Source organism: Rhipicephalus microplus, chromosome X, assembly GCF_043290135.1.
Source record: "Rhipicephalus microplus isolate Deutch F79 chromosome X, USDA_Rmic, whole genome shotgun sequence".
Classification (NCBI taxonomy): Eukaryota; Metazoa; Arthropoda; class Arachnida; order Ixodida; family Ixodidae; genus Rhipicephalus; species Rhipicephalus microplus.
Window position 1 is genome coordinate 483,887,630 of NC_134710.1, and position 288,358 is coordinate 484,175,987.

At 46.5% G+C, this 288,358-nt stretch overlaps 1 protein-coding gene and 2 long non-coding RNA genes across 8 annotated transcripts; 1 reads left to right on the forward strand and 2 right to left on the reverse strand.

Moving 5' to 3' along the window:
- The first annotated feature begins 39,570 nt into the window (after positions 1 to 39,570).
- Positions 39,571 to 195,802, forward strand: LOC119160786 (uncharacterized). 6 transcript variants are annotated; one of them, XM_075880886.1, is made up of 8 exons: positions 39,572 to 39,854; positions 46,784 to 46,987; positions 75,738 to 75,903; positions 98,467 to 98,681; positions 113,882 to 113,992; positions 115,653 to 115,755; positions 117,875 to 118,060; positions 191,683 to 195,802. In XM_075880886.1, exons 2-6 carry the CDS (start codon positions 46,814 to 46,816, stop codon positions 115,695 to 115,697), a joined length of 711 nt encoding a protein of 236 aa, XP_075737001.1. In that variant the 5' UTR covers positions 39,572 to 39,854; positions 46,784 to 46,813; the 3' UTR covers positions 115,698 to 115,755; positions 117,875 to 118,060; positions 191,683 to 195,802. The 6 variants fall into 6 exon arrangements, with proteins under 6 accessions (XP_037268919.1, XP_075737001.1, XP_075736999.1 ...); XM_075880884.1 differs by lacking the exon at positions 191,683 to 195,802 and adding an exon at positions 149,668 to 150,339; XM_075880885.1 differs by lacking the exon at positions 191,683 to 195,802 and adding an exon at positions 149,671 to 150,339.
- LOC119161669 (uncharacterized) lies at positions 152,011 to 162,628 on the reverse strand. Its single transcript, XR_005108495.2, has 2 exons — positions 162,015 to 162,628; positions 152,011 to 153,867 (listed from the first exon to the last, which is right to left on the reverse strand). It is a non-coding gene; the product is annotated as an uncharacterized LOC119161669 (long non-coding RNA).
- LOC142776709 (uncharacterized) lies at positions 165,789 to 197,759 on the reverse strand. Its single transcript, XR_012887736.1, has 3 exons — positions 196,914 to 197,759; positions 196,129 to 196,159; positions 165,789 to 167,309 (listed from the first exon to the last, which is right to left on the reverse strand). It is a non-coding gene; the product is annotated as an uncharacterized LOC142776709 (long non-coding RNA).
- Between the last annotated feature and the right edge of the window lie 90,599 nt (positions 197,760 to 288,358).

The following is a 288,358-nucleotide window of genomic DNA, read 5'->3' on the forward strand; positions in this document are numbered from 1 at the left end:
AGGGGGTCACAAAAATCTTTGACAGAATTACAGTTTAAAGGAATTTGTTTTTGCCAGTGACCAAGCGTCGCGCACGGCAGGAGCGGTATGCTAATTCTTGCTCCCTTCCTCCTTGGAATCCACTCGGAAAGCTTTCAACCTATGGCAACATGGCAGGAAAAGATATAAAAGCTGATAGCATGTGTTATCCCTGCACTTACAAAACTTCAAATTTGTCGAGACGTAGACTTTTTTGGCGCAAAACAATACATCGAAAGGGCATTCACAAGCGCCCGTCTCGTCTCTCTCGTTCTTGTGAATATTTTGTTTTGCGCTCCGTAATTTTCCAATCGCCACATTTATGCATGCAAAAATAGAAGTGGCGTCTGAGGACAATCAGTTCAATGCAGTAGAGAGCGTGGGGACCCTCGATGCTCGCGAATAGTGCTGCTCTGTCGCCTTGGAAGCCGCATAATTTATGAAGGTGGAATACAATGTTCATTCTCCTTCGGTTCGCTACATGATTGTAGATGAAACTCAATGTAAATCACGATGTTGCGTAATGAAATTCCCGGGAGTGGCACATGAGCCAGAACATGCTGCACAACCCACTTCCATGCCCTCTTAAAGAATGTTTATTCATTTATTTCGAACAATTCTGAATTACACTAGATACACAATAATGAAGTTACGGATAATCATTCAGTTTTCCCTCTCGTTATTATCGCAATCCGATATGCGTTCTGCTCTGAGAAAAGATTATACGAGTTTTGTAGCATGCATAAGCATAAATCGCACATTATACTTTGTCATAGTATGCGAACGGTGAACTCTATAAATGCATTACCTATTAGCATTAAAGTTGAAGTCAGTGCGATGCATAAAATTACTATTACATCACCAAAAATTACGTTTTTTTTTAGGAGAAACTCCTAACGTCTTGTTGTAAATTCTAACTTCAAATTGTGAAATCACGTCGGCGCGATACGGCATTAGCTCCGTGACACTGCATACGAATTCACAAATAGCTGTGCACCTTGGAAGTAGGCAGTATACATTAGCTTCTTAGTCATGATAGCATTTTAATGTTGATATCTCATCTCTGGTGCATTTTATGTCGCCATTTCATTTTGTGCCTTTAAGTTAAGGTCGAAGATATGAGCAAGTGGTTTTTATCAAAGACCTTCACTGGAACGAGTTTCAAGGGTGTGAGGAATAGACATATTTAATATTTGGAAAAGTAATTCTGTGGCTTTACAAGACAGCGTGCACATACACGAATAAAAGACACGCCATAAAATAAGACTATAAATATTTGTTACCATAGGTCAGCAAAATAAAAAGACGCACTCATTAAATAAGTTGTTTTTTTTTCGCTAAGGACGCACAAGGACCCAGACTAACCAAAATTTTGCTGAATCGAACTAGGAACTTGCTCGAACTCAGACTCACCGTGGTAAAACTCAGCCGGGCTCACTCGAACTCTGACTCGCGCTTCAATCTGAGTCTTTCAATTCCTCTGATAGACCCATCAATGAGTTTGCCGACTTCGGAACACATTTCTCGTTCACGTCACGCACTGATGAAGACCTTTTGTGTGCGTTCACAAAGGTGAAATATGAGAGAATGAAGGAGGGTGGTTGCTATGCCCACATGACGATATAAATGATGATATTTACCGATCTACGCAAGAAGGAATTAACGAAAAACACGAATACAGGGTAGGAACCAGAAAAGACAAGTGCTAGACTTAAAACTAAATGTTATTAAAGAAAGCCTCTACAAAAATTGACCAGAGGCACATGCTTAAAAAGGCTATCCAAAGCAGAGTTGCACAAATAACGGTACATTTTTTTCCAACAAATGTTTCGAGGTGGTGGTATGAAGCAGCTGATATCCATGGAACACCAAAATATCACCGCCAAGTTTATTTGTGAGGAAAGCTAGGGGATCACTTCCACTTACAATATCACTGCCAGTAAGAATAGTTTGTTGTCTCGAAGCATGTGGGTGTTTACAAATGCATGACTGTGACGTTGTTTTCGCTCACCAATATTCGAGTGTTTTTTTTTCTTCTCCTAAAATATTTTGAGTGCTGTTGTATTTGTTGTATGTATTGTTTCGATTGAAAACTATGTAGTCAAATTATTATGTGTCCCTCCCCAACGTAATGCCTTACAGCCATGTAGGTGAAATGTAAATAAATAAAATAAAATCACTCACACATGACACTTCGCTCTGTTTTTATTTCGAAGGCTTCATGGTTTCGCACTCAATCTTTTTTTTTATTTTGCAATGACATTCAGTGATTCGAAAGGAATTCCTTTGTCATGCGGCCGTGTCTACAGAGATCAGACGGGTAAAGGCCTATAGTGGCACCTATAGGTAGTGTGAACATCCTTCGGGCACAAAACTGACCTCTTCGCCAGTCTCTGCGGCAAAGGAAGAAATGGATTAAACGTAAATATTTTGAAGCCTTAAAAAAATAAGAAAAGGCCAAAGTGCAAGTATAAGTGATTCTTCAGTTGTCCTTACAGCTAGATAAGGGGTTCGGGTTGCTAGATAGCGGGTGCATGTAGCGTTGATCATGTAAGTTTGCTGTTCGTAAAATTTTGACACGCTTCTTGCGTTTCAAGTGTTAGGTGTGCAGCTGCGGAACGCCTCAGCCTATTTTTCGTGAATGCGTTTCTAGTACATGGGTGTGTGGGGTTTTCGCAATAAACATTTCGCTCGACGTCCTTTCAGGTTGAGCTCCTTAGCTTGTCCTTCCAAAATATTAAAAACCAACTCGCCGAGCAAGCTACATATGTGTTGTCCTTTTTGAAGCACGGTTGTGACAAATCTGCACCTATAGTTAGTTGAATTAAGTCCAAGATAAAAACTGGGGAAGCAAAGGCTAGAGCGGCGTGGAGCATCGCACAGTGTGCAGGACAAAGCGCGTTGAAAATACAAGCCCACGCTTCGCTGTTTTCTGTGTGTCTTCTGTGTGCTACTTCACAGTTTACACAAACTTAATTTATGGTGATCACCATTTCGTCCAATATTGTTGATCTTGCTCCACCTGCCGATACAATGGGGATCGTTTCTGTTTGATAGAGCATTTCGTATAATAATTGTCATTTTACCTTTCTTTTTTTTTCCATTAAAGGCCATGCATGTGGTCCAGTCTCTTAACTTATTTTTTATGTAAATATGCCCTAAACAGCTAGCCCCTTCCTCAGTTATACACATCGCGATTCTACGCTGCCCATCCCCAGTTCTGGCCCCCACCCTTCACATTTGAACTGCCTTTTTTCTTCGACTTGCTTGCAGTCATAATTATGAATATTCCAGTACCAACTTTCCACACCTTTCATCATTGTTCAAAGCCCGCCTCACATATTACATATTCTCGTCAGCTAGAATATGTCGTCAGTCCTCGCCAAACACGACCATCGGCCCTGTCACTGACCGGGATTCGCTGAAATACAGTGAACTCAATAGTATCTTAAAAATCACGTTTAAATCTAATCCAAGATTATGAGGAGCACTCGACAAGTTTTTTGTATTTTTGTAGCTTTTGTATTTGTTCTTCTTGCGTCCTCGTTGTTTCGCTCTGTCGATTTCAACATGCATAGAATGCATCTGCGAAGAGATTTGAAAATAGTCAGCATAACAGTAGATAAAGCAACACCAGCAACACGAGGGCAAGCACAGGCTTCCAAATGAAGTTTTATACAACATTCGATAGATATCCCCCACCCAAAATAATAACATGCACAAGCTAAGAAAAAAAATCAAGAGAAAGGGCACTGTAACAAACTGTAAAAAAAAACTAAGGCAGAACAGCACATGACGATGAATATAGGTAAGCCAGTTCAGATAGTAACATCGAAGGTTTAATGTCACCAGCTTCCTTTAGCTGTTCATTCAGTCTCAATGATAATCCTGGTGCTATCATAAAGGTGAGCTGCAAGAGCTTGCGTTTTCTTGAACTGAGGCTGGCAACCACATTCTTAACAATCAGAAGCCAAAGAACCATCTCTATAGTTTTTACTTTTTGACAATGTTCCTTATATTTAGGCACCCGTCTCTTTGACCCACATGTGTGCACAGAACCAAGGTATGCTGTAATCGATGCCTACTGCACAGTCAACAAAGTTTTGCAGTGTATAGCTTGGCTATGGTTCAAAGGTCTTTCAACAACACTAGTTCAAACATATAACTGAGATTGCTTATTCAGTGCGTTGGTCAAACAGGAAAGTTTCTAAACCAATGGTTACAGGAAAATTTGCAAAAAGTAAAATACATGGTTAAAAATGTTTCTTTGGCTTCTCATAATTAGAAAACAATCCCCAGCACCTGTCTGAGAAAACACGAGTTATTACCACTCATCCTCATGATGGCACCCAGAACCTTCAATACTTTTGACTGCAAAGAACTGGCTTACCTGGATTAACTGGCATGTTTATGTTCGCCGCTTTTAGTTTCTTTTTATTTATTTATTTATTTATTTATTTATTTAATAATACTGTCGACCCTAGCTTGAGGGTCATAACAGGGAGGGAGAACAAACAGAAAACCAAAACTGGCACTCAAACAGCAATGCACACAAGAAACCAAAATTGGCAGTAGTTCAATTCAACCATGACCAAAATAAGCACCAATTTCTCTGTCAAAAGATTGCACATCGGTAATATTAACAACATGATTGCGTAAACGATTCCATTGTTCTATAGCATCCGGAAAAAATGACCACCGAAAGATGTCAATGCGAGCGTTGAAAGGTTTTATGCGGGCATCATGATTCAATCTAGTGCTACATTTTCCGGGAAGGCATATGTACTCGTCTTTAGGTATTTTTAATATCCCTTGCATTATACGAAATAACGTTTTAAGCTTTTGTTTTTGTCTTCGAATTTCTAGTGGTTTTAAATTGCATGAATTGAGCATGTCAGTTACTGAATTCCGCCTTCTATAAATAGAGCACACAAACCGTACTGCACGCCTCTGAATACGTTCTAAATTGGTAACTAAGTGTTTTTGGTGAGGGCTCCAAACCACGGAGGCGTACTCCAGTCTAAGTCTAATATATGTTTGGTATGCAAGCAGCTTAACGTGTTTCGGTGTTTTATGCAACTTCGCTCGAAGATAACAAAATTTTTTAAATGACACAGAACAAACTGATTCAATATGACAGTGCCAAGATAAGTTGTTTTTTGTGGTGATTGTATGTTTTACTACGTTTTTTTTTTTTGTTGTTTTCAGTATAAGCATGTTGTTTTAATTTCGGGTGTAGGGCAACACATTTGGGAGTTGTGATAAATTTTAACTGCATGTCGGCGCTATTCCTCGTCTCACTTGTGTTGCTGTGTTTAGCGCTGAGCACTGAGCAGTTTAAAGTATGGAATACCAACTAGTCTGGAGTCACATGTTGCTCCTTGCACAGAAACCGTGAGGTGATAGCCGCACGCTCAAAGAGGAATGTTTTTTCATCTCTCGCGCAGCCATGGAAGCAAATAGCGAGGCTTGATTTAGCATGCAGGTGTCACATAGGCACTTTCTATTGAAAGTGAATTTCTAAACTGTGATTGACCCGCCTCCGCATTTAACGCAATGAAGAAACTTGGACTGGATGGCCATCGGAATTACGTGTAGTGCCTGTACTTTGAAATCGGGGATGGTCGGCAGCTTTTCTGAATGATGTAGTGGTTAAAGTACCACGCATTTAACTACTCAGCTAATACGAGTTTGATGCTACTACGCCTGTAAATCGAAGTATTTCACGAACGATCGCAAGAACCAGAGCACATTGCCGAACGGCCGCGCAAACCGCAAAACTGGCAACATGTACGGACTAACACAACATCTCCACCGCACGCACAACAGAAATAAACATTACGGATGTCAAAGAGCACTGAAACAGGTTGACGAGTTCTAGACATCGTGGCCTTCACGCAAACTCAGGTGAACCTCAAAATTCAGCAGTTCCAAACGCCAACATAACCTAACGAAAATGCACACGACAGCGACGAGCAATGCTGCCGAAACAGGGCATTCGCGCGACGTGTCGCATGGTAGTTTTAGCGCGATGGCTCAGTTCTCCAGATTTGGAAACCATCGCCCACCGCCAGGAAGTGCTGTTCTCAAAGAACCGGAACATGATGTACGTACATGACTGACGTACTGCCGGTACAGTGTCTAGAAATATAAGGTTCGTTTGATTCCTCCGTGGCCTCATGCAAGCAACAGTCGAGTTCGCTCGCCGAAGCCGTCGCGTGAATCGTATGATTGCATAACTCTGGCGTGATTGAGATTTGCCTGCGCTAGCGACTGTTCGCGCGAAGGCAATCTACGTTGTGTCGCTGTCGCGTGCATTTTTTCGTTTATGACATTTGGCCTTGACAAAGCACCTTGACACGACAAACACAATCACAGTGTGCGCCAACGACGTGTACACCAAGCCGACCACAAACACGCAAAAAATACGCCTGATGTGCCTTCACCAAAAGAAAAGCTTCCATAGGTTGCCCGAGCCGGCGTTGTAAGCTTTGACGAAAAGTAACTTAGAAGTGTGGCAACTTGTGCTAGTTGGTATAACCACAGAACCCCTATATTAGGGTGGCTGGAATGGGGAGGTGTGAAAAGCGGCTGCCGAAACCGGTCCCCAAAGCGCGCCGATGCCGCTTGAGGCGCTCCATGCACCGGCGCGGGTAACATTGCGGAGGAGACAAACGAGACAGCACGCGCCGCTCTTCACAAAAAATGCTCCCACGCTGTGTGGTGATGACCTGTTTTCGGTAAAATCATTTTGATCGAGCAAGTTTAGGGCAGTACATGGCACCTAAGCTCTTTAAAGTCTCATCTCTGACAACCATTCTTGAAAAGGCCTTGATATTGTTACGGAAGAGAGACGCCGTATGGACGAGGCTGTGGATGAAATATATTTTAAACCACCAGCAGCAGCGGCGTGACTGGTAGACCAGACACCGAGTGGAGACCACTCTTCGTCTTCCTCGTCAGGCACACACGCGCGTCGCCCCCTAGAATTTCAATTTGCATGCATGTAGCAACATGTTTAGTTTAACGTCCTAAAACTACCATATGATTATGAGAGACGCCGTAGTGGAGGGATCCGGAAATTTTGACCACCTGGGGTTCTTTATCGATTATACTGCAAGATCAGAAGTTTCAATCAATGTGCCCGTGTCTCGTATTTATAATTGACATGTCATAAAGCATTCGTTAAACATAGTTGTAGTACCATAATTTATCTTGCTAAGATAAACATCAACCCAAGTGTTTGTCTCACTAGGCACGAAGAATTAAATGTGGATTTTACCTGTTCCTAGAAGCGTTTAGGATGAACATTGTCCTACAGGCTACCTAACCTATTAACCACCTTAAACCATAAAGACATTGACACTTTGTCCTTTCTTCTGCCATTGAGAACTTCCTATGAATCTATTTAAAGGGCACGGCACCCGGCCTGCGGACAGCATGGCTTAACCGCTACTGCTGCTTTTGCAGGTTGCGCCGTGTTTTTTTGGTCTGACTGCAATGACGACGAACTGCGACGATGGAAATGCATACTTCCTGCCACCCCACGGAATCCTGGAACCTGGAAATGCCGATAATCTACCGACCCGAGTGACGTTACCTGCAGCAACGGAATATAAGGAGCAACGAGACATGAGCCGCCTCAGAGGGCACGGCACCCGGCCTGCGGACAGCATGGCTAAACCGCTGCTGCTACTTTTGCAGGTTGGTTACCGCAATGAAATAGCTTCTTGTCGTAGTAATGATTTATGCTTGTTGATCCTGCCGTGCCCTCGAAGATGTTACTGCATTATAGTTGACTGTTGGTCTGCTGTGATGATGCTTGTTATGTCGGGAGACGTCGAGGAAAACCCCGTGCCTGCTATGACACCAGAGCTTTTGCAAACGATCTTGAAAAACCAGGCCAAGTCTGAACGTGATTTCAATGCTATTAGAGACCAAATATCTGAAGTAAACGTTAAAACAGATAAGCTAACCAGTTCGCTTGCTTTAATCCATGAAATGAACCTGTGAATTGATACCTTGGAAGCTACTGTCCGGCAGCAGGCGGAAAGGCTGGTAGACTAGGAAAACAGAAGCCGGAGACACAATCTTTTGGTATTCGGTCTCGCTGAAAAAAGTATAGAATCAGAATCTGATTTAATGGTTTCGGTCGTGGACAAGATATTTAAGGAAAAACTTGATGTAGAAGTTAAGACGATCGAGAGAATACATCGCATGGAAAAGGTACAGCCCGGGAAGGTTAGGCCAGTCATCATGAGATTCTATGACTACCGGGAAAAGGAGGGTGTGATGAAAAATTGTCCGAGGCTGAAGGGAAGTTCCATAAGTATTAGTAATGACTATGCGAGTGAAACAGTGAAAGTGCGGAGGAAGTTATGGCAAAGTGCGGCTGCTGAGCGTAATAGCGGTTTGAAGGTTTCCCTGAATCACGATAAGCTCAAAATAAACAATAAGCTCTTCACTTGGGATCAGAACGAGAATGAGCGTTGTGCGATTTCGAACAGCAAAGGCAAGAGGGATGGCAGAGCTGCCCCTGCTACCCGCTCGAATGCCGCATCTGCGTCAAACACCTCCCCTTCCACTTCTGCACCAAAATCGTAGCTATGCCTGCTTGTACTAAATGCTCGTAGCATTGTAAATAAGGTCACGGAACTCGAATTCTTGTTGCTGTCACATAGCCCACAAATTGCTCTCATAACCGAAACATGATTGAGCCCTTCAATTCTCGAGGATTGTATTATTCCCCCCGGATATCTTGTACACAGGTGGGGTAGGGATTCACGGGGTGGTGGAGTGGCCATTCTTGTGAAGTCGCCTATTACGACAGAAAGAATTGATTGCTCCCTTTCCGAAACGGTTTGGTGCAAAATATTCGTTGAAAAAGTGGTTTTTATTGTCGGAGCAATTTACAGGCCCCCTGGTACCATGCCTGATTTTCTAGACCAACTGAACAGTTTCTTGTGCAAATTTCAGAATGGCAACACGAGGTTGATACTGACTGGCGATTTTAATTTACCGCATATAAATTGGGAAAGTGTCACACCTGGACATATAGATACTCTGAGTGGTGATAAAATGTTGGAAATAATGTTCTCTCATAACTTAACACAGATTGTAAAAGAAAATACACGAGTAACTGCTAATTCAGAAACATTGCTTGATTTAGTGTTCCTATCACGCAGAGTGACACATAGCACTTTATCGGTCGAAGAGAGAATATCGGACCACAAGCTGATAACTGTTATTAACCAACTAGACGCAAAGCCGCAGAAACGGCCATTTATCCCGGTTCAGATTAAAAATTTTGCACGGGCCGATGACACGTCTATACTTGATTATCTAGAATTGTCCCTTCAAAAGTTTGAACTTGCTTCTGTCTCAGAATCTGTAGAAGAGTTATGGCAATGTTTCAAAATCATTGTAAAGCATTGTACGAATAAATTTGTTCCAACTCGTAAAAAGAAAACGAAACAGCGCAGTCCGTGAATAACCCGGGAAATCGTCTATATCAAACGAAAAATAAAACGCATGCGGAAAAACAAAACCAACTCGGTAGCAATCGTACAATTGCGTGGACAGTTAAAGACAGCATTAAAAGAATCCAAACAAAAGTTTTATACCGAAACCCTTGCTGACTTCATTAAGTCTTCCCCTAAAAAATTTTGGCTTCACTTGAGAAATAAAAAAGAAGAAATTGAACAGATAAATATTGGACCCGAGACAGTGAGGCAAAAACTGCAGATATCAAATTCTTTCAACCAGTTCTTTCAGTCGGTCTTCACTAGAGATGAAACCGATCAGGTGGATGCTGACCAGGCCTGCCTGCGCGCCTGCGCAATGGAGCCCTTTGCTATCATGCAGGAAGGGGTGTTCAGTCACTTGCTAGGGCTTGACACTAAAAAGGTAAACGGCTTGACACTAAAAAGGTAAACGGACCAGACGAAATTCCCAAGTTAATTCTTACGACGGTATGCCGAATGGTCGTCCTTTTATTTAACAATCATTTTCAGAAAATCTCTTGAAACGTCCTCATTACCGCAAGACTGGGGCACTGCAATTGTAAAGCCTATATACAAAGCTGGTAATCGGCTTCATGTGAACAATTATCGCCCCGTTTCACTGACCTCTGTGTGTTGCAAAATCATAGAACATTTCATAGCAAGGCACATTATTATTTTTCTTGAGTCAGAAGAGTTTTTTTTATCCCCATCAACACGGATTCAGGAACACGTTGTCAACTGTTATTCAACTGGTAGAAACAGTTCATAATTTTTATTTATCTCTCAAAGGTCAACAACAAATAGACATCATTTGTGTAGATTTTGCCAAAGCATTTGATAAAGTTCCTCATAGCAAATTAATTTTTAAGCTTCAGCAACTAGGACTTAGCTCAGATATACTAAATTGGATAGCCGCATATTTGGAGAACCGTCAACAAAAAGTATGTGTAGATGATTGCACATCTAGTTCATTGAAGGTACTGTCTGGTGTCCCACAGGGGTCTGTGCTGGGTCCTTTGTTGTTTTTAATTTTTATAAATGATATTTCCGCAGTTGTCGAAAGCCCGGTTAAAATCAAACTTTTTGCAGATGATTGTTTAATTTATGCTCCTGTAACTAACGCAAACGACCAAATCAAAATTAATCGCTGTCTGCAAGCCTTGCATAATAGGTGCGCCCAGTGGGGGATGGAAATTAACTTTTCAAAGACTACGTTCACCCATATAACCAAGAAAAAATCCGTACTCGCATATGATTATAAAATCGGAAATAGCCTTCTGACCAGAACACACAGCTTTAAATACCTGGGGGTGACTATTACCAGCGATTTGGGGTGGCACACTCATGTTGAGGAGGTGTGTTCAAAGGCCTACAGGAAGTTGTTTTACTTGAGGAAAAAACTCGAACATGCCCCTAGAGATGTCAAATTACTTTCATATAAGACATTTGTTCGCCCTATTTTGGAGTATGCATCTTCTGTAAGGAGTCCTCATCAGCAGTCACTGAGAGATAAAATAGAAAAAATTCAAAGGCTAGCAGTGCGCTTTATTTGCTCGCGGTACCGGAGGACAGAATCCGTCAAAAATTTGTTAAAATCATGTGCGCTAGAACCCCTGCAGGTGCGCCGCGAAAAGCAAAGATTAAAACTCCTGTTTCAAATTATAAGAGGCGAAATTAAAAATAAATAAAGACACATACATACAACCTGCACCCAAACGAGGAGCTCGGTTGAACCATAGTCACCCAATAAGGCCTTTTTAGGCACGTCTGGATGGCTTTAAAAATTCTTTTTTTCCGTATAGTATAGAAGTGTGGAATAGACTTCCAGAGTACGCTGTTACTAGCGCAAATGTCAAAGCGTTTGAGTGTTCGCTAGAATTGTACTACCGGCAACATGAAATGTAATGTCTGTTTTGTCATTGTGTATTGTTTTTGTTTTGTGTTTATATTCCTCCCTGTAATGACCCTCAAGTGAGGATTACAGTATTATTAAATAAATAAAATAAAAAAATATTGCAAGAAACGTTGCTACGATTGGCTGTCATGCGCATTTTTAAATAATTCCTATTACTGTATTGTATCTTTTACTGTGATGTCTCTGTTTATCAGTTTAGAGTTTTGATCCTGATGATTTCTGACACTTCATTATAATATTATGTGTAATTATTTCTTGCGATCAATTTCCAACTATAGTGCTGTAGATATATGTAATTTTAAATAATCAAAATCGTCACATTAGATGCTTCGCCGAGCTAATTCACTTTCCCGAATAGTAAATCTCCCGGAATTTTGATCACTCTACTTATTGATTTTTGCTTTTAATGTTTATGCCAAGTTATGATGCATATGTATTCCCTCGCTCTGTATTTGTGGAGCTTTATTTAATAACTTTTGTATTAGTACTTGGTGCCATTTTATACTTGTAAAGTTTATTTTATATTCCACATGTATGAATGTGTCGTGTATTGCTGCTTTGCCAACTTGTGACTGGATCGGTACTTTGTCCATCCCTCGCGCTTTTAGTCCCGTGCCCCTCGACCTATTGAAAGAACAGAAATGAAGTCTCTGACCAAAACAACTATAGCTAATTTAGGGGAATTAAACTAGCAAATTTTGCACAAGATGCCGGACGTAGAACACAGTGGCCTAATGTGCACCGGAGAGTTGCATGCAATGGCTTATAACAACGTGGCGCATGTTAAATCCATTTCTCATTGTTACAGAAAGCCGAACTAATATTTCAACGTCAACCCTCTCCACAAAGATATGATCACTGACATAAAAAAAAAAGTTACAGTAATTCTGGCAGCTTACATCTGCTAGCAGACCATAATCGCAGGTATTTGCAGTGTAAAATATTTGCAGTGTAAATAATTTTTCACCCTTTAACCTTTACAGGGCCCGCAAGAATTGCAACTGTTTATGAAAACGTGAGCCTTGCTTTTCCAGGTACTGCAAACTTAGTGCTCCGCGACCTGTACTATCAGCAGAAGGAAATTTTATTTTGGAAACATAACTAATAAATAGCGCTACCGTGTTGCAAGAACTACTTGCTGACAACTACAACTCGCACAATTTAAGCAACAGCTCCATTTCTACATGTATAATGAGTGCGTCAAATACTAATTGCCGAAGTAACGTGCTACACCAGCAACAGTGTTACTTATAACGCGTAACCACCAACTTTGCGAAACAAGGCCGGCGTTTTTGCACCCATCACGATTATTACGAAGTACCAGATTTCTCACATCATAGCTTGCCACATAATATACAGGGCGACCATCCACCGCTCAGCGGTGCACGATTCACGGGCGACAGACGCCGCTAGTGCATCTGATGGAAGTCTTTCGTAGTCTTTCTCATTTTATTCCATCTCATACAGCATTTTTTCTACAAACAGAGCGACTCTTCCACTAAGTGATCCACATTGCCACCCTTGGGACTATTCAAGAGGCTAAACTGAAGCATTAAGTTTTGCGGACAAGCGTAATGCAGCAACGCTGGATCTAATTTTTTTTTTTTTTTTGTCATTGACGCCTTCAGGCATTACAGAGTAACCCAGCGCAATCACCGATTGACGAAGTACTTGTAAAGCTGCTACCGCCTCTAAAAAAAAAAAGCAGCACACCCGAGGAAAACGCTGCGAAGTGTGCCGCTCACTACCCGGATGGATGTATGGATGGATGGATGGATGGGTGGATGGATGGATATGGCTGTACCTTTTAGATCGGGCGGTGGCTATCGCCATCAAGCCGTAATACTTAATGAAACAAAAACTATATTTTTTTCCTTAAAAAGTGAGTTTGAGGATTGGTACTTTGCAGTAAGGAGTTTAATTTTCACTCGTGCCTTGACTTTAGCCACCAATCAAATAACCTCCTTCTAGTTAAGTTCACCAGCTTAAAGTCTATTTTGCCCTCCCGGTCCCTAAATCCCAGTGCTTTGAAAAACTCTGCGCCATCATCCTGAACTATAGGGTGAAGCCCTTTACAGAACATTATCAAGTGTTCGGCAGTTTCTTCTTCCTCTCCACGCGAACTGCATACTGTGTCTACCCCTTCGTATTTGGCCCGATATGTCTTGGTTCGCAGTACTCCCGTCCTGGCCTTAAACAGTAGAGAACTACCCCGAGTATTATCATAGATCCTTTCCTTGGCAATTTCCTGCTTAAAAGTTCGATAGATCTCTAGTGCGGACTTCTTAATCATGCCCATTCTCCACATGTCAGTCTCCGTTTCCTTCACGTTCTTCTTAACCGATAGTTCTTTTTGGTTTGGCCACTTGCTGTTTTCTAAGTATTTACCATTCAACTTCCTGGTTCGCTTCTTCCATTTTGTATCGACATTCTTCATGTACAAATAGCTGAATACCTTGCTAGCCCAATGCTCCTCCCCCATTTCTCTCAATCGCTTCTCAAACTTTATCTTGCTGCTAGCTTCCCTGCCCTCAAATGATGTCCATCCCATATCACCTTGTACTCCCTGATTTGGTGTATTCCCGTGAGCTCCTAAAGCAAGCCTACCTATTCCACGTTGCTTAATTTCTAATCTTGCTTGAACTTCTGATCTCATGCACAAGACCGCATTGCCGAACGTCAGCCCAGGAACCATGACCCCTTTCCATATTCCTCTCACAACATCATACCTATTGTAATTCCACAGTGCCCCATTTTTCATCACTGCTGCATTCCTGTTACCTTTAGTCGTCACGTATTATTTTGGGTTCCCTCACGTACTCGGTCCCATTGCTTATCCATACGCCCAGATATTTGTATTTATCTGTTATCTCTAGCGTGACCTTCTGTATTCTAAGCTTACTACCTTCGTCGTCATTGAAAATCATGACTGCCGATTTTTCCTTACTGAATCTAAAATCTAACCTATCTCCCTCATTACCGCATATGTCCATCAATCTCTGCAAATCTTCCTTGTTGTTGGCCTTTAGCACTATATCATCTGCGTACATCAATGCTGGTAGTGCCTGGTATAAGTTTTCCTTGTTTGACTAAAGAGAGGTTAAAGCCCAGTCCACTTCCCTCTAATTTGGCCTCTAATCCTTGTAGGTACATCATGAATAATAAGGGTGACAGGGGGCACCCCTGCCTAAGCCCCAATTTTACCTCTGAAGGCTTGGATACCTGTTTTTCCCACTTTATAACTACCTTGTTACCTTTATAGATACCCTTTAAAAGATTAGTGACTATATGTTCCACGCCTAGTGTGTCCAGTATTCCCCACAATTCCTCTTAAACCACGCTATCGTACGCTCCCTTGATATCCAAAAATGCTAACCACAGGGGCCTGTGTTCCTTTCCTGCTATTTCGATGCACTGCGTCAGTGAGAACAGATTGTCTTCCAACCTCCTGTGTTTCCGAAACCCATTCTGCAGTTCCCCCAGCACCCCCTCATCCTCTATCCATGCCTGCAGTCTTTTCTTTATAATCTGCATCGCCAGCCTGTAGACCACTGATGTCACTGTTATAGGACGGTAGTTGTTTATGTCAGCTTTGTCCCCCTTTCCTTTATAGATCATGCTCATCCAGCTAAGTTTCCATCCATCGGGGACTTCACCATCGATTATTATTTTGCTCACTGCCTCTCTCAAAGCCTGCTTGGACTTCGGACCTAATGTCTTTATCAGCCTAATTGGAATGCCATCTGGGCCTGTTGATGTACTACTACGAACCCTTTTCTCAGCCCTTTCCCACTCTCGTTGTGAAAATGGAGTCATTGCACCACGATTCGTCCTTGTCTATTGTGGTGCATAAAGTACTTTGTTGAAATTTTCTGTCACCCTTGTTCTTATATATTCAATAGCTTCGTCCCCTTCTAGCCTAGCACCTTGGGCTGTAGTTATAAAACTCTGCTCTAGGCTCGTCTCATTTCTTAGGGAGTTTAGATGGTTCCAAAATTTCGCAGCTGCCTTTCTATCTTTTTTATGAACTTCTGCCAGTCACTGAGCTCCCTTTCTTCTAATCTTTTTATTGATCAGAAGGGATGCATCCCTTCTACAGCTTAGAAAGGTTTCCCATTTTCTTTCAACATCATCTGTCGGTTCACCCCGCTGCTTAGCATGTCTGTGTTCCCAAGACTTCCTGACGTTTTGCTATGGCTCTCTTAACTTCGTCATCCCACCAACTTTTGGGTTTGTGTCTTTTCCGGGGTGACTTGTCACGCGTCTTAGCAAGCTCTAGCTCAAAGAGTCTAATTAGATTCGTGTATGTCCACACTGTCTTATTATCCTCCGTGATTACTTTCTCAATTTGTTTAGTGGCTATTTCAATTTGCCTTTCTGGATAAAAATTTTTCTGTAGTTGCTCATCTTGTCTCTTTCCCACTTTCACTGCTCTTCCAAAACTTAGCTTGATACGTTTGTGATCACTACCCAGACTTCTCGAGCCACCTTCATCTATGTGCATTCCCCTGAGCTTATCATAGATCCTATGTGACATCAGTGCATAATCTATCGTCGACTGCAGCCTTCCTACCTCCCATGTTATTTGCCCTTCACAATTCTCGGTACTGTTGCAAATGATCAAATCCAGCCTTTCACACATATCCATGATCATTTTGCCTGTCGGGTCGGTATACCCATCTATATCTTCTATGTGCGCATTCATGTCTCCTAGTATAATTATCTCGCACTCTCTTCTTAACTCCTGAATGTCCTTTGATATACACTCTGCCATTGCCTGGTTTTCCTCTGTGGCCTTTGCTCCCGTCCACAAGTACACGAAACCAAGGACTGTCATTTACCCTGCCACTTTCCCTTTCAGCCATAAATGTTCCTTGCACTCCTGCTTGACCCTTTGCCAGTCTGTACTTTCATGAATGAATGCCCCAATACCACCCCCCTTTCTGCTGCCTTCTGTTCTATTACAATATTCCCACGCGTAGCCCGGATTGTTCGGAGGTTGTTCCATGTCCCTGAGATGTGTTTCTACAAAACCGTATACCATCAGCCTCTCTTCCCTTAGCTGTTCTTCTATCTCTTCCCACTTCAGCCTGTTCCTACCACCCTGCATGTTAATATACCCTATGTCTGAATTGGCTCGGCGCTCGTGGCTACGTCTATTTATGCCCCGGACTCTACCTATCTTAGATATCGGTGCCACTTTGGAATCGTATCTGTCCGTACCACCTGTCGAAGAGTCTCCCTGGTTGTTTTCCTCGTTACTAGCTATCCTGCACCCCGAAGGGCTCGCTTGCCCCCCCAAAAAAGCTACTGCGCGTCCTGCAAGTCGCCAACCCACCTCATGACCTAGCCGCCCATCGAAGTGAATTCTGTCTCGTTGAAAACCACCCCACCTATGCACCTCTCTGTTTATTTCCACCACCTCAAAGCCTTTCTCTCGACTCATCCGCCATATCTCTTGGTTTGCCTTGACAACCGCTCTTTGCAGGTTGCTATCACGCACCGGTACCTCTGGTATCGTGCATATCACTACCTGTACCTTAGGAGAAGTGGCGCGCATGTCATCGACGCCTTTCGCCAGTGTGGCTGCTAGTCCTGCTTCATCTTCATTTAAGACATCGTTTAAACCGCCTGAAATTATCACGAGGTTTCGTCTATCAGCTGTTGTTTTGAGTTTAGCGCTCGCTTGCCTCATGGCTGCTTCAAGCTTGGGTCCTGGGAACGCCCCTACTGCAACCCTCTTGTCACCTCTTACCCTCTTTTAGATGGCTTCTGTGCATCGATTTAAATTCGAGTCCCGGGCGATTATCACACGCTGTGACTTTTCAGCTGGAGCGTCCTGCACCTGGGGCCTACTTGCACCTGTGACGCCGGCTGCTTTGTTCCCTCCCAGCCCCACCACTACCTCGCTGAAGCTGGGCCTTGCCACAGTTGAACCGGCTAAACCTGTTTTTTTTCCAAACTTGCTCGCTCTTCCATCTCCACCGTTCTGGTTGCCGGTTCCCTACTGTTCTCTCCGTAGGCCGCTTCTTTGTTCAACTTCGCTAGTGCTTCCTCGGCGGACTTCAGCCTTTCTCCCATTGCCCTCGTTTCCTCTTGCTCTGTCGCCAACGCAGTCTCGGGCTCGGCGATTCTCATCAGCAGTGCACTCTGGGCAACCATCATTTTCTCCATTTTTTCCTCGACCTCACATTGCCTACACTTCGCGTCAGCCTCTTCTCCATCCGCTTCTACGCTTGGGTCCACTTTCAAACCCACTCCACCTCCTGAACACTTTACAGTCTTTTTAACCACGTCTTTCTGACACCGATTGTCCTTGTACTCGATAATTACTAAACTCGAGGCCTGCACTACGAAAAAAAAAAGAAAGTCTAAGCTCTACTACAAAAATTTGCGTGTTCAATGTACGCACACCTCCCCCACGGGGTGGTAAAAGGAAAAAAACAACAACAAAAATTCAAACACACACACCCACACTAACTAATAAATACCTGGTGACTGGCCCCCAAAAAAGCCGTACCATAAAATAAGTGCTACGAAGATTTCAACCGCTGCCTTATAATTATAAAGACAAGCTCAAAACATGCAAAGACACTTATCTGCGCAGTCGATCCGGAGCGCTCAAAAAACACGTCCATCCACCGTGACAGCCCTAGCGGCATCAGCGCGCCGAAGGGCCTTCTCCGACAAGCAAAACGCGCCGCGCTCACCACGCCTCCCCATTCTAGCCACACTACCTATATACTACCACGTATAACAGAACAGAACGACGACACAGAGACAAGAAGGACCTTCGTGTCGTCCTTGTCTCTGTGTCCTCGTTGTACTATCGTTTTGACGACCAGCCACAATGTTCCACAGGTCCGCCCTGTGGAACCACCACTCCTTCCTCCGTGTGTGGAAGAGATCCAAGCCAAGTTGGGTGAAAATAGTGTCTTCACTCCGTGAGTGTCTTCGTTATTTTGACCAACGCCTCCTAGATTTCTCGTGCCTGCCGGATTATCAGCGGTCACTTGGGAAGCGGCGGTCGTCGGAACTACGGCGGTGGCGCCACTCAAGTAGGAGTGTCTTGAAATAAGTTTTCACGTTATTTAGAGCTCATATGCAACAAAAACAACGTTAAAAAGTTCTAAAAAGGCGCAAACGTAATTATAGTTAACTCTACGTAAGTGACTCTGTCGTTCAGCAAGCAACTTTTCTAATACAAGGCATCCTCTGAAATTAGTAGCAAACGCCTAAACTACCAATATCAAAGGCCAAGTACAACGACCCTAATAGATGAATGGGTGGATAGATGTGGCTGTACCCTTTGGATCGGGCGGCGGCTAACGTCACCTAACCATAACACTTAGTGAACTTACCATTAGATTTATCTTTTTTTTCTTTTGAATAGTGAGGTTGAGGATTCGTGCTTTGCAGTTTACTCTTTTTTACTCTTGCCTTCACTTTAGCCACCAATCAGATAACCTCCTTCTAGTTAAGTCTACCCGCTATAAGTCTACCCCTACGTAGGCACCGCCGCCATAGATGACTGGCGTTTCGCGCTCATCCGGCAGGCACAAGAAATCTAGGCGGCGTTGTTATGACCAACGCCTCCTCTAAAAAGATGCCTGAGGAATGGCTTGCGCTCCCAGGGAACGATAGTTATAGCGCGAGAACAAAACGACGACACATAGACAAGAAGGACACGAAAGACACGAGCGCTAACTTCCAACCTGGAAGTTAGCACTCGTGTCTTTCGTGTCCTTCTTGTCTCTGTGTCGTCGTTTTGTTCTCGCGCTATAACTATCGTCATGCCATACCACCTAGCCCAAGCTGCCACACTCCCAGTGAAGTTGGTCTGCCTTCAGTTTTAAACAAGCTCCGCGCGGTGGCGCTCACAACCGACACTATTCCAAAGTGGCATCAATATCTAAGATAGGTAGAGTCCGGGGCATAAATAGACGTAGCCACGAGCGCCGAGCCAATTCAGACATAGGGTATATTAACATGCAGGTTTGTAGGAACAGGCTGAAGTGGGAAGAGATAGAAGAACAGCTAAGGGAAGAGAGGCCGATGGTATACGGTTTTGTAGAAACACATCTCAGGGACATGGAACAACCTCCGAACAATCCGGACTACGCGTGGGAATATTGTAATAGAACAGAAGGCAGCAGAAAGGGGGGTGGTATTGGGGCATTCATTCATAAGAGCACCGACTGGCAAAGGGTCAAGCACGAGTGCAAGGAACATTTATGGCTAAAAGGGAAAGTAGCAGGTCAAATGACACTCCTTGGTTTCGTGTACTTGTGGACGGGAGCAAAGGCCAGAGAGGAAAACCAGGCAATGGTAGAGTGTATATCAAAGGGCATTCAGGAGTTAGGAAGAGAGTGCGAGATAATTATACTAGGAGACATGAATGCGCATATAGAAGATATATATGTGTATACTGACCCGACAGGCAAAATGATCATGGATATGTGTGAAAGGCGTGATTTGATCATTTGCAACAGTACCGAGAAGTGTGAAGGGCAAATAACATGGGAGATAGGAAGGCTGCAGTCGACGATAAATTACGCACTGATGTCACACAGGATGTATGATAAGCTCAGGGGAATGTACATAGATGAAGGTGGCTCCAGAAGTCTGGGTTGTGATCACAAACGTATCAAGCTAAGTTTTGGAAGAGCAGTGAAATTGAAAAGGAGACAAGATGAGCAACTACAGGAAAGTTTTTATTCAAAAAGGCAAATTGAAATAGCCACTAAACAAAGTGAGAAAGTAATCAATGAGGATAATAAAACAGTGTGGACATACACGAATATAATTAGATTGTTTGAGCTAGAGCTTGCTAAGGCACGTGACAAGTCACCCCGGAAAAGAAGACACAAACCCAAAAGTTGGTGGGATGAGGAAGTTAAGAGAGCCATAGCAAAACGTCAGGAAGCCTCTAGGGAACACAGACATGCTAAGCAGCGGGGTGAACCGACAGATGATGTTGAAAGAAAATGGGCAACCTTTCTAAGCTGTAGAAGGGATGCATCCCTTCTGATCAATGAAAAGATTAGAAGGAAGGGAGCTCAGTGGCTGGCAGAAGTACATAAAAAAGATAGAAAGGCAGCTGCGAAATTTTGGAACCATCTAAACTCCCTAAGAAATGAGACGAGCCTAGAGCAGAGTTTTATAACTAAAGCCCAAGGTGCTAGGCTAGAAGGGGACGAAGCTATTGATTATATAAGAACAATGGTGACAGAAAATTTTCAACAAAAAAGTACTTTATGCTCCACAATAGACAAGGACGAATCAAGTGGTGCATTGGCTCCATTTTCACAACGAGAGTGGGAAAGGGCTGAGAAAAGGGTTCCTGGTAGTACATCAACAGGCCCAGATGGCATTCAAATTAGGCTGATAAAGACATTAGGTCCGAAGTCTAAGCAGGCTTTGAGAGAGGCAGTGAGCAAAATAATAATCGATGGTGAAGTTCCCGATGCATGGAAACTTAGCAGGATGAGCATGATCTATAAAGGAAAGGGGGACAAAGCTGACATAAACAACTACCGTCCTACAACTACACATTAAAGTTGCCTACACTTTCGTTTCATCTCTCTAGCGTCTAGCGATCTACGCTTCAGTTTTTTTTCTGCTTTACCTTCACACACGTCAATGTTTATTACGTGTTACCTTTGGATGCTTTATTATGTATCTATATTTCTTTTATGTTCAACTCAGTGTTAATAGACTGTCGCCTTTCTGCATTTTGAAATCGTTATCTCCCCCCTACACTAATGCACCTCGCGGGCGCTGTAGGTACTTTAAATAAATAAATAAATATAACAGTGACATCAGTGGTCTACAGGCTGGCGATGCAGATTATAAAGGAAAGAATGCAGGCATGGATAGAGGATGAGGGGGTGCTGGGGGAACTGCAGAATGGGTTTCGGAAACACAGGAGGTTGGAAGACAATCTATTATCACTGACGCAGTGCATCGAAATAGCAGAAAAGGAACACAGGCCCCTGTGGCTAGCATTTTTGGATATCAAGGGAGCGTACGATAGCGTGGTTCAAGAGGAATTGTGGGGAATACTGGACACACTAGGCGTGGAACATGTAGTCACTAATCTTTTAAACGGTATCTATAAAGGTAACAAGGTAGTTATAAAGTGGGAAAAACAGGTATCCAAGCCTGCAGAGGTAAAACGGGGACTTAGGCAGGGGTGCCCCCTGTCACCCTTATTATTCATGATGTACCTACAAGGATTAGAGGCCAAATTAGAGGGAAGTGGACTGGGCTTTAACCTCTCTTTAGTCAAACAAGGAAAACTTATACCAGGCACTACCAGCATTAATGTACGCAGATGATATAGTGCTAATGGCCAACAACAAGGAATATTTGCAGATATTGATGGACATATGCTGTAATGAGGCAGATAGGTTAGATTTTAGATTCAGTAAGGAAAAATCAGCAGTCATGATTTTCAATGACAACGAAGGTAGTGAACTTGGAATACAGGAGGTCACGCTAGAGATAACAGATAAATACAAATATCTGGGCGTATGAATAAGCAATGGGACCGATACCTGAGGGAACACGAAATATACGTGACGACTTAAGGTAACAGGAATGCAGCAGTGATGAAAAATAGGGCACTGTGGAATTACAATAGGTATGATGTTGTGAGAGGAATATGGAAAGGGGTCATGGTTCCTGGGCTGACGTTCGGCAATGCGGTCTTGTGCATGAGATCAGAAGTTCAAGCAAGATTAGAAATTAAGCAACGTGGAATAGGTAGGCTAGCTTTAGGAGCTCACGGGAATACACCAAATCAGGGAGTACAAGGTGATATGGGATGGACATCATTTGAGGGCAGGGAAGCTAGCAGCAAGATAAAATTTGAGAAGCGATTGAGAGAAATGGGGGAAAAGCGTTGGGCTAGGAAGGTTTTCAGCTACTTTTACATGAAGAATGTCAATACAAAATGGAGGAAGCGAACCAGGAAGTTGACTGGTAAATACTGTGGTGTACACGTATCCCGAAGGAGTACGGCCACCAGCGTGGGTCCGGTCTTAGCGAGCCGCAGGGCACGCGTTAACCGTCGCCGTGGCGGGAAACACGATACTGCTCAAGTCGCAACACTTTATTGTGGCAACACCAAACGCAGTACAGCCCGTTGCAAAAAGGCGCGGCGGGAAAGCAAATAGGCTTACCCACGCCACGGGCACAAAGTACTACACAGGGTGCCACGAGCACGTCTCCGCGGTAAAGGTGATCCACGGAGACACCGGGACAAAGGGGGCCCGGTTGCTCGAGCGAGGGCAAAGGCGCTCGCGTTGGCTTCGAAGGGAGACGGGTCGGCGTAGCTAGGCCACGCACTAGGACACCGTACTGCCCTTCGGCCGTGAGTACGCAGCGGGGCAACAAAAGGTGAGCGTTCGCATCGGGCGCGAGGCGCCGTCAGCGAAGTCCGACGAGCCCCGAGCGACGGGACTCGACGGACGGAAAAGAATGCGTGGCTCACCGTTTGAAGTCCCGGACTGTCCTCCCCGCTCCCGGCGCAGCCCGCGAAAACCTCTCGCGAGTCCCCGCGCGCGGCGCCACAGTCAACATCCGCTACCGGGTGAGGGAGTTAAACGTCACTCCGCCCTTCCCAGCGCGGCAGACAGCAAAGGAGGGTAGGCATGTCGGGACATGAGAAAAGAGGCGGCAAAGCCCGGGCAAAGGCAGCGGGCCAGCCTCAATTCCCACATCCCCCTCTCCTAAATTTGCCCTTTACCGGTCTGCAAAAGGCAGCCGGACGTCACCCATGCAGTTAAAATGACACTGCTATGAGCGACAGCTAACCTCAGTTCAGCCCTGCTACTGCTGCTAAAAGAAATATGATTACAAAGGAGAAACAAAAACATAAATAACAAAGTAAACACATGACACTATACAAATAACTGCGGAAGGGAGCACAGCAACGTGGCACTAGTGTTCGTGGTGCTGAAGGGGGATAGCGTCCAGTGCGCGGAGGGGCGGTAAAGGCGTGACAGTGTCCGCTGGGTGCGATGCCCGAGTGCGAGGTCAGAGGTACGGGAGGGGGCTCACTGATGGCTCGTTGCTGCTCCCGATCAGCAGCGAGTCCGCCGAAAGCCGCTTCGGTTGTTCGGGGCCGCCCCGCATTTCTGGCTCGATGACGGAGCTGGACGTTGCGGGAAGCCGGGCCTCTCTAGTGGTCAGGGAGGCCGAACCCGAATTGGCTGCGAGGCGCCCTGGCGTTGGCCAGCAGCATATAGCTGCTTTCAGCTGGCCTCGCGCAGGAGCCATGGTGGGAACGGCAGCACGGCTTCTTCGACGACGGCCGAGAGCAGAGCACAGCCAGACGGTCTGATGTCGATGGGTCAATGCCCCCCCCAGCACCTCCAGTGTCCGCATCGTTGGGGGGGAAGCCGACGCACTCTTCGCGGGCTCGCACTGAAGCGTCACGCACTTACACACGCACAGAAGCACGCACACACACCGCCGACGGCTGCCCGAGCGTAGGCGCAAAGCGTCCTTCGTCTCTCTCCCCCGGCAAGCACCGACACTCAAGGTCACACACAGCTCCCTTCGCGGTAGACGAAAAAAAAAGTAAACACAGAGCAAAACGACACTCAACATTTGACAAAAAACATAAAATACAAATATCACTTAATATTAGACAAAAGAAACAAAATACACATGAACACTTCAAAAAAAAAAAGAAACACTGGCAGCAGACAGAGCGGGGTCAACTTCTTTACGAGAAAAGGCCGTAAAGAAGCTAACCTATACTGAGGCTAGACAGTAAACTGAGGGCCTTCGGTTGCGGAGAAGTCCGCCGTCCGGCGCGAAATCACAAAGGTGACCGCTTCCTCAGCTTATACCGGTGCGGGGTCCGAATGCGGTCCGCCGCTCCGGGTGTGCCCGTTGCTTGCGCGAAGTGCCGCAGGGCACTGGCGCAAGCTCGTCAGACCACGACAAAGGGCTTCAGGTCTGCACGGCCGAGTTTTCCCAAAGGGGATCTTTCAGCTAGTACGCGCCACGGACGCTCACTGACAATCGGTTCATAAGACCGGGCGGCTTTCCAACCCTTGGCTCAACCGTTTGTCAGACGTGGCAGGCACGGAATAGCGATAAAAGCCACGCTTCGTGCCGGGCCAGGTCACAACATTGCTCAGTTTGCAAAAACTTTCGAGCCACTCAGGTGACCGGCCATGGGTTCGTCGTGAGAGGATCGCAACAGTGCGGCTCTCAGACTTTTGGGCATAACCACCTTAAACGGGTCTATGGACTCGTCGTCAGTGGCTATATATTTCAGCAGGAGCTCGTCATGGTCCAGCAAAATGAATCCGCGGGGGACCCAGCGACACACGCCGGTTCCCGTCCCCCTGCGCCCGCCGCACTACCAGCAGCGTCTCGGCGCTCCGCGCCTCGTCAAGACGGTTTAACGGCGCCCGCCGCAAAGCAAGCAGCGTATACGGCGCTCCGTCCCTCCGAGACTCGAAACGGATCCCCCTGCTGAGCCCTCAGTAGCTCTTCGCTGCCGAAAGCAATTCCCATTCTCCCAAATGGGGGAGTCTGGTATCGCGCCCACTCAGGACCGCAGCAACCGCCGCGTGAGTCGGCGTTACGGGTTCGCTCTCGGCCTCGTGGCCTTCGGAAAGCTCCCCCGCTCGGCCGCTTCGCGGTGCGCCGCTTACCTGGATAGCAGCCAAGGTTTGTCCGCATGGGGACTCACCCTCCTCGCCGAATGGCGGCGAAGCTGCTGTTTCGCCCCCGACGCTTGCATGTGCTAAGGCACCGCGAGCGGCCGTCGCACCGAAATCCAGGTTCTCGGCAGACAACAAGGGGCACGAGATAGCGCGTCAGCTACCACGTAGCGGTGTATTCACCACAAAAAGGGGTGACGACACAGGCGAGCGCCGAAGCGCGCCCGTCGATAGAGGCGGTGGCCTCTTGCTGCAACGCGGCATGCCACGAAGCAGACATAACGTTCGGGTAGGGCAAGAGGCCCATTCCGAAGCGACGCGCCATCTCCAAAGGGAGCGGCTTGGCGCCTCGTGTCGTCACCGCAATAGGGGGTGCCGACACGGACGGGCGTCGGAGGCGCTTGTGCGTAACGTTCGGGTAGGGCAAGAGGCCCATTCCGAAGCGACGCGCCATCTCCAAAGGGAGCGGCTAGGCGCCTCGTGTCGTCACCGCAATAGGGGGTGCCGACACGGACGGGTGCAGAAGGGTTCCCGTCAACAGAGGCAATGGCCTCCGTGTGCAACGCGGCATCCGCTAAAAGGGACAGCGGACAAAAGTCCCGCGAAGCAGCCATGTTGCGACGAGCCCGAATCGCGCAGGCGAACTGACTCGCTAAGAGCAGTCAAAAGCTAGAGCTTTTGATACCGCGTTGGGCGCCAGTGTGGTGTACACGTATCCCGAAGGAGTACGGCCACCAGCGTGGGTCCGGTCTTAGCGAGCCGCAGGGCACGCGTTAACCGTCGCCGTGGCGGGAAACACGATACTGCTCAAGTCGCAACACTTTATTGTGGCAACACCAAACGCAGTACAGCCCGTTGCAAAAAGGCGCGGCGGGAAAGCAAATAGGCTTACCCACGCCACGGGCACAAAGTACTACACAGGGTGCCACGAGCACGTCTCCGCGGTAAAGGTGATCCACGGAGACACCGGGACAAAGGGGGCCCGGTTGCTCGAGCGAGGGCAAAGGCGCTCGCGTTGGCTTCGAAGGGAGACGGGTCGGCGTAGCTAGGCCACGCACTAGGACACCGTACTGCCCTTCGGCCGTGAGTACGCAGCGGGGCAACAAAAGGTGAGCGTTCGCATCGGGCGCGAGGCGCCGTCAGCGAAGTCCGACGAGCCCCGAGCGACGGGACTCGACGGACGGAAAAGAATGCGTGGCTCACCGTTTGAAGTCCCGGACTGTCCTCCCCGCTCCCGGCGCAGCCCGCGAAAACCTCTCGCGAGTCCCCGCGCGCGGCGCCACAGTCAACATCCGCTACCGGGTGAGGGAGTTAAACGTCACTCCGCCCTTCCCAGCGCGGCAGACAGCAAAGGAGGGTAGGCATGTCGGGACATGAGAAAAGAGGCGGCAAAGCCCGGGCAAAGGCAGCGGGCCAGCCTCAATTCCCACAATACTTAGAAAACAGCAGGTGGCCAAACCAAAAAGAACTATCGGTTAAGAAGAAAGTGAAGGAAACGGAGACTGACATGTGGAGAATGGGAATGATTGAGAAGTCCGCACTAGAGATCTATCGAACTTTTAAGCAGGAAATTGCCAAGGAAAGGATCTACGATAATACTCGGGGTAGTTCTCTACTGTTTGAGGCCAGGACGGGAGTACTGCGAACCAAGACATATCGGGCCAAATACGAAGTGGTAGACACAGTATGCAGTGCGTATGGAGAGGAAGAAGAAACTGCCGAACACTTGATAATGTTCTGTAAAGGGCTTCACCCTATAGTTCAGGATGATGGCGCAGAGTTTTTCAAAGCACTGGGATTTAGGGACCGGGAGGGTAAAACAGACTTTAAGCTGGTAGACTTAACTAAAAGGAGGTTATTTGATTGGTGGCTAAAGTCAAGGCATGAGTGAAAGGTAAACTCTTAACTGCAAAGAACGAATCCTCAAACTCACTTTTTAAGGGAAAAAAATATAGTTTTTGTATCGTTAAGTATTACGGCTTGATGGCGCTAGCCACCGCCCGATCTAAAGGGTACAGCCATATCTATCTGTTCATCCATCCATCTATCTATCATCACCGCGGCGGGCCGTACCAGTACAGTGTACTAGAAGAGGGCAGTGGGCTTACTCCACAGCTACTCTGACGCTTTTGGCGTCACATAAGAGAGATGGCGCCACAGGCATCTTCAATGAAAGCTTCACCTGCAGACGCTGCTCGCCGATGGCCACTCGTAAAAGTTGGAACGTGCATTTATTCGATATTTGTAATAAACTTGCATGCTTTGACTGCCCTCTGATTATATTAAGAGCTTCTGGTGCTCTCGCTTCACAGTGTTTTCCTTTTCTTTTGCGAAACAGCTTCCCGAAAATTAGTCCGATGGCAGCCGGTGCAGTCTGCGCATTCTCCTTTCTAGTGCGACGCAGCTAACGCTTTTTGTGTATGTGTGTGGGTTTCGAAGGTGTGTGCTTGAGTTAGTAGAGTATTCGTGATAAGCAATATATTTGTTCAGGCCACATCGTGTTTCCTCGAATATAACACCTCGTCGAAAAGGATGATGTATCCCACATATTATATGTTTTGATACAGTGATTAAACGTACGGTTCATGCTGTGTAGGCCGAACCTAAAAAGAATTCGCAACAAGATTATGCCCGCCCTTTCACGACATAATTAGAAAACAGTGCACGCTCGCTTCCTAGAAAAGCTTTAACATGCAGGTGTGCTGGCTGGGTTTGCGCCTTCATTATAAAGTGAATTCGTAGTGCTTAAATAATTTTTGTTTTGCTTCAGTTGTAGACCATGGCACAACAGTTTTCTGGGGGTTAATAATAATCATAATTATGCAGATACACGTATGTTAGACATATGTAGAGCGACATAGTGAAAAACTAAATAAATATAGACACGAAGCTTCTGCTCCAGACATCCTCTTATTTGCAAGAACTGAAGTACACCATCTAGCCACTGATTTACACACCTTATTCACTTCATGTGTGACGGCTCATTTTCAGCTGCTTGTCCCTCTGCCGCTTCGCTGCCTAATTGTCAGTGTTCAGTCCTTTCAAATTGAATGAAGACGCGTGACAAAGTAAAAAGTAATTACCTTCACTTTGCCCCGCCGTGGTGGTCTAGTGGCCAAGGTACTCGGCTGCATTTTTGATGGAGGCGGAAATGTCGTAGGCCCGTGTGCTCAGATTTGGGTGCACGTTAAAGAACCCCAGGTGGTCGAAATTTCCGGAGCCCTCCACTACGGCGTCTCTCATAATCATATTTTGGTTTTGGCACGTTAAATCCTACATATCAATCAATCTTCAATTAATTACTTACGCTTTGAGGGTAGCTGCGTGCACACTGCAACCAACTTCAATCGAGAGTCTGCGCTGAACAATTGCCAGTATGTGCATAATGCTGTCAGAGTGCAGCTTACTCTGGTAAAATCATTCTGTGAAGATATCCTCGAGCTTTTTCATGAAGCTGTACAGCTGACTTGAGGGATGAAGGAGGCCTCCGCGGTCACAAAAGTTGGTCAGCCGAACAAGTTGAAAACAGCCTCGGCGTGGATAATGGGTGAGGTATGCGCACTTTTTTTTCCATCGATAGTATGCCCAGACGCGGTTGCAAGTGGAGTTCGCAAACTGTGTTGGTGTCTTCCAGAAGCTTGTCCGCTCTGTGCAGGTTCTTCTCGCATTATTTCGGCTTGTTTTCATCCTTCAGGATGCCTAACAATGACAGGTCCTGCTTACTCTTCACGAACACGTTGCCTGTTAGACACCCAAGCGCCTAACAGTGGTTTTGCCGTTGTCGTGGCATGCACTCTTAAAAAAAAAAAGTTAGTAAAAAGGTAGCAACTGCAAGCGAATAGGTAGTAACTGCAGCAGTTACTACCTTTCTTTCACTGTTACTACCCTTTTGCTACCTGTTTACTACCTACGTTAGTAAACAGTTACTAGCTGCTACCATTACTAACATTTTGCGACCTCTTTACTACCTACGTTAGTAAGCAGTTAGTAACTGAAATGAAAGAGGTAGTAACTGCAGTCGTTGCTACCTTTCTTGCCCTGTTACTACCTCTTTGCTACCCGGCTTTTGACTACCTAATCCAAAATAGTGTATGAATGCGATTCTGATTATTTATGAGAGGAATCGTCGCAACGTATTATCATTCAACGGAAAAATGACGCAGAAGGTATACATAGATCAAGAAAATACATTTCGTTCAAAATTACTCAACCGGGATATGTAAACTTCATTCTGATACTGTATAAACGGAAAAGCACAAGTTAACGAACCATAATCAAGTGCTACACGCGCCGGAATAGACAATTACTACAAACTTAGTAAATTACAGCAAACATTAACAAGACCGGCAAATCAAAATAACGAGATGGTCACAATTAGCCTCGAGGACAGTCACAGTTATTCCACTGCGGCGTGTCTCCAAATATCGTCATTGTTTTGGCGCGTCAAACCCCCAAAACGATCATTACCTTTTAAACGCTGATATATTAGTCGTGTGAAGCATTCAAATGCACTGAGAATGAGTTCGGTACCTTGTTCCGGCTACTGTACATAATGCCTTTTTGTGGCCATTTTATAATAGATAAATATAACATGTAACGTTTTATAAGTAAGGCTTATTAAAGGTCTTGTGCTATGTCACCAAACACACGTAACCAAGTAGTGCGATATAGTGCTATAGGTTTATATTTCTTATAATTCCTCCTGAAACGCAAGTGCTCCTCTTTGCCAGACATGCCCCTGCGAAGTAGCTGCTATATATACTCCACGCTTACTTCTTGCTGCATGTATACGTGAAAAATAGTGAACCTGTTTGGTCTTTATTCACGGCACACCACGCTTCTCACCCGACTTTGTCTAGTAATAAGGCATTGATTAGCCAACATTAGCAGTGGAGAAATATGCCCAAAGTAATGAACTAGGTAGCATCGGTTACTACTTTCTTTGAAACCTATAAAAGTTACTACCCATGGGTGGTAACGGCTAGGGTAGTAACCGTTACTAAATGCTGGTAGTAACAGCAGAGGTAGTAACTGTTACCACCCTCACCGTTACTAACTGTGCTTACTACCAGGGTTGTAACGTATGTGACAAACCATTACTACCCCAAAGTTAGCAAGTACTACCACCTTTTTTCTAAGAGTGTGGTTACAGTATGCACTGTAAAGCATGCTGTCATCTTGCGTGGTGCGTAACGCTCAAAGCTGACGGCAAAAAGTCGGCGCAACAATGTCCACAGCCACACAACGTGGCTCAAACTCTGTTGCTCTGCAGGACTTGACTGGCTCACAACTGACTCAGCTCCAAAGTCCCTCCCAAAATTCTTCCATTGATGGCGATGCCAGCGCCGCCACTCGTGCGACCAGAGAACCACAAACGTGCGACATTTCTGGAGCCACCCCTCTGCATACCCTCCGCCGGAGAGTGAGCCCACTGCCCCCTTCTAGTACACTGTAGTACCAGTTTATTGTACCAGCTAAGCGTTTTTCATCTGTGGCCCATAGGGGCGCGTCCGTCGAGAGTTGATCGAGGCTTGCAACTGTGCACCACTAATTCGGAGGCTATGTAAAGTGTTGCGTTGTTACCGTCCGCCACAAGTGGCGCTATCGACCGAGAACGAGTTCGGGCTGTCACCGAGAAGTTCGGGCTGTCAAGGTGGATGGACGTGTTTTTTGAGCGCTCCGGATCGACTGCGCAGATAAGTGTTTTTGCATGTTTTGAGCTTGTCTTTATAATTATAAGGCAGCGGTTGAAATCTTCGAAGCACTTATTTTATGGTACGGCTTTTTCGCGGGCCAGTCACCAGGTATTTATTAGTTAGTGTGGGTGTGTGTGTTTGAATTTTTTTGTTGCTGTTTTTTTTTCTTTTGCCACCCCGTGGGGGAGGTGCGCGTACATTGAACACGCAAACTTTTGTAGTAGAGCTTAGACTTCCTTTTTTTTTCTCTCGTAGTGCAGGGCTCGCGTTTAGTAATTATCGAGTATAGGGACAATTGGTGTCAGAAAAGCATGGTTAAAAAGACCGTAAAGTGTTCAGGATGTGGAGTGGGTTTGAAAGTGGACCCAAGCGTAGAAGCGGATGGAGAAGAGGCTGACGCGAAGTGTAGGCAATGTGAGGTCGAGGAAAAAATGGAGAAAATGATGGTTGCCCAGAGTGAACTGCTGATGAGAATCGCCGAGCTCGAGTCTGCGTTGGCGACAGAGCAAGAGAAAACGAGGGCAATGGGAGAAAGACTGAAGTCCGCCGAGAAAGCGCTAGCGAAGCTGAACAAAGAAGCGACCTACCGAGAGAACAGTAGGGAACCGGCAACCAGAACGGTGGAGAAGGAAAAGCAAGCAAGCTTGGAAAAAACAGGTTTAGCCGGTTCAACTGTCGCAAGGCCCAGCTTCAGCGAGGTAGTGGTGGGGCAGGGAGGGAACAAAGCAGCCGGCGTCACAGGTGCAAGTAGCCCCCAGGTGCAGAACGCTCCACCGCAAAAGTCACAGCATGTGATAATCGCCGGAGACTCAAATTTAAATCGATGCACAGAAGCCATCAAAAAGAGGGTAAGAGGTGACAAGAGGGTTGCAGTAGGGGCGTTCCCAGGACGCAAGCTGGAAGCAGTCATGAAGCAAGCGAGCGCAAAGCTCAAAACGACAGCTGATAGACGAAACCTCGTGATAATTTCAGGTGGTTTAAACGATGTCCTAAATGAAGATGCAGCAGGACTAGCAGCCACACTGGCGAAAGGCGTCGATGACATGCGCGCCACTTCTCCTAAGGTGCAGGTAGTGATATGCACGATACCGGAGGTATCGGTGCGTGATAACAGCCTGCAAAGAGCGGTGGTCAACGCAAACCAAGAGATATGGCAGATGAGTCGAGAGAAAGGCTTTGAGGTGGTGGAAATAAACAGAGAGGTGCATAGGTGGGGGGGTTTTCAACGAGACAGAATTCACTTCGATGGGCGGCTAGGTCATGAGGTGGGTTGGCGACTTGCAGGACGCGCAGTAGCTTTTTTGGGGGGCAAGCAAGCCCTTCGGGGTGCAGGATAGCTAGTAACGGGGAAAACAACCAGGGAGACTCTTCGACAGGTAGTTTGGACAGATACGATTCCAAAGTGGCACCGATATCTAAGATAGGTAGAGTCCGGGGCATAAATAGACGTAGCCACGAGCGCCGAGCCAATTCAGACATAGGGTATATTAACATGCAGGGTGGTAGGAACAGGCTGAAGTGGGAAGAGATAGAAGAACAGCTAAGGGAAGAGAGGCCGATGGTATACGGTTTTGTAGAAACACATCTCAGAAACATGGAACAACCTCCAAACAATCCGGACTACGCGTGGGAATATTGTAATAGAACAGAAGGCAGCAGAAAGGGAGGTGGTATTGGGGCATTCATTCATAAAAGTACAGACTGGCAAAGGGTCAAGCAGGAGTGCAAGGAACATTTATGGCTAAAAGCGAAAGTGGCAGGTCAAATTACACTCCTTGGTTACGTGTACTTGTGGACGGGAGCAAAGGCCAGAGAGGAAAACCAGGCAATGGTAGAGTGTATATCAAAGGACATTCAGGAGTTAGGAAGAGAGTGCGAGATAATTATACTAGGAGACATGAATGCGCACATAGAAGATATAGATGGGTATACCGACCCGACAGGCAAAAAGATCATGGATATGTGTGAAAGGCTTAATTTGATCAATTGCAACAGTACCGAGAAGTGTGAAGGGCAAATAACATGGGAGGTAGGAAGACTTCAGTCGACGATAGATTATGCACTGATGTCACATAGGATGTATGATAAGCTCAGGGGAATTGACATAGATGAAGGTGGCTCCAGAAGTCTGGGTAGCGATCACAAACGTATCAAGCTAAGTTTTGGAAGAGCAGTGAAAGTGGGAAGGAGACAAGATGAGCAACTACAGGAAAATTTTTATCCAGAAAGGCAAATTGAAATAGCCACTAAACAAATTGAGAAAGTAATCACGGAGGATAATAAGACAGTGTGGACATACACGAATCTAATTAGACTCTTTGAGCTAGAGCTTGCTAAGACGCGTGGCAAGTCACCCCGGAAAAGAAGACACAAACCCAAAAGTTGGTGGGATGAGGAAGTTAAGAGAGCCATAGCAAAACGTCAGGAAGCCTCTAGGGAACACAGACATGCTAAGCAGCGGGGTGAACCGACAGATGATGTTGAAAGAAAATGGGCAACCTTTCTAAGCTGTAGAAGGGATGCATCCCTTCTGATCAATGAAAAGATTAGAAGGAAGGGAGCTCAGTGGCTGGCAGAAGTACATAAAAAAGATAGAAAGGCAGCTGCGAAATTTTGGAACCATCTAAACTCCCTAAGAAATGAGACGAGCCTAGAGCAGAGTTTTATAACTACAGCCCAAGGTGCTAGGCTAGAAGGGGACGAAGCTATTGAATATATAAGAACAAGGGTGACAGAAAAATTTCAACAAAGAAGTACTTTATGCACCACAATAGACAAGGACGAATCAAGTGGTGCAATGGCTCCATTTTCACAACAAGAGTGGGAAAGGGCTGAGAAAAGGGTTCCTAGTAGTACATCAACAGGCCCAGATGGCATTCCAATTAGGCTGATAAAGACATTAGGTCCGAAGTCTAAGCAGGCTTTGAGAGAGGCAGTGAGCACAATAATAATCGATGGTGAAGTTCCCGATGAATGGAAACTTAGCAGGATGAGCATGATCTATAAAGGAAAGGGGGACAAAGCTGACATAAACAACTACCGTCCTATAACAGTGACATCAGTGGTCTACAGGCTGGCGATGCAGATTATAAAGGAAAGACTGCAGGCGTGGATAGAGGATGAGGGGGTGCTGGGGGAACTGCAGAATGGGTTTCGGAAACACAGGAGGTTGGAAGACAATCTGTTCTCACTGACGCAGTGCATCGAAATAGCAGAAAAGGAACACAGGCCCCTGTGGCTAGCATTTTTGGATATCAAGGGAGCGTACGATAGCGTGGTTCAAGAGGAATTGTGGGGAATACTGGACACACTAGGCGTGGAACATGTAGTCACTAATGTTTTAAAGGGTATCTATAAAGGTAACAAGGTAGTTATAAAGTGGGAAAAACAGGTATCCAAGCCTGCAGACGTAAAACGGGGGCTTAGGCAGGGGTGCCCCCTGTCACCCTTATTATTCATGATGTACCTACAAGGATTAGAGGCAAAATTAGAGGGAAGTGGACTGGGCTTCAACCTCTCTTTAGTCAAACAAGGAAAACTTATTGATCAGGCACTACCAGCATTAATGTACGCAGATGATATAGTGCTAATGGCCAACAACAAGGAAGATTTGCAGAGATTGATGGACATCTGCGGTAATGAGGGAGATAGGTTAGATTTTAGATTCAGTAGGGAAAAATCAGCAGTCATGATTTTCAATGACAACGAAGGTAGTGAGCTTAGAATACAGGAGGTCACGCTAGAGATAACAGATAAAGGCGTATGAATAAGCAATGGGACCGAGTACCTGAGGGAACACGAAATATACGTGACGACTAAAGGTAACAGGAATGCAGCAGTCATGAAAAATAGGGCACTGTGGAATTACAATAGGTATGATGTTGTGAGAGGAATATGGAAAGGGGTCATGGTTCCTGGGCTGACGTTCGGCAATGCGGTCTTGTGCATGAGATCAGAAGTTCAAGCAAGATTAGAAATTAAGCAACGTGGAATAGGTAGGCTTGCTTTAGGAGCTCACGGGAATACACCAAATCAGGGAGTACAAGGTGATATGGGATGGACATCATTTGAGGGCAGGGAAGCTAGCAGCAAGATAAAGTTTGAGAAGCGATTGAGAGAAATGGGGGAAGAGCGTTGGGCTAGGAAGGTTTTCAGCTACTTGTACATGAAGAATGTCGATACAAAATGGAGGAAGCGAACCAGGAAGTTGACTGGTAAATACTTAGAAAACAGCAGGTGGCCAAACCAAAAAGAACTATCGGTTAAGAAAAAAGTGAAGGAAACGGAGACTGACATGTGGAGAATGGGCATGATTAAGAAGTCCGCACTAGAGATCTACCGAACTTTTAAGCAGGAAATTGCCAAGGAAAGGATCTATGATAATACTCGGGGTAGTTCCCTACTGTTTGATGCCAGGACGGGAGTACTGCGAACCAAGACATATCGGGCCAAATACGAAGGGGTCAACACAGTATGCAGTGCGTGTGGAGAGGAAGAAGAAACTGCCGAACACTTGATAATGTTCTGTAAAGGGCTTCACCCTATAGTTCAGGATGATGGCGCAGAGTTTTTCAAAGCACTGGGATTTAGGGACAGCGAGGGCAAAATAGACTTTAAGCGGGTAGACTTAACTAGAAGGAGGTTATCTGACCTGTGGCTAAAGTCAAGGCACGAGTGAAAATTAAACCTTTCACTGCGAAGTACGAATCCTCAACTTCATTATTTAAAGGAAAAAAAAAGATAAATGTAGTGGTTAGTTCACTAAGTATTACTGCTACGTGGCGTTAGCCGCCACCCGATCTAAAGGGTACAGCCACATCCATCCATCCATGCATCCATCGGGGGAGGGTTCGCAAAGGAGATTGCGAAGGGGATCATTGAGCTGAGGGCGACCTCGGAGGATGTGCAGATTGCTGTCTGCATGGTGCCGGAGGTGCAGAAACAGGGAGTCCACGTAGAAAGGGCGGTGGTTACGGCAAACAGGGAGCTTTGGACTCTGGGTAAAACGATGAAGTTCGAGGTGGTCAACCTGAACCGAAACCTGGTCCATGCAGGCCGCAACAGGGCGTTTGTGTCTGACGGCATACACTTCAGTAACCGTCTAGCTGAGCATGTAGGGCACCGATTGGCAGCCCGCGCGGTGGCTTTTTTGGGGGGAGGCCAAATGTTCAAGAAGAAGGCGGACTGAGTGGAGGGGGTGGTGAAAGGCAGGAAGGAGGGGGCACTGATGCACGGCGGCGGAAACACAAAGGAAAGAAAAGGAAAATAAACCGGGGGATTAAAATTAGTTATATAAACATGCACGGCGGCCGCAAGCAGGAAAAATGGATTGAGATACAAAACCAACTCGAGAAAGAAGAAATTGACGTGTACGCCCTGACCGAAACCCACCTGAGAGATATGGAGGAGCCACCAGTGATGGATGATTACGTATGGGTGGGGTGCAACAGGGCAGCGGGAGAAAGGAAAGGTGGAGGCGTGGGCATGTTGATTAGGCGAAGAGGGAATTGGCAGAGGGAAAATCAGGGCTGTAAGGAGCACTTATGGGTTAGTGGAATGGTGGGGAGAAAAAAGACACGGTTGGGAGTGGCCTATCTGTGGACAGGGAATGACGCCAGAGAACAAAATAAAGAGTGGGTGGACTGCCTCAGGAAGGACATAAAAAAATTTAAAGACTCTGGCGAGGTGATATTAGTAGGAGATTTAAATGCCCACATTGAGGATCTAGATGGATATACAGACTATAACGGTGCAATGGTTATCGATATGTGTGAAGAACAGCAACTGGTAATAGTTAACCGGGAACATAAATGCGACGGGCAGATAACGTGGCAAAGCGGCAGTAGACAGTCTTGCATAGACTACGGCCTGGTCTCAGAGCACACGTACGAGTGGTTGAACCAAATGACGATAGATGAAGAAGGGGAAAACAGTCTGGGCAGCGACCACAGGCGTATAATCCTGAAATTTGACAGTGGTGGGGCTAGGAAGAAAACACAGGAGGTTGGGCTCCCGAAAGTAAGCGAAAAGCAGATAGCAGACATCGTCAATAGCATCGAAAGAGAATTAGAAGCACAGCCAACAAAGGTGTGGGAATATGACGAGGTTGTTAGTTGTATACAAAAGGAAATAAACAAAGTAAGAAAAAAAACCGCTGGAGGGGTAAACGGAAACCACGAAGCTGGTGGGACAAGGAAATTAAACTGGCTATTGAAGAGCGACGACGGGCCTCTAGACTGCACAGAAAAGCAAAGCAAATGGGATATCAGGATGATGAGGTGCAGTTACGGTGGAGCCGGTACCGAGAAAAGAAATTTGAGGTGCAGAAACTAGTACAAGCGAAGATTAAAGCTGCGAGTGAGAAATGGGTATCAGACATACGTAAGAAGGATAAGAGCGCCCCCCAAAAATTCTGGAACCATTTAAAAGCATTGGGAACGACGACTAAAGAGATGCAGACTCAGATACAGGACGGGGACGGTAACGTTCTCCTGGGGGACAGCGCATTAGAATACCTACATGGAGTCATAGGAAATACTTTCGGCCAAGCACGCGAGAGGTAGGCTAACTGGACACAGGTGGCAAATAAAAGAGTGGCAGATGAAAAATTTAATATCGAATTTTCGGACTGGAAAAAGGCAGAACACAGTGTTCCCAAAAATACGGCAACAGGACCGGATGGAATCCCGATAGAGATTATCAACCATTTGAGACCAGCGGGACAGGCGCACTTGTATGGAGCCATCGAGCGCGCTATAAAATCCAAGAGGATTCCTGCGCACTGGCGCGAAAGTAGAATGAGTTTGATCTACAAAGGCAAGGGAGAAAGGGACAAGGCGAGCTCTTACAGGCCGATTACAGTCACGTCAGTGCTCTATAGATTAGCTATACAAGCCATCAAAGCCGAGTTGTTGAAGTGGGTTGAAAGTAACGGTATTTTAGGGGAACTGCAAAACGGATTTAGGCCGGGTCGACGCTTGGAAGACAATATTTTCGTCATAACCCAGACCATCGAAATTTCGGCAGTACAGGGCAGACCAACATGGCTACTGTTTCTGGACATAAAGGGTGCCTATGACAACGTGGACAGGGGATTGCTGTGGCATATACTGGAAGAGGAGGGGATTGGGTCGGAATTTGTAGGGCTGCTAAGGGCAATATATGAGGATAACAAGGCACACATTACATGGGAAGGGCGTACATACACAGAGCCCGTGTACATTCAAAGAGGTTTAAAACAGGGGTGCCCTCTTTCGCCATTGCTGTTCACACTGTACATTAGAGGAATGGAAAGACGACTAGAGGAGAGTGGATTGGGCTTTGATTTGTCACGCAAACCAAGAGATATGGAGTGTTAGTGGAGCAACGGATTCCGGGATTGATGTACGCAGACGATATAGTGCGTACATCAATCAAGATGCTGGCGGATAATGCGGAAGAACTTCAAAAACTGGCTGACATTTGTGGTGATGAGGCAACGTACCTAGGCCTACATTTTAACCCAGAGAAATCTGGAGTCATGGTGTTCAACGAGGAAGCTCATGTAGCACCAATAAGGATACAACAGGAAGCCATACCATTAGTAAATAAGTACAAATACTTGGGGACCTGGCTTAATGAAGGAAAAGGCTACCTGAATGCTCATGAAGAACACCTCAGACTGAAAGGGAGACGAAATGCAGCAGTAATGAAACATAGAGCACTTTGGGGACACAATAAGTACGAGGTAGTACGAGGCATCTGGAAAGGGGTAATGGTGCCGGCGCTCACGTTCTCTAATGCCGTATTATGCTTAAAGTCAGATATCCTGTCGGGGCTGGAGGTTAACCAAAAGGCAGTCGGCAGGTTAGCTCTGGGAGCTCACAGTAAGACTACAAACGAGGCTGTACAAGGCGATATGGGTTGGGCTTCATTTAAGGCGAGAGAAGCACAAAGTAAAATACGGTTTGAGGAGCGACTTAGACATTTAGATGAGAAGAACTGGGCAGCCAGAGTGCACAGATACCTGTACCTGAAAAGTGTGGACACCCAATGGCGGAAGAGGACGCGAAAGCTGGCGACTAAATATAACTTGACCGCGGCAAATAAGCAAAGGGGGCCAGTTAAAAAGCAAGTGAGGGAAACAGAGACGCTCATGTGGAAAGAGAGGATGAAAAAGAAGGGATCGCTGGGAATCTACAGGGCAGGCAAACAAGAGATCCGGAAAGAGAACTTTTATGACAACAATAAAGGTAGTGCGTTGCTCTTTGAGGCGCGGGCTGGCTGCTTGAGAACTCTAACTTACAGGAGCAAATATTCGTCACAGAATGAGACATGTGTTGGATGTGGCATAAATAAAGAAACAATCGACCACATAGTCATGGAATGCCAAAAGATTCAGCCGGATAGAAATGGGGGGAAGGTCACACTTCCTGAGGCGCTGGGCTTCGCGGTTGATGGAAGCATTAACTGGTAAGCAGTAGGTATTACTAAGCAGCGGCTGGAATATTGGTGGAGGAAAAGCAGAGAAGTCGATAAAATAACATCCCAGCCAAGAGTAGCGGCTGGGCAAAATTAAAAAGACATCCGAGTTGAGGGACAGAATTTAAACTCGAACTATTAAGGTAGGCTAGATGGCGCATGCCATCACCCCGATTCAAAGGGGAGGCCTTTAATCATCATCATTTTGAAATGAAGGAGAGAAAGGGTGTGGCAGCTGTATTTTATCTTATGCGGCAGGCATCTTTCTAGAGGAGGCGTTGTTTTGACCGGGTGAATAATAGCATGCCGTCTATTCTCACCAGGTCGCAGCAACGGCGGTCTCATTCCCATGGTGTCCTTCTTGTCTCTTTGTCGTCGTTCTGCTCTCGCGCTATAACTATTGTCGCTGAACCATCGCAGTGACAGAGTCCCCTCTAGATAATTTTAGAAAACTCTATGAAACGAACCAGCTGGGCTGGCTCGGCTCAAATGAACATTTCGCATGTGGCTATAACATCTTCGCCCACAGAAATATATCCTTCAAAGAAAAGAGCGAATCGCTCTCGCCTTGAAAGTAAGTCCATCTTGCATCAATATTGAGTGGCAAAGGTCGTGCCGTGGCAATTTGCTGCTGTGCTCTCACTTAACGACACCACAAAGGTAACGTTATGTGAACATCACTGCAGGAAGGCCGCATGTGTAATGGGTCACGTGGTGGCTGTTAATGATACGGGATCGACTGGTGTTTTCACAAGCCTGATAAGCATGGCTGCACTGCGGTGGTGTGAAAGTGATGAGAGCTCGTGTGACTGCAAAGTGAGGCTTGTACGGAATGGTCACCGATTTCATGGCAAAAAAAAAAAAAAATCATTAGTTGCTTAGTGGAACAGCGCAAAAGACGAAGCACAAAGGAAGATTTGACAACACGAGCGCTTCATTAGTTTTACATGCTTTTGGGCGTGTGCGCCGACACAGGTTCTGTCAACAATGCGTCTTCGGCTGAATACGCATTGTTGTGCAGTTAAGCGTGAGCTGAATGGGCTACATTGTCGTTTTTCATTTGCAGTCACGGCGCCAATTCTGTTCCACTCGGGACGACCTTGCAGCCCCAAATGGAGTTTGCCGACGGCCGCTGTTGTCGGCTTACCTTTGGTGGCTCACAGTTGGGTCCTGACTGGCAACCAATTTCGCTGGTTATTAGAAGGCCGGAGACGTTCAGCCAACGGTCGGCAAATGATAGGGAAATTGTCGGCACCTAATGCCGGGGCGACCAGACGTGGTCCGTTTTAGGGCCATGTTTTGCTAGCTACCACGTTGGCCAGTTACTATCATTGCATGATATTTGTAAGTGGCCGCAATTGGTTGCTGTACACCGCGCGTTAGTTTTTCGGTCAGCGAAAATTTCTTGTTTGAGGGTTCGGCATTGCCTTCAGTGTATTATTTGCACAAGGTTATTCAATCCATCTGTGCACCACTGGCCATCTACAAAGTCGACCTCGGGCCAGTGTTCGCAGCCAGAGGTCGGCCCATGTGAGGCTATTAACGAAATTCACCCGCGGCCAAACCTTGTTGAGCAAGCTTGGATCATAGGTGAGCCATGCATGTTGGGCCAGGATAGAGCTGAGATAGTTTTTTCAGTGGGGGGCACAGTGCACCTTGAATGAACGCATGTAAGCAGGGTGGTCTCGGGTAACGAGCGTCTTTCTAATCATGTGCAGTATGTGGGGGGCACAGTGCACCTTGAATGAACGCATATAAGCAGGGTGGTCTCGGGTAACGAGCATCAATATTTTTTCTAATCATGTGCAGTACGTAGGCCGACGTAATTGGCTACAGCTCGGATAGCTTGCATTACAGACCTGTGGCCATGTGAAGGTTAGTTTGTTCGCAGGAATGTGGCGTATTTATCCTTACAGGAAATGGAATGACATGGCTACACTTGCGTGGTAGATGCGTACTGGGCACCTCTTATGAGACCACTCAAAAGCATTGTTTATAACCCATGTTCTCGCTACAAACGTTCGAAGGACAGTTGTTTGATCCTGCGGCTCTGTCCTTCTTCCGGGTATACGCTTGGCTCATGTTAGGAATTATGTTTAAAAATTCATGATTGGTCAGCAGCAAGGGTTACCCTGTTTCTTCATTGTTTTCTTCTGGAATAGAAAATATTCATAATGTTCAGTGCTCTGGCAACACTGGGCATGTCTAGTATTTCTTGCTGGGCACAGTTGGAAAATCATCCACTAGCATCTCTTTAAGGAGAGGCTGAGCCGCTGTCATTAAAGAGCCACTCGCTAGGTTTGGCAATTTTGAGCTGACAACAGCAATGTTTACATGGGGCGTTCATGATCGCGTCTGCAAAAACTTGCAACGCCGTGTGCCACGGAAATGGGTCCAATTTCAAGATGAACGCTGCTTGCCCTTCCTATTGCGGGTGCGCGCCCAGAGAATGAGGGTAGACAAAGTAGGAACTGCCCTACGTGGACGGTAGTGCTGCGACGAGTGTGCATAGACGAGTGTACTCTGACATCGCCAACAGTAGCACGTGACAGGGCAAAAATTATTTCAGACATGTGTAGTTTGCATAATTTGTTACTTGAATATATAAATAAAACAGAGATAAATAATCAGACACACAAAGCAAATGTGCAGGCCTTTTTAGTTTTAGTTCTTTTTTTTTTTTCTCGTAAATTGTAACAAAATGCGGGGCTAATGTGCCTGCGTTTCGCATGCGTTCCTGTCCCCATGGTTAGCGCATCGAGCAAACGCCAGCCCTGGAAACGAAGTTAATGCTCCTGCACGTTCAAGCACTCATTTAGCTCATCTGTTCTATCGCGTCTTAGCCAATGTTTCCAAACGAGCGTGCATTGAGGCATCGTTCCCACAGAAACAGGCAGTAGACCACAATATAACGTTGGTCAAGAAAACATCGCTCGAGACCTCGGGAGTTGGGCTTGCTCGGGGACAGGGTGCATACGTGGCCACCTGTTTAGGTGCCGGAGAGGATAGGCAAGAGAATTGGCTTGCACAGGCTACGCGGAGCGAGCGGCAAGGGTTTCAGTCTCACCTCTTCTCATCATGGCTTCGCGTCGCTTTAAAATATGGCTTTTCTCAACTCGTAATGAGTCGATTAAAAAAAATTCTGGTGGTATGATGCTCTTCTTCGAACACAACTACCAGCGTCTAATTAGAATTTGTTATGGGGCCTGCTGGAGGGGCCCTTTGAAGAAGTGAAAAAGTATAGTTTTTTATTTTATCTAGCTCCAAATGGTCAGTGAGCGTCGCTGTGTTGCCAGAAATTGTCGAGAACGCAAAATTGGAGGTATACGTGCTTGAAAACCCATCCGGCCAGTAGCTGCACGAGGTGCATCACTTCTCAAAGCCCATTCCCTAGTGCCATGTGTTTCCGATCTGAGATAGGCGTTCAGAAAAAGTGTCTATTGCAGAGGATATGCGACTCTCAAACCTTTAGGATTACCTTGCGCAGTAATACATCTCCATTGTATTGGACACTGCGGTAATAGCAACACGCGTCATATATAAAAACCACGTTTCTTATGCGCGACCTGTACAACGTTGTGCTACATTCATCAGCAAATTTTTAGACACAGGTATCTCCACACCCTTTGCAATAGCGCGTGTTGTAGTTTTTTTAAATAAACAAGGCATAGATTGGTGCAAGAGCAGGGCGCGACGAACCAAACTAAAGAATAATTGCGTGTTTCGACGGTATATGGAGAGAGCATCCCGAGTATGTTCTTTTAATACACATGGTTGTTTATAACGTCTTCAGGTCGTAATCTATCGCATGGATTTAGTGTTGCCGTTCTGTTTTTCTTTAACACTGTTCACATGTGCTGATCGACTTGTTTTAAAAAACATTGTGCTCTTTGCTTTCGCATGCCATGAAGGCGTGCATTATCACACACTGTGCACAATTGTGAACAGCATACATGTTCCTGCGATCAGCGGAAAGATGAGTACGATGATCTACTTTATCTACTGGACAAATAGCTCCACCTATAGTACGGCTTCGTAACTGGGTGTTCAAAGTTCACAGCGCACTCTAACCGAACGTAGCTGAAGAAAAAAAAAAGCGGAAGGCAGATGCGCTGTGCAGACTACCTGCTTCCGTGCACTTTGCATTGCGAAGTTTGCAAAGCAGTGGTTGCGTGAATTTTGGTGATCGGGTCTCGTGTGGAGGTACTTATTTACCACGCACGCACGTACCAGCATCTGTGGCACGTTTAATTAAGTATAAGCATTTCGAATTGGGCTGGTTGTTACGTAGTACTTTTGAATGAGGAAACACTGCTGAGACTGATATGAGATGACACAAACGTGATGATTGAAATCAATTAAGTCCTTGCTTTCATTGACCTTCCTCTCTTCCGCATGTGTGATATTGGCTGTCCCCTCTTAAATGCATATATCGTAACATATAGTTCTGTAAGTCTAGCTATGTTGCAGCCAAGCACTTAAATTTTATGGAGGTCGAGGTTATTAAATAACACGGCGGTCATTTCTGAACATAAACACAGTGCCAATCTTGTAGACAAAAGAAGTGAGCGTTGGTATGATCTTTTCGTCGTTTATGTAAAACAAATGTATTAATAAAATTGGTCCTATATTTTTTCCGCCATTGTCAGCGCTTCCTCGTTGCCTCGAAAGTGCATGACGCATTGGGAAGTCATTGTGGATTGAAGATAAACAGCAGCGAGCACCGTAGAGGCTGCAGCATTAGAGTGGTTTTGTTTTCATACCCAACAAAACATGGCGGATTCAGCTTACAGCATAACCGCCAGGTCTTGAAATGTCCAGGAGACTCCGGAATTTTTATGGTTTTGCACCATTCTACGACCGGAATAGAAATCCCAAAAAACGCACCTGTGTATGGCGAAATCTTTCTTCTAGTCTGGCCACACAGTGCTGGAGCTGCACGAAAATTAGATCTAATGTTATTGTGTTACGCTGATTGACATTGTGAACAGTGAAGTGTCTAAAAAGCGTAGCCAGTCAAGTACCAAAATCAAATTGGAGCTCCTAGTAGAGTGATTGCTACGAATGCAGCGTCACTGTTGCTTTTATCTGTGCACAAGGAGAGGGCCCACAAAAAGGCCTGGGGTAACGGTAGCATGGCGCAAAAGTCTGAAAAGGTCTGATTCTTCCTGCAGTTTCTCCCACTTTTGCTCGCATTTGTTTCAGTAAACACTAGGCTAACTCCATGGGCTCATCAAGAATTTTTTAAATTTTTTGTTTGCTTCTGCACTGAGGTGCGTGCGTGGTGTAGTGTGTTTCTCAAGTTTTTTAAGGCAGTATACTGCAGAGTATGGCTGAATTGTGGCATTGTGGAAAAGTGCGCATCATGCACTCTGCATTGTTTGCAATTAGGACATCGGTATTTTGCACAGTGTTAGAACAGACTTGGCTATTCACGTGTCGTCGGAAGTATCATGCCAGCAACCGTCAGTGCCAAGAGAAGCAGCATACCTTAATAATTTTTTGGTAGACAAGACGACAGCGCCTAGTGCCTGTACTGCAAACCTGGCAGGTATGACTTACAGGGTCGTTGACAGGTGGCGCTGTACATTTGGCCTAATGTTGTAAGCCGTATGACAGTTGGCCTAATGCCGTATGGGGTCGTTTACAGATGGCGCTGTACGCTGTACACCCTTCCTATTGGCTAAGGGGCCTTGCAGCCTTCACAGTACTGAAATGAACTTCTGAGATGGAGCATAGAAATGGCTGCCCAGTGTTGTCATGCTACTTTTGCGATGTACTCAATTTTTTTCAACATGTCCAGCTTGTACCCTTAATGTATGCCTGTTACAAAGAGGTCTGCAGCAAATCATTTCAGTATCTGGTGTATATTTGAAATTTAATGGAGCCTAGTTAAGCATGAATGAAGTACATGGTGCCTTATAGTAATTATTATCGTCGCACTTCTGCTTCACTACTTCATGACTGAATAGGTTGGGTTGTTTTGAGGCTGGGAAAGGGCGTTGACAATTTGTCTAGTTCTGGCTTGGATTTTAAGTGCCAGCTACCCTTAAGTGCCAGCTACACTTTGATAAAGGAGGCTTTAACAAGCCTTCTTTATCAAAGTGTCAGTTATCATTGTCCATGAACATGTCCTATATTTTGATTGTTTAAGCATTTTTGATAGAGCAGTTTCCTTAGCTGCCCAGCAAGGTTATCACCACATGGATGAAATACAGTACTTTTATTGGTTTCGGTAAATGGTGAAATATCGATAGCATTGACCCTTCTTATTTGTAGCCTTTTGCACGTGCGTTTTCAAGTAGCTTCTGTTGTCCGTTCTGTTGACTGAAGTGTATGTGGGACAGACTTCAATATCTGTGGCTTTTTACGAATTTGTGACGTCTAAACACAGTGTTGGTTCTTTAGCAGAGCAGCTTATTGCTACCAGCGGTAGTGCTTGAAGCAAAAATGAAGTAATCACATATTGGCATGCTGTTTCAAATGCTGTAGTATTATAGCAGTGTACATGCGATTTTATGTATATTCACTGTAGTCTTCTGAAGAAGTGGCAGTCAGCTCCTTGAAGGCTAGAAAGGGCTTGCCCACGAAATGTGCTTTTGTTTTCATGGTTCACTATTTCGTTATGACAACTGATGTCGTGGCGTACAGACATTCACAGCTGAGTTTTTTGGTGGTAAAAAGAGCCCTGCAATGCTTTTTCATGTTAAAATTGAATGCCTTCTTGAAAGCAGTTCATCGTCTCGCACTTTAAGCACTTTCTCTGTACTTTCATGCCAGCGAAAGTTATGCAGGATGGGGGGCAATAATGACAAGGGCTCAAGTACCACAGATTGGGCAGGTTGGTGCATTTTGATGTTGTACTGCTATAGCGCAGCGCAGTTTGAGCATCAAAGACAGAAACGATTTCTTTCCTTCATGCTCAAACTGAGTTCTGCTATAGCAGCACAACGTTATGACAAGGGGACAAGATGCTACTGCAGCACTATGGGAGTGTGTGTCATGACCTTGAACGCTTTTTCTTCATTCGGGCAGTTTACTTTCAGTGGAATCGTGAGCCCGAATGGAATCATGTTACAGCATCCCATGGAAGCGGCGGTTGACAATGCTCAAATCAGCCAATGGCCGGAGACTTTGGGCTTATAATCTGGTCATTTTGGGTTTTTGACATCAATTTTCAAGAGAAGAGGGAACGGTGCCTGGCCTGACTTTAAAAAAGAATTGTAAATTCTTGGCATCAGTGCGGCGCTGTACTGTTTGGCTCACATGTTCTCAGGAGCTTTAACAACCAATTGGCATTATTTTCTGATCATGCTGATAAAGTGTTGCAAGGTCCTTTTAAAGGAAATTTAATAGGATTGTTATTTTACAATTACTTTTTTAAGAATCGCTAACGAAGATCAGTTTAGAGGGAGCCTATTGTAAGCTGACTTAAGCGAAAGCATTCATGAAAGTGTGTTTTTCATTGCTTCTTTTGACCATGAAACAAACATCTGACCACAGGTGTGAACTTTAGTCCTTGACGGCCAGCAGATGCCCAGGCGTTTCACGGGCAAGCTTTTCCTGTTTCTGTTCCGACACTTGGAGCTGGGCACATTTGGCGAGCGGCTTCGCTGGCTCGACAGAGAATCTGGAATCTTTCAGCTGCTTTGGAAGCATGGAAATGGTTCATCTATCACACCCATGGAGGACTTTGCCGTGTTCCGGGTAACTCATGCCTTCATTGTTATACTTGGCGATGTAGCTGACGCACAGGCCTCTGAAGGCACCACACAATGAGTGGTAGTGTGCCTTTAGGTTGGGGTTATTTGTCACTTTAGCATACTGTCATTGTGCGTTATAGATGAATCAAAGCACCTTGCAAGTCAATGCATTAGCATCAGTTTGCCAGGTGTCGTCACTCCCTACAGTAGAAGTAGCAGTGCTTTATGCCTTTTGCATGCTGAGTTTTTGAAAACTTAGGTTAAAGGGACTATCTACCGCTCGGAAAAAACTTCTCTGGTTTAACAGTGCGTTGTGGTGGGCTAGTTGGTAGATATTAGGCTGAAATACGTCTCCATGATAATAAGGGTTGCAGCGCGAGCACGAATGTGCTAGAAGAAACAGACGAAAGTCGAGGTACGGAAGGCAAAGAGGACAACACTGGGCACAATGTAAAACAGACGTATTTCATGCTTCTGAAATACGTCTGTTTTACCTTCTACTCAGGCTCAGGATTACAATCGCGCTCTTTCTGTCTCGTCTTTTTTTCTCTTTGTCAACCTTGTGCCACGTATTTCAGCCTAATTCAGTTCTCTGGTTGCATCGCAAATTAAAAGATCGTTCATCACATCGGTGGCAGTGAGCATGCTTTTGTCCCACAAACAAGGAAGTATAATTTTAACTGGATGTTGAAAGCAAACAAAAAATGACCGCTAGTATTGCCTAAAGCAATGTGGTGAATCTACTAGAAGCATGAGAAATCCATGCAGGTAGATTATTCTCCTTAAAAACAAACACGTGTAACTTAAGATTGTATTTTATGCACATGAGGCAGCTTTAGGTTGTGGTAGAAACTCATTTAGGGTAGTTTTTTTTTTTTTCACGTGTTCAATGAGGCACACGGTGGTGCTGCCGGCGATGTGTTTGCTTGCCTGTATGCCTGACTGCAAATGGTGGAGAAACGTGAGAGCGGGCTATGTGCTCGCCTTAAGGGGCCTGTAAGCTGCCTCTGATATTTTTTAAAGCATTTTAAGTAAGCGCATGCATCATGTGCAGAATGCAGTCGCGATCAACGATTCTACACGTGGCAGCGCTACGAGCCGCCTATTCGCCGTGAATTCCAAGAAACAATCCCTTCTTCTTTCCGGGTCTTTCAGGCCTCTGCATGAAGTGCCGTGCCAAGTCTCCGACGCGCCGAGCCAAATATGCTGCGATTGGTCGAGCAAGAGCCTACGACTTCTGATCAGTTTGCAAGCAGCTGCTGTGGTTCGTTGTGTTGCCTGCGTGCGTGCAACACGTGCCGGGCACGGCGTGTCCTCGTATGGGTCCATTGAGTTGGTGATCCTTTCAAGGCGTGCGCGCACCGCAGGGTCCATACCGGCACGATTACGACAGCCACTGTTCGCTAATAAGCACGCAGCTACAACGCAACTGAGGGTAGTTGACGGCCAGAGTGACAGCAACCTGAAGTAGAGTGTGTCAAGCAGCGCTTCAGCGATGCTGTATGCCATGCGAGATTGGGAGGGGCATGGGAGGGGCGCTCGGCGAGAGCAAAGTGGTGTGGGAGAGAATACCAGCCGAGGGAAAAGCAGGAGAGAGCGAAAGATGGGGTTGGCAGCGTTTCGATAATCAAGCGCATCTAACTTCGCTATTACTTGTAGTGACCTCGCTACTCACCGTAGTGGATTATCACCGCGGGTTCAGGCTTAGCGAGCCACAGGGCCACGTCTTCGTCACCTACTCACGTGTAGCGCACCGCTCCGCGTGCGCTCAGACATGAGAACTGTTGAACTGTAGAACTTCAAATATACCAAAGTCTTCCGCTTATATAGCGCCTCGTTGCCAACCTTGGGCGCATTGTCTGCGGCTTTAGCTAATACGATGCTCCATGGTCTAGGTGCTCCACTCTTGAAGGAGGGGAAAGACACCACACAATGCGTGTGGAGAGGGCGCAGTCTACACGATGCCCAAATATGGTCACAAACGCACTGCACCGACGTTTCGCACACGTCCCCAAGTTTTGCGCACGTACGATGATCTTAGATGACCTTGGTTTCCAAGACTCTTCTGGCAGTTGGGTGAGGTTCGAAAAACCGGCTGCCAGTACACGTGTCAAACTTTCCTGACTGTATTTGGGTAGGACAATGTAGTGGTGTGCCAGCATATCGTCAAAATATGCTACCCCATTCAGCCGATCCTATGGGAAAAGGGGGAAGGAAGACTGGTCGACTAATTCCTCGTCATCGAGGCAGGCTCCCGCAAGTGCAACAGCAGATAGTGCCTTTTTCTTTCCTTCAACCCCACATTCCATTCCTCGTCGTTTGCTAGAAGCTGTGGCTTAGCTGCGAATATCCGGGGCTCCGCTTCTCCTCGCAAGGTGCAGCCACAGCCAGTTTGGATTTAGCTTTCAGCCTGAACTGCAAATACCATGCTGGTTCCGAGATTTCCAGATCCTCGGTGACCTCAAAAAGGGCCCAGCTGCCTCCTTGTCTGCCTTGAAAACCTTGCTCCCTTTCTTGGGTCGAGCTCACAATGGCCTCTCTTGGCTCGTGCGTTTTCTTTGCGCGAACCAGTCCCGAACCCCTCGTTCAAGTTTTGCCTAGAGGAAATCAACCCGTCTTTATGGCACACCCTTGCTTGGAATGCGTCGAAATATTTTTGTCCCGTTCACAAAGGCCGAAAAACTTCAATAATGATGACGGTTGTAATAGCGTGGTGCACCACTTCAAGCACTAGGCACTGCTGTTGGCTTAGTGTATGGTACCGAAGCTAACACTCCCGCTGGGGATACCTAGGCACTCGGGCAGGCTACAGTGCGGTGATTCCCAAAGGAGACGCGGACGAAGGAAAACTATGTGCTTACTGGGCGCTGGTCAATGGAGGAGAGACCATTTTCGGTGCGCACGTGACTCGGCGTTGCTGATTCTCGCAGCCCCCGAAAACACGGGTCGCGCCCGCGCGTCTACGCGCCATTACTGGAGCATGGGAAAGGAAAGGCATGGCCGTACGGCGGAATGCCCGCGAAATGGTCGCGGGCACGTCTTAGATATCCACATACTGCACTGTTTCGAAAAATTCTCATGCCTCCGTGTTCGTTGTGCACTCGTGCACAATTTACCCACCACAATTGAATTTCGAACTTTGGGTGGTTCACGGGTCCTTTGAATGACCACTAAGGTATTAGTTGTGTTAATAAACAAAACTTGATGGAGCCGGCAAAAAACGCACATGGTTTCAGGTTTCCACTTTCACTGGCTGTACAATTGCCATCGCCTCGACCGACCAGTGTTGTGGACACTCATCCCATTGATGGAAGGAGACTGCAGATAGAAAAATTCTGTTTTAAAAATTTCTAGACACTTTCCAGAGAAACCACTTCAAGTTTAGGCATTTCAGATGATACGCTTTTTATTGTGGCACAAAACAAAGAAAAGCAGTGAAGGGCAGTAGAATGTCCCTTTAACACTCGTATGCAGTGGCCTTGTAGTCATTGTCACCTATGTGTTCGGTGATGTATACTCTTTTGTGTGTGTCACTGTGTCACTGTGTCACTGCAGCCTTCCACACGTCAACGGGAAGGCTGGAAAAAAAAAGAGGGCCAGGGGGGGGGGTTGACACGCAACTCAAGAAAGACTTGCTGTGCAAACAGCAAATCCCATTTCTCATATTCAAAAAGTCACAGTTTCGCCGCAAGGGTAAGGCAAGGCAATACAGTCCCCGACTGATAAATCGGACACCGATAATTCGGACATGCTTGGTAATCCGGACTGCCGTGCAGGACCGCCAGTGTCCCTGTAGAAGTAATGTGTAAAGACAATGGATATTTCGGACAGCCGCCAGCTCCACATTCGATAATCCGGACCCTGTCCGAGAGAGTCGCGCACACTGAATCGGCCACCATTATCTTCAGACAATACAAAGATGGCCTCAGAGATCCAAAACTACATACTCAAAACCAAAACTATTGATTTATGAGGCTATATGTCGATTGCGACTTCATGCCTCAGAGATTTTCAATTGAAAATGTTGATCTCAGAGGCACTGTACAACTGTGGGCTCGCATCGTCATCGCGACCAGCCGGTTCCGGTTCGTCCACGTTGCGCGAGTCATTTCAGAGATTTTCAATTGAAAATGTTGATCTCAGAGGCACTGTACAACTGTGGCCTCGCATCGTCATCGCGACCAGCCGGTTCCGGTTCGTCCACGTTGCGCGAGTCATTTCGTCGTTCGTGTAAGCCTTGCCATACAGCGTTCTGCCATGTTCTGCTCATTCATTTTTTTAGTTTGAGACTTCGCAGCCCTCTGCTTGCTCCACTGTCTCAAGATATCTGCATGAAATGGTACCAACGGTGCCCTCACAGCTGGTGGCGAGGGCTGGGCCAACAACGTCGAAGCACGGCAAATACACGCTAACCGTGGCGAAGAAGGCAGCCATCATTGAACAAGTGCAATGTGGTCGCCTGTAAGTCGAAGTCGCCCGAGAATTCCACATCTCAAAGCAAACCATATCAGATTACATGAAAAATAAGGACAAAATTTTGGTCGCACTGGAGAAATCACGCGGAAATGAACAAAAGAGGGTGTGGGAAGGTTTTCATCTGCAGTTGGAAGTAAGCGTTGAGCATCTGGTTGAACGCTACCGTCACTCAACGTCTTCCCGTTTCTGGCTACCTATTAAAGCAAAAGGCTGAGACCTTGGCTCTTCGACTTGGCATCGATGGATTCAAGTTCAGTGATGGCTGGCTCCAGAGCTTTAAGAAGTAGTACGACCTCGCTTTCAAAAAAATGTGCGGGGAAAGTGGTGCTGTGGATAACAAACTAGTAGCGAACTGGAGCTGCTTCGGCGCTATTCAGCGGACGATACCTCCAATCTCAACGAAACCAGGCTTTTTTATAAGCTACTGCCAGAGAAGATGCTTGCCTGTTCTGGAACACGTGCCACGGAGGGAAACTGAGCCAGGAGCGGAACACTGTTGTTGTCGGCAGCAATGCTTCCGGCTCGGAAAAGCTCCCGCATAGAGAAATCGAAAAACCCTCGATGTTTCAAGGGGAAAAAAAAAAAAAAAAATTGCCTGTATGGTACGAAGCCAACGCAAAGGCATGGGTCACACATAAGCTGTTTGAAGAGTATATCCGCAAATTAGACCCTAAGTTTGAGCTGCAGAAGTGCAAAGTCCTCTTGTCTGTAGACAACTGCACTGTCCATGCGCCGATCAGCTCTTTGAAAGCAATCAAACTTGAGTACCTGCCGCCGAATACAACCAGCATTCTGCAGCCTATGAATCAAGGCATTATCAAGAATTTTGAAAGTGCTCTATCGTTCGCGCCTGCGGCAGCGCTTGTTGCTCTGCTTAGAAAGTTAGATTAAATACAAAGTAGACTTGATGTTCGCCGTGAGCATGATTGCTGATGCCTGAAAAGCCTTGTCGGCAGACACGATCAGCAGCTGCTTCCGGCATGCTGGTTTAACGTTCCGTGATGAATCCGACACTGCAATTGAAAAGCCGGACCTGCGGCCCAGCACAGTGAGCTCAAATGCGGACATTATTGACGACTTGCGAGGCTGCAGTATGCCGATTCCTGAAACTGTCAAGTTTGAAGACTTCGCAAACGTTGACAGTGCGGTGTCGTCGTGTTTCGAGTTGAGTGACGACGAAATAATTGAGCAGGTTGTGCAGTCCCCAAACAGCGATTCTGGCTCTGGCTCCGATGACACGCCGCCACGTGCTCCGGAGCCGTCGCATGCGGACCCGTTTCGAGCCTTCGCTGTTTTTTGTCCTCGTACAGCGATCACGCCAATCTGGCGGAGATAGGGGCCGACTTAGTTGTGCGAAAGCGGAAGTCCGTGCAGCAATGCATTAACAAGTTTTTTCACCCCCAGGGACACTGAAGTGTGAATGAAATGATTTTTTTCTGACGCATTCGCTATTTCGGACATTTGTTAATTCGGACCTATTTACTTTCCCCGTGAAATCCGAATTATCGGTCGTCGGCTGTAGTATGTCACACAGAGAACAACTAGCAGCTTGGTGCTTGAAGTGTTCCGCTGAAGCACAATGACGGAAACTTGACAAGAACATGCAGGCATAGACGAGACAAGTGTAAATTAACGACTGTCGCGCTTGTTGCGGCTTGTGTTTGAGCAACGCGCTGCAAGTGCCAGCAATGCAGAACCTGACACTCTTCAATTTTTTTTCCTTTTTTTTAAAACTGTGGTGCATTAAGTGGACCCTTTGTGTTTCCTGCCATGTGGTGACGTCTGACCCAATGTTCCCGGTGTTGTTTGTCCCCCCACGTTACGAGTGGGTACAGAAAGGGGCCACTTTTTTGTGTGCTGTCTGAAGAGAAATTTTTGGATTGAAAGAAAATGTAGGAACGTTGTGTGATGGAAAACATGCTCAAGCTCCTTCATGATCTGCAGATAACCAGCGGTAAATGGTGGAGGTAAAAATTTTGTCCTTAATGTGCCAGTTCAAGCAAGGTGCGTGGTATACAGTCGATCCCGGATATATCGAACTCGAAGGGCATCGCCGCTTGTGAAATGGTTCAATATGTCTAGGATGACTGCCAGTTGGGCTTGTTGGTATAATTTCATGGTGAAACAAGGGGCAATAAGTACGAACACTCGGAAAGCACACAGGACGCTTTTCCTGTGTCCTTTCTGAGCGTTTGTAATTAGTGGGGCTTGTTTCATCATGTTCAATATGTCCATACTTCGAAATAGAAAATCTGCGTATAAAAGACCTAAATTAAAGCATTTCAGGCTTCAAAACAGTTTTTGGAAATAATAACAAGCACTAACATGATGATTGGCTCATAGTCTGATAAAGAACAAGGTGTAACAAGCTTTATTTCTCATGAAAATAGTCCGTAAACTTGTCTGGCTTCCTACGTGCACTGCAAATATACAATAAGCAAATTCAGTACTTCGGCCGCAACAGTGTTGATCGATGTGCAACGCCAATGCGAACTCGGTAGCGCAGTAAAAGGTTGGATAGCAGTGGCAACCACACAAATAGTAAATTTCCCCGGCTCCAGCAACATCAGCCATAATCTGAGCATCAATGCAGGCAGAAACAGCTATGTCATCTGCACAAATGAAGTTGCTCGCTGTCCAAGATGTGCCCAATAACACGAGGCACCTTGTGCCGTTGTCAGCAGTCATTATGCGCCCTAAGTCGTCGACATGTGGCACTAAAGCTCGAAACAGTTCTCGACTGCGCTTTGCTCGATGTCACTCCAATTATCGGCCATAAATTTTATCACTACGGAGCGGGTCAATGTTCAGTTCGACTCCTGAATTAGGATTTACCAGGAACAAGGTGAGAAGTCCACAAGCTGCAAAAGACAACACTGCTTACGAACAACCATGACCTACTGTACTCCTGACCTGCCTAGCAAGCAGAATGCCAGCACGCCCATGTTGATACAGCTTCGGCGACAGTAGTTACTCTAACCCTAAGCACCTCCGCGGTCGTCTGCTCGCACTCAGTTGAGATGTTTGCGTGGGCATTCACTCAGTAAAGTGAAGCAAACATTGAAATAAAAAAGGGCATTTATTGAGTAAAGTCAGCAATAACACTGTCATCTTGTAGTGATGCATGCGCACGAGAAAAGGATCGAGGCAGTTTTTTCTAAAATGAGGCCACTCCTAATTGAGTGGACATGAACAAAAACGTCGTTACATCAATTTAAAATTATATGTATGCCTTGTATAACTAACTTGATAAAGTGGTATATTTAATTTGTCTCTGTATTGTTTTAACAATTTGTTCACAGACAGGTAGGGTAATTGTTCATTTTTATAACCAACGAAACAGTAATAAATTTGTTTATCGGTGGTCCAAGTATTCAGCAGTGTTGGAACAGTTGAATTTTTGTAAACAGACTGTGAAAAATTGGTCAAAGTATGTGTAATCATTCTTACCATTAGAGGCATTGCAGTAAATCACAAATACAGGTAAACTTTGAAGTACTGCGAAGAAACAATCTGAAGCTGAGCACTCGAACAGCGCGCACCGTTGTGCCCTCGGCACCCCTAAAGCTCAGGTGCGATAATTGAGCGCCCTGTTAGCTCGAAGTCTGGATCAAGAGAAACACCGCTAGCTGGGCAGGTCAGGGGTTCAGTAGCTCGTGCTAGCTATAGTTTGCTAAAATTGACTAAAATTAACTAAAGGGAACTCTGGTGCTGCGATCGTTCAGCGACCATGGTTACGATGGGCAGTACACAAATTTGCCTAGTCTTCATGCTTGCAGCCTTCAAAAGGACCTGTGGCTTTGTTTTTTGCTGTCTTTTTCTTTTGTTTCAAATAAAATAACGGACCAGTGTGAACTGTGACCTAACTTGAATTTGTGAGTTGAAGGTTTATGTCGTGAACTGCAGCTGCTGAACATTTGCTGATTGTCGTGTGGCGGCGAAGCAGCTCCAAGCCATGCAAAGCCAAACGGAGCTGAAAGAACAAATATTGGACAAGTTTGTGTGCTACCCATTATTCTCATGCTAGCTGAAGTGCTGTGTGTTGCAGCTCCTATAGGCACTAGCGCCAAAGTTCCCTCTAGTGTATTTATAGGAAACTCTATGGGGATAATAATGGAGGAATCCCCCACTATCGGCATATTGCCGGTGGCAATGTCACTTGTGGCTTTGCAGCAGGCAGCCGCTGTTTTGGTGCGAAAAGCAAGGAAAAGCGTAGCCTTCGAGATGTGCCTTCTAAAGCCGAAGACACCAAAACACGCCACGAAATAGCGCATCTTGAAGGTCATGTTTTTGGGGCCTGCATGTCAGCAGTCATTAATTCACTTCACATTCTCGTTTGGTGCCCTCAGCAGTCCTTTTTTTTTTAAAGAACACTATGCTCCTAGGTTAGACCTGCAGATCTGGCATCAAGCATACCGATGCACTCAGAAGTGCCGCGCAACAGCGTGGTGGAATAACGCCGCTTTTTCATCACCCACGCATGGAGAGGAATTGGAACCTGTGAGAATACGGCCAAAAAATAATCATTTGTAATTAGAAAAATTAACTTTCTGAGCTTCAATGCGCCACAGCGTTCGATATACCGTATTTACTCGATTCAACCGCACCCTCGATTGTAACGTGCACCCGATTTCCACCGCGAAAAAAAAAAACAACAACGTAAGACATCGATTGCAACGCGCACCCATTTTTCTCGCTGGCCCGCACGATCACACCACTCGAAAAAATGACTCCTTTCGGGAGCGTCTTCCATTTAAATATGAGGTACGGGCGAAGCTTGTGCCTATCTGACGTGTAACAGAGTATTGCCGTCAATGTAGTTTACCGTGGACCAGTGTCAGCACGCAAACTTGCTTCGCCCCCTTCTTCTCGACGGTTGTGGTGCCAGGCATGTCGAAGTAAAGAGGCGTCTGATCGGCATTCCCGATTTGCCCAAGCAGGTAGCCGTTGTTGCGCCGCAAGTTTAGGACGAACCTCTGAAAACTGTGAAGCTTTTCATCGTACTCCTCCGAAAAACTTTTCGCATATGCATGTTTCCCTTCGGAGGGAAAAGCCTTTCCTCTTCATAAAGTTAGCCAGCACCTGCTCGCTTTAAACTGGCTCCGCATTAAACCTTTTTCTAAGACTAATTGCATAGCCCGCACTTGGAGCAGTTCTGTTGTCACGGGCCGCTGTGCCGCTCGCTGCTCAAGCACATACTCGCCGAGCAGCTCTTTAATTTGCGGAAACCGACCCTGCTGTGGTCCACTGAAGCCTTTGCGTGAAGCTTTGCTGTCGACAATCTTCTGCTTTTGTTTCCGCCGGTCCCGCACGCACGTTTCGGGAACTCCGAACGACCGCGATGCGGCCCGATTTCCGTCTGTTTCTGCACACGCGATGACTTTTCCTTTAAAAGCGGCATCGTGGTGCACGCGAGTTTTTGGAGTCGGCCCTTCCACGCCGTCGATGCTAATGCACTACTAGATGACGAACTCCTCAGCACACGTACGAAGTGCCGCGCATGGGAAACACATACGCAGAAATGGTCGACGCGCCATGCCGACGCACGTAGGAGGCGGCCATTTTGGATTTGCCGATGGCAATAGATTGACCGTAATTTTTTTGTTCGTACTCGATTCTAACGCGCATGCGATATATGAACTCGCTTAACCAAGGAAAAGGTGCGCGTTGGATTCGAGTAATTACGGTAAGTGTGCACCAGTCTCATACTTACCTAGGGAATTCAAAAGGATTTTTAACTGTTTGATGTAGTCAATAATTCGATATATGCCAGTTTGGCATATCTGGGATCGACTATGGTTGTCTAAGGCAGCATGCTGTGGAGCAAGTGGGTCGCTGGTTTGAGTCATAGGTCGAGTGCCTAAAAAATTTTGCTTCTGATTTATTTGTATTTATATATATATATGGTATATATATATATATATATATATATATATATATATATATATATATATATATATATATATATATGACGTACTGAGGAATGAAGCGCACTGGCTCCGTAGTAAAAACTGAAGTGAGAAAGCACGACGTACAGCGAAACACTTTTAATAATCACATACGTTTTGGCTGGTGGGCCAGCCTTCGTCAGTGTGACATTATATACTGACGAAGGCTGGCCCACCAGCCGAAACGTATGTGATTATTAAAAGTGTTTCGTCGTACATCGTGCTTTCTCGCTTCCGTTATATATATATATAAGGGAAAAAAGTTTATACTTAAGGGCTCGTTTGTCCGTGTTTTGACACAATCTTAATGAGATCTAACAGATACAGTCGAGCCCACTTATAACGAACCTGAGCGTGACGCGGCATCCGTTTGCTGTATCCCGAAATTCATGGTAAATGAAACACAGCTTTAAAAAAAAAGTTGCGCGTGAAAGCACGAACTTTTTGTGCCCCAAAAAGTCAGTGATGCACGTGTTTCGAATTGGAGAAGCGATAAGGGCGGTCTCAAGTTCATTTAAAACGGCAGGGTGCTTGCTCGCCGAGGCCCGTGGCATAAGCTGCGTGAAGCGATGACTTTAAAGTTTCGTTGTTCTCGCAATCAGATTCCTCCAAATCGCTGTCGCCACGTACTTCATTCACAATGCCCTAATCCGTGCACGGTTCCGCAGTGTCGGCATCATCATCGGCCGTAATTAAACCATCGGAACAGATGTCCCACTCGCTCTCCCAGGTCGGAGTCGACGACGCGCTGCCACAAATCGCCGCTGCAGTGGTCTTGTTCGAAAGCTTCAGACTCGGCATCAGGCCCGACGTCGACGAAGAGGGCCTCGTGAAAACAGTTTCGCGCGCATGTAGCCGTCACCGCCGCCCACAAGCTGCATACCGGGACGCCCGAAGCGGCAAGTTGGCTGCCAGGTGGTCAACAGCTACGAGCAAGCGCTCTGCAACGCGGCACCTAACGCGCGGATTACGCTCAAGCCAAGCCGTCACACTTTCGACGTTTTGTTGAGCGGCAGGAAAAAGCGTGCTAGTCCTCCCGTCGGCCATCATGACCACACACGCACACCAAGAGCGAGCAAGACGCGCACACGCGACACACATGCCAGAAAGTGTGGGGCAGCTCTGGGCCCATTTTCAGTCAGAAAACGAAACTGATTCGAGCCAGCGTGGCAGGCGTCGCGGAGTGGTGGAGACGGGCGAAGGGGTTGGGATCAAGAGAGGAGAGCAGACTTGCGAAGAAGGGCAAGGAGTTGCGATAAAGAGAGGGGAGGATGCGGCGGGAAGGCGACTTTGAAAACCAAAACACATGGGAAGGATACAGGTTGGGTAGATCTTGCTAGGAAGCGCAGCCACTATTACAAAGAACACACAACACAAGCGCTTAACTTCAACTAAACGTTTATTGCAAACGTGAGAGTTTATAAAGGAGGTGAAAAGAGAAAAAAAAGAATAAAAAATGGTAGACAACAAAAAGCACACGTGCCAGTCCCGTACATTACTATCCGTTATTGTCTATCACACCATCCAAAAAACATAGTTCTTTCCGCGTGAGCGAGATAGAGGGTGCACTAACACAATCAAAATCATCGCGTGTCATTTCAGCCACTTGTACTATCAAACGGGCTAACAAATATCTGTCCCAATACAGCAAGCACATGTTATCAAAATAAGGAACACAACCACACTCCTTAAAGTGGATCGCCAAGTGACCATCGGTACCCTTCTGCACTTTATTGTGGTGCTCTTTTAGCCTTTCATTAATGCATCTTTCAGTTGTTCCCACATAAACAAGACCACATGACAAGGGCACTCTGTAAACAACCGACTGCGCACACTCAACATGTTTATTGTGATGCTTAATTTGGCAACCTTTCTTTTCTTTTGAAATGGATCAAGTTTGGTGACGCATTCTGGACAGTTTTTCAGGAGCAGACATAACCACTCGAACGCCCACCTTATTACCAATCTTTTTTTTAGATTGTGTGCCACACTATGGATATAGGGGACAACAGCCGTTTTACGCTACTGCAGGGAAGTGTTAATACGCTGCCTATTTTGTTTCTTTAGGTCTCTATGTAGCGATTCAGCGACGCTTATAACCATTCGTTGCGGGTAGCCTGCTGCCTTCAGTCGCAAAACCTGTTGCTCAAAGCTCTTCTTCATGAGGTGGAAACAGGACTTCTTCAACGAATTAAAAAGGCACATTCGTGCAACAGACCTCTTTACTACTTTGGTATGGGCAGAAGAGAAAGGCAACAAAGGCTTTTTTGCTCCTGGGCTCATAAAGCCAACAAACGGGGTCATCTTGAAATTGCGATGACAGATCTAGGAACCTGAGCGTATCACCATAGGGTACTTCATGTGTCAAAACAGCAACACTTTGAAACTCTTTGGCATCACACTTCAAAAAGACCAAATAATCATCCATAAACCTGAAGATCTTTAAAACCTTAGTTCCCGACAACCTCTCATCAATTAATCGATCTAAGTGGGCCATAAAAATATCACTAAGGACGGGTGCAATAGTTGAACCAATACAAATACCCTGTTTTTGGATATAGGTGTTCCCATTCCAATTAACAAATGTGGACGTTAAGTACAAAGCCAGTAAATCCAGAAAACCTCTCACTGGCATACCACAAGTGTTCTGAAAGGTCACTGCACCATACTCAAGTATGCACTGCTCAACAAATTCTAGAAGCATTTCATGAGGTAAAGAATAGTATAAATCTTTCACATCTATGGACAGCGCCTTAACGACAGTTTTGGCATTCGATACCGAAAAATTCACAATCTGCTCAGAATTCTTGGTGTGAAGTGGGTCATTAATTTGAAGGAGATTCAGATTTTCCTGTAGAAAAAACGCCACATTTTTTTGCCAAGAACCTTGTTCCGAAATAATTACCCGGAACGGCATTCCATCTTTGTGCGTCTTACAACTAAAAAACATGTCTAAACCCAGTTTATCTGTTTTCATGATTTGTTTAGCCAAATCATGCAGTAGAAGGCTGTTGCACAAGTTTTTTGCATCTGTTCGAAGAGATTTGAGTGACACCTTTGGCTTAATATCAAATACCGACTGTGGGGTCTCGGCGAGGCGAACGAGCGCATCGCCACGCCACGCTTTTGGAGTGAACGGACACAGCAGACGCTGTCAGTACAAAGCACACAACGTACATACATTTATTAACTAATTTAGACGACGATATCGTCCGCCGAATGGTACATCAATTTTGATTAACACGCTACCATACAAACAACATAATGCAATGACACACTAAACACACAATAAAATGATTAACACACACTAACACACCTAACACACTAACACATACCCAAGGCGGCGTCGCCAACGCCTGACTTTCTACAAGGGACCCCGGCGCGAAGCCCGCGGTGCCGAGCACTGGGGACGCACGCTACAGACAACCGTTCGCGGCAGCCGCCACGCGCAGAAGAGGCTCGCTCAGCTCTCGCCCACCACCAAGGCCTGCCTTCCGCCAGGGGCCACCGCTGGCGCTACCACTCTACCAACAGTGGTACTCAAAGCGAACACAACGCCATCTATCGCCCAACGGTGGTCACCACCGAAATAAAGCCTTGGGGCGAGACACGTTCACCACGCGGCGCAGATAACTTTACAGGGGGGGTGTCAGCACCCCCACACGACTCAATCGCCACTTGCGCTTTTTGAAAAAAAGAACTATTCGGGAAAACACTGAACCCACCTTCTTTGTCAGAAGGAATGACACAAAGTCCCGATTCTTTGAGGTATGTGACCACCTTCCTTATGGGCAACACTTGACGCTTGGGCCTGAACTTTTCAAGCACATCGACGCCCTCGGAAATACACAGATCCTTTTCACAATCTGGAGCACAACCAGAAAGTTGTCTCACAAGAGACAGGAGCTTAGGTGCTTCAAGTCTTGCTTCAACAGCATACTTGGGACCTCGTCTTAACATCTCTTTCACATATTAAGGAAGAACGACGTCATCTGTGGTGTGAATAATGTTGTCCTCAGCAGGTTTCTTCGGTTGGCGCTTGGACCTGAGTTGCGACAGTATTGTTGACCAAAGGCGTTCCGTTTCGCAGATCACAAGGCCCTCCAATTCACGCCATTTTTTCTTCTTCTGGTTTGTTGAGCCGCCTTCCATGTAGATATGATTGTGCAGAATATCTCGGTAGAGGCCTGTCTGCCTGTGACACTCCGAACGCAGGATCCTGGCGATCCGGTTCCCATGGCTTACAGACGGTTGAAAACCGCCACAAAAAGCCAGAACTTCTGGGTGTGTTAGCTTCATCCTTAAGCAAAACGAGAAGGACCTGGCACGACATGTGACGAGGGCAATGAGGGTTACCAGAAGGGTTGCGGCTTTTTGTGGCGGTTTTGCCATGGGAACCGGATTGCCAGGATCCTGTGTTCGGGGGGGGGGGGGGGGGGGTGCAGTGTGAATAACGATGAGTCTTGTTTGTGAAAATATTGGCCCTCATTGTGGGCCTGTGGCAGCAGCCGGTTGTCGACGGAACTTCATGGTTCGACATTTTAGTCAAGTTAAATATGCATTTGACGCGACCATCTGCGACTGGGCACGTCTCAGCATCTGCACTGCGTGCAGAAAAAAAATTGCATGATCTCCGGGCTGAAAGATGCGACTACGCATGAACTATAAGCATCTTTTACCGTTGTCAAAGCTGCATATACATTTCACCCCGGTGCGTATGCAAGCGCAATAAAGGTATAACTCATTATCGGAGGCCTTATATGTCTATATGTAAAGAGTGGAGATTCTCGTTTCACATGTACTTTGTACCTTTACAGCTAGATATTCTTGAATTTACGAGCACACTACAAGTTTGTGTGTCAGGAGCATCTTAGTATGCAAATACTGTCACAGGTAAATGGGTATGAGCCATCAACTGTAGGATGAAATCGCTTGGAAGTGGAGAAAGAAGAGAACATTGCTTCCTGGTCTGGGTGCGGGCAAGACCTGGACTTCTGGCTGTCTCTGTTATTTCGCTGGTGGCACTGGTGGAGGTGCGGGGTAAATGCGCCTCGGCTCCAGATTTTCAGCCTACACACCGAACTACTTAGAGACAGCTACAGCTCCCACGGCAAGAAGCAGGTGCCGCCTGCGAGGACTATCTCTCGAATATGGTCCTCTCTCTCAAGATGAGATGGCAACCTCGACTACCAACTAGGCGAGTCAAACCAACTACGCCTATTCTTTTCACCCGCATGTCATGCGCCGCAAACACCACGCTCATTTCATGGAGACAGTTATGACGGTGTTGATGACTGGCTTGACCACTTCGATTGAGTTGCCAGCATCAACGAATGGGATGAAGCTCGCAAGCTGCGGAGAGTTTACTTTGCGTTAGAAGACTCTGTCAAAACGTGGTATGAGGATATCGAGGGTTCTTTTGCGACGTGGCAAGAGTTCAGCCGACAGTTTCTCGATGTGTACCACAGTGCCGAAAGGAAGGAGAGAGTGGGGCAGGCCATCTCGTCTCTGAACCAATGACCTAACGAGAGACTTTCGATCTTTGTCGAGGATATGCTTCGACTCTTCAAGCGTGCCGACCCTGCAGTGTCTGAAAAAAAGAAGGTGCGGCATTTAATGCGTGAGGTAAAAGAGCAGCTCTTCGCCGGACTCGCGCGCCATTCTGGGCATCTTCCTACATCCATTAATATGATGTTATATAATTAAATGTTTCTTTCTCTAGTTCAATAAGGAATTATAGTCTGGGGGACGACTTCAGCTGAAAACATTCACAAGCTGGTGGTATTGCAAAAAAGAGCAATACGCCTTGTCTGCAGGGTGCCATATCTTTGGCATTCTGCTGCTTTGTTTACAAAGCTTAGAACAATAAGAATTGAATATTTGTACACATATAGGCTATGTCACATGTATAGAATGGAAAAAATTAAGAATGATAATGCTTTAACAAAATTGGCATTCTTACAGCAACATATTTATTTTTATAAGTTTCGTCATTCCGAGCCTTGGATTGTTAACAAAAACAGAACTACATACGATGACCAAATGCTACAATCCTGTTTACCTACTGTGCTAAATCAATTACACAAAGAAAATGGTCTCAGTGTATCAACTCTGTCGCTAAAAAAGCTACGCGACGTATTTATGTGATTGCTTGTGCTGCTAAGGGCTTATTTGTTTGTCCTTTTCTCTGTCTTTAGCACTTCGCTTATTTTTTCCTCTTTTTTTCAAATGGTTCTCTAATGACCTTGTTTATTTATTCCGACCATGGATGTTTACTGTTTTTGTATTTTTTAAGTTAGTTCATTTATGATGTATACCATGTTTTTGTGTGACCGCTGTGAAGCTAGTTCATTTATGATGTATACCATGTTTTTGTGTGACCGCTGTGAAGCTGCCCCGTGTATGAGGTGGCCAGGTTCCCCTCAAGCTGCTCAATGCAGCTTTTTTGCCTGGTCATCCTCGCAACTTTGTTGTTGTGAATAAACAATTCAATTCAATTTGCCAACGACTGTCGCCGAGTTCATAAATGAGGCAACCGTAATGGAGCGTACTCTCCAGCATCGGTCATCACAGTTTGAACACCACGACATCACCACTGCTGCATGCTCTATCGGAGCTGACAGCGAGAGGCATGCCCTCGCAGAGTTCATGAGAAGCGTCGTGTGGGCCGAGCTGCGCCAACTCCAAGCAGCGGGACCCCAATCGCCCGTAAATTCTCTCGCAGACTTCATGCGAAATGAGATCAGACAGGTGTCACCCCACTCGCACCAACAAGGCCTGAGGCCCCTATGCTGACTTTAGCAGCGGCCTTGCGATCTCCTGCACCAGATGATCCTGATCCCACTATGCAGACAATGGATCAGGCTAGCCATCGATATCAGGGCGCCTCTTCGACTCTGCCACCCACCTCAAGGTTTCCGACTGCACCCACTTATCATCTGTCTGGATCGCGACAGAACGCCACAAAGGCCAGCGTGTGGCATACGCCGCATAACCGTCCTTTCTGCTACCACTGTGGTGAAGCGGCTCACGTCTACCGCAATTGCCAGTACCGCCAACTTGGTTTTCTGTGGCTTCCACCGTGATGCTCGGAGCCCGCGCTACGGTGAGTGTCCCCGCGACATTGAAGCGTACCTTACGGGCCAGCAAGCTCCTCGCCTTGGTCAACGCCACCAATCACCATCACCTCGCCACTCTACGTGACCTAGCTTTCCCTCGTCATCTTATGCTCCTTTCAGAGACCGGTCACCGAGGCCCCACACGGGAAACTAGAAACCGCGGCTCCTGGGGGTGAAGCCGCGTCCCAACTAACTGTCAAAGAGCCTCCCTCGACGCAAAAACCCGACGAAGACCGTTCTGATTTTTCAGTCATTTCCTAAAGTCATAAGACTGTTTCCGCCGACATCGCTGTACACGTCAATAATCACGTTGCTACTGCCCTCGTCGACACCGGCGTCGATTATTCGGTTATGAGCAGTGCCCTGGCATCCAAAGTGAGGAAAGTAACTACCCCTTGGCAAGGATCCTTGTTGCGCACGGCAGGAGGCCACCTCGTCACGCCGACTGGAATGTGCACAACCCGTGTTTGAGTCCTTGCTTCGACGATCACAGGGTCTTTTCTCGTATTACCAGTGTGCTCCCGTCCACTCATTCTGGGATTAGACTTTCTTCGCGAATACGGCGCAATTATTGACCTATGAGACTTGCAGTTGTTGTTCGAGGACCCGTTTCATCCTGAACCTGAGAACACCCACTTATCGAAGGCTACCCTATGTGTATCCTCCGAATCTGTTACTCTGCCTCCCCGCAGCAGCCTCTTTATCAGCATTGAATGTGACCAAGACGTCCCCGATGCTCCAATTGCTGAAGGAAATTTGTCCCTACTTTTCTGCACAAGAAATCTGCGTTGCCCGAGGTATTGTTCAGCCCAGGAAGAAGCAGGCTTGCCTATTAGTCACGAATTTCAGCGAGGAGTATCGCCATCTTATTAAACACACTGCGATCGCATACCTTGAGGATATTGCCGACGTCTTTTGTCCCTCAACATTATCTGCCCTTTCGTCGGGCGACCATTTCGCCATGACATTCGCAAGCACTCTCAACGTAAACCAGGGTCTACCATCTGCACAACGGGAACGTCTTTTGAAGATACTAGACTCATTTTGGGACGGCTTCGCTACGACTTCGGAAGTTAACCAAACACCGCTTGCCAAGCATAGTATCATTACCGAGCCTGCTGAGACCCATTTGACAACACGCCTACAGAGTCTCACAAGAAGAACAAGACACTATACGCCAACAGGTCCAGCAAATGCTCAAGGACGATGTCATCCGGCCGTCGACCAGTCCCTGGGCGTCCCCTGTTGTGTTAGTAAAAAAAAAAGATAGTACCCTGCGATTTTGCGTCGACTACCGAAGTTGAATAAAATCACGAAGAAAGACGTGTACCCTTTACCACGAATAGATGACTCCCTGGACCGCATTCGAAACACTCCTTACTTTTCTTCCGTGGATCTACGCGGTGGCTATTGACAAATTTCTCTTGATGAGCGTTACCGCGAAAACACCGCCTTCACTACTCTTAACGGACTCCACGAGTTCAAGGTCCTTCCCTTTGACTTATGCTTGGTGCCAGCTGCTTTTCAAAGAATGATGGACATGGTTCTTTCTGGGTTAAAATGGCAATCACGTCTTGTCTACTTCGATGATGTGGTCATCTTCTCAAACACGTTTGAGCAGCACGTCCAGCGCTTACAGACTGTTCTTCAGGCGATTCGAACAGCTGGATATTCTCTCGAACCTGAGAAATGCCACTTTGCTTTTGAGGAACTGAAGTTTCTTGGTCGCGTTTTCAGCCAAGCTGGTATACGTCCAGACCCTGGGAAAACGAAAGCTGTTGCCGTATTTCCTATCCCAACGCACAAGTGCGATCTCGGCCAATTTCTGGGAATGTGCGCATATTACAGGCGCTTTGTCAAAGGCTTCTGTAAAATTGCTAAACCTCTAAATGAACTTACAAAAGACGGCGTACCATTTGTTAGGGGTCAGGATCAGCATCACGCTTTTGACACGCTACGAAACCATCTCCAAGCCCCACCTGTACTCGATCACTTTGACGACAACGCTGCCACAGAGCTACACAGGAATGCTAGCAACGTCAGACTTGGAGCTGTATTGGTTCAATGCAAAATGGCGGAGAGCACATGATTGCCTATGCAAGTATGAGCATCCGCAGAGAAAAACTACTCTGCAACAGAAAAAGAATGCTTAGCTGTTCACGAGTGTTGAAGATTGGGCGAGTTGGTTCGTCGTACTTGAACTGGTATAGCGCATTACGGGGAAGAAGAAACGGCCGAGCAGACCGACACACGAGGACAGAGCGCTAACTTCCTACTGAGCTTTATTGTCAAACTGCATCAAATATGTAGACCGGCGCAAACATACAAAACCACCCTAACGCAACGACAAGATAACACACAACATCGCACCGTCACATATCACAGATTCTTAGGCGGTTTATCCTGATTAAGGAAGGCCACTTCATGTTCAGATAAAACCAAAGAAGGGGCGCTAATACACGTGCTGCCAGCTCTTGCTATACAATGCGCTTCTATAATTTCTCGAGTTAATTGTGACGGGTGCTTTTTTACCCCTTCACATCGATCAAACATGGGGGTACATCCACAGTCGCGGCAGTGAATTCCAATGTGGCCCTGGATTGCTTTGTGAACATTATAATGGTGCTCTTTTAGCCTTTCATTAAGGCATCGCCCCGTGTGGCCGAAATACCACATACCACATGAGAATGGAATCGCGTAAACAACCCCCGCTACACACGGCACAAACCGAGTTTTGTGATTAGTTGCGCAACCAGTGGTACGTGATTTAAGAGGGTTGACTGCTTTTCAAAGCCGCTGTAACTTATCTGGCGCTGAAAACACCACTTTGACACTGCATTTCTCCCCTATCTTTTTTAGCCGGTGGGAAATGTCATGCACGTAGGGTAAAACTACGGGTCTTTTTCTGTCGTTAGATTCCGCCTGAGCCTCGGAGTTGCAACCTTTCTTTATCTGTTTTAATAGCTTTTCAGCTATAGATGCCAGTAGGATAGCTGGGTACCCAGCACTCAAAAGCCTTTCAGCTTGAGCTGCAAAACTGCGCTGCATGACATAATGACACGATTTCCTAAGAGGGTTGATGAGACTGAATGCAGGAACAGCGCAACCTAGAAGTAGTTACTTCGTAACTGCGGAAGCGAAAAAACAAGGACAGAAAATGTCTCAGGTCTACGGGTCTTTTTTGGTCGTTAGACCGAAAAAGACCCGTAGTTTTACCCTACGTGCATGACATTTCCCACCGGCTAAAAAAGATAGGGGAGAAATGCAGCGTCAAAGTGGTGTTTTCAGCGCCGGATAAGTTACAGCGGCTTTGCAAAGCGGTCAACCCTCTTAAATCACGTACCACTGGTTGCGCAACTAAGCACAAAACTCGGTTTGTGCCGTGTGTAGCGGGGGTTGTTTACGCGATTCCATTCTCATGTGGTATGTGGTATTTCGGCCAAACGGGGCGATGCCTTAATGAAAGGTTAAAAGAGCACCATTATAATGTTCACAAAGCAATCCAGGGCCACATTGGAATTCACTGCCGCGACTGTGGATGTACCCCCATGTTTGATCGATGTGAAGTGGTAAAAAAGCACCCGTCACAATTAACTCGAGAAATTATAGAAGCGCATTGTATAGCAAGAGCTGGCAGCACGTGTATTAGCGCCCCTTCTTTGGTTTTATCTGAACATGAAGTGGCCTTCCTTAAGCAGGATAACCGCCTACCTAAGAATCTGTGATATGTGACGGTGCGATGTTGTGTGTTATCTTGTCGTTGCGTTAGGGTGGTTTTGTATGCTTGCGCCGGTCTACATATTTGATGCAGTTTGACAATAAAGCTCAGTTGGAAGTTAGCGCTCTGTCCTCGTGTGTCGGTCTGCTCCGCCGTTTCTTCTTCCCCTAATGCGCTATAACTGTTCAAATGCTTAGCTGTTTTTTGGGCTATAACAAAGTTTCAGCCTTATTTGTACTGTCGCCCTTTCAGGGTAGTTAGCGACCACCATTCTTTATGCTGGCTCGCCAACCTCGAAGGTCCTTCCATCCGTCTAGCACGGTGTAGCCTTCGGCTGCAAGAATTTGACGTTACAATCATTCACAAGTCGGGACACAAACGCACCGATGCTGACTGTCTCTCACGTGCGCCAATGGGAAGTACGAACGCGGATGTTGAAGAGGGCGATACATTCCTTTCCTTTGTATCGGCAACCGACTTTGCTCAACAACAACACAACGACATGTAGCTAAGTCCGCTGATTGACTACCTCGAAGGCCGAAAAAGCAGTCTTCCTCGAAACTTCACACGCTCGCTGGCCTCGTTCTGCATCAGGGATGGAGTCCTCTATAAAAAGAATATTGACCATACTTAGGCTACTTACCTACTGGTTGTGCCGACCTCGCTTCGTGACAATATTTTACATGCTTGTCATGATGAACCATCATCCGGACACCTTGGCTACGCGCGCACCTTGGAAAGAATTCACCGCTCCTACTACTGCCCACGCTTCGCGAAGACAGTCAAGCAGTACGTCCACGCATGCTGCAACTGCCAGCGTCGTAAGACTCCACCTGTCCGACCAGCAGGACTACTACAGCCTATCGCCACACTGAAAACACCATTCCATCAAATTGGGATTGACTTGCTCGGATCGTTTCCCATGTCTTCGTCTTTAAATCGGTGGATTGTGGTTGCCACCAATTACTTAACATGTTACAGCGAAACAAAACAAAAGCCCTGTCCAAAGCTACCACAGCCAAAATCGTCCAGTTTTTCGCCACTGTGTCGTCCTTCGTCACGGAGCGCCAGCTGTGATAGTTACTGATCTTGGGACAGCTTTCACCACGGAGATGCTTCAAGAAGTGCTGAGACTAAGTGGTACAGAACATGGAAAACTACGGGTCATCACCCCCAAACAAACGGACTCACTGAACGGTTGAACAAGACCATTGCAGTTATGCTGTCAATGTATGTGGCCGTTGATCACTAGAACTGGGACGATATACCCCCTTACATAACTTTTGCTTACAATACAGTAGTCCAAGAGAGTACAGGTTTCACCCCATTTCGCTTAGTTCATGGTCGAGAGGTCACTACGATGCTCGATGCAATGCTCCTTCCCAACAACCTGGGCATATTCAACGTGGACGCTGCCTTGTTCGATCAACGCACTGAGGAGGCCCGTCAACTCTCCCGACGCCGTATTCAGACTCGCCAAACTGCCGATGCACGCTGCTACAACCTTACACACCGAGAGGTTACCTTCCAACCAGGCGATGAAGTTTGGGTGTGGACCCCCATCCGACAGCGTAATCACTCTGAAAAGTTTGTGCGGCACTAGTTCGGCCCGTACAAAGTTCTACGCCGACTCAGGGACGTTACATATGAAGTTCTCTCTGAGGGCACCTCAAGACGTCCCCGTCTGTTTCCACAAAGTGATGTGGTGCATGTGTCAAGGCTCAAGCCATATTTCTCGCATCATCAATCGAATGTGGACTGACTTATCATGCAATGTCTACTTATTTTTTTGTCACTTTTGTTTCTTTCTGATGTGTCTTGTGTCCTAACTCCTTTCTTTATTGAGTACTTCTGTGACACCAGCCCATTTTTTTTTTTTTGCCTTAAGACGCAGTTGTTAGATTCGGTAGTAGCGTCTTTTCTTTCTCATTTTTTTCAACTTCTCACCAGCATCGAGACAATGCTTTTCGAGGAGAGAAAATAATGTCTCAGGTAAATGGGTATGAGCCATCAATTGTAGCGTGAAATCGCTTCGAAGTGGAGAAAGAAGAGAACATTGCTTCCTGGTCTGGGTGTGGGCAAGACGTCGACTCCTAGCTGTGTCTGTTATTTCGCTCATGGCAATACCTTGGAGTCAGGTGCAACAGTGTAACTGCACAAAAGATTACGTGCATAGTTAAGTTATCGAGTTTAAAGTGTCATAAATTTTCAGTGGGCTATGAGGAATTTCGCTGACAACTTTGCTTTAATTTTCACGAGGATTTGTTAACCTCAGCCTCAGGCACTACAAAAATTGTTTTCTTGTTTGTTTTTTCATTTATCTTTGATCACAATGTTTCAACGTGAGTAAGAATCTTGTCTGTGACTTCTCGTACGACAGCTCAAAAAAGTCGACGAAGCCATTCTCACGTAGTGCCATTCTGTCCACCGCAAAACTACTGCTCACCACCCGCAGACGAATGGTCTCACTGAACGCTTCAACCACACCCTCGGCGACATGCTTTTGATGTATGTCGCCGCCAACCACACGAATTAGGATACTATACTGCCCTTCATCACCTACACCTACAACACCGCCCTTCAGAACATGAGTGGTTTTTCACCTTTCTTCTTGCTGTGCGGAAGGCACCTGTCACACACCATCGACACAATACTCCCGTACATGGCGGATCCATAGTGTGCACCTATTTTTGAGACAGCCAGGCTTGCTGAAGAGTGTCACGAGCTTACTAAGAATTTTACGACGCATGAGCAAGAGCAGCAAAAGAGTATTCGTGATGGCTCCACCACTGCTGAGCCCACGTTCCTTCCTGGTTCTCTCGTGTGGCTCTCAATCCCGACCTCTGTAGCTGGCATTTCTTCCAAACTACTCCCAAAATACGAAGGCCCCTACCGTGTCATCGAGCCCACATCTCTGGTCAACTATCTGATCGAACCAATTAAACAATCTTCGAACATGTGCCGTCGCGGGCGCGACATAGTCAACGTGGAGCGCCTGAAGGCTTACTATGACCCGCTCATAGTGACAAGCTGTTAAGTCGCCAGGCAACTCCCTCTTTGACCCCGGGGTAATTGTAGAGACGCCTCCAAACACTAAAATGGGTCGAATTCTCAAGTGCTTTCTAGTGGGTCTACCCAAAAAGGACGCTGCTCGCGCTGAGAGTCCGTGCTTGGCCGTTACTGTCGCCATTGTGTATGCTCGCTGTGTGCCGGCTAATAAACACCCTAACAGTACATGCATTATTTTGATATCTTTTGCTTCTACATATCGCACGGCATATCCTACTTTCGAACCACAGTATTACTCACGTCAGTAAATTTGTGCATGTTTGTCTTGGCCATAGTTACGGCTCGGCTTGAAGGTCTTCTGGTTAGGCTAGAACTTCCATCGGCAGAGGCTTTCCGGGCTATGTTATGCCTCCTAATAATAATAATAATAATATTATTATTATTGCCATTATTGTTGGTGATGCAATGGCAAATGTCCTCAGCTATGCACTTATTGCTGGTAGCTCGCGTTTTAAAGGTAGCATGGAGTAACTTCTGCTAAATTTCTCATTTCAGTTTCTTGAGATCGTTATTAAATCTCATTACTTTTTACCATAACGTCCATGGAAGAGTACCTAAACAAAGGTAACACACCGGCATCTGTGATTCATCTATAGAATTGAGGAAGCTGTAGCGACCTAACAGATTTGTTCTTGCCACGACATATTCAAATGCCAGCGATTGAAATGCTACCCCCAGCTTTCATTCCAAGCATCTGGTGACTTTCGCTGCACTCCAAGTGCGTCTGGTGACTTTCGTTGCACTCCAAGTGTCAGAGCCCAGAGAAATAGAACAACATGCATGTCCTTGTCGTGAAAAAAAAATGTTTTTTTCAGTACACATCCCAAGAATGCTCCGTTTTTGGGATGCGGCCGTTGGTTGTCGTCGAGGCAAGGTGCACGGAATATGCAAGTAGTAGGAGTAGCAATAGTAGAGTGAGTGAGTGAGTGAGTGAGTGAGTGAGTGAGTGAGTGAGTGTGTGTGTGTGTGTGTGTGTGTGTGTGTGTGTGTGTGTGTGTGTTTGTGTTTGTGTTTCTGAAAAAATATTAGAGGTGTGCAAATTAGGTGGGAATGCAAATCTACAGTAAATGCAGCAATCCAGGTCGAATCAAATCTAATCGCATCCACATCGTAAATAGTAAAGTGAGTAAATACAGCAATACAGTTTGATCTAATCCAATCCAAATTCTAAGTGGCCTGGGCTGTAGCCATATTCTTGTGAACTATAATATACTTCTGGGGCGAAACCGGCTGGGCTTCCGTGGCCTCCTTTTAACAGGTGACGTGAGATGGCGCCACTTGTAAATTTTCTAGCACCTTTGGCTGCATTGTAGGACTATCGCGGGCTCCTTCAGACTTTCAGCTGCTGGTAATTTTAGCTTGTGTGTGTTTGCTTCCTGGTTCTTTTGAATATCAAGTAGCGAACTTGTTCACTTCCTGGCTTGGATGATTTTTTTTGGCCACAGATACGTATTTTTTTTTTTTCACATTTACTTCACGTGCAGAGCTTTCTGAGCACATGCGATATATTCACTTATTTTACATGTTTTTGCCACTCGATGGTTTACTTTCAGTGCACAGTGTTTTCCAAGCAGATGTGATGGTCATCAAATTTCAGGAAAATCAAATTGGTGGACGCTTGGAAAAGGTGTATGAGGTTTCTAAATGTAACTCAGATCCAACCACTGGCACTAACATTGGCGGCAGCCATGAAACTTCGTTGTATTAAAATTACAAATATGCGTTCGCTGTTATATTGTGGTTAAAAATATATTGTCTAATATTACTTAAAGGTATGTTATATGCAACACTTCTCATATCGAGAATTTCATTACATTGATGTTTAACAGTGTTTTCTGAGCAGTTTCTTTAAAATGATTTATGTTGAAAAGCACAGTTCTGCATTTCTAGTTAGGTTACTTGAAGAGCTGGAAAAATTGTGATCTTTGCCTTGTTAGTGTCACACAGAATAAACTTGCTTAATGACTACAAGGCACTATTTTATAAGCAAGGAAGTGAGGCCAGGTTATGTCAGAATGATGACCATTTATAAGAAATTGCATGCCTGGCATATCCTACTTTCGAACCACAGTATTACTCACGTCGGTAAATTTGTGCATGTTTGTCTTGGCCATAGTTACGGCTCGGCTTGAAGGTCTTCTGGTTAGGCTAGAACTTCCATCGGCAGAGGCTTTCCGGGCACTCACACTTTCTTGGGTTAGTTCATTTTCAAGAACTGTCAAAAGAATGCATTGCTAATTTCCGTTCAAACAAAGCAGTGGGGACACAAAGTCAGGCACACATTGAAATTGGCTGTTTTAATGCATGAAATGCATGCTTGTTAGCAGCACATGCAATCAGCCATTTAAGAGGGCTGCACTTGTTTGAAGAAATCATGTCACAGGGTAGCACGATTCTAATCTCGAACTGAAAATGTTTTTTTTTAAGCTGAGGAACATGCTGTGGCGAGTATAAATTCCACCTGAAATCTTGAGAAGCTACATGATCTTATATAAGAAAATGACATAAGTTTAGTGTTTCCCTGTTTGACTGAAAGTTGGCATGCGTAGCTATGCCCTTCCTTTTTTCTATAGGGGCGCATATGGTGACCCCTTGAGGTTCTGATAAGAGTGAATAAGAAAGGAGCAGTGTCCCGGGACAGTGCAGGAAAGAGCGAGCACTGTGCTGGGGAGGTGGGTGGCATTTGGCTCCAACGCTTGTGTGATTCACCACTGATTTTGCAGAAATGGAGAATGTTTATCTGATAGTGTTTTAAATATTTCTTGCCGTGTGCAAAATACTAATCGCACGTAAACTTCGCTGCACACACCGTGCAACAAGAGCTTTTTACTGGAGCAGAGGTGCTATTCTGGGGGTAAAGCTGCCACTGTGGTGCTTGGCAGCTGAGATGAAAGGTGCAGGTTAATCTCAGCCTCGGCAGTCACATTTCAGTGGAGGCGAAACAGTAGAATCTAGATGATACGAATTTGAAGGGAGTTCTCAAAATGTTCGTATCATCTCAAATTCGTATAGCCAAAAACCAGTTAAAGCTGATTATGAAGATGAATAAGAACTTTATTGGGGTCAACTACTACTTGCCCAAAGAAAGTTCTTTTGAACTTTTCTGCCTTTACCGCCTCTCAATAAAGGGCCGCAGTTTTTTCGCTCATGCTGCTGGCACTTAAAGCGCATTCACTCTTGGCATCAAAGGAAGGGAAAGTGGCATAGATTATTGAAAATTCGCTCGGCGACCGGAAAAGCCTGCCGTGTAGTCGACACAAAATAAAATCAGTCATACTCCCGGGAAAATTCAAGCGAAAACGCCAGAGCAGCTGTGAAACCACGTTCGTGCCCGCTGAAAGTTGTTCACATTCATTCTGCTTACCACCGCCGCCTGCGAATTCATTTCATTTTGCCCATTTCCTGAGCATTAAAATTTGTAACGACTTCTAGTTATGCTTGCAGAGCACTGAAAAGAAACAGTTTACACCTGTACAAACATTGTTTCGGGAGATACGCCAGCAGAAACAGCACGAACGAAAGCAGCGGCAGATTCTGCTGGCAGTACCAAAGCAGGCCACGTTAGGGCATGCCGACTCACCTCTGCTGCACCTTCTTCTACTTCAGGTGTTGGCAACAATCGTAATTCAAACCAGGCTCTCGATGAACGCCTTTTTGTCAAGGCCGTGAACTATGTCGTACTGCGCGGGTAGTTCACGATTGTGCCGTGGCGAACCATCACCGACGCCTTTGCCGTCATGTTGAATTTGCAGCCTGTTGTTTACGTCACATCATTTGAGAGAGAGCTAGTGTAGTTAGTGTAGCCGAAGCCATGCAGCAAATAGGTGATATGCTATCCCGTTGCGAAAAAATTGGTCTGGGGCCGATTTTTTCGCATTAGCCTTGCGGTGTGATTTTCCGGCCACTTGGGCGCTGAAACGAGGGAAATTCCCATGAGTGTTGCCATGTTCACTCCCTTCGAGGTACGGAGTGAACGGACCTTCGTCTCACAGACAAGCCGCGTTGCTCCATCTGCATGCAGCGGTGAACCGTGGGTTCGTATCATCTGCAGTGACAGGGGAAATCGTTCGCATAACACTGAATCGCGGCTTATTTTAAATTATGTAGCCCATCCAGAGCAACCTTATAATCTGTATTGCAAAATTCGTATCAACCGTTACCACATCATCGAGGTTCTACTCTGTACTCTACCATAGCAGTATGCATTAACCCCTTATGTTCTATAGTTCGGCACTGCTGGATAAGTTTCTTCTCGATTGATTCATGCTGTTTTTTATTTCTCTAATGCATTATGCTCCATCTGTAAAAGAGTAAGTATGCTATACTTTCAGACCCGAATAGATGAAAAATTGGAAAAGTGTTTCGATTCCTAGGTCATGGGAATTATGTGAAGCTGTTCAAAATGCTTTAATTTGATGTTTTCAGGCCTGGCATGAGCTGAAAGTGCGAAAAAAACCATGCGATGTAACAGAGGCAAAGCAACGGTTTCGGGCGGCGACAGCAAAAATGCGCCTGGAAAAGGTCAAAAACTGGCAAGGTGTTGGTCCGGAAAAGAACTACCAGTATCGACGGTTTCCAAAGGACGATTTAGGTAGTGTTTTAAGGATTATTGTTTCTACTATTTCATTTTACACGTGTCTGTTATCCTTTTTTTTTCCGGAGGGTCGCATGAATTATCAGTGTGTTGTACAGCTGTCAGTAAAAGAAAAAAACTCATATTTATAAAACCTATACTCTAACTACAATGTAGCGACCACTGATACAACAAACTACCGGTTTCAACAAAGTAAATGAAGAATATTCTTGCAATAGATAAAGTGATAGGAATACACTGTGAATTTTAGATATAACGAACAAATTTTTGTGTAAGATGCAACTTTGTTATAATGAGGTTTGAGTGTATTTCAATCACATAGTCTGGGTAAAAATTTTTTCCCAAATTTTTTTGGCACATCATTTTTGTAATGAATGAAATTTGGGCTTGTGATTGTGGCAGTCACAAACACATGCAAATGCATATTACACTGTATATCACTCCCCCTCTATACTTGTAGCAACTTACTGTGGCAGTGAAAGGAAAGCTACGGTGGCGGCGCTCACTGGTCTGTGTTACTGCGCCAAAGTAGTGCCTGATGAATGTGTTTCAGCTTCGTCATGGCAGATGCGTATTTCCTACAGTTAATTTCGTCATATGTGCGCCTTCATTGGTTGCGTTAAAGCACGATTACCGAGCATGCAGGCATATTGGCATTTCATTCCCCATGACTAATTTGTCTGTTTCATTCTGTGTCATCCAGAAATAACGTGAATATTTTCAGCGCTGCAGTTTTTAGGGCGTGCATTGATATGTAAACTCGTATAGATCTGAAAACTTATGTGTGTAGTGCGATTGCATAGCACGGGCTCGATACACTGAAGAGCAGCTCGCACTTCCTGTGGTGCGAAGTAACATTCAGTTTGGACCGCGTTGAGTTACGCCGGCATGAAAAGGACATCGGTGGGCCAATGCCCACATGCTCCTCGGCTCAGAAAACGTGTAGCGGCGACTTGGCGCCGCTGCAGAACCCCCCGAATACTGTGCCCAAACTCAACCGCTGCCAGTTTTCATCTCACATTAAAACTAATGGCGTCTCATTGCGAATGTAGTTCTAGTGTACTTTCTGGCGAAAAGCAGACAGGGTAAATATATCGTACCGCTGCACTTTTGTTTTTCCAGTAACTTTTGCTGGTGATTCAGCAGCTAAACGAAGTCTCTTACACTTTGGAGACTTCAGCGTACCCTTTAAAACATCCCCCTTGAGCTGTGCCACAGTTTGCTTGCTCAGGCCGGTAAGCTGTGCGACCAAATGATGCACGTAAGCGACAGAGAGTTTTGGTTGTGTCAGTCTCATTTGGCCGTGCACATTGCCAACCAATTGCTTGGTTTGTTTCGACAGTTTTTGGTACTTAAGCTTCTTGAATATCCTGTGCGGTAAGCGAACTGGCGAGCAACCGAAGCATGTAGGCACTGACGACACGGAGGACATTTTTTTTCCCCCTGAAAAGAGATGATGAAGGAAGAGAGCCGAGGCGATGGCAATGGGGAACGCAGCAACTAAAAAAGTCCAAGAAATCTAAAATATAATGCTATTTAACATAATATCACTAATAATCTTCCAAAATTATCAATTAGCTGCTAAAAATTATGACTGTACATTTTTGAATGTTTAGGTTACGCACAAAAACCCTTTTTTTTTTTTTTGCGGAACAACTTTCAGTTGTGCAACAACTCTGATTAAACGGCGTGGTTTGACTCGGTAGCCTTGACTGCATTGCCACAGAAAGTTGTCTCCGAGTACTACGCTGCTTAAAACTTGAGTGGCATTTAAAGGTGTTCACCACCTTGCAGCTGCTACAGAGGAAATAGGCTTGCGACACTGTAATGGAAGTGGCACTTCATATGGCGCGTGCCGCTGTGTTCGTTATAGGTGCTGTGCTGTGATTTGCATTGTTGTCAAATGCATTTAGTAAGTTTTGGTTTTTATCGTTATGCTTTTCAGTGAAGTGATGCACACTATCCCTCATTCCATGCTTCCTTTCTCCATTGGTTGTCTTCTTATCTACTTGTGTGTAGAAGGGTCTCTTCATAGTGTGGGGTGTCGAAATGGAGAGCGAGCGCCACGCTCTTGGAGTGAATGGACACAGTAGACACGATTGGAACAAACCAAAACAAAACACACATTTATTTAAAGGGACACTAAAGGCAACTATTAACGATAGTTATAGCCTCTCCAGGGGTGTCTGTGTGCAAGCAGGCGTTTAATGTGTAGCGACACCACGGACCCAAGCTAACGGGGTATTTCGATCCCCTCCCACGCCTAGCCGTGCGTGGCGGAGCCGCGTCTGGGGAAAAGGGGATCCTGGGGGTGGAGCCGATACTGGGTGCTTAGACCTTTAAGGCCCCCCGGCAGAGGCAACACACCCCTTTGGCCCTGGCTTCACGTAGACCGCACCCCTGGGCTGGCCTACCCAGGGAAAATCGGCAGTCGCCTTTTCCTATCTCTCTCTCTCGCTACATCTTCGTCTTTATCTCTCACTTTTTATCTGTCCTGTCATCTTCTCTCTTCTGTTTACTTCCGATCTTTCCTGGCAGCAAAGGTTAACCTTGTGTGGATGCCCAGTCTTGGTCATCCCATATTAGGTTATAGCAGCGCTGTACAGCTGGCGTAGACAGGATTTGCCAAGCATCTCCTGCCACGTCCCCTTGTTGGGCTCGGTAGTGGGTGGCTGGCACCGCTGCGGAACTTAAACGACCTGTTATGTTAAGTGCATCTTCTTCCAAAGCTGATCGTAACCTGAAAAGGTTGTGCACTGAAGCAATCACCACATTCTTTTTTAATGCCAATGAGCGCTTTCCAAAGTACCATGTAATACATTGGTAACAGCCTGGTGGAAAATCCAGAGCTATCTTTCCATTTTAGGGGCAAGAACTAGGACCTGGCTATAAGGCCCCTAAAATAGCTAGCGGCAATCTTCTGCTTGAACTGCAAGATAGGAAGCAATATGAAGCCCTCCCGAATCTGACATCTATTGGAAATATGCCCTATCATAGTCAGTCTACATAGGTCTATGAATACTGTTCGAGGTGTTGTTTCTGATGATGACCTCTTGGGCCTAACTGAAGTCGAGCTCCTTGACGGATGGAAAGAGCAATATGTTGTAAACATCCAAAGAATAAAGATCACAAGGGACAACACAGAAAAACCAACAAAACACATTATACTTACATTTGAATCTAGTGAATTGCCAGAACACATTGAAACAGGCTACACTAAACTCTGAGTGTGCCCATACATACCGAACCCGCGAAGGTGCTTCAAGTGTCAATGGTACGGTCATGGCTCCCTTGCTTGTCGAAAGCAATCCACATGTGCCAAATGTGCATCAAAAGAGCACATCTCCGAAAAATGCAATTCTTCATCTCACTGTGCAAACTGCAGTGGTGACCACCCAGCGTACTCCCGATCGTGGTCAGCGTGGAAGAAGGAAAACGGCATAAATACATTGAAAGTGATGAAAAAAATCTTCAGGGAGGCTAGGAGAAGGTGCTCACTGTTCTGGGGCACAACTTACGCTGATGTGGCGCATCTGGGGGCAGTGCCACACCAGCCTCCGCCACTTGTCTGGCCCGCGCAGAGTGAGTCGATGGCTGTGGCGGCTGCCCGCAAGGCAGCAGTAGTTAAGACTACTGCGCTAACTTGTGAACAGGAACCGGCGACTCCAGGGCCATCGGTTCCCAAGGCCTTGTTACACCAGGCAAGGCCCGAAACACGAACTAAAGACCACACGTGCGGTCTTCCAGTGCCTTTCAGGAGGCAATGAAAAGAGCACCGGCACCTCTGGTGCCGCAACACTGGCGTGGTTCTCTGGACCTCGCCAAGAAAACAAAAAAAGCCACTAACGGGATCGGACGATGGTCCTACCTCTTGAACCCTAAAATACACTAAACCTATTAAAATGCACACAGCACCATTCTATGCTCATCATGCAGACATAAATACTGCACTGGAACAACGGAGACCTTCTTCGAAACCTCGATGATCTACAAGAACTGCTGCACAATTCACAAGGGCTGTGTGTACAAGAGAACCACTTGAAAGCAAAACACACAAACTTTCTACAGAATTACGTCATTTTCTGAAGGGATCGAGATGATGCAATGGCATCATCAGGTGGTGTGGCCATTATAATTAATCAAGGCGTAGCGTGTGCACACCTACCACTACAAACATCCCTTGAGGCAGTGGCTGTTCGAGCAGTTCTTTTGAACAAACTCGTCACCACCTGCTCTTTTTACATACCTTCACAGTACCGCCTCGATAAACATGTATTCCAGACCTTAATAGATGAACTTCCAGAGTCTTCCATGGTCCTTGGGGACCTGAATGCACTCAGCAGTCTATGGGGTGACTCTCGCTGCAATGCGCGAGGTCGCCTAATCGAACAATTTTTGTTCTCTTCCGGCGCATTTCTGTTGAATAGGAAAAAGCCAACAAACTATTCCCTCGCAAACCATATATACTTGGCTATAGACCTCAGCATTGCATCCCCAACTCTTATTACCCTACCTGATTGGAAAGTTATTGCGAATCCCTACAGAAGTGACAATTTTCCAATAGTTCTGTGCGTACCAAAAGGAAATGAATGCTCTATACAGGTTCCTAAGTGGAATATTGAGAAAGCAGATTGGGAACAGTTTAAAAAAAATGCACTTTTAAATTAGAGTGATTTGTGTGCCATAAGCCTAAATGCAGCTGTTGACTACTTCGCAAAATTTTTGAATGATGCTGCCACAAAATGTATTCCACAAAGCCGACTGTCTGTCAAACGACACGCGCCTTGGTGGAACAATGATTGTCAAAATGCTCGAAAAAAGCAAAATAAAGCATGAAGGTTGCTTCGAACTCACCGACAGCCGAGAACCTTGACAATTTTAAGAACATGAAATCCCAAGGTAGAAGAACGCGCAGACAGACGAGGAGGGAAAGCTGGCAGAAGTTTTTATCAAAAATCAATTCATATACACAAGAGGCGAGAGAGCGGAACATGGTAGGAAAGGTAGCAGGACGGCAATCTCATCCACTTCCTCTAGTAAACACACAAGGTGGCAGCTTGGAAGACCAAGCGAACACCCTCGGCGCACACTTCGAGCAGATCTCTAGTTGTCCCACTACACCACATCGTTCGAACAATACAAAACAATAATAAAAAAACAGAGGCTAGAGTGCAAATCTCCAAACACGAAGAATACAACAAACCGTTCGTCATAGCTGAGTTAGAGGCGCCGATAAACTGCTGTAACAACTCATCCCTTGGCCCGGACCGTGTAGTATATGAAATGCTAAAGCACCTGCCCTCTGAAACTAAAAAAAACCTTGTCTTCCTGTACAATGCTATTTGGTTTTCTGTACGAATCCCATTAGCCTAGAAAGAAGCCATTGTTATTTCGATTCTAAAGCAAGGCAAGGATCCATCCTCTATTATCAGCTACAGACCGATCGCACTAACAAGTTGTCTTTGCAAACTTTTCGAAATGATGATTAACCGCCGGCTTTTACAACATCTGGAATCAAACAATTTACTCGATCCACACCAGTTCAGATTTCGTGAGGGTAGATCCACCACTGACCCCCTGCTACCCATTGAGGCACAAATCCGCGACGCTTTCGTTCATAAACAGTTCTTTCTTTCAGTATTCGTAGATATGGAAAAGGCATACGACACGACATGGCATTTTGGCATACTGCGAGGCCTCTAACACTTTGGTGTTCGAGATAAAATGCTGACCATAATGGAAAGTCATTTGTCAAACCACACTTTCTGTGTCCGAGTGGGGAATGTCCTGTCACGAACATTTGTCCAGGAGACTGGAGTGCCGCAAGGTGGTGTGTTGAGTTGCACACTTTTTATTGTAAAAATGAATACACTGCATTCCTACATTCCAGGCAATATGTTTTGTTCTACATATGTCGACGACGTCAGATCAGTTTTAAATCCTGCAGTCTCGCAATCTGCGAGCGGCTGCTTTAGCTTTGTTTGAATAAAGTTACCAAATGGGCAGGCGAAAATGGTTTTATCCTCAACCCACAAAAAAGCTTTTGCATTTTATTTTCAAGAAAGAGAGGTCTCTATCCCGATTCGATCATTGACCTTCATGGCCAGCGACTAGCTGTTAAAACTCAACACAAGTTTTTAGGCATAATTTTAGACATGAAATTGACATTCGTACCCCACATAAAAAAAATCTCAAAAACAAATGCCTGAAAGTTATGAATGTACTAAAGGTCTTGTCGCGGACTTCGTGGGGCAGTGATAGGAAATGTCTCATGAATATCTATAGAAGCCTCATACGCACGCACTTAGATTATGGGGCTATTCTCTATCAGTCTGCCGCATCAAGCACTTTGAAAATGCTTGACCCGATCCATTATTTAGGCATCCGGCTCTCTACTGGTGTTTTTCTCTCTAGTCTTGTAGACAGCATGTACGTATAATCGAACAAGTGGTCGTTGCAACTTCAGAGATCTCACATGTCCTTGCTGTATTATTTTAAAGTGAATGCAGACAAAGAACACCTTACACATTCGACTATTAATGATATGTCAACTTCTGCACTGTTTTACAATGGTCCTTCGTTGTGAAAATCCTACTCGCTTCGTGTGAGGGGCCTTGCTCAGGAAACTGGTGTGCAACTGGAACACCTTTTGATAGATCCTGCAGCGTACCTGTCACCGTGGCAGTGGCAGACGATAGCCTGTGATGTGTCTTTCTTAGAGGTTAGAAAGAACGCGCCCATTGTACACATTCACACATACTTCATGGAACTGAAACATAAATACACTTGTCCTGAATTCTTTACTGATGCTTTAAAGTCGTACACTTCTGTGTCGTGCGCAGCGATCAGTCCATCTTTTTCGAATGCCGGCACTCTGCATCCCGACATAAGCGTCTTCACGGCAGAAGCTTTTGCGATACTTGCGGTCATTGAACATATAAAAGAAGCAAAGCTACAAAATTCAGTAATTTACACAGACTCCCTAAGCGTCGTAAGGGCTTTGAAAACTCTTAAGAAACACAAAAACCCTCTCCTTGTCTCACTTTATTCACTACTATGCACAGTGTACAAGTCTAAACAGCATGTTGTAGTGTGCTGGGTGCCACGACACCACGAGATCCAAGGTACGAGATGGCTGACCAGCTAACCGCATCTGTCCACGACAGCTCTGTTAATACATTCGCAGCTGTCCCTGCTCTTGACCCAAAAACCATATCTTAAATGAAAGCTGAGAGCTTATTGGCAGAGCACATGGGATAGTCGCACAGAAAATAAATTACACGCCATCAAGCTGTTTTTTGGTATATGGCCACCTGTATCAAGATCACACCCCACGGAAGTCAAACTCGCAAGGCTAAGAACAGGACACACACACAGCACACACTTATACCTTTTGTGTGGTGGCGATCCACCTTTGTGTGATAGATGTGGTGAATCATCACTCACTGTCAACCACATCCTCACCAATGCAGTGAATTGGACTCCATTAGAAAAAATCATTTTCCTTTAGCGTAGTGTGAACACATTCTACTTCATCCTGGATGTAGCTTACTGTGGACACATTCCACTTCATCCTGTGATGTTTATTGGCCAAGAACCACTTTTTAATTATTTGTCATTATTTGCATTTTTAGATGAAATTGAAAGCTTCAGCATCATATACAAGGGAAATCCGTAGCATAAACGCTTTATAGAGGTTGTTGCTGCGGTAGCTACTCTGAGGAAGCACCTGCTTCTGGAAGCACCTGCCTCTCACCCTTTGGTTTTCAAAGGGGTTGAGGAGGCATCCGTGCTATTTTACAATCGCTCACCTGTAGATACCATGGTCACTTGTGATTCATTCCACACCCATACATGGAATCGCGTATCAGTGTAATAATTTTATATTTTATACACATATTTTATGCTTTTATACAGTACATGGTTTTAGGCCTCTATACTGCTGTAACACACCATGCCATCGCAATCATTGGCCATTGCTTACATCGCATCAAAAACATCGCGCTCTTTGGCCACCCATGGCCCTTGCGCCACAAAACTCCACTAATCATCAACGATAGTTATAGCACAAGGACAGAACGATGACAAAGAGATGAGAAGGAACCGAGCACTCGTGTGCTTCTTGTCTCTTTGTCGTCGATCTGTTCTTGCGCTACAACTATCGTGATGTCATACCAACTAGTACAAACTGCCACACTTCTAAGCGACTATAAAGTCGATGTCGATTGTTGAAATAGTGGTCCAGAAACGTCTTACTGTTACTTTTGTGTCAAGTGAAACGGGTTGTTGAATAAGCAGGAGTTGACTCGGCGAACGGAAGCTTTATTTAGCGCAAGGGCTAACTGAACGCAAGCCTGCGATCACAGCAAGTCTTCTTCCTTTTCTGTACTCGAGCTCCATGCCCACTGCCCTCGGTACAATCACCCCCGGGCAATGAGGGAGCCATCCTGGCGACCTAAGGACAGGTGTACACAGAAGGGTCATGGTATGGCTTGAGCCGAGAGATGGGTACGATTTCTTGTCCCCGACGGCGCTTGTCCGGAGATGCATCCAGCGGCTCGACCAGGTAGTTGACAGGGGATCTTTGGCGTACAATTCGATAAGGGCCACGGTACCTGGACGAAAGCTTGTGGGAGAGTCCTGGAGGAGTAGAAGGAATCCATGACCACACCAGTGAGTTCGGAGCAAAGCTCATAGGCGTGGTTGATGCGTCGTGGCGATGTTTTTGGCGCGTCTGGTCATGTGACGTGAACGCACGAGCAAGCTTCCGACATTCTTCAGCCTGTGCTGCTGCTCGAGAAACGGTAGTCATCTCTGAAGGGTCCGGTCGATAAGGAAGAATAGTATCCATTGTTGGTGATGGCTCGCGTCCATAAAGAAGAAAGAAAGGCGAAAATCCAGTGGTGCTTTGCGTTGCAGTGTTGTAAGCATATGTCACAAAAGGCAGTATGCTACCCCTATATGACTGGTCGGATGAAGCGTACTTGGCTAGCATATCCCCAAGTGTACGATTAAAACGCTATGTCATCCCATTAGTTTGCGGGTGATAGGCTGTGGTAGTGCGGTGTATGATGCGACACTCGCTCAACAACGCTTTGATGGCATCGGAGAGAAAAACGCGGCCGGGGTCGCTTAGTAACTCCCGAGGAGCTCGATGCCTTAAAACCAGGTTTTCCAACATAAAACATGCGTCTTTTGCGCTAGCAGAAGGTAACGCAACTGTTTCAGCGTACTGCGTTAGGTGGTCGACAGCGACAATGACCCAGCGGTTGCTACTCGAAGTATAGGGAAGCGGACCGTAAAGGTCGATTCCGACATGATCGAAAGCTCGTGCTGGACATGGCAACGGCTGCAAGGGACCTGTGGCATGTTGATTGGGCAGTTTGCGTCGCTGGCGCGTAAGGCAAGACCTTGTAACGGCGAACGAAACGGTACATGCCGCGCCAGTAGTACCGCAGCTGCTAGCGAGTGTTTGTTTTTAACACACCAGCGTGGCCACATTGCGGATCATTGTGGATCGTGACACAGATGTCAGAGCACAGATGTCGGAGAATGACGAGCAACCACTTAGGGCCGATCGAGCTGTAGTTTCGGCGGTAAAGCAGGTTATCCCGAATAGCGAAGTGTCCTGCTTGACGGCGAAGCGTCCTGGAAACTGGAGCGGGCGTCTGGTTTGAGAGCAAGTCCAAATGGAGCGGGCGTCTGGTTTGAGAGCAAGTCCAAAAAAGAAGAAATCCAAGCATCTTTGCGTTGCTCGGAAGGCATGTCCGAAATGCTGATGGCCAAGGCAGCACTGGTGGAGATAGGCGAGCCGATAGGCTCTGAAGCCAATGGCGAACGTGACAAGGCATCGGCGTCTGAATGCTTCCGGCCAGAACGGTAGATAACACGGATATCGAACTCCTGTAACCGCAATGCCCAACGAGCGAGCCGATCATTAGGATCTTTTAGTAAAGATAACCAGCAAAGCGCATGGTGGTCTGTTACAATATCAAACGGACGTCCATATAAATAAGGCCGAAATTTTCTGATTGGCCAAATAATGGCGAGGCACTCCTTTTCAGTTACACTGTAATTCTTCTCGGCTTTACTGAGGGTGCGGCTGGCATAGGCAACGACATACTCGTCAAAGCCATCCTTGCGTTGGGCCAGTATGGCCCCTAGCCCGACACCACTAGCGTCTGTATGAAGCTCCGTTGGAGCAGACGGATCGAAATCTCGAAGTATGGGAAGCGTGGTGAGGAGCCGTCGGAGTTCCTGAAATGCATCATCACACGCCTGCGACCACGCTGACAAATCAGAACTTCCAGCAAGAAGATTGGTCAAGGGGGCGATAATGGATGCGAAATTGCGGACGTGGCGCCGGAAGTAAGAACATAGTCCGATGAAGCTTCGAAGCTCTTTGATGGTGGTTGGCTTTGGGAACGTCGCGACTGCATTAAGTTTCGTAGGGTCAGGAAGAATGCCGTCCTTAGAAACCACATGGCCGAGAATTACAAGCTTGCGAGCGCCGAAGTGGCATCTCTTCAAGTTAAGTTGAAGTCCCGCCGTGGAAAGGCACGTAAGAACTTGCTCGGGGCGGCTGAGGTGGGTTGCAAAGTCACTTGAAAATACCACAATGTTGTCCAAATAACAGAGGCACGTTTTTCATTTCAGACCTCGCAAGATGGTATCCATCATCCTTTCAAAAGTGGCAGGCGCATTGCAGAGGCCAAAGGGCATAACGGTGAATTCATATAGTCCATCTGGTGTTACAAAGGCTGTCTTCGGGCGGTCACCCTCTGCCATGGGCACCTGCCAGTAGCCGGAGCGTAAATCTAACGAAGAAAAGAACTCTGCTCCTTGTAGCCAGTCCAAAGCATCATCGATGCGCGGCAGAGGGTATACGTCTTTCCGCGTTATCTTGTTGAGTCGGCGATAGTCAATGCAGAACCGGATGGATCCGCCTTTTTTCTTCACGAGAACAACCGGTGAAGCCCAGGGACTGTTGGAGGGCTCGATGATGCCACGTCTCAACATGTCGTCCCCTTGTTCGTTGATGACACGGCGTTCAGCAGATGATACACGGTACACGGACGCTGTCTTAGCGGGGCTTGTTGACCGGTGTCAATATGGTGAACGACCGCAGAGGTTTGGCCTAAGCCTGACTGGTCACGATCGAATGAAGAGCGAAAGCGGAGTAGAAGATTCATAATCTCTTCGCGCTGAGTTGGTGCGAGCTCAGAGTCGATGGCATCCGAGAATACGTCGAGAACATCATTAGGCGTGTTGGTAGGAGTGACAGCACAAATTGGGAGCGAAACCGTAGAATCAAGTATAGTAGCCGGAAGAATGCACTCGTAAGGTTCGTAGCTTCCCAGGCATTCTCCACATAGTAGGAATGACGGGCTGACCGAGGGATTGCACACATAAATGGCAGCGTGACCGTTGCGAAAAACGACGACGGCAAACAGAAGCATGATATTTCGACGGCACGCAGATGGGACCGATGGCATAAACAACACAGGTGATTTTAGAGGGGAGGCACACGACACCGAGACAACAGCTGAGAAAGGCGCAATGTCAACGTCAGAAGCAGCAAACACTCTACACGAAGCGCCATCGTCGGGGTCATAGCACGGCACAGATAACGCGAGTTCGGAGCGAGCACAGTCGACCAAAGCAGAATTTGACGAAAGAAAGTCCCATCCTAGGATAACGTCATGCAAAGAAAGGAATAAAACTACAAATGTGACGACGTACATCGCACCTTGAATGGCGACTCGTGCAGTGCACAAAGCTGAAGGCTGAATATGATGGGGCGTAGCTGTCTGCAAAGATAGGTCGGTAAGTTGCGTGGTCACTTTCTTCAAGTTTCGGCACAGTTTCTCGCTAATTACAGATACGGCAGCACCAGTGTCAACAAGCCCGTGCACCTTAATGCCATCAATATAGAGTTCGATTTCGTTCGGGGGACAGCAGTTAGGTCTTGAAATGTTCGCTGCCAACGCAGTTCTTGCCTCCGGAACTGCGCCCGTCAGTTTTCCCCTCGCGGTGGGCTGTTGCGACGTAACATTGGAGAAATAGATCGATGACGAGGAGAAGGTGAATGGCTTGAGCCAGATGATTGGCGAACGAGACGTATGTCTAGAGGTGGATCGGCAGGAACGGGATATCGCGGCTGAGTGGGCATAGTGGGCATGTAACGTGAGGCCCCTGCAGTATCATGAGAAGGGAAGCTGCGACGACGGCAGTAATGAGCTACATGGCCCGGGATGCCACATGAAAAACATATCGGCCGATTATCCGGAGTGCGCCATTGGTTGACGTTAGGGGCACTGTTCGCTGAATAAAGTACCGTAAATGGTCGTGCAGGCGGTGGCGTCATATAAACATTCTGAGCTGTTTCGTGTACAGCCGGAGATAAAACGGTCAGCAAGCGGGAAGGTGGCGACGACGAATAAACGTGGCGAGTAGCTTCGTAGATGGCCGAAGACGCTGGCGCACGTGGCCGAGCAACTGCGGCTGCATACGTTAGTGGTGCGGTAACAGTTGGCGGAGCCTGAGCTGGCGGCAATGCTTCGGCAACTTGCGATTGAATAACCTGGCAAAGCGAAGGCGACAAGGGTGCCATCGGCGCGGTAGTTCTTGTGATTATAGATAGCTGCCGGGCGACCTCCTCGCGTATGAATTGCTTTATGAGTGGCATCAACCCAGAGTGGTCGGCGGTGTCATGGCGATAGTCGAGGGATGAGATGTCCGCGGTGTCTTGAGCAGCGCAACATGTAGAAGCGCGCTGCCTACGCAGCTCATCATAGCTTTGGCAGAGCTGAATCACCTCGGCGACCGTTTGGGGACTCTTCGCAGCCAGCATTTGAAATGCACCGTCATCGATTCCTTTCATGATGTTCTTGATCTTGCCTGCCTCGTCCAGAGTCGAATCGACGAGCTTGTAGAGAAAGAGCACATCTTCGATGTAGCTCGTGAAAGTTTCATCTGCTCTCTGCACTCTGCCCCGCAAGCGCTGTTCAGCACGAAGATGGCGGACAGCAGGACGGCCAAAGACTTTCGAGAGGGTTTTTGCCAATTCCGACCAGGTACTGAAATCACTTTGGTGATTCCTGTACCATAGTTTTGCCGCGTTGGTCGGGTAAAAACTCACATTTGTGAGCTTATCGGCTGCGTTTCACTTATTGTATGCGCTCACCAGTTCATACTCGGCAATCCAGCTGTCCACATCTTGGTCCTCTGTACCACCAAATATGGGGGGTCGCGCTGCCGAAGAGCGCCAGCGCAGAAGACAGGCACAGGTGCGAGATCTGGAGTAGCGGCCTGAGATGGCCCCGAATCAGTCATTGTAGGAGGTCGTTGGAGTGTGCGGCTGCGAAGTTCCAGGGTGAGGACCAGATGTACCCTGCACCTCCACCACTTGAAACGGGTTGTTGAACAAGCAGGAGTTGACTCGGCGAACAGAAGCTTTTTTTTTTTTATTGTAACTTTCACATCCATCTAACAAAAAACTTCGCAAACACTTGTTTGGTCCCATAGCCTAACTGGCTAGTAGAGGGACCGATTGTGGGACATACCCACATACTTGCGCAAGCGGTTACACAGCGACAAAGGACATCAACCTGGATACAATGTTTAAAATAGAAAAAAAGCAAAAAACGTATGATTGAACTATACAAAGAAACATAGCGCAGAACATAGCTACTTATAGCACAGAATAATAATAGCACTAGAATAATACTAATCATAATAATAATAATAATACTACTAAATGACTATGCAGACGTATTATTTAGAAAGTTCGCATGAAGTGCACGCTTCATGGCCAATGGAAAATTTCTAGCCTCTTTCACATCAGTCGGTATCGCATTCCATATGAGAGCGGCGTGAAATTCTATGAGCCTTCGACCGTAGGCATTTCTGGCTACTGGCAAATTAAAACAGTGATTCGCTGCAGCTCTTGTACACTGCGCGGGTAACGTAAAGGTGCTTAATGGGAATGGGTCATCACGTTTTATTATTCCATGCACTATATCAGCAACACTAGACACGTGAACAGAGTCCAGCGGAAGTACACACATCATTTGAAACAGTGGTTTTGTAGTATCCGACCTGTTTGAGTATGTAATAATCCGGACTGCCCTCTTTTGCAGGCGGCTAATACATTTCAAATGAGTTTTATATGTACTGCCCCACGATGCTATACAGTAGCTCAAGTGACTGTGCACGAATGCAAAATATAGGATGCGCAAAATTAATGCGCCAAAACATACACGGGCTTTTAGTAGCGTGTGACACCCATATGCTAGCTTGGAGCATGTCTTTTGTATATGCGATTTCCAGTTCATGACCGAGTCAAACATGACCCCTAAGTACTTGAACGAGGCTACTGGCTGTAGCAGTGCCGTATCTAAAACCAAGTTGAAACCTGCAAAGTCGAGTTCTTTTTTCCTAGAGTGAAAGACCATCTATTTAGTTTTCTCTGTGTTGATATTAAGGTGGTTTTGTTTAACCCATACTTGTACTCCCTGTAACTCTTCGTTAATTTTATCTTCGATGTCTCTTAAGCTTTATTTAGCGCAAGGGCTAACTGAACGCAAGCCTGCGATCACAGCAAGTCTTTTTCCTTTTCTGTACTCAAGCTCCATGCCCACTGCCCTCGTTATACAAGGAAGGACCTATTTTGAAGTGAAATCACATTTCTGGGGTCTGCATCAGGTTAGCACACTTCAAATTACCTGCCTCAAGAAGCGGGCCAACTGGACAGACTCGCTTCACTGTTGCCGTGCACAACGTTGCCCGGCTTTATTGCGCTAGTAGCAGCAGACTGAAAGCAGCGGGAGCCACAGCGGGAGCCACAGCAGCAGCAACGGCCATTGATCAATTTACCACCATTGGCTTCGAGATTGTTGACATTTTTTTTATTCAACTGCGTCTCGCTAGATGGCTCTACTAGCATTACGAACTTCTGTTCTTTAATGAGTGAAACTTGCTGGGATGAATTGTACCGCGAATCTGATACATCAAAAGCCTATGATATCTTTATTCAAAAAATCAGTGAGAACTATAGTTACGCTTTTCCACGTGTTATGGTTAAGAAGCACAGAAAAGCTAGAAAAGAGTGGATCACACCGTCATTATTTAAACGCATTAAAAAAAAAAGACTTCATGTTTGCTCGTTTCCCGAAAACAAAGAATCGGGCAGATTTAGTTGCGTTTAAAAAGTATAGGAATAAATTAAACTTGGACCTAAAGAAGGCAAAAAATGCATATTATCAAAATAAGATTTTGCCGCTAATCAATAACGCTAAACGGCTTTGGGGTGCTGTTAACAAAATTATAGGAATTGAACGACCACGTATACCTACTGAACTATGCATAAATGAAACAGCCATCTCTGGCACGACGCTTGCAAATCAGTTTAATATGCATATTTTGGCATCAGGTGCTTTTTTTAGCCCCAAGGTAGCATCATCTTTGAAATCTGCTATTACCTACATTCCTACAGCCTACAAGGATTCTATGTTTTTAACACCTACCTCAGATGTGAAGATAGCATCTGCGGTGTTCGCACTGGAAGACACTTGCTTGCCCGGTTACGATGAAATCAGCGTTTCGCAGATTAAAGCTGCTATCTGTGATATTTCTGTCCCACTAACCTATAGCTGCAACAGAATGTTCAAGACTGGCACTTTCACTGAGGAAATGAAGGCTGTGCGTGTTACTTTCACTCATAAAGGTGGAAGTAAAAATGACCTGAGTAATTATCGACCAATATCGGCACTGCCTCTTTTTTCAAAAATCGCAGAACGTATTATTTATAAACGATTTTATGATTTTATTCAAGTTAAAAATATTATCTCAAAACACCCGTACGGCTTTCAATGTGGAAAATCAGTGGAATCTGCTCTACTGCAGGTAAAAGAAAAGATAGTTAGTAATTTCGAACAGCGATATTTTACAGTTGGAATTTTTCTTGACTTTCGAAAAGCGTTTGATTTGATCAAACACCAAATCTTGTTTCATAAGCTAACAACGTATAGTATCCGCAAACTGGCCCTTACATAAGGCAGATTGCAATATACACAGCTTCAGGAATTAAAGTCAGACTTGGGTAAGATAAACTTTAGGGTCCCACAGGGATCTATTTTGGGTCTTTTGCTCTTTCTGTTATATAATAATGATATTGCTAACATTTCTTTTACTCCTGCCATTGATATGTATGCCGATGACACTAACATTTTCTTTTCTGGTCCAGATCTAAACTTATTAGAGCACCGTGCTAATATCTGGCTAAACGAACTTCATACCTGGCTTAATGTGAATGAAATAAACTTTAGCGTAAAGAAAACACAGTACGTAATATTTTGTCCAAAAAATAAACCACTTCTTCATAACATAGAATTGTGTATCAATAACAATATAATAACGCCCGTCAACTCTTGCCGCTTCTTGGGAGTCGTTTGTAGGTTTGACCTCAGCTGGTCTGAGCACATAAATTATGTTTGTGCTAAGCTATCTAGATCTCTTGCTATGTTATACAGGCTAAAATATTTATTGCCATTGCGTGTTACAAAACAATTGTACTTCGCTTTTATTCATTCCCACTTAACATATTGTCACCTAGTCTGGGGTACGTGCAATAAGACGGAGGCTGAACGTGAAAAGGAGTCTAAAAATGATTTCTTCCCATCCCCCCCATCAAATGACTCTCTGTATAAAAGTCTGAAGGTACCACTATTCTCAGAGTTATATTAGCTTTCTTTGGCAGCAATGATTTTCTGCGAATTCAAACGTGATCGCACCATGTTCTCAAGCAAATATCTAAACAGATAAGTGGCATATAACCTTCGCACTATTTCATTGACGGGATCAAGACCAAGAACTAATTATGGTACTAAAACTGTAGATTGTCAGATTATTTCATTGCTGAATGCATACCCATCCCTAATCGAATTGGCTAATGAGAACTCAAGTATGTCTCGTTTTAAGAAACAAGTAAAGCTACTTTTGCTGCCTCCTGGAAATTACAATTATTTTGCTTTGAACACGAAAATATGTAATTTTGTATATTTATGTAACTTCATAAAACTGTTAAACCTGAACAATGTAAACTTTGTATAATTTTTGTCCTAATGTGTTTTTTACTGTTCGTTTTTTGTTTATATAAGTTGGCTGTCCGGCTGTCCTGGCTGTCCGACGTGTAAGTCCGGGGTGAAGGCCTCGTCAGGAGACATACGAGTCTCCTTTTGCCTTGCCTCGTGGACATATTTCATGTCATGTAACTATGTCTGAAATAATCTGAAACTTAACTGAACTGAACCTGTCCAGTGTGACTACGCGAAAATTGAATTTTCGAATTACTCGCGCCATTCTCCATAGTAACGTCTGGTTTTTTTTTTTTACATGAATCAAACAGAAACGAACAGGCAGCATTTTATTACGTCTCTTGATGCACGGAAGGTACTTAATTTAGTGCAACTAGATCGATTACTAGGGATTACCTGTAGGCGTCTGATGTCATTGAATTTTTGAATCACTCGCGCCATTCTTCATAGTAACGTCGGGCATTTGTTTTTTTACATGAATCAAATAGAAACGAACAGGCAGCATTTTATTGTCTCTTGATGCACAGAAGGTTCTTCATTTATTGCAACTAGATCGATTACTAGGGATTACTTGTAGGTGGTCTGTCTGATGTCATCGGGATCATTTTGAGATTGTCCTATTGCGGCGCATGTGTTCTTGTGCATTTACCTTAATTTTGGGTAAGTAGGGCACTGTTCTTGATAGCATTGTCGTTTTAGACATCATACATTGTGCTTTCCTTTCACTGTGACGTAAATGGTTATTTGACTTTGGTGTCCCTGTAACTACTTTTTCAACGACGTTATCGTCAGCCGAATTATTATACTTCAATTGTGATCCATGCCGACCACACGCTAAAACAACCTTATACATAATTATGCAACACTCAACAGCTTAACAAACACAAGGCGGCGGCAACGCCTGACTCGCCACGAGGGCCCCCGGCATACGGCCCACGGTCCGTGCTCCGGGGACATACCGTGAGAGACAACCGTTCGCACCAAACGCCTCGCGCAAGATAGACTCGCTCAATTCTCTCGTGCCACCACCAAGGCTTGCCGCCAGGGGTCACCGCCGGGACTACCAATCTAAACATGATGATGATAGGGGTGATCAACGGGCCTCTTACAATCTACTTGTCAACAGTGCTGATGGCCATTGGTTCTTAATGCATCCCTGAAGGATGAACTTCTCCACCTTTTAGGCAAGCAGATTGTGTGTGTTTTTTTTTAATAGGCCGAAGGCGTACTGGTGATAAAGGATAATAATAAAACTGTAGCCTCGGAGCCACTTGGCTGGTTCAACAGTGGGCAGGTGGAAATAGTAGACAGGCGGTCGCAGTTAAATAACAAAATTAATGAGTGAATCGCGCAGTAAAATATCGCACCTTGCCAAGTTCACTTCACCTGAAAAGCGCTGTCACGGCACAAACAGAAAGGAAAAGCGTGAGGCTCGCACGGGATCATTGCGGTGGCTGCTGCAATGTACCAGCTTTTACCATCAATGGTTGTGTGCCCGTTGGCGTCGCTCGTGTGCTTGAAAAAGGTCTGTTGCTGGTGTCTGACTTTGCTCAATTGCTCAGAAATAGCGTTGGTCCCAGGTTCAGTGCACGATTGAGGACAAGCTTTTTAGCTACCATGAAGCTTCATTTACGAGCGTGGATTTCCTTGTGGCTACAAGCTCCTAACGGCTGGTTGTCACTTTCCCTTTCTTAATCCTTTTTTGCAGGATTCTGCAGAACTGATTTGCAGTGACCGACAATTTGTTCTCAAGTTGCCCGATTTCCCATTCTCATTCTGACAGTGACAAATCTTTGTAATTGTCATTTTACCCAAGAAGTAGGAGCAACAGAAGCAGTTCTTCTATAATACAATTATGCAACCCATGCAATATTTTTGTCTTGTTCAGATTGCTTTAGAACATTACCTTGGCCGGATTTGAAGTTTGACTTTTGATTTACAATGAATCCAATTACCATCCAATGAATTCAATACTGATGTGGCATTTAGGTCAATATCAAAGGAATGACCACTTGGTGTGCAGACCCATGGCATTGACTTGTGTATGTGAGTGCACCCAAGAAAACCTTTGTGTTTGGCATTCATCAGAAAATCCACATTAGTGAGAAACTTCAAGTAGTCTTTTTTATCCTACCAAAAGGCTATCAATTTTTTAGATTCTCAACCCAGAAAATGCAGACACAGAAACATTGTTTCTATACAGCAGGATAACCTATGTACATACGGTAGAACCCTGGTCACACGTTTTCGAAAAAATGTAATAAATAAACATACAAAATGCAGGATCCAAATGCAGAAAAAAATCGAGGCTGACAAGCTTATATTGAGGTTCAAGGAAAAATATTTGCAGGTTCAACGTACCATGGGAATTGATGATATGCAAAGCACAGATGACGAAGATTGATATGCCACTTTAAAATCAGCACAACGTTAAGAGGCGGATATAAATTATGCCGTACATGACTGTTGTGTCATGATTATCTTGATTGGACGTGTCATTTATCTTCGTCTATTCAAGTCACGTGGTACCAAATTTGGTATAAGTAGGGCTAGGGAAACGGCCGCAAGCGCATTATGAGCGTGGAATATTGTCATGTTCTTACACGACACGCATGTCATAATTATAATGTTTGTACCAGTTATATATCTTTGTCATCCATTGACATCACGTAATATCAAACTTCGTATATGGGAAGCTAGTGAAACTGCCACGAGCTCATCGTAAGTGCGGCATGTAGTCATGTTTTTAAATGGTAGACATCTCATGATTATCATGTTTGGACGTGTCGGTTACCTTCGTCCTTCATTCACGTCCCATAATACCAAATTTGGTATATGTGAAGCTAGCGAAATGGCCGCGAGCGCATCGTGAGCCTGGCATGTAGTCATGTTGTTACATGACACGTGTCTCATGATTATTATGTTTGGATGTGTCATTTACCTTCGTCATCCATTCATGTCCTGTAATACCAAATTTCGTACGTCTGAAGCTAGGGAAACGGCCACGAGCGCATCATAAGTGTGGTATGTTGTCATGTCGCTACATGACCTGCATCTCATGATTGTCATGTTTTCACCAGTCACATACATTTGTCATCTATTCACGTCCCCTAATACGAAATTTGGTATATGTGAAGCTTGCAAAATGGAGACAAGTGCATCATGAGTGTGGCATGTAGTCATGTTCTTACATGACACGCATTGCATGATTCTCATGTTTGGACATGTCATTTACCTTCGTCGTCCATTCACGTCCCGTAATACCAAATTTCGTATATGTGAAGCTTGCGAAACCCCCGCGAGCGCATCATGAGCGTGGCGTGTAGTCATGTTCTTACATGACATGCATCTCATAATTATCATGTTTGTGCCAGTCACATACCTTCGTCATTCATTCACGTCCCCTAATACCAAATTTGGTACATGTGAAGCTAGTGAAACGGCTGCGAGCGCATCAAGAGTGTGGCACATAGTCATGTTACATGACATGCATATAATTATCTTGTTCTCACCAGTCATATACCTTCGTCATCTATTCATGTCCCCTAATACCAAATTTGGTACGTGTGAAGCTAGCGAAACGACTGCGAGCGCACGATGAGCGTGGCGTGTAGTCATGACTTACATGACATGCATGTCATGGTTTCCATGTTAGGGTCTGTCACTTGTGTTCACCATGCAGTTTTGTCATTGATTGATATGTGGGGTTTAACGTCCCAAAACCACCATATGATTAATAGAGACGCCGTAGTGGAGGGCTCCGGAAATTTCGATCACCTGGGGTTCTTTAACATGCACCCAAATCTGAGCACACGGGCCTACAACATTTCCGCTTCTATCGGAAATGCAGCCGCCGCAGCCGGGATACGAACCTTCGACCTGTGGGTCAGCAGCCGAGTACCTTAGCCACTAGACCACTGCGACGGGGTTGCAGTCATGTCATACCATACCAGTTTTGCAACATCTCATGTGAATGAAACCACCGCAAGAGCAGCTAGACCATGAATAGTAAACCATGACATACATGTCATGATTTTCATGGTATGGCTAGTCATTTATGCTCGTCTTACTGTCATGACATTCCATACCACTTTTGGTATTGATACCATTATCGAAACGGCCAGGAGAGCTAAAAGTCGTAGGCAGTTAGATGGATAGATAGATAGAAACGCTCAAAGCTAGACCATGAATAGTAAACCATGACATACATGTCATGATTTTCATGGTATGGCTAGTCATTTATGCTCGTCTTACTGTCATGACATTCCATACCACTTTTGGTATTGATACCATTATCGAAACGGCCAGGAGAGCTAAAAGTCGTAGGCAGTTAGATGGATAGATAGATAGAAACGCTCAAAGTCAGCGAAGTTCGCCAAGAAATGCTTTGCATAAAAAAACATTTATCTGTAAAATGTTGAGAAACTTCTGGATTTTTAAACTTCTGGCATCTGCCTGGCAGCCAGAGGTCAGCCAGCTAGTTCCGGTCCGGACAGGAAACGATGTCATGGTCATGTGTGTTCGAGTCTCAAAACAACCCAAATACTGCAAAATTGAACGCTGGGGCAACCAGCATTAACGTAAAGAAATGCATCTGCCGTGGCTGCAAACAAAACTGTGTTGCGTAAGCATCGGCTTTCTGCATTGCCGCTTAGAAAATATGGGACTAACTTTCCCAAAAGGTGAAAGTTATATTCTCGATCATACGCATTTGAAATACGATCACATGTGTTTCCAAGTCCCCGCACAATTTACCCGTCCGTGAAGAAAACTTTCGGCTCCGCTCACAGGTTAATAAGCACGACTCTGCGCTGCGCACTTAAGAATCGTAGCACGTTGTTAGTTCTGGTGCGTAAAAGACACTGACAAAGTGGTGACATTTGACAAGCTTCATGATTTATCACCATCAACAAACCCATTCTTGCATCCAGTCAAATGGCAGCAGAACATAATAAGCAACATCTCGTGAAAGCGGTAAGTGATTCCGAAACAGCTGTTCGCAGCTATCACATACTGTGTCAGACACGTGCGATTATCAGGTTGCGTTCTGTCTAAACCTGAGACATGCGACCCTATTCTTTCCGCTGCTCGTAATTGCACCATCTCGGATGGCAGAACAGGCTTTAAAAGATAGAGGCAGGGATAGTGGCAACCGAACGTGAAGTCCTCAGCGCCTCTATTGCGATCTATAGAGTCGTCTCTAAGATCGTGGAGCGCACAGTGTGTTTCGGCGTCTCATAGCAAGAAACATTTTAGGTATATCTTCCGAGAATAAATTTCTCCAGGCAGATTCTGACGATCCGATGGTAGGCAGAAAAGTGTGGACCCAGCCAGAGAAAAATACCAGCAGGGTGAATGTGTGAAGGAGAGCAGAGGCACTGGGACAATGAATGTGTGGCTGATGCAACAATGCGTGTTCACTTGTGTGTCTTGTCCAACACCGACCTACCTTGTTTCCATACAGAGTACTTGTTCAAGCACGTCGATCTGGATAGGGAGTTTCCGGAGCCCAAGAATCGGCGCATACGCCTTGTGCCACCTTCCACGGACGCACCTGACTCGAGTCCAAGGTTGAGCCCCCCAACTCGCCCAGTTTTGAAGACCAAATCCAAGAAAAAGCCGCGACCGCCAGATCGAAATCGAAGACTCATGCCGAAAGATGTGGTGGTGAAGATTGAGGTATTAAGACAAGCTAGAGTAAAATCTTTTAAAGAGGTCCTGAAGCTCACCTTGTTTGGGGATCATAATTTATTGTTTCTGCTTCATTACAGTTCTCACCTGAATACAGTGTTTGCCATTGGCCAGTACTATTCTTGCACTACATGGAGAATGCACCTGCATGATAGTTTGAGCAAAGTTAAAGGGTATAAAAATTTCATATAGTTTGTTGCTTGTGCCTAAATAACAAATAGTGGTTGTAGCAAAAGCTCTACTGTGAGGGTGAGTAAGACCTTTAAAGCCGAAAAATGCGGCTCAAACAAAATGCTCCTGGGCCCTTTAAAGGTCACTACATTTATGCACGGGGAAGGAAGGCATAATGTTAGTCAGCTGTTTTAATGCCTGATCAAATATGAAACTATTTGCTGCAGCAGTCTGTGCTCTTGCATAATTCTTGCACCTTTAAAAATCTTTTTGAAATGCTTCCTTGCACATCTTGCACACTCTCTAATGCCCCACAGCACATGCACTCAACGAAGTGAAAAAACAGCGCGTAACACAGGACACAGGACAGAGAAGAGACGGACGAGGCTCTGTCCTGTGTCCTGTGTTACGCGCTGTTTTTTCACTTCGTTGACCATGTACCAACCGGCCCAAATAAGCACTTTAGTACATGCACTCAAAGCAGGCTTGGGGAAATTGGCAAATTTGTGAGGTTGTGAATACTAGTGAATGCTACTAGTGAATGCATGTGCTTGTACTAAACAACTAGTAACTGCTGAAATGCTGTCACAAATTTATGACTGAGTCTTCGTAGTCTGACTTGTTTTTGTTTGCATGCTTAGAGCATACCCCACACCTTTTCTTTTATTTTAATGAGTAACGTAATGTTCTGGCCAATTCTGTTCATAGTAATAGGAAGATGAAATCAGCAAAAACAGTTAATGAGCTTCACAAGCTCTACGATTGTTAATGCTGTAAAGTTTTCACTGCGTGTAGATAATTACATAAAGCTTACAGTGCTGCTAGCAGAATTTTTTCTCTATACATTTTTAGTGTGCATTTGTTCTTGGTTTTTTATATGCTGAACTTCATTCATATGCTAAATCATACCTGCCAAGTCTTCCAGATTGTCTGGAAAACTCCTGAATTCTGACCATTTCTTTCGCTTGTACAGTTGTCATGAAAATCTCCCGGAAATTGAAATGTCTGTGCATGATCTGGTTGAATTGACAAAATCGCAGGTCATTCACTCCAGGATTTTTGCGAACCCATTACACTTGAATTTCGGAGGGGTTCATCTAAACGTACAGTAGAATCTCACTGATGCGAAACCGTGGCACATACCGTAATTACTCGAATCTAACGCGCACCTTTTTTCCGGTTAAGCCAGTTCATAAATCGCATGCGCGTTATAATCGAGTACGAACAAAAAAATTACGGTCAATCTATTGCCATCGGCAAATTCAAAATGGCCGCCCCCTACGTGCGTCGGCATGGCGCGTCGGCCATTTCTGCCTATGTGTTTCCCATGTGCGGCACTTCGTACGTGTGCTGAGGAGTTCGTCATCTAGTAGTGCATTAGCATTGACGGCATCGAAGGGCCGACTCCAAAAACTCGAGCGCACCACGATGCCGCTTTTAAAAGAAAAGTCATCGCGTGTGCAGAAACGGACGGAAATCAGGCCGCATCGCGGTCGTTCGGAGTTTCCGAAACGTGCGTGCGGGACCGGCGGAAACAAAAGCAGAAGATTGACGACAGCAAAGCTTCACGCAAAGGCTTCAGTGGACCACAGCAGTGTCGGTTTTCGCAAATTAAAGAGCTGCTCGGCGAGTACGTGCTTGAGCAGCGAGCGGCACAGCAGCCCGGGACGACAGAACTGCTCCAAGTGCGGGCTATGCAATTAGTCTTAGAAAAAGGTCTAATGCGGAGCCAGTTTAAAGCGAGCAGGTGCTGGCTAACTAACTTTATGAAGAGGAAAGGCTTTTCCCTCCGAAAGGGAACATGCATATGCGAAACGTTTTGCGGAGGAGTACGATGAAAAGCTTCACAGTTTTCAGAGGTTCGCCCTAAACTTGCGGCGCAACAACGGCTACCTGCTTGGGCAAATCGGGAATGCCGATCAGACGCCTCTTTACTTCGACATGCCTGGCACCACAACCGTCGAGAAGAAGGTGGCGAAGCAAGTTCGCGTGCTGACATCCGTCCACGGTAAAACTACAGTGACGGCAATGCTCTGTTACACGTCAGATGGGCACAAGCTTCGCCCGTACTTCATATTTAAATGGAAGACGCTCCCTAAAGGAGTCGTTTTGTCGAGTGGTGTGATCGTGCGGGCCAGCGAGAAAAATGGGTGCGCGTTGCAATCGATGTCTTACTTTTTTTTTTTTTCGCGGTGGAAATCGGGTGCGCGTTACAATCGAGGGCGCGGTAGAATCGAGTAAATACGGTAGGTTTTGTGAAATTGTATTAGGCCGAAATTTCAATGTTCCGAACACATTTCCTAATCGCGGCGGGTGATGTGAACTTTAGTACCGAAACTGTCGAAGAAAGGCCGGGAGCAGCGTGCTCGAAGTTTCGGAAGTTCACGCACGAACTGTCTTTTGCAGTGCGTGTAGTTGTCGTTGCCACAACCGCTGCGGACGAACACGCGGTCATTCTTGACACGATCATATATGGCGATAACGTAACTGACAGAACTTCGAAAGTGTGCGTGCAACGCTCAACCAGTCAAAGCTACGCTGCTTTCCGCAAACTCTGTGAACAAGACGTGGCAGATGTGACTGTAATACATGGATGAACTTTGTGTGGGGTAAGTGTGTGTGCGTGTAAACATTGGTGAAATTTGGAAATGTTTGTGCGAGCGTCCGAGGAAAAGAAGGACGAGGACAAGAAGCTGAGCCAGCGACAGGGGGCGACAGGTAGCGCAAGAGGGGCGGGTGGGGAACGTGCAGAGAGCCGATCAAGACCTAGCCGAAGGACACGCCAGACAAGGGGACTGTCCTTGGATGTTTTCGTGGCAAGCTAACAGAGGGTCTGGTGCTCGCCTGATGGTCCTGACGGCGGCTCCAGCTGGGGCACACCAGACTAGGGCGCTGTCCGTGGAGCTCCTCCTGTCTGTTCCCTGGGGATCGAGGTTCGGGAGCAGACGTGCCTGTCTGGGGCTTCCGACACCGGGTGCGGCTCCTGCTACGTCAGCGTGCACGACAGGGACGACGGGTTCCGGATCGTCGCTGCCACCTGAGACGGCTGAAAGTTGTCTACAAACGTGAGGCGTGACGAAGGCCTTGTCTCCTGCTGTGACCGCACGCACCACCTGCGTGCCTGAGCTCGCTACGGACAAGGGGCATCGCCGTGCGTGGACTGTCGCCTCCTCAGGACGCTGGTTCAACCAACTGTGACTATCGTGTAGCCAAGTAGATTGGACTGTAGCCGCTCAAACTTTAGGCAGTTTAAGTGTGTACTTCTGTGCTCGTCTTTGTGATAGTCAATCGAGTCCCCTGTTCTTATAAATGTTGTTCGAGATCTACTCCGGCGTCATCTCATATCATTCATTTCGTTGACCACGCACGTGCATGCGTGACGAACCACCCCTGTCTTTACAATATTTTCTGGCGTCGCCGATACAGGACCAAGCTCTGTCGTACATATTTGAGCCTCACGTCGCTCTTGTGTGGTGGACGGCAATGAACGAGAAGAGAACGGTCGTTGAAATAGGAAAAGAGATGGGACTCCGTGGAGAGGCGTTGCTAGCATGGGTTAGCGCAGAGCAGAAAGAAATGAGAGACCAGCGAGATAAAGAGCGGGAAGAAGCTAAAGTAGTGGCACAGGAGCACAGGAGGAACACTCGAGAGAATTGGCGTGCATGGTGGCAGAGCGGGTGCTCCTGAAAGCGCAAAGGAGTTTGTTGGAGGCAGAACAGGCGATTACAAGAAGCACAAGTAGCGAGACCGGTGGTGCCCAGAGTTTCTGCAGCCCTCTCAAGATGATTCCTCCGTTTATCAAAGATAGGGATGAGCTAGACGCTTACATTCAAAGGTTTGAGAGAGCAGCATCTAGCCAAGGTTGGCCACATGACAAGTGGGCCTTGGCATTGAGTCTCTGGTTGACGGGCGAAGCACTGACGGCAGTAGGTCCGATGTCCGCGGAATACTTTACCGACCACTCTAAGCTGAAGCAGATTCTACTGCAGCGGTTCTGCTACACGGAAGAAAGCTACCGTGTAAAGTTTCGGGATGCCATGCCTGAAAATGATGAAACAGCACAACAGTTTGCCAGTAGTCTTCTTGGCTACTTCGACCATTGGCAAGAGCTTGCTAAGACACTGAAGACGTATGAAGTGCTGCGAGACAAGATCGTGTCGGAGCAGTTACTACGTTACTGTGAAGGAAAGCTGGCGACGTTTCTCAAGGAAAGAGCGTGTTACAACCTCGGCACACTAGTAATGGCAGCCGACCAGTACTTGGAAGCCCAAGGTATCGGTAATCTTGCTGAAGGCAAGAAAGAAAAAAAGACAGAAGAGGAAGCTGCCTGGCAGTTATAAAGTCGCTGCGACGACAGGAAGCAAAGAAAAGCCCCTCTGCTTTCGTTGCAGCAAGCCAGGACATAAAGCTTTCAACTCTTCGACCAGATCTACAGCACCGAAGCAATCACCACGCTGGATATGCAAGCAGATTGGCTACAGTGTGGACGTATGTCCTACTAGCTCTGGCAGACATGAAGGTACATGTACTCTTCTCGGACGTGACCAGATGCAAAGTGAGCAGGAGAAGCCGAAGCCTGCCAAACAAGGTACATGTAACGGGCACGGTATGGTCGACGTCGCCCAGAGCTGTACAACGTTCTGTGGAGGAAGCCAATAGATGCCGATGGTCACTGTTCTCCGCGATTCTGGCTGCAACATGGTTGTAGTCAAACGGTCCCTCGTTCTCGACTCCAAGCTAACTGGTAATCGCCGTGTTATACGCTTACTCGATCGGTTTGAACTGTGTTTGCCGGAAGCCAAAGTATTTATTGATTCCAAGTTCTTCAAGGGAGTTGCTGTCGCTGTATGCATGAAGAAAATGACTGACTGCAAGAGGAAAATGACTGCAAGAAGAAAATACCGTATTTACTCAATTCTACCGCGCCCTCAATTGTAACGCGCACCCGATTTCCACGACGAAAAAAAAAAAGTAAGACATCCATTGCAACGTGCATCCATTTTTCTCGCTGGCCCGCACGATCACACCACTCGAAAAAACGACTCCTTTTGGGAGCGTCTTCCATTTAAATATGAGGTACGGGTGAAGCTTGTGCCCATCTGACGTGTAACAGAGCATTGCCGTCACTGTAGTTTTACCGTGGACCGATGTCAGCACGCGAACTTGCTTCGCCCCCTTCTTCTCGACGGTTGTGGTGCCAGGCATGTCGAAGTAAAGAGGCGTCTGATCGGCATTCCCGATTTGCCCAAGCAGGTAGCCGTTGTGCCGCAAGTTTAGGACAAACCTTTGAAAACTGTGAAGCTTTTCATCGTACTCCTCCGCAAAATTTTTCGCATATGCCCGTTCACCTTCGGAGGGAAAAGCCTTTCCTCTTCATAAAATTAGTTAGCCAGCACCTGCTCGCTTTAAACTGGCTCCGCATTAGACCTTTTTCTAAGGCTAATTGCATAGCCCGCACTTGGAGCAGTTCTTTCATAACGGGCATTTGTACCGCTCGCTGCTCAAGCACATACTCGCCGAGCAGCTCTTCGATTTGCGGAAACTGACCCTGCTGTGTTCCACTGAAGCCTTTGCGTGAAGCTTTGCTGTCGACAATCTTCTGCTTTTGTTTCCGCCAGTCCCGCACGCACGTTTCGAAAACTCCGAACGACCACGATGCGGCCCAATTTCCGTCCCTTTCTGCGCGCGCGATGACTTTTCTTTTAAAAGCGGCATCGTGGTGCACTCGCGACTCTTTGGAGTCGGCCCTTCCATGCCGTCGATGTTAATGCACTACAAGATGACGAATTCCTCGGCACACTTACGAAGTGCCGCACATGGAAAACACATTGGCAGAAATAGCCAACGCACCATGCGGGCGCACTTAAGGAGCGGCCATTTTTGAAATGCTGATGGCAATAGAATGACCGCATTCATTTTTTTCTCGTACTCGATTCTAACGCCCATGCGATTTATGAACTCGCTTAACCGGAAGAAAGGTGAGCGTTAGATTCGAGTAATTATGGTAATGATTTTTTCGTTCTTCGAAAAAGAAATTGGAGCCTGGTCAACATTTATGTTTTCCGGTCTGTCAGTCTCTGCCGCCGGCACCGCTGGAGCCCCCATCGCTCTCTCACCAGCCCCCAAGGTCACTGCCGCCACCTCCGGCGTCGTCGTGGTCGCCGCCTGTGCTCCTCCTGGCATCGCCGCCTCTTCCGCCAAGGTAGCCATCACCGGTAGCTGCCCAGGCGGACTCGCATCGGCTGCATGGCCTGAGGCAACTCTCGGCAATCACTGCGCAAAGTCCGCCTCCCGGACTGCCCGCGCCAGCATGGCCTGAGCCGCGGCGCTGGGGCGCTCCTGTGATGACTCGCGGCTGGATGGCTAGGATTCCTGGGTGCAACGCTGGTGTAACTTTGCCAATTCGCGAGAGCTATGTACCACCAAAGTGCCACACTCGCAGAGCCGCGTCCCTGCTGGCACCGGAAGGCAGGCCCCATTAGCCGGTGCGCGTCCTCCACCGTGCGTCCCTGAAAAGGGCGGTACAGGTGCGCTGGTGCGACCCTAATGCAGCCCCTTTATTGCCGGCGCCACGTCCTCGAGGATACATACGGCACCGGAAGGTAGACTCGATCCTGGCTGGTACAGGTCGCCACGTCCCGGTGGCTGCGGCCGCTAGGCGAGGCGGACGGCTCATCCCGTTGGGCCCCTGGTCTCGTGCTTTGTGAACCGGCCGGGCGTGATGGTCACAGTGAAGTTGAGGGGCGGTGGTCAGGTGGCAGCACGCGCAGACCACGTCAGAGGTGGCGGCCCGCGTTGCTATGTGATGGCGTTTGCGACGGGGCCTCAGTGGGGTAAGGCTGCCACGTGGATGTCAGGGGACGGGGGGGCTGGCTGGCTGTTCCGGCAGTACTCTCTTCCTCAATGGCACTTAATCTGTTCGGTGAGAGTCGACACAGAAAAAAAAAAAGGTTAATAACCGCACATGTGTTGCGCACGAACCCTTGGACCTCACGTCTGACATACAAACGTGACCTGCATGCAGAGCTGGCTCCGCCTGTTACGCAGGAATTAATGCGGTTCCGGGCTCCTCACTTGATGTCGAGCGATCTCACCCGCCGCCTGCGGCCTGGAGGGGGACTGGCTGTAGTCCTCGTGCTCCTCCCGTGACACGTAGCGTTTCAAGTCACATACATGCACCAGTTCGCCGCTCGATTTGCCTTTCTTGTTCGCGAGCCGATAAACGAGCGAGGAAGCATTTTCTTGCAGTCAGTACGGCCCGGACCATTTCAGTGGCAGCGAGGCAGCAAACTGTTTGCGAGCATTGCTGAGAACATGATTGCGCTGCAGCACCAGATCGCCCACTTCGTAGTGTGTTTAGATGCGTGCGGTCGTACTGCGCCCTCTGCTGTGCCCTAGCAGTGCTGAGATTATGTCGAGCTTTATGCAAAGCTTCCACTAGGTTCTCGCGCAGCTGCGTTGCTTATTCAGCATGTGCTGATGTTGCCACTGACACTCCGCTGCGATCCGCGAGGACGGTCTCCATCGGATTCGGCATTTCTCTCCCCAGGTTCAGAGAAGAAGGCGCATACCCAGTCAATCGGTTCACGGTCGATCACAATGCAAAACCGATCTCTGGAAGGTAGGTATCCCATCCCTATGTCATTCAGAGAATGCAACAAGCATGTGCTTGATGTTGCGATTGACTCGCTCCGTGGCGTTCGACTGAGCATGGTAGGTGGTTGTTTTCTTGTGCTTAATGCCCAACGCAGTGCACGTGTCAGCAAATAGCTTCGCAGTGAAATAAGATGCGTTGTCTGTAATCAACTGCTCAGGGAACTCAAACCTGGTGAAAATGAAAACCACCACTCATTTAGTGAAGTAATCTGGGATCATCAGCAAGAACTTGTTTCTGCTATCTGCTAGGAGTTGTGGGGTACGGGTCCATTATATCAAAATGTCCCGATTTGCCAGGGAGCCTGGCTGTTAATCGGTTGCATGAGGTCGGGGGGGGGGGGGCAACCGCCTCATGGCTTGACGCTTTAGCTTACGCGACATGAGCGGGCAGAGCGAAATACATCCCGCTTCATGCCTGGCCAGGTAGCGAGGCGACACAACTTGAGTCTTAGGGCCGCTCGCATGCCCAGCAATGCACGAGTCATGAAAGTATCAAAGAAGTGCTTCTCTCAAGATGCGCGGTATTACGACTTTGAATGACTCACTTGTGTCATTGTTAGATGGAATGTACCTCTGCAGGACGCCGTCAGAACCCAGCAGATATGAATTCAGTGCGCTCACAGCACTACCAGCTGTTGCCGAGTGCTCCGCATCGACAGCAATACCAGCTGCCCCCATGTGCGCGGTGGCCTCACTACCACCCGGCTCCCGGAGCCCGTCTAACACCTTTCGACAAAATAGATCTTTCTGCTGAGCTTCCAACAGTTCCCCTCTCCCGAACACAATCTCTGTGCTAATGACAGCCTCCACGTGGTTCACGCTTTTGCCTTGAACTAACGTTTGCTCCGCTGTTTCTGTTAGCGTGAGTGTTTCGCTCTCAGTTCGTTCTGAGTTAGTCGCGTGTCTTGCCTCGCGTCGGACTGGAGCGCGCTATAGTGCGTCGGCTGCGGCATTGTTCTTACCCTTGCGGTAGCGAACGGTGAAGTCGTAACACTGCAGCAGCAATGCTCAAATGCTCAAGCAGCCAGGCAGCCACTTGGTTCGCTCAAACGCCTTAATCATGTGAGCGCCGTGTGGTCCGTCTCAATCCCAAACGCAACTCCGTCGATGTAAAAGTCAAACTTACAGAGAGCGAAAACTATCGCGAGACGCTCTTTCTCGGTTACCGAGTAGTTCCTCTGTGCTGGCGTCAACGAACGGTTCGCGAACGCAATAAGTTCGAGAGAATGTTCATGCCCCTGAAGCAGAATTGCTCCTAAGCCCAGGTCGCTTGCGTCTATGTGAATCACAAACTCTCTGTTCAGATTGGGTTGCTGCAGCTCGGCCGTGTTGGCCAGCAACTTCGTGAGGCGACACAGTGCTGCCTCCTGCTCTTGGTTCCAAGTCCAACGTTCGTGATTCCTCAAGAGCTTCATCAAAGACACCTGCACTGCCGCGCAGTCTGGAATGAACTGGCAATAAAGGTTCACAAGGTTCACCATCTTCAGAAAGCGCCTCAGCTCACTGATATTGTTCGGCGATAGATAGCTGACTATCGCTTCAAGCTTACCCTTATCCGGCAAAATGCGACCCTCGTCAAGCGTGAATCCCATTAATGTTATTCAGGTCGCCGCTATTTGAGCTTTGTTCGGGTTCACAGTGATGCCCGCAGACCTCGGCCTTTCTAGAACGTCTCTCAAATTGCGTAAGTGCTCCTCGAACGTTTTCGAGTACACCACTGTCGTCTAGATATGCGAGTGCGTGCTGCCACTTTGCCTTTCCCAAAACACGGTCCATTAGCTTCTGATACGTAGCGGGAGCTCCCACCAAGGCAAAAGACCTTCTTCTGAATTGGGAAAGTCCTCTGTGGCATGTAAAAACCAATTTCTCTTTATCCCGCTCGTCCATCTCAGCCTGAAAATATCCACGGCTAGCATCGGAGCGTAGTGAAGTACTTCGCCCCGTCTAGGTTGCATACTAACGATGAAATGGAGGGAAGAGGGTATGCGTCCTTCTTCATAACCTCATTCAGCCTACAATAATCTATACAAAGGCGATATGTATCATCTTTCTTTGGAACTAGAACTACCGGGAAACCTCATGGGCTGTTTGACGTCTCAAGTACGCCTGTGTCGATCAGTTCGTCCAAGGCGGCGTCAAGTGCTTTCCGCTTAGCTAAGCTGGTCGATCGGGGATTGCATTTCTAAGGTTGTGCATCACCCGTATCAATTGTGTGCTTGACCAGCGTAGTGTGGCCGGTGCAGTCAGTGAACATCGCGTAATACTCTTACAACAGCGATGACAGCTGCGCTCTTTCCCCTTCTGGCAGGCTCTGTGCCTTTACCAAAAGCAGGTGCACTGACCTTCCCTGCCGCGGCACATTGTTCGAGCGGGGTGGTTACTCGCTTTCTTGGCGTGCTTTCCTCCTCGCGTACTTGCACCTCTCTCTGCAATTGGCATGTCTTCGTCAACGCGGGGGCCTCCGAGAAGATCTTTAGCGCGTCTCTATCGAGCTTTTGATAACCACCATTTACAATGATAATGACAATACCCGACTTGGCGAGGAAGTCTCGACCCAGGATTAGAGACATTGACAGCCCAGGAAGATGCATGAAACGTTGTCGTCTCGTGCGTCTGTGCAAGTGGATTACTAGCCTAGCCGTGCCGCTCGATTGTGCTGTGCCCAAAGCAAGGCGGAAGATGGTGTTGCTTTGTCTCAGGCAGATATTGTTCTCACGGAGATGGTGCAACACATTATCACCGAATAAAGAAGCGCTTGCCCCAGTATCCAAAAGTGCTACAAACTTCTTTCGAGCTATGGTTTACTCGATTAGCGGCACGAGTGCTGATGCGGCACGGGTCCGGATGCTGGGTGCGTAGCTCCAATTTCTTCTGCAAACGCCACTCATAATTAGCCGGTAGGAATTCGCCGCGGAAGCTGTAGCAGAACTCTTCTACCGTGCGGGCGCCAAACCATTGAGCCGCTTGCTCTGTGAGCGACCCTGGGACCTTGCACTCGAGAAGTTCAGTGTTAGAAAGCCTCGTTGCCTCAGGAAGCCTTGTTGCCTGCTGATGGAGCTACCGGTCAAGATACTCGTTGGCACTCTTGCAGTCGTGGTAACCCGTGTAGGTAGGCATGTACCTTGACACGTGGTCGCACAGTCTTCACGGGGGCCTGCACTGTGTTATGCAGGGCACTCGCCAAGCTTTGCATATCTGACAGGGCATTCTGTAAGAGTATCTCGCTCGAGAGCAAATTGTTGCCCGCAGACTCTCCTACAGTTGGGCCGTGTGTCGGAGCAACTTGTGGCGGCGCCTTTCTTCTTGACGTCGCTATGTGACGAGTGCCTGGCATGGCGCTGTCCATCGTAAGCCTAATCTCTGCTAACACAGTTTCTGCACCCTCTTGATCGTCCCACATAAAACGACCAAAATCTACGCTGTCGGAAAGTCCTGAGAGTGCTTCCGCGTTAGCCAAAGAATTGCCTCTCTGCGGTGTGGCATCATACAACATTGACAAATCTTGAAATTACAACATGCTTGTTGTCCTACGTGTGGAGGAGCGTCGGTAATTGCTCGCATCCACAAAACTAGCTGCGTTGCCAAATTCGTTATGTTGGGCGCCAGATGTAGGGGGTCTCCCATGTACGGCTGACGCAGAAGCCTAGCGAATGTTCCAGCCGCACACAGTCGTACTGTGCACGAATAACGTCCCCTATCCGTAGCTTGTCTCATTGCAGCTACACTGGTTCGGGCGAGTAAGGCAACAGGCTAGGTCTACAACAACACTTTATTTCTATAAGTTAGCAATAACGCGTGAATGTTGCATAGAGATACTACAGAAAACAAGGGTAGAGGCTTACACCTTGGTCGTTGTCGTCCTCGGCTTGCAGGGGGTTCCGGGCTCAACCTTCTTCTTCCTTGGCCAGTGTCAGAGAGAGTGTCCGGTTGTCGGCACGCTGGTTTTTTTTACCGTCCCGGTTTCCCTTTTCTGACGAGTATACGTTCCCTCGCTGAGGGAGGAGAAACCTGTTCCTTGCGCAGGGAAAGGGGGATCGCGAGCGCTGGCCGCGAGGTTATTTCATCCCTTCACAAGAGGCTTTATTGACTGAAGGGACAGTCATGTACCCGCAACGGGGCTGTCGGGCTTCCATAGAAGGGCTAGGGTGGCTGGGCGCACGTGCTCCCCCACAACTTTTCGCTAAATGTTGCCATGGTAGTGCAGCCTTTCCTGACTGTTTTTGAGAGTGATTCTCCCAAGACGTTTTTGCTGGCAAAAAAACTTGAAAGTGTTCTGAGGAGGTTCGTAAAGTGCTCTGTAATGACCGAAGCCACCAGCATCATGAAGCTGCTGCGAATCGATGTTGAAAATGTTGCCGTTCACACAGAACTTGAAAAGGCGGATGTTGGGCGTGCAGCTAAAAAGATTTTGAAATGCTGCAAAACGAGCGCCAAGTATATTTTCGAGTATAGGTATGAGTGCTGGAAGTTCCTCTTGAACGTTATCCTGAACCTCTGAGGTATCCTGTCGTTCATCTTTAGACCCCACAGAGATGTACAAGACAGACACGTGCCTTGGGAAGCTAAAAATTGTGCTTAACTGTCGACAACGGGCTTCTCTCTGAGCACAAAGGCTACATTGTGTGCACACAGTACATTCACTTTTGTCAACAAAAATGACATGAACTACAAAACTGTGAAAAAGATTATGAACGTCTTGACAGTTTTTTGTGCGGCTGCTGAAGCACAATGCTTTATTCTCGCAGTTGTGCGCTGTGGCGAAACTGCTTCTTCTTCTAAGCCATAGGCAGGCCTCAGTGGAAAGAGACTTCAGCATCAAGCAGGTTGTGGTCAAGAATTGCGCAGAGCTGTCATATATTTATAAACGAGTTATCTGCGAAACTGTGAAAAGCCATGGTGGCTTGCTGAACGTTCTGATTTCAAAAGAGTTGAAGGCCTCAATGCGCCGAACCCGGCTTGGGTGCGCTGCATACCTAGACGAACAAAAGAAACAAGCACTGTCACAGTAGGCAGCTTCAAATAGAAAAGAGCTCAAGCAAGAGCTTGATAAGATTTCGGAAGGAAGTCAAAGCTTAAAAAAAAAAAAAAACTATCTAGTGCCTGCTGGAATCTGCAGACCATCTGTTGTAGGCCCGTGTACTCATATTTGGGTGCACGTTAAAGAACCCCAGGTGGTCAAAATTTCCGGAGCCCTCCATTACGGCGTCTCTCATATGTTGAATTCCAATGGCGGAGTCGGTGCAGCCTACCGACTTCGCGAGCGAGCACTCGACTCTGGCGTAAATTCCAATGGCGGAGTCGGTGCAGCTTACCGACTTCGCGAGCGAGCACTCGACTCTGGCGTAGAGCAAATCCTCCAAATCCGCCATCGGAACACAACCCGCCCTGCTGGAGCAAGGCGGAAGCTGCCGCGTTACCCAGGATACCTTGCACGTGGTCTTTTCCGCTGTCTGTTTCCCACATGATTTACCAGCATCGCCGCATCGTTTGTTTGCTTGTTCAGCGCTATTCACCTGTGTGGAATGGATATCACAGCAAGCGTTCAACAGCTATTGTCCATGACGTCTGCGGTCGCTATCGAGTAGCAGAAGCATTGCCGCACGCTTTGCCGAGGTAGCCGAGCCGTTTATGCCGTCCGCCATTATCAACACAACTCGCGCCGTGCCAGCCGCGCCCCCAAGCAGGCAAACATGTTAAAGGAAATGCGTCACGCTGAGTTCCGGTCCACTCTACCGATTTCGGTGGAGCAGTTTTTCCTGCTCCACGGAGGGACTCCCGCTCTGAATCCCCTTTGGCTCTCTCATTGGAACTTTCGACCCTCGCTCTCACTCTGTCATTGGAACACACTTGCTCTTAAAGGAGCAGAAAAACTTGCTCCGACTCCGCCATTGGAATTCAACAATAATCAAATGGTGGTTTTGGGATGTTAAACCCCAGAAATCAATCAATCAATCTGCAGACCGTCTTTCGGAAGAAGTTGAAGCGAAAAACGACCTTACCTACTTAATCGAGGCAAACAGCTTTCGTCGAACTGCTAAAGAAAAAGAGCTGGAGATAGCTTTTGTGGAAAAAGAAATCCACGCGAAAACTGCGATGCTTCCATAAGTCTTGTAAGCAAATAAAATTTTTCTGACACTCCTTGAATATTGCAGTTTTTTATCCTTGGAATCCTTGAAAACTCTTTATAAATTTTTAGATAAATATTCTGTATGAACCCTGCATAAATTGCACTCGTGTGCATGTCTGGTGACTGTCAGTTTGCATGGGGTTTTTATTTTTGTTAAGATGCACCAACTCGTCCAAGAAGTTCATCTAAACGACGGAACGGTCAGTCATTCAAGCACTGCAGAAGCAGATTTGTGAAAGTTTGATTGAACAAAAGAGCCCTTAGTGGTGCTGTGGGTTGAACTCTGTTAAGGTTCTGATAAAGAACTAAAGCTGTGATGAAAATGGCACTTTGCCTTTCACTTTGCCTTTCACATGGAAATTCTTCTATGGAATGGAGATTTTCAGTAAGCAGGGATTGTCTTGTGGATAACTCAAAAGAGGAGTTACTTGTAGCAAAAAGGTTGGTGTACACAGGAGTTGGTATTGGAGAAGGTGATGTTACAAACAAGGTCAGTGTGGTGTGAAGTGCAAACGTCTGATAGAAGACTTGGAGAAGAAAAAAAATTAATGGTAAGGGGACTTGCCGGATGTTGAAAGAAAGAAAAAAACTGGGGCTCTTGTGAAAGTTCTTGAATCACACGAACAAAAACTAAACAAACACACTCATACTGGCAAGTTTTTTCAGCGCATGAACATAGGAAAAAAGGACAGAGTAGACAGAAAGAGTGCTGTCCTATTTTCCTATGTTCGCACGCTGAAAAAATTTGCCAGTATGTCTTCACACCAACTAGCCCAAGCTTCCACTCTTGCAAAGAACACAGTCTGATTAGGGTGTCTGCTGCAGCAATAAATTGATTCTCTGAAACAGTAAAACCATTGCCTGTGTCAATAAACCAGTTTTTCTGCATTTAGATGCACATTGATTTATTTTATTATTGTAATGTGTTTTTTCAGCTAAAAGAATGTAATAAAGTGGCATGGTTTGTAGTTTACTGATTGCTCTTCTTTTTTTTTTCTATGTGTTTGTGGGGTTTCTGTGTGCAGTGTTTTCCAAGAAGGCTTAGTGGTCATAGAGCTTGCTTAGAATCATTCTGAAAAACCTGGAAAAGTCGGGGAATATGAGCAAAGCAGATTTGTAGACACTATGAGATAACTTCCAAAGCATTGTTTTCGTGCTGCCCGGCTGCAGTTTATGGCTAAGCTTATTTGTCCTTTCCTTCATGCCAACTTGGATGTGCTTCTGGCCTGTCAAGCCACCCGATGATCCTAATGATGCTTCTGGTGATATGCCTGACGAGTTCACCAAATACCAAGTCATGGACTGTATTCCTAATGTCCTTCACTACTCTCCTTCATCCCAACAGGTAATTTTTTTGCCCCCAAGGCAAATTTTTGCCATCGCTGTCAGGTTCTGTATTGTCCAAATCGATAACATTGCCCAATGCGTCTTATTGCTGTGCGCATTTATTGCTTTATTTTGATGTACTGTATTTTCTCGCATATAACCTGCACCAAAAATTGAAAAAAAAAAAAAAAAACGCCTAAAAAGTGGGGTGGGGGATATCTGCGAATAATCTGGAAGCAGAGGTCGGCTTCACGGAAATGCATGGCCTCCCATGCAGTCCGCATCCCCATCAGCATCGTCTGGCGCAAAGCCAATAAAAACCAACCCAGGCCATAGACAGATCCCCGCCATAGTGTGTTTATTCACTTTTTGCGTGCCTTGTTTGATTTGGTCAGCAGCCTAACAACAGCGATTTGGCAGCGTCTTTCTCCGAGTCAGGTGTGGCCAGTTTGCACCTTTTGTCAACTTTGTCTGATGAGGCACCATGAAAGGCTGCGGAAGGAGCACTACTCTTTGCTCTCCCATGTGGAAAATGATAATCAAATGCCTGTGTACCTCGAGATGCCTATAGACACCACTCTGCAGAAAAAGGGCACGAAATCTGTAAGCGTACTGACGGGCGGAAACACAAACTATGCTGCACAGTAATGTTGTGCATTTAGGTGGACGGTACCAAGCTGTGCCCGTACGTAATCTTCAAATGCAGAACGCCACCCAGCACTCCATTGCCACCAGGGATTGTTGTGTGAACCGAAGATAACGCATGAATGAATGGTGATCACATCTGTGACTGGCTTTGCACGATCTGGGAGAAGAGGCCGGTTGCCGTGTTGGCACAGGGGTGATGCTGGTGTTGGGCTCGTTTCGAAGCCACTGCATTGACGCAATGAAGGCGCACCTCGCTGACCACTCACCGACCTCGTGATTACACCCGGTGGCATGGCTTCCATGCTACAGCCACTGGTCGTGTGCCTCAATAAGCCGTTCAAGGTGCACGTGAAGCAGCTGTATGCCAAGTGAATAGCCGACAGCCGTTACGCTCTGACACCGACTAGGCGCGTACGGAGGCCAGACATTACGCTGCTGTGCCAGTGGATCGTGAATGCGTGAAGGGCTATCCCGGCCGACATGGTGCGCAATAGCTTCAAAAAGTGCGCCATCAGCAATTGCTTGGATGGTAACGAAGACGATATCATCTTCAAGAGCTACGACGAAACCTCAGATGACAGCAGCGACTGCGGCGAGTGATTGAAGGAACAGGAATCGGCGCCATCAACGTTGCGGTGATCGCTTCAAAATAAAGTTTATTTGTAAAAGAATTGTGATGTGTTGTGAAGTTGTGATTTCCCAAAACAATTTTTTTAAGCTAAGCATGCAGGTTCTACACGAGTATTTTTTTTTTTTTTTTCGGGGAGTTCAATGTTAGGCGTGCATGGGTTATATGCGGGAAAATACGTTATTCAAGATCCAGCCACAGAAATCAGTGGCAACACTCTGAGCAGACTGGGCTGCAATGTTTAAGAAGCTTTAAATCGTTCTGCTAAGAAGATTATGTGCACATTAGTGCAAGAGCTTACATGAGCACAAGCGATAACGCTGTAAGGTTTAACTGCTTTATAAAAGATGATCAGTTCACTCGACAACTGATGACTTGCGCATTGACCCCTTTCATTTTCTAGGCACAAGTTTGCCCAAATAGTAGACACCTGTCAAACAAAACCTGAAGGGGCCAGGAAATTGAGTTTCATTGAACAGGAGTTTCATTCATCAACAGATAAATAGGTGTGTAAAATTCAAGCACAAAACCAATCATATTAGAGGCAGTGTTCCACTTAAGCAGCAATTTCGTTTAAGAGAGTTTCGTTTATTCAGAGTCAACTATCAAGTGTTCCACATTTCCCAGTCTTGTTGCAGCCTTCTTCATTGTCACGACCACGTGACCAGTCTTCTCTTTGTGAAAAAAAACTTGTGAACACTGCAGATGGGCACAGCTCGAGCGAAGATTAAACACCACAGCCGGCTTCATTGGGTTACTAGGGGAGTGACTGCAAGCCTTGATCAAGATGACACGCTATCTTAACAGGCATATTAGACTGCTCCTACCATCGCAGACAACACGAGAGCCACTCCACTTCCTGGAGTCAAATGCATTTATATTGAAGTGGTCATTATATCTGCACATCTTTTTTTTATTATTAAGAGGTACTAACAACTTCTCCAGCCTTATTGCACTGTGAAGTGGTGCCCGCTGCGTGCTCACGAGTGAAATAAGGAAGTAACGACATGGGAGCGAGCGGCCACATTTCTGAGTGAGCCAAAAAACATTGGTGGGCTTCATACGGCATGCAAATTGTAAAACAAGCATTACTCTGCTTAAAATCCAGGCGTGCTGGACCATTTATGGTGGCGGGGCAGGCGGACGCGGTACTTTCTTTGTTCCATTGACTTTAGAAGGGAAAGGAGTTTCAGTGGAGATTCGCCTTTCTGTGTTAGCTAAGCAACGTCGTGTTACTCCAAGCAATGTAACCATGAATGAAAAAAATCGCAGCATATTCACCTCGTGAATAATGATGAGTGGGGCGAAGCGTCCGTTCGTTGATCCGTCTGTATATTCGTCCCACCGTGCATGCGCCTGTGAATCCAATCGCGTTCGAGAATGCAGACGGTCCTGCGGGTAACATCGACGAGACGCAAGCTAAGAAAGCCGAACGCAAGGGTTTTCTGCCCACCCGCCGCTCTGCTTCGTCTGTGCCCCACCAACGATCCGCCATGTACGGCGACTATCCAGAAGATTGAGAAAGGCAGTCGTTCTCCGCGTACCCAGGCACAGCCCATGCAGCAGCCAATCCTAGAGTAGTGTTACAGTGGCATCTGGAATATCCTCACTAAACTGCAGTTTGTATGTACTTCTATAAGACAGTGCTGTCATTATACTGTTCGGCAGATACTGCCTGCAAATATTTCTCGTCTCTTCTTCTCTCGGTTACGTGTGACACATGACAAGGTTAAACTAAGAGGAGCTTCGCCCCCAAAAAACTTCTCTATCTCTTAGGGGAATGCATAAAGGACAGTGGGAGTTTTTAGCACCGAGACATTGCTGTACATCGCAGCGTTTGCCTATCATGTCTGCTGATTATCAGAAAGATGTATTTAGAATGGTATTTTATTGATCCAGTATTCTCTATCGTGTTCTCAAAGAAAAAAAAATTGTTAAACAGGTTGTTTCAGAATGCTAAACTGCTCATTGTCTTTATATTTTTTTCATTATCGAGTGAAATAAGGAGTGCTTCTAAAATGGTTGGCTCCATGACATTTGCAATGTATTGAAATTTTTTTCATTGGAGCCCCATAGTAATAATGCATGTCTGTGAAATAGTGTTGAATGTGAATGTAACTTGCTTCTCTAATGTTCTCCAAGATGTGAAATTAGCTGCTTCACAGGGCTTGCAGATGCAAAATTTCCTACATAATAGAAAGTTTTGGTGCTCCAAAAGCTACAAAATGAAAATTTTGCTGCTCCGAAAATTGCTCGAAATGAGAAGTCCTCTGTAGCATCACTGTGTCATGGTGTACTGCTCCGGGATATCAATTCCAAACCAGCAACGTGTCCTTGCAAACGATTTTATTGAGAGGAGATCATCTTTGGTGGTTGCAATGTGGCAGCCAGGGCTTCTTCTTGCCCCCTGTATAATTCTAGTGTTACGGTTGTAGTATGGGTAGGAACACTCAAAACATTTTCACGTGTTTTTTCAGTTAGCACATTGAAGTATTGCTTGTCTTAGCTGCATTGAGGAGTTGGGTGTTGGCTGAACAATTTTTAATTAGGCACGATATTGTTTCTGCAAAATGAAGAGTAAGTGCCTTTGTCTGTTTTAACTGGTGAATGCTCTTATTGATTCAGCGCAGGGCAATGGTATTCAAGCAAGAACGAGACTGGTACTGAGTCCTGTGGGAGCCTAACATCATTTATTCACCACAGACTAGACTCATACGGTTTGCTGATCCTGGAGCGGCAGAAGACAGCCATACCGTACACATCAGATGCTTTCTCCAAATCATTGCCCCAGGATCTCAAAATGGGAAACAGGTATTGCTCACCAACACACTGCTGACATATTTCCTTCAAGGAGAATAGCTGCAGGATAATTTTGGTTCAAAAGTTGACACACACGTATGCAGGGAAAAAAAAATTGTGAAAGAAAGAAAAAAGTCGTGAGGAAATGCGAATGCATTTCTTGTGTCAAGAATACATGGCGTAGTAATTTTAATGGCGTAAATTAATGACGAGACGAGGATTTGTACTGTAACCATTCACACATTCATCAGCCAGCAAACAGTTGAGAGCAAGGCTGGCTTCACTCCATTTATATATCTATGTACGAGCGATCGAACGGGAGAGCGAAGCGCAGGGAGGAAAGAAAGCGAACGGTGAGAGAAGGAGCAACGAAGCACTGCACCTATCCTCACCTACACTCTCTGCACACACGCGGGAGCTCTGTTGAGCTACCGCAGTGCGAGTGCCCTCACACCACATTCTAGAGAACGCTCCTCTACACTCACTCTCTGCTACTCCTCCCGCACCTCCTGCTCCAGTTGCTAGCGCGCAGGTTAAGCGCGCGTGCCCGCAGCTGTTGCTATGGGAAAGGAAGTGAGAGTGCAGAGGTAAGACCTGCCGGCGTGCGGACGCTGACAGACGCCGGACATGCTCCAACTAAGAAATGCATTCGCATTTGAAAAGGGGGGGGGGGGGGGTACGTGACATTGCAGTACCGTGGTGTGGGCATACATGCATATGTAGAGTGAACTCGCAGAACAGCTGGGACACAGAAGCACCATCATGATGCGTGCGTGCGTAGGTGCCATTTGTTATTATTTATGGCGGGCCTGCTTGTCATTTGTGTTTCGAATCTTCTCAGGAGTCAGTTACCAACGACTAATACTTTGGGCTTTCCTCTGCAATTTGCTTTCTAGAGACAAATGGCTTGTGCATTCTGGTTAAAAGAATGCAGTCTGTTAACAATGGGGGCTACACCAAAAAGTTCATTCCAGCTAACTGTTGTTTGGCAGGCTGTTCCACTAATGAATGTATTATTATAATGGCAGGGGATTTGACAACAAAGCTATTGCTGACAAAAAATCTTTGATAACTAACAGTGCGATGTTTGGCTTATTTTCACTAAGTAGTAGAGTTGTACAAATAGCAATATTTTTTATGTGAAGCAAATTCAAATATTTAAGTGTGAGTGCAAATCAAATGGAATATTTTTTTAGCATTTCTAGAATATTTCTGGAATCTTTTCGAAATAGTTCATAGCAAAACTGCAGGAAAAGGAAAGAATATTTCTGGAATCTTTTCGAAATAGTTCATAGCAAAACTGCAGGAAAAGAAAAGTTGGAGATAATTCCTAAGCATATTCTTATGAGATATGCAGTCGATCCCGGATATATCGAACTAGAAGGGGATTGCGAAATAGTCTGATATATTGATCATTTGAAATGCAAAGTATGCGTGTATAAGGCCTAAACTAAAGCATCTCAGGCCTCGGAAATCATTAAAAAGGCTAACATAACGATTCGCTCAGAGTATAATGAAGATTAAAATGTGAACTGCAATTTATTCCACTTTATTTTGCATGAAAATAGTCCATTACTTTGTCTTGCTTCTTGTATGCCGTCAAGTTTCAGTCATCCCCAATATGACTGAAGCTCTTCAAGTGAGCCAATTCAGCTCTTTTGGCCACAAGAGTCTTGATTGACGCAAAACGTCCATGCAAGCTTTGTAGCGCAGCGAAAGGCTGGTTAGGGATGGTAGCAAAAGTGGTGATGTATCCATAATTGCATGGGTTACACTAACGTGGCAATGGCAGCCAGGATCTCAGCATCGGTGCAGTCAGAAACAGCTTCGTCATTTGCACTGATGAAGTCTCTCACTGTCTGAGATCATGCCCGGAAACGCTGATAAGTCGCAGAATTTACTGAGGGATTGTACACCGTTGTCAGTGGTCATGATGCACCCTAAGTCGCCACTTGCCCTGCAAGAAAAGTCTACGACGGTGTTTTACTTGACATCGCTGCAAGCTCTAGTCATGATTTTTATCGCTACGTGCTGCTCAACGTTCTGTTCAAATCCCAAATGAGGATTTATCAGGAGCGAGGCTTGAAGTACTCAAGTTCACAAGACGCAAAATGCAAATCCGCGTTGCCACCGTCGACATGTTGGGATTTCACTTGTCGCTTTGTAGCTAGCAGCCGCTGCTTTGATGCGAAAAGCTACAAAAAGCGTAGCCTCAGAGGCATACGTTGTAAAACCGAAAACACTGAACATACGTCGCGTGGTTGCACATCTCTTAGGCCATGCTTTTCAGGCTTGCATGCCATTGTGTGCTTACAAACAAGGAAGGGAATGCGAATATTGTAACAAAATCGCCAAGTCTTTTCGCATTCTCATTTTGGTGTCCTTGGCAATCGTTTTTTTTTTTTTTTAAACACTATGCCCGCATGTCAGGACCCAAAACACTTTACACATGAAAGGCAAAAGTGCTGTTTCCTCGGCCTCTTCTCCTTTTTCGCCGATAGTTATAGCACGAGAACAAAACGACGACACAGAGACAAGAAGGACACGAAGAACACAGTCTTCGGTAGAAGTCTTTCGACTTCTGCCGAAGCCCGACTGATGTGGCAGACAAGGTAGTGCTCTCTTCGAGTTAGGAGTGTCAAATCTGCCTCATGGACGTCAACATACATAGATTTTTGAAACTTTTGATGCTAAAAGTTTTGGGCGTCCAAGTTTTTAGATGCAAACCATCTCATGAGCAAGCTTGATGTGGTGGCATCTGTGCTCCATTCCGCATGGACATCCCCTCCCTCTCCCATGCTCTCCCCCTCTCTTTTCCTACGCTTCCCCTCGCCTCGCGATGCCCACGGCGTCTGCCTGCATCGCTTCTTGCCTACAAGTTTCTTGACTGAAAAAAATCACAGCATATCTTCAGAGTGAACGATGATGAGTGAGGCGAAGCATTCGTCCGCCTGTCTGTCTGTGGATATGCTGTGTTGGCTATGCCAGAAAGATGGACTGCCCTAGACCATACGGAGCTTTGTCACTAAACGATTGACTGCTCGCGCTGCATAAGCGTTCACTGGCTAACCCATATACAGTAGACTTTCAGTTAACGGAACCCGAAGGGACCGGGAAAATATGTTGCATTTAACAGGAGTTCCGTTTACTGAGAGGCGAATATGGGTGCAGAATACAAGCCCGAAACGAAGCATTGCAAAGGCAATAGTTCTGTTGAAGCAGTAGTTCTGTTTAACAAATTTTCATTTACTGAGAGTCAACTGTATACAGTACAGACCGCTTTGATTGTAAGGCACGGGAGTCCCGAATATCTGCACTATAAGCGGTACCGCACTATAACCAAAACAGCCTTTTTCAAAGGCCGCACTTGTGCAAAACGTGTTGAGCATGCAGGTTCGCGTGTCCAAGAATCGAAACATGCGATGCGTGCTTGCTAACATTTAAATTTCTGTATGGTAAAAGCATTTAACGTCCAAAGACACGCGTTGCTGATGAAATGAACGCGAAAGGGCGGGGGGGGGGGGGGGTCTAACAATTGAAAGCACCATCACGGAAATTCGCTGACTACCAGACCGCCTCGATTATGCGTGTTACACACAAACTATGTCGAATCACGTCCGGAATTTGACTCGTTGAAAGACTCCAGTCATTCAATTTCACGGGCCTGCACCCTATTTAAGACATCACAATTGAATCAGGAATTACTATTTGAGTGCTACACGTGCTGCCCTCATTTTCGTTTAACGATATGTATCCCTTCCCGTCACGTGCGGCCACCGCAAATAGTTTCGTTGACTCGGTACCAAACCACGACCGCTGCCGATTGAAGCGCAACCAACACCGATTAAGCCTAGCCTGCCGTTTGGTATGTTGTCGCAAAAAGCTTGTCCCAAACAGGAGTATTCGGCGTCAAAAATATCGCACTAACAGTGAACCAAGAACCGCGTGCGTGATACAAAGTTCGCGTTCGCAGCCGGGAGATCAGCAACGATGGTCGACAACTTGCCAAACTTACGTACGACAGCACACTGGAAACAAAAGTGAGAGCGCGCGTCAAAACCGTGAAAGGTTTTCAATTTATGGACGAGGAAGCAAACGCGATATTTGTTGCATGCGCGATAACGACGACTTCTACCCCGACAGAAAACTGTCCGACAGAAAACTGTTATGCGCATGTAGTTGATAAGGACGAGATTGCAAGTGCCACGTTGAGCGGCGCACGACTGAAGCCACGCTAGCGACGTAGTACGCTGTAGCCGCATGGGCATCGGTGCAAAGGCTTATCGGTCACCGAGGCAACTGTCCTCGTCCCTTACTCGGCGAGCCCGCGCAGCGTCCGGCGGTCTTTTTTTTTTTTTCATTTTATTTTCTTCTCTCCACCCTTCGTTTACTCCGTGTCCCCTCCTCTTCCATAACGTTCGCTCCTCAGCGGCGCACTCAGTGCTACTGGCTGCCGCGTTTGTCACGAACAATTTCCGGCAACCGCATTGTAACCGGTCGTTCATCTTGGGGGACTGTTCAATAAGTGGTATGTGTATACATGGGATTCTATGGGACGTTAAATGGAAGTAGAAAAATACGGCATTGTAAGCGGTTTTGCACTATAAGTGGTTACGTTATAAGTTGTCTACACTGTATATAGGCACCGGATCTTGACCTCCAAGGTAGTTCTAGTGAGAGATTTTTCCTGTACGTTATTGAACAATAAAAATTCTCACCATGCACATCAACTAAAAGTAGACTGCAGGTCTCTGTAACCAATCGAAATCTTTTGCCTCTCATTGCCCATTAGCAGCGATTGGCATGTTTCAGTAAGAAACACCTCCATCACTGCGTGCTTTGCGCCTCCCAAAGTTTCTTTTCTACACAATGCAGCGATGAGTGCCAGCGCCAATGCTGCTGCCAGATTAAGCATTAGTGCCCACTGCTTCGCATCTAAGCATGGTTTCCTTTAGTGGTAGATGGTGTAATTTTTATTTACTTGCTCGAATTTCAGGTTCAAAACAGCATTGAGCCCCAACCTCTGCCACATCTACAGTCTCCATGTTGAATACAGGGTTTTTCTTAGGCAATGCATTTGCTACTGTAGCAGAGCCTGAAATGTAGCTTTGCCACAATACGGGAATGTAAAAAAATGAAGCAATTCGGGAATGTAAGAAAATGAAGCAATTAAAACTCTGAAGGGACCACTTTTAATCAGACAGCCGTAATCGACTTTTAAAAGTTCGACCATACCGGATTTTGAAAGGCAGCTTTGCCGCAATACGAGAATGTAATAAAGTGAACCATACTGAAAAATTTGAAGAGGCCATTTACCATCAGACGTTGACTGCATTTGTCTCTGGGAAGTTTGAATGGTAAAAATTTCAATGCAAATCAAATCGAATAGTAAACACTATTTGAAAAATATTCAAAACTTTAATTATTCACTCACCTTTAGTAATCTGGTTTTACTCAGTATATTTAGGCTGCATTCATATGTGGTCTTTAAGTCTACTATTTGTACAGAAAGCATAAAACAGTTCCAAAGGTGCAATGGAAGGCAATTTATTTTGCCATGCATTTTCTGTTCATCGTTCTGTAAAGTTATGCTTTTCATATGTGCTAAGATAATTTGTAGGCTTACATATATATTTGAATTGGTATTACTGTATTCTAATTAGCTTCACTTTGAATTTAAAGTGCTGTAAATTTTCAGGCGAGTATATTATACTTCGCCACAACTTTTTGTGGAAGTGGAGCGAAAGCTATGTGGGCGGAGCTCTTGCAAGAAGTTCATTTTCAGGCGAGTATATTAGACTTCGCCACAACTTTTTGTGGAAGTGGAGCGAAAGCTATGGGGGCGGAGCTCTTGCAAGAAGTTTATTTTCAGGCGATTTCGGTTTTGCAAGCTCATCCAACACGTGCACTTCGACATGAACATTCAAGTTTTATGATGTCATTTGTGAAATGGTATTTTAAATAGGAGATCATTTATTGCTTTAATCAAAAGCTACGGCAAGCATTGATATACTTGTAGGTGCAGCCATGAAGGAAAATATTAGTGCAATCATGCCTGTGCTCTTCTGCAAGTTTCGTTGTAAAGAAAATCTGCCAGCTGTTCAAGCCCGCTTGCAAATCAAACGTCATAGTGTTATTTTTATTTGTTTTTTTTCTTTTTAACAATAAAATGTTATTTATGGCAAAGGAATGGAATGAGCAGCTGTGTTTGAACAGACAGTTTTTTTTAGGGGCGAAGCTCCTTAAGGCGTGGGTCTGTCCATGCTCGGCGTATGTATGTAGCCACCTCTAGTTTGTTATAGAATCCATTCGCTGTAGGTGCGCGCGCTCGAAGTTGCCCTGCCCGATGGATAAGGCCACCTCTAGTTTGTAATAGAATTCTTTCGCTGTTATCGCGCGCTTGGAGTTGCCTGATGAATAAGGCCGCAGAGCGGCGAGCTCGCAAGGCGGCGGTAGTGCGTGCTCGCAGACAGATTCCCGATCTGCGAGCCCGCGAGGCAGAAGCGCTCCGTGAAGCTGCGCGACGCCGCTGCCAAGATTCTGCCGTACGAGAGCGGGAGGCCAAAGCGTGTCGTCTGGCTGCGCGCCGTCGCCGCCAAGATCCCCAGCGTTCGAGAACGGGAGGCCCAAGTGTCACGGCAAGGGCGCGAGGACCCCGCCGTACGCGAAGCGGCACGGCTGCAGCGTGAAGAGGATTTCCAAAACGTCAGAGAACGGGAAGCTGCGAGAAAACGCGCGTATCGGCAGGCAGACCCCCATGCAGTGAGAGCTCGTGAGGCGTCTGCAAAACGCATCAGGCGAGCTCAGCCCCAAGGTGCCGACATGGGGTTTAAGCAAGACTTTCTAGACGTTACGTTCGGACACAGTTGCAGTGTGTGCGACAGATTGTGGTTCTCAAACAGTCTAGTCACAATATGTTCCATCAAGAACGACCAGGCTCGCACCAATGCCATCGCCGTGCTGCTGCGCGAGTATATATACACGCACAGTGTTTCTCACGTCTTTCTTGATGATGTAGTGGGCGAACTTTCACTGAAGAGTCACGGTTTTACCGATGATTTCCCCTCAGGAGCTTTGCCCGCTCATCATCATTCACCCCGTGCATATGCTGTGTTTTTTTTTTTTTTTAAGAAGGGCACTGCCAAGCAAGGACTGTTCGATTGGGTATTGAAATCAAAGGCAAGAGACTATTTTCTTAATTATGGTGTACACAGTCATCATCATTGTTCTTTTCTTTTGGAGACATCAGAATTTTCTGGAGACATTCACATTATTTTGTTACAGGACGCGAAGGCATCAACGGTTAGCAGGAATCTCTGCCACAACGGTCACGTGCGGGTGTTTCACATTTGTAAACCCAAGCGGGTGAAACGCACTTCTTACTTAGTCAAGAACGCTGTTTTCGCTCAGTCAACTGCTAATATGCATGAACGCGTCAGTTGCCCGGGTAATTACCAAGGTTTGCGCTGTTAATTTTCTCCTCGTAAATGACTGTTCAGTGAAAGGCGCCAAAAACTGCTCCCGCTGTGAACCCCGACGGGTGCGGTGTTACAGTACGCAATCTTTAGCATGATTGTGTCAGCAATAGTGGACAACTGAAATATCGACCACATATCCAATTCAGTTTATGAAAAGATTCATTGCATATACATATTTTTTGTTTTGAGCAGCTGGTTTTGCTAATGTATTGGCAGGTCGCTGGTGTCACTTTCAAAGTGGCTACCGTAATGAGAGAGCCACTTGAGCTAATGGTATCACTTGCACAAAACATTTTTTTTTCAGCGATTACATATGCGAGAACAAAATACTTCATGACGCACTGCTTTTTTTTTTTTGGCGATTACATATGCGGAGAACAAAATACTTCATGACGCACAGCTGTCTTCGTTTCTTTCTTCTTGATCAATACAGATCACTTGAATGTAAACATTCAACAAATGTCTGTCTGGTTAAGCATGAAAACTGGGAAATGATTTAAACTCTAACCGCAAGTTTTTCCCTTAAAAAGTTTTCCCAAAGTTTCATCTGAGGAAGGAACCAAGTCAGTTCCTAAATGTCGTGTTTTTTCAAAACGTTTTGGTTGGAGTTCAAATCATTTCCCAATACAGATGACGTAAGGAACATGCTACTTAATATATAAACATTAGCATTCGTCTATTCCATACAGAATCATACTTAAAAAGTGCGAATTTCAGAATAAGCACCGTGTGAATACCTGGCACCCCATATGAAATGTGCAACTCTGACATATTTTTGATGTTTTCGGTTTTAAAACGCACGTCTCGAAGGCTACGCTTTTTCTAGCTTTTCGCATCAAAGCAGCTGAAAGTAGCGGCTGTAAGCTACAAAGGCTCAAGTGACATCGATAGCGGGAACCAGCGCCTTGCGAGAAGTACGCAAGTCCAGAAGGCGCTAAAGACAACGTAGAGCGGGAACTCTACGTTGTCTTTAGCGCCTTCTGGACTTGCGTACTTCTCGTCTCGCCTCTCACACGTGATGAAAGCGTTTGCCCAAAAAAAAAAAAGTACTTCTCGCCTCGTTCCTGAAAAATTCTCATTCGGGAGCTGAACTGAATATTGACCCGTACACAGTGATGAAAATCATGACTGGTGCTTGGAGTGACATAAAGAAAGCACCGCCGTAAACTTTCCTTGAGAGCCAGGTGATGGCTTTGGGTGCGTCATGACCACTGGCATACGGTGCCTCGGGGAATTCTGCAACCTATCAGCGTTTCCGGGCACCATCTTTGATAGTGTGCAACTTATCGGTGCAAATGACGATGTAGCTGTTTCTGACTGCATCGAGGGTGACATCATGGCTGCCGTCTAGTGCCGCAGAAGTGTATTCGTGCGGTTATGAATGTGCCATCGCTGCCACCGCTAACCAACCTTTTGCTGTGCCACAGACCTTACATCGGTGATCTGCGTCAATCAATGCTGTTGAGGAGGACTTAGCTGAACTTGCTTATTTGAAAAGCTGAAACTTGACAGCGTGCAAGAAGCAAGACAAGTTTACGGACTATTTTCATGCGAAATAAAGTGCAATAACTTGTAGTTCACACCTTGTTCTTCATTATACTCTGAGCCAATCGTTATGTCAGCCCTTGAAACGATTATCGAGGCCTAAAATGCTTTAATTTAGGCCTTAAATATGCATATTTTGTATTTTGAATTCTTTGATGTATCGAACTTTTTCTTATCCCCTTCGTGTTTGATATATCCAGGATCGACTGTATTCAAAGTGTTTCCTACTTTCTTTCAACCTAATATAATGGCATTTGCACTGGCCTTGTTTCAGTTAAAAAAAATATTGTGCAGGTTAGTGGGGTCACGTGAAACATGCCCATTTTACTTTATAATATGATATATGCTATTTGAGTTCGATTTGAAGTTATTCAACCAAAATCGCTGTTTGCTTCAAACCTGAAATTCGCTATTTGCACAAGCCTCATAATTTCTGTGGTTACAACACTCACTATAAAGTTAATTAGTGAGTTAATAATTATGTTTTACACAGTTTCTATTGCTATTGTAAATTTTGCCCAGCAAAAGTTATCATTTGGTTTTATGTCCCTTTTTTTAATTCACAGACAATTATTGTTGATATACCTGGTTATATATTTCTAATGTTTTGTCAAGCGATTTTCATAATTTCTTTAGGTGCATCAATTTTGCTGCTTTGGTGACTGTTCACAGGAACCAGCCTGTAATTTTGAATGAACTTTGCCATCGAAATTAATTGAAAGAAATGAAAACCCTTGTTTCGTATTTGCAATTAAATGGAAGGTATCGTTATAAAAATGAACTATTTCAGAAGGGACCGATCTAGTTATAATTGCATTCTCAGTTCTACAGCAGACAATTTAAAGGACCCCTGACAAGCGAAAGTATTCTTTGCGACTTTTTTTACAGGGGTTTGCAGCTTTGAGTGTGGCAATGCGAAAATTGAATTGTATTGCTCTAACACATCATATAATTTATACTAGCATCGTTAATTCAGAACAATTTTGCATCATTTCGAAACGCCTGCCGAAATAAGATAAGAAACTAGTGCATGCCCCACAATGGGGCAGCACCTGAGACTACGTGCGCTCAAGCTTCAGTGACGCTGGACTCACTGTTTTGAAATATGGGACCCGTGTGGGGTGAAGAATGAAACGATGTAAATGCTTTGCGTGTCCCCCTTTAAAAAAAAAAGAACAAAAAACCATTCCTGGCGTAAGCAGCCAAAACAACCTTGAGAGTAGCCCAACAACAGAGCGAAAGAGGGACGAATAATAGTCTTTGCCAGCTGCCGGTCGGGGTATTGTGCGTGCCCCACAAATGTCCTCCGACACCAGCATTACTAGCTTACGTCATTGTGGGGCCCCGTGTCTATGTCAAACTACAAAAAAGGTCTATTAACTTGAACACTCGTACGAGCATGCACCCTTACTTTACAACCAAATTAAATATCTTATAGGCAGCCCTTGTCACTAATGATTGGTCAGAAGTCGTCCAACATACAGGACTGTCAAACGACACAAGCATCTGGAGTTTCCAAATTCGGTGTCAGGGGTCCTTTAAGCCTGTGCAGGGAGTTTACTTACGGCACATTTATTAACAGCAGCTCACTTAGATCACACCTGCAACTGCAGGATGCATTAGTTGCTGTAAGGTGCTTGGCTGTATATGTCTATTGTTTATTGTGTTGACAAGCGATTTCCAAAATTTCACGAGGTGCGTCCAGCGGCAGATCCAGAGGGGGGGTGGTAGGGGCGATCCTTTTCCCCCCACTCCAAAGTCTGTGTCAGCTCACTTCAGAGCTTGAGTCCACCTTTTATCAACAATTAAGACAAAATAGTGAGACCACTGAGAGCAGACACTAACAGCATTTACGTCATGAAGGGGTTCTTCTGCTAGTTAAAGCAAAGTCATCACCACACCCCTCTCTCCAGGGTTACTTCAGGTGACCCCCCTCCTCCCCCCCCCCCCCCTAAATTAAGTGACTGGATCTGCCCCTGGGTGTATCAGTTTAGCTGGCTTGATCACTGTTTACAGAATTAATTGCTAGAGATGAACACTTTTGTTTGGTTTCTGCAACTAAATGTAAGGTAGCGTTCTAAAGATGAATCATTTCAGAAGGGGCTGGTCTAGTTGGGATTGTGTTTTTAGTTCTACAGCTGACAAGTTAAGCCTTTGCATAAAATTTACTTGCGGCACATTTATTAACAGCAGTTCTCTTAGATTGCATCTACAATCATGGGGTGCAATAATGTGTGCTTGCACAGGTGATTTGGAATCGGTACCACCTGCTTGTTCCAGTTTTGTTCTTTTTTTAGAATGCATTTTTCAGATCTAGGATTTTATTGTATTGTGAAGCATTGTCATATGCAGTTCTTGTTTGTTTGTTTTTTGTATAACTAGTGCTAAGTGTACATTGCTGAATTGGGATATTTCTGTGAATGTTGCGTGACATGACACCGAGTAATTGTTGCAGTTGGGCTCTGTGCCATGTGCGCAAGTTTTAATTTTATTAGATGCAGTGACCAATTATCATAGAAACCACCTGTTCAGAATCTATGATTTTGCACTTAAGGTGGCAACTGCATTATCATGACCATTATGGTTTCCATTGTTGAAATGAATTGTTTTGTTGTGGTGTAAACGCGAAGTTTTTTTCAGAGCCAAGTTTTTTTTTTTTTTCTAGAAGCACAGTCAATTGCTCCTACAAGAATGCCAACTAGATGCCGAAAACAGTGTAATTGTGGTCATGAAGTTGGTTGAACTGTAGACTCGTCTTGTAGTCCTGGCAAAGTTATGTATTTCTTTGAGACACCGGGGTTTTAGCTGTTGCACTGGGTTAGGTTGGATGTTGTCGCATCAGGCATGAAGCGAACCAGATATCTGTTGGGGAAGCAGCTCCAGTAGTCCACTGAAATAGTGCAAGGGAGTCTATATCCCCTTCAAACAAGAGTTCATTGTCTGAAAATGCATCAAATTCGTGTGGCATGATGTCAAGATGCTCAATATGACATTTCAAGAAAAAAAATGAAGGAATGTGTTGTCTTATGGGAGTCAGTAATTAATGTTAATTGGTTTGTAACTAATGTTGAATTATTTCACAACAATCAGTCACCTTCAACTCTTCCATAAAAAGAACCAAACATTAGGCCCGTAATGTTCGCTTTTTGGTTGTATTTGTTTGAAGCAAAAAAAAATTATCTGACAATGGTCTTGTAATGTGGCACATTGAAGAATCGTCAAAGATGGTAGTGTTTTCAGCTAAGTGACCCTCTGTAGCAATGCACTGCACAATAAAGTTAAATGACAACTAGTTGTGTACCCAGGAAACCTGCAAGTATAGGCACACCGAATTTCGAGCCATTCGAAGAAGCACACGGTTCATGATGCACAGATGAAGTTTTCTCTAATGCTACAAAATGAAGGTCAGAGTTTCGTTTGTTGGATTTATCACTGTAAACCAACGCCAGTGCATTGGCGTTACATAGTAGATTTTTTTTTTAATTTTCGTCATGTTAAGGAGAAGCTAGCATGACAGTAACACTGGCTAGCTGTAGTGGGAACTTCAATGCAAGGTTTGACGGAAAAGGTGCACATGAAACGCTGGAGAACACCTTGTCTAGCTTCTTCATCATCATCATCATCAGCCTGGCTACGCCCACTACAGGGCAAAGGCCTTTCCCATGATCCGTCAATCAACCCGGCCCTGTGCTTTCCGTTGCCACGTTATACCTGTGAACTTTTTAGTCTTATCGGCCCACCTAACTTTCTGTCTCCCTATCGTGTGTATGCCTTCTCTGGGAATTCAGTCAGTTACCCTTAATGACCGGCAGTTATCCCCTGCCAACATGCTACGTGCCCAGCCCATGTCTATTTCTTATTGACTTGAACTACGATATCTTTAACCCCGGTTTGTTTCCTGACCTACTCTGCTCTCTTCTTTCCATCGCTCGCTGCGTTGTCCTCCATTTAAACTGAACCCTCTTTGTTAGCCTCCAGGTTTCTGCTCCGTAGGTAAGTACTGGCAAGATGCAGCTGTTACAAACCGTCTTGTTGAGGGATAGTGGCAGATTACCATTCATGATTTGAGAATGCTTGCCGAATGTGATCCACTCCATCCTTACTATTCTAGTTATTTCACTCTCATGGTTCGGCTCCGTGTTATGGGAGCGGCGGTCGCGAGCCTGCCGATTACAGAAAAGAGAAGGACAATGAGCGCGAGTGTGCTCGTGGCACAAGCCGGCTGGAAGCGGACAGTTGCGGCCTGGGTTCTAGTCAATAAACAAGGTCCCTGGTCTGGCTTCATGTCATCCCTGCGTGGTTCTGAGTCGAGCGGCCTCGAAGCCCCCTACATTTGGCTCCCACCGGGAAGAACCCTGCCCCTGGGCCATGGGTATCGAGGTACCTGGCAGTCCGCGACCGTGGCCCAGACGCCGCCGCTGACTGTGCCCACATTTCCGGTCAAGACACGAGGGAATCGGTCCTAGACTTCATTGACAATCTTTTCGTGTACTTGACCGTTAGCGGCTTCTCAGAGTTTGGCGTGTTCCAACGGGTCCTCCCACTTGCTCTGTGTGGTACCGCAGATGGATGGCGGCGTTTACTACCTACCTTCCAGTTCTGTAACCAGTTCATCGCGGCATTCCGGGAAGAGTCTCTGCCGGTCGCCTACGCCTACCGTATCCGACTTCAGCTTGACGCCCGATCGCAACATCCAGAGGAGGGTCTGCGCGGTTATGTTCAGGCCATGCAGGAGCTCTTCTATCGAGCAGACCCCACGACTCCTGAGACCATTGAGGTCTCCCACGTTATGCGGTGATGCCACCCTCGTTTCCAGCGACACCTGCTGGGCTGCTCCTTCCCTTCTTTCGAAGAGCTAGCCTGCTGTCCTCGGAAAGTTGAAGAGGCCGTCTTTCTGGAGCAGCTCTACGTGTCACAACCTGCCGATGAGCTGTGACGTGTCAATGAAGCGTCTCAGTACTTCTGTTCTTATATCTACATCCTGCTATCTGCGCAGGCCATGGAGGGTGTGGCAAGCTCGTCCGATAGAATGGCACCGCGACACAAGCTACGAGGTGGCAGCGCATCGTCTGCCAACGAGGGTGCCACTACCCAGAACGACGTTAAAAAGTCTCGGGACAACTGAGGTGGCTCGACAAGGCCCAGCAAGAACCACAGTGGGGATGACAAGCACCTGAACAGTGTGGCTGAGGGGGAGAACTCCATGCTTGCTGAGACTGAGAGAGACGCCAAGGGAAGTGCAGGCGGCACACATGACGCGGTGGGCTCGTTTGCCATGGAGGCACCTCAGGACGAACATGAAAATGGCGAGGACGCATGCGCTATCGTGGTCTCGGAGAACGTGAACGCAGTGCAGTCTGCAGCGACTGTAGCAGAGCTCTTCGTGAATGGTACCAATGACCTCCGAGGCGGCAAGAACGACATCGGTGAGGACCGGACAAGCAAGCAGGATGTCGGCGCCGTCAGCGTAGTGGCAGACGCTATGTTTAGAAATGTCGCGCGACGCGACGACGTTTCAGATTCAGAAGGATTAGTCAATGGCACAAGCGGGGATATTCAGAAGGCAAAGAAGAAAAAGAGGGCAAGAAAGAAAAAGAATAGGAAAAGTCATCAATACGTGCGGCACATTGATGGTTAGGCGGCAGACGAGTACCGCAACAGCGTTGCCAAGGAGGAGGACTCCATGGCTGCCGAGACCCAAAAAGAAACTGAAGAGAAGTTGAACGGCGCTTCGGACGTGAAAGAGGTGGGCTATAAGGCGTTTCTGAAGGTGCGGAGAACGCGAACAGTGAGGAGCTCATGGAGGTGGAGGAGGAGATCGCTGAGAAAGAGGCCGAAGAGTCTTAAGAAGGCGAAGAAGAGGCCGCCGAAGAGTCTCAGCATTGCGATGAGGAGGTTGGTGAGCACTACGGTGAAACTATCGACAAGTTGCAGGACCTGAAAGAGGCTGTAGAGTTTCAGGATCACGAGGAGGAGGTCGCTGGTGCAGACACTGAAGAAGACTGCGTGGAGGGAAAAGCCGCTAAATACTGGAAAGCAGCTGCCGACGGTGAAGTCAAGTATTACAAGGAGCGCGACTGAACGCCGCCAGACGTCCAGTGGGACGAGGACGTGAAATGCCTAGTTGCGATGATGCAGAGGTCGTTCATGACATGGAGAATGCTGATGGCATGTGCCAGGAGTGTGCTGAAGGTAGTAGAGATGAGCAACACGTCCCGGGCAACCCAGCAGTGCATGACGAGACGGTGTGTGATACGTAGGACTACAGCGTGGAAGACGGTGCTCAGGCTGATGGCACTGATAACGAATTCAACGCGGCGACCACAGAAAATGGTATCTGCAGAACGTCAGCGTTCATTCACAGGGACGAGCTCGAGAGGCACTTCAAGGGTAACAAGCAAGCATTAAGTGAAGGTCGAAGAATTTGTCAGGCAAAGAAAGCTAAAGCCAGACAGGAATGGTGCTGGAGCCAAAGGTTTAAAGGACGATGACAAGTGTGTACACTCTGGCTCTTCCACCTCGTGCACCAAGCAGCAGGCCAGCCGTAAAGGCGGAGGGACCTGCAAGGACAGCACGAGAGGCTGGCAGCTTTTGAGGTCTCGCATGGAGTTGTGGACTGACTGCGCCGGCATGTCCAGGGCTAGCAGCTACCGCATCACGTCCCTCTCTTCACTTTCGCCAAATGGGAAGGGGCAGCATGGGGGCGGCGGCCGCAAGCTTGCCGATTACAGAAAAGAGAGGAGGGCAACTATCGCGGGTGTGCTCGTGGCACGTGGCAGCGGCTGGCAGCGGGCAGTTGTGGCCCGAGTTCCAGTCTATAAAGAAGGTCCCTGGTCTGGCTCCGTGTCTTTCCTGCGGGGTTCTGGGCCAAGCAGCCTCTAAGCCCCATACAGCATTTACTACCTGTGCTGAGTAGACATATTCTTTCACAACTACCAGCGTCTCTCCACCTATCGCAAAGTGCTGTTTTCTGCCAAGACTGTTGCATATTACTTTTTGCATATTTATTTTTAGACCTATTTTTCTGCTTTCTGTGTCCAGTTCTGTAATCATGAGCTGGAATTCGTCCCCTGAGTTACTTATCAAGGCAATGCCATGGCGAATTGCAGGTTACTAAGGTACTCTCTGTTAACTCTTAATTCTTAGCTCTTCCCAATCTAGTGTCCTGAAAACCTCCTATAAAGATGCGGTGAATAGCATTAGAGATGTTGTGTCTTCCTGCTTGACACCCTTCTTTATTGGATTCCATCACTTTTTTTATGGAGAACTATGGTGGCTGTGGATTCACTGTAGGGTTCTTCGATGCTCTGATTCCATAGTGCCTGCATTACTGTTGATGTCTCGACTGAATCAAACGACTTCTCCTATTCTATGAAGGCTAGTGCCTGGTTGTATTCTGCGCATTTCTCTATTACCTGATTGATAGCATGAATATGGTCTACTGTGGAGTAGCCTGTACGAAATCCTGCTTGGTCTTTTGGTTGAATTGGTCTTTTGGATAAATTAACTGTAATATCGCCTTAATTTTATTAGCTAGTATTTTTGTAGTTTATAGAGAATGGACAGTAAGTTGATCGGCCTGTAATTTTTCAAGTCCTTGGCATTTCCTTTCTTATGTATTAAAATGATGTTGGTGTTCTTTCTTCCGAAATTCTCGTACTCTTGCCGTCAAAAGACATTTCGTATATAATGTGGCCAGTTTTTTAAACACAATTTCTCCACCATCTGTCAGGAGGTTCGTTGTTACCTTATCCTCACCAGTGGCTTTGCCTCTTTGCATTGCTTCTAGAGCTCTCCTTACTTCCCCTGTCGTTACTGGTACGATGTTGAATTCCTCTGGACTAATACTGTTTCTCACGATATCATTCTGGTTGTTTTTGAGGGTGCGTACAGGTTCTTGAAAACCTTGAAAACCCTTGAATTTAAAAAATGCATTTAAAGGCCCTTCAAAGTCCTGAAATTCTATTCCATCCTTGAAAATGCTTGAATTTTCTAAGCACTTCCAATCAACATTGCAGGCTCCTTGATGTGGTATATCGGCATGTCTGCCAAGTCTCCGAATTTCGACCAGTGCTTACGTTTGTACACTTGTCAGGCAAATCTCCGGAAAATTGAAATTTCTGTGTGTGATCTGGCCGCATTGACAAAAGTTCAGGCCAATCCGAGCCAGGTTTTTTGCAAACTGATCGCAATTTATTGTAAACGACTTTAGGAGGCGTTCATCTAAACAACCATTGGGCCAAAATTCGTATGTTCAGAGTTTTTTTTGTCATCATGGCAGGTCATATAAACTTTAGTGCCAAAACCGTGAAACGAAGGTGGGGAGCAGCGTGTTCAAAGCTTTTGAAGGACGCGCGCGGCCAGTGCACGCACTCTCAGAACTGCAGTTGTCATCTGCCACAACCGCTGTGGACGAAACCGCGGTCGCTCTTGGCACGATCATGTGTGGGGACTATCTAACTGACAGAACTCTAAAATTGCTTGTGCGCTCTATGCTCGCTGTGGACGAAACCACAGTCACTCTTGACACGATTGTATGTGGATACTATGTAACTGACAGAACTCCAATAGTACACGTGCGTTTTATGCTTGGCCAGTTAAAATGATGATGCTTTCCACAAACGCTGTGGTCAAAATCGCGGCAGATGCAATCATAGATAGCAAAAGAACGATATGGTTTTAAAGGCACGTGCGCAGCCAGCACATGTGCATGTTTTCTACAATTACCGCGTGCGAAACCGCGGTTGCAGCAATACGAATACTAGCAGAGGGCACACGGATAATGCAGTAGTAGAGGCGATAAATATGTAAAAAAAACGCTAAAGGGGTTTTGGCATTCCTGTACAATTAATCTAGTAGTGCTGTTCCTGTCCATTGGGGTACTTTCGCTATACTTTGGCATAAAGTTTTCAGTTGGGCCTAAGCTAAGTTTCAACCCGTGCTTTCCTGGCAGCTGGATGCGCCGTCCCATCTGTTTGCGCCCCGGGAAGACATACACACGTTTTTTGAGAAAAATAGATTTTGCTAGTTATTTGGATAACGCGAAATTTTGAGAGGTACGAGTATATTTCCCCCCCCCCCCCTCTGAAACTCGCACTTTTTAAGCGGTATTCATACGAAGCAGAAATCCACGAGGGATAAAGGCAGAGCCTAGTGACATCAACAAGCGTGAAATTTTTCTAAATGTCCCTCACTCACACGAACGAGGCGAACGGTGGGGGAGATCAATGTGGCCAGAGCCTCCACCATATAATGGAGCGGGAGCACTGAAGAATTTTTTTTACCCCCAGCCATAGATATCCGCAAGATTTCGTCTTGAAGGGGGGGGGAGGTCAAAGCCGCGTTGTATCCTGTCTGGTGAACAAAGTGCTTGTATGGTTTGAGGGAAGTGCCCCTTTCGCACCCTCCCTACCACTTTGCTGCTTTTAGAAACTCTCTTGTTTATATGTTTTTTATGGAATGCAGACGTGGCTTAGTGTTGGGTTTGACTTGCTACCACAAGCTTTTCTGTTTTGCAAAGACGAACTCATCCAAAGTGGCATTCCTGGCAACGTCGTTGACAACGACTTTTTTTTTTCTCGGCTACAACATTGCTCAGAGCCTCTCTGACTTATACTACTGTTGAGTTGGTAGATAGGAATTTCAATGAAATATCTTTAAATGTAGGTTGGCTTTCGTGAACGAAGGAATTATGCTTTATAACATTTCTCTCATAAGAACAACCGAGAACAGAAGTGATGTAGCCTAATAATATTTGACAATTATCTGTACAACCATTATAATTTTGAAACACAAGGTAATAAAAGACCACTTTTGTCTTCACTATGCAAATTCAGCCTAAAAACCGGCTGCATCAGTGCAGCCGCTAAAGTAAAATGTGAAGTATGTCATGTTTCCGAAAAATAAAAAGCAGCGCTCAGGTTCTACAACTGCCTATTTTTTAAACATCTAATCTTGAATAAAGAGGTCAGTTAAAAAAAGACTATCATCTTTCAAATGTCCACATAAAGTAAGACATCTTCATCAGGCTGAACAAGCAGCGCAGTAGTCGCAGCAGCAAAAACAACAACAACAAAAGTGGGTGATGCCACAATTCTTCTGAGAATAAGCACATTAAAACAAAACTAAATATCACTCCATAGAGAGGGTAGTGTGTCATTTCCCACACACCATTCTTTTTAAGTTAGTTTTACTATAGTCAACGAAAGAGATGTCCTACAAGCAAGGATATTCTTCCACGAGAGAAAAGAAAAAAAAAAAGTTGCTTTATCATTCACCCTCGAGAACCTAGAAGACCAACAACAACTCGTCGCCAGGTCCAAGAGGGCTGTAGAAGCCAGAGGGTTCCTGGGCTAAGGAGCCCTCCCACCTCAGGGTGACACCGGGCATTGCTCGGGGCACTGTTTCAAAATAAACGTTTACTTTTCTCTCTCTCTTCATCATTCATTTGTGCCATCACGGTGCCCGCAATTCTGGAACGTAATTTGGAAAGGCCGTCACCGCTCCGTTTTGCAGAAGAGAGGGCTACAATGAGGCCAGAGACCTACTCAAAATTTCTCTACATCTCCCGCAGCGCAGGTATCGTTTGTAATAATACTGATTGTTGGCCTAGTTGGTATTTACTTAATGGCATGATTTGGCCGCAAAAGAGACACACACAAGAAAAGGAACACTCAAACGACTGTGCTTGTCGTTTGAGTGTTCCTTTTCTTGTGTGTGTCTCTTTTGCGGCCAAATCATGCCATTAGGTATCGTTTGACTGGTCAAAGAAAGGGTCCCCACCTCGCCCGAGGAGCCGCGAAGAGGTCGCGTCGACACACTAACCCGTGATATCGTTGTCACGTGATAAGCCATCCTCGCCTCTTCTCTGGGGGATTTCTCCCTCGTGTGAGTACGGCTACACTGTAGTTTGGAAGCTCTACCATCGGGTGTTCAGCCATCTAAGCCGGTGCGAGACCACGCAGTGCCAGTGTTTATGCCCCCCCCCCCCCCCCCTGTTCTAATTTTTTTTTGGGATGTTTTTTTTTTTGGTGCAATAAAAAAGTCAAACAAATCGGCGCGACAACTAAATTATTACGTTCTGCGAACTCTACTAATAATTCTTTTCTGGCATTTCTAGAGCCAATGCCACACGTTAAACCGAAAATGACTAAAGGGGGGGTATGCCATTGGTCCTTAAGGGACTGAATGAGCTTCCACAGATTTTGAACCAATTTGGAAAAACTGTGGGAGCAACTGCAAGGGTTCAACTGTTACCCCCTAGCACTTACTCTTTTGCCTACTTTTTCTATATATCGCTTTGAAGTTGTGGCCAGTGACTGTGCGCGTACATGACCCCTGACGAACAGCTTAATTTTATTAGCGCTGTCAGTGTTCTTCGCAGTTCTAATTCAGCACATTGAAGCGAGTTATCCGCATTCTCGTGCTTGAAGACTTTCACTTGTTTTCAGCCTGCCCGTGTTGGCACGCTGGAAACGTGAGGGCGCTTGATGTGTGCAATGACTGCGTGTTGAACTTGCCTCTCACAACAGCTTTTATTTGTTTCATAGTGCTTCACATTTAATGTGGCGCATAGCGATATAACTTGTTTTCGTGATAGTCGACCGGGTCGAGCATTGCAGTGCAGCATCGACAGAAGATGATTACGGCGCAATTACCCTCCCCGTTAGTACCTTCATTGCCGGGCATTTGCTCACGACACGCACTGTCACGCATTTAGTCCCTGTTGGACGAACCGTTCGTCCATTGGTTAAACAATTGCAGTTAGTCCAGCTTTGCCGAATTTTGGCGTAAAGTGTGCCATATTCTCCTATTTCATGGTCTCTGACCTGTTTCTTGCCTACTTTGGCATTGAAGTCGCTCATTAGGATAATATACTGTGTCTTTAGTTTATTAATAACTGACTCTACATCTCCATAGAAGCATTCAACTTTCTAGCTTATCAAGCAACAAAAGTGGTGTTTTGTTATCTTCTTTTCACTTTAGTGTTTCATAAACTGGTCCTTTAAAGCTCTGTGGTCACCGTCTGTGATTGTGTTAAAAGCAACTGCAGTTTAATTTGGGGGAAAAGAGCGTGTGGTTGTGGCTGTTTTCCACAATTTTTGAAGGAGTACCGCTCAGGGGATGGTGAAGAAATTAGATTTAAGTCTAAATGCTGCAAAGGCAAACTTGTGCATAGGCAAAAATCAGATGTGTGCTTTAAGGGACAAGGGTAGTATAGTTGAGGTGGCGGAAGAATTCTACAAAGAGCTGTACAGAAGCCGAAACAACCGAGGCGATATCGTAAGAAGCAATAGCCCAGAGGAATTCGACATCCTACCAGTAATGACAGGCGAAGTACGGAAAGACCTAGAAAGAATGCAAAGAGGCAAAGCCGCTGGTGAGAATGAGGTAATGATGGACCTCCTGACATTGCATTTCTGAGTTACTCAGCGAACGAATTACAATTCATAATTACTGAATTAGACGAGGAGAGGAGAAAAGTAGGTCTTGAAGTGAATCTGCAGAAAACGAAAGTAATGTGTGAAAGTAACCTCGGAATAGAACAGCGCTTCAAGATAGGTAGCAGTGCATTTGAAGTTGTAGAAGAGTACGTATACTTAGAACAGGTAGCAACTGCGGAGGTGAACCATGATATCGGAGTAACTATAATAATAAGGATGGGGTGGAGCACATCCAGCAAGCATTCTCAAATCATGGCTGGTAGATTTTTACTACCCCTCAAGAGGAACGTATATAACAGCCACATCTTGCCGGTATAACTTACCTGTGGAGCAGAAACCTGGAGGCTTACTGAGAGGGTTCAGCTTAAATTGAGGACGAAGCAGTGAGCATTGGAAAGAAAAATCACTGGGTTAACCTTAATAGACAAGAAGACAGAAGAGTGGGTCAGGTAACAAACCGGGGTTAAGGATATCGTAGTTGAAATCCTGAAGAAAAAAAATGGACATGGGCTGGCCACATAGCATGTTGCAGGATAACCGCTGGTCATTAAGGGTTACTGACTGAATTCCCAGTAAAAACAAACGCACGAAGGGAAGACAGGATGTTAGGTTGGCTGATGAGATTAAAAAGTTTCCAGGTATAACGTGGCAGCATAAAGCACAAGACCAGGTTGATTGGTGAATCATAGGAGAGGCCTTTGTCCTGCAGTGGGCGTATTCAGGCTGATGATGAGGACAATGCATCTGCATCAGCCAAGCGATGAACTGACTGCAGTGCACTAGCCTCATACTCACTGGCTGCATTTCGGCGGATGATCTGTCGCTCAGCAGCCGACTAATAAACAATTTATTAAAATATTTGTATGGTAGGCGAAAGTGCAGCATAGTTAAGAGACGGTGAAGACACAGGTGTTGCGATATCACCGCATTCGAAGGAAGTCACAGGTGCTTACTGCAGTCATGAAAAAGCACTATTACATTTGTAATATCAGAACTCATATAGATGGGAGTATACGTCTAGGAAACATATTCATTATGAACTTACTTTCTTTGTTGTATTTTCTTTGTGCAGCTGACGAGTAGTCGAATTTTTCATGTGGCAGAAATTTCATTGTAGAAGCATTTGACTGTGCATCATTTAATATTGCGTGATATCTTCATGAGCAGGCTGTACTGTGTGTGTGTCTATGCTTGATTGAGAGAGGGCGCATTGCTTCACTTTGATGTGAACAAAAGTCCGATGTTTTGTTATCATTGTCTCGCCATGCATTTTTCTAGGAATTTTAGTGTTTTTTTGTAAAGTTTTGTTTCTCTCTTTTCGTAACCTCTGGAAACTGAAAAGGTTTTTATTTTAATCCAATAAAGTCTTGCTTTCTACAAATGCAATTTAAGGGATGTTAATATTGCTACGTGCCAGTGCATGGAGCTGAAGAAGACAAAGCAGATAGACTGGCACGAGCTAATCTGTGTGGCTGGCGCTGCTCGCCTAACCGGCTGAAAATACATCGGTGACTACCCCTCTGAGTCAGTCTCCTTCCCGTAACATATTTGGTGGAGGTGCGGGGTATCGATCCCCGTACCTCTCGCTACATGCTACGCTATTACACGAGCTCTACCGACCAGCTGTGCAACCGACGTTGCTGACTTCTTGTTATGGGATGTTATATTGATTCACAGTGCTCCGAGACAGCTTCTTACAGACCATGGCCGTACATTTCTATCCCAAGTCAACGCCGACATTCTGCGTTCTTGTTCCATGCAACACACACTGACAACCGCTTACCACCCTCAAACAAACGGCCTCACGGAACGATTTAACCGCACTTTAACAGATATGCTCGCTATGTACGTGTCGCCCGACCACCGAGACTGGGACCTTGCCTTACCCTACGCAACTTTCGCGTATAATTCATCCCGTCACAACACAGCGGGCTTTTCGCCGTTCTACTTATTGTACGGAAGAGCGCCGACTTTACCACTGGACACAGTCATCTCAGCTCACACCTCGTCCACCAGCGAGTATGCCTGCGACGCGATTGCGCGAGCCGATCATGCCCGTCAGCTCGCTCGCGCTCGGCTGATGGCGTCGCAAACCAACCAATGCCGTCGGTACGATGCGGAACATAGAGACGTACATTTCGCTCCCGGCACCCTCGTAGTACTCTGGTCCCCTCATCGTCGGCTGGGCCTATCCGAAAAACTTCTGTCTCATTACACGGGACCCTACCGTATATTGCGTCAAGTAACACCTGTCACTTACGAGATCAGCCCCATCTGTCCATCATTATCTAGTATGCGGCCCAGTGATATCGTACACGTCTCGCGGATCAAGTCCTACAATAATGCGTCGGATAACGACCTTTAAAGCACCGGGACGGTGCCTCCGCCGCTGGGGGTCATGCTACGTGCCAGTGCATGGAACTGAAGAAGACAAAGCAGGTAGACTGGCGCGAGCTAATCTGTGTGGCTGGCGCTGCTCGCCTAACCTGCTGAAAATACATCGTTGACTACCCCTCTGAGTTAGTCTCCTTCCCGTAACAATATGGTTGATTGCAGATACCACATCATAGCACAAGAGGCTTGACTAACTACTTTGAAAAAGGTTTAGAAGCATTGCCACAGCCGCAAACACCACACCATCATCCACTTATAGATATGGAATAAGACCGAAGCTCAAGTATGCTTCATGTGTTCGGAATTCTGGTAAAAAAACATCAACTATCATTGAACCACTTCAGAATCATTCAGCGCCTTTCACTAATGAAATGGTATTTTTTTTTACTTCAAAAGTCTGTTTCAAGGCATAATATTTTTTTATTAAAAAATACACATACAAGTTTTCTTGATGTATTAAGTCCAGTAGAGAATGGTGGTGTGGTTCACGAAGCCTGCGGTCAAAGTCGGGTGGTTGGCCAGGCCTGAGACATGTTGGACAGATGTGACGACGGCGACTTAATGTAGACTAGTGCAGGTCCACAGTAAGTGTGAGGCAGTTACATCTTGGATCGGGGCGTCACAAAATGGGCATGATGTGCTATACGGGCCTCTGTACTTTTGCGCCCAAACGGTGGTCACGGATGGGGTAAGCGCAACCCCAACATCAAGCCTTTGCAACGTAACCTTCTCTCGGTGGGTTAAACCACCGGGGAGGTCTGATCCACACGGAGGTATAAGAGTTCGAGTGGTGCGTTGAAGGTTTCCTTTTTCCTGGAGCATCTGTCCTTCAGCGTTCTCAGTAAAATACAGTAGTGGGTGTGGTGAACCTTGGGAGTGGGTGGCTTTGGACTAACAAACTTTAAACTTTGAATAAAAATTTCTGAGTCATTTTTTTAAAATAAATGCCAAAATAAGTCACTTAAACAGGAATTCATCTCAGCACCTTCTTACATTTCATTGAGTCTTGATCATTAATATAAAGTTTTCATTTCTTTCTGCCACTTTTTTTTTTTCATACTACTTTTCACAAAAACGGGCTGTGTAGAACCGCCTTCCTTCCTCCATCACCTGCATCGAGGACGCATCATCATTCAAGGCTGCACTAACCGATTATGTCCGCAACCTGTAGTAGCCTAGTTTGTTCGATCATGCATTTTCCTTAATTTGTTGTATTTATATGTTCTGTATTTTTGCATTTTCTGTACAGTCAAATCTCATTAATTCGAACGCGCCTGATTTGAACTTCCGGTTAATTCAAACTCACTATAAGGTCCCATCAAAGCTATGTGTATTTCAATGGGCGTAAACGCCCGGTAATTCTAACACGCAAGCACTTCAGACGGTTAATTCGAACGTACCATGCTCCGAAAACGCTCTCAGCACCCAGCCCAATCCCGCCGCGGCACCTCTGACACCTCAACGCTGTGCGCGAAGGAAAGAAAAAGCTGCGGTGGAATGTTTGCGGTCTCACATGCCGATGTGCGACGCTCCTGTGCCATGCTTCTCTCTTCTTCAGCCCTGTCACGTAAAGACTCCTCTCCTTCCAACGCCGTGCGTAAAGAGAGGGAGGGAAAAAAAAAAGCTATCGTGTAGTGTGGCTCTCTCTCACGCGCCGGTGCTCCGCTTCCTCCTTTCGTGTCCCTGCTACATAACCTTTCTCCTTTCATTGATGCGCGGGGAGAGAGCAAAAAAAAGCAGCTGCCCTGGAGTGTTGTTTTTCTCTCAAATGCCGGTCTGCTTCTCTTCGCGTGGAGACGCTCCTCTTGTCTCGTCGCGTGCTAGCCACGCTGCAGCTTTGTCGCAGAGGGTAGTAGCGCAGATGCAGTCGTTGATTCGTGGTTGTAGTCTTGAGAGTGTGTCGGGGCTGGACATTGCCGCGTGCAACTTCTCTTGCCAGGAGAATGCTGAAGTCGAAGTAGACATGCTTTGCAAGCTGGGTGTGAAATTGATTGACTCGCTGCAAGGCAAACGTGTGCAGACGCGCATCACCAATTACTTCAATTAATGAGGGATGTCCTGTGATTTGTGAATAAATGTAAGTCTTCTGAAACTTCCCCCTCGTGTGTTAGTTCAATGCACATGCGCCACTGCGTGGGGAGCCATCCGTTTACTTAGCTTTCATTAATTTGAACTTTTTTAATTTGATTAAATTTTTGGGCCCCTTTGAGTTCAAATTATCGAGATTTGACTGTATTTGTATTACTCACCCCCCATTGTAACACCTTTATGCACCCTGAGAGTAAGAGTGATTAAATCAGAGTAACGTATCAGCTAATTTGACACGATAATGTTAAGGAGCCCGTTTCGCAATAATTCCGGTGTCAGAGTCAGCGGTTCTGAGCGAAAAATCACTGAAAAATCGACAAAGATTCAAATAGACTAAACGAAAAAAAAAAATTCTCTTTTAGTGAGAATCGGGTCGTCTCCGTGATAAGCAGGTGTTCTACCACAAAGCTATGCCGTTGCTTAAAACTGCTTCAGGAAAAAGCACTGTGTGAATGTCTTGTAGAAGTGGAGTCTCCTACAACACATGTAATATTGCCTGAGAGAAGCGCACATGGCGTCAAAATATGTGAATTTCACAAGTGATTTTTTAAAGGACCAGCCATTATAGAATCCTTGGACACATTTAATCATAACCAGTTGCAAGAGCATGAACAAACTCGGCAGCTGCCTAGGTTGCCTTAGGGATGCGTAGTATAGGTCCTTCACTGATTGGCAAAATGAAGAATTGTGGAGGCGGAGTGCCCTTGCAGGAGACATTCTATAGGATACCTTGAAACGACCACTGTCGCGAGCAATATCGTTTGTTACCATATGGTACAATCGACGCTTGCACCGAAAACCGAAGTTAGGCTAGCAATTGACAAGGCGCTGCACACAGAGCCCCTCGATTACGCAATTGGGTTCTATTCCTGAAGCCGAAGCTAAAGTGTTGAATTTTTAAACACTATAAATATATTTAAAATTTAGGCCAATATCAGTGATTTATGAGTATATAGGGCCCATTATGAAAGTAATACGCATAATTCTACTCCTTAGTTCTGCCATTCATTTGGCAATGTCGTGGGGGCCTACCCTTAGCCGATCGCCAGTTTGCTTCCAGCAGTACGAGCGGTAAGACATTACCCTTTCATGATTTTGTGAAAGTTGTAAAGAATGTGACCAGAACATTCCCGATGATGGAAGGGCCTTCAAGGACGACTGAATTGCAAGATCAGAGTACGCACAAGGTAAGTCTAGAGGAACGTCGATGCTTCTGCACGTTGTTGCGACCGGCCTTTGCACGCACTGGAGATCCGGGATGAAGATGTCGAGGCAAGAGGAAGGGGAACAGGATTTATTTACAATATGTACAAGGCAAGAGCTCTCTGGCCCAAAGCACTACATCGAAAAGGCTCCCTGACCAGCCCCCGAGGGTTGATTATAAACAGTCTCGTTTCCCTAGATCATAACCAGCTGCATAGGTCCATACTGCGCAACAGGCCCCACAGCACTCCGGAGGATCATTATGTCGACACTGCCCCCGACATACATTCACAACCCAAACATGGGTATGGTTCCGGCGATGCTGTCTCATCCGGCAAATCTTGCTTCCAGCAAGTGGGGTGTGATGAGTCCGTCATCTCGCCATTTGGGCTGACCACCCATTCTGTCGAACGGCAGTCGCTACCTAGGCGCCTCCGAGGGCGTGTGCCTGGACATGTGTCGCTGATTTGAGTGTCAGCGGCCCATCAGTCAGTGACGTACAGCGTGGTGGTCCGACATCAGTCTTCGGCGGCAACTCAGCATTGTGGCTTTTCCTGGGGCGCAAAGACGCCATGTGTCGCATTACCGCACTGGCCCTAGGGACAGCGGTGCTCCGTCGAGTAATTGCAACTACGTACTTCCCAGTACATGAAAAACATGCGGGTGTCTTCACGCTCCTGCTTATCGCCACAGATGCCTTTCATTCATCCCGGGGCCTGTGGCAAAGGGCAGTTCGCCGATGGCAACAGCTCGTCCACTGGTGGGAGACTAGACCTGAGGGTGACCAGCCGTACATGTTGCCCAAAGCATCATTGTCTGGTGGCATCCATGGGGCCGTCCATGGGGCTTTTCTCCCTGAGATTGCACCAAAACACACACAGCATTCACAGGCACGGGAGAGTGTCCTGTCCGCACTGAGTCTGCATACAGTTCAAAAACAAATCATGTAAAAACAATCTTCCTTAAAAGTATAACTAAAACACGAAGCACCAATCGAAGCATTTCTCTGAGCTTTCGCCGAAGCTCCCAATCTCTATTGTAACATAATCTTCCTACTAAACTGCTTTCAAGAAAATGATCTTTCAAGTGATATGTTCTGAGATAACGGTTGTGCTGCACCAGCACCGGGAACATTCACCTTACATGTCCACAAACGCACGTTATAGAGCTACTGCCTCGAGGAACTATAACTGTCCTTGCAGTTGTCATTCTCATAAAACAAAAACGTAAACTCATGAACTAACTTCCACACTAGAGACATGTGAACAAAACATTGACGAAAAAAACTCGCATGAACTATGAAAAAACTCAATCTCCCCGCTCACGCATAATCAGCTTCTAGCATGGTTCTTTACTCAGCTACTCGTATCTACCCTGACACAAGCTCCTATGGGTGTCGTTATACTACCACACAATGCTTACCTTAAAAAAAAAAAAAAACACTACAACACCTAAGAAATAAAGAAAATATCGAAATGAGTTACCTAAACAATAGTAACCGAGATATTTAGAAAACGCAGTCCAAAAGCAAAACCAACTTTAACACAGTGATCCCACTCCTGAGCCCAAGTGTGCAAAATCAGCTTTACTGCGCCGTTCCCACAACATCAACTGAAATTGCGCTCTCTGTCTTAGTGAGCGTCTATTTATTGTACAGAGTTTTACCTAGGAAAATGTTTCCTGGAGATTTTTCGGCCTTGGGATTTTCGATGGTGGGGCCGTTATGTCGCAGCGAAGATTTTGAAACGCCGCTATGCTGGCCGGTGAGGTGTTTTCTGGCCCGATTCTCATGCTAGCGCCTTGCTCGAGCAAGTTTGATCTTTTGGCTGCGATTTGGCCTTGCGAGTCATGCAGCTTTTTTGTGGATAACGTGGTACACGATTTGGTGCTCCGTAGTGATTTCGTCAACATCGTGGTGACTGCGCTTGCTCAATCGGCAGACGTTGCAGGCTGAAGTGCGCTGCCATGCCACAACAGGTAAGCAGTAGTCTCTATTATTTATAGTTGTACTCTGCCCTGCTGGCCGCTATCCCATATGTAATAGTCATAAATACCTGTCCACATCAGATAGCGTGATAATATAGTGCTAAGCTGCCGGGATTCGAGAACACTTCTCAGACGCTTGCCATGTAGTGCTGCATTTTTAGTACCTGTAATAGCCTCCTGAAAAGTGTAACTTGCACTGAGTCATCCTCTCATTACGCTGATATGTTGGAATGGCAAAATTAAATTGTGCTTCGCGTTGCCCATGTGGGATTGAAGGAACAGCACTGGTGTAATTGTAATGACCCGAAATGTGTGCTTCTCCGCAGGGCACGTACACGGCGATGAAGCCAAACGTGTGTATGCCATTGTCTTTACCATGTGCTTTTCTGCAGCGCTCGTGTATCAGGGTGAAGCACAACTTGTGATGCCAGTTTGGTCAATTTGTGTTTGTCTTTACCGTGTGCTTCTCCGCAGCACACAGGCATGGCATGTGGACTTGTCACATGGACTTAACGTTGTGTACAAGAGTGGGTGCAAAGAGTCGTTTCAGGCTAGCAATTCAAGCCGACGCTTAGTGGTGAAAGATGCGAACACGAAATTTCTTTCGTCCTTTCTCCGCTTCCTAGTACTAAATGTAATTCACTCCTTACTTTCCCCCCTTTATTTTACATTATTAGGCTAACCGCTGATGTTACTACTAATACGTATAGCTGACTCCTGTTTGAGGGCCACTGTCTTCTTTTTTACCAGTGTTTACCAGTGTTATTTTTTATTTATTACCCCAAAGCAAAATAGGATGCAGCCTTGAAGGCAATGCCTGTTCATAAATTGAAGGCAGCGCAGGTTCATAAATTAGCGCATACCACTGCGCAACTAAACAGATGGAAAATACGGTGGCATGCTTTTTCTTCGCAATGACACTATACTGCAGAAATGGTTGCCGAAACCTCTCTTATCGACTAGGAAAATATGGAGAGAGTGGTCGCTTAAAAAAGAAGCCGCTTGTCTAATGGGTGGGCCGAGATTCAAGTTCTTGCAGTTGTTAAGAAAGTTAGCACCTTCTGAAATACAACATGCACTCTAATCCGCAGGGGCTTCATGCGAAACCTTATGTAAAAAAGAAAACTGCGCTGGCCTAGACTCCCTGAATGCCACAGCAAACTTTGGTCGAAGGGAACGAACACAGGTTAGATTGGCTGGCAAAGTTACTTCACCGATGATGTGCACATTGCATCGTGACTCTTACGTGCGTGGGGTACGCCAGGTCCTCAGTCTTCTTAGGGCGGTATAAATATATGTGCTATTTCTCAATAAACATTGTTGAAAGTTCAGCTCTTGTTCTCGTCATTTGTGTTTCGTGCATTGTGTCTTTCTGCACTGTAGTTCACCAAAACTTTATTATTGTTTCACGAGTACGTTCACAGTCCAGGATAATTGCGAAAGTGTTTGAGTCTATGTTATGAAGAGTACAAAATCGTCTCTTTCGAGTGGATAAGTGGTAAAACAAACACCTTTAACTCTCATACGCTGTTCCATCTAAATAGAGCATATGAGAGTTAAACATGACAACAGCATCTGCAGAGAGCTTTCAATGCCATGTCAGCTGAGGTTAACAAAGAAAATTTTTACTTTAGAAATATTGGTCTGCATTTACTAGTCAGGTTTTTTTTTAGATAAAGAGTGCTGATTATCACTTCTCTCTTGAGTGATGTAGTTGACAACTAAAGGACCTTCATAGTAATGCCATGAGAGAACATATGTGATAACGTTTGTGTGCCCCTGTGTTGTGAGATTGTTTTTATGCTAGGTAAGAGGAAGGAGTGTGTAGAAACAACTCTTGGTGAAATTTCATAGCTTAATTGCCGTTCTACGCGCTTCCCGCACAGTCGCAATGCATGTGCCGGGACCCCTCCTGCATGCCAGCGGGGGACAAATAGGCGAATTGGCAACGCTCTTTCACCCTCCGCAGCGTCGCTAATTGAATTGTTTGTCTCCCGCTTGCGTGCGGTAGGGCTCCCGGCAGGTGCGTTGCAGCTGTGCGGGCAGCGTATGTAAAGGCCCTAAGGAAGCTGCATGTTCGCTATTGTGCCTGCATTATCTTAAAATAAAGATACCTTTTTAGAGCTTTCTGCTAAGTTTTGTTTTTGCGTCTTGCAGTTTCAGTGAATGTTTCAGTGATACCTTGTTCTGAATATTTTTTTGCAATTGCATCCCAGCAGCCCTGTTGGAAGATCAGAAATGACCTTGGCCCTCTAAACTGCATTGTTTCTGCAGAGCAAACTCGATTGATTCATATGAATGAGCCAATAATGAAGTATAGCAAGTTTCAACAATGCATCAGTCTTTCAACTCATTTACTGCAAATGTAGCATTCTGCCATGCGGTCTAAAAGGAACTGTGACCAACAATACGTCAATTAATGCAATCTTTTTTCATTTGTTTTTGTTTCAAATATTCTATGAATTCAATATATGTTTCCAAGCAGGTGCACCGTTCTAGCGCCAACTAGATGAAGGCATTCGAGAAGGCATTCGAGAAGACATTCGAGAAGGCATGTCCGACACAAGAAAGATGGAGACACCTGGACTGCCAAAGGGTGCCAGAAGAAAAACACTATTCACATCAAATGCATTTTATATGTAGCTCACAATAAGAGTGCTCAGGCATCAGAGCGACACAAAAAGTTAATATATTGACTACTCGTGGGCATTAGCTTCAACCTGGAACTAGTTTGATGTACCTTGTCAAGTGATAAGTTGACCACGAGATGAGAAATGGCTTAGACAATTATGTGTGAGGAAACTGTACAGAATAGATAATGGTTCACAAGAGGGAAAAGTATCTGAATGGAGCTTTTTATCCGTTTTTGCAATCACAAGTTGATTAACAAAAAGAAAAAAAAAAGGTTCAAGAGAAAACCTACGAACCTTGTGCCGAATCCCCACTGCCCAATAGCCAGCATGGCGTGACATAATCAGAGAATCTTTTTTATTTATTCATTTATTTATCTAGGGTCGCTTTCTACAGATCGAAATGTTGTCACATCTCAACAGGGGTGAAAAGTTCTGAGACAAATATCTTTTCCTTCCACACCTTCAACTTAGCCAGCCACGGAGTATGTACGTAGTAATAAAATTTTTCCATCCAGAAAAAACTTTTGTGCATTTATGGTTGGTGCCCGTGAATGACAGACCGATCGAAGATGCTTAGAAAATCGCGATTTCGGTTTTTCTTGACTGCGTGAAGCGCCACCGGCTTCCTGTAGCAGATGTCATGGGGACTTTCTATTTACCATTTTGACTGTGAGCCTGCGTTCAATGTCAAAGCGTCGGCGCTGTTCTACGATGGTTCTACGTGACATTGTGAGATCTATGTAGATACATATGTGGCGATCACATTTAGCACCATCCGGAACATCGAGCATCAATATTTGATGTGTGACACTTAGCCTACTGGTCGTCAGAAGGTAAGCAAAATGCCGCTGCATCATGCACGAACTTGCGCGGTCAACATCTTAAGGCGAATATCTATTGCTTTCATGGCTACCGCAGTCCTTGCATTTTATGATTGACGCTTGGCTGCTTTCACGTTGCATTAGCGACCAAGGCCTACGTCTTTAGTGTGGAAGAATGTGAGCTGCAAAAACACGAACTTCAAAGAGCCAGATGACGTATCCGTTTTGTGCGACACATGTGTCACATGTCGATCGGTTCCTGCGAATTAGCGCAACATTATAAGCATTTTTAAAATGATATCGCATGCTTTCATGTGCAGGATCACCCATTGCCTTTGCTGTTTTTTTTTCTTTTTCACACAGAAAGAGGAGCGGCCTGTAGTTGCAAAAACTGCAGCAAAAGCGAGTGTTGGTGTAGTTGGTTTGGGTTCATTTTGAAATAGCGCAAAGACTAAACACATGAAAGACCACGCTCATGTTGGCCAGTCTTCCGTCTTTTTGCTTTCTGAAAATGAAGTGGCATGCATGAACTGCCATGTTGACTTGTTTTCTGCGCTGCACGAAGCAATAAGGCTTTTGCCTCTGCGGCCTCCCACTGGCTGATGTCGTAACTGTACTGGCCTTAACCAGTGCAGTTACCCGTAAGCAAGCGAGCTTCTGTTTTTGCCACTCTTAGCACAATTTTACTGTTGAAACTATACGGACAGCAGACCTAGCATCTCGAGCTGATTGCGGTGGTTCAAAAAAGAGATGCACGATGCATTTTCTTTATTTTGCAGGTTCATAAATTAGCGTATACCCATGCGCAACTAAACAAGTAGAAAATATGGTGACATGCTTGTTTCTCCACAATGACACTATATAGAAACCAATCGGGTTTGTTTCAAGAAATTGTGGGCAAACGTTTTAGTGCAGTATTTGACCCCTTTCAGTATCATTGCGAGAAAAATTTTTTGCTGTCTTCAAAAGTGGTTTAATGTCCCATAGTGGGTATAACCATGGTTTATCAAAAAAAGCCATTAATACAATACTGCTCGAAGTAACGAGAACAGATGCTAATGCCAAATGACATTCAAGGGGAGTGTTATTTGTTACAATTACCATGCAAGCGTAGGTTGGCAAAAATGCAACTTGCTGCAACTGTTAATTGCTACAGACAACATCTACACTTTGCTTGCCATTGCTTCCTGTGCTCATTAATATTGTATCTGACAAAGAAAAACAAGTTCTTAAAATACCCTTCTTTCTTTAATACTGCATGGATTCTTCTGATCTGCTGCTGGTTGCTAGAAAAGGAATGGTCTTTTTATCCCTTTCACTGGTTTGCGCCTTTCTGCTACAATATGCATTTTAGAGAAAGCAAAATAGCAATTCTGTGCCGATTCTGACAATCTTTTTAATTCCACAAGATATAGAATTGCGTCGCATGTCAGGATAGTTGCTAGTAATTGTGTCAAAGAAGCGTGGAGGTCGATGACCATGTAGTTTTAAGGAACAAGGAGTGTAAACGTAGCAAAATGTTGAAGTGGTGGTGTCACACTACTTGCTATACCTGAATGCGAATAGGTGGCATCAAAGTCAAAGTGCCAAGTTGCCACACGAACTTCTTCAATTCATTCGTGCCGAAGAGAGCATTTGAATAAGTGAGGCGTAAACCCGTAAAGGCTCATGGGAGGCGCAGTCTGCATTGGCCTCCGGTTCAAGATATCCATGACGCCCTGTTTTTCTGGCTGCGTTTTTGGAGCTGTAGACACTTCTTTTTTTTTTTCAATTGTGTTGCAAACTAATCCCTCACACAATCGTGGTTGATTGTAAAGCTGTCGGTTGCTCAAGTTCAAGCACCAAGAACAAAGGGATGTAGTATTTCTTTGGGATAAAGACTAAATATAAAAGTGGGTTTTGTGGTAATAAGGACAGCCACGGTGAGTAGTATAACCTTTGGATGCCTAGCGTCAGGTCGGTGATATTTCCGCAAATCCTGCATGGATGGTTTCGTGTGTCTGACACATTTGGTATTTACGTACAGGCGCTCCCAGTAAAGATCCACGGCAGGTTGATTACACCGATACCCAAGAAGTGACGTAGCAGATGGACGGAGAGCCATTGAACCGGAAGCCAGTGCAGACCGGGTGCATTTGCGAGTTTACACCTCGCCTATAGAACCACCTTTTCCACCCAGTCGCCAACAACTCAGACCATTAATCTTTTCAAGCTATCTTGCATAACACTGTATAACGTAAATGTATTAACCACTCTCCTCTGTATGTTTGGCATTGAGAGTATAATGTAAACCATACAAACAAAATTTATGGAGTAGAGTTTAATATAAGCGCCTTGTTTTAAGCAAGAAAATTTTTATGTTGAACATCTGCTACGTCCCCAGACATCAGCTCCCTAGTACACTTAGCTTTACCTTGTGCTTTCTTGGGGCAAAGGAAAGAAAAGCAGATGTCATGCGTATAGTAAGATCATCTGCTTCTGTTTTGTATTTCCACAGTTTGACAAGCATTCACCGGCTTTATGCAGTGCCGCCCTTTCACCAATTTTGAATTATTTATTTTAGTTATTTTATAAGTACTGCCAGCCTCACACATGAGGCCTTAGGCAGGGGTGGGCGATACAAAAAAGGAAACAAATATGAAGATACAACAGGAAAGGAAACACGTCACGCAGAGCTACACCATCAAGAACTAGTGCATCAAAGTAAAACGCCAGTACTTACACAATTGTAGTGGTTTACGCGCACCCGTACAGAAAAAAAAACCGACGACAAACATCTGCTCATACAGAACCAAGAAACAGACATCATATAACAGTTCAAAAATACAACGCATTGATACGAAAAAACTGATAGAAAGGGGAACATAAATGAAAGCCTGTTTGGGATTCGGTGGAATAATAGAGGGCGAAGCGCGAAGAAACATCAGAAAAAAATGGTTGTAATAAAAGTAAATAAACACTGAAGATACACTTTTTATTCTTCTTTCCTTTCGTTACTTGCAGCTCCTCTAAACGTCAATTGTACAGATAATGTCTTGGAGCTGTCTGCTGCTTCAGTTTCTCACACTTATATCTTCATTAAAGGTGAACTTTGCTCTGAAGACTGTGCCGATTGAGTGCACAGATTCCTCAAGTCGTCCTTTGGCCACATCCCTTGGAGGCTTTGCATAACATAAGCATTGTGAATGCTGAACACATCGCTTTCTCGTTATACTTTACACAAAGAGCCTGCAAAAAAAAACCAGCGATAAGTACTCAGAATGGAGGTGCCACTTCACAAATATTAAGGCATCACTCTCACTACCCAAGACAGCACGTTCAAAATCTAAGATGACAGAAATAAAGTGATTGGGGACGGATACATTTCTAGAAGTGATGAGAAACCAGTTAAAAAGCAATTTTCCACTCAAAAGAGGGAAAAAAAGTAACCTTTTCATTCTTAAAAATGTGTGGAGCATGACAAATGTGTAGACTAAGACAACAGAATGATGCGCCGGAAAGTGCATCGTCCAGTCGTCTCTGTCTTTTTTTGTGCGCCACACGTTTTCATAATGCATCACCACCAACTAGTCTATTCTTTCATCCTGTTAATTTAATGCTACACAGGTTATCCTATAGTTGTGACACAGTTGTATAAAAACTGGCTGTGGTGTATTGATATGAACCACAAGGAAATTATGGTTGTCATCTATTCTGCCCAAGAGTAGTACCCTCTGCCTTTCAGAAGGATGATCTTTTTATGAAACATTTCATCAAAATCAGGCCAATGGGACATATGTCTCGTTGACTGGTGAGAGTGTTTTCAAAATGTGGAAAAACACTGTCTCATGAAGGCACCATCTCGCGATTGTGTCAACAGGAATTTCGGAATGAAAAGGCCCAAAGCAAGTGGCAAAGAGTATCACTTTCTCAAGCTCTAAAGCTTTCTTCACTGCACACCTCAACCACTTTTTTTTGTCCATTTGGCTGTTCTTACTTATGTTGTTTAAATTGTCGCGCACAGATGTCCCTGAACATATGCCCATTTTTGAAGAGGTACACCACATCAAGAAAATATTTCAAAGCATCAATATCCGCAATTGCGCTGAGGAATGAGCGGGATAGTTTCACGGGAAATCATTCCGATGCATTTTTTAGTCAAGTTATTACCCAACTATACGAAAACCTATGATGACCAGGAGCTAACATCGCCTTTCCCAAAAACAAGAAAAAGAGCAACTCATCCAGCATTTCAATTGATAGGTTTCCTGCAGGCGGAAAAGTCGGACGTATGTGTTCCACAGTCGCTCAAAGGGTTAATGTGCTCTTGTGTCTTCAAGCTCAACAATGCTTTTAAAAAAGTTCCAAGCACTTCTGAAGGTTCAGCATGCCCTCTGGGTGCTGCCTGTAGCTACTGTGTAACGCATCTGTACGCAGTGACAACTTTTCTTGACAGCATTGTGGAAGCTACAGAACCGAAGTGCATGCCTGCTACCATGCCAAAAAATTGTACCATGTTTACTGATAATTTTCTCATTTGCTTTGCTGAAATAAATTCTGTTTTAATTATTATGAGAGCCAAACAGTTGCAGGAATTAATATGTAAAATGCTGTTATTGTTCACTTAGCAAGAATACTTTTTCCCCTTTTTTTCTTAGCACCACTTTTTCAGCACGCCCATTTTCCAAACAAAACATGGTGTCCATGAAGTAGTAGGTCATTGTGCAGCTGCAAACGTGGTTTTTACTTCTCCAAAAAAATTATACTCGTAATATGCAGCCCTGAACTTAGATTGAATAATCGGAATGTTTGTCCCATTCACATTTTCAATTGTATGATTTTCTAAATGTGTTAACTATGCGTGAGACGTACTTGCGGACTAATTGGAAAGTCATTACGGCATATGGCAGCGCTCACCAGGTTACAAAACGAATATGCACACGAAGGGATGACCCTCGGCACTTGTGTTGTCCCTTCGTGTGCGTGTTCCTTGTGTAGCCTGGTGTGCACTACCTTATGCTTTAACAATGCGAGTGAGCAAAAACCAAAGTCATCAGAAAACTTGATTGGTATGTGGGGTTCAACATCCTAAAACTACCTTATGAGAGACGCTGTAGTGGAGGTCTCTGGAGATTTCGACCACCTGGGGTTCTTTAACGTGCACCCGAATGTGAGCACACGAACCTACAGCATTTTTGCCTCCATCACAAATGCAGCCGCTGCAGCTGGGATTCGATCCCGTGACCTGCGGGTCAGCAGCCGAGTATTGTATTCGGTTGGCCGCTCTGGTCCTCTGGCTCAGAGTCGCCAGATGCAGAGGCAGCTCGCAATCGGAGCGTGAGAGGCAGCGTACCAAACGAATACATCGGCGATCTCGGATCTGCCCAGATAAATGAATGGATGGAATGATGTATATGGCTGTATTCTTTAAAAGATCGGACAGTTGCTAACGCCACCAAGCCGTAAAACTTAACGAACTGAAAACTAGATTGATTTTTTTACATTAAATAGCAAGGTTGAGGACTCGTACTTGGCAGTGAAGGGTTTAATTTTCACTCATGCCTTATTGACTTTAGCCAACAATCGGATAACCTCCTTCTGGTTATTTGTACCCGCTTAAAGTCTAATTTGCCCTCCCTGTCCCTAAACCCCAGTTCTTTGAATAACTCTGCGCCATCATCCGGAACTATAGGGTGAAGGCCCTTGCAAAACATTATCAAGTGTTCGGCAGTTTCCTTCTCCTCTCCACATGTGCACGCACTGCATACTGTGTCTACCCCTTCGTATTTGGCCCGGTATGTCTTGGTTCGCAATACTCCCGTCCTAGCCTCAAACAGTAGAGAACTACCCCAAGTATTATCATAGATCCTTTCCTTGACAAGTTCCTGCTTAAAAGTTCGATAGATATCTAGTGCGGAGTTCTTAAACATGCCAATTCTCCACATATCGGTGTCGGCTTCCTTCACCTTCTTCTTAACCGACAATTCTTTTTTGGTTTGGCTCCCTGCTGTTTTCTAAATATTTACCATTCACTTTTCTGGTTCGCTTTCTCCATTTTGTATCGGTATTCTTCATGTACAAGTAGCCGAATACCTTCCTAGCCCAATGCTCTTCCCTCATTTTTCTCAATTGCTTCTCAAATGTTATCTTGCTGCTAGCTTCTCTGCCCTCAAATGGTGTCCATCTCAGCTCACTTTGTACTCCCTGATTTGATGTATTCCCGTGAGCTCCTAAGGCAAGCCTACCTATTCCGCGTTGCTTAATTTCTGATCTTGCTTGAACTTCTGATCTCATGCACGAGACCGCATTGCCGAACGTCAGACCAAAAACCATGACCCCTTTCCATATTTCTCTCACAAGATCATACCCATTGTAATTCCACAGTGCCGTGTTTTTCATCACTGCTGCATTTTTGTTATCTTTAGTCGTCACGTATATTTAGGTACTCGGTCCTATTGCTCACCCATACACCCAAATATTTGTATTTATCTGTTATCTCTAGCGTGACCTCTTGTATTCGAAGCTGACTACCTTCATTATCATAAAAAATCATGGATTTTTCCTGACTGAATCTGAAATCTGACCTATCTCCCTAATTACCGCAGATGTCTATCAATCTCTGCAAATCTTCCTTGTTGTCGGTCATCAGCACTATATCATCTGTGTACATCAATGCTGGTAGTGCCTGTTCAATGAGTTTTCCTTGTTTGACGAAATAGAAGCTGAAGCCAAGTCCACTTCCCTCTAATTTGACCTCTAATCCTTGTACATACATCATGAATAACAAGGGTGACAGAGGACACCCCTGCCTAAGCCCCTGTTTTACCTCTGTCGGCTTGGATACCTATTTTTACCACTTTATAACTACCTTGTTACCTTTATAGATGTCCTTTAAAAGATTGGTGGCTCCATCTTCTACACCTAGTGTGTCCAGTATTCCCCACAAGTCATCTTGAGCCACGCTATCGTCCGCTCTCTTGATATCCAGATGGATGGATGTGGCTGTATTCTTTAGATCAGGCAGCGGCCAACGCCACCTAGCCGTAATGCTTCGTGAACTAACCACTACATTTATCTTTTTTTTCCCTTTAAATAGTAAAGTTGCACAGGAACTTTGCAGTGAAGGGTTTAATTTTCACTCGTGCCTTGACTTTAGCCACCAATCAGATAACCTCCTTCTAGTTAAGTCTACCCGCTTAAAGTCTATTTTGCCCTCCCTGTCCCTAAACCCCAGTGCTTTGAAAAACTCTTCGCCATCTTCCTGGACTATAGGGTGAAGCCCTTTGCAGAACATTATCAAGTGTTACTGTGTTGGGCAGTTTCTTCTTCCTCTCCACACGCACTGCATACTGTGTCTACCCCTTCGTATTTGGCCCGATATGTCTTGGTTCGTAATACTCCCGTCCTGGTCTCAAACAGTAGAGAACTACCCCGAGTATTATCATAGATCCTTTCCTTGACGAATTCCTGCTTAAACGTTCGATAGATCTCTAGTGCGGACTTCTTAATCATGCCAATTCTTCACATATTGGTCTCAGCTTCCTTCACCTTCTTCTTAACTGACATTTCTTTTTGGTCTGGCTCTCTGCTGTTTTCTAAGTATTTACCAGTTAATTTTCTGGTTCGCTTATTTTATATTGTATCGACATTCTTCATGTACAAGTAGCTGAAAACCTTCCTAGCCCAACCCTCCTCCCCCATTTCTCTCAATCGCTTCTCAAATTTTATCTTGCTGCTAGCTTCCCTGCCCTCAAATGACGTCCATCTCATATCACTTTGTACTCCCTGATTTGGTGTATTCTTGCGTGCCTGTAGCGTGCCTGAAGTGCCACCGATCAGCCAGCGCGAGAAACTGCCGGATTAACATTGCTACGCGTGTGCGGTGGCAACAAATGGTGCCGATCAGTTCAGTGAATATCTCTGATGTCTGACCTCTCATAATTTTTTCTCTCTCACACACACAAGTCTGCATGTAGCGAAAGCTCTCTGAGCTCAGCACACTAATTTGGCGATTGTCCTCGTCTGAGCTGCTATCCTCAAGTGTCACAGGTCCCGTTAATTAGGGAGGCGATCGCCGGGCTCATTCCAAGGGCAGAAGTATCGGCCCCCTGAACTGCACCACGAAAGCGCGGACAATTTAAAAGTGGTCCTATTTGGGCTGTGGCCCAAAGAACAAGTCATAGCCGAGAGTTGATAAACAAAACAAGATTATATTCTCAATTCTGGCAGATCCAGTCGATACAAAAATATGCACACTTGACAAGAGTTGAATACGATATGTCGCCAATCTAACAACGTACTACACAGTACAATCAGCCACACTCGAAACAACGGACACAAACAACAATACGCACTACAATGCAATCGCATGCATCGAACAACCAAGACAAAGACTAAAGAGTTCGAAAACTTATTCAGCCCAAAGCCCTTGGAACAAAAGTCTGAATGATGCTCTTCCGAGAATCACTCACTCAAAGTCCAGTGCTGTTGTCGTTCTGCTGCCCCCGAAGTTTCTCTTTCAGGAAACCTCGCGTCTTCAATAGACCTCTGCCTGTTTCTAAACAGTGTGACGTCACTGCGGGCACCCCATACCCTCTCAGAGCAGCTGCTGGTTGGCAAGAAAGTTCCTCCGGCGGCATCTTTTTGCATAGCAGAGCTGCGTGTTTGCATTCCTTCGACAGAAATTTCTTTATTGCTATGTTCTAACAGCTTCTGAAAGAAGGGGGTCGCCGAAGGGTCACTACTGATAGTGTAGAAATTCGCTCTTCGTAGTTGGATGGATGGACAAGCTTTGTTTTGAGTACTGAGAGACGCGACTAGCACGCAGTGGGCTTCACCCGCGTAGATGGCAGCCATAAAAAAAATCTGATCTTTTTCGAACGCGAACATTTTGAGTTTACACGGTTACTGGCACTTTGAGAAATATTTGCATGACATGGATGCAAACTTATTCAATTTACATCGTGGCATGTGCAATGAAGTTTTAAACGAGGTACAGCATTGGCAGCAGCATGGTTGTGAGCTGCTGTGCGCATTGTCACGAATAAGATTCTCATTCATTGCCCAAAAGTCTGATCGGAGATGAATAAAAAAAAAGAAACAGTTCTTGCCATGGATTTGGCTGAGGTTAACATATCCTCGTGAAAATCAAAGTAACATTCTGCCGCTGAGTTTCTCAATAACTCAGTGAAAATTCATGTTATGTAAAACCCGACATCTTAATAATATATACTATCATCTGGAACACTTACCTTGCTGCATTTAACACCTATAACGTGCTTTCGTACATACATATTTCTCCTGTAGGCCTGATACACACTTCTAATGCGCATTGTCACTTCACAAGGATCGAGCCGTAAAAGTACAAAGTAGATAAGAAACGAAAATCTCCGCTGTTTCTATTAACACATATCAGGTATTTAATAATACCAGTTATAGCCGTGGTGAAGCATATATGCAGATTCAGCAACGCTACAACATGCTTATAGTTCATGCGTAGTCGTTTATATCACCCGGAGATCATGAACTTTTATTTTTCTGCACGCCGCGCATACGCTGAGATGTACCCAATCGCAGATGATCGCGTCAAATGTATTTTTATCTTGACTACAATGTCAGATCGCAAAGTTCCATTGACAACCGGTTACTGAAACCGACCAACAACGAATACCAGTGTTTTCGCAAACAGGACGCATCGCGTTATTCACACTGCACACACCACGCTCAATATTCCCAATTTTCCCGTCCGTAAAGGTGAACCAATATTATCGATGCCTTTCAACGCACGCTACACGCCATACTCAACGCTACACATTTTCGAAGGCGATGCCGCTGTTCCTAGCACAGGCCGGCGCGTGTGTACACTTCTCCGAGATAAACAGCCAGTCAGTGTGGTGAATATTTCATCACGCTCTTTATCACACACCTAGATTTTCTCTGACACATACCACAGCTAATGTTGCCACTGTGAGATGAAGATTGAGCTTTCAAAAAGAAAAACAAAATTTGCCGCAAGCACCTAGCGACTGCACCCCACTCAGCCACCGGCGGTAATGTTTTGCCAACCACCGCCTTGCACGTGCACCGGTGACGTCACGTTGTGAGCCTACGAAGTGTTCTAGACAAACTAGCTAGCATACCTAAATCAACTAGGGCGAGACTAAAAATTACACCGCTGCCGAAAAACATGCATCCTGTGTTCCACGAATGCAGATGCAAAGCTAGAGCTCTAGCCCTGCAGGCGAAACTTAAAGGTAGATCTGGCGTGCTTTACACGGACGCTGCAGAATAGGTAAGAAGGGAGCATACTCAGCGGTAGTGGTTCGCGAGAGCGGGGACCTGGTCTTGTGCTGCACTTCTAAGAACACAACCACTGCAGAGGCAGAAGAACTTGCGCTTGCATTGACAATAGCACAAAAAGGCACACGAATGATTGTTAGCGACTCTAAGTCAGCCATTAAGAACTATGATATGGGCAGGATCTCTGCTACAGCCACCAAAATTCTGAGACAAGTATCCGTGGAGCGAATCTCGCTGATATGGTCCCCGCCCATCAAGGTCTGAAGGAGAATGAGAAGGCACACGTGATCGCCCGAGGGGGCACTTTCCGGTCGGTCGACGCTGACCTGCCGCCTTCGCTCGATTAGCCCCACTTCACAAGAGATGAACTACGAACGTTTCAGGAAATCACCGCGCATATAAATTCCACCGTAAGATTTATCCAGAGGCCGCTTAACAGCTGAACAAAAAGGAGGAAACTATGCATGTGGTAAAAATCGCAAACCGAAGTGTTTCCAAACCCTCACCTGTACAGTAAATGGCACCCGGAAGTGTTTAACTCCAGATGTGCATACTGAAACAGCTCTGCAGGTTTAGTGCACATGATATAGACCTGCCCATCCTACAATGACCCAAATAGAAACGTAACATTCTGGTAGGCCTTATTACACAGCCGCGACGCCGAAGAACAGCGTCAAGTCATCGATCTCACCCCAAGCAGAAATTTGTCCTCGGCAAGAGGTCGGCGAGAGGTCTGTGACTGACTGCGAAGTGGTTGGCCCGACCTTGGAAACCAACGTATGGCCGGTCTTGGGGATTGACATTGGCCTCACGCCGGCCGACGTCGGCACACAACGTAGGCTCGACCGCGTTGGCCGACGAGGCCAAGTGCGTGCCGCGCGTGGCTTGACCATGGCCCGACATTAAATAAGCGTCGATTTACCGACGGCTGTAGGTCGGCTGCCAACGTTCCTTGTTCTGCTTTTTTTTGTATTTTGTGCACATGGCATTGGCTTAGTGCACATGTAAGACGAAATTAAACGCTCCTAAAGTCTGCACTTCTTAGCGTGTAAGTATGTAAAACGCCATAAAAGACAAAAGTAAGCTTCCTCACTTACAGCGGACTTCGCAGTTGAATAAATGCACTCTGTTTTCATGCTGCATTGTTTGCATGGAAGGATTTGCAGCAGGCCTTGTGCAACCCAACTATACAGTGGATGAAGTGGTATTCCTGCTAGATCAGTTCTCTCTTTCAGTAAATTTTCGTGCTTTTGGCCGGGAATAAGTATTCTGTGTGCGACGTTTTACCACCGAGATATGAGGCTTGTATCGTTCTGGTGCTGGGAAAAGTGAAAAAACAAAAAAAAACAGAATGATTATTACTTATAGAAAGGCAGACTAGTTACATAACTAGTTGCACAGTTGCATGCGTTTTGCGCATGCGAATGTGCACGCACAATTCAACAAAACAATTTTGGGGGCATATACACAAAAACTGTGCACTTGAAATAATTGTGTCGGTGCGTTGATATTGTGAAACGTGCTTGAAGCCACAGAGCACACAGTTTCCTCGTAATATGTCCCTGGAAACAAACAGTAGAGCAAATACATTAAGGACAACCCATGTTACCTTCAAGGCGGGCCTGGCAGATATTTTTCAGTCATTTACAGCTCATTTGCGACCTAATGTAACGGGAAAAAATTGCGTTGGACTTTAGCAACCAAGCATGCATCTTACCAGACTTCCTTTCAGCACGGCGAGACCAGTTCATCGCGCTATCCACACTTTTCGCACTCCTTGTTGCAGTGCTCCCTAATGGGAAAAATAGCAATCTTTGTGATGCTCTTGCAACATAAACAAAAGAACAAAAAAACATGAAATGCGTATATATACCCGTAAACGATCAACGATGACTGATACAACAGCCGTTCACCTGAGCCACTCTTATCCGTCAGCTAGAGAAGACTGACGGATTGACACATCAGTTGCACAGATCAAAGTGAATTTTTCCAAAAGACAAAACTGGCAATGCGTCAGGAAACATTGCCACTTACGAGTACGCATGAAATCCTCGGCGGCGGGTTGCGGCTGCCTCTAGGAACACGGCAAAGGAAATGCTACTCAATGCATGCATGTGCGTCTTAGATTTTTCATGGTAGCGCTTCAGCAAATTGTCGTTGCTCTGAGCGTTGTCTCCTTCCTAACGCAGCGAGCTAAAAAAGGAACCTAAAGGAAAAAAGCGGAAGGCCCGCATTCCTTTCCTTCATTCAGGTCTTCTTTCTCTGAGCTCGGCCGGGCTAGACTGCACTTGCGCGTGCTTTTTTCAAGCGAGCGCGCAGGTGCAGTCTAGTCCGGCCGTGCTCTGAGAGAGACGGGACGCGTGGTGTATGCGTTCTGTCCCCAAAGCCGAACTACAGCGCCCCAACTTCTTTCGAAGGAAAGCATGTGCTGCTCTGTGTGGTGAAAAAACAAATGCCACCAAAAAGAGGGGTGATTCCGTCTTCCCACTGGGAGCTTACGGGGCCGCAGGCCGGGCCAGTAGAACCATGCAGTAGTAAAAGTTTTTTTTAAGATTTGTTTTTCCCCTTTCCGTGTTTCTGTGCTAGCACGCGATTCCCGAGTTGACTTTGCTTGCAGGCGCTGCGCCGTGCTACAAACTGGGCGGCAAAAATGTGTTTGTTTGTTTCCTTGGATAAATGGCACGTACCCACTTTGGGGAATGGGTTAAACGCCTTCTTCTTCTAACCACTACCGCCTTGGCTTGTCTGTACTTTTCCCGTGCTTTTAGCATATAAATGGCATAAATGGATTCTTTGAGTGAAATTTGCTAACGCTAGTGATCTAATATTTACTCAATCAAATATTTGAGGCGAAAATACACGGTTTCTTCTGCCACTTTTCTTACAAGAATCCTCCGTTAGCGTAGTTGAACATCCACACACATAACAAACTGGCTGTGGCTTGAGAGCATTCAGACACATTCGGCAGTTTTTAACCGACAGACAATCCTACATACGCTTACAGGGCAAGGAACGTGGCCCTTTCTCCTAGGGAACTAGAGGTACACCACAAGGTGCGGTGCTGTCTGCTTTATTATTCAATTTTGCCATGATGCACCCGACGGCTCAGCTGGCTGATGTTCATGGTATACAACATGCGTTGTATGGTGATGACATCGCCATCTGGGCCACGCAGGGTGCACTAGAAGATATTGAGGCGAACCTGCAGCAAGCCGCGAGCATAGTCGACCGCTATTTCCGCCAATGTGGCCTTCAGTGCTCGCCATCCAAATCAGAATTTGTGCACATACACCCCTCACTCAAGGGCACAGCGAAAATTGATCTCTCACTGGAGACAGGTCCAATCCCTGAACAAAGAGAAGGCCGGGTACTGAAGGTCTATATTAATCAAAACAGACTGTCTGACACCACATTGGCCAAACTCCGGTAGGTGGGTGACCAGGTGGGCTGCATAGTCCGTGGGGTCTCAAATAAACGGGGGGGGGGGGGGGCTACGGTACAGAGATGTTTTGCGGTTGGTACATGCGTTTGTGACCAGTAAAATCTTGTATTCTACACCATACCTCCACCTGCGGAAGCAAGACGAGGATGTACTTGAAGTCATCCTTCGCAAAATTGTAAAACGAGCCCTCGACCTCCCCGCAAACACCTCTAACCAGCGCCTTCTAGGCCTGGGCATGGTGAATACGTTTCGGGAGCTTCGAGAGGCCCACCTCACAAATCAGTACACTTGACTTTCACAGATGGTAGCAGACCGCCGCTTATTAGCCCGCCTACACATACAACACATTCACATCATGGAATATTGCGTTCAACTCCCATTAAAGTGAAGATGTGCCCTCCACGTGCGTCTCGACGCACGTGGAGGGCACTCGACGCACGTGGAGGGCACATCTCCACTCAGTACAGTGCTGATGGTGGGAAAGATGGTTTTCTTGCTCAGCCCTGCACTGAGTGCAACTGTGTGTCCATTTACAAGGACACAGCGACGCTGTACAAGCACAAGGATGAGAGCACCCGAGACATCGTCGAGGCCGCGCAGATGGCACGCGAACAGGTGTCTTGCATGAGCAAGCCCTCCGTATTTCTGTCCGAGGGGGAACTAAGGTTCCTCGAAGGTTTTGGTGCGCGCTAGTAGTTATATTACCTTTACTTTTCTGTTTCGTTTCCTCAGAGACCTTTCTTTGCCTTTTTCTGTGCTTTAATCGTGTTTTGCTCTTTGTGCCATATGGTTTTTGTCACATGGTTTGCTGTCTCCTCTATATATTTTTTTCGCGCTCTGCACAAAAAAACTCAGTTGGAAGTTAGCGCTTGTGTCCTTCGTGCCCTTCTTGTCTCTGTGTCGTCGTTCTGTTCTCGCACTATAACTATCGCCAAAAGGCCTTGGTTCGACGAACCCAGGCAGAAGCCGACTCCCATGGGTTCCCGTACTAATAATCCCCACCTACTCGTTGTCAGTGCCGTCCTCTTGTGAGGCGGTCGCTGCATACCTCCTGTTTTTTTTTGGTAAATAAATGTTCTTACCACCACCATCAACACACACACACACACACACACACACACACACACACACACACACACACACACACACACACACACACACACACACACACACACACACACACACACACACACACACAGATCTATCTATCTATCTATCTATCTATCTATCTATCTATCTATCTATCTATCTATCTATCTATCTATCTATCTATCTATCTATCTATCTATCTATCTATCTATCTATCTATCTATCTATCTATCTATCTATCTATCTATCTATCTATCTATCTATCTATCTATCTATCTATCTATCTATCTATCTATCTATCTATCTATCTATCTATCTATCTATCTATCTATCTATCTATCTATCTATCTATCTATAAGCAGGCATGGTGGTTGAGTGGCCGTAGCGTTGCAAGTAGTCAAGTAGACCCTTTGTGAGCGGTCAACGTGGTTTATTTCGACGTTTCGGCCTATAGTCTGGCCTGCATCAGGATTGAGAGTACAGTTTGTTGGTGTTCAGCTTTATACAATCTTGAATCAGAGGGTGAGAGAGAAAGAAAGAAAAAAAAACGAAAAAGAAGAAAAAAGAAAGAAAAAGAAGAAAAAGAAAAAAGAAAACAAAAGAAAAAAGGAGAATATAAGGTGGACTTCCCCAGGTGCCCCCTTTCACTCTTCCTTCCCCCTCCATCTTTCCCCCCTTTCTCCTTTTCACCTTTAGGATGTCTGTGATCTGTGTATCCTTCCTTATATTAACGCATTGTTCCCGACCAGACGGCGCCTCCTGGCTCTGGCGGTTCGGTGTGGAGGAAAAAGAGCTTTTTAAAGAAGTTTAAGCTTTTAACTACTCAGCGCCCCGTCGACATCTCGTCATAGAAATAGGGGCGCCGCGTATTCCTGCAGAGGCTGGCAAGCGGGTGCAATGGCAATTCTTGCCCGCTTCTGCATTACGCGTGCAGTAGGGGCCTCCCGACTGTGCACAGAATTGCTGTTGGGCATGTCATGTTTGGCACAATTGATTGTATAGTGAGGTAACAACAGAAAGAGATGCCAGCTGTACTTAGAAAGAGTAGTTACAGTTGCAATTATTTTGAGTTGTCCAGTGCCCTTCGCAGCTGCAGTGCCGTGCACTCAGTAATTTTTTCATTATTGCCGTTACTGTTTTCTAATGCTTTAATTGCAGCAAGTGTACCCGGATTCTCATTTATTCCCCTATCGAAGGTGTTAAATCGACGGATAAGGTATGACTCTCGCTGTTCACGTTCTCGGTTTCATTTAAATTTCGTCTCTAAGAGCGTTACTGATAGTTTGTCGAATGCATGGTCGGGAAGATTGAGATGTTTTGATAGGGGTAGATTTGGGGCTGATTTCGCATAGGCTCGGTGATTATTGAAGCGAATCCTAAATGGTGTTTCTGTTTGTCCGATGTACTGCATACTGCACACGTTGCATCAGAGTAGGTACATCACATTAGAGGAACCGCGTGTTAGGTTTCCTCGTATGTTAATCGAAAACTTGGATAGTGTGCTGGTTGCTTTGTGTGTTTCTCGCATCGCTTTACATACAAGACATCGTGACTTTAAACAAGGTCGGCATGTGTTATTAGGGGGTGAGGTATTGATTTGAGAGCGGACAAGTGTGTCTTTGAGGTTGCGTGGTCGTCGGTAAACGACGCCAGGAGCGAATGGGAATGCGCGTTTCAGACGTTCACTTTGTTCCGTTCCAGAATGCTGTAATGTCGTTTAAGGATTCTGTTTACATTGGGGAAATTTGTGCTGTAAGTTAAGACTGTGGTATACGCCGGTGATGTGAAAAAGGAAGACGATGTTGTCTGGTGCAGCCTGAGGACTCCATCTTTACTTCTGAATGCCCAATCTCATCCTCACCTGCAAAAAAAAACAAAACCCGACATCCTTTAATAAACCGTAACAATATATTTGTTCTCTTTTTGCAAATGATGCTCCCACTAAATTTCTTAAGGTAGATAAGCTCCCCCAGATTTTTGGCAGCAGTGGTTGCGGCTGTGTACAAGCATTGACCATTGTGTTCGCTCCGTCCAGGTGGTGAATCTTATCTGCACGGCTCACTGGACAGCACTGCTTAGCTGCTGCTGCTGTATCCTCGGCACGTGCAACTACGTCAATGAACTTCAGCCACTACGTTCGCCATCTACCGGATAAGGAGCCCTACAAATAGACCATCGTTTGCCATTGCTCGTCATTTTGGCAGCAGTGGTTGCGGCTGTGTACAAGCATTGACCCTTGTGTTCGCTCCGTCCAGGTGGTGAATCTTATCTGCACGGCTCACTGGACAGCACTGCTTAGCTGCTGCTGCTGTATCCTCGGCACGTGCAACTACGTCACTGAACTTCAGCCGCTACGTTCGCCATCTACCGGACAAGGAGCCCTACAAATAGACCATTGTTTGCCATTGCTCGTCATTTTGGCAGCAGTGGTTGTGGCTGTGTACAAGCATTGACCCCTGTGTTCGCTCCGTCCAGGTTCGTTGCTTCTCGGTGCACTCCTTTCTGTTTTGCGTTTTTTCTCGCTTCCACTGCTGCCTTTAATATAGTTTATATAGTTTATTTTCTTTTTTTTATTTTGTGTCTTGTGTTCCGTATTTTGAGTTTACTTATCTTCATTACTTATCGTGAGAATGCCAACTTGCGCGGAACTAGCAAAGAAATTACAGGCTCTTCGGCAGGAGGCCGCAGCGATGAAAACAAGCCTTGTGATGTTCAATGACCTCTATGAACGTGTAAAGAATGACAATGAGGCACTAACTAAAGAAAACAAGGTCCTGAGGGATGAGAATAAGAAGCTCAGTAAGCAAATGTGTGATCTCGAACAATACTCGATCGTGACTTAATAATGTTGAACTAAAGGGAATCCCTGAGACAAAGGGCGAAGATTGCTTGGCAGTCGTCAAGGTTATCGGTGAGAAGATTGATTGTCCAATTGCCGATACAGACATAGACGCCGTGCATCGGGTGCCCGCAAAGAATGGAAGCAACATTATTGCGCGATTCTGTTCGAGAAACAAGAATGCTGAATTCGCTAAGAAGGCAAGAAAGGCACGCCTGTCTGTTACAGATATAGGGTTTTCTCAGAGTACAGGCCCTAAACCTGGGTATGTGAATGACCATCTCACACCAGAGCGAAAGCGCCTTTTTGCACAGGCACTTGCGCTTAAGAAAGCCAACCAGTGGAAGCATCTCTGGACTGACAATTGTACAATGAAAGCCAGAGAGGCGGATGACAGTCGCGTGTTTCGAATTGCATGCACAGACGATCTCCGAGTATTCTCTTAGCTATCCTATCAGTCCCCATTTTAAACCAACCTTAGATCCACATGGCTGCGTTCTCGTGCCAGCAAACATCTGAATTGCTACTCGAGAAGTCACCAGCCCTATCACTACTTCACTTAAACATTCGCAGTCTTAGAAAGCACCAGGATGATCTTGTTGCGTTGATTTCCTTGCTTAAACATTCATTCTTTGTCTTATGTTTATCTGAAACTTGGTTGTCTGGTAATGAGGGTAACTTGTACGGATTGCCAGGTTATTATTCTGAATACTGTAATCGGGAGCTTTGTCGTGGTGGCGGTAGTGCCATACTTGTCAACTCATCCTTAACCTACACACGCCGTAGTGACGTAACTTTCAACAATATTTTATGTGAATCTGTTTGGCTTGAATTCAACCATAGTGTTACACCATTGAATAGCCGTAGTACTATTATAGCTTCCATTTATCGGTAACCTTCATCATCGTATTCCGATATTTGTAATCTGTTAAGCATCATTCTTAATAACCTACTGAGGGAAAATAAAAACGTTGTCTTATGTGGTGATTTTAATAGAAACATTATTGATCCTGATAGTGCATCGTGCTTAGAATACATGAACTGTTTATACTGCTTTGCCTTTACGTCGGATATTTCAGCACCAACTAGAAACGATTTACCAGGTTCGAATACCCTAATAGATCATATCATCTCCAACATTTTCACCGAATGCGTTGCAGGTGTAATAGATCATAGCATTACAGACTATATTCCCGTATTTTTTATTCTGGGCTCCGAAAATACCAAGGCTAGTAACATCTTTACGAAACGCCGATTCGATGCGGACAAGTTTGTGCAAATAATTAGCACAGTAGACTGGACATCGGTGACTAATCTAGACTGCGAAGAAAAGGCTTTTGAGTTTTTCTCAGAAGTAATAGCTTCAGGTATGGAAGCATGCACCCCTTCCACTACTGTCACGAAGTGGTATCGTTCCCCTAGAAATTCATGGATAAGGAACTCGTTGTTGAAGTTCATTAATCAAAAGAATAACCTTCATAAGAAACTAAAGTCACAGCCCTATAAGCTCGAATTAAAATCCCGCTTTCGCAAATACTCAGCAACATTATCTTCCTTACTTAGGCGTGCTAAGCGCAATTACTACCAGAATCTCATTGTAAAAAACACAGGTAACACGAGACGCTGCTGGCAAATCATTAAAGAATTTTCGAACATGAAGAACTGCTCAGAGATCAATTTAGGCCCACTATTATTTTTGATGTTTATTAATGACCTACCTACCATTCTTACAAGGACAAAGTGCATACTTTACGCTGACGACACAACCATCTTTCAGTCATCTAAATCAGTTTCTTCACTCCAGTCTGACCTCAACACAGATTTACATCACATACCTTATGGTGCCAGGCCAATTATCTTCAGATCAATGCAACTAAAACCGTGTTTATGTTGTTCCATTCCCCGCGCATTTCACTTGACATACAACCTTCCCTTCACATTGATAATACCGTCATAAACATTGCCAGTGACGCGCGGTTTGTTAGCGTCATCTTAGATAGCGAACTAAAATTTCATAAACATGCAGCATCATTCGTTAAAAAGATTGCATTTGGTATTCACGTTATCATCAAGACACGAACTTATATTCCGCCTAACAACATACGTACTTTGTATTTTGCTTATATTCATAGCCATATTTCGTATTGCGTATCATCTTGGGGCAACACATATTTCTCGCACATTGAACGTTTGCAGCGACTTCAGAATCAAACAGTTACATTAATGACTTTCAGCCCATTTTACTTCTCCTGTAGCTCGTTGTTTCCACAGCTTAACATACTCTCATTGAGACAATTATTTTGTCATAGAATGTCCATTGTCGCCTCTAGACTCATCACGCATGACATTTTGATCGCATGTATTGATCATCGTCACTTAACTAGTAGTAACATCACCCGGTTTTCCCCGTGCAATAATCTTCTTTTGCCGGCCGTAAGGACAAACTACGGCAAGTTCTCAACCTTATTTACTAGCATAGCCATTTGGAATTCATTGCCTTTCGAATTGAAATCATCGCATAACATTCATATTTTCACTTCGCGCAGCAAGAAATATTACGTTCAGGAATTAATCAACTCATCCGATTTGTGTAATTACCTGTTAATAGCTCTCCAAATTTCTGTGCTATTTTACTACTTCAATTTGCCTTTGTATAATTGATAACACTGATAATGAAACGTGTTGCTTTTGTCACGTAGAGTTGTTCATTATTATCGTTTTTTGTCTTCATTTGCTTTTGACTATTTTCATGTTATTTTTCAATAGTGAGTATTACTATTAGGTTGTGTATTGATTGTATTTTTATTGTTAATCAAGCTTATTCATTATTACTCACAAGTCCGTATACTATTGCTGTATTTTTTGTAATTACCCCATCCATGTAGCCATAGGAGGTCCCCCTGTCAGTTTCTCTGAAACTTTGGGACCTCCTTTGGGACCTCCAGTTGAGTTACATGGTTAGCCATAACGCTAACCATGTAACTCAACTGAACTATTTAATAAACTTGACTTGACTTGACTTGACAAAGCCATGCACGAAGTAAATTACTAATGTTTTTATTTGGTCTATATTGTAATTGGATTGTCGCATAAGTACTCTCTGCCAATTAAAGTAATCGAGCTTAAGACTACGGGTATAATGTATCTCACTGTCTCCTAAGTAATGTTGTTGAATGTTAAAGAAAACACAATGGTGTTTATATTGTTACGTGGAAATAAAACTAATTAATCCGTAAACCACTGTATGTCTCACGCCTAAACGTCAACCTCTTCAACTTTCTTCTCGAGGCCTTCTTAGATTTTGCCCTGGTATACACTGAGAATGTTAGTTAATATCGCTCAACAATATTGTTACGGGGTCGAGGACTTCTGTACAAACGAAATAACATAGGAACAACTTCGGACAAGAATCACAATGGCTGATTGGCACACTCGTGCGCCTGTCAGCTCATTCTGTCCTTCCTCTTCCTTTACTTCATCTCCGTAACAGGACCCCCGTGCGTTAGAGCGCCGTCTCGGCGTGAGTCCGGGGAAGTGCGACAGAAGTAGGGTTTCATGCGCGAAACATGGACAGTGTCAACAAGTGACAAACTTGTTTGTTGTCATATAGTGGTTTTGGGACGTTAAACCCCACAAATCATCAATCAACAAGTGACAAACTTGGTGACGTATTGGAGTGCAATGGTGCTATTTCGTAGTTGACGTCGCTAACTTGACGTAAGACTATAGGTAGGGTCCTGCGTATCGGGACAAAAGTTTTTCAGAGAGACCTACACGGCGACACGGTGACCAGAGGAGCACGCGGTCACCTGGGGCAATCGTTATATTACGATGCCGGTGGTCGTAGCGGGCTTTTTGTATATCCTGTGACCTGGTGAGACGAGACTGGGCAATTTGACGAGCCAAGTGAGCCAGATCAATGGCTTCGCGAGCGTACTCGGAAGCAGATGGCTTGAGAGGTAAGGTGGTTTCAAATGGCATTATGGGGTCGCGACCATACAAGAGATAAAAAGGTGAGAATCCCGTGGTGTCATGTCGAGATGAATTATATGCGAAAGTCACATGGGCCAATGTGGTGTGCCAGTCACGATGATTTTCAGAGACGTACATCGAAAGCATCTCTGTGAGTATGCGGTTGAGACGTTCAGTTAGGCCATTAGTTTGTGGGTGGTAGGCGGTAGATAGCTTATGCGCTGTAGCACACGATCGAAGGAGGTCGCCGACAACTTTGGACAGGAAGGAGCGACGGCGGTCTGCAAGCAGCTGTCGGGGAGCACCCCAGTGTAAGATGACGTCATGAAGAAGAAAATCCGCGTCGTCAGTGGCGCAACTGGTTGGCATGACCTTCGTTATCGTGTAACGGGTCGCATAATCTGTGGCGACGGCGATCCATTTATTTCCCAGTGTCGTCGTCGGAAAAGGGCCAAGAAGGTCGAGTCCCACGCGATGAAATGGTTCAGAGGGGACTTCGATTGGGTGAAGATATCCAGCTGGCAGAAAAGAAGGTATTTTCCGGCACTGGCAGAGGCCGCAAGTGGCGACGTATCGACGCACGTTGCGGTACAGTCCTGGCCAGAAGAACCGACATCGCACGCGGTCGTGTGTGCGGGAAACACCGAGGTGTCCTGCTGTTGGTGCGTCGTGAAGTTGTTCAAGTATGGCAGGCCGTAGATGACGGTGAATGACAAGCAGAAGCCCAGGGCCTTCAGTGTTGACGTTGCAGCGGTAGAGGATGCCGTCATGCAGCACGAACATACCGGATTCAGCGTCATGGCTGTCAGACTGGATGGCGTCGATGATAGTACGCACTGACTCATCCCGTCGTTGTTCAATGTGCATATCGCTGATGTCAGTAAACGCCATCACGCTGCTCTCCAGGTCAGTCGCTATGGGATCAGGGTGGTCCACCGGATGACGAGAAGGACAGTCTGCATCATTGTGCAAACGGCCAGACTTGTAGCTGACGCTAAACGAAAATTCCTGGAGCCTCAGAGCCCAGCGATCCAGACTTACAGTTGGGTCCTTCAGAGAAGTCAGCCAGCAGAGGGCGTGGTGGTCCGTAACGACGGAGAACATGCGACCATATAAATATGGCCGGGATTTGGTGACGGCCCAAACTAAAGGTAAACACTCTCTCTCGGTGATAGAATAATTCCTCTCAGGGGGAGAAAGCAGGCGACGGGCGGAAGCTATCACGCACTGTCTGCTGTGGTGCCGCTGAGCGAGAACCGTGGCCACTGGCGTCAGTGCGAACTTCTGTGTAAGCAGAAGGATTAAAGTGGGCAAGTAAGGGGGGCATAGTTAAGCAGCCGATGAGAGCGGTGAACGCTTGAGCCTGCGCAGGGCCCCATGAGAATGTGGTATCTTTCTTCAGCAAATCTGTGAGTGGCCTGGCAACGTCGAAGTTTTTCACAAAACGATGGAAGTAGGAACATAGCCGATGAAGCTCCAGACGTCGGATGTAGAACAGGGCACCGGAAAGCTACGGACGGCGCGGATCTTTTTGGCATCTGGTTAGGCGCCATCGTCGTTTACAAGATGGCCCAGAATGGTAATCTGAAGGCGGCCAAATTGAAATTTCTTGGAGTTTAGTTGTAGCCCAGCTGTTCTGAAGACTGCGAGAATTGTAGCGAGACGAGTCAGGTGGCTATCGAAAGTAGATGAAAAGACTATCACATCGTCTAGGTAACAGAGACAAGTAGACAACTTATAATCACGCAATAGAGAGTCCATAATTCGTTCGAATGAGGCAGGGGCGTTATATAGTCCAAAAGGCATCACCTCAAACTGGTATAAACCATCCGGTGTAATGAAGGCCTTCTTGCGGTCCACCTCATCGACAGAAATCTACCAGTAGCCGGAACGAAGATCAACAGACGAGACGTACGTAGTGCCGTGCAGGCAGTCCAACGCGTCATCGATGCGTGGTAGCGGGTATACGTCTTTTCGCGTGATCTTGTCGAGGTGGCGATAGTCAACGCAGAAGCGCCATGTACCGTCCTTTTTCTTCCCAAGGACGACAGAGGAGGCCCAAGTACTATTTGATGGTTCTACGACACCTTTGTTGAGCATTTTGTCAACTTACGCTTGGATAACTCTGCGCTCAGTGTGGGAAACACGATAGGGGCGTTGGTGAATGGGACTGGCGTCACCAGTTTTTATACGGTGCTGAACGGTGGATGTTTGCCCTAGAGGCCTGTCGTCGAAATAAAAAAATGTCGGTATACGACACGAGAAGGCGATGGATGTCGATGGCTTGCGCAGGATTGAGGTCGGGTGCAATCATCTTCGAGAAACGATTTGGCATAGAACAGATGCTGTTAGCTACAGGAGATTGAAGTAAACCAATCTCGGTGGTGAGAGCCGCTATTTCGAATTCGTCAGCATTAGATACGCTGGCCGAGAACATGCCACGAGGAAGCACTTGAGGGCAAAAGCTGAAATTGGGACTGAGTGGGAGCGAGGTACAGTTGTCAGTGACAGTCACAAGCGTATGGGGAATGGCGATGTTGCGCTCCAAGAGGACGTCGGCGAGAGGAAGAAGAACATATTGACCATCGGGAACCTGTGGTTGTGCGGTCAAAACGTCGTAGGTGGCTGCCTGAGGTGACAGTCGCACATCTTGAAGAGAACACAGGCGCGGCGGGGCAGTGTGGTGTTCAGCAACTATCTGAGGCAGCTCTAGCTGAAGGACGCCGGTAGTACAATCGATAAGAGCAGAATGATTCGACAAGAAGTCCAGGCCTAGGATAACGTCATAAGGGCAGTGATCAATCACGGCTAAAATGACAGAAGTAGTGTGGTCCTTTATACTTTAGCGGGCAGTGCACAGATTGAGAACCATCGGCTTGCCGCCATCGGCCACACGGATCATTTGTGCTACCGCTAGGGTCAGAACTTTCTTTAAATGTGTGCGTAGGTTTGAACTCATGACCGAAATGCTTGCGCCAGTGTCTACAAGTGCTTGTACAGGTACGCCATCTACTTTAACGTCTATTACAATTCGTCTGGTGGGAACGGAGAGAGGATTTGCTGCGAAAGTCGTCAATGCAGCACCACCTCCGGGGGCTGCATTTCTCAGTTTTCCGAGACGATGCGGCCGGAAGCCACGGGGGACGAAAAACGCCGTGACGGCGGCGAACGGGACGATGGATGGCGTATTTGTGGCGAACGAGACTGGTGCCCACGTGGTGAAGGCGAGTGGCTGTACCCAGTGTTCCGAGATTGGTCAACGGCATTGGACTCTTCGGCAGGTGAAAAGGTGCGGGTGGTACCGTTGAAACGGGTCATATGGGTCGTTGCACGAGGTGCCAAAGACCATGGGTTGCGGCAGTAACGAGCAATATGTCCAATGTGGTGGCAGTTGAAACATATAGGGTGGTCATCTGCAGTTCGCCACTCAGCCGGGTTGCGAGTACGTGGAGAAAACCGTCGGTCAGGGCATCGCGAAGGGCGTTCGCTGACTCTGGGCGCGGTGACACGGCACACGGAATGCACTCCGATGTTTTCAAGTTCCTGGCGCATGATGGTTTGAACGAGAGGAACAGTAACAGGGATGGTATCGGTACTGCGCGAATTGAACGCTGAGGGCGCCATTGCTTCCAGTTCGCGATGAACAATGCGTGTCAAGTCTCCCGGCACGGCGACGGTCGTTGTGGTGCGGACTGGTCCTCGCAAGTCGATGTTGCAGCAGTGTTTGGAAGTCGGGCAAATGTTTGAAGAATGCGGCAACTTTTTACTTGCTCAAACTGATGACACTCTGATGATCGCGTCCACGGTGGAACAGCCCTTGCACAGCAGGAGATGGAACGTGTCGTCGGCAATTCCTTTCAGAACATGCCCTACCTTGTCACCTTCTGTCATGTCGCTTTCGGCCTTTCGGCAGAGGGCCAGCACGTTTTGAATGTATGCGAGGTATGATTCCGTTGGAGATAGGGCACGGCAGGCCAATTCCTTTTTGGCGGCGATCTTACGACTGGCGGTTTTGCCGAACACCTCTCGCATCTTTTCTTTGCATTGGTCCCAGCTTGTGAGTTCTTCTTCGTTGTTTTCATACCACACCTTCCCCGTGCCTCTCAAGTAAAACAGCACATTAGCCAACTGAAGTGTGGGATCCTATTTGTTCGGCACACTCACTCGTTCGAACATGGCCAACCAATCGTCAACGTCGACGCCATCGGTCCCGCAGAATGAACCGGGATCCTTAAGTGGCGTGAAAACGTATGGTTGCGACGCCGTGTTCGTCGGAGACGCTGACGTTGACGCGGAGGGCTCAGCATTGGTCATGGCTGGAAAACCAATGCGGCGTCCGCTGCGGAGCTCCGTTGCCTGATGGTTACGCAGCATCTCACACCAATATGTTACGGGGTCGGTGACTTCTGTACAAACGCAATTACAGACGAAAAATTTCAGGCAAGAATCACAATGGCTGATTGGCGCACTCGCGCGCCTGTCAGCTGTTTGTTTGTTTGTTTGTCCCTTTTTTATCCTGGCGCAACCTACCATGAGGGATCGGCCATGAAGCGATCGGTGTCTGGCTATTTAAAAGGAAGTGTTCATAATTTGAAATGTTAATTTTTAATAATTATGGTTGATTTTGATAATTTTAACGATGATATTTAGCATTATATTCTTATAGTCTCCCGAAGGAAATCGCAAACGGCTTCGCAAACACTCCTGTGGCTAAAGCCTAGCACGGGAGGCCCAAAGGAAAGAAGAACCGGAAGGGATGAATTTAATCTCAACATTTGAAGTAGTTCGTCCAGAAGTCTTTTCCTCTGATTGGTGAATAATCTGCACGTTAGAAAGAAATGATCAAGAGATTCACACTCATTGCAATGGAGGCATAAAGGTGACTGTACCAGGCCAGACCTATGTAGGTAAAAATTCAGTGGGGGGACTCGACATCGTAGTTTGGTAACTGCAATCTCGGTCCTTCTGGAACTCAGAAACTGATAACGCAGACTTTGCAAAGTTGTCCGATACGGCGAATTTTTCTAAACGTGCCGCAGTTACAGACGCCAACGTCGGCAAAATAGACATTATCGGACCATTACAGAATGGAAGTGCGAGTGCATCCGCTTGTTCATTTAGAGGAATTCCTTTGTGTCCAGGTGCCCATACCAAGCGAATAATACGTATATGTTTTGGAATGAGGGAATGAAATATTTCTAAAGAATTTGAAAAATTTGATGCAGTTAAAGAGGAACAGATGGATAGGCTGTCTGTCAGATCGACGGCTCCTGATAGTGATAGGGGTAATTTCCGTAGAGCTAATATAATGGCAAGTAATTCCGCATGATAAATAGGTGTAAAGTCCGGTAATCGAAGTGAAAAAGACCAATTTAAATATAATGATGCGATTCAAACCTTTGCCTTTTCTTCACAAACTGAAGCATCAGTTGCTATCACTGCAGCCGTTTCTAATCTAAATAAATGGTCCTCCTAAATGCAATTTAAGTATCTACTGGGTAAATGTTTGCAATTCTTTGGAAATATGTCATAAAATTCTATTCGACTTGTTTGTATAGTTGTGCTTATGATTGGTATCTCACAGAGCTGCACTTTTAATGTTTCCATTTGTGTCTGTGTGAAAATGACTTGGGGAAACCGTAATCTTGGCCACTGATGGCCGAAAAATTCCACGGATGTTCAAGAAAAATATATTGCGATCTCCTCGATGACGATGCACAGATCTTTAGAAATGTACGCACGGTTAGGATGTTAAACCGAGTACGAAGAGAAAGCAGGCGTGCTTCTTTGTACAAAGTAGTATTTGATACAAAGTTTGGAAGTCCAAGACATAATCGTAACGATTCGCGTTCTAAAAGAACGAGTAGTCGTAGTTTGTATGCAGATGCACCAGAAAACAAGACGCAGCCGAACTCTAATATCGGGCGAATATACATGCAGTAAATCATGATGAGAACATCACGGCGTAAACCTGCTCGTTTGCTGCTGAGTCTCCGAAGCATCCCCAGCGCACGAGCTCCTTGGCAGCCATGTTATCTATAGGAGGACTCCAATTAAGTTTTTCAGTATAAGTGATCCCTAAATACTCAACTGATTCTACATGCGGGATAACGTCTTGCCGGTAATGCAAAGCGATATGAACTGGAACACTCAGAGGAAAAACTACCATCGCACTTTTTTGACATTCAGTGATAAATTTATTTTTCTAACCACATTTGTAGAGCGTTCATATACGTCTGCAGACTTAAAGTTAATGTATACCTGCAGCTGTACAAAAAACGCGATATCGTGGGCATATGCATACACTCGCACGTCAACCTGTACAAGAAAAGTGCACAGTAAAATAATAAATAACAGTGGCGATAACACTGATCCTTGTGGGAGACCTCTAGTTTGTGCCTTAGAGACGACCAGCCAGATTGAGAACAGTAAAACTCCTTGTCGTTTGAGAGGGAATTCACCCATGCTACAAAGTATTGTGGTAGACCTGCGTTTTCAAGTGAAGTTATTAGTTTTGAATGTTGCACGCTGTCATAAGCTTTTCTGATGTCTAGGGTTACTAAAACGGTATTATGTTTCTTATAACGGGCAAGCTGTATTCTACTTTCTAAATCGACATGGGCACACCAAATTGAGCAACCACGCCTGAAGCCAATATGGCATGGGCTCAAGACCATGTTTTCATTCAACCAATTATCTATCCTAATGCGTAAGATACTTTCAACTAGTTTTACCAGATTAGATGCAAGTGCTATAGGCCTGATGTTATCTATCGTAAACCCAGCACCCTGTTTTTTAACTAAAGGAATTATCCTAGCGATTCTCCAATCAGGTGGAATCCATGAGTTTCTGATAGAGTGGTTAACCGATGTCACGACTTCCCGGGGTAAAACCTTATGGATGATTTTTATTGTAGAATTAGTTATGCCGTCAGGACCTGGCACAATATTGGGCAAGTTTCTTACTACTTGTTCTAACTTCAAAGCAGTGATCTTCTCAAAACTGTCACTTTTCTTGGAAGATCGCGAATGGTTTGAGAAGGCAGACATAAAGCGACTTTCAAGTCCTTTTGTAATATCTTTGAGAAAACTAGCTGCTTCTGTCCTTCCTCTTCATTTACTTCATCTCCATAATAATATATTTTACGACAGCCCAAATGAATGCACGTTTTTTACAATGCCCATTCAGCAACCAGGGCCGGCCCGATGTGTTGCCGACTGGTCACCTTGACGAGTGTTAGGCATGATAGACATTCACTCGGCCCATGACGGAAGCCTGAACCACGCCGCCGACCAAATGCCGATGTAACCGGCAGCGCACCTCGGGCCGACCCTTTTCGAATGTCTGGGGACCAGTGAAGCCGGCTGCCCACTACATGCCAGCTAGTAACATTGAAGGCAGCCATTCGCGAATTGTCGGCAGCCGGCCAAGGTTGCTTGGGGCCGTGACCGCCACCAAGTCCCAAGAGATTCCGGCTGATGGCTAGGGGGATGATCGGGGGCAGAGGCCGAAGCCTCCTCCTGCGTCATTCTAGATGGGCGCAAATAAATGTTATTTCTCTCTATCGCTCTCTTTGCGTGTGTCGTATTGCACCCGACACTTAAGATCCTTCGCAGTCAACAGTCTTACAAAAAGAGCTCAGCTTGTTTTTTGCTGGGAAAGCCTCTTTACCCCCGTTTTTTCAACAATTATTTTTAAGCAGTGCAAAACTTTGTGCACATAAGGAATGGCAGACACTTTCGCCTTTGGCTCATCCAGAGATGCGTGCTGTGCATTCTTGCCCTGCTTCAATGCATTCAGAAGTGATTCTGCTATGCCCGAGAGGAGGTGATAAAGAAAGCCTGCTTTCTTAAGTCTGTTAACTTCGTTGCCAAAACTGCTCTGAACCTGGTGATGACAAGACCTTGACGATGATGTCGTCATACATGCTTTGGCGATTCCTCGCTTAACAAGCTTGGAGTGGGCTGAACTAAAGAGTATCAGGGCTTTCTTGTAGCGGGGAGCATACTGCGAGCACACGTGTTCTGGCAGAAACATTAGCTCTACGTCAAAAAATCAAAGTCTGTTATTGTCAGAGAAATCCGTCGTTTGCTGTAGATTAGTCATGTTCTCAGAATAATAATGCTAAATATATTGTCGGCGTGCTGCGTTCTATCACACTGGTCTGCACTATAAAAGACTGAAAAATCATCAACGTAGTGGAACGCCTTAACGGTATGTGTCTCAGCAAGCCTCGTTTGTATGCGTTTGTCATAACGAGCTAATAAAATGTCGCTGACGACTGGAGCTAAACATGATCCAATACACACGCCCTGCCTTTGAATGTACCATTTGTCGTTTCTCGTGATGAACGTCGACTGCAACTAAAAGTTCAGAAGTTCAAGAAAGCTATCTACGTCAGTTCCACAAAGTTTACAAAAAGCATTCTCACCATAGCGCTGTATGCACTCTTTCGATTCCTCGCACAGAATGTCCTGAGGTAGGGGGTAAAGTTGTCACGAGGCTGTTTAATGGGCAAGCTCTCGTGTAGGTTCGTGTAAAGCAAACACTACCGATGACATAACCATCATCGAGATATGAGCCGACGAGACCGTTTGCTTCCACCAAATCCCTAACACTCAATATATTTCGAAAACCTCTAAAAGACAAATAACAGACAAAGAACACAGTATGCGTAACTAGAAAGAGGTTACCAGGAAGAAAGAACGGCTAAAGACGCGAACAGTGCATGGAAACAAATGTTCAGTGGAAAATAACCCTTATCACAACATAGCGGGATGCGGTGCTTGCAGGGGAGGCTTAAACGCATTGACACAAATGGTGACAGCGGTGATAAGGGGCTTGCAACTGATGCGATGGAGTAACGGTGAAGACGCACTCGTACAGCAGGAAAAGACTGGCGCATAGGTTGAGATGCTCACGTCGTTGACTGGCACGGAAGGAAGCGTCGGGCTAGTCGCGGTCAGTGACCTTTCAGCGTTCGGCAGCCACAGCTCGCACACGAAGTCGGAGACATTTCTTTGCCAACGCCAGAAGACCAAAACAAGCCTGGCCCACGTCAGGTGACGAGAAGAAGCTCTATGACCAGGTGGGAGCCCGCTGGGACCTTGATGTAGGAGCTCTGCTGGCCGCCTTTCCCGCACCCTGGTCACCTTCTTCACTCGATCCCGACTCAGACACGTTTGCCTGGCTTCCCTGTTTTTCTCCCGTGGCTCTCCTGAATCTCCATAGAGGCACCTTATTGGCCTAAAATGTTCACGCCCACACGTGCCACAACCGAGCGTCATCTTCATTGTCCTCTTAGGTTGAGGCTGATGGCGTGGCGCACTTTTCAAACGCGCACAATCACATTACACACGTAGAAAGTCTCGAGAAGTCCTGGGTTTTTTTTTCACGATGAACGGATATTCAAGGGCAGTGCTGTAATATGAATTTTTAGATACTTTGCAACAAGGTTTTGCCAGGAGTCACGCTCTGATAAGATCACACGAAAAGGACACAGTTCCTTGCGGGTCTTGGCCGTGAAGAAGGCAGAAAGGCTCGTACATTTGCACGTCCTCAGTGACAGGGCCAATCTAGCGAGCCCCGCTATTTTGCACAGCTTCTCAACTTCTCGCTTTACTTTTGCCGGAGCTACTTGCAGTAGTTCTCTGAAGTTCCCTTGAGAACGCTGCTACCACCTTTTCATCATAGAATGGTTTGGGACATTTCCGATGGAGGCGGAAATGATGTAGGCCCGTGTGCTCAGATTTGTGTGCACGTTAAAGAACCCTAGGTGGTCGGAGTTTCCGGAGCCATCCACTACGGCGTCTCGCATAATCATATAGCGGTTTTGGGACGTTAAACCCCACAAATAAATCAGAGTGGTTTGGGAACCAGGACAAATCCTCCTTCCTGGCCAGACTGGAGTAACTTGATGTCTGCTTTTTTAAGAGCAGATACGACATGCCGAATTTTTTGAAGTTCCTCTCATGGGTTCCTTGTACAGAGACACTTGACTACCTCTTGGATGCAGCTCTCAAATTCATCAACTTTTGCTCTTCCCGAAGCTTGCCTGACGAGACTGACCAATTCAGTCTTATCAAACCTCGGATGGACGCAGTATTTCGGACCGAGTTCCAAAAGGCACTCCACCACGTCATTGGGAATTTTTTCTTTGCCAAGAACAAGCACCTTCTGTCCCAGAACGGGCGATTTCAGTTTTTTTATTTGGTAGCTTAATCAACATGAAATGCCAAAAGAACTCAGCAGTTTGTGAGGCCTCCAGCAGATCCTGCCGGAACATTTCATTTGCTTTCTTGAAGGGATCCTACTTCAGGTTAATGGCAAGAAAACAATCGGTGAAGAATCTCACCTGTCTCTAAGCGTGTTCTTTCAGCATCTTGCACATCCTTTTCTTGTGGCCCCAGGAAAGTTGATTAATTGATTGATTTGTGGGGTTTAACGTCCCAAAACCACCATATGATTATGAGAGACGCCATAGTGGAGGGCTCCGGAAATTTTGACCACCTGGGGTTCTTTAACGTGCACCCAAGTCTGAGTACACGGGCCTACCAAATTTCCGCCTCCATCGGAAATGCAGCCGCCACAGCCGAGATTTGATCCCGCAACTTGCGGGTCAGCAGCCGAGTACCTTAGCCACTAGACCACCGTGGCGGGGCCCCAGGAAAGTTCCAGTCTACCAAAAAGGTGTGAAACTGCCAGTGGTAGGCAGGAAGTTTTCACCCAAAAGGCGTAAAGCCTGGCTTTGAACGTTACTTCAACGATCAAACTTATGCAAGCCTGTCTCGAACAAACACGGAAGGGAAATGAAATGAAATGAAAATGGAAAATAGTCTGATGTACTTGAAATATACTGCAAAAGAATGGCTACTTGGGCTGGTTCGTATCGAATTTTTGAAAAATGCAATACGAACCAGCCCAAGTAGCCAATCTTTTGCAGTATGACTGAAGGTTAGATTGTTAAACTTGAGACTGGCTACAACTGTAAGTTGACAAACTCACTCAAGAGTTAACTTCTCCAGATTGACCGACTGAGTAATATTTAGGCGAGTATAAGTCCGAGTGAGTACTTTGAGGGCTGAGGTGCACGGACATCATGATGGGGGAAGAGAAGTTAAGTTAAACACCACCCAAGTTTCACGCCTTGCAACGGGTAAGACGAACATGTGATCCAGAAGACTCGATGCCACGACAGCAGCGCCGTCTGCGAGAGATACCATTCAGCAGACGACAATTTCGAGCATCTTATTTGTACTAAGAATAAAAGATCAAATGACGGGAAACCATACAATGAGGGACATTTGCGAGACACTACGTGTCCAGTAGGTGTGCGTCTGTTATCCATGCAGTTGTGCTGCAAAAGTTCTGTACCAGGTCGAAGAGGGTCATGGTTTTTTTCTCATCGCCTTGAAATTCTGGCAGCAAAAGTAGCCTTGTGCAAGTAAGGTTGGACGATGTAAGCTCACGCATGTTTTTTCCGTCCCGTCCGGCCATGTTCTGTACGGCAGTGCCAACTGTAATTTACGCCTGAAATGATAGAATGTCCCCACGTCGTCTACCAGTGTACACGGGCTGATGCACCAGACTCCACGGTTGACCTCCGTGGTGGCGTGCATTATTGTCATGGTCAGCCCAACCGAACATGCGGCACCGCACGCGTAGTGCCCAGACAAGCGTAGAGCACCACATGAGAACACAGAAAACGCCACCGGTGTCGTCAGCCGAAGATGCCATGAGTGAGCTACAGCTATTATCACCGGCCTATGGTTTTTCAAATGAACTTCAGCATTATGTCTGCTTATAACTACAACTATATTCACACACAATACGCACTAGCATTCATGCAAAACCTCGATTTTTATTGATCAGAGAGATGAGTTAGAGGAAAGGTGGCATGACCTCCTCCACAAACTGTTTAACTAGGAGCTCTTAGTAAAAATATATCTTGTCAGTCGCATATTTAAATCACTGTTAACTCGTATATAAACGGGCAAAACCAAAAGGCATATCGCAAAGCCCCTATTATAAAGAGAGATTGGCGGTAGAGAGCATTGACACCGTAACTAAAAAGCTCGTTTTACACTAACGGACTCATGAGTTGGCTTACTCAGGCTCAGGTCAAGCGGCTAGTATGAGTGAGCTCGCAGTTTTTTTCTCGACCCGTGGCTACAACACGTGGTTGCAGTCAATGCTTCCGCGAGGACAATTTTTTGCATCCACGTGGGACTGCAATGTTCAATGCATAGCAGAAAGGGCTCAATGAGACACTTGCCGGAGCCTGCTGACTGACTATTGATGCCTTTCAAGCATAAGCTGGCCCATATGTTCCATATCGACCCCAAGAATATATATTAATATTCACTCCTAAATTAAAGTTGCTTGCCCACAATCCTAACCTTATTTGCTCTCAATGGAGCCGCATGTATTCCCATCCAAAAGAGAATGTTCTCGAAAGAGGGTACAAAAAGGTGCCATTTTTGAAAAATTTCCCAAGAAGATCACGTTAAAATATATTGTAATAGTATTGAAAGTTCGGCTAGTTGGTATGAATGCATTATTTACAGCGCGAAACAACAAAGACGGAAAATAGAAATAGTGCAAACGAGTGCCGGGGGACACCTACAAGAAGGGACACCCACAGCGCTCGTTTGTATCTCTTCTGTCTTCCGTCGTCGTCGTTTTTTTACTGTGACCACAAATGTATCTTCAAGAAGCTTCGACAATATATATGCAAAAACAGCTATGCATGTACACAGTTATAGATGCTTATTTATGCTGCGTCACGCCATTCGTAACTGAGGCGAACTAGTGTAAGAACATACTTTTCAGGGATTGCCAAGCTGGCTTCCCTGCAAAGTCGTTTTCCAACCAAAAGGTCCCATTCTCAGAGTGCTTTTCTCACTCGTGACGTTTCCTTACCCTACTCTCTTCTTTTCGAACGACAGGTGCCTCGCCCACCATGCGATCTGAGGGCTCGTTCGAGGTAGAACAACCTTCTAGTATTTGTTGGGGGAAAAAGTCGTTTTGTTGCATGCGTGAGCAAGAAAAGCAGTCTGGGCCCGAGAGCTTTTTTTTTCATTTCGGTTGGAAAATAACCTTCCAGGAAAGCTGCCTTGCAGATTTCTGCAAATGGTCAATTTATGAAGAGTGAGTGGACAATGTCCCACCTAGTATGCAAGCGAGACACATCCATTAGGGGGCGACTCTGTGACTTCTCGTGCCCAATACTACGATCGGCTGTGCTATGCTTTATGCTCCTCCTAAGATCGTCCTCCCCCTTGCTTCCCTTGCCCACCCTTATCTATGCGAAGCTATGCTGAGAGCTGCTTGGCACATATCCATTTTGCAGAACTTTCCACTCCGCTGTAACAAAAATCGCGAGGCCTCCGGGGAACAAGCAGCAGATTAACACAGTGAAGGGTGGCCTTTTTAAAAGTTCTTGTAGAGTCTTAGGGGGTAACTAATACAAATACACATGCAAGGTACCAACTAGGTCATTTTTCGTTTTTTTTTTTTTTTTGGGCAGAGAACATGGGACGAGCTAGAGCCCTGCCCTCACTAGTTACCCGCCTGGTTCTTTCTTTTTTGATAGTGCTAGAAAACCAAAGTATTAGAATCTGTTTAGATTATTATTGCCTGGCAGGTAAATATTCACAAAAGTAGAGCAAAGGAATAAGCAATTGTGATCGAGTAAAACAGACGGAATGCTGATACGCAGCCTATTAGGAACCTGCCTAAACTTGTGGAGCTGATCTTTGGCCTCATTTCTGTTGTTGGTGCATGTGAACTAAAATGTTATTGGTCCTTTCTACCGAAGCTGAACAAACTTGTATCAGTGCATGCACATAGCCCTGTTTACATGACAGCGTGTTCACCCTTGCACTTTACAGATGTTGGACAGCTGATGGTGCAAGGAGAATGCCAATATCTTCCATTTCTATTTCGCAACCATCCTTCAACATTTGATATGCATCCAGACGTGGCATGTAATCTAGCCATGGGGCCATGTTCCTGAAATGCCAATAAAATTACAATTTGAAAAGTTGCTTTGGTTATTCTATTTAAAGGTATTCAGGCTGTATGTTGAGCTTCTAAAATTAAACATCGGTATCTCAAACCATTTATTACTGGTTAGTGTAATCTCAAACACATTTAAATATGGTCAAAGTAAGCACAAGTGCCTCAATCGGGTCATGACACCTCGTGAACTCATTACCAGTACAATAAATGTAGTGGCCGCTCAGGCCCCATGTTACAATTCACTTGCTCTGCGAGTATGGCAGACATCAATGACAGACGAATCTGCAAGATCCACGTGAAGGCTATCGTCATTCACCTCTCTTGCAGTGTTCTTGGGCTGCTTTCTAGGTGGTGCTGGCTGCTTGCGCCAGCGGTATTTTAATTTAAACATTGCAAGAAATACACAAACATTCAAATGGCTTTTTTCTAAGGGATATTTTGAAACAGGTGCCCATCCAGCACACGTAAACAAAGTTCGGCAGACGACTGTACCTGATGCCGCATCACCCACATCATTTCAGTTCTTCCAGCGTGCTCTCTATTCACTTAAGTATGGCCTGGCACATCCTACAGTAAATGTTCATTCATTTAAACGTTAAAGGGCCCTAAAACACTTTTTAAATTAACCGTGGAGTGGATTCACTAAAATAGCTTATTGCGTCAAATTCAACGCCGCAAAATTTTTAAGAATCCGTTAGGCACGAGCGGAGTTACAAAGATTTGTCGCGCGCTGCAATCGCGTTATCTCTTGTTTTGTCCCGGCGAAAGCGCTGGAAGCTAAGTAGGGAGGAATGGCAGGGGCAAAAAAAAGTATGCCAGGTTTGTCTTGTGACCTTGAGCACTTTTTTTATTTTTTCGAATACGCAACTTTTTCAATGTGATCGTGCTTCCATGCATGGAAAATTCGCGGCATCCCTCGTTGATCCTTGTAACGACTGAATTCACCATGTTCAAATCAGCCAATGGCTGACAGATGGCCTTCTACGAGTGATTTTTGAGCTTCCTGTGTCATTTGACGACAGAAAAGAAAGCACTGTTTATCTAACTGTGGCAATTTATTGTGAATTTCAGCGCGTGTGCTGTGCTCTAATATTTGGCTCACAGGTTCTCGGGAGCCTTTACTACCAATTCGCAGCGTTTTCTGACCATGCGCAAAAAGTGTTGCAGGGCCGATTTAAGTAAAACTTACACCCTGGTCTTGACACTGCCCAATGTATTTCGATGGCGGAAAACTACAAATAATTTGAACACGTCGATATCAACAGCGGGTAATTCAAACTGGGATCCCCCTTGCTTTCGTTCACATTTGCAGAAATCAGCCTAGGATGATCATTCAAATTATTCAGTACTTTCATCTGTGTAAAACAAGTGTAGTAATTGATTTCTATGTATGATTTTATGGTTATAGATGCAGCCTGTCTGCCGCTACTGCTGTATGAGTGGAACAGCCCAGTGCGGCAATGTTTGCCTTTACCCTTGTTTTTTTTTTCACTATTTTTTTCACTAAGAAAGAAAGACTTTAACTCTTGATTCAATTAACTCTGCAGCCATGTAAATAAATGTGTTTTCGAACACAGTTTTTACGTATATTCTGGCACTAAAGGCCACTGCTCACGTGAATGCGTCTCTGCTTGTTTGTAGAGAGTCCCTGACTAATTGATTGATTTGTGGGGTTTAACGTCCCAAAACCACTATATGATTATGATTATGAGAGGTGCCGTAGTTGAGGGCTTCGGAAATTTTGACCACCTGGGGTTCTTTAATGTGCACCCAAATCTGAGCACACGGGCCAACGGCATTTTCGCCTCCATCGAAAATGCAGCCGCCGCAGCCGGGACTTGAATCCGCAACCTGCGGGTCAGCTGCCGAATTCCTTAGTCACTAGACCACCGCGGTGGGGCAGTCTTTGACTAATAAATAAATTCTGTTCACTGTTAGAGCATGAACTTTATTTATGAAATGACCTACCACAAGTGTGCACGGCCATCTAATTAGCGGGAATGTGTACAGAGGGGCCCTCTCTGGATTCTCGCCGCACTGTGTGACGCAATGTCTGTTCATTTTAGGGCCTCCTCTCTAATTAGAACAATTTTATAGCACTCTTTCAGTTCGAAATAACAAGCTCTTATTGTAACATTCTGATCTACCATGCTTTTGTGCTGATTTCTTAAATTTCTGTTGGTTGTTTTGAAGCAGTCACTTACGCCAAAAATGTATCTCAACTAACTATGTAGCATTAATTATACATTGTAGTGAAGCATATTCAATTCAATTTGATGATTATCAGACAAGCATTTATTAAGGCATAAAAGTTGCTAACATATGTTTATAAGATGTCCACTAAAGCTTTTCCGCCAACTCAGCTGAAGGAACCCGGCGTCATAAATGGAATGTAATCACTATTAGCGCTTGCTTTATTTGTCATATGTTGGTAATAAACTGCTTGTACCTAAAATAAGAAAGAGTTTGGGGAAATCAACAGAAGCGAATATTTCCAAGTTGCTGTAGTCTGCATGCAAGGCGATTACGACAGTGTGCAGCTTCATATTTTTTGCGTGACTATCAGGTGATACCTTAGAATACTGTGCTAGGTAGACAACTGTAAAGTTGCTAAAAGAAGTTTGCCGCCTAAACATACGGAATGAAATACGGGTGCAGCAGTCTATAATACAATGTATGGGTGACTGCTGCTGGTCCTGGAATAACTGATTTGCTTGTAACAGTAGTCACTGAGCCTCCAATTGGGGACAAGCATCATATGTTTGTTTTGCAATATGCTCCGTGTTGACCGGGGGTGCTTGAGAGTGCTTATCACCAATCTTTCTTTTGTCTGATACCACTGATTGTCCTAGCTGAGTTATGTGCCACAAATCTAGCAAGTTGTGACCCGCAATACTTCAACATTGTGTAAGGCACCTAGCGAGCAGAGTCACTTCAGCTCAGCTGCAGTCAGTGTAGAGCTCTCGCTATCCACTCAACACCTGCAAGATTCATGCTTGTGCAACTGTAGCGTCACTCCTCAAGAGACAACTACATTGCACGAGTTCACGCCAATTGTTATCAAACACTCTTTGTCAGTCTGCCTGCCCTTGGTAAGTGTAGCGATTCAAAAGAATAGAATAAGAACTGCTCGTAGTGTGGCAGAGCAGATCTTGACCACTCTATGTGTTTGGTGTCTCTCGCCCGACGGTGCACTCAATAGAGCCTGACCCTTCGAGTGCCCTGCAGTCGTGAACCATTATTGGCGGTTTGACAAATTGAAGAGGCAAATCAGTGTAAAGAAGGAGGGTATAATTGCTTGTAGCTGCCTTGGTATATAGTATGTTGTTTATTAGTAGTGCAACTTATTGAATGTTGATGTAGCCCAAATTTTTACAAGCTTTCAAACACAGTCACTCTGTTTGGAAATGGACGTTGAAGTTCAACGTCCATTTGTAGTCACGTGTGGGACTTTTCAAAATAATTTTCATGAATATTTTGCACAATGATGAGGCTGAGCAGTGTAATCCTTATTTTAATGCCATATGGTGAAATAGTGCACTTTTGACGTAAACTAAGGGTACAAAAAAGACATGGAATTTTTGCTCTCTTGGTCCAAGTCAAGAGTGCGCTGCTTTTCCATATGTTTTAAGGATCAGTCACAAACTAGGCCAGCTCCAAACCTTACTGAGCAGTCTAGTAAGTTTATTTCATGTCTTCGTTTTATAATAATAATTATTATTTTGCATTAGTGAAACATTGCAGTTTTCTGAACTCAGGTACATTCGAATTTTCGCATCTTGCCATATGACTGTATGCGCTATCACTGGAGCGCCACACTCCGCGTACCTTTGCAAAGGACGGTGATCGAATAAACCGCTCAGACTCTAGACAAGCATGATTCTGACTGTAAGACATGTTTCAGTGCATGAAACTGCACTGTAGTGCACCAGAACAATGTACCGTCAAGTCCAACTCACCGCTTTCATATTAAAAGGCTATTCTGCAGTAGCTGTTTCATTTGCCTATTGGTTGAAGTTTTGCTAAATTGACTAAGATGCTATATTCTTAATATAGTACAGCAGTTTATTTCAAGCAGTTTACAGAGTAGATTATATTGAAGAATCCGACTGAAGCTGAAAGTAAACAAAACTTGAGAAGCAAAAGTTTGCTTGTGTCTCTTGCAGGCTTCGGCGTTTAAGGATCAGGAGGGAATGCCACAGATGTTAGCAAAGAGAGTTGTCCAAACAAGCTTGCATATGTTCGGCTGTAACAAAAGTAGAAGAACATTTATATTGCTGAAGCGTTCTTCAGAAATTGTGTAGCCGAGTGATCGCAGCTGTTAAGTGCAGGCGTGAAAGTTCCACTGTACAGCACGATCGCTGTTGTCGGAAAGGTAAGCTGACTTTCCGTTCATTTATAATCGGCTTTCTTTTGTCGTACTAGCCCCGGTGAATCTGATAAAGATGGTCAGGGGAAGGCAAGATGTCTCGGTGGTTAACGTGGTGAGAAAACACTACATCCTTCGTCATGCTGTTACCTCTGCGGTCTTCTGGCATGATTCAGCACCTTTGGCGTAGAAAAGAAACCTACTGAGGCAACATTCTGATCCCCTGGCTTCTTTTTCGTGTGGCTGTTACAACTAAATACGGCACAGTCCACCACTGTCACTGCTGGCTGGCGTGCAACCACGGCGCGTACCGATTATCCACAAATGCAAATAATCTTGTTCGAAGACTTTCCACATAATAAGTACCCACCGTGCACAAGACAGTGCTGTATGTGAACTGAAGAGGACGGCTTGTACAGTAAAGCCCTTTGACACTTCTCTAATGACGCACGTACTTAGTGACGACTAAGTCACACAGAACGTAGCCTAGCCCATAACAGCGCTCACAAATGGCCAGACCACCAAAATGGCGTCGTTGCCCGGCGATGCTTTTGCCACATTGCGGATCAAGGTGCCGTGCATACCTCGTGTTGAGTTCACCTCACAGGACAAGAAGGATACTCGTACATATGCGCCAGTGTTCGCACTGCAAGGCTCCACGGGCACTTGTTTCTCAGTATACTGTGGAATGTAGCTTTGAGTATGCTGGTAAATTTGGGTATGTGCTAGTCTGCAGTGGTGCCACAATGCATGATCCGTCTCTGGGCTTTCGGAACGTCAGCTCGACTGAATAGTTGCTTACAAATTCATCCCATGGCCCTTTTGTCACCCAGTATGTATTAGCATGAGAAACAGCTGACATGTTCATTCCCTCATACAGCAGTGTGCCAAAGGCACCAAATGATGAGATGTTCTGCCATAATATGAGAGCTTAGAAGTTTGGTGGCAACTCAGTAGGTTTCTTAGAAGAGTGGGCACGGCGGACCTTGCGCAGACATGTGGCATAAAGCGCCGTTCTTCCATTTTGTACAGGCTTTGCTGCTTGGTTTCGCTGGAGCATCTTCATCGCTGGACAGCGCCGTGATTGACACGTGCTGTTCCGAGACGCACTGGTTACTGCCTGGACTCAGCAGCGTTCAGCTCGTCGACGTGCTTCCGGCAGCTCCCCTATCTGGCCACGTGACATCAAGTGATTCACCTATAAAGGATCGACCCAGCAACTTCACCTTCAGTGGGCACGGCGGACCTTGCGCAGACATGTGGCATAAAGCGCCGTTCTTCTATTTCGTACAGGTTGGTGTTTGTTACACTACATGTAGAAGTGATTGCCGCGGTCTCGTGGTCCTGCCGTGCCCCCAGCAGTGTCTTTGCATCATGTATGATGTGTACTGTGTGTGCCTGTTGGTATTGTGTGGGGATGTCGAGGTAAATCCGGGCCCTACGGTAGAGGAAATGTTTGAGACACTCCTTTCGGGCCAAAATAACATAACTTCGGAAATCGCAGCACTTAGAGCTCAACAGGACGACATGCAAAAGCTTGTGAGTGAGTGGGCCTTTCGTTTCGCGGAAATGGAAAAACGGGTAGCTAGGGTAGATAATTTGGAAAAAAAATCGCTTCCCTCCAGGCCAAAATAACTGACCTCGAAGATAGAAGCAGACGCGCAAACTTGGTCGTTTTTGGAGTGAACGAGGATCCTGCGGAAACCGAGCCCGATTTGAAACGCAAAGTACTCACCGAAATCTTTGACAAAAAGCTTCATGTTCCTTGCAGGTCAGTTTGTAGGATACATAGGATCGGAAAGCCAGGAAACCAAAGACCAGTGATTATATTCTTTCAGGATTTCAATGAAAAAGAGCAAGTTTTGATGAACGCTAATAAACTGAAGGGTACCGAGGTATCTATCCAAAATGATTACTCGAAAGAAACACTGCGCAAACGCAAGCTACTGCGGGAAAACGCAAAAAATGAAAAACTGCAGGGAAAGAAAGTAGCCCTTGTACACGACAAACTTCGAGTAGACAAAGAAAAATTCGTATCGGACGATATCACAAACTCTCGAATTAAACTCGGCGCTTCTCCGAACAGGACATTCAGAGCTTGACCAAGATCCCCTGAGGATAAGCAGCTCCGTCTTTTAAATATAAATACTCGCAGTGTTGCAAATAAATCGGAACAACTTGAAGCTATCATATTGGGCCATAACCCACATGTTGTAGTTATTACAGAGACTTGGTTATGGGGTGATATCGAGGACGATACTGTTTTTCCCCCTTCTTATCAAGTATTCCGCCGTGACAGATCGTCTAGGGGCGGCGGTGTTGCCGTTCTGGTAAAACATGGAATTAACTGTACTGCTTTGCAACAGATAAGTAATCATGAGAGCCTTACTTTAAAAGCATCTTGTTGGGGGCGTTGTTTTCTCATTTTTGCGGTTTATCGTCCACCCGATTCCCCACCGGCGTACTTAAAAGCTTTGTATGACCATATGGCGACATTTCGGCATGACAGAATTTTTCTGGTAGGCGATTTTAACTTGCCTGGCGTTGATTGGGAAAATATTATTTGCAGTACAGGATTAAGCACTCGCGCGTCTTACCTTTTTGATATAATGTTTAGCCATGACATGCACCAAATCGTAAAACAACCGACACGTGTTTCAGGGTCAAGCAGCTCGATGCTTGATCTAGTTTTTCTGAGCCGTATAATTGATTGATTTGTGGAGTTTAACGTCTCAAAACCACCATTTGATTATGAGAGACGCCGTAGTGGAGGGCTCCGGAAATTTTGACCACCTGGGGTTCTTTAACGTGCTGAGCCGTATAATTGAAAATGTTACCGTGAATGTTAGTAGCGGTATTTCTGACCATTTAATTGTTGAGTTTTTCTGTGTTTTTGAAAATATACGCTACCCCGGGCGTCGGCCCAAATCTGTATTTGTCAAAAATTTTTCAATGGCCCAGGATGAAAGTGTGTTAGACCACCTCGACCTTTCTCTCAGCTGGTTTTGTGGTTTCGATGCCGTCGAATCATGGGATAAATTCAAAAACATTTGCTTATATTGTATTCATTCCAAACAAAGTAAGACATGTACGAAAAACAACTGCATGGATAACGCGTGAAATTTTGCATATCAAAAGGAAAATCAAAAGGCTAAGACGAGGAGCGGCTGACCGTAATTCTATTAGTGCCAATCAAATCGTTCTCAACTCCGCAGTCGCAAACTCAAAGCGTCTGTACTTTGAAAATACTTTGCCAAACTATATCAGGAATGCCCCACAGAAGTTTTGGCGTTTCCTGTCCAGTAAAAAAAAGCCTATAAAACAACTTAACCGCGGTGGCATGCTCCTTGTTGAACCTCTCCATATTGCTGAATATTTTAATGCTTATTTCCAAAGTGTTTTTTCTAAATCGAGTGATCCCATGCCTACATTCCATGTGCCTTCAGCTCCCGATGATTACTTTATATCTTTACCTGTTGTTCTTTCATTGCTCCTTAACCTTAAAACAAAAGCTTCCCCAGGCCCGGACAAATTGCCCAATTTTTCTTCGTCGTTATGCCGAGATGTTTGCTCAATTTCTGGTTATAATTTTTCGCGCATCTCTTTCAACCGCAATTGTACCTCCTGACTGCAAAATAGCCCGCTTGGTACCCGTCTTCAAAAAAGGTGACCCTGCATGCCCTTGTAATTACAGGCCAATTTCAATGACATCATCGTGTTGCAAACTTCTTGAGCATATCATAGCTAACTACATTCACAAATTTTTACATGACCGTAGTTTGCTTTCTTCTGTTTAACATGGTTTTAGAAAATATTTCTCTACAGTAACGCAATTAACATCGGTTGTTCACAGTTTTGCCGCCATTCTTGACAAGTCGGGCCAAGTAGATGCTATTTTTCTAGATTTCTCCAAAGCTTTTGATGTTGTTTCCCATGTTCACCTTATCAATAAATTACAAGCTACTGGTCTTCCTGCATTTATAGTTAACTGGATATCTTCGTACCTGAGTAACCGCAAGCAATTCGTTCGCATTGATAATGACTGTTCAGAATCCCTCCCCGTGTCATCTGGTGTCCCGCAAGGAAGTGTCTTAGGCCCTTTGTTGTTTCTCATATATGTTAACGATATTGTGGATGTAATTACTGGCCCTGTTCAAATAAGGCTGTTTGCAGATGATTGTGTATTATTTAATGAAATAATATGCCGCGAAGACCAATCAGTATTGAATTCCAATCTTTGTAATATATATGACTGGTGTACTAAGTGGAATATGAACCTAAATGCCGACAAATCAGTTTTTATGAAAATAACCAATAAGAAAAATTCTCTATCCTTCCCTTACAACCTTTCAGGACCACCTTTGAACGAAGTTACAGAATATAAGTACCTGGGTCTTACCATAACTAACACTTTAAGTTGGAACAAGCACATTTCAGACATTTGTGCGTCATCCTTTCGTAAACTGAGCCTTTTAAGACATAAGCTCAAACATGCTCCTGCAAGTGTTAGAATGCTAGCCTATACATCTATTGTAAGACCTAAATTGGAGTATGCATGTATAATCTGGGACCCTTACACAAAAACTAACATTCATGCACTTGAGATGATTCAGCGTGAAGCGGTTCGGTTCGTTTACTCTAAATACCGTTCGAGCGATTCCCCAACCCAACTCATGAGAGACCATAACATACCAACCTTAGAACTAAGACGTAAAATCCAAAGATTAAAATTTCTTTATCTTCTCAAGAATAACATATTGTCAATGAGACCAGGACAATACATCCAACCACTTACCACTCGCAGAACACGACACCGGCATGCCGACTCTCTAACGCCCTTCAATGCTAAAACTAACATTTTCAAATTCTCCTTTTTCCCGCGCACTGTAACCGAATGGAATCAATTACCAGCATTATTCATAAATAGCATAGACTCAGTTGAACATATTGTATCTTGACCTGTATTGTTAAAGTGTTAAATGTTCTTTCTTATTCATTGTTTGAGTTATGTCCTCATTCTTCGCGCTTTTCATGTTCTTGATCTTCTGTTGTCCTTATTACGAGCTTTGTAAATGCGTCCCTCCTGCTTGGGCCCTTCACTGGGCCTGCAGTATTATGTAAATAAAAAAAATAAAAATAAATAAATAACTGATTGATTGATTGATATGTGGGGTTTAACATCTCAAAACTATCATATGATTATGAGAGACGCCGTAGTGGAGGGCTCCGGAAATTTTGACCACCTGGGGTTCTTTAACGTGCACCCAAATCTGAGCACACGGGCCTACAACATTTCCGCCTCCATTGAAAATGCAGCCGCCACAGCCGGGATTCGAACCCGCGACCTGCGGGGCAGCAGCCGAGTACCTTAGCCACTAGACCACCGCGGCGGGGTCAAGTTTGGTGGCAAGTCCGTCATAAATACGGCCACATAAGTTAAAGATAAGCCGTTAGATAAATGTAAAGGAAAATACATACTGATTTAAACTTGGAACGCTCATCTCCATGCCTGCAAATAAAAAAAACAATGAAATGCATGATTAAGTTCAGCTTCACTGCCATTTTTGTGCGCCGTGGAGAATCACGCGGTAAAAACAAGCACAACTTAACCCAACTGGCATTCACAAGTTGTGCTTCACCGCTATACACAAGCGCTGCGGAGAAGCAAACATTAAAACTACTGGCATTTACACGTTTGGCTTCACCGCCGTGTACGTGCGCTGTGGAGAAGAACGCGGTAAAAACAACTACGAATTTACCAAGCTGACATTCACAAGTCCTGTATCACCGCCTTGTACGTGTGCTACGGATACCAAATGTGTTTGTGCAATACCTCTTATTGCGCCTTAGGCAATAATTTTTTTTTGATAAGAACTAATCGCAGTCCAGTTCCACAAAAGTGGGCGCATGCATTTTGCAATCTAAGCATTTGGGGTCATTACAATTACACCACTGTTACTTTTTTCAATCCCAAATGGCCAACGCGAAACACAATCTAATTTCGCCTGCAGCATATTAAAGTAATGAGAGAATGACTTGGAGGAAGTTGCACAACTTTTTCGGATGCTATAACAGGTGCCAAAGGATTTAGAATTTTTGTGCTTATCTACATGGGACGACTCTGAGAAAGTATTCTCGAATCCTGCCAGCAAAGCTCCATATTGTCACGCTGTCTGATATATACAGGTATTTCGGCCTATTACATATGGCATAGTGACCGACAGGGCAGAGTACAACTACAAATAATTGAGACGGCTGCTTGCCTGTAGTTGCAAGGCAGCGCATTGCCTGCGACGTCTGTCGATCGAGCAGTCACCACGATGTTGACGAAATCGCTACGGAGCACCGGTTTACTACATTGTTTGTCCTTCGAGCAAGCGCAGTCACCACGACGGCGACAAAATCGTTACGAGGTACCGGTAGTATACTGTAGTACCGGTTCGTGTACTACGTACGTTGTCTACACGAAGCTGCATGACTTGCGGGGACAAAGCACGGTGAATGGTACTTCCCGAATGTTCAATTAGGGCGCTAGCTTGAGAAAGTTGGTTGTGGTTATATGAAGGAAGAGACGCCTAATTTCTGCAACCATCGAGAATGAGAATCAGGCCTCGCCGGGTTCTCTGGGCCGCTGCACGGCCGGGCTTGACCGAACGTTACTTGATAGCTTCAGTTGTAAAACTCTCCCCATGCGCCGTGCGCCGCCGGCGTCTCCGTTTCTCGGCGTGCCGCGAGAGGGCGGGACCGCCGCATTTTGCTCTACCCGGCCGCTGCTCATCGCGTGCAACCGCGCTTCTCCCAACGCCGCTTCGGCCTTCTCATGACGTTAGCGCACGATAACATCAAAGATTACCCGCTACCCGTCAAGTTGTCCACGTCCAGACTACATCTAGGCCAGAGTACTTTCCAGTAGCTGCTCAGGATCGCTTAATGTGGGGCAGAAAAGCCGTCCGTTACGGCTCATTGCATTGCTTTTTACAACAGGTCAGCCGAAGCGCATCGTAGTTTGCGCGCGCTTGCGTCGGCTGCTCGCCGGCAGTCAACCACGAGCGTGAACGGTCTGCCGCAAGCTGGTAGCATGGAATAAGCCTCCGTTAAAACTTATTTTGGTTGTCTCTTCCGAATTTTATAAAAAATCACGAAACCGCTCATTTTGTTTCCAGCCAAAGAAGCAAGGTCACCATTGAAGCTACGTCATTTAGTGGCTCTAGTAATTATGGCCACTCGAAGACGAAACTTCCTAATTGTCTCGACGTCCTTTTTGGAATAGTACCTTTTCCATGTTTTGCCCTGACAACAGTTAGCGTTACCAAACGCCACCAAGAAGCGACATTTCTGCAAAAGGCGAAATAGCTTTAATTGAAAGATTTATTGAGTCAATTAACTGACGAAGTTAAACCAGCTTACATGTCAATAAGCATATTGTTCTTTTCAGCAATTTATTGGTTTTCACAGTGCACACTTTACGGCAGACACAAAGTAGAAAAATATATGCAACGTTTTTTTTTTAAATTTACAATCAACTCCACACCTTTTTTGCTTGAGGTGACTATTGCTACAATATACCAAAGCATGTTAAGAGAAACAAAGTAAGTAGTGAATAGATACATGCAAGCATTTTTATTTACAAATCAACTCCACATCTTTTTTGCTTACGGTGAATATGGCTACAAAATACGAAATCATGTTGACAGAAAAAAGTAATGAATAGATACATGTATGCAAGGTTTTTTTTTTTCATTTACAACAAACTCTACAACTTTGCCAGCGTGCTTACAGCAGCTTAGCGCGTTTGTAATCTAGTAATCTTGTAACGTTGGGCTAGACCAACACCACCTAATACTAAGTTGTGTTGGGTAGGTGGTGCTGGCTAGACTGCACCTGCGCGCGCTTCTTTCCTTACGGCCTTCTCACCCGTCGCCAATGCAATGGGAGAGTTTCTGAGTATTTTTTGCCACCCGTCGCCGGTAGGGGTGCAGCGACCCTGACCATGAATCTTTTGTGCTGTGCACATGGCACAAGGAAATTTGTTGATGTGAAACTGTGGAAATAAAATTTTCGACGAAGAGGGGGAGAGAGGGTATCATCAGGGATAGAGGAAGGATCTGAAAGTGAAAAAAAACTAATAATACCAGATGGCTTGCCTCTTAATTAGATATGTGTGTGCTCGTGGATAATACAAGCTGAAACTCAGTGAAAATGTGGAAGAATTGGCTAATGGGAGGCATTCAGCAGGCATAATGCACACTGGCAATGATTAGAGAGAAATATAAACAATGCTGTACCTGTTCTGCAAGCAGAGGGCACTAAACACTTTTGGTTCTTGATCTCGTCGAACAACGACGTCGCAATTAAGAAAGGTCGCTCAAAGAACTACGGGTGCATGTTTCCTTTGCTAGCTATTTTCTAGTTTTCTTTATTTTTCTGAATTCATTGGTACTGGTTCTCAGGCCTAATAGCAGCTGTCTGCAGCTTGACAACTCTTTTAAACATGTACGTGGGTTGTATATCTAACGGCTAAAAAACTGCGTATACGGAAAAAGAAAAAAAAGGAAGGACCCTTGCTGATGAATTACATCTTCGGAAGGCACGCCCAGAGAGTGGTGGTGTACATTGTCAAGGTGGCAACACCACCTGAAAGTATTTATTCCGGAGCCCCCAAGCCCGTTTGCATTCCTCTGTACTGCAAGCCACGTCCTCAAAGCAAGCGAATAACGCAGCGGCTTACGCTCGCAAGCCGCTTGCCCCGTAACTAAAACCAGTGTAAATCAGTTCTTTGCTATCCTTCGAGTTCGTAAAACAACATGTTTAAAAATAGAAATTGACAACATTACAATTTTTCGGCAAGTAATTGCTGCTTTTTTCTGAAAAATCTGCATGAATTTTCTTGTGGCTTATCGCCACAAGCAGGTTGTTGGAAATTGCCTTTATCTCTAGTGTGGCTTGTTTTATTCTGGCATTAACCAATTATGGGTGAATTTTATTCGGTACTTTGTCAGTGTTTAGTCTACAGTGATTTCTCAAGTCGAGAAGGCAGTTGCACAACCGTCATTACGCACACGGACATACATTAGCTGCGTAAAGGTGTATTTCTGTGTTCCGTCACGGCCTCTCGATGGCCGTGGTTCCGTATTGCAAGTCCCGTTCGGGGAAAACACCTGGTGTTTCTTCTCACCAATTTCCAAACAATACTGAGCTGTGCAAGTGCCAAAAGAATATTGCGAGAGACAACTTCATCATCAACGACAATTCTGCATCGACAGTCGTATGCAGCAGAAGCTTGTGCGATGAAGACTATGTGCCTACTTTCCGCATCAGAAAACTTATTTCTGACTCCGCACCTACTATTTTCAAGGACTATCCTTCCTACATAATTTCAAGTGCATAGAAGCCTTGCAAAGGTCCTGCTTCATGAGCTTCGCCCCTTCATCGGACATCAAGGAAGCGACAAGCGGACACTAACGAAACAGATCTGGATGTTGTAACTTCACAAGACGCTTTCACTGAACAAGAAGCAGGAAATGTTTGCACGCAAACAAAAAACAGTGACGCTCATCGCGTGGGTCGATACCAGATTATGATAGGACGATTGCGCTCCCAAGTATCGAACCATCGTTCAAAATGCGAGAAGGTTCAGCAATTGCAGCAAGAAGAGAAAAAGGCATCCCGATATTATCCCAACCCAAGCAACCTTGGCCGACTGCCGACCATTAGCGGCATGTAGTTGGCAGCCGACTTCATTGGCTCTCAGACATTCGAAAAGGGTCGGCCCGAGGTACGCTGTCGGTTACATCGGCACTTAATTGGTCGGCGGCGTGGTTCAGGCCAACGTCGGCAGCCGAGTGAACGCCGACCGGGCCAAACACTCGTCGGGGTGACCAGTCGGCAATAGATCGGGCCAGCCTTGGTTGCCAAATTAGCATAGTAAAACAACACGCGCGTTTATTTAGGCTAGCAGAAAATATATTTTTGAGTGATTTTAACTAACATTTTCACAGATCTAAAAAGGCCTCGAAGAGGGATTTGAAGAAGTTGACGTTCGGGCGTGAGCCGTATACAGTTGTTTGCGACTGAATAGTGTTATTTCCGCGTAACAATATAAACACCAGTGTGTTTTCTTTAATATTCAGAAACATTAACCGGGTGACAGGAGATAAAATATACCTCTGTTCTTGAGCTCGATTACATTGATTGGCAGAGAGTACTGGTGCGACAATCAGATTACATTAGAGACCAAATAACAAATCTATTAGTAATTTATTTCGTACATGGTTTGCCGTGTGAGTGCATCCACCTTGAGAAATTTTGCGGCACCATCATTGGCCAAGAAGGTAACAAACATATTGTTACGGTTGAATAAAGGATAAGTGGGTTTATTTGCAGGATGAGGATGAGATTGGGCAATCAGAAGTAATGTTAAAGTCCTCAGACCGCACCAGACAACATCGTCTTTCCCTTTGACATCACCGGTGTAGTAACTAGCCCAGAGTGACCGAGCCGGACTGAGAACCAACTCAGAATTCCTTTATAATTTTCAGACGAATAAGTATATATACAGGCAGCTTGCCTATGACGTAACACAAGTGGATGACATTGAACACGTTTTGACACTGCACTTCTTATCACTTCTCCCTTTCTTTAAAGATTGAGTCTTTGCACGGGCCTTCGTAGTCGGGTAGACCTTCGTAAGACTCGAGGAGTTGGGGAAGCAGCCACAGCTGGAAGAGATGTTGGTGGCGTTGCAGAAGGAACGGGAACAGCGTTCATGCGCGCTGGAGTGACCGGGCTTAATAGCTGCTCCCGTAGTGACGCTTGCTGCTCCGCGTTGTCGCGGCTGGGCGGTACCAATTCAGAAGTGTACACCTTTGGAGCCTCGGGTGACATTCGCGGACGAATCTGCTGTAAGTGACGCCGGGTCGGGCCTTCTGGTGTGTCGACTTTCAGGAGGCGCGAACCTTCAGAGCCTCTGACGAGGCCTGGACACCACCGCCTTCCGTGTCCAAAGTTGCGCACCCACACCGGGTCTCTGGGCTGGAATCTGGAAGGCTGCGAATGACTCCGAGATAAAGATGGCACACAAGTATCCAAGAGTGAACGCACTTGATAATTAAGCAGCAGTTTCGGAGGAGACTTTCCGCGCTGTAGGGGCGTGCGTCGGTAGCCTAGCAATAATTGTGCTAGTTTAACTTCGAGGTCGTTTACCATTGAGTGTTTAACTAGACCGTCCTTGATAGTGCGAACTTCGCATTACGCAAGGCCATTCGATTGCGGGTGGTAAGGGGCACTGCGTAGAAGCGTTATGCTGTTATCTGTCATGAACTGGGCAAACTGCTGACTTGCGAACTGGGGCCTGTTATCAGACACTACAGTTTGAGGCAAACCAAAATGCGCGAATAATTCACGAAGCCGTGTAATTGTGACTTCCGTAGTTGCTGATCGGACTCGTAGGGCCTTCGTGTGGGAATTCGTAGGGACTTCGTGTGTGAATCGACGACTATGAGCAGCATGCGCCCCTCTATTGGCCCAGCGTAATCAATGTGAAGGCGTGACCACTTCATCCCTGTTTCTGGCCAACTGATAGGCTCCTGACGATATGGCATTGCTTGAGCTTGTACACATGGCATGCATGAACGAGTGAGACTTTCGATCTCACCATCTAACCTTGGCCACCAGAACAACGTCCGAGCCAGTCTTTTTATCCCCGATGCTCCGTGGTGTGACCGGTGCAACTCTGATAGCATGGGCTCCCGCGCCTTGCTGGGTATGATAACTCAATGACCCCAGTAGAGCAAACCTTCGGCGTTCGAAAGTTCCAGTCTTCTGCAAAAATAAGGTTGGAGATGACGGACATGTTGAGAGGCGTTTCGGCCATCCATTTCGTATGAAGTGTTGGACCATACAAAGATCTTTGTCCGCACTGGTAAGCGCCTTTAAAGCATCCGCTGGCACGTACGTACTGCCAAGCTGCTCCGTGGACAGCTCGTATTCTGGCAAGGTTTTGGAGTAAAAAACCTCTGGTGTCGGCACTGGAAACGGCGAAGTGCGTCTGCATTGGCGTTTTGTTTCCCGGCCCTGTACTCGATACGGTACCGGTATTGACTTAGAAACAGGGCCCACCTCTGGATACGCGCCGACGCCATTGGAGGCACCGGTCGATCTTCTCGTAGCAGGCCCACAAGTGTTTGGTGGTCCGTCACCAGCACAAAGTTGCGGCCCAACAGGTAGTCTCGAAACTTTGAGACTCCGAACACCAGCGCCAGAGCTTCCTTCTCGAGCTGCGAATAATTTTTTTTCCGCACGCGTCAGTGTGCGTGAACGGAAAGCAATGGGCTTATCGACGTTGCCATTGGGTGCGAAATGACTGCACCTAAACCCGACGGTGATGCATCGCATTCCAACCGCACGGGTTGGTCGGGCTGAAAATATGTCAGCACGGATGAGCTGTGAAGCGTTCGTTTCGCCTTTAGATAAGAATTTTCTTGAGTTGCACCCAACTTCCATTAATGCTCTTTTTCGAGCAGCTCATACAAGGGGGCCAAGATCGCCGACATGTGCGGTAGGAATCTGTTATAATACGACAGCAGACCTAAAAACGAGCGCAGTTCGCTTACACTAGTAGGCCGTGGTGAATCTCGTATTGCAGAGAGGTTCTTTTCCAACGGGTGTAAGCCGTCTTTGTTGATCCATTGCCCCAAGTAGACGATTGAGTCTTTACGGAAGTGACACTTTTTCTGCCTTCAGCTTGACACCGTTTTCCTGCAGACGGTTTAAGATATCCTGGAGAACAGAGTCGTTACCGTCTTGACGCTCAGCTATTAGTACATCGTCTAAGTACACCTGCACGGCTGGAAGGCCAGCCAGGACGGTTTCCATGCGGCGCTGAAAAATTGTGGGAGCCGAGGCAACTCCAAACGGAAGACGATTATAGCAGAACAGGCCCTTTTGCGTATTTATAACGGCCAGCTTCTTCGCTTCCTCATCCAAGGAGAGCTGGTTATACGCGTCCTTCAGATCCAATGTAGTGAAAAGAGATCCCTCAGGAAGTGACGCGAAAATATCCTCGATGTTAGGTAGGGGATACTGCTCAGTTACGCACGCAGTAGTAATTGTGGTTTTAAAGTCACCGCAGATGCGAAGGGACCCATCTTTCTTTAGTACCGGCACTATTGGTGCCACCCATTCTGAATGTGCTATAGGTGACAATATGCCTTCACTCACTAAGCGTTCCAGTTCCCTTTCCACTTTCTCCCGAAGAACGTACGGGAAAGGCCGTGCCTTGTGGAACTTTAGGTGGGCGTCTTCTCGAAGGTGAAATTTCGCCAGAGGCCCCTGCATTCTTCCAAGCCCAGATTGAAAAAGTGCAGGAAACTCTGTGCAGAGGCTGTCGCGAGCGACTAACATCGATTGCACTGTTCCGAGGAACTCGCTCGAAAGTATTGACAATGCTTAGATTAAATATTTTCCGCAAAGGCTAGGACCAGAACACCCTGTAACGATCAGGGTGGCAGGTACAGCTTTGCCTGAAAATTGAGCTTGAAGCTGCAGTTCACCGACAATGGGCGGCTTGCCCAGATAGCAGCTGAGAGTCTCTTTGCATTTTGATAAGCGCGGCCAGCTCAGGCGATGTTTCAGATACACTTCTTGCGGGATTATTGAAAATGGCGATCCCGTATCAATGATCATATTTAAGGGTACGCCCCCCCCCCCCCTAACGGATGACCCTGCGAAATGCCTGTAGTAAACATTGCTTCTCCCGTGTCTCTTGTACAGTGAAAACTGTTGAAATATCCCTTTCCTCTATTTCATACTCAGTGCTCTCAGTGTGAACAGCATAAGCACTGCCAGCCTGCCTGCTACAAGCCTTGAGCCTCAATTTGGAGCGGCACTTTTTTGCGAAATGACCAGTCTTCCCACAGCGAAAACATTGCTCTGTTTTGTGCGGGCAATCATTTGCTTGATGATCACATACTCCGCAACGTGGGCAATCGGCAACCCGTTCCTTCTTATCTCTGACGGTGGTTTTATGCCGGCGCGATTTTTCAGTTAAACTGCATACCGCTGCCACATCATGTTTGGTCATGGCACTAACTTCCGGCGCAGCGGTTCCAGCAGCCATAGCAATGTTTGTCGCTTCCGCCAGCGTGAGCTCACTTCTTTCGAGCAGCGTTTGCTGCACAGCGCAATTTCGAATGCCACAAACGATGCGCTCACGTAACATTCGGTCAAGGCTGGTGCCGAAATTGCACTTATTTGCCAGCTTGCGAAGTTCAACGACATAGCCTCGGACAGATTCAGTGGCCGTTTTATCTCTAGTGAAGAACTTGTAACTTGCGGCTACTTCGTTACACATCGGCGCATAGTGGGCATTTAGAAAAGCGAGTGCTTCCAGGTAACTCAGCTCACTTACTTTACGTGGAGCGCAGTGTCCCGCAATTACGCCTACCACCTTCGCTGATAGCGTCGAAATAAAAAAACGCGCTTTTCTTTTCCGCTTTGCTAATATTATTTGCTTCAAAGAATGCCTCCAGCTGAGTCAAGTAAATCTCCCACTTATCTTGCTTTTCGTCGAAACTTGGGGTGCCCGGACTCGTAGCCATGCTCACGCCCGTCGACGTTTCATGGTGGTGGGTGGTTACATCTGGCGCTCAGAAATTGTGGATGCCATCCTCGTCGCCACTGTAGTAATTAGCCAAGAGTGACCGAGCCGGACTGAGAACCAACGCAGAATCCCTTTATTTTCCAGATGAATAAGTATATATATATATATATATATATATATATATATATATATATATATATATATATATATATATATATATATATATATATATATTTACAGATGAATAGATGATCAGAGTTTCTTCCGGCTACCGTAATAAAAGTTATAAACTTCGAGAATAGTGCAGTATAGGAAACAAAACAATAAAATATTTATTTAATCCTAACAGTTTCGGCTGGTCCACCAGCCGAAACTGTTAGGATTGAATAAATATTTTATTATTTTGTTTCCTACACTGGACTATTCTCGAAGTTTGTAAATTATATATATATATATATATATATATAAGGGAAAGAAGTGTGTACCTAAGGGCTCGTTTTTACGTGTTTTAACACAAGAATAATGAGATCTAACAGACAGTAATTGCAAGGAACGTACAGGGAAAGTTATTAGAACCAATGGAATGTAAATAAGAAGAAAGAAGAAAGAAAAGTGGATGAAAAAATAACCAGCCGTGAGCAGGAATCGAACCTACGACCTTCGATTAACGCGTTCGATGCTCTAACCACTGAGCTATCACAGCGGCCTTCCCTCATCCACTTTTTTGGGTTTATATGTGAATTTAGAAGTAGGAGTGACAGTCAGCGCCATCTATAAGCCAAACGACGAGTGTGAAAACACTCTTTTGCGCATGTTTGGCGTCACGTAGCACGTGAACCTATTATGAGCGGGCAGCTGATTAATTGTCCCTCTTATACAACCTAATCACACCAAGTCTGCCAGTACGAGACCCTCGTTCAATGAAATAAGGGAAAGAAGTGTATACCTAAGGGCTCGTTTTTACGTGTTTTAACACAGTAATAATGAGATCTAACAGACAGTAATTGCAAGGAATGTACAGGGGAAGTTATTAGAACCAATGGAATGTAAATAAGAAGAAAGAAGAAAGAAAAGTGGATGAAAAAATAACCAGCCGTGAGCAGGAATCGAACCTACGACCTTCGAATAACGCGTTCGATGCTCTAACCACTGAGCTATCACAGCGGCCTTTCCTCATCCACTTTTTTGGGTTTATATGTGAATTTAGAAGTAGGAGTGACAGTCAGCGCCATCTATAAGCCAAACGACGAGTGTGAAAACACTCATGCGCACGTTTGGCGTCACGTAGCAAGTGAACTTATTATGAGCGGGCAGCTGATTATTTGTCCCTCTTATACAACCTAATCACACCAAGTCTGCCAGTACGAGACCCTCGTTCAATGAAATAAGGGAAAGAAGTGTATACCTAAGGGCTCGTTTTTACGTGTTTTAACACAATAATAATGAAATCTAACAGACAGTATTTGCAAGGAATGTACAGGGGAAGTTGTTAAAACCAATGGAATGTAAATAAGAAGAAAGAAGAAAGAAAAGTGGATGAAAAAATAACCAGCCGTGAGCAGGAATCGAACCTACGACCTTCGAATAACGCGTTTGATGCTCTAACCACTGAGCTATCACAGCGGCCTTCCCTCATCCACTTTTTTGGGTTTATATGTGAATTTAGAAGTAGGAGTGACAGTCAGCGCCATCTATAAGCCAAACGACGAGTGTGAAAGCACTCTTTTGCGCATGTTTGGCGTCACGTAGCACGTGAACTTATTATGAGCGGGCAGCTGATTAATTGTCCCTCTTATACAACCTAATCACACCAAGTCTGCCAGTACGAGACCCTCGTTCAATGAAATAAGGGAAAGAAGTGTATACCTAAGGGCTCGTTTTTACGTGTTTTAACACAATAATAATGAGATCTAACAGACAGTAGTTGCAAGGAATGTACAGGGGAAGTTATTAGAACCAATGGAATGTAAATAAGAAGAAAGAAGAAAGAAAAGTGGATGAAAAAATAACCAGCCGTGAGCAGGAATCAAACCTACGACCTTCGAATAACGCGTTGGATGCTCTAACCACTGAGCTATCACAGCTTTTTTTTTTCTTTATTACACTGAGCTATCACTGAGCTATCACAGCGGCCTTTCCTCATCCACTTTTTTTGGGTTTATATGTGAATTTAGAAGTAGGAGTGACAGTCAGCGCCATCTATAAGCCAAACGACGAGTGTGAAAACACTCTTATGCGCATGTTTGGCGTCACGTAGCACGTGAACTTATTATGAGCGGGCAGCTGATTAATTGTCCCTCTTATACAACCTAATCACTCCAAGTCTGCCAGTACGAGACCCTCGTTCAATGAAATAAGGGAAAGAAGTGTATACCTAAGGGCTCGTTTTTACGTGTTTTAACACAATAATAATGAGATCTAACAGACTTTTTCATCCACTTTTCTTTCTTCTTTCTTCTTATTTACATTCCTTTGGTTCTAATAACTTCCCCTGTACATTCCTTGCAATTACTGTCTGTTAGATCTCATTATATATATATATATAAATATATATATGCATAGGCGGCTTGCCTATGACGTAACACAAGTGGATGACGTTGAACACGTTTCGACACTGCACTTCTATCAACTGGTACTTACCACAGTTGAGCAGGTCATACCGTAGCCAATGCAGTGTTAGGAACAGGGCGCGCCACCTGGTGGCCTAAACAATAAACTTGGAGGTGTTCGCGCGTGCTGGCCAGTCTTCACTGCACATGTTTAGAGTGGATCTAGCGTGGGCTTTTCGAGCGCTTGTCCTTCGCGTCCAAAAGATTTGCACCCGTTCTTGTAATTGAAGCCCCCATGGCCTCATCAGAGCCGTCTGGTCGACGCCATATCAAGAAGAAAAGTGAACGCAGGTACTGCTCGGTCAAAGACTGCTACAGTCGCGAAGGAACACCGAACGTGAGGCTGTACAGCTACCAGCTTTGGGAGAAGTCACGAAGGTAAAAGTGGATTATCGCCGTGTGACGAGTCAAGTGAGTGTATTCCTCTTTATGAGGTCCTCTTTCGCAGTGTGCTGCTTTCGCTACACAATGCAAAAGCAGCCGAGGACGAGGTTCCGTTTTTATTTCAAAGCACACTTGGGTAACAGATTTTTTGTCAATGTGTGGGTAGTTTACCCGGGGGGTTGCTTAACGGGAGTTTATTGTATTGTAAATGTCTCACGTTTTTTAGGTTGATATTTTTGACCAAAAAATGTGGATATCGTCCTGATGAATTGAAAAATGTGCAACACGATTTCTGTGCTAGCTTGCGACGCACCGAGTTGCTGTCTTACACAATCTGTTTTTTGTTAATGATGATCGCACTACACTTAGACAAAAGTTGATTATCGTTTGGGAAATTGTATGTTCACTGGAAATGATTCTCCGTTTCGTTCGCACTTAATTTTGTTTCGACACCGCACACTTTACGCGGCGTTGACGTCGTTGACGGTGGCAGAAACGGCAACGGACCGGTGCTGCCATGCGTGCTTCTTGTCCGCTGATACTTTTGCGCTATTCATTAATGCTATTTATCTCTGGCTGTTGTATCAGTGCATTCCTGTACATTAAACATGTGAGAAAATATTGCGCCACTCATGCAGGAGAGCAAACTTAAGAAATGTGTGAACTTATGATGACGTAAAAGATAATTTTATTGTACAGTGTGTTTCTTGACCCTTTCATTGCTTAACACTGCTACACCAGCTGCAGCTGGGTGATGGGACTTATTCCTGTTTTATTCATTTCAGTTTTGGGGACTCCTCAAGCTCGCAGTCTCGTCAACCTCTCGGATGCCGAACACATGGTTATTGCTCTGCAAACGGCGTCCTTTCCGCAGTAGTGATGGCTGAAAATAGTCGTCAAGGCCTTCGGCAGGCTTGAAACCGCAAAACACAACACGCGACATTGCGCGGAGTTTGCGCGCTGTGTGCAGGTGCTGCTGACTGGACAAGTTCCTGAGCAAACACAGATGGTGCCATTGCGCGCTGCAGCTTGGTCGGAGCAGTCACTTTGCAAGAACACGAGACGTCGGTGACGATCGCAAACATTAGCGAAAAGAAAGACTCGAAGGACGCCGACGTGCGGTAGAGCGCCTGTGTGATTGGCGACTTCATATATATATATATATATATATATATATATATATATATATATATATATATATATATATATATATATATATATATATATATATATATATATATATATATAAAGGAAAGAATTGTATACCTAAGGACTTGTTTTCCCTGTTTTTGGCACAATAATAATTACATCTAACAGACAATAATGCCAAGGAATGTAGAGGGGAAGTTATTAGATCCAATTGTAATGTAAATATGAAGAAAGAAAATTGGGTGAAAAGATAACTTGCCGTTAGCAGGAACCGAACCTGCGACCTTCGAATATCGCGTTCGATGCTCTTCCACTGAGCTACCACGGCGGCTATCCCCACAGCCACTTTAATGGGTGTATATGTGAATTTAAACGTGGGAGTGTCAGTCAGCGCCACCTGTAGCCATGGTGGTGAGTGTGGCACACACTTTATGAGCCTGTTTGGCGTCACGTAGCACGTGAACTTATGACGAGCTGGCAGCTGACCAATAGTCCCTTGTATACAACCTAACAGCACCAAGTCTGCCAGTACGAGACCCTCGTTAATGAATGAGGGAAAAAAGTTGATACTCAAGGGCTCGTTTTCGGTTTTTATAACACAATATTATTGAGGTATAACAGACAATAATGCCATGGAATATGCAGGGGAAGTTATTAGATCCATTTGTAATGTAAATATGAAGCAGGAATCGAACCTACGACCTTCGAATGACGCATTTGATGCTCTACTGCTCAGCTATCACATCGGCTATCCTCCCAGCCCCTTTATTGGGTTCATATGTGGGTTTAATATATATATATATATATATATATATATATATATATATATATATATATATATATATATATATATGTGTGTGTGTGTGTGTGTGTGTGTCTGTGTGTGTTACTATGCTTTTGTTTTTCTTCAATACAACAGCGTATTCTTATAAGAAAAGTCGCTGAAGGAACAGTGGATTTCTGCCTCAAATATTTGATTACGTGAACAGTATTGGTAGTAGTAGTAGTAGTAGTAGTAGTAGTAGTAGTAGTAGTAGACTTTTATTGAGCCATAATTTACAGGCCGAGCATTTCGATCGCCTGTGCGACCAGTCGATGCTGTTCTTCTTTCCCTTCGGTGCCGATCAAGTCGAGCCAGGAGGTGTTATCATGGAAAGGGGTGGGGAGAGTAATAGCTAGATTGCTGAGCAGTTGAACAGTAAAACAGGCAGTGTGACAGGTCGGCGAATGGGGAGGTGCAATTGGGACAACAAGGGTTAGACCTATATTTATAAAGGAAAAGGTGAGAGGGGGTTATCAGATAATTCATTTGGATGTGCCATAGAGCTCGAGCCTTGAGCGCAGTGAGTGATGAGGAGGGTAGAGGCGCTTGTCGAGCCGGAGCTGAAGATATACCTCCGTGATAGTGTGACGCAAGGAGATCTGCCCATTGTTATTCGTGGAGCTCTCACTGTCTTCCGAAGGTGTGGGCCAGGTAATGAACGGTTCCCGGTGCAATATATCGCGGGCAAGCTGATGAGTCAGCTCATTGCCGTTAATACCTGAATGCCCAGGAACCCAGTGGAGGAAGACAGTGAAGGGTTGAAGAGCAGGGACCGCTCACTCGACCTCCTGTTGAAGAGCGGGGGGCAACGTGTTGTTCTGTATGTGACGGATGGCGGCGTGAGAGTCAGAGTAAATCGTGTACTCGAGGAGAGAAGGGAGGGAGGAAAATGACTGCATGGCGTCGACCATGGAAAGGACCTCGAGCGAAAATACATTAGGCGGGTACAAGTATGGTCCACTGGTGTGCGTGTCAGGGTCCGAAAAGTGTGGATGGTAGATTACGTAGCCACACGAGCCCCGAGGAGCCATGTATGACACATCCGTGTAGGCAACTGCCTGTGTAGAGAGAGGATGGGAATAATGTTGGGCTGCTGCATGACGCCGGTCAGCGTGAAGAACGAGAGACATACTGGATAGGAGGGGAAGGATGCGAAGGTTAGAAGCAGGGGTGCTAGCGGGAGAAGGCAAGGTGGGAACGGAAACGGGAATGTGAGGGATACCCGCTTGGGCCAATAGCCATTGGCCTTGATGGGTGAAAGAAAGACGGGAAATCTGAGAGTTGTGGTGTAGAGAAATAAGAGAACGAAATGGATGGAAGAGGCCTGTGGCAAAGAGCTTAGTGGTAGAGGTAATGACAGGGAGGTTTAGAGCTGCCTTGTAGAGGCCTAATAGAGCTCTTTCGAGTATGTTGAGTTGCTTTTGGGTGAATTGAACGTAGGGTACAAAGTACAAGAACTTGTTAAGGGCGAGCGCATGTGCGACCCGGCACGCATGAGCCTCGTGGAGCCCCGACTGCCGAGTGACAACGCGTCGCAGGAGGTGGGTCACCGAGTGGCAAGTCCTCACAGCGTGATGTAGGGCCTGCGCGTTCTTTGTCGCGTGCAAAAGGAAGTCAAGAACTTTGCATTGCTGAACAGTGGGGTTGAGAGAGCTAGAATTATGTAGGGAGATGAGGGTGTTGTGGGAACGCTGGTACGCAGAACGGTTTAGCAAAAGTAGCTCAGATTTCTCCGGTGCAGGAGACAGCCCAGCAGTAGCGAGAAAGGAAGCGATAAGGTCCAGGCGACGTTGCAAAATATTCTGAGCGTGGCCGGGACATTCAGACGTACAAGAAAGAGTGATGTCGTCTGCATAAAAATATGGTGGAGGTCAGGTATTTGAGACAGTTTGGAGGCAAGGGGGTCATAGCCATATTAAATAAAGTAGGAGATAGTAGGGCACCTTGAGGAGTGCCGCGGTTGAGGCAGTGCGGGTTAGACAAACGAGTATCGACTCTAAAGCGAGCAACTCGATTGAAAACACAGGACCGAATGTAAGATTACATGCGGGAGCCACATGACAGGGAGGAGAGATGAGCGAGTATGTGGTCATGATTCACGCCTTCGAATTCCTTCCGCACATCGACGGTTACAAGAGCATGGATCTGACTACGAGAAGGTGAAATAAAAGTGTGCTGAAGAACAAGGAACATGTCCTGCGCACGTACGGGGTGTCAGAAGTCAATAAGAGAAGGAGGGAAAAACTCTTTCGCCTCAATAAAATCGGACAGTGAGTCAAGGCCATTCGCTCAAGAGTCTTGCCAACGCACGACGTCAAAGAGATAGGGCGAAGGTGAGAGAGAAATAGAGGCTTGCCAGGCCTCGGAATCATGCAAATTAGAGAGGATGTCCAAGAGCTTGGAAGACAGCCACTGTTCCATGCTTCGTTGAATGTGCGTAAGAGAAATTCCTTCGCATTGTTGGGGAGATTACGTAGTGTAGTATACGTTATCTCATCCTCGCTGGGAGCCGAGCGGGTAGATTAAGTGGCAGCTTCCTGAGCGTGAATGGGCGGTCCAGGTATGGGTTAGCTTTGCCACAGTAATGTGGGTAAGAAGTTGTGAGGGGGGTGGGAGATATAGATATTTTGAATTGTCAAAAACATCAGATGAAGTCCCTTGAGTGAGAGCTTTAGTTAGGGTGGGGGCAACGGCAGGTTTGGTACCTAAGAGAGACCTAAACAGAGATTATGTTGAGCGCGAGTGCAGTGCGTAGCCAAGGCCGTCACGCAGCGTGTTCCAATGACAGTGCTCGAGGGAATTGCCGTAAGCGATGATTTTAGCCCGCAGAGCATCAATGTGGGAGGAAACTCATAGTTAGCTGGCTGAGAGCGCAGGGAGCGTTTCAAAAGTTGATGACGTCGCCATAAACGGATGAAGTGAGGATCAGGGTCAGGAATAGGGAGTCGAAAACTAGTGCGGCGACTACAGGATGTCATTTGCTCCGGAGATCCGCGACGTCCAGTCGTCGTAAGTTTCAAAAGACAAAAGGTTATTACGGAATGCTTCCCAGTCAGCGTGAGCGACTCGTTGTTTCCGTCTGTTGTGGGAAAGAGGGGTGGTGATGTGTGTGAGAAAGTGATCACTTGAAAGGATTTCAGCTGACACCTGCCAGAGAAAACGAAGGAAACTCCGAGATAAAGAGAGATCTGGCGCTGTGAAACAGTGCCCGCTCGAGTAAGGGTCTCATAAGTATTAAGAAAGGTGAGATGGCGTTCCTGGGCGAGGCAGAGTAGAAGGAGACCTGGTTTGAGTGTTTGGGGGTAACCCGAGATCCTAAAAGGAGCATTAAAGTCACCCCCAAGAAAGATTTCGGTGGTCGAAGGAAGGGAATGCAGGAATTTGCCAAGAGCCCTATACAAAGAGGATGTGACAGGGGGGTTGTAAAAGGAGAACAGAGTGAGAAAAATACGGGTAGATGGTTCGTAATAGACCACACAAACTAAATATTGCAGGAGGGTGAAGGGTACGTCTAGTGGTTCTACGAGAGCGTAAATGCGTACATAAATGAACGCAAGTGGCGTTACCATCGTAGTGTGATATGCGCGGTAGCCCGGGTTGGTAAGGGCCGTCCGAGTCTCCTGTGTAAAGAGAAAATAAGGTAATGTGGGGTGGGTGAGAAGATATTGGTGGAGAGGGGTCCTATTATGACGAAAGTAGCGGCAGTTCCACTGCAAAAACTCGAGGTCCTTTTCACGCGCCATCTAGGTCTTTGAAATAGAGGAAGCGCCTGCGCGTGCGCGTTCCTTCTTTTTGCCGGGGGAAGCGACTCTTTCAGGGAGTTAAGCATATAGGTGTTGGATTCCAGTTGCTTGGAATGGGCTTCGAGGGTCATAAGAATCCGGACAATTCAACTTTCCAGCTGGACCAAAGGATTCTAGCTGGACCAAAGGAGTGTAATGCCCAGTGGCGGTGGTTTCGACCATGTCGGCCAATTCGGTTACATGGGAGCTGGAGGTCGGAGCAGTGAGTGTGGCGAGTTGCTTATTTAGCTCCGTGAGTTGAGAGGTAAGAAAGGATGTGGTAGTTGCAAGTGTCTGCGTCAGTGCGAGTATTTTCTGTTGTAGCTCATCCTTAGACGCGCTGTTGCTCGCGCTGGTTGCGCTCCAGCATAGCCAGTCACACATCGAAGGAGCGGCTCTCGTTACCCAAGGATGGTGAAGGTGTGTTTGTTGAAGAAGGGCACACCTGAGGTGCGCCCTTCACCTTAGCGGCGTAGGAGCCGGGGGGGGGGGGTATGTTTCGAGAGGTGAAAAGAACTCACGCGCTGAAGAGGAGGACGGTGAAGGCTGAGTGGCTCGGTGCATGGCTGTGCGACGGAGAAGCGGCTTTGGCACAATCGTGTTGCTTAGCTAGAAGGTAGGGGCAAGTTGAGTCGAGAGATGAGTGGGTGTTGACTAGGCAATCGATGCACCAGGGTTGGGTGCAAACGTGAGCGTCGGGATCTGCTGGTCGAGGAGACACACAGCGGTGGGACTTGGCTGGAACGCTGTTTTAAGGGCACTGATGAGCACGGTGCCCTCTAGCAAGGCACCGAGTGCAAGTAGGGGGCTTAGGTTTATGTGGACGGCATCGGAAAGAGACGTGTTTAAAATACACAAAGCGAGAGATGATGGTGCCAGCAAATGTTGTGAAGACGGACTCAGTGAAACCCATCATACGTGCAGCGAATATGCATGAAGTAAATGATTCGAGGTCATGCAAGCGATAAGATGATGTGAAGTGACCACCGACGTTGTGTATGACGACGATACATGATATTGGATGACTGCGGGCATATGACTTCATAGTGATTGGCTTAGCATTAGGTTCCAGACTTGTAAGGGAGAGTAGGAGGTGCGCAGTGAGGGGCGAGTGCGTTTTCAGAAACACAAGTCTCTGAGCTGGTTTGCCCTGAAGGGTGACTTCCGCACTGGTCTTGGGAGAGAAATTTGCGGCGGCTGTGATGGTAGCAAGCAGGTCGTACAGAGGCAGTTTCGGCGTGAGTGTTCCGGGTGGAAGTTGGATCCCGACAGTGATGAGCTCGAAACGGGGGAGGGCGGTCGAGGCAGGTTTTCGATTGGCACAAACGGTGTTCCAGCTGACTTCAGGTGATGTCGTATTGTCTTCGTTGACCTGTGACGCCGTGAAGTCCATTTCCATCGATGAGTCATCAGCTGAAGTGATGGAAGGCAAAACTTCGGCGATGGAAGGAACGATGCTCGTCGAAACGCGCTTGTCAACAGACTAGGAATTTCCAATGAGTAGGCCAAGTGCAGATACTGTGGGAACAGCAGCAGGCGTGGTTGATTTCAACGCCAACGCTGCATTACGGCTCTCGGGCTCCGGCGTTTGCGCGGTTATCAAGCTGGGAGTAGCAGAGACGCTGGCCAGCATTGCACGTTACCGGACCGTGTGTGCTGTTGAGGAACGCTGCCTGTTGCTGTATTGTTGTCGGCGCGGGGCTGGTGACATTGCCAGATGTTCACAGTGGAGGCACGCTTGTATCAGTGGTACGACCGGAGGAGGCTGGGCTTTCCGACAGGGCGTCAGTTGTCGTTGGTGCCGAGCGCTGGGCGGGACGCTGCATCGCGGAAGTACAGGCGTGGCGCGTTAAGGTTAGCGCGGCGCCGCGTCTTTGTACTTTGGAAAGGGCCTGGAGGGCAAGCCTAGGGTCGGACCGGGGCTCGTATGGTGTCGGCGTGACCCGGAAGTCTTCCAGAGGGAACAGTGAGCTTGTCCAGACACGGGCGGGGCCCGGTAATGGGCCAAGAAGACGTAAAAGCGGAGCACTGTCAGCAGCCGATGGATGTATGAATGGATGGATGGATGGATGGATGGATGGATGGATGGATAGATGGATGGATGTGGGTGTACCCTTTAGATCGGGTGGCCAATCAAAACGGCCCCACCTGGTGGTCCTTACGTAAATATTAGATCGTTAGCATAAGCATATTTGACTCAAACTACACATTTGTGCCGTTTATAAGTTAAAGTGCGGGAAAAGTACAGAGAAGTCGAGGTGGTGGTGGTAGTGGTCGGAAGCAGAAGGCGCTTAACCAATTCCCCAAAATGGGTACCTGTCATTTATCCAAGTAAACAAACAAAAAATTTCTGCAGCCCCGTTGGGAGCGCGACGCAGCGCCTACAAGCCAAAGTCAACTCAGGAATCGCGTGCAAGCAGAGAAACATGGAAAGGGGAAAAAGAGATGTAAAAAAAGACGTCTACTACTGCATGGTTCTACTGGCTGGGTCGTTCGCACTACGGCGGCCCCATAAGCTCCCAGTGGGAACACCAAATATTTATGACGGTATTTGTTTTCTCACCACACAGAGCAGCTTGGGCGTTTCTTCGAAAGAAAGAAATAAAAAAAGTAAAGAGTTGGGTTGGTGTCATGTGGTGCGGCTTTGGGGAGAGAACGAATACGCCACCTCGCCACTGGATGAAAAAGCTTTTTTTCAGCGGCCGTGGCACCACACGTCTCATCTTTCTCAGAGAAAGAAGACATGAAGGGATGAAAGGAATGCGGTTGTGCGTCGATAGAGGCGAAGGGTGCGTTGGGCGATAGTTGTAGTGCGAGAGCCAAACTACGACAAATGGACAAAAAGGAGACGAGAGGGCCTTTCTCTTTTTTCCCTACTTTTTTTTTGGTCTTGGAGGTGGGAAGGAGACAACGCTCCGAGCGCCGATGAGTTGCTGAAGCGCTACCATGCAAAGTCGCATGAGCAGCATTTCCTTTGGTATGTCCCAAGAGGCAGCCGCGTCCCGCCACCGAGGATTTCAGGCGTACACGCAAGTGGCAATGTTTCCTGGCGCATTGCCAGCTTTGTTTCTTGGAAAAATTTACCTTGATCTGCGCAACTGATGTGTCAGTCCAGCAGTTTCTTCTAGCTGACAGATAAGAGTGGTTCTGGTGAACGGCTGCTGTATCAGTCGTCGTTGCTCGTTTACTGGTAATTATGCGCCTTTCGTGTTTTTGTTCGTTTGTTTATATTGCACGAAAATGACAATTATGGCTATTTTATCAATTATTGAGCACTGCATCAAGGAGTGCAAAAAGTGTGGATAGAGTGATGTACTGGTTCCACCGTGGTAAAAGGAAGTCTGGTAAGATGCATGATTGGTTGCTAAAGTCCTACGCATTTTTTTCTCCTTACATTAGGTCGCAAATGAACTGTACACGATGACTGAAAAATATATGCCTGGCCCGACTTGAAGGTAGGATGTGTTGTCTTTAATTTATTTGTTGTACTGTTTCTTTTCCAGTGACATATTACGAGGAAACTGATTGCTCTGGGGTTTCGAGCAAGCTTTATAATTATGTTACGAGTAACTTGTTTAATGACCTATTTACAGCGCACAGAACTCGACGAGTAAGATGGCACCAGACCAGCATCCAACGGAAAAACCCACTTCGTCCTCCTCTTTGATGCAGCCGTGTTTAGCGGCTGTTTTATATCATAACCCCCGGTGGTAGAAGCACCGTCCCGGTGCTAAATTTACGCAGATGATGTCGAAGGGGGGTAATAGGGCTTTAGCCGAGCCACGTGAACAATGTCGCTCGGAGCTGACGATGACTTTGTTGGATCAGTTGGAACAATCTCGTACGTGACGTCTGTCCCTTGGCGAACGATACGAAATGGTCCAGTGTAGGGCGACAACAGTTTTTCCGACAGTCCCACACGCCGAGTAGGTGACCAGAGGAGCACGAGAGAACCCGGAGAAAAGTGCACGTCCCTATGGTGAGAATTGTAGAGCTGTTGTTGGCGCGCCTGTGAAGCCTGTAGACGGTTACGGGCGACTTGGCGCGCGTGGTCGGCGCGGTCAATGGCTTCACCAGCATATTCAGTGGCCGCAGGTAGTAACGTGTCTAAAGGTAGAGTTGGGTCCCGGCTTATAGTAGATAGAAGGGCGAATATCCGGCAGTGTTGTGACGAGATGAGTTGTAGGCGAACGTCACATACGGCAAATGAATGTCCCAATCGTGGTGGTCTGGCGCAACGTATTTGGCAAGCATATCGGTTAGGGTCCTGTTAAGGCGCTCCGTGAGGCCATTTGACTGGGGATGGTACGACGTAGTAAATTTGTGCTTGGTATGACAAGACCTCAGGATTTCTTGAACGACAGCTGATAAGAACGTGCGACCACGGTCGGTGAGAAGTTGACGGGGAGCACCGTGCACTAATATTATGTCGTACAGCAGAAAGTCCGCAACGTCGGTAGCGCAGCTGGTCGGGAGTGCTCGTGTGATTGCGTACCGCGTCGCGTAGTCCGTGGCAACATCAATCCATTTATTTCCGGCTGTGGAGAGTGGAAAAGGGCCCAACAAGTCAAGACCAACTCGGAAGAAAGGCTCGTTGGGAACGTCGATCGGCTGAAGGTAGCCGGCTGGGAGGGCAGACGGCGTTTTGCGACGCTGACAGGGCTCACAAGCGGCGACATAGCGTCGAACAGAGCGGGCAAGTCCAGGCCAAAAAGCCGACGTCGTACTCGATCGTACGTGCGAGAAACGCCCAAATGGCCCGTTATGGGAGCGTCATGGAGTTGATGCAGGACAGAGGAACGCAGGTGCGCTGGGATGACAGGAAGTAAGTCTGATCCGAAGGAATCAAGGTTTCGGCGATATAGAATCCCGTCTTTCACCAAAAACATTCGTAGGGACGGGTCGCGTGGCGTTGACTCCAGTTTGTCAATGATGGCTCGTAAAGAAGCATCCCGACGTTGCTCTTCGCCAATGTTTAACAGTTCGACACGGAAAAAACGTCCGTGATAGCGTCGGTATCGGTTGCTTCGTCAACAGGGTAGCGGGATAAACAATCAGCATCCTGATGTAATCGCCCTGTTTTGTACATTACAGAGAACGTGTACTCTTGAAGGCGTAGAGCCCAACGAGCGAGACGTCCCGTGGGGTCCTTCAGGGAGGCTAGCCAGCAGAGCGCGTGATGATCCGTGACAACACGGAATGAGCGCCCGTACAGGTATGGGCGAAACTTGGTGACTGCCCATACAAGGGCGAGGCACTCGCGCTCCGTGATGGAATAGTTGCGCTCGGCTGGAGATAGTAGTCGACTTGCGTAAGCTATAACACGGTCGTGTCCGCGTTGTTGCTGCAATAGCACAGCTCCTATGCCGTGTCCACTGGCGTCCGTGTGAACCTCGGTTGGGGCGAATGGATCAAAGTGAGCCAAGATTGGTGGCGTTGTAAGCGGTGTCGTAAGTTGCGAAAACGATGACGCTTGATCATGGCCCCAGGTAAACGAGGCGTCTTTCTTTAAGAGGTCTGTGAGTGGGCGTGCAATGGTCGCAAAGTCCTTAACAAAGCGTCTGAAATACGAGCACAACCCCACAAAACTGCGGACATACTTTGTGGTCCTCGGAACGGGAAAGTTCGTGACTGCACGAATTTTCTCTGGGTCTGGACGCACGCCTTGGGCATCGACAAGGTGACCAAGTACGGAAATTTGGCGACGAGCGAAGTGGCACTTGGAGGCATTAAGCTGGAGTCCGGCTCGACGAAAAACGTCCAAAATAGCTGACAGACGATCAAGATGCGAGTCGAATGTGGGCGAAAAGACAATAACATCGTCAAGATAACACAAGCAGGTGGACCATTTCAACCCTTGGAGCAATGAGTCCATCATTCTTTCAAATGTGGCTGGTGCATTGCAGAGTCCAAAGGGCATCACCTTATACTGATAAAGACCATCAGGAGTGATGAATGCGGTCTTCTCGCGGTCCATCTCGTCGACGGCTATCTGCCAGTAGCCTGACCGAAGGTCAATAGTTGAAAAATAGGTGGCACCGTACAGGCAGTCGAGGGCGTCGTCGATGCGAGGTAAAGGATAAACGTCTTTTTTGGTAATCTTGTTAAGGTGACGGTAATCGACACAAAAGCGCCATGTTCCATCTTTCTTTTTAACAAGGACGACTGGAGAAGCCCAGGGGCTGCATGAAGGCTCGATAATGTTTTTCGCAAGCATTTTGCCGACTTCATGTTGTAATATTGCACGCTCCGACGCTGACACACGGTAGGGGCGTCGGTGAATGGGGGTTGCATGGCCAGTATTTATGCGATGGGTGACTATGGTCGTTTGGCCTAAAGAGTTGCTGGCAAAGTCGAAAATGCTACGATAGCCCTCAAGAACGTGGCAAAGCGCTGAAGCTTGCTCAGACGTGAGGTGCGACGACACCATTCGCTCAATGTCGGCACCCCAAGAACGTGATGGAGTGGAACCACTGACTGAGCTGCAGCAATCGTCAACTCTGAAGGGCTCGACATGGTCATCTTGAAGAGCAGTAATTTTGGCCAGGGAGATACCCTGTGGCAGAACTTGGGTGGTGAGTGAAAAGTTGACAAGTGAAAGGAAGGTGCGGTTTCTCTTAATCGTCAGAATCATATGCGGCACAGCAACCCCATGCGTAAGCATCACTGCAGGAATCGGGGCCACCATGTAATCACCATCAGGTACTGGCGGCGTGGAGGATAAGTCGACATGTGTGACGGAGTTAGGAGGGAGACGCGTGAAATCAATGCAGCAGAGGCTGGTTCGCGGTGGGCTAGGCGGGTCAGAAAGAGGGGTAAATCGAGATGGAGAGAGCCAGCTGAACAGTCTATGAGGGCAGAGTGCGTGGCTAGAAAATCCATACCGAGAATGAGTTCATGAGGGCAATGTTCGATAACGGCGAAAAGAACGACAGTGCTTCTCTCCCCAATAGACACTCGCGCAGAGCACATACCAAGAATTGCGGCAGTTCCTCCATCGGCGACTCGTACAGCTCGGTTGAGGGCGGGCGTGACAACTTTTCTAAGTCGGCGGCGAAGGTTAGCACTCATAATGGACGCATGCGCGCCAGTATCTATCAACGCACTGACACGAACATTGTCGACAGTAACGTCCAAAAGGTTCCGGTTCGTTGTTAACGTTAATCGAGGATTTCTTACGAAGGTCGTCAACGCAGCTCCACCTCCAGAAGCTGCACGGCCTAGTTTTCCGGTCGGAGATGCTGCGAATAGGTCGGGGAGGCAGCACGGCGTTGCGGGGGCGACCGGGACTGACGACGAGCAGGGGACGGTGACCGGTCGTAGCGATGTCTGCTGAGAGGTGCTGTAGGAGCGGAAAATGTGGTGGGCGTTGATGGAGAAAGTGATGGGGATGATTGGCGAGCAGAAGTGGTGTGATACTGAGGTGCATAATGGGACGGTGGAGCCCAGCGGCTGCGGCAGTGACGTGCAATATGACCAACGCGTCGACAGTTGAAACATATGGGCCTGTCATCAAGGGTACGCCATTCGGACGGATTGCGTTGTATGCGAGGAGCAGAAGGGGGACGAAAAGAAGGTGCAGCAGAGTATACGTGAGGTACAGGATGTAGGCCGACATTCGATAGCTCTTGACGAACGACGGCTTGTATCAAAGAAATCGTGGTCGGGGAAGGCGTAGGCGTCGGTAGTGGCGTGGTTACCGGTTGTGCTGCCTCGACCTCTCGACGAATGATGCGTGTGAGGTTGTCACATGGAGGGGCCTGGTGGAAGACGTCGTCACACGAAGAGGTGGCCGCTGTGTTCGGAAGGTGCACGATGTTTTGGGCTACACGGCGGGCTTCAGCTTGTTCGAGACGTCGGCATTCTTTAAGGATGTGGTCGATGCTCGAGATGTTGTTAAAAACCAGCAGGTTGAAAGCATTGTCGGCACTGCCTTTCAAGACGTGGTTAACCTTTCCGTCTTCGGACATGGACTGGTCGGCCTTGGAACATTGGGCCAAAACGTCAAGAATGTAGGAGACGTACGATTCGGTAGAAGACTGGGCCCGTGTGGCAAGAGTCTTCTTCGCAGCGAGCTGACGACCAGATGAATCGCCAAACAGGTCCCGTATCTTTTCTTTGAAGAGATCCCAGCTCGTTATGTCGGCTTCGTGGCTTTCAAACCATGTTCGGGGAGTGCCGTCCAGGTAGAAAAACACGTTGGCGAGCATGAGCGTGGGATCCCAGCGGTGAGTTGCACTGACGCGCTCGTACCGCTTCAGCCAAGTGTCGAGGTCGATCGTACCATCACCGGAGAAAGTGCCGGGATCCCGGAGGTGCGGGAGTGTGACGTAGGTGGTGGCTTGGACTGACGAGGGCGGCGTAGAGGAAGTACCAGCTGTCGAAGCAGTCGAAAGCTTGCCGATGGTGCGACCGCAGCGCGTCTCCATCGAGGTACAGGGGTCGTCCACCTCCACCAATAATGTTACGAGTAACTTGTTTAATGACCTATTTACAGCGCACAGAACTCGACGAGTAAGATGGCGCCAGACCAGCATCCAACGGAAAAACCCACTTCGTCCTCCTCTTTCATGCAGCCGTGTTTAGCGGCTGTTTTGTATCAATATCAACACACTGATATAAATATTGTAAGTGTACAGTTTTTTCTTATTTGTGTATATACCCACATATTGTTTTGCCGAATCGTGCATATGGAGCTTATAAGCGCATGCGACTGTGCAACTAGTCATGTAAATAGTCGGCCTTTCTCTAAATAATAATTATTCTCTTTGCTCTTTTCAGATTTTCCCAGCAATAAAACGATACAAGCCTCGCATTTTGGTTGTAAAACGTCGCACACTGAATACGTATTCATGGCCAAGAGCACGAAAATTGACCGAAAGAGAGAACTGATCTAGCAGGAATACCACTCGATTGACTGTATTGGTTGGGCTTCACAAGGCCTGCTTCAAGTCGTTCCATGCGAACTATGTTGCATGAAAACATAGTGCATTTATATAACTGTGGAATAAACATTCAAATTGAGGAAGTTTACGTTCGTCTTTATTTTAATGCGGGTTACTTACTTACACGCTAACAAGTGCCGACTTTAGAGGCGTTTAATTTTCTTTTACATGTGAACTGAGTCAATATAATGTGCACAAAATACAAAAAAAAGCAGAGCAAGGAACGTTGGCAACCGACGTGCAGCCGTCTGTAAATAGACGCTTACGTGTGGTCGGACCATGGGAAATGCGCATGCGGCACGCACTTGGGCTCCTCAGCCAACACAGTCGGGCCTACGTTGTGTCCGACGTCGGTAGGCGCTAGGCCAATGCCAATCCCCAAGACCAGCCCTACGTTGGTTGCCAAGGTCGGACCAACCACTTCACATCCAGTCACATACCTCTCGCCGACCTCTTGCCGAGGACAAATTGTTGCTTGGGATAGCGAAAGAAAGCACGGCGCATGTGTGAAGGAAATCTCAGCAAATGCGCAGATTGCAGAAAAAAAAGGCCATGCTTTTTTTGCATTGAATAGGATGTGACGAAAAAAAAAGCATCCAGTGTACCCAGACGAACTCGTAAGGGGTGTGTTATATGGCGCTTTCTGTCACGAAGAGGTTTTGATCATGCGCGCACTTCTGGGCTTGTGACACTGCTACGAAAGCGCACTCTTCGGAGGTATATAGGTTCAAGCCTAGCATCATCAGGTATGAGTAAAGCCATAAACCAGTTGTGTGTCTTCAACGATTAAGCAATTTGTTTTTCAACGTGTGGTGGGTGGAGAAGCGCACTCGAACTCATTTGCTGGCGTTGCACGCGCTGTTCAGAGTGGCGGAAGAGGGCAGGGCCGCAGCACCCCCTCAAGAGGGCACGGCGGGACCGCAATGGCAACATCGCTATAACCTTCTGTATTCTTCGCCCAGGTTACGCAGTGCGCCCTTGCTCAGCACGTGTCATTCACACCGAAGAATGACAACAGCAGCCTGGATCTACCAGCAGTGAACTCCGACTGGCCAATCCCGTGGACGCAGCACATGACGTCACCGGAATCCAACTTCTTGGAAACAACGCCCCCTGCTCAAGCATATAAAAACAACCGCATCAACGACTTCTTCAGAGGGCACGGCGGGACCACAATGGCAACATCGCTATACCCTTCTGTATTTTTCGCCCAGGTTGGTGGCAAACACTCTTATACCAGCTTTCGTAGCGATTGTAGAGGAATTGTGGTTCTGCCGTGCCCGGCGACTTGTGCATGTCTTTTTGTGGACGCATGGACGGTCATTTTGATTCTTCTTGCGGGGAATGTTGAGCAGAATTTCTCGGTATTATTGTGACCAGCAACTCGAAGTTATACATAACATACATAAATGGAACACACATGCGATGCAATACATACGCGCAGAACAGCACATGACGCATTTGAGGCGGCACTTTTGCACCGCGCTGAAGATTTGAAAGACAACTACTGCAGAATCATGCAACCAACAAAAAGTACATACACACGCCAAAAAAAAAACATATGTCACTGTTATTCGGAAAATAAACGTTTTAGATTCTGTTCAAATGATGTAAGCGAGGAACAACCAATTATAGACTCTGGCAGCATATTCCAATCTTCAATAGCACGTGGAAAGTAACTGAACTTAAAGCAATCGTTACGTGGGACTAGGGGTGGTATATACATATTATGGCGATGTCTGGAGTGTTCTTGTGTGTTGACCTGGAAGTAATCTGAATAGTTTAGTTTAAAATGATTATGAATTAACTGGAAGCGGATCGTTAAACCTTAAATACCGATGTGATTTAGCGAGATACAGCGTCTGTTGTGTACTAAGTTAGTGAAAAACTGTTAGGTCATGCAAATATTGCAATTATGAGCGAAACATTGTAACAGAGCGTTTATTAGATAGAAGTGCGAAGGTTAGGTTAGCTAAAGTTATGAAGCGTTGTAAAACCGCATTAAGCAATGTCAGCTATTGAGATGCAGTGTTTTTCACCATTACAAGTTCATGTGTATTTTATGTTTCTTGTGTGTAATAGTAAGTGTTCATTTGTATTTATGTTTTTTGGCCAGATATTAAGTGTCATTTTTGCTCTGTTTTACTTTTTTCCGTGTTTATTTCGTCTACTGGCGAAGGAAGTTTTGACCTTTACCGTTGGTGCTTATGCGGGGAGAGGGAGACAAAGGATGCTTTGCGCCATTGCTCGCGCAGCCACTGGTGGTGTGTGTGTGCGTGCGTGCTTCTTTGCGTGTGTACCTGTGTGGCGTTTCTCTGCGTGCCAGTGAAGAGTGCGCGTCGTAGTTTCGACCCATCGACGTGGACACTAGAGTACCCTAAAGGTGCTCGGGGCCCTGACCCAGTGACGCCAGACAATCCGGCTGCGCTCTGCTCTCGGCCGTCACCGACAAGCACTGCTGCCTTTTCCATCATGGCTCCTGCGGGAGGCCAGCTGACAGCAGCTATATGCTGCCAGCCAACGCCAGGGCACCTCGGCCGCCAATTCCGCTTCGGCCTCCCTGATCCCTGGCGAGGCCTGGCTTCCCAGCGAGGTCCCCCCCGTCATCCATTGAGAAATGCGGGGCCTCCAAACCACAACTAAAGCTGTGTTCGTCGGACAGGCTGACAAATCTTCAACAGCAGCCACGAGCCATCAGAGAGCCCTCTTCCGTGCCTCTGACCTCGCACTCGGGCATCGCAACCAGCAGACATTGTCACGCTCTTCCGCCCCTCCGCGCGGTGGACGTTATCCCGCTTCAGCACAACGAACACTACTACTACTTCCTGTGCTCCCTTCCGCAATTATGTTCAAAGTGTCATGTGTTTATTTTGTTATTAATGTTTTTGTTTCTCCTTTGTCACCAATTTTTAGCAGCAGTTACAGGGCTGGACTGAGGTTAGCTGTTGCTCATAGCAGTGTCATTTTTACTGCATGACTGCCGTGCGGCTGCCTTTGCAGACAGGTAAAGGGCAAATTTAGGAAAGGGTGGTGTGGGAATGAAGGCTAGCCCGCTGCCTTTACGCGGGCTTTGCCACCTCTTTCTCTTTTCTCATGTATTGACATGACTACCCTCCTCCATGGCCTGCCGTGCTGGAAGAGTGGAGAGGAGCATTTCACCCCTCTCACCCGGTATCAGATGTCGACTGTGGCACCGCGCGTGGAGTCTCCGGGGACGTTTCGCGCGCTCACGTCGGGAGCGAGAGAGACCTTTCCTGCGACGACATGGCGGTAAGCACGCTTTTCTTTTCCGTCCGTCGGCTCCCTTGGTTTGAGGCTCGTTCAGACTTCGCCAACAGGGCCTTGCGTCCGTGGCGAACGCTTACCTTATGACGCCCTCTTTCCGAATGCTAGGCCGAAGAGCGGTGCGGTGTCCTAGTGTGTGGCCAGGCTGCGCCGACCCGTATCTCTCCGAAACCAAGGCGAGCGCCTTTGTCCTCGCTCGAGCAACCGGGCCTTTGTCCCGGTGTCTTCGCGAATAACTTTTACTACGGAGACGTGCTCGCGGCACCCTGTATAGTACTTCACGCTCGTGGCGTGGATAAGCCCATTTGCTTTCACGCCACGCCTTTGCAACAGGCTCTGTATTGCGTTTTTGGTGTTGCCGCAGGTAATAAAGTGTTGCGACCTTGAGAAGTACTGTGTTCTCGTCATGGTGACGGTTAACGCGTGCCCTAGCTGTGGCTTGCTAAGACCGAACCCACGCTAGGGCCCGTAACCCTTCGGGATACGTGTACACTACAAGGTGACGTGAATGATCCGAATCAATCTTTGTTTGCAGTGCGAAAGAACTATTTACAAACCAATGCAATATGATATAAGGAGAACACCGCACATTCTTGCAGCTGGAAACAATTGCTCATGTAATGTGCCCAAGTTTTTTAGTTCTTTCTTCGCCGAGCATAAATACGACATCATTATTCCTCATTGAACAATATTTAATGCACTTACACGAAATTCAACACTGCTCTTTCTCAATGCGGAATACACTGGCAGCAAACATGCTCCACGGAGACGCGTAAGCATCCTATAAAAAACGCATATTATCAGAGCAAGGTATCTCTCACGGAAATTCTAGTTCCATCTCTTCGTCCTTAAGCACGGTTAGAATGTGCTTACTTTTTCTCAACACGTGACTTATTCATAAAAATTTGAAAAATTTTATAGCTGTAACACTTTTCTTCAGTCTTGTGTTAACAAAGCTCATTCAAATCGTCATAGGATTAAAAGAGACATTGCGTTTTATGAACGGTTCATCGTTCAATAACTATAAATTCAGCGTTCCAGCTCACATTCCTCATGATAGCATGTTTCGACTACATGTATCGGTACGCAACAACTCGCATGCCACTCGTCTTCTATGTTCTCTGTACACCCGCCCAGTAATGCCTAGACTGACCGCGTTATTCATTTCAAATTTAATGTGTAGATATACATGCAGGTGTGTGTTCGGACTTTATTCTCTACAAGTGGCGGCATGTTCTTTTAGTTTTGCGTTCGCTCGGCTCCAACGAGCTGCGGACGCAGCAAGGGCCGGTTCTTTCGGCGTACAAACTTTTCCCATAGTGCTCCGCGTGCCCGTGGAGCGTTGTGGAATTGCTTCAAAAAGCTCTTTTAGGTGGTAGTTGTCACAACGGTGACCCCCTCAGGTGTTCTGATCCGCGTTTTTTAAATGTCATTTTATCGTAGGGATGACATATCGCGTATTTAGTAGAGTACATCGGTTATACCAATTGAATTCGTTGTGCGTGCCGAGCAGCTGACGTTTTTGTTTAGTTTTTTTTTTTCAAAACCATCTTCTTGGTTTGAAGCTGAAAGAAAAATATACAATGCATATAGCAGATTCATAAGGGTCTGAATGTGTGACAAAGCGGTTGTACTATTTATGAAGATGGACTGCATCTTTTTTTTAATTAAGTTATTTCTATTTCCTGTGACGTTTATTCAGCGCCTTCGCGTTTTCTCAAGTCGGAATGCTGGACGATAGATAGATAGAAGCCCTAATAACAATGTATTAGAGGCCCATCGTGCGTCCGCTTGCGCAGACGTTGAAAAAAAATCAGTACGCGGGCAGAACGCCCCGACATACTAAGTAAATCTAATGGCTTTGTTTATTAAAAGCTAACTTGAGGAGCAGATATAGCACGGTGTTTAAAGCGCAGACCGTACGTGGTTTAAAATCCACGAAGTGGTTTCCCAGTTTTCCTTTCATCGGCGCACAGCGCGTGCCTATTACAAGACGTGGTTCCCGCCTTCTCATTCGTTGAAGAGTACGTTCGGAGATGAGCGAGAAAAAAACAGCGACTTTCAAATGAAAAAAAAAAATACGCATGTTCAAATTTTAGCTCGTTTTGATCGCTCGCCTATTATATAGGATCCTCACCAAGTGTGGTTGTTATATGCAGCGTAACCAATTCTTTCACAAGACGGTGGCGTGCATTTGCTAGTGAAAGCGTATCTTAAACCCATTTTTAAGAAGCAGCTCCTACTGGGGCAAAATGGCCGAAGGCGAAGTGCATGCCCGTGTACATTTTCGCGCCTTTCATCTACCAAACTCTTTCTGTGGACACTGAACTATAGAGGACAAACAAAATAATTTATGAAGGCATATTTCTAGCCTTGGCGACTGCGGAATCGCTGGAAAATAGCAAGTGACGCTCGAGTTGGCGGAAACTATTTTCGTAATAAATCTCTACACACCATCGCATTATTTACAATAGTAGTCATTGCCTTGTGAAACGCCACTTGAAAATGACAGTTTTAGAAAATTTCATTCGGTAACAAATTTGCAGGACATGTTCGTGTGGTCTTTTTTAACAATTGAGATTTGTTGAGGCTCCAAACTACCACCTTTATTGCTCCGTCGGCTTATCCAACCAAGAGTAGTGTAGTACCTCGTTGACAGGGCGAATGGCTCATATGACCTTCCCCGCGCTAGCAGACCATAGCGTACACTGCAAAAATCTACGCCAAACCTAAAACAGAGGCCCTGTTAAATAGTGAATGTTTCTGTTTCAGCACTATATGATTTTCCTTACATCAATCTGCAACCCCCCTGCCCCGTCCCGCTTTAGAGTCTTTGGGATATGATCACTTTTGCATACGCTATAGAATCACCATGCATATCACGCTCAGAGCCACGTTCACTCACTCTATTCTAATATTGTTAAGCAGACCCTCACCAGAGATGCACACAAATCATGAAAACAGTAACGAAAAACGAGTGTAAAAACTTGCGTGGTGGTGGCCCTGGCTGCACGCGCCGTGGTATATGTAATCAGAGTTATTCACCTCCCTTAGTCTAGCGTGTTCAATTTAATCGATTTACCTCATACATGCTGAAAATTCCCTACTAAATCTGCACCTTGAGCTATATCGGCCATATTAAACAAGTCTATATTTATTTACTACGCCGAAGTGTTCTCCGCACCGTCTACGTTTTACCACGTTTGCGCGTGTTGACGCACGCTGCACCTTGATTATCGATGCAAATGTTATTAGGGGTTACATGAAATCACATATAAAGGCTGCACATTAGGCTTTTAGCAGTGCACACGCAATCTGCACTCAGCATATGATCCCCCTTGATAATTTATCGTATCAATCATTCAACGTGGACTAGTACAATAACGCGTTTAAGGGTGTCAACACGTTATTATAGTTTAATTTGGTTCTTCGCGACAACCTTGCTCACGCAGGCTGCCAGTGAACGTTGCCCACGTGCGCAGATCCATAAATAAGGCCCCCTACAATCGTGACTTCCAGCACGGAGCTAACGAAGCCTTCGCTAAAGTGCAACCCACAAAGGAAGTAAACAGCTCCGAAAAAGCACACATTTTCTCGAACGCAGAAATACGGTACACGCAACGCATTCCATGGGAAGGCGAGGCAGAAGTGGTGCTGTCTCTACTGTCGCGCCGAGGTGGCTGAGGCGCCGACGCGATGGCGAGCCCCGGTGCCCGCCTGCCCCGCTAGTGCTGTGGGAAAGGGCTGGGGGCAGTGGCACGAACGAAGCGGGCGCGCCGCGTTGCATAGCTGCGTCTTGGGGGATGTTCCGACGGGCCATGATAACGGTGACAGTGTAGTTACGTAGTACTGAAGCTGTCGAAAGCGTCTGAACTTGGCGCGCGCGCGTCGTAGCCTACGAAGGCGTGTAACTGCGCGTTTCGACTGCTTGTAACGCATTATGGAGTTTTAAACGATGTCTGAACGTTTGATACGCCTCATGATGAAGAAATTACGCGCAGGTGCGTAAAATTGCACCGAGTCATTGTTTGAGTATCGTGCTGACCATCAAAAAAAAAAAAAAGGCTACACTCTGATTTAGCATAGATGCACCTAGGTGCTCCCTGATAGATGTGCGTATTGCAAGTAGCACATTATAAAATACCATCATCAAATGCCAGAAGAAGAAGAAAGAAGACAGCTGCCTGGAGGAAGTGCGTGCCACTTCACTTCTTTTAATAAACCGTATTCGTTCGAAGCAGTCGCTGGTCTCGATCGTCTTAATTATGGTGCCGTGACCAGGATACTACCTTCTCGCCGGCAAGAAAGGTCAACCTGCCACGGAGCAGTAGAGAAGAAAACGGTGGAGGAGCAGAGGATCGACCTGGATCGAGCGATAAGACAATGGTGGACAGTACGAGCGTCAGGACGAATGAACGACAACTGAGGAGTCATCGTTATCCGCCTAAACACGAGAAAGGGACAGAAGTTCAATTACTTGTTAGCATCGCTAACCGTAAAACTGGCTGCTGCTATTGCAGGACTGCAGTACTCGGCAGAGGAAAATTATGATGACGCAATCAAAATACTGCAAAAAACATTCGGCAATCGCGAACATTCCATTGAGATGCACATGAATGAGTTCTTGAGTTTGGAGAAAGTAAGGTCTGCTCAAGATACCGATGACTTAAATAGGCTAGTACCTTGTGCAAAACAATATATTGGCACTCAAGTCCCTAAAAGTAAAAACCGAGAGCTATGCGCCAATGTTTTTACCAGTATTAAAAAGAGCAAGTCCACCAGAATTATCGGTGCAGTTCGAGTTAAAAGAGGCTATGAGAAACAGCTCAGCTTCAGAACACGGCGAGCTAAGCAACACAACAGGAAAAGCGTGCGAGGAAAAGCTGGACAGGCTTATGTTATTCATAAGAGAGCAAGCAGCTTTTCGTGAAGAAACACAACATGAGCAAGGGAGGATAACTGCAAAACCAAGAGATAACGGCTGACAGATACGCACAACTTCAAGCTTCTATAGCTCAGCGTACAGAATATCCTTATTCTGTAATCATAAAACTCACGCAACCGAGAACTGTCGTCGGAGCATTCCAACGGATGGAAAGAAAGCTGTGCTTACCGAAAATAGAGCATGCTTTAGATGCACGCGACCACACCACACTGCTCGCATTTGCAAAGCCCAAGTAAAATGCAATCAATGCAAAGGACGACATGCCACGTCAGTGTGTAGAACTGTGATGCAGAAAACAAGGGCAGAGCTGGTCTCAACAGCGCAAGCCGAAGCGACGACGTCTACGCTACACGCAACCGAAAATATCAAGCATAAGGTTGTGCTTTGCAGACGGCTGAAGCATGCGTAGGAGGAGAAACATGTGGCCGACATTGCCATTTGCTGTTAGACAACGGAAGTCAGCGTTCATTTATTGAAGCAGTATTAGCGAAAGAAATAGGTCCGAAGGTGTTGCGACAGGAAAGGCTGACGCTTGGTTTATTTGGAGGAGACGAAAAGGTCAAACTAATGAACGTGGTGCAAATGACTGTAGGATCACGAGAAACAAGAACGACAACAGTGATTGAAGCGTTACAAGTCGACGTTATCTCGCACAGCTGTATACACACTCCAAGTCAGAAACTCAGCGGGAAAATAAAACAGCTAAAGATGCAAGTGGCGGATCACAAGACCGAGACGACTGCAACAGATTCTGTAGGACTAGTGATCGGCTCAGACTATTATTGGGAATTTTTTACTGGTAGAACTCGAAAATCTCCCACTTCAGACATGAGGTTCTTCCCTTTGTCGCATCCTTCTTTAGCTAGCTGGTCGTCCCACGTGATGTTCGTTTTCCACGGTCTCTGCAGTCCTATTTTCGCGCGTACTGTGAACGGCGATAGAAAACCGAGTGGGTCAAATATCTTCGCTGTGGCTTGTAACACGACCTATACGAGAAACTATCGGTCAGCTGCCCGCTCGTAATAGCTTCACGTGCTACGTGACGCTAAACAAGCTCAAAAGAGTGTGCTACACACTCGCCGCCATGGCTACGGGTGGCGCTTACTGACACTCACACGTTTAAAAATTCACATATAAATCCAATAAACTGGTTGGGGAGATAGCTGCCGTGGTAGCTCAGTGGTAGAGCATGGAACCCGTTATTCGAAAGTCGCAGGTTCGGTTCCTGCTGACAGCAAGTGATCTTTTCACCCACTTTGCTTTCTTCATATTTACATTACAATTTGGTCTAATATATAGCCCTATACTTTCCTTGGCATTATGGTCTGTTATATCGCAATATATATATATATATATATATATATATATATATATATATATATATATATATATATATTGTTGTAATGGGAGCCACCCATTACAACAATAATATTACCCCCTCACAAATCTTTTAGCGTATACATCTGACAAGAGAAATAAATGGTTGGCCACTTCTAGCACAGCTGGAACGCACAGATAAGTGGTCCCGGATTTCGTACAAGTGCCACCTTTTTCTTCTTTTTTTTCTTTTCTCTTTCTTTTCTTTTGCATTTTTCTTTTCTTCTTTTCCTTCACTGACAGGAGCCAATGCATATAAAGAATATTGATAGCGGAGCCACAATCACCGGCTCTTTCATATCTTCCAACGCCACCAACACGCACTTGAATTGCTTAAGCTCTCCCACCGATTTCAAGAGGGCAAGTTGCCAGCGGATTGCACCGGAGGGTGAAATAGAGAAATGGTGGTCAAAATGTACACTTGGGGGAAGGGTGGGTGCTCGGGAGGTACTGCTGACAAAGATGGCATAGGTCGTTTATGTTCGCCTTTGTTGAGTTCCTGTTCCTTCCCAATCCCGCCATGCCCCTCTTGCTTCTTTCGAACGTTTCTTCCTCCCCTTTTTTTCTTTGTTCTTTTTATTTTTTGTTCTTTTTTGTTATTGTTAATATTTTTCTTCTGTCCCCTTCTCTCTTGTCTTGAGAAGCTATAAGAAGGCACGAAAATGTGTAAATAGTATTATGCCTTGAAAAAGACGGGGTGCCCGTCGAAAAACTTCGGCAAGTTGTTACGTGAAAGCGCATCTACTTCTATATATATATATATATATATATATATATATATATATATATATATATATATATATATATATATATATATATATATATATATATATATATATGTGTGTGTGTGTGTGTGTGTGTGTGTGTGTGTTTGCCCCACCCCAAAACGCGAAAAAGTTGGTTGGTACGCCACTGGCCATAGTCCAGTCCGGTTGTACGAATCCTATAAGTGCCTCTAACATATGTGATGGCTGTATTTTTGCTACCAGTCATCCCGTCATCTAATGACATAAATGTTCAACAGCACACTCCGAAGTGCTTCAAATATTTTGGTCCTCAAGAAACCCGTTAGGAAAAAAAGAATGACCGTGAGATATGTAAATACAGGTTTCTTATCTTGGCTACGTTTAACGCTAGAACTGTATGTAGTGAGGCTGGTCTAGCTCTGCTGTTCGAAGAATTGGAAAGTGTGAAATGGGATGTAATACAGCTTAGAGACGTAAGGAGGACACATGAAGCTTATAAAGTTCTGAAAATGGACACGTTCTTTGCTAGCGTGGACTAAGTTACTGAAGAAAACTAGGGGTGGAGTTCCTTAACCACAAGAATATAGCAGGCAACACAGAGGAACACTATAGCACCAGTGAGAGGGTGGCAGGAATCGTAAATAAGTTTAACAAAAGCTAGCACGAGGGGGGGGGGGCAAAGTCGTACGCGCCTACATCGAGCCATGATGACCATTCTGTTGAACACTTCTACGAAAATATAGAGTCAGCATTTAATAAATTAAAGACAGAGTATGCTATATTGATGGGTGACTTTAACGCCAAAGTAGACATGAAACAGGTAGGAGGCCATGCAATGAAGGAGCATGTTATTGGCTTTAGAAATGTGAGAAGAGGTTATCAGTTGAGTTCGAAGAACGTAATAATTTACGGATATTGAATAGCTTTACAAAAAACGGGCTAATAGTAAGTGGGCAGAGGGGGGGAGTCCTAATGTAGAAATTAAAATTCACATAGACTTTATTGTATGTGAACACCCGGAAATGTACAAGAAGTAGAAGTAGTTGCCAAAATCTGATGCAGTCATCATAGTGGCAAGAGCTCGAATTCAACTGGACCTAAAAAGGTACAGGCGTAAACTGATACGCCAGAAGCCGATAATTGAGCTAGCATTGAGAGGCAAAGTACAGTATTTCAGCGTTTTTTTTTTTCTCAATAGATTCGTAGCTCTAAACGAGCCAATTGACGTTAGCGTTGACACAATGAACGATAATCTTATTAGCATTATGAAAAAGTGTGTAATGGAAGTCAGAGGTTCTGTCACTAGACAGGACATTGGTAAGCTACCCCAGGACATGAAAAATCTCATTAACAGTTCACAAACCAAAAACACTTCAAATGCAACAGATGAAATAGAACTGACAGAGCTTTGGAAGGTAGTCAATATGTGTAAAATAGCCGACATAAGGATGTCTGACATGTAGGAAATTGAACATGCGGTAGAAAGCGGAAAACGCCTGAAAGCTGTGAAAGCAAGCTTGTGCATAGGCAAAAATAGGATGTATGCTTGAAAGGACAAGGATGGCAAAGTTACGATAAGTATGAATAGGATAGTTGAGGTGGCGTGGGAATCCTACAGGAAGCTGTACAGAAGCTAAAACAACGAGCATAATACCGTAAGAAGCAATAATAGTCCCGATTGATTTCACATTTTACCAGTAACGACGGGAGAAGTAATGAAAGATCTAGAAGGAATGCAACGAGGAAAAGTCGCTAGTGATAACGCAACAATAAACCTGCTGAAAGATGGCGAAGAGATTGTGTTAGAAAAACTGACTACCTTTATACGAAGTGCCTCTTGATGAGAATGGTACCAGAATCTTTGAAAAACAGCAACATCATCCTAATTCATAAGAAAAGAGACGTGAAAGACTTGAAAAGTTACAGGCCTATGAGCTTACGGTCCGTTTTCTACAAGGTATTCACAAAAATAATAGCTAATATAATTAGTACTACATTAGAATTCAATCAACCAAAAGACCAACCCAGATTTATACAGACTACGCCACAGTTAACCATATTCATACTATCAATCAAGCGATAGAGAAATGCACCGAATAAAACTAGCCCCTACACGTAGCTTTTATAGATTACGAGAAGGCGTTTGGCTCAGTCGAGACATCAGCAATGATGCTGGCATTACAGAATCAGGGCATCGACGAACCCTACATAAATATATTTGAAAAAAAAATCTACAGCGGATCCAGAGGCTCCATATTCCTCCATAAAGAAAGCAACATGATACCAATAAAGAAGGGTGTAAGGCAGGGAGACACGATCTAACCAATGCTTTTCACCGCGTGTTCACAGGAGATTTTAGGGCCCTAATTTAAGAAGATGTTAGAGATAAGAGTTAATGAAGGCTATCTTATAGTAACCTGTGATTCGCAGATAACATTGCTTTGATGAGTAACTCAGGGGATGAATTACAGCTCTTGATTACAAAGCTGTACGTGCAAAACAGAGAAGTAGGCCTGAAAATTATAATGCACCAAACTAAAGTAATGGGCAACAGTCTCACCTAGAAACAGCGCTTTTTCAGGACACGGGATCAAATCTCTGCTGCGGTGGCTGCATTTTCAATGGAGGCAGAAATGTTGTAGGCCCGTGTGCTCAGATTTGGGTGCACGTTAAAGAACTGCAGGTGGTCGAAATTTCCGAAGCCCTCCAACGGCGTCTCTAATAATCATATGGTGATTTTGGGACGTTAAACCCACATATAAATCAATCAACAGCGCATTTTAATAAGTGGAGAGTCGTTGGAAGTTGTAAAGAAATATTTCTATTCAGGACAGGTAGTAACTGCGGAATTGAACCATGAGAGTGAAGTAACTATAGTAGAATAAGGATGGGGTGGTTTACATTCAGCAAGCTTTCTCAAATCATGAATCGTAATCTACCACTAGCCCTCAAGAAAAAGGTATATCAGCGGCATGTTGCCGGCACTTAACTACGGTGCAGAAACCTGGAGACTAACAAAGAGGGTTCAGCTTAAGTTGAGGACGACGCAGCGAGCGATGAAAAGAAAAATGATAGGAGTAACCTCAAGAGGCAAAAAGAGAGCAGAGTGGGTGAGGGAACAAACTGGCAAACTAGGGTTAAGGATATGGGCCTGGCGGCAATGCCAAAATGCTTCGCTCAAACTCCTTCTTGTTTACCGTCCAGGTTACGCTTGGCATGCTGCTTTCTACAGCGGGACCGACTTTGGGCAATTTGTCAACGGATTTTCACCACCTACCCACGGGCACAGGACAAACCTGGCTGGGCACTGGATGGTGTCGGCAATCACTTCTTAGCGAACAGCGCAACATCGTTAGAGACCTTGACGTCATCAAGTAGCTACTTAACAGACTTGTATTTGCGAGGGATCTTTCATTGGGCACGGGGGCAATGCAGAAGTGCATCGCTCAAACCCTGTCTTGCTTGCGGTCCAAGTGAGAAAGCGATTTGGCAAATGCTTTCGCACTAGTAATGTATGCTCTGTTTTGCTGCCATGTCCACACTTTTTACTCAAATGGTTCAGTGATTTCTTATCTTCTTTGCGATTCTTGTTCCTGATGGAGGAGACGTCGAGACTAATTGGGCGCACCGTGGCGCTGGGCTTGAAGAACAGCTTAAAATAATTGCAAAGGATGTCCAAGAGATAAATAATGACAAATGGTGATGTAACAAAAGTTTGCAGCTATAAATACAAAGTTGAAACATTTAGGCAAAATAGAAAAGCAGGTTCTGGAAGGCGTGGAAAGGGTTGATAGACTTGAAAATACAATTGTTCTTGACTGAAACAATAGACGAGCTAGATAACAGAGGATGCAAGTCTAATATTGCCGTGAATGGTATTGCCACGTTCCATTCATCAAGTTTTGTTATCGCACCATGTTACAAGCTGTCACTCTAGCGTCGCCAGCGCGAAGTCGGCGACGGGAATGACAGCAGGTTAGTTCGTTCCGTACGCAAGCAGAGACAGTGAAGAGATCAGAGACGTGAGAAAACAAAACAAATTTTACTCTAGTAATATTGCAGCACACGGGATCTAATACAACACTTCAATACAACTAACAAAATACATCAACACTTGATGCAACTAAAAAAATACATATAAAAAACAATAAATCCTAGTACGCGAGAGAACTATTACAAACTACACAAACTAACAGCAATAGAACGAAGGAGGAGAAAGTTCGAAGATATAAACAGGTGAAGGCATACGTGTGATGACCGGAAGCGTTGTGTCCGGACGATCGGATGCGAGAAGTCGAAGAGAGTTCTGGCGTGACTGCGATGTCGGCGGTGTTGCAACGCTGGTGGCTCCGGGAGGCTAGTGCTTGCAGGTGACTTCGAGCAGGTTGAGCTAACTCGAGGCGAAGTCCCGATGTCTACGTTGCAGACGTTAATATCGCGTCACAACTAGACGAACGGCTAAGTTTAGGTGGCCAGCTGATACAGAGCCACACTAAAAACTTCTAGAAGAGATGCTTGTTGATCTGTTTGTACACCATGTTGGTCAGCGACTAGTCTGCCTAGCAGGGCAAAATCCTGCGCTTAAATCCCCCTGGTGTCTCCTCGCTCTCTTCCTTAGAGACAAGAGACCTCTACATGGGTCCAATCATGCGCGTTTAATTGATGGAAACTCCACCCCAAAAATATATTGACCCCACCCTTTTTAATTAGGAGAGGGCCCTCAACTAGCGAGAGTGACAACCTGTTGGGGTGTTGTCATATGGCTTGGCCACCAGAGGTTTTCTCACGCTTTTCCCCGTGGAAACGGTCAGACTATTTGGCTCTCAGCCGCTGCGTCCCGTAGTCTAATCCTTGTTCGGGGTACATCGCGGCCTCCCACGACCCTGCAGACGCCGCCGCAGTTACAAAGGATCATACGTCGGTGGTGACATTCAAAGAAGAGCACCCCATTCTGTATTTCTCTGCTCTCTTTCATGCGCCTGCCGTTCCCACGGTCAGTGGGGAAGTACGGCGCCAGTTAATTGCCGTGACACGGGGTCGCCAAAATTGGCCGTCCGTGACATTGCCCCCCACTTTCAGAATGTTATTCATAACATTTGCTCACACGGAGGGGAATTTTTCGACAACAAGGAACAAAACACCACCAACAAGGGAGACATGAGGACTGTCCCTCTCATACACAAAATAAATAGGCAGAGTGCATCAAAGTAACAACAAAAGGAAAAAAACAATTGTTAGAGTACCAGCTTCAGTTACACGCAACAATATCAATGCACCATACAAACAAGAAAAAGAAATAGCCGTGTACGGCAGCCATCAATACAGAATACACTGCACGAATGTATACTACGAAACAAAACGAACAGGTGCGCTCCTCTACTGTAGCGAAATCCTTCAATGTGCATTACAACATGTAAAAACAACCAATGCACCAAACAAAAAGAAAATAACTCAAAATACACTTCTTGTACAATGAAATATGCACATACAAACAGAAAACAAACGACGAAAGGAAAAACAATAACATGCTCATAGACCTCAAGAACTATACCCGGCTCAAGTAATCGGCTCCCACGTTTTCGCTACCCTTAATATGCGTAATGGTGAACTGGTACTCTTGGAGTAGTAAACTCCATCGAAGTACTCGAGCATTCAGCTGTTTTGCCTGTTGGATATAACTCAGAGGCTGGTGGTCTGTCTGGACACAAAAATGTACTCCATATAAGTACATGAAGAATTTCTGAATTCCCCATACCAACGCGAGACATTCGTGTTCGATGGTACTATAGGAAGCCTCCCGTGGAAGCAACTTTCGGCTGGCATAAGCTGTGGGGTGGAGCTTGCCTTCGTGGGCCTGCATGAGCACGGCTCCGAGACTTGTGTCCGATGCGTCCGTTCGAAGTACGAATGGTTGGTGCAAATTTGGTAGCCGTAGTATCGGCTCCGTAGATACATGTTGTTTGAGACTTCGAAAAGCTTCCTCGTGGGCTGCTGTCAATATCACCGAGTTAGCTTCGCCCTTCCGGGTTAAATCTGTAAGGGGAGCGCTGAGTTCTGCGTAATTCGGGATAAATTCTCGATAGTACGCGGTCAAACCGAGGAAGGCGCGCACTTGTCGCTTGGTTGAAGGACGTGGTGCAGCTTCGATCTTGTCGAGTGTTTTCCCCAGCGGTTGCAATCTGCCCCTGCCAACTCGGTGTCCCAAGAAGTCGATTTCTTCAACACCAAGTTCGAATTTACTGGGGCGCACTGTAAGCCCGGCCCTCTGTATGCGCTCAAAAAGCAGTCCCAGAGACCTCAGGTGCTCTTCCCATGTCTCGGTGGCTACCAGTACATCATCGTAGTAATGGTCCACACCGGGTATACCTTCCGCATTCTTCCGCATAAACTTAGCAAATACAGCAGGCGCTGTCTTGATGCTGAATGGCATGAAGTGGAACTGATATAGTCCCGATGTCATCGAGAAGGCCGTCTTCACTTTGAACTCTTCGGTCAGCGGGATCTGCCAATAGCCCTTCACGAAGTCGAGCTTCTAGAAATACTTCTTGATTGATATGTGGGGTTTAACGTCCCAAAACCACTATATGATTATAAGAGACGCCGTAGTGGAGGGCTCCGGAAATTTTGACCACCTGGGGTTCTTTAACGTGCACCCAAATCTGAGCACACGGGCCTACAACATTTCCGCCTCCATCGGAAATGCAGCCGCCGCAGCCGGGATTCGAACCCGCGACCTGCGGGTCAGCAGCCGAGTGCCTTAGCCACTAGACCACCGCGGCGGGGCGAGAAATACTTCTTCTTTCCCACTGTAGCAAACACCGCGTCAGTTCTTGTCATAGGTTCAGAGTCAGCCACCAGAACGTTGTTCAGGCGTCGAAAATCGATACACAATCGATTTGTACCGTCGGGTTTCTTTATCAAAATGACTGGCGAATCATGAGGTGACTCTGATTTCTCAATGATGCCGAGTTTCTCCATCTCCCGCACCTCTTTCTCTACACCTTCCCGCGTTGCAAAGGGAAGAAGGCATTGTTTCACGTGGACGGGGTTACTCGTGGTGAGTACGAGGTTGCAGCAGACCCAGTGAGTTTTCCCCGGGACATCCGAGAAAATACGAGCGTGTTCACTGACGATTCTTTGCAGCTGTCCGATCTGCTGAGCGTCCAGTTTGTCGGAGAACTTCACGTCTTCTTCCCCTTCTACTTTCAGCCAGTCAGGGGTTGGAATATTCTCATCCTCGCTCGATTCCACAACACCAAATGTCACGTTACACACCTTAGTGGAGGGGCTGTCCCTCTCCTCGTATCTTTTCAGTAAGTTGGCATGGAAGATTCTTCTGCCACCAGCCGTGTCTACGACATAGTCAGCTTCACCTTTCTTTTTCCGGACTTCAAAAGGGCCCTTCCATTGCAGCAGCAGCTTGTTCGTGTTGGTGGGAAGTAAAACCAGTACCTTGTCTGCGAGGTTGAAACTCCGCTCTTTCGCCTTTCGATTGTACAGCTTCGTGTACCGTGCTCCGGCTTTTTCCAACTCCTCGTGTGCCAGGCGGCACGTTTCCTCCAAACGGTTCCGAAGGTCGAAGACATGCTGGTACGTCGTCTTAGCTTCTTCAGTCAAGTCGGCGTTCGTCCACAGCTCCTTCAGGATCGCCAAGGGTCCCCTCACATGGCGGCCGTAGAGAAGCTCGAAGGGTGAAAATCCCATACTGGCCTGCGGAACCTCCCTATAGGCAAAGAGGAGAGGTGCCAGGTAGCGGTCCCAATCTCTCGGTTTTTCGGCGCACATGCGCTTCAACATTAATTTTAAGGTGTCGCTGAATTTTTCCACCAAGCCATTCGTTATGGGGTGATATGGGGTGGTGTGGAGCTGGCGCACGAAAAGGAGCCGCGCTACTTCCTCCATCAGGTCCGTTGTGAAGTTCGTGCCACGGTCGCTCAGTACCTCGCGGGGGACGCCAAATTGGGAGAACATCTCGACCAGGGCTTCGGCCACTCGCCCAGTTTCGATACTCGGGAGCGCCACTGCGTCTGGATACCGGGTGGCATAATCCATTAAAGTCAAAATGTATCGGTTCCCATGCTTTGAGGGCGGGTGAATCGGTCCCACTATATCGATCACCACTCGCTTGAGCGAGGTGTCGATTATGGGTGCCCTCCCCAGTGGAACATGTGGTACACGGCCCTTTGGTACGGTGCGCTGACAAATGTCACAAGAGGCGACGAATCTTTTTACGCCAGCTGTGATTCCTGGCCAAAAGAACTCTTTCGAGATCCGGTCCTTGGTTTTCTGTGTGCCCAAGTGTCCTGCCATTATGCCATCGTATGCTGTTTTAAGCACAGCTTCTCGGTGGCAGTGTGGAACGACTAATTGGCGTACCAGCCGTCCGTTGGCCTCTGTGTACTGTCGGTACAGCAGTCCCTGTTCTTGTTTATACTCGACGCTTCCCTTCTCATTTTGGCATGTTTGCTTCCTCCCGATCTTCTCAAAACACTGTTTGAGTGTCGCATCTCCCCTCTGCTCGCAGCCATAGTTATCTTCCGGCAATCCCGCCGTGGTCCCAGGCGTACGAAGCTTGGCAAATTTTTCCGGCTGTGCATGTGCTTGGGAACGGGTGATATCTGCTGCTACAGGCTCTTCCCTTAACTCCTTTGTCGAGACAGGTTTTTCAGTCTCCTTTCTGGGATCATTAGGAGGTCTTACGCCATCGATATTGTCCAGAATGAGGTCATACAGTGGATCTTGCAGGCATAGTGCTGTCAGATTGCCAGTAAAGTAGGGACTGTCAACCTCAATCCGTATTTCGGGCAGCATCCTCGCTGTCCGTCAACCAAGTAGACGAGTCTGCTTGTACCTGTCAGCTCGTCTTCCTTCACCAACTTCCTCCGCACGATTACTGTGTTGCACCCCGTGTCCTGCAACACTGATATGCCTGTGCCTCGGAGGGTCCCTGTGACCACTGGTACGTTCTCGGCCAGATTTTTCGGCGGTGTCACCCTTACGGCGTTGACGACGGGGACTTTTTCGCCATTCAAAAGCTCGATATACCCGTCGCATATGGGATCCTCGCGTTTCCCTTGGTGCGTAGAGGCAGGACGCCTGGAGTGAGTTATTTGCTCCTGACCGGCAGTCGTTTGCCCTATGTCCTTTTTTCCCACACTTGAAGCGGACGATGACTACATTAGCGGTAGGTCTGTTGCGACACAAGTGCGGCGGGCGATTCCCACGATTGCAAATATAGCACCGTTATAGTGGTGCGTGGCTGTTGCTTCCTTTCTCGTATTTCCCCTTCTCGTCCGTTATGGGACCATCTTTCTTTGTTTTCGCTAGGCTTGCTCCACCCGGAGCTTCCAAAAACTGGTCTGCCAGCTCAAGCATGTCTCCCAGGGATTCCGCCCTCCATTCTTTCAAATATAATGCCAGGTTCAAACCACACTCATGCAAAAACCTCTCTCTAATCAACAAAGCGCGGAGGGACTCGAATTCTGTCTTAGTTTTGGACAGCTCAACCCATCTATCGAAGTAATGTCTTAAGCGAGCCACGTACTGTGTTGCTGTTTCACCCCCTACTGGCCTCTCCTTATTAAACTTGTCTCGGAACCCATCCGCCGTGTAGCGAAAGCGCTTCAGGAGGGTGGTTTTAACCTTGGTGTAGTCCGCTGCATCTGTAGGTGGTAGCCTGCCATAAACACTAAGCGCCTCTCCTGTAAGACATGTCGAAAAAACGCCGTCGCCCATTGGCTACCAGGCCACTTTTGCCCTCTGGCGATGCTCTTAAACCGGCGTATAAACGCATCTAAGTCGTTCCTTCCTTCGTCAAAGGTGACAAGCAGTCTACCTGCGTGTATTCTCAAACTCGGCTCCGCCCCGGCATTGCCGTGCTCACTGCTGGATCGGTTCACACTGCTACTCTCATTGAGGCGAATCTTTAATTGCAGTAACTGCACTTCCCGTTCTCCGGCTTCCCTAGCCGCTTCCCTTGCCGCTTCTCGTTCTTTCTCCCTTTCTTCGCGTTCTTTCTTCTTTTCTTCGCGCTCTCTCTCCCTTTATTTTTCCTTTTCCTCCCGGGCCAGTGCCCGCTCTTCTCTGGCTAACGCCTGCGCCTGTTCCTCCTGCTCCTCAACCCATTGCCGCAGTTTGGCGCCCTCGAGGCCTAACTGTTTACCGTGCGCGATCCACTTATCAAAATCCTTACACTCTATACTGCAAACTGTCGCTATATTGCCACTATAAAACCAGCGCAATCATTTGCAGGATGCAACCGCTTCAACTGTTCGGCTCTATCACCACGCTGTCCGCATGGTTCTCGTTCACCCCTCACTGTCTTACTCTTGTACGGAACGTCCTGTCGCAGACGCCAGTTCTGTTACAAGCTGCCACTCTAGCGTCGCCAGCGCGAAGTCGGCGACGGGAATGACAGCAGGTTAGTTCGTTCCGTACGCAAGCAGAGACTGTGAAGAGATCAGAGACGCGAGAAAACAAAACAAAGTTTACTCTAGTGATATTGCAGCACACGGGATCTAATACAACACTTCAATACAACTAACAAAATACATCAACACTTGATACAACTAAAAAATACATATAAAAAACAATAAATCAGCTTACGCGAGAGAACTATTACAAACTACACAAACTAACAACAATAGAACGACGGAGGAGAAAGTTCGAAGTTATAAACAGGTGAAGGCATACGTGTGATGACCGGCAGCGTTGTGTCCCCGACGATCGGATGCGAGAAGTCGAAGAGAGCTCTGGCACGACTGCGATGTCGGCGGTGTTGCAACGCTGGTGGCTCCGGGAGGCTAGTGCTTGCAGGTGACTTCGAGCAGGTTGAGCTAACTCGAGGCGAAGTCCCGAGGCGAAGTCCCGATTGCAGACGTTAATATGGCGTCACAACTAGACGAACGGCTAAGTTTAAGTGGTCAGCCGATACAGAGCCACACTAAAAACTTCTAAAAGAGATGCTTGTTGATCTGTTTCTACACCATGTTGGTCAGCGACTAGTCTGCCTAGCAGGGCAAAATCCTGCACTTAAATCCCCCTCGTGTCTCCTCGCTCTCTTCCTTGGGGACAAGAGACCTCTACATGGGTCCAATCATGCTCGTTTAATTGATGGAAACTCTACCCCAAAATATATTGACCCCACCCCTTTTTAATTAGGAGAGGGCCCTCAACTAGAGAGAGTGACAACCTGTTGGGGTGTTGTCATATGGCTTGGCCACCAGAGGTTTTCCCAGGCTTTTCCCCGTGGGAACGGTCAGACTGTTTGGCTCTCAGCCGGTGCGTCCCGTAGTCTAATCCTTGTTCGGGGTACATCGTGGCCTTCCACGACCCTGCAGACGCCGCCACAGTTACAAAGGATCAAACGTCGGCGGTGACGTTCGAAGAAGAGCACCCCATTCTACACTTCTCGGCTCTCTTTCATGCGCCCGCCGTTCCCACGGTCAGTGGGGAAGTACGGCACCCGTCAAGTGCCGTGATGCGGGGTCGCCAAAATTGGCCGTCCGTGACACACCAATACACTACACAATACGAGATGTCACGGGGTCGTGACGTGCCTGAAGACAGATTGATTGATTGATTGATTGATTGATATGTGGCGTTTAACGTCCTAAAACCACTATATGATTATGAGAGATGCCGTAGTGGAGGGCTCCGGAAATTTAGACCACCTGGGGTTCTTTAACGTGCACCCAAATCTGAGCACACGGGCCTACAACATTTCTGCCTCCATCGAAAATGCAGCCGCCGCAGCCGGGATTGGAACCCGCGCCCTGCGGGTGGCTGAAGACAGGAGGCTTTATGTTGGGATTCAACTGTTTATTTGGGCGAACTTGTGCCCGGTAAGCGGAAAGTCTGATTAGAGTAGCAGCCTTACACAGATAGCAACAAAGAGAAGTTAATTGACTTCCAACCAAGGATAAAGTACATGACAAAGCATCGAGCTTCATGACTACAAAGGGTGCATGTACAATCAGGAAAGCACCACTACAGAGGTACAATGTATGTGGGGAAATATACCCCTCTATTTACTGTACAGCGCGTGGTGCTCCAGCAGGCTTAATCATGCACGGCGGTAGGTCTCCTCACCACGTGGTTGATGCAAGTAGCAACTTAGCGCTGTACAATTCTAGGTTTTATTTCTTTTTTGTCGGCTGAAACAATGCTGCTTTCGAAGACGGTAAGTACATGCCCGGAAGTATAAAAGAGGCCTTGAGGCTGGAGGCGCAGAAGGGGGTGGTACAAGGGAGCGGGTCTCTTGTCTCCCCCCAAAAAAGGCATCAGCAACGATCTGCGCGTAAAAACTCACTGAAAGCGCCAATCAATGAAGAAGGCGCTATACAAAAATTAACTCAAGTGTTGACCAGCACACTTTGCCCGAAGCGATTACGAAGAAACATGACAATGGGGTAATGAAATGAAAAACGCGATACAGATATACCTGCATACATACATATACAGATATTGTCACGCAGCAAAGGACGACGCAGTTGTCTATAAGGAAAACAAGTGTATTGGAGCGAGCTTGTGCTCCCCTAACAACTAAAAGAATTCACAGGCGGCGAAGCAGCGGTCGGCAAAGAGACGTGCACGCTAGTGAGCGTCGGCGATCGAATGTCGCGGCATCGGCTGTGTGGGAATTTATATCTCTCGGCGCGAGCGTTTCTCGAATAGTCGAATTGTATCGAGAACGCTGTGATAGCGTTTGTTTGAAACGCCGTTTGTTCGGAACGCTCGAAGCGCTGTTCGATAGCGTTTGTTCGAAACGCTGTGATAGCGTTTGTTCGAAACGCTGTGAAAACAGTGATAGCACAGGCCGGCGCAGCCAGGCCGAAAAAGCAAAACACAAATAAACAAACCCAATGCATGGTTCGCGGCATTACCCCCCTCTAAGAGTGCATCTACCCGATGCTAACATAAGGGGCAGTCCAAACAAATTAAAATAAAAGTTCGTCATCGTCCGTAGAAAGGTTTTAAGCGAACCACATGGACGACTTCGGGCCGCGTGCGTCGTCGTGATGTACGGGAGTCACCATCGGGGATCACTTCGTACGTTAGTTCGCCAATACGTCGTAGAATTCGGTAGGGTCCGAAATAGCGTCGTAGAAGTTTCTCACTGAGTCCACGTCGTTGAATGGGAGTCCAAACCCACACACGATCTCCAGGATAGTACTCGGCGTCTCGGCGTCGGAGATTGTAGCGTCCGGCATCCACAAGTTGCTGGTCCGTTATACGAACTCGAGCGAGCTGGTGGGCCTCCTCCGCACGTTGGAGGTATCCTTGGACGTCGGCGTTGAGGTCGTCGTCTTTTACGTGCGGAAGCATGGCGTCGAGCATCGTAGTCGGCCGTCTTCCGTAGACGAGCTCGAACGGTGTCATCTGCGTGGTTTCTTGGATAGCCGTGTTGTACGCAAACGTGACGGGCGGGATGACTTCGTCCCACGTCTTATGTTCAACGTCGACGTACATAGACAGAATATCCGCGATTGTCTTATTGAGCCGTTCCGTTAGTCCATTCGTTTTGAGGTGGTACGCCGTCGTTCTTCGGTGATCCGTGTTGCTGTAGCGTAAGATTCCTTGCATGAACTCCGCAGTGAAGGTCGTTCCGCGGTCTGTGATTAGGACCTCAGGGGCTCCATGTCGCAGCACAACTTAGTTAATAAAGAACTTTGCAACTTCTTGTGAAGTTCCCCTCGGAAGAGCGGTAGTCTCTGCGTAGCGCGTCATGTAGTCTGTCGCTACGACAATCCATTTGTTCGCGGATCGGGATGTAGGCAACGGGCCCAGAAGGTCCATTCCGATCTGTTGGAAGGGCCTCGTTGGGACGGCGATCGGCTGCAGAAGTCCGGCGGGTCTCGTCGGTGGTGTTTTTCGTCGCTGGCAGTGACGGCAGCTCCGGACGTAGTGGGTGACATCGGATGTAAGGCGGGGCCAGAAGTATTTCGCCTCAATTTTTGTAATCGTGCGAGCTGTTCCGAGATGTCCGGAAGACGAGTCGTCGTGGCACGCTTCCGAAATTTTGTCACGAAGGTCTGCGGGAATGACAAGTAGATAATTTGTTCTCGTTCCGGGGCTGAAATTCTTCTTCACTAGGATGGAGTTTTTGAGGCTGAACGCTGGTAAGTTGCGCTTGAACGCCCTAGGCACGGCGACGTTGCGTCCTTCGAGGTAGTCGATCATGGCGCGGAGGTCAGGGTCGGCACGCTGCTGGGCGGCTAGGTCACTCTCTGTCAAGACTCCGAAGAACGCGCTGTCTTCACGGAGTCCTGTGGTGGTGGGTCGACGGGGGCGCGGGACAGGCAGTCGGCGTCGGAGTGTTTCCTGCCGGATTTGTAGAATATTGTAACGTCGAACTCTTGCAGGCGCAAGCTCCACCACCCAAGACGGCCAGAGGGGTCCTTCAAATTGGCGAGCCAACACAGTGCATGATGGTCTGTCACAACCTTAAACGGTCTACCATAGACGTATAGGCGAAATTTTGAAATGACCCATATGATAGCCAGGCACTCTTTCTCGGAGGCAGAGTAGTTTCTCTCCTCCTTCGACAGACCACGGCTTGCATAGGCAATTACTTTTTCGTAACTGCTTTGCTTTTGGACGAGGACGGCACCCAAACCGATATCACTGGCGTCCGTGTGCATTTCCGTTTCGGCGTTTTCGTCGAAATGAGCGAGCACGGGCGGGTTTTGCAGGCGTTGTTGCAGTTTGCAGAATGCCTTTTCTTGGTCGTTTTCTCAGCTGAAAGGGGTGCTTTCTTTCGTCAGGCGCGTGAGTGGCTTTGCAATGCGTGCGAAGTTTGCGACGAAGCGCCGGTAGTATACGCACAGTCCGAGAAACCTTCGCACACCCTTTTTATCTTTCGGGCTTGGGAACTTCGCAATGGCTGATGTTTTTGCCGGGTCAGGTAGGACTCCCGCGGCGTTCACGACGTGACCCAAGAACTTGAGTTCCTCGTACGCGAAACGGCACTTCTCAGGCTTCAGCGTTAACCCCGACGTACGAATGGCCTCGAGTACAGATTCCAACCTTGTGAGGTGTTCGTCGAAAGTCCGGGCGAATACGACAACGTCGTCGAGGTACGCGAGGCAAGTGTGCCACTTCAGGCCTGCTAGCACAGTGTCCATGACTCTCTGAAACGTTGCGGGCGCCGTGAACAGCCCAAACGGCATCACCTTGAACTCGTATAGACCGTCCGGGGTTATAGATGCAGTCTTCTCTCGGTCTCTCTCGTCCACTTCAATTTGCCAGTAGCCGGTCTTCAGATCCACGGATGAGAAATACTTGGCGTGGCAGAGGTGTTCGAGGGCGTCGTCGATTCGTGGCAGGGGGTACACATCCTTTTTGGTGATTTTGTTTAGTCTGCGGTAGTCAACGCAGAATCTTAAAGTGCCATCTTTTTTCTTCACGAGTACAACCGGCGCAGCCCACGGACTTTTCGATGGCTGTATTATGTCGTCACTGAGCATGTCATCTACTTGAGTCCGGATGGCTTCGCGCTCGTGTGAAGAAACGCGGTACGGTGACTGTCTGGTAGGTCGGGCTCCATCTTCGGTTATTATCCGGTGCTTCGCCAAAGGTGCCTGCCGTAACTTCGAGTTCGAGGAAAAACACTCGCTGTAGCGACGGAGCAACTCCAGTAATCTGTCCCGATTTTCTTGCGACAGCGCCGGGTTCACGTCGAAAGGATGGGGCAGCTTGGAAGCATCTGCGCGTGCGCGTTCAAAGGTGGCGACCGTGATCACTTGACTCGCTTCTTGCGTTTCTTCGAGGAACGCAATTGCAGCGCCCTTGTTTAGATGCTGGTACTCCTCGGTGAAATTGGTGACCAAAACGTGGGATCTGCGTTGCTTAAACCACGCAATGCCTCTTGCGACAGACACACCGCGGCCTAGAAGCAACCTTTGGTCAGTCTCCACGATAGGGTCGACGTCAGGAGCAGCACCTTCACAATAGACGGCGATCATCAAGCTTGCGCGGGGTGGCAGGGTGACGTGATCGTCGGCGATTCTTACAGCAGCACGGTGTCCGAGGTTCGGCTGCGGCGTCGTGGAGTGATCGGAAGAAAACGTTATCGACCTGGTCTGCAGATCAATTATTGCGCCATTGTCCGTGAAAAGGTCCATTCCGAGAATTACGTCGCGGGAGCAGTTAGGCAAAATGACGAACTCCGCAGGGTACGTAGTGCCGTCTATGGTGACGCGCGATGTGCACATTCCACTTGGGGTCACAAGGTGGCCTCCTGCTGTGCGTATGTGGGGACCGTCCCATCTGGTCGTAACTTTCTTTAGCTTGGACGCGAATGACCCGCTCATGACCGAGTAGTCGGCTCCCGTGTCGATGAGGGCGACTACGTCAAGGCCGTCGATGGACAACTGGACGTCGGATGCCGCTTTCCTCGAATTTCGGGTGCGTCGGGGCGTCGTATCGCGGCTTGCGCGTGTTGATGGTCGGGCACTATGCGTCATCATCGTCGTCTTCTCAGCGGCAGGCTTCGTCATTTCGGGTACGCGTCGCGCAGCGTAGCTGTCGTCGTTTTCGGGGGCCTCGTCAGGGTGTCGTCGGGTAGTCGGGATGAGGGCATGTCGTGAATCACGGTCTTGCGTCGTTGGAGGGTTTTCATTTTCTCGCCGTTGTGCAACTTCACCTCCAGAAGTTGCTGCTTTTAGTTTCCCCCTCGTGGGCTGGGGGACCTTCCACGGGCGAAGTCAGCACGACTGCGACGGTTGGGGGATTGGTACGGGTAGGGCGACGGCGAACGGTTGAAACGGGATGGTCCACGGCTGGTGTTCGACAGGTATTCTTCGATCTCAAATGGGTGCTGGCCGGCTCGCGGGTGGGGTGCGTCGACGGAGAACCCACGCAAACTCAGCCTCTTGTACGGGCAGCGGCGGTAGACGTGGTCGGCCTCTCCGCAGTGGTAGCACAGCGGACGATTATCTGGCATTCGCCACACCTCGGTCTTCCTGGGCGCCTGGTTTCGGGTTACAGGGGGTTGGGCGGGCGACATTGGGTGGCGGTACGGCGGGGCCTCTTGATTACGGGTTGGGACGGGTCGGGGTCGACGAGCAGCAGCGGAGTAGGTCATCGCTTGTGCTTCGTAAGACTCTTCCGACGGCGTAGAATTCTTTAGTGCTTGCTGAACCTTCTCGCGGACGACGTCAGTGAGGGAGGCGACTTGGGGCTGCGGCGTTGCTGGGAACAATTTTCTCAGTTCCTCGCGAACAACGGTGCGGATGGTCTCCCGCAAGGCTTCCGTCGCCAATCCAGGGGCGTTTACCGGGTTCACCGAAAGGGTGTTCTAGGGTGGTCTATCGTATTGCCGCGAACGCATATCCAAGGTCCTCTCGATCATCGAAGCCTCGGTGACGAACTCAGCGACGGTCTTAGGGGGGTTGCGGATGAGTCCAGCGAAGAGCTCTTGTTTAACTCCCCGCATCAGAAAGTGCACCTTCTTCTCTTCTGCCATTTCGGGGTCAGCTCTCCGGAACAGCATCTTCATCTCCTCAGCGAACAGTACAACACCTTCGTTAGGGTGTTGCATTCGCGTCTCCAACAAAAGGGCGGCTTGTTCTTTCCGCACAACCGTAGCGAATGTTTTGAGGAATTCGCTCTTAAAGACAGTCCAGTCGGTTAGGGAGCCTTCATGGTTCTCAAACCACGTTCGAGCTGCATCCTCCAAATAGAAGAAGACATGACGAAACGTTTTTTTGTCATCCCACCTGTTAAAGATGCGGATGCGCTCTAGCTTCTCCAGCCACTCTTCCGGGTCTTCACCAGGAGATCCTCGGAATGATGGGGGCTCACGAGGTTGTTGCAGAACGACGGGAGGGTTGGTAGCGCTGGTCATGGTGCCTGCGTTGATCATCGTGGTTTTTACGTCTTCTTTCCTCTATTTATCCGGGAGCAGTCCAAACTCTGGCTGAAGACCTTGGTGTCGGCGGCTGACACGAGTTGGGCGTGCTTGTCGGCTTGGCAATGGCTTAGGGTTCATGTACCCCGCACCTCCACCAGATGTCACGCAGCAAAGAACGACGCAGTTGTCTATAAGGAAAACAAGTTTATTGGAGCGAGCTTGTGCTCCCCTAACAACTAAAACAATACACAGGCGGTGAAGCAGCGGTCGGCAAAGAGACGTGCACGCTAGTGAGCGTCGGTGATCGAATGTCGCGGCATCGGCTGTGCGGGAATTTATATCCCTCAGCGCGAGCGTTTCTCGAATAGTCGAATTGTATCGAGAACGCTGTGATAGCGTTTGTTTGAAACGCTGTTTGTTCGGAACGCTCGAAGCGCTGTTCGATAGCGTTTGTTCGAAACGCTGTGATAGCGTTTGTTTGAAACGCTGTTTGTTCGGAACGCTCGAAGCGCTGTTCGATAGCGTTTGTTCAAAACGCTGTAAAAACAGTGATAGCACAGGCCGGCGCAGCCAGGCCAAAAAAGCAAAACACAAACAAATCCAATGCATGGTTCGCGGCATTATATATATATATATATATATATATATATATATATATATATATGTATATATATATATATATGTGACGCTATGATGAATGGGCGACGTGGCCTGGCTCATACCCCATGTTTATTCCATTCTGATCTTCTTCTTCCTCTGCCTCTACCAACCATCGCTCCATACGTCACACGATTCCCCCTCCTCCCGAAAGATGGCACTGGTTACAAACTATAACAAATTAAAGAAGTGAACGAACAAAACAATGCCCAAATTCACAGTTTCACGTCCAGACGGAGTTCCACAATCTCACTAAATCTTCAAGGCCGATTGAGTCCGATGAATTTTATGACAACTCTGGTGGGCGAGGTTGACTATTGCGTTCTGGCCAACAGAAGCACGCCTTGAACGTAGAAATTACTGATGACCCAGCGATTCTTGTCATGAATAAACAAGGGTCGAAGTACTTGTAGCATTTGAGAGTCGGATGTCGTAGGCACGAAGTTTTCCGTCGTAGACGCTGCTTTCTGTGTCGTGGCTGAGACATAACGAGTGCTTGCAGCCTGCATGCTTGAGAACCGAAGCTGATGGTATGATGCCTTTGTTCCTTCGTTGTACACGTGGTAGCTGCACGTCTCTTATGACCTTCAAGCCACAAGTGTACTCGTGAGAAGGTTTCACTTGATCGCTCTTCTTGTTCTAGTAGCCGTTGTAGTTCCTGGGGTTCGTGGAGTTGCCTCTCTTGAAATTGCTCGTTTTGTTGCGAAAGTTGGTCAGATGGGCATCTCTCAGGAACATGAATCTGCTTTTCTTTGCATGGTGATGTGATCAGTAGATAGTCGGTGGTCGATACTGTACTGTTGGGCTTGTCTTGCGATGAAAGCATCGTGACAGACTGATGAGAAAGCTCCCAAGATGGTTGTGAGTCATCATTGATTGCAAATGCTTCTGTCAGTTGACAATGTGCCGGCGTTGGTGGATTCGAAATTCCTGCAGTGCTTTGACTCACATGTGTGTTGTCACTTGACGATGAGAGCACAACAGACATGGCTTCAGGTGGTTCTGATGGCGTATGTTTTTCTTTTTGCAGCGTAGTTAGGCTGACAGTGTCTGTCGAACGACCCTGGTCGGGAACGTCAGGGTGGGGGCTGGTATTGCGAGGATTCACCAGCTCGTCACACGTAAATTCCGTCACACGCTCGAAACTGTTTGGGCCTTGTGTGTGACACGATGCATCAATGCATTTGGGTGGTTCTGTAAAATCTGAAGTGTTGTGGTGCAGTGAACACGTTGAAAATGCCGATTTCATTGCACTTGGGAAAGGCGGGTTAAGGTTCAGTTTTTTGGAGAAATTTTCTAGATTTCTTTCGGTATACGGACGCTTTACCTTGTCTGTTGCGACGTGCACGTTACCAGTCGGTGTTCGAATTCGTGACGTTTTTTCGAAAGAGTCATATGATGGTACAGTGGTGGTATATTTTCTCTGAGATCTCGTTTGGAAAATAGGCTTACTGCGGGAAGACTTCGCGTAACTGTGATGGGTCAGTTGAAAAGCCTTCCGCTGATGAGGTATGAACAGGTCTTCATCGTATTCTTTGAAACGGGTAATCATCTCTTCCCTGATCTTTTGCCATGATTCGTCGTTTTCGAATATGTGTGTCAGGTAAAACTTGAATGCCTCACCGGAGATGTAGTCGGTGAAGTTGATGATCCTCTCCCGTTCCGACCAGGATGCAGCGGCGGCGTGGACCTCGAATAGGTTGAACCAGTCCTGTACGGGTCCGTCGTCCGCTGATCCGGTGTACTTGGGGATGTCGAGCTCAGTCGATGGTTCTGTCATGGTGCCGGTAACTGAATGCGCCTGAGATCACCTCTTCTGTGGTCGATATTCAGTTGAGGCGTACTGCAGGTGGCTTCGTGAATGATGTGAGGTTGATGAGTGGTAGCCAGGTCTTCATCCTGTCGACTTGTGTGACGCTATGATGAATGGGCGACGTGGCCTGGCTCATACCCCATGTTTATTCCATTCTGATCTTCTTCTTCCTCTGCCTCTACCAACCATCGCTTCATACTCATACGTCACACGATATATATATATATATATATATATATATATATATATATATATATATATATATATATATATATATATATATATATATATATATATACATACACACACATATTTATATATTCATACAAGTCCCCTTCTGCATGTGCTAGGCAGCGGGAGGGGGGTCACCAGGTTGTGATTGGGACGGCTAGCTTGCCATTCCTCAGAAAAAAGAATTTTGTATGCCAGCGACGAAGGAAGTTTTCCTCGCCGCTGGCCTCGAGTTCGCCGGATAGGTGGGCCCATAGCATCCATCGGATCCGCGAGACTACCAGAAACGCGCTCCGCACAGGCTTTCTACGCGCCTCCGCTAGCGATCTCCTTTGCCAAATAGCTAGCATCGTAAAGATCAACACGAGTTGGCAGAAGGCACCTTTGTTGCGCTTGTGGTTGGGAGGTGGGCGAATACCAAAGGAGTGGGCTACCATCCGCCACACGGGTTTCACCGCCACGCATTGGAACAACGCGTGATTCTGCGATTCAACTGCGTGACAGTTCGGGAAACGTGCATCCGGGACTATTCCGAATTTGTGCAGGCGTTGTCTGGTGGGGAGGACGGCCCAGGCCTTTTTCAGGAGGAAATCCTGTCCATCACGGGGGGTGCCACAACGGAGCGAGAGTAATTCGCGCCTCGCGCGCTCAGCTCGTTTTTGCTCAGTGTCGCTCAGCTGCTTCCGCGTTATGGCTTCAACGATGCGCGCTGGCGCTTCCTCATCCACATCGCCTTCGGGCATTTCTTGCCTCAACATGCGCCAGGTAGCCGACGCCGTTTTCTAGAAGGGCGCGGGCGCCTCAGCAAAGGGCCCGGTGTGGCGGCCTGCATCCAGCCAGTCGTGCTTCACTCCACTCCAGTAGAGGAGTACGTTGCGCCCTAGGTAATCGCTCGCGCGCGTGAGCATGCGGGCGGTTTTCAGGGCCAGGACTCTGCTCGTGGTCAACACATGTGGTAGGCCGAGACCCCCTTCTGACACTGCCAGTAGTAGCAAGTTTTGCTTCAATGGTGGCGGTTTCCCGTCCCAGAGGTATGCGTTGATGAGTTTGGTCAACTGGTTTGCTGTTCTTGTGGGCATCACCGCTACTCGGCTCGCATGCGAGGCTAGGGCGCAAATGCTTGTTTTGACGGCTACGGCTTTCTCGTATAGCGTCAGGCCTTGTAGGCTAGCGCTCTCTGACACTTGTGCAGCCCTGTCAATGACTCGGGACCACGTTCAGGCCGCAACTCCCTCGCGGGAAAAGTATATACCGAGGACCCTAACAGCGGTGACTACTTCGAAGTTGCCGATCACGTGCGTTCAGGTAAAAATTGCGCTGAAATAGAAAGGACACCACAAAGAAGGAACACTAAAACAGATCGAGCGCAAACTACCAACTGTTTTTTATTGACTGTAGAACGTTGATAAATAGGGAACCCGTACATAGCTGCGCCGACGCGTCGAGGATCAACACGTGCTACTTAACGCACTTTATCAATCAAAAAGGACACTTCTGCACCGTAGAGCGATACCGAGGCCTCACTTACACAGCTATCACCTTTCATGTTGATGAAGAAAGCTTCCAACACCTCACGAGCACACGTATCTCTGCTATGTCCCAGTATCTTAGTCTCCTGAAATAGTGGTTCACATCCACATGCTGCGCAGTGAGCAGGCAAATTTCCCATTTCACTATTTTTGATTGACAGCTGGTGTTCACGTATGCGATCATTAACGCAGCGGCCTGTTTGGCCCACGTAAGATCTGCCGCAGGAAAACGGAGTCGCATATACCACTCCCACATCGCATTGCACCACCGGGTTGGCATGCTTCTTGTTACACAGGCTAGTGCGCTCATTGCCGCTCGAAATTCGCGCGCACAACCTCGAGAGCTTTTTAGGTGCAGAAAACACCATGTCAACTCCGTGCCGGTTAGCAACCTTCTTCAGGTTGTGCGTCACCCGGTGTAAATAGGGTACCACTAACGGCCTCTCACGCCCCCTGGGCGCGTCTTTCAGGCACTGCTTCCGTGATCGCCCTTTTAGCTTCTTCAGGAGGGTTTCGGCCACCGCCGCCAGCACAGACTGCGGGAACGCGGCTGCCTTCAGTCGTTCAATCTGAGCACGGAAGCTGGCCTGCCTCTCATGCGAGCACGACCTCACCAGCGCAGACTCCAAACACATTGAAGCGATCGCCCTCTTTACTACCTTAGAATGTGATGATGTATATGGTAAAGGCTTCTTTCTAGCACGCGGACAGTACGCATAACAAGTATGTTGATGCTTGAATATGAGCTTAAGATCTAAAAACTGAAGCGTTCCTTCCTGCGGTAGCTCGTAAGTGAAACATAGACCCCTCCCATACTTGTTAAACTTCTTTACAACGTTGTGCACATTAATGTTAGTACTCGTTTGTTTGTCCAAAACTACCAGGAAATCGTCTACGTACCTAAAAATTTTTAACACTCCGTCACTTCTAAACACCTCAAGCAGATCGCGGTCAATGTAGGCCAAGAAAATGTTACACAAAACAGGGGCAACACAGGAACCAATACAAATGCCTTTTCTTTGGAGGTACAAACCCTTGTCAAAACCTATGAAAGTGTGTTTCAGATAGAATTCCAAAAGCGTATGCGCCGGGAAATGGCCGAATAGGAGGGCTTTACACTTCCTCTCATTTAGCTGCGCGCCTGATGCTAGGGCGTATGACGCGAATACCTGGTGAAAGCGCTCGAAACTGCTTGGATCTCGCACAAAAAGGGAGATATCGTCAGCGTATGCGAGGACTTTCAGGTCCGCAGTTCCTGTGAGAGGAAGGCCCCTGATGTGCGCGTCGCTTGCCAGGGATGTAAGTAGCGGCTCTATCGCGAGTACAAAGAGGGTTGGGCCAAGCGGGCACCCCTGCCTGATCCCTCATGTGTACTGAAAGGTGTCCGTCGTGGAGCCATTTACTACTACGTGGAACCTGAGGTCTGAGTACAGGAGCCTTATCACTTGTACAAAGCTTGCCGGTAGGCCAAACTCTCGCAGGGTTTCGAACAGGTAGGTGTGCCTGACCCTATCGAAAGCCTTGGCCTGATCAAGTGAAAAAAGGCTCTAGTGACTCTTTTCTCCAAAGCGTACTGGAACACGCCCCTTGTCGTGGTCAGGTTGGTGAACATTGATCTGCCAGGACTGCGCAAGCCTGGTGTGGAGCAATAATATCCGGCAGAAAGGTCTTTAGTCGGCTGTTCAAGATTGACGCCACGATCTTGTAGTCTACATTTAACAACGTGATCGGGCGCCAAGAAGCAGGGTCGTTCGGCGGTGCACCTTCTTTAAGAATGAGGACTACGCGCCCCATGCCGAAGGAGGCAAGTTTCGCGTGTCCCTCGAGGACCGTGTTGACTATGGCTAGGAGCGGTTCACATAGGCTCTCGAAAAAGGTGGCGTAGAAGCCCGCTGTGAGGCCGTCCGCGCCGGGAGCCAAGTTTGGTGGCATTGACTGGATAGCGGCCCTCAATTCCGGTAACGTCGCTGCGCCGCACATAGTCAGGCATTCATCCTCTTCCAGACGCTTAAGGAATTTACACAGCTCCGACAGGGACGCTGGCTCCGAGGCGATCATTGTGGCGTCCGGCTCGCGAAAGGCTGTCTCGAAGTGGTGCAAGAAGGTCACCTCGATCTGGACCGGGTCTGTTGCGAGGGTACCATCTGGGCGCTTTACTTCTGCAATTCGCACAGAGCCGTTTCCCCTTACTTCGCGCGAGACTATCTCTGGCCGCTCGTTCGAGGTGGCCCAAGTCGCGTGCTTTTCGCCAGTAGCTGCCCGAAGAAGCCGTTCGTACTGCACCTTGAGCGAGGCTAGGTAATCTCGTGTACAGGAGGTGAGGGTGTCAGCACTCTGAATGATACGCATTCTGCGCAGTAACTCGTTCATCTGGGACGTCAAGCGCTTTTTCCTTTTACGGCCTTCGTCTTGGAGGAGCACCTTCCAGGCCTCTTTGAGGTCGTCCCAGGTAGTCGATGTTACGCGGGGGGATGCTCTAATCGAGGCCTCTATGAGTGTCTCGATCTGTGGTGCAGACACCGGATTCTTTAGTAGTGCAGAATCCAGGCGCCACGATGCGTCGGCTGGTTTGGGGCCAGGCTTGCACGGAGGGTTGTTAGCAGTGGCGCGTGATCAGACAGAGCGGCCAGAGGGGGTGGCAACGGGACCACCTCGCACGCTGTTAGGGATGGAAGTAGGAGCTCCGGTAAGTACGCACGGTCTAGCCGGCTAGCGGTGACCCTCGACACGCGGTTGGGGCCGAATTCGTCGTCGTGGAGGCCCACCCATGCGGCTGAAAGTCGGAGGCATTCGAGAACTTTCATCAGTTCTTTTGCACGGTAGGCTGAGCCTCCGCAACTTGGTCCCCGGATATCCCTCGCAGTGTCGACCACACAGTTAAAGTCTCCAAGGACTACGTGCGGGAGGGGGGCCAGCAGGTACTCGCCAAGCTCCCTGAAAAAGGGGTTCGTCTCCGATCTAGTTACTGGCACGTACACGTTCACAAACCGGACTTTCTGCCCATCGATGAAGATGTCAAGCATTAATGTGCGGCCGTCGGCGCCAAACGCGCAATGGGCTTTTTGCCTAGACCTCCCGGTGACGAACACAACCCCAACCCCGCATGACCTGGTCCTCGTCAATGAGAAGAAGGCTTCGACGTGACAGAGGCTGCGGAAGCAAGCGACGTCGAGGGGCATCGAAACTTTGTCTTCTGGACGAACAACAAGTCAATGCTGCAGGCTTTTGCAAAGGAAACGACCGTGGTTTGTTTCTTCGTGTCACGGAAACCGCGAACATTCCAAGTGGCGAAACGGATTCGGTCAGCCATCAGTCACACTATGGTGGAGTGGAAACGAGGGGGGTACGTGAGTGTGTGGAAGGGAGGGGTGGGGGCAAAGGGAGGCAGCGCATGGGGTAGTGAAAGAGGAAGGGGTAAACGGCAGCGCCGGCGCGCACGGGCACTGCCGTCTGTAACGAAGCGAAGGTGTTATCAGATCGGCTCGCTGGCTTTCCCCTTTGCCTGCGGCGCTTTGGCCGAGCTTCTGCGTCTTCGCCTTCGGTGGGGCATCGCTGTCGCTCGCTGTCGTTTCTGGCCCGATTCGGCGTTGTCGCGCCTCTCTGCTTGTGGCTCTCCCTCTCGTTCCTTTCTTGTTCTCTCCCTGGCGTCGGCGCGAGCGCGAACGAGCTCTCTACTCGCGGCCTGGCACCCGCTGGGACGTGGTCAAGTTGGCGGTCTGTGTAGGGCGACGCTTTACCGGAGGGGGGGGGGGCCTCAAAGGAGAGGGGCTGGTTTATTTGAGCATGGTCTTGGTCGTCAGGGAGCGCGTAATACCCGCGGCTCACGATGGGTAATTCGTCCTTGGCGGGGTCATTGGTAGCGTCGTCCAAGTCCTGGGCGCACACTCGGGCCAACACGTTAACGGGTGTTTGGGAGGTGGTTGGGGGGGGGGGGGGGGCTCACTTCGCTTGAAAGTTTCGGCAAGCACCGGGAAGTTGTGGCCTTCATCTTGGACTGACGGGGGGACGAATGGCATAGACGGGGACGATTGGGCCGAGACGGTTTCGAGGTCGCTCGATTCCGTTTCCGATGACATGGTGGCGGCATCGTCAGTCTTCTCGGGCTTGTCTTCCTCGTTGGCGGATGAATCCGCCGCAGTGCTTCCTGTGAGCAAGCTGGCATCCGTTTCACGGCCTTGGGGGGAGGGAGGCCTTGGGGGGGGGGCGCGGGCCGCGGTCCTGGGTACGAGCACTTGTAAGCGAGAGGGGGGTTCGCCTGGCTTCTGCGACGGGGAGCCACTCCGCTGGACCGAGTTCGACGCGAGGTCCGATACCGAGGGGAACCCACGAGCGGCTGACGCATAAGAGCGCCTCCTAAAACATTCTTTCGTTCCGTGGTGACCCCCGCAACGCTTACATTCGGCTGAACAGCCCTCAGTTTCATGACCGAAAGTTCCGCATCGTTTGCAGTATGGTGCGGAGCATGCGGTCGCCATGTGGCCCACCTCACTTCATCGCGCGCACACCCGCCTCATGCCTCTATATTCGAACATGACCCGGTGTCCCGCAATGGTCGAAAAGTTGGGCACCGGCTTACTCATTTCGATTTTTACGACTCTGATGCCGTTCAATTTATTTTGGCGGGTGGCCACAGTAGCAAACGAGATGCCCCGCACCTTACCATACTGTGCTATGGCGTTGCCAAGTATCTCGTCAGACAGGTAGGCGGGGTATCGGTAGACGTTGACGTACGTGACCGGCGGCCCGACGGCCTCAACCGATTAGCTTACTCCATTAACCTTGAAACCTTCCGCCACCATTAACTTTGTTGCCTGGCTGGCGTTGCGTGTACAGACTAGAAACTTGGTCCCGCCCATATGCTGCATAACAATAACACTATCATCACCAGCTTCTAATTCAATAGCGTCTATAAGATCATCAAGGGATACGTCGCCGTCCGGCGCTGTGAAGAGGAAGCAGTTCTCCCGCACTGGTAGGTCGGTAGTGGCCGCCATTCTGGGGGGGCTGTCGCCAGCAGAAGGGGGCGTGACTTGTAGAAAACTAGTAGCGTGCAGTCGAGCTGCACTCTGGTTAACCTGCGGCTAAGCCTGGGGAGACGCCGCTCGGGATCAGGTGGAGTCGGGTGGGCTGCAGGCGGGCTCCGGGAAGGTAGCGTGGACCAGCAACCGTGCTCCTCCTGGCATAGGGGTGGGGGGCTCTGGGCTGGAAGGCCCGAGACCCAGAGGTGGCAGTCGCTCGCACGAGGCGGCGAAGCCGGCAGGACCTGGTCTGACCGTGAAATCCAAAAGCCGAGAAGCGATTGCCCCGGCACCAGATAGCAGTGACGGGAGCGTCGGCCGTCGATCAACTACTGACAAGCGGCCAAGCACGTCGGCATTTATACTCTTGCCATCGAATGTTCTAGCGTTATCGCTGGCGGTGACGTAGGTTCCAGAATAATCTGTACAGTTCGCGGTGTGGGCGTGATCTTATCGAAATGATCTACTACAGTCCTGAAGCTTCTCGAAAACTGCAGGCGCGGTTTGCACTGAGAATGGTGTAGTGTATTGGAGCAATAGCAAAACTTGAAGAATGGATCGTGGCAGTATCAAGGAACTTGAAACTGAAATGCACCAGGATCTGCTTGATGCTGTTGAAAAGGAATCTTTGAAGATAAGAAAGGAATAGAAATGGCCAGCTTATAAAAAAATTCACCACCTTGGGCGACGGAGGGCGAATGACAGTCCTAAAAACAGACGTGTAATCCTAATGTAACTTGAATATCGGGATAAAGCACACATACTAGCACCTGCAAGCAGGTAAAAAGGAACGGAATACTCAGCGATGATTTTTCGCCTACAGTCAGAGAAATTAGAAAGAAGCTCTGGAAAGGAACAAAAGAACACCGAGACTACAAAGATAGTTTTTTTTTTGTCTTACGATAAAGTCAGAATGAATAATTGCCTTTACATCTGAGATGACCAAAGAAATGATGTAGTAGAAGAAGGAAAAAACGGTAACCAGAGCGACAAACTAGCCAAAGGATGTTGAAATCACCCTCGACCCTAGTTGTACTTAGCGTAATGCGCGTAGCCTTGATGAATAAAAATTAACACTTCGAGGCAAACCTGATCGCACTCGAACCCGACATTGTCTGCGGTACTGAAACTTGGATGCACCAAGATATTAGAAACTACTGAGGTGGCACCACCGGCCTATGGTATTATCCAAAAAGAAACCAGCTAGAGGCTGTGGTGTTGCCTTGGTTACATTACATTAGTTTTTTGCGCCAAAATTGCGTATTATTTTATTCATAGTCGAAAACATGCAACATTGGTTTATCAACTGGTTAATGGGAAGGGGTGATAAAAAGGTGACTAAAATGACTGACAGAGCCCCAACCCCTGCCCTGGCCACAATGGTGCGCAACACTCAGTAATTACGCATACATTTATATAAAGCACACATATGTAAAGTATGAATGCATAAAAACAACAATCTGCGAAAAGACAATATTTGTATCAACCTAAAGCATAATTACACAAATTCAATACAGCGGAAAAAAATAAGAGCAGATCTATAGCGAAAAAGATATTGAAATAGCCAGAAAAAGAAATACTTCAGCACTCGTAAAAACTCTCTACAAAAAACATATAAGAGTAAAGAACCGTTGTTATGAACAGTGAAACAAGTGAAAATTAGTGAATAAGCAAATGGGAATATGCGTGCCTTGACATAATGGAGAAACGTGTATTAAAATAAAGTACATGAGATGCACAAACTTTATACGAAATTTGAAAGAAAAAAATTAGACGTATCATGTTTGAAGCGTAAGTAGATAATCTTGTATCTTTTTTTAGAAAAATTCTGATGATCGACTTTCATTGAATATGCTGATGGCCTTGATGTTTGAATTAGAAAACGAAGGAATAAGGTGTGCTAGCTTTTGTTTTCCATTGTTGGTCCGAATCCTCTCACTGTTGTAGGCGGTTTTCTCCTAAAGCTGTACGTTTGTTGTTTGCGGAGGTTAGCATGGTAAATTGTATCGACGTTTGATTTCATTTGATCATAAATGATGGCCGCAAGCTTTTTATTAAGATATTTTCAAATGTAGAGATACCATGCTTATGAAAAAGTGGGGCGGAAGGCGTTCGACGTGGAACATTTTGAATTATGCACAGCATTCTTTTTTTGTAGTCTGTGAATACCAATTTTGTTGTTTTTTGTTTTTGTGGAGCCTCAGATTACCACGCAGTAATGTAGGCGCGAATAAACTAAAGTGTAGTAGAGTTGCTTTGTCGCCCAAAGGGGTAGTAAGCATGTCATTCTTCCAATTACACCAATGAACCCTGAGACCTGCGTACGAAGTTTATCTATGTGATTGAACCAGTTCAACGTTTCGTGAAAAATTACGTCTAGGGTCTTTTGAGACTGAACCCCCTCAATGAAACCTCCTCTGATTGTGAGCTGCGGATTACGAAGAAGAGAACAATTTTGAGGTCGAAAATAATGTACTTTGTTTTCTTAATATTTATTCTTAATTGATTTGTTTGCAACCATTAAGGAAAATTGTTAAGCCAAGTGTTTGCTTGTTTTTCTAGACAGGACCAGCACCTCATCTATTTTTCAGTGCCTGGGCGAACGCTCTCTTCAAGCCGTCGAGCACGCACTCCTCCTTCGCTTGCCGATGCCGAATGGTGGCGCTGCGCGAGTAGACTACGGAATGCTGGTGCTGAACGGCCGCACGTAATAGGAAGCTCGCAAACTCGTGTTTTCATGCGAGTTAATTTGCAGTTGTGCTTTTTGACGGCTTCGCGGATGCCGGGAGTAATGAAAAGTAACACGAACATAGCAGCACGCTGTTTTCACCGGGCTCTGTCAGGCCGTGCTACCGGTAGGATATATGCGTTCGAGTTTTAAAACATTCGTGTTTTATTTTATTTTTCACGCTATTGAAACCACATTATTTGCATGCCTCAGTATATAATACTGCTGTGTACCACTCTGCATATCTGACGAACAAAAAGCAGATCGTCTTTTTTTTCATTTTTCATTAACTACAGAAAAAAACACGATAGTCCTCTTATGGACTCACCTGAGCCAACTTGTTTGTTTGTTTGTTTGTTTGTTTGTTTGTTTGTAGCCTGAAATACATGGCACACACCTACTCTGGGGGATTGGTCAAGAAACATATAGTATGCTATAGACGGTAACTGCACTATTGCTTACGAAAAAAGAAAAGAAAAATATGTAGAAAGAAGAGATAATCAAAAAAGAGTCAAAGAATGACAAAAAACAATCAATAATCACTTATATAATAACTATACCTTAATTTTGGGAGCCGACCAGACAGCTGAGTGTGCCAAACCTGAGTAATTTCTGTATACCTTTCATTTATTGAAATTTTGAAAGTTACTTCCCGACTCTTCTTTTTTCGGCTATTTGTTAAGGGGGTCTTATGTTGAAATACGTTTAGTGTTTGAATGAAATTGCGCACCGCATCGAATACATCTCTGTTGCGATTTCCCAAAACGGAAGCACCAAAATTTAGAACAGTTTCTGCAATTAAATTTAAACCTAGCTTTGCAAACAGAATAGCTAGAAGTATTTTCCTAATTACTGCGTAGTTAGGGTATGAGACAAAATAATGTTTAATGGTCTGCGATTCTTCGCAGAACGGACAAAGAGGGGACAGTGTCAGACCAGCTCTGTGTGAATAAAATTTTAATGGAGCAACACGGCACCGGAATATCGAGATAATAACTTCAAGCTTTTTCGACGGACTACATTAAAATTTCCATAGAAATTTGAGACGTCTGAAACGCAAAAACTATCCTCGTTTTCTTCCGACTCATTGCACTAAATGTTTTCTACTTTCCTCAGGGACATTTCTGTGCCCAACATGGTTGTCATACTGCCTCAAGGATTGGATACAAAGCTAGCTTTCTCCCCTCAGCTGGTTATGCACTGCCCCCATGATCAGCCCATTTCAACCAAGCGAATATGTTACATGATGCCATCAAGTTATGTGACCTTCCGATACGTGAAAAACATTTAGGATCTGTGACGTCATATGATGACGTTTTCACGTAATGATAATTTTTAGCATTACTCGTGTTCATGCCGTCGACGTGAGAAGACGCTGGACGCCGCCGGCGATCAATTTTCACTTTTGAGTAGACATTTAAAGATATCGCCCTAATGCATTGTATGGCTGTAGCTCCGTGAAATTGCAGCTTCCGCTCGTGTTCAGGGTAGCGTCCTTGCGGTAATCAAGCAGAACAACTGGTCTCGTAATAAATCTTCGTACTAAGCTTTGATATGTAGCCGTTGAGAAAACTACCAGAAAAGAACGGACTTCTCCGTTTCGATTGAACAAAGAACTACCTTTATTTCGATAGGGATGCCCGTTGTTGAGCGAGCTCGGGAAGAATCCATGGTTGGCAGTTGGCGAAAGGAAAAAGGCTGAACTTGGCAGTTTCTTCATACCCCCCCCCCCCCCCCCCGGAATGAGCCTCTGGTCATTCGTCCGTGTATTTCATGAGGTATAAAAAGTTGAACTGGTCTTCTCAACGTGGCTCCGTTCAGCATGCGCACTATGCAAGCTCGGATTTTCCCATCACGTCCCAGAAGAACATCGGCCACTATTCCGGTTTTCCACAGCTGCATTGGCAGATGATGCTAATGAACTAAGACGAGGGTTTCTCGCTTTAGTGCACTTGATGAGTTTGGCACAGAGAAATTCGCTGATCGGAGACTCGTGAGGTACTCTCTGTGCCACTGTCGCCAAAAATAGTCTGTTATTCTTTGTCGGTAGTGCCAGCGACGAGCGAGTTGACCAGGTTTATGGGTGGTTTCAGCGGTGGAGGGCTGTCAGGAAGAGTTGTGTCTGGCCTATCACGATATGAGACGGTGTTAGAGGTTCGAATTCGTTCGCGTCTGTGTAGACGTAGGTCAGGGGTCGAGAGTTGAGGATAGCTTCAATTTCAATTAGTACTGTCGTGAGCTCCTCTAAAATACAGTAGCTGTTTGCCAAGACCTTCTTCAGGGATGCTTTCAGGAACAAACCATTATCTCCCAGAACCCAGCCCACCAAGCCGCTTTTTCAGTTATGAAGTTCTAGTGAATCTGGTGGTTTGAGAAGAAATTCTGCGTGTCTTCTCGTATTGTGGCCCACAGTCTCTGCAGATCCTTAGAAACACGCTTGAAAGTCTTAGCGTCATCCGAGAAGATGACCCTACAAACCCCGTTCCTCGAGATGAATCTTCGAAAGGCCATCAGAAAGTTAGGGGTAGACATCTCAGTCACCAATTCAAGGTGTATTGCTCACGTAACAGCACACGTGAAAAGGACGATGTAAGGCTTCCTGTTGCCTTCCTGATTTTTTTGTGTTCAGTGGCCCATCGAAACTAACATCTATTACAGCGAAGGGTGGCGCTTGTGTCACCCTTTCACGAGGCAGAAGAGCGACTGGTTCAGTAGCCACACGGCTGTTGAAACAATTGCATGTCACACATTTTCTTAGCGCCTTTTTCAACATTTGCCTTCCTCGCACTATCTCGTATCTCTCTCAGTTCTGTGAGGGTCTCTAGAGTGCCACCATGCAGGAGGCGACGGTGAGCTGCGTTGAAGACGCGCTCTGTGATGGGATGCCTCGACGGGAGGATAATTCGATGTTGAACAGTGTAGGACATCTCGGCAGCATTCAGCCTTCCTCCTACTTTTAAAACGTCTTCGTCGTCATAGAAGACGCCCAGGTCTCCTATCAGGGAATCACTTTGCATGCGTATGGAGTGGCGAAGACATTGCATCTCATTTTGAAATGCCTCCAATTGTGTTTGAAGAATCAAACAAGTGTGTGCGTCTTCAAGTTCCTCTGTGGTATCACGTTTTTCGTAGGGGTTCTTGAAGTTGTGAACAAATCGCAGTACCCAGGCAATAACTCTAACCAGTTTAGAGAGGGAGCTGTATTTTTGCAGAGGTAATACGGATTCCCTCACTGTCACGTTGTGAACTCGAACTATCTTTCTTTCCTCCTCGGCCATGGTCACGTCAGCGGTGTATTGATGATTTGGCAGGCAAGTAGATAGCTGTGCGAGTCAGGCAAGCCCGTTCCGCCACACTGAACATGCCTCAAGCGTTTTAGGTGCGACTCCCCTTGTCAGGAGGTCGGCGGGATTTTGACTCCCCGAACAGTGATTCCAGAGCTCTGGATCCGTTCTCTGCCGAATTTCCAAAACTCGGTTGGCGACAACGGGCTTCCATTGTTGTGCGGAACCTCGTACCCAATGTAGTGCAATAGATGAGTCTGTCCACATGTGCCATCTGTCTACAGGGCGACTATTCGATTATTTCACGTATTCCATTAATCAAGCACCTATAACGATGCCCATCAATTCTAGTCTAGTAAGAGACAATTTCTTTATCGGTGCTACTCGGGACTTTGAAAAAACAAGAGTCACCATGGCTTCCTTGATTCTTGTGTGCGTAAATACGCAACAGCACCATATGCTTTAGGGCTCGCATCCGTGAAAATATGCACTTCCTTCCAGCTGTCGTTGGGCAAGCCACCGTATCATCTTGGCACTATTACGTCCGTTAGGTAGTGTAGCTGAGTGTGCCACTGTGCCCCACAGCTCTTGACGTCTTCAGGTAGAGGAGCGTCCCACTCAACACATAGTTCCCAAAGTGTTTGGAACATGAGTTTGGTTGTTACTGTGACCGGAGAAATCAGACCAGGTGGGTCATAGATACGAGCTCATGTCTGCAGCATGAATCGTTTGGTGTTACTGTTTTGATTCAAAAAGTCCAAGATGACCTCCAGAGAAAACGCCAGATGATCTCTATCCTTGTCCGATACAAGTCCGAGAACTCGCGAGACACTTGCCGTCGGACACTCAACGTAGCTCAGGGCACATCCGGTTCCTTCATCGTTGAACAGTTGATCCAGTCACTTGGAATTTGAATTCCACTTGCACAGTGTCATGCTCGCTTAATTCATGACATCGAGTACGCCTCGGTAAAAGTTCACAGCGTCCTCTTCTGTCTCCGTTTCTGGGTCTTGCTTCGTTGGAAAGTGCTCTTACCACAAAAATCGAAGGGCATCACGATCTGCCGGTGTCACTGAAATTTGGAGGAATGTCTTCTCAATGTCTGCACTTAGTGCAATATGATGAGTATGATGAGTTCTGAAGTTCATTAACACCTTCATTGTGTCCGGGTTCAAGTTAGGTCCTGGCTCCCGGGCTTCCTTCAGGAACATAAATGCCGTGTCACTAGATTATGCATCGAATATGACCCTAATCTTGGCAGAAAGGCCATCAGGTCTCAAGACAGCGCAGTGAGGCATGTAGTAAACTCTACTTTCGTCACTGCGGATTTCTTTCTGTGGAAGTCGTCCTGCAAAGCCTTCGTCTAGGTACTGACGTATAGCTGCGTCATGCTTGATTAGTGTCGTCTCATACTTCAGTAGCTTCTTCGTGAGGCTGGTCGAACGCTTTTTGGCAATCATTTTGTTGTCAGTGAGATGAATGTTGACAGGTTTCCATGGTAAAGCCACTTCATAGCGCTTGTCAGTTTTTTTCAATCGATGCCGAAAATGTGTTGACAACTTCATGACTTTCTTTTTTCGTTTGGGCACAAGAGTCAGTATTTACGATGCTTTCAAGTTCCTAAAATGATTTCAGTTCATTGGACAAACTTGTTGTGTCATCTGATACTCCTGCGCGAAGAACGGCCGTGGTTGAGCAGCAGGCAGCTGAGCTACTGTTGGGAATAGCTCCTTTAAGCGTCCACACAATTTAGGTTTTAGTGCAACAAGTGTACCCTGCAGCTTTTTCAAGTCACAGGACACCAACGACTAGTAATAGTCGGCACCGATAAGGATATTATTGCCGCTTCTCTCCAGCTGAGCTGATGCCACTGTGACATACGCCAATTCATCTATTTCCGCTTGCAGTTTTTGCATAATGTCTTCAGGTACTCGTAGCTCATCAAAGCAGATTTCTGGTATTTATAGAGTTTCAATGAAGTGCTTGTTGTGGTCATACTGACTTTTTAGCCAAATTTCCACTCTTTTGCGCTTTTCGTTAATAATGTTGCCTGATTCTCGGAACGGGTAGATAGTGATGTCCTCTTTACTGACCACTTCTAGCTGCAGTTCACGGGAAAGCTTCTTTGTGTCTGTTTTTTGCAGACCCACGAGCACAAAATCACAAGCTGGGGCATGTTTAAACAACAGCTCCGCGACCTTTTTGGCAACCCGTTTGGTCAACAGCTTGATGCCTGAAAGCAATTGGCCGTACGTACACAGACGTCCACCGAGCCTTACTTGACCTATATTCAAGACATCTTAGCGTTGTGTCAAAGGGCCAATCCCAACATGACTGAGGCTGACAAGATATTGCACATTTTAAAAGGAAACGCCGATGATGCGTTCACCCTGCTTGTATTTACGAACGTAACGACCATCGACACCGTGATCAAAGAGTGCCGCCGTCTCGAGCAGGCGAAGAGTCGACGCACTTAACACCAGTTCCAGCGGCTACCCTACACCGCTGCAACGTCGTCTTGCGAAGCCACTCCTTGTCAGCCGTCTACAACCGAAGACGTGAAGTGCATCGTCCGACGTGAACTCGATGCCGGTTACCCGGCTGCCAACACATCAACGTTTCCCGACGCTTCAAGGCCAGCTGTCTCCTTGATCCAGGCTGTTGTCCGCCAGGAATTCGCGAACCTGGTTATCCTGTCCACTGCACCCACCCTGGATAATACTGATCCCTCGATAGCTTCTGTGGACATGAGACGTCGCCGTTCATACTATCTTAGAACTAGGAACCCGTCTGAATGGTGAGTAGCTGATGATAAGCCAATCTGTTTCCGCTGTGGTTACACGGCACACATCGCTCGTTACTGACGCAGCAAGTGGCCATCTATGCCTTCTGGCTCGTACCCCACCTAGAGTAACTCATTCCGTCCACGGAACCATCGTTATCTGACCCGCACTGAGTCTACAGCATTTACTGCACCTGAGGACTACGGCTACTATGTGCCCTCGTCGCCACCACCAAAAGCAACCCTTATCGTTCAAATACGCGTCGCCGCTCTCCCTCGCCATCGTTTAACCGCCGCATGTCCCCAGAAAACTAGGCTGTGCAGCTTCTTGAGGTTAAGCTGCCCTGTCGACCTTACCCCGAAATCGTCGGTTGCCTTTGCGTTTGAACCGGAACACCGTTGATGTATAGGTTGATGGCACACCTGTTGAAGCTTTGATTGATACAAGCGTTCACGTCACTATGATGAGTTCGCATTTTCGTCGTCGCAATAAGAAGGTTCTCACGCCCCCCCCTTGACCAGTGTCGTCCAAGTCGCAGATGACGCAACAGTCCCTTTCGTCCGTATGTGCACAGCTATACTTATTTTAGCTGCTCATCAAGTGGTCGTCCTTCTTACCGTCCTTGCAACATGTCACCACGACCTCATACTAGGCCTCGATATTCTCGCCGCCAATTCTGCTCTGATTCATTGCTCCGCTGGCGTACTCCACCTTGAACTGCCACAAATCAGTGACGCCCCGTACCAACCTACATGCCGATTACAATGCAACGGCTTTGTTAACCTGCCCTCCAAAACTAACGTACATCAATTTCTTGTGCTCACCAACTGTGTCCGACGGCAATTTCAAGCTACGCCTCTCACCGACGTACTCTTTGTGCATAATGTTGCAGTTCCCTACACAGTGCTCAGCATCACTTATAACAGAACGTTCTAAATTACGGCTACATGAATCAAGTGCTTCCACAAAGTATTTCTGTGGCCCACCTGTGTCCGCTACTCGATTCACAAACCCAAGTGCTTGCCTTAGACACCCCTGTTTCAATGCAGCGCACACCGCTCGCAGCACATTCGGGCAGCTGTCAAATCGTATACATGATCGCCACTGATCTTCCGCCTCCACAAGTTGAAGCTCTACAGCGTCTTCTCGAGGCCTACCAGAATATTTTAGATTTCGGTGACCGACCTCTAGGGCAGACGTCCCCTGTCCAGCATCGCATACACACAGATGATGCCAACCCTGTTCACCGCCGTCCCTACAGAGTGTCTGCTTTTGAGCGGAGCATAATTAAAAAAGAGGTGAACAAGATGCTAGCGAAGGACATTATTGAACCATCCTCCAGTCCCTGGGCATCCCCGGTGGTATTAGTTAAAAAGAAGGACGGATCGTGGCGATTTTGTGTGGACTATCGCCACCTTAACAACATCACCAAGAAAGACGCATACCCTCTGCCCCGCATTGACGACGCCCTTCATTGCCTCCATGGTGCCACCTACTTTTCTTCCATCGATATTCGTTCTGGTTATTGGCAGATTGCCGTGGACCCCATGGACCGAGAGACGACGGCTTTTGTAACACCTGATGGCCTCTACCAATTCAAGGTCATGCCGTTGGGCTTATGTAATGCCCCCGCCACCTTCTAACGAATGATGGACTCCCTGCTCCATGGATTCAAGTGGTCTAAGGGTCTTTGTTATCTGGATGACGTGATTGTGTTTGCTCCCACTTTTGAAGCGCACCTTCAGAGACGGTCCAAAATTTTTGTTGTATTCCGCCTTGCCGGCCTTTAGCTGAATTCATCTATGTGCCGGTTTGGTCACTGCCGCATTACAATACTTGGGCATATTGTTGACGCTCACAGCGTACAGCCTGACCAAGAAAAAGTTCGAGCTGCGAAGGATTTTCCTGTGCCAAAAACCGCCAAAGATGTCCGCAGATTTGTGGGAATTTGCTCCTATTTTCGGTGGTTCTTCAAGAACTTCACGCAAATTGCTCGGCTCCTAGCAGAAACCAGATGATATGTTCACATGGGTCCCTCGCAAGCAGCACCATTCTCCAACCTCACCACTTTTCTCGCTTCCTCTCCTGTTCTGGCTCATTTCGACACCACGGCACCGACCGAAGTCTGCACCGATGCCAGTGGTTGCGGAATAGGCGCTGTGTTGGCTCAGCGACAACGTGGGCAGCATCACGTGATAGCTTATGCCAGCAGGCTGCTGTCCCCCTTGGAGCGTAGTTATGCCATCACAGAGCGCAAATGCCGAGCGCTGGTGTAGGGAGTCGCGAAACTTCGCCCTTACTTATACGGCCGACATTACATAGTTCTCACCGGCCACCACGCTCTTTGCTGGCTCGCCTTCCTCAAAGATCCCATAGGTCGCCTCGCCCGCTGAGCACTTCGCCTCCAAGAGTATTCTTACACCGTAGTGTAAGAAAACCGCACAAAGATGTGGATTGTCTATCACGCTACTCTGTGGCCAACTGCGATCCTACAAGCACTGATTCTATGGGTTGCGTTCTTTCCATCTCCCAGCTGCTTCATCTAGGTGACGAACAGTGTCGCGATCCGGATATCAGCCGCCTAATACAACAGCTCCAATCTTATTTCGAGCTGTTGTCTTATTTCGAGATGCTTATTTCGCAAGTTTACCTTAAAGGGCGACACCTTATATAAGCGTATTTATCACCCAATGGTCACGACATAATTCTAGTCATACCAAAGCACCTGTGCTCCACAGTCGTTTGCGAGCTCCATGACGTGCCAACCATGGGTCATCTTGGTGTCTCTCGCACATATGACCATGTGCGCCACCGTTTCTACTGGTCTGAACTTTCACGTTCTCTACGTTGTTATCTCAACGCTTTTGAAATTTGCCAGCGCTGCAAGAAGCCGTCGGGACTCCCTGCCGGGTATCATCAGCCCATCGACATCCCATCAGAGCCATTCTTCCATGTTGGTTTGGACCTTCTCGGTCCCTTCCCAACATCCGGCTCCGGAAACAAGGAGGTTGATGATGATGATGATGATGTGTGGCGTTTTATGGCGCAAGGGCCAATTGATGGCCAAAGAGCGCCATTTCAATGAGTATAGAGATGTGGACAATGATATGTTGCGTGGCTGTATAGGAGCCTTAAAATTCCTCGCGATAATGCGGGTAAAAACATAAGTATTAAAGACATGACAGTGGCGTGATATGCATATTAAAAAGGGTGACAAAGGTTTTGATAATAAAAACATGTAAAATTATTTGGCACTAGCGCACGTGCCTCATCAGCGCCCTTGTGTCCAAGGGCTGCGAGGCAAGTGCTTTTAAATGTAGTCACAGCAGCAGCAATCTCTCTTGAGAGGTCACGCTACGCATTGCCTGGGTATATTACATGGTAAAAATTGACATCTCTTAAAAAAGCTAACAATAATTTATGGGTGAAAAGTGGTTTCCTACCGACAAACATTGCAGGGTGTGAAGGTATATGTTGTCGGTAGGGTAATGGAAAGTGTTGTTTTCTTAGAGTGTCTAACTGTTTACATTGGATTAAAACGTGAAGAACTGTTAATGCCTCACCACATTTATCACACAATGGTGGATCACCACCGGACAAAAGATGTGTGTGTGTCGTGCATGTGTGTCCTATCCTGAGTCTTGTTAGTGTTACCTCTGTTAGACGTGATTTTGATACTGGTGGCCAATGGCCAAGGTGTGGCTTGATAACGTGTAGTTTGTTTTGTGTGTGTTTATCCCACTTGCTCTGCCAGTAGTCCCTGAGGTTTCGTTTGAGAGACGGCTTCAGATCAAGGACCGGGATTGATATGGGTGTAGGGGCAGTACTTTTGTGGACGGATGCAGCGAGCTGATCCGCCCTCACGTTCCCTTGGATCTCACGGTGCCCTGGCACCCAGCACACTACAACAAGTTGGTTGAGTGTGTAGAGTGTGCAAAAATGGAGTAAAGTGAGACAAGGACAGGCTTTTTTGTTTTTTAAGACTGTGCAGAGCCGTTACCACACTGAGGAAGTCTGTATAAATTACTGCTTTTTGTATTTGTAATTGTTGGATGTGTTTAGCTGCCACAAGTATCGCGTAAGCTTCCGCTGTGAAGATACTATTGCCTGGATGTAGAGGGCCAGCATCCGAAAAGGAAGGGCCAACAGCAGCGTAGGACACAGAGGAGTTGGACTTAGAGGCATCTGTAAAGAACTCAGGACTTGTGTATTTGTGTTGAAGTTCCAGGAAATATGTTCGGATATGGGCAATAGGCGCATGTTTTGTAACTTCTAGAAAAGACACATCGCAGTCTATAGTCTGCCATTGCCACAGTGGCGGGTATGCTACAGGAGCCATTAAACTGTGTTCAAGTGAGACTCCAGTTTCCTCAGGTAGACTCTTCAGGCAAACTCAGAAGGGCTGCCTCATCGAAGGCCTGTTTTGAAACAGAGTTGAGCTCGATAAATCATTAATTGTAGAGTATGAGGGGTGCTTCTTGTCTGCTTTCACCTTAAGGATATAAACAAAGGACATGTAAGTTCTCTGCAGATGAAGCGACCACACATTTGACTCAACATAAAGGCTTTCTACGGGGCTGGTGCGAAAAGCACCCGTAGAAAGGCGGATGCCCAAATGGTGCACGGGGTCCAGCATCTTCAAGGCACTTTGAGTAGCAGACTGATAGACAACGGCCCCATAATCTAAGCGGGTGCGAATGAGGCTTCTATACAGGTTCATGAGGCATTTCCTGTCACTACCCCACGTAGTACGTGACAGCACTTTTATAACACACATGGCTTTTAAACATTTTGTTTTTAAATACTTGATTTGTGGTACGAATGTCAACTTGTTGTCCAAGATTAAGCCTAAGAATTTATGCTCCGCATTGACAGACAGACGTTGACCGTTCAGTTCCATGTCAGGTTCTGAGTGCACGCCTCTCTTACGGGAGAACAAGACACGCGTGCTTTTTTCTGGGTTCAGCCGGAATCCGTTTTCCTCTGCCCATTTGGAGAGCTTGTTTAAACCTAACTGAACCTGCTGCTCACACATTGCTAGGTTGCATGACTTAAAGCCAAACTGGACGTCATCGACATATGTGGAATAGAACATGTTACGGGGGAGGGACAGGTGCAAGGAATTCATTTTAATAATAAAAAGTGTACAACTAAGTACACCACCTTGCGGTACTGCCGTTTCTTGCACAAATGTTTGGGAGAGAGTACTGCCCACTCGGACGCGAAATTTCCGATTGGACAAGTAACTCTCGATTATAAAAAGCATTCTACCGCGCACTCAGGTGAGACAAGTCTCTTAATATCCCAAAACGCCATGTTGTGTCGTAAGCCTTCTCGATATCGAGAAACACTGAGAGGAAGTATTGTTTGTGGACAAAAGCGTCTCGGATCTGTGCCTCGATACGCACCAAATGGTCGGTGGTGGATCTACCTTCTCGAAACCCACACTGGAACTGGTCGAGCAGATTGTGTGTTTCAAGGAAATGTAAAAGTTGGCGGTTTATCATTTTTTTCAAAAAATTTACAAAGGCAGCTGGTTAGTGCAATAGGCCTATAACTTGAAACTGAGGAAGGGTCCTTGCCGTGTTTCAAAATAGGGATAACAATAGCCTCTTTCCAGAAAGCAGGCATGGTGCCAGAAAGCCAGATAGCAAATTGTATAGAGAGAGTAAAGTTTTTCGCGTTTTAGCCGGCAGGTTTTTCAACATTTCATACGTGACACGGTCGTAGCCTGGTGCAGAATTACTGCTTGAGTTTAGTGATGGTTGTAGCTCAGCTAAGTTGAAAGGTTGGTTGTATGCCTCGTGTTTTGTGCACTTATATTCTAGTTTCTGTTTTTCTATCCTTGCTTTGTATCTTTGGAAAACTTCAGTATAGTGTGCCGAGCTAGACACTTGCTCGTAGTGTGCACCGAGGAATTTCGCCTCATCTTCCAGGCCGTCACCCTGTGTGTTTACGAGTGGGAGTGAGTGTACTTGTCTTCCTGCTACCCTACGAACCATGTCCCAGACTTTAGCCTCTTGTGTATATGAATTTATCTCTGATAAAAACTTGTGCCAGTTTTCTCTTCTGGCCTGCCGACGCGTTTTCCTGCCTCGAGATTTTATTTTCTTAAAGCTCTCAAGGTTTTCCGCTGTCGGCGAGTTGCGCAGCAACCTCCATGCCATGTTCTGTTCCTTTCGCGCATTCTGACACTCAGTGTTCCACAACGGGACGTGTCGTTTGCCGGGCAGTCCAGATGTTTCTGGAATGCACTTGGCTGCTGCGTCAGTAGGAAAAGCCGTGAAGTACTGCACAGCTTCATCTATGCCTAATCCGCATATGTCGGTCCAACTTAAGTGTGTAATCTTTTGAAATTGTTCCCAGTCAGCTTTGTTCACCAGCCATTTGGGAACATGTGGGGGACATTCGTATGTTATTGGTGTACTTAAAACTAAAGGAAAATGGTCCCTTCCGTATGGATTATTTATGACTTTCCACTGAAGTAATGGTACAAGTGAAGGAGATGCGATACTGAGGTCTATGGAGGAGTATGTATTGTTTGCAAGGTTATAATATGTTGCCTCTTTTCTATTCAACAGACAAGCACCTGATGAAAAAAGGAACTGTTCAATGAGACGACCTCGTGCATCACATCGACAGTCACCCCATAAACCGCTGTGCGCATTCAGGTCCCCTAGAACTAAATAAGGTTCTGGTTACTCATCTATTAAAGACTGAAAATCATGTTTTTCCAGGCGGTGTTGCGGCGGTATGTATAGAGAGCAGATGGTGACGAGCTTATTCAATAGAACTGCTCGAACAACCACTGCCTCTAGGGATGTTAGTAGTGGCAGATGACTGCATGCTACTCCTTGATTAACTATAATGGCTACACCACCAGATGACGCCACAGCATCATCTCTGTCCTTTCGGAAGACAACATATTGACGCAAAAATTTGTATTCTTGGATTTTAAGTGTGTTTCCTGTACACACTGCACTTTTGGAGAATGTTTGTGTAGAAGTTCTTGGACATCGTCGAGGTTTCGAAGTAGTCCTCTGACGTTCCATTGTATAATTTGTGTCTCCATTATGGGAGTAAAGAAGTGCTGTGTGTACGAAATTAGTGTGGCTGGTGTCTAAAGAGAGAAGTGACCTATCTTACAGAGCCTTTAGAAGGCCCTGTAATTACCGTTTTGTCTTTTTTAGAGCGGTCGAGGGAACCCCGCTGCTCCTTTGGCGCAGTCTGCGCTGGTGCAGTTGATGTGTCCATCGCCTCAGGAGAGACGACAGATAATGTTGTTTTCGTTGTAGGCTTCGTCGTGACGGACGGAGCCTTAAAGCCCACCGGGCTGGAGGTCGAGTGGACCTCTTTAGTTTGTGTGGTGCCCGGGCTGCTGCCAAGGTTCACAGGGGCCTTCGGTGGGGCTGTATTGAAGGAGGGTGGGGCAGCCAAGGCTGCTCCCCCCATGGGGGCTTGTGGCGTTTGCCTCGGCACGCTGGGCGTGGTCTAAGGCATTGCCGAAAACCGAAGTGGTGCAGACCCCCCTCGCACCACTTCGGCATACGATGTGTTCCCAGCAGAATGCGGGGAAACGCGCTGTCGCGCTTCATGGAAGCTTATGTTCAATTTAAACTTTGTATTATTAATTTCTTTTTCCATTTTCCAGGCCACGCATGACCTGGAATATGCAGGATGGTCACCCTCACAGTTTGCGCAGTGCACTTGCAGCTGACAGTAATCGTCAGCGGTATGACCTTTGGTGCCTCATTTCGCGCAGGTAAGCTGTCCTCGGCAGCTCTGGGAGCCGTGCCCAAACCTCTGACGCTTAAAGCAGCGCCGCGGGTTGGGTATGTATGGTCTAACTGGCAGTTTAAGATATCCTGTTGCTATTTCAGTGGGGAGGGTGCTAGATGCGAAAGTTAGTATGATGTGCTTCGTTGGGATTTCCTTATTTTCTCTTCTTATTTTGATACGCTGCACTTGAATGACGTTTTCCTCTTTCCAGCCTGTTAGAAGTTCATCATCAGAGAGGTCCATCAGGTCTCCATCTGATACAACACCCTTCACTGTGTTCATGGTTCGATGCGGTGGGATTGTGATAGGCTGATCCCCAAATGCTGTGAGTTTATGTAGTCTCTGGTACTGTGCGTTGTCTTTTATTTCAAGTAACAGGTCACCACTGGCGGTCTTTGTGGCCTTGTAGCCTGCGCCGAGCGTTTCTATGAGACATTTGGACACAAGGAAAGGTGAAATACTTCTAGCTTTCTTTTCTGTACTTTCACAGTGAATTATGTGGTATTTGGGGAAGTTATCTTTTTGTTTAGAACAAATTCAAAAATTGCATCGGTGCGCCACCTCTTGGAGGAGCGATTAGTTGTGAGAGGGCTAGGGGTTCTCATAAATTTGATAGCTTATTCGGCGGCCATGCCAGCCACCCACCAATGAGCCCAACAAGGGGACGCTGCGAGACGCGAAGGAGGCGCAGGCGCCAGCCGTACATGGCCGCTATAGCCTAATATATCTACCCAAGGTTGGATATTTACACTAGGTTAACCCTCTCCGCCAGGAAAAATTGGAAGTGAAATGAAGTGAGGAGAATACAGGAAAAATGTAAAGTGAGAACAAAAGACGAAGATGTAGGGAGAGAGAGATAGGAAAAGGCGACTGCCGATTTCCCCTGGGTGGGTCAGCCCAGGGGTGCCGTCTACGTGAAGCCGGGGCCAAAGGGGTGTGTTGCCTCTGCCGGGGGGCCTTAAAGGTTCAATCACCCAGCGTCAGCTCAACCTCCAGGATCCCCTTTCCCCCGAGCACGGAAAAGCCACGCACGGCTAGGCGTGGGAGGGAGCCAAAACTCCCCCGTTAGCTCGGGTTCGTGGTGTCGCTACACACCAAACACCTACTTGCGCAGGCGCCCCTGCGGGGGAAACAAGGAGGTCGCCGTTGCTACAGATTACACGACCTGCTATGCGGTTACGCGAGCCATGCCAACAAGCTGCGCTACAGACGTCGCTGATTTTCTACTACGCGATCTCATTTTACGGCGTAGAGCCCCTCGTCAACTGCTGACAGACCGAGGCCGTACGTTCCTTTCGAAAGTGGTTGACGATATTCTGCGTTGATGCTCTACCCAACATAAGCTCATGACATTACCATTCCCAGACAAACGGGCTTACAGAATGTTTAAACCACACCCTGACGGACATGTTATCGAAATACGTCTAGGCCGACCATCGTGATTGGGACCTTACACTACCCTACTTGGCGTTCGCACACAATACCTCCCGGCATGGCACTGCTGGGTACTCACCATTTTATTTTCTGTTTGGACGCGAACCAACGATGCCATTGGATATCTTCCTGACAGCCGCTGCGTAGTCTACTTCTGAATGTGCACGCGACGCTATTGCCCGAGCTGACCATGCTCGTCAGCTTGTCCGCAGCAGATTAACGGCATCCCAAGACACGCAGAAGCATCTTTACGACGAGCGGCATCATGACGAACACTTTTCAGCAGGTTTCCTCGTTCTTCTTCGGTCCCCTACGCGACATGCAGACATTTCGGACAAGCTTCTCTTTCGTTTCACGGGCCCATACCGCGTGCTTAGATGAGTGACTGACACCACATAAGAAATTGTTCCTGATGATCCATCAACCTCTTCGGCTCTGCTGTCCCGGGACATCGCCCACGTATCAAGGCTCAAGTGTTACTACACTGATCTTGCTGTGGCCCCGAAAGCTCGCCGGGTTGGTGCTTTTTGCCGCCGGGGTTGTGTTACACAATTTATCACCTGACTGACTGTAACAGGGTATAGTGGGACATACCCAAAAAGGGTGCCTCAGACTGAGAGTGAAGAAGTGGACGTTGTCGGCGGGCTGTGTTGTGGATGTGGACTGCCTACTGTTATTTCCACGTAATAATATTTCTGTTTATGTCACAGGTTAGTTACTGCCAGCTTGTATGGGGCGCTACTATGTTCATAAATTTGAAAAAGGTTTAAATTCTACAAAAAATCACACCATAACCATGTAGTGAATGATGATGAGTGGCGCGAAACATCCGTAAGCCCGTTCGTCTTCCGTGCATCCATTCGTTCTCGCTTCCGTCTATCCGCACGACCATCAGTGCGTCCATGCATGCGTCTGCCCATGCGTCCGTCTGTGAGTCCGTCCATCCGTCTGTCCAGCCGTTCGTGAATTCATCCGCCTGCACGTCCGTCCATCTATCCTCCGTCTTCTAGTCTGTCTGTCCGTCTGTCCATGCGTCCATCTAGTGAACACTCCAAGTACCGCCATCTCCCACCTGGCATCCCTTGTGGCACATTACCATCTAGAACGGGTATGTGCCTCTGGCGGCTACACTTAAGGGCGAATCTTCTTAGGGTGTGCCACCCTAAGCAGCTCAAGCATCGATCCCGATGCTTGAGCTGCTACAAAGGTTTTGTTTTGTTGTGCTACGTGACTATTCCAAAGTTTTTCTGTTTACCTGCAAGCTGGGCAATCTCGCATTCCCTGTGGCACATACCCTCTCTAGAAATGGTACGAGCCACTGGTGGTTACATACACCAACGGAGGATGAACAGACCCACTCCCTAAGAAGCTTCGCCCCTAAAAAAAGCTTTACGCCTAATTTACGCTTTACCCAGAGATCCCCTTTCTGTGCAGCTCTTCCAGACCGCTGATATTTCAAAAGTATTTAGTCTATATAAAGTATGCCTAGCTCTCCGATAGAAACATGAAATAAAACAAAATGTATTGATGCTTAGGGAAATGACAGAACTAGCCGAAATACGCTCCTATATACCCTTTGAAAGTGATGGGAAAACTTAAGGTCAAGTCCTCTCGCACGAATTATGGTGCCCAAATGTTAAGAATTACTTTACCCACTGTTTGAACTGTTTTAGCACTAAGTCATGTTGACACTGATGTATGTTGTAGGTCTGAGCTTCTAACGTTTTTTAATGAATCCTATATCTGGTCTTTCAAATTTGGAGGGGCCTTTCATGAAGTATTCCGAGTGCTTATTTTGTTTCAAATGCTGATGACTTTCAGCATGTAATGAATGTTTTTCATTTCTTTTTATTCAGCAAAATGTGTGTACTACGACTGCGTGACGCTGGACTGTAACCGGCCGGGAAGCCTAGTAAAGCTCTGACGAGCTTTTTCTTCCCATGCCCTCTGCTCTGTAAAGTAGTAAATAAACGAAATGAAAGGTATTGGTGGCATGCTGACTGCGCGTTCGAGATAACTAGGGCGTCTTTGGTTTTGTATTCGGCATCTCGTATGGCCAATGCTATAGCTGTCAACTCTGCCGTGCTAACTGAGGCAGTTCGTACGGTTGCTTTAATTGTACTGGATTGAATTGTCGCTACTACAGTGTATTTATCTTTGGCTATTTTGCACGCGTCTGTGTAGTACACGTCTCGATGGCGTCCAAACTGCCTTGGCAAAGCTTCGGCGCTGGCCTATCGTCTGCCCTTATGATATTTGACACTCATGTTTTTGGGAATGGGAGAAGCCACAATGTGTTCTCTGACCTCACGGGGTAGAAGAAGTGTCGCTTCTCCGCTATATTGTGGCTTTAGTGGGTACCATAACTTTCGTAATAGGGTTCTGCCTTGCTCTGTTGAGTTGAGCCGTTCACGTTGCGCGAAAATTACTGACGTTGCGTGCTCTTCAAATGTGTTATGGATGCCCAGGTCTTCAAGTTTTTCAGTTCTTGTATTGTGTGGCAGTCCTAGGGCTATTTTGTACGCTGTGCGTATTAAAGCGTTTACTTGATGGGTCTCTCTGTTTGATGGCTTCTGGAACGGGAGGCCATAGGTCACGCGATTTATGACGAAAGCCTGCCCTAGCTTGCTTGGTCATTTCTTATTCTGTGAAACGTTTTTATTTCTCGTGACTCAGTTGATCATGCGCGCTACGCTTGTCGTGCTTTAATCTCAGTTTGGCTAATGTGTGACCGACTCTGCCGGCGGCCTGAATCCGCAGACCTAATATGCGCAGTGTTTTCACTTATTTTATAGACCAGACGTTTAAGTGTAGCTCTATGTGTGATCGTTGCTGACTTCTTGAATATGGGGCCCAATCTATATGAACTCAACTTTGCTTGGGAGCATTGCATTCCTGCGTCTGCGGTAAATTTCTCAACTTTAGAGATAGCGCTCGGCAAGGAATCCTGTTTGTTTCCATATGAAATTTTATGTGCCCCGATTGTAATACTATTCGCGTACATTACATGACCGAGGCGTTTTTCTTCCCCTAGCTTTATTGCTAGCTTTCTCATTCCTATGCTGAAAAGTAGCGGCGAAAGAATCGAACCTTGGGGCACTCCTCTGTTTGGCATGTCAAATGGTTCTGATACAGTTGATCCTAAGCCTATTGTTACCATTCTATTGCTCAGGAAAGAGCGAATGTATTTATAAACGCGCTCTCCACATTTAATATTATTAAGTTCATCTATAGGATTAAGGTATGCGTTATAGTGGTGAATGCTGTCTTTATGCCTAGCGCTAAGACTATTCTGTCATCACTGCCACATGGTGGACTTAGTTATTCCTCCTTTAACATGAGGACAACGTCTTGTGCTGAAATGTGTGGTCGAAACCCGAACATAAATCAGGAAAAAGTCTAATATTTTCTATATAATTACTTCATCTTGTTTGTATTGCCTTCTCGAACAGCTTTCCCACGCACGAAGTGAGTGAAATGGGGCGCAAGTTTTGTAGGTTTCTTGGTTTTCCGGGTTTTCGTATTAATATAATATTTTCCTCTGTCCACTATTGTGGAACGTCACCTCCCTTTACCCAAACCCTTTCGTTGAAGAACTTGCTAAGCTGTTTAAGGATATCGTCATTGAGGTTATTGGTCATTGCATTCGTGATCCGATCGCTCCATGGGGGCGTGTTTTTCTGAAACAATTGTGCGGCTGCGTGAAACTCTGCTACCGTTATAGGTTCATCTAGTGCGGGATTTGCAGGCCCTTCACAGTGCAGTTTACCTTGTGGTTGGTGTGCTGCTGCACCAACGTAAATTTCGTTAAGCATTTCTGTTGGCTACCTGTTTGTTCCTGCGTACTCGTTGTCTAACAGATTGATTGTTGTATTGGTAGCTGTTCTCGTCGTTGTGAGATATACCAGGATGCGAAGGATTGCTCACGTCTTCTTCGTGTGGTGTTCCCTGCATCGAGTCACAGAATTGCCTCCAGTTGTTATGGTATAAATTTTGAGCATACTCATTCGCTTCTCGCGCTAGTTCTGCGACGCGTACTTTAAATCTTCTGTTGTGTCTGTGCCTTTTCCATTTCTTGATTAGGCTGCGTCGAGCATTCTATTAGTGTAAAAATGTCCGTATACTGCTGGTGTTTCACTTGTGAGTGTCGACTTTTTTTGTTGCTTTGCCATGTATGTCTCTAAGGTATCGAGCCGAGCACTTCGCGTTTTCTTCCCTGTGAGGTTGGTGTTGTTGTGCCCTGAAGGCTGTCCAATCGGTTATTACTGCAGAACCAGTCATCCTTCTTAATTTTGGGTAGTTTATTGCCAAGTCCATGAAATTGTTAAGAGGCAGTGGGTATGGCTCCGCCGTCATAGACAAATCGACGAAGAAAATGCGGACTTGGCGCGCGAGATGCTGCCAGCCCTGGTGTGTCACACTTACCTGTAAATATTAGAAATACACTCGTTTTTTCTCTTCCGTGTGTTTATAATCTCCGTAACAAATTGGTGGACGTGCTGGGTGGCGAAGCGCTATACAATGGAGCTCCATAGTGGTCGTCAAATTGAAGTTTCCGTGATGAAACACGGGACTGATCCCACGGCCACACCTCTATCGGCCTCGCAACGCCTGCATCATCCACGGCAACGCCTCCGCCGGCCCCACCCCCGTACATGCTGACGCATCCGAAGCATCCAGGAATGTTCTGTAGTATAGACGAAGTTGATGGCGACGACTGTATAGCTGACTACGAACGTCGCAGTGCGCTCGAACGGCATGACCAGACTCTCATACTGGACAACGTGCTGTTTTACCTGAAAGGCACAGGCAAAGTCTGGTTGGTACAACAACCGTGAGGAGGAGATCGGCAGTTGGGACACCGTCAAGGAGAAGCTACACGACTTATTTGGGAAGCTCATCGGTCGAAAGGCGGCTGCAAAAAAGGAGTTGTCTATACGTGCTCAGACGTCCACAGAGTCATATATTTCGTATATACAGGACGTGCTGGCTCTATGTCGTAAAGTCTACAACGACATGTCGGAGCCTGATAAGGTTGGCGACGTCCTCAAGGGGATAGTGGACGATGCGTTCAACCTGCTAATGTGTCGGAACTGCGCGACCATCGAGGAAATTATTCAGGAATGCCGGCATTTTGAACTGGCCAAAAGCAGGCCTATTTCAAGATCATTCACTCGACTGGCGAACACCGCTGCGACGTCCTCCTGCGAAGATGGACTGACCTCTCATCGGCAGTCTTCACTGGCGTCTGAAATTACGCAAATCGTCTGGCGGGAAATCGAAGCAATTACACCTGCTCTTCCCGCCAACGGCCACGTCGATTCGCAAGTACCTCAAGTTTGCTTGGTACAGTCGATTGTGCGGGAAGAAGTCAGCAATTTGGGCTTTGATGTCTGTGCCGGTGCTCAGTCTCGGCCAATTTGCTTCCGTTCAAGGTCACCTTTCGCCCCAGGTCACCGCTTTCAGCCTCCTGCGCCGATACCCGACAACTACCACCGACTTCTACCCTTCGATTCCTACGCCTTCGATGCCCCTGATACGCAGCACAGCTGCTCACCGTCGCCTCGACGTCACCAGTCTTGTTCGCCGCCTGGACGTCATACGTCGTTCCCTTCTCCTCTGCGAAGACGCCCGACCTCCCCGCTTAATTCTCATCAGGGAAACTAAGCAGTGCAGCTCTCAGAGGTGAAGCTGCATTCTCAATACCAGCCTCAAATCCTTTCCTTGTACTGCCGACACGACGAAATTTGATCGACGTCGACGTTGACGGCCTGTCTCTGCACTTAGTGACACCGGGGCGCATATTTTTGTGATGAGTGGCCGACTTCATCGCCGCTCGAAGAAAGTGCTCACACCAGCTGCTCCTGGCATTATTCGTGTCACCGACGGAAGAAGTCTTGCCATCGCAGGAATCTGCACAGCACGCATCACAATCGCCCATCACCCCACATCTGTTCTCTTTGCAGTTATTGAGCAGGGCCCCAATGACCTGATTTTTGGATTGGATTTTTGTCCACTCATGCCACTCTCATCGACTGTGCAACTGGTGTTCTCCAACTTCAACTGCCTCGACTTGGGCTGTGCCATCCTCACCATCACACCGCTTGTGCACTGTTGATTATGTTCGGCTGTCACTGCAAGTCATGACTTTTGTGGCCTTAATGATATAAGCAGCTCTTCCTGACGGTTACTACAAAGTGTCTCCATTAGTGGATGTGCTCTTGGCCTGAAGTCTTGCTGTGCTGCATACCATCGTGACAATCATGGACAACTACGTTCAGCTTCCACTCCCCAACTTTAGCAGTTTGACCCAAGTTCTCCCGCAAGGCATTTTGTTAGCCCATGTTTTCCCACTTGATGCATGTAACATCGTGGCATTAGACCCTGAAGACTGCTCGTCCCCTATTGCAGCCAGCCGAGCAAACGCACCTACCGACGGAATCACAATGATGATCACTCTTGATCTTCTCTCCTGTCAGGCTACGCAACTTCAACACGTTCTGACCACCTACCGAGATATTTTCTGCATCGATGACCGCTCTTTAGGTAAAATTCCATCGTGCATCATCAAATACATACTGGCGCTGCCAGTCCTGTTAGGCGGTGACCATATCGTGTTTCCCAGTCCGAACTCCAGCTCATACAACGAGAAGTCAATAAGATGCTCTCCATAGGAGTCATCGAGGTCTCTTCATTTCCATGGGTGCCACCTGTTGTTTTAATCAAAAAGGAGGACAACAGTTGGTTATTTTGCGTTGACTACCGTGCGTTGAAGAACATAACCCGCAAAGACGTATATTCGCTGCCACAAATCGACGACGCCCTTGACTGCCTTCATGGCGTGTGATACTTCTTATCTATAGATCTGCGTTCGGGCTATTGGCAAATTTCTGTCGACAACTTAGACCGAGAAAAAAACTGCCTTCATAACATCGGACGGCTTTAATCAGTTCAAGGCTATGCCTTGTAGGCTGCGCTACGCCCGGCAACGTTCGAACGCATAATGGACTCTCTCCTCCATGGTTATAAAAGATTCATCTTCCTTTGCTACCTCGACGATGTGATGGTTTGTTTTTTCCCCAACAATTGAAAGCCACCTAACTCTTTTGTCGACCATTCTAGCTATTTTTCGTCTAGCGGGACTCGAGCTCAACTCGAAGAAGTGCAATTTTGGCCGACGAGAAACTATGGTCCTTGGTCATCGTGTAAGTGCTGCTGGCGCCCAACCGGACCCTGACAAGATTAGCGCTGTCAATAACTTTCCTCTGCCTTCTTCTACAAAAGATGCTCGTTGTTTTGTGGGCTTATGCTTGTACTTCCGACTTTTCATACGCAATTTTGCTACAATTTCACGGCCACTAACTGATCTTCTCAAAAAGAACGCGCACTTCTCGTGGGGTCAAGACCAAGCAGCTGTGTTTTCTTCGCTGATCGACCTACTCACTTCACCACCAATACTGGCTCACTTCGACCCGCCCGAATCGACTGAAGTTCAAACAAACGCCAGTGCTCAAGGCACCGGCGTCATCCTCGCTCAACTCCAGGGAGGCCAAACGCGTGTTATTGCGTATGCCAGCCGCGTTCTCTCCACATATGAGCGAAACTATTCGATAACGGAGCGCGAGTGTCTTGCGTTGGTCTGGGTTTCAGCGAAATTTCGCCTCAACTTGTATGGCCGGTAGTTTTCAGTTCTTACGGACCACCACGCTCGGTGTTGGTTGTCGTCGCTCAAGGACCCTACTGGTCGCCTAGGTCGCTAGGCTCTACGTCTCCAAGAGTATAACTTCGACGTAATTTGTAAGTCTGGCAGGTTACACCAAGATGCCGATTGTCTCTCGCGTTATCCGGTGGACCCTGTTAGCCTCGCCGTCCATGAGAGCGATTCTTGTGTGCTTGCCACATCTGATTTGCGCGACATCGGCACAGAGCTGCGCCGGGACGTAACCCTCAAGACGGTAATTAGGCGACTATCTTCAGGACATTCCGACGCTTCGCTCCGTCAATACGTCCTCCACAACGAAATTCTGTTTCGCCGCAAAATGAAGCCCGATGGTCCAGAATTTTCGTTAGTTATTCCCCGACACCTGCATGCCACTATTCTTCAACATCTGCATGACACTCTGACGGCAAGACACCTGGGTTTTTCACGCACCTATCACCGCGTGCGGCAACGGTTCTTTTGGCCTGGCCTGTATACATTTGTGCGCCTCTATGTCGCTGCTTGCAAGGGCTGCCAGCGACGCAAACGTCCTGCTCTCTGTACGGCTGGCCCGCTCCAACCTATCAACATTTTCCGGAACCATTCTCCCGTGTCGGCCTCGACTTGCTCGGACTTTTCCCGACGTCCGTTTCAGGCAACAAACGAATCGCTGTCGCAACTGACTATGCAACCAGATACGCTATAACTTGTGCCTTGCCAAGTAGCTGCGCAACAGACGTCACAGACTTTCTACTGAGTGACGTCATTATGCGGCATAGGGCTCCGCGCCAGATTCTGGCGGATCGTGGCCGCTGCTTCCTCGCAAGAATTATCGACAAAATCCTCCGTAGCTGCTCTACCGAACATCACCTTACTACTGCCTACCAACTCTACACCAACGGTCTTACGGAGCGCCTCAACCGAACTTTTACAGACATGTTGTCTATGTAGATCTCTGCTGACCACCATGACTGGGACGCAACGCTTCACTACGTTACGTTTGCATACAATTCGTCAAGGCATGACCGCCGGCTATTCTCCGTTCTTTCTTCTGTACGGTGTTTTGAAGGCGGGACGACTACACAGTCCCGAAGGCGCCACTGCTCCGAACTCCGCCACCAAGGTCACTAGCCGTTTGGTAGCATGTATTACTCAGCTCGCGACTGCTTCTGCACTGAGCTGATAGACAAGCGGACGAGACGACAGGGAGTTAAAGCAAGCTTTATGTACAGCATAGAAATAAAGGCGTTACAAATTCGGCACTGAGGCCGACAGCTTAGGGACTCGAAGAGCCAAGATGTCTTCTCTCGCACGCATCTGTCGGCTTCTTTCTCTGTTACGAAGCGCACCGCCGACGAGGTTACGAAGGGCGCTACGAAACTCGCCGCTGCCAAGGACAACGCGCGCGCCGACAGCAAAAGGCGCTCGAAGCAACCGAGAGGCCTCTCCCACACATAGGTCTACGGCTGGCGACGCACCGCAGGGTTTTTTTATAGGCACCGGGGGGATCCTTTGAGTGACCAAACGTCCAACCAGAAGCGCCGCTGGCCGTGATGTCAGAATCGTCCTATGGGGACCCGCTCCTGCGCCTGGTTACACCCATGGACGAGGGATATTGCTACGCATCGCGTAATACTCACCAGACTGGAAGGCGCCGATTGCTTCATCCAGCTTGTGGGCTGAGGGAGCTCGCTGTGCGTTGCGTGACAGACCGGCGCCGCCACTTGATGACGTCGTTGAGTCGATTGCGTGAGGCGGACTCGAGCGCTGGCCTTGACACAGATTACCTTTGCAGAGGCATTGGCGTTCAGTGTGGACTTCCAGGCGAAACAACGGCTGCAACCCTGCGTTGCCATTTGACCCACTCCTTCCTTCTGATACTACCGAACCAACGGTGTATACTCAGGACATTGCTTGTCGAGCCTGCGTCGCTGGCCAAATCGCGCACAATAGGCTCGATGCTTCTCAAGCTTCACAAAAAGTCTGCTACGATGACTGGCACCGCGACGTTGACTACCCTGCTGACTCTCTCGTCCTACTTGGCCACTGCATCGACGTGAAGGCTTGTGCGAGAAGCTCCTCCCTTGGTACACTGGGCCCTACAAAGTTCTCCGCAAGGTCACCGACGTCGAATACCTCACTTCTCCCGTTCAACCACACTCATCTTCTGCCACACCACCTACTGATGTTGTTCAAGTGTCGCGACTAAAACACTACTATACAGCCAGTCCTGATTGACTTAGCGGTGCCGTGAC

Bases quoted from the DNA above. Each gene is read 5' to 3' on its own strand.
- LOC119160786 (XM_075880886.1), top strand. From the start codon at position 46,814: ATGCCCAGGCGTTTCACGGGCAAGCTTTTCCTGTTTCTGTTCCGACAC. The intron at 46,988-75,737 runs GTAACTCATGCC...TGATGTTTTCAG, and splicing joins AGGACTTTGCCGTGTTCCGG to GCCTGGCATGAGCTGAAAGT. The intron at 98,682-113,881 runs GTATTAAGACAA...TGGCCTGTCAAG, and splicing joins ATGTGGTGGTGAAGATTGAG to CCACCCGATGATCCTAATGA.